This window comes from Amblyomma maculatum, chromosome 1 (assembly GCF_055883805.1).
Source record: "Amblyomma maculatum isolate TAMU_Amacu chromosome 1, ASM5588380v1, whole genome shotgun sequence".
NCBI classification, from domain to species: domain Eukaryota; kingdom Metazoa; phylum Arthropoda; class Arachnida; order Ixodida; family Ixodidae; genus Amblyomma; species Amblyomma maculatum.
The window spans coordinates 460,976,317-461,264,674 of record NC_139344.1 but is presented as its reverse complement, the minus strand read 5'-3'; the positions used below and the strand labels follow the sequence as shown (position 1 = coordinate 461,264,674).

At 46.8% G+C, this 288,358-nt stretch overlaps 1 protein-coding gene across 1 annotated transcript; it reads left to right on the top strand.

Moving 5' to 3' along the window:
• The first annotated feature begins 74,761 nt into the window (after positions 1-74,761).
• LOC146209785 (thromboxane-A synthase-like) lies at positions 74,762-205,323 on the top strand. The gene is made up of 15 exons (XM_084581142.1): positions 74,762-74,766; positions 75,177-75,273; positions 80,199-80,251; positions 89,603-89,699; positions 102,087-102,212; positions 103,218-103,455; positions 118,671-118,795; positions 120,642-120,714; positions 122,579-122,651; positions 125,788-125,896; positions 130,813-130,818; positions 151,821-151,912; positions 180,577-180,717; positions 191,924-192,086; positions 205,195-205,323. Exons 1-15 carry the CDS (start codon positions 74,762-74,764, stop codon positions 205,291-205,293), a joined length of 1,497 nt encoding a protein of 498 aa, XP_084437268.1. The 3' UTR covers positions 205,294-205,323.
• Positions 205,324-288,358: the final 83,035 nt, after the last annotated feature.

Below are 288,358 nucleotides of genomic sequence, written 5' to 3'. Positions count from 1 at the left end.
ATATATATATATGTTGTAACGGATGAAATGGTTTTAATACAGGTGAACTTCGAATGAAGGACGGACGGACAAGGCTCAGAAAAACACGGCTCAGTCTGCGCGCGCCTGGCAGACTGATTCCCCCGGGCAAATGATTCTCGTCCTCGAAAAAATTCGGTAGATCAAAGATGGCAGTGCTTCATGCGAGCCACGTGAACAACTTGTGTCTTGCGGGATCGGCAGTTATCCGTCGCGACTTTGGCGATAAAGTAATTCACATCATTCAGTTGGCCGAACACGACGAAGGGTCCATCGTACTTGCGCAGAAACGTCTCATATAATCCTCGCTTGCTAATAGGCGTCCAAAGCCAGACGTAGTCTCCAGGGGAGTAACTGCACGATGATGCAGATCGTAGTGTTCTTTCGAGCGGCTTTGAGAAGCCAGTGTGCGTAAGCGGGCCAGACGATGGGCTTCTTCGGCATGGCATAGTATCTGGAAAACAGACGCATCGTCGTTGGGGTAAAATGGGAAAATGGTGCCTAAGAAATCGTGGGGAGTTCTTGCGTAGACTAAATAGAAAGGAGAATAGCCGGTAACTTCGTGCTTTGCAGTGTTATAAGCGTACGTCACATACGGTAGCACTGAATCCCAGTTGCGATGGTCAGACGAGACCTACATGGACAGCATGGTTGTCAAGGTGCGGTTGGTGCGCTCGGTGAGACCGTTGGTCTGCGGATGATACGGTGTCGAGTGTAGGTAGTGTGAGCCACAAAGTCGGAGCATTTCTTCCACGACATCAGCAGTGAATTTCCGACCGCGATCACCTATAATAACGCGGGGTGCGCCATGGCGAAGAATAACGGAATGCAAAAGAAACGATGAAACATCGGTAGCTTTTGCGGTAGCGAGAGCAGCGGTCTCCACGTGTCTGGCAAGATAGTCAACGCAGACGATAATCTAGTGGCAGCCCTCTACAGTCTTTGAAAAGGACCGAGCAGGTGAACGTTGGGACGATGTATATAAGGGAAAAAATGCCACAATTGTCTATAGAATATTTCTCAACAGATAATTACAGTGCTATGATGCAGCTTTTCCCTTGAAAGTGAAGCGAAAAAAATGCGAAAACCTTGGATGACACTGGAATTGTACAAACGTATCAGAGGGAAAACTAACAAGTTTCATGCTTTTATTAAAACTCGCGACCCGAAATTGCTTTCCGGCTTCAAAACCTTCAGGAACAAGCTGAATACAGATTTAAAAAAAGTAAAAAGCGAGTATTTTCAGGCTGAAATTCTTCGTGCTTGCAATGATCATAAATGGCTATGGGAGATGATAAATAATCTTATAAACCGAAGACCCACGTGTCATAGCGTACCAGATATTGCAATCGATGGTGAACGTTTCTCTGATGCACAGCTTGCAGAAGAAATGAATCGTAGCTTCATTAGCTCGAGAAGGTACACAGGTCATTTAGCTAGTCGATACAATTTTCCACATAAAAACAGTCCAGTGGGCTCCATCTTACTTTTTCCAAGTACTCCATCTGAAATTAACAAAATAATTGCGAGTTTAAAAAACGACGTATCACCTGGACATGACGGTATCCAGGTTTTGCCTATTAAGCTTGTCGCAAGCCATATCAGTCAAGTTGTGTCATATATAATCAACCTGATGCATTTAAAAGGATTTTTTCCGGAATATCTAAAGATCTCAAGAGTAGTTCCCGTATATAAAAGTGGCGGGGAATCAAATAATAATAATTATAGGCCTATTTCTGTCTTAACTATACTCTAAAATATTTGAGCGCGTTATTAACGACAGACCCACTGCTTTTTTTTGGAAACATCACATAATAGTTGACGTCCAGTACGGCATGCTTTTGATGATTTGTTGGTCAATGTTTCTTTGTTTGCTTACCAGTGAGTTATTGTACTTAAATTGTTTGTCCGGTGAAATCTGTAATTGACTGTGTATTTGTTTACATGACTCATGGTTTAAAAATGTGGAAAAAAAAAGGGAAAAACCTGTCTGTTATAGGGTTTGGCACTGTGTATATTTCTTTTGCTTTTGTTATTTTTGTATACCTGTGATACGCATCGTAAAATTGTGCCTATTAAGTGTCTTCATTATATTCATATTGTACCTACCTATATTTCGTTTGCACACACTGCGCACAAATGTCACTATTGTTTTGTTTCTTTCCTTTTATGGCCTGAGCAAGGCTACTGTTTTGTATCAGCCTGCCGCAATATTGTATTTTCGATGCTTACTGATCATTTTGCAGGGGGCAGAGGACACGTCAGGCAACCACGCCTTTAACCTTAGCCTCCTTTCAGGCAAATGTCTAAGAAACAAATAAAGATAGAAACAAATTCCAATCTTTTCAAAAGGTGAGGTAGGTGGCTTGACGAGTTGTAAAGATCCGGCCAGCGTGGTGGTGCGTGCCTTAAGTCGTTAGCATTGTTCACATGTCGCGATGTATTGCTTGGTGGTCTTATAAATTTGTGGCCAATAAAAACGCTGGCGAATCCGGCGCAGGGTACAACAGAAGCCTAGATGTCCAGAGGTAATATCATCGTGCATGGCATGCAACACTTGTGCACGAAGACTTTTTGGGACGACCAAAAGTAGGGTAGCACCGTCAACTGAGTAGTTCTTGAACAAAACACCATCTTCGATAGTAAACTGCGTTGAGTCTGCTCTTCCTTCTACCTCTTGTGTAAGAGGCTGCACTGACCGGTCGTTGCGTTGTTCTCGCATAAAGGTCGCCATGCTAGGAAACGTCGATGCGATTGAGGCTAAACACCTGTCGAAGCTGTCTTCATTGTTAACGGAAGTCGGCAATGGGTGCCGTGACAAGCAGTCGGCATCACTGTGATGTCGTCCACTCTTGTACGCGACACCAAAATGTATTCTTGTAGGCGTAATGCCCAGCGCTCCAGACGACCAGATGGATCGCGAAGTTCGATGAGCCAGCATAACGAATGGTGGTCAGTAGCTATGGTTAAGTAGCGTCCATATAGGTATGGTCGAAACTTGTGCACAGCGAACACAACTTCGAGGCACTCCAATTTGATAACTGTGTAGTTCCGTTCACATTTTGTCAACGTGTGGCTGGCATACGCAACAAAGTGCTCAACCCCACTATGCAGCTGCACAAACACCGTCCCAAGACCGACGCCACTGGCGTCAGTGTGGACCTCAGTCACAGCAGAAGGGTCGAAGTGGCGCAGCAGTGGTGCTGAAGTTAGAGAAGACTTGAGCAGATTGGAAGAGGATTCGCACTCTGGGGTCCACACAAATTGAGAATCATTGTGCAGTAGAGGAGTAAGGGGGTGGGCAAGTTGCGCAAAACCAGTAATGAAGCGACGAAAATAAGAAGAGAGGCAAAAAAAGCTCCTATGACTTTTCAGGGTGCGTGGAGTTTCAATGTCGCGTACTGCAGCAATCTTCTGCGGATCCAGCCTGATACCATCCTCTTTGACGAGGAACCCAAGAACTAAAGTTTGTCGCTCTCCAAAATGGCAGTTCTTCGAACTCAAAATGAGGCCCGCTTTGCCAATGCATTCAAGAACTTTATGGAGCCTCTCATTGTGCGCTTGGAAGGTATTTCCAAAAATAACATCATCAATGTAACACATGCATATTTCCCATTTGAAGCCACGAAGGATAGTGTCCATAAATCGCTCAAACGTCGCGGGAGTGTTGCATAATCCAAAGGGCATTACATTAAATTTGTATTAACCATCTGGTGTTACAAAGGCAGTCTTCTCACGGTTGGATGGATGTAGAGGAATTTGCCAATAGCCAGATCGCAAATCAACAGAGGAGAAATATGACGCCGATTGCAGAAGTCGACAGCGTCATCAATGCGAGGTAACCGGTATAGGTCTTTCTTTGTTACCGCATTCAAACGACGGTATTCTACACAAAATTGCCAAGAATTGTCTTTTTTTCGCACCAGGATCCCAGGTGTGGCCCACAGACTGGAAGATTCTCGGATGATTCCTTTGTGCAGCATTTCGTCCACCTGTTCTTGAATTATCTTGCGCTCTGGTGAGAAGACTTTGTAAGGTTTTTGGCGAATAGGGGGTGCGCTTCCTGTGTTAATTTTGTACTGTAGCCGAGAAGCTGGAAAATGGTCACCCGATCCATTTGAGACAAAGTCGAACACTTGGGCATGAGTTGTCAAAGTGTCTTGCAGAATACGACGTTCACTAGATGGTAGCGATTTGTTGACCATGCCCTCAAACTCAGCACAATATTCAGACTTGTCTTTAGCGGCTCCTCTGTAATCGGATATAATTCCAATGGTATGAGCCACATAATTCTCAAATCTCGCGAGTGTCAAACCAGAAGGAAGACGAACAGGCTCTTTTGACACATTCACCGCCTAGAGGTATGCGCGACGACCATCGTCCGCCTTCACGACGCCCCCCCCCCCCCCCCCCCCCAGAGCGTGGCACCGAAATATTTTTTTTTTCGCTCCATTCAAGACATCTGGCTCGACGACCATTGAATGTTTACCTTAAAGGATTCAGATGACTTCACGGGGAGAAACGTCGCCGTCATCGCAGGCAGCAGCCCATCTTCTTGAAGGCGAGAACTCCTTGATGACTCTGAGACATGTTATCTACTAATGCGGGGATAATGTTCGGCTACAAACAAATTTCACCGGCACTAAAGTATAAAGTCGCACCACACTCGCGCACAAAGTCAACACCCAAGATAACGTCATGCGTGGCACGTCTCAATACAATGAATTCTGTCCTATAGCACTCGTCACCAATTACAACTGAAACTGAGCACAGGCCAACCGGAACTAAAGTTTCACCCCCAACGATCCACAAAACGTAGTATTTTTGTTCCACAGAAACATAACTTTCTGTTGAAGGCGGTTCTTAAATGAAAGGCTAATAACTGACACAGCGGCACCAGTGTCAACCAAAGCATTCGTTTTACCATTGTCTACACACACTGACACTTTGTTCTTTAGCATGACGATAGGTAGAGGTATCCGTGAAATTGACCGTCCGGCGACCTTACCTCCATCGGTCGCACCACCTAGTTTCCCAGCGGTCGAGAAACAAAGCGGCGACGTGGGGATAGCGAACGGAATTGTCGCTGCGGTGGTGGAGTGATGCTGCGATCGGACACAGGGGAGTCATTCCGTGCGTGGCGTTGAGGAGAAGAGGGCCGATAGAAGGTAGAGGGTGGCTGCTGCTCCCACACGGCACCATTTGTGAAGCGCGGTGCTCGTTGGACAGGACGTCGGTTAAATTGACGACGCGGGCAAAAGCGGAAGATATGTCCGCTGCCCCAACAGCTGTAACATACGAGTGGCTGGCGGCTCTGGTAATTCACGTCAGGATCGCTTGGAGGCCGAGATGGGGCGAGAGGAGCGCGACGAGGAGCACCACGAGGCATTTCATCCGGATGGGCTGGACGCTGCTGGAAATAGGTGTGCGATGTTGGTTGCAGGGTCCGCTCCACGCAGTTGTTGGAAGACGGTTGGCCGTTATTTTGTACAGCCCATGGCGTGCGTTATTTCTATGATGATACGTACCTCGATGTCGGGTGGTAGGGTAGATTGAAAATTTGTACGTTGCCGCTGAATATCCAGCTCCTCGCGTATAATCCTCCTGACCGCACAAGCGATGTCTTCAACCTCCAGAATGTTGATACCGGCAAGAGTTCTCAGAGTTGAAAGACGGCCAAATGTGGGCGCTGTGCGTCGTGCCTTTAAGGCCTGAAATGCCAGGCACTGCTTGATGACATCTGCAACTGTGGCAAGGGTGTCCCACGAAATAAGGAAGTTGTACACATCCTCAGCAACTCCCTTGAGAAGGTGCGCTACCATGTCTTCTTCTGGCATCTGCTGGTTTACAATGCGAAAGTTTCAACATTTCTTCGATATAACGTATACATGTCTCACCAGGCAGCTGGCTCTCTGGGAAAGCTGACGCTCAGCGCGTTCGTTCTTCGCAAGGGTATGCTCAAAGGACTTCGTAATTTCTTCAAAAAATTGGTCCCAGGTCGTCAGGATTTCTTCGTGGTTATCAAACCAAGTCAGAGCCGTGCCAGCGACAAAGAAAACAGCATTGTACAGACGTGCGATTGAGTTCCATTGATTGTTCTTGCTGCATCTTTCATAATGTCGGAACCCTTCCTCAACGTCATTGTCGGGCTCACCGTGCAACGTACTCGGCTCTCGCTGGTGGGGAAAGGCCGTCGTCTCTTCAGGTCGCTTTCATGAGTCTGCGTCGTCGTGCGGGTGGTATAGCCATTGAAATGTACTGTTGAGCAGATAAAGGTGGCAAACTTGCTACACAACGGCTGCGACAAGGTACTGGCGAATGCAGAACGTTTTTACCCCGCACCTCCACCAAATGTAACGGATGAAATGGTTTTAATAGAGGTGAACTTCGTATGAATTACGGACGCACACGGCTCAGAAAAACCCGGATCAGTCTGCGCGCGCCTCGCTTTCTCCACTTCTTCTGCTGCTTCTCAGTGCGCCGCTGCGCGGCGTAACAATATGTATTACCTTCCGCTCGATTCGATCCCCCACGGGATCGAATACTGACATCGGCCGCTTTTCGGTGGAGGCAAAAAGCAAGGCGCTCGTGTGCTGTGCGACGTCAATGCACGTTAAAGAACCCCAGGTGGCCGAAATTTCGGGAGGCGTCCCTTCGGCGTCTTTCATAGCCTGAGTCGCTTTGGGGAGTTAAACTCCACAAACCAAGCCAACCTATATATATATATATATATATATATATACCTTGACGAAGGCCGGGCCCCTGCCGAAACTTTGGAAATACCCCTACCTCATCTTAAACCTATTTCTGGATCCTGGAAGGCTTTTATGAAATACACACACACACACATATATATAAATATATATATATATATATATATATGTTTGTGTGTGTGTGTGTGTGTGTGTGTGTGTTGGAAGAGCACGCGATATTCGCAGGTCGTGGGTTAGTTCCCACCATCGGCACGTTGTTTTTTCTTCTACTTCGTGCTTAATCATCTTTCCCCTAAACAGGTTATATTACTAATTTCTGTGATTATCCAAGTAAACATTAAAAAAAAGACACAAAGTACCATCCCCAACTCTTTCCTTGGCCTCGAAGACTGTTGGCTTCTTTCCTTCATGTATAATAACGAGCACCCTCATTTCCCCTTAATTGATCTGCTTGTAGCTTACGGTTCTGGCAGTCTTGAAGCCATAGGTAGCGTAAGAGGGTTCTAGCACAGCTTTCGGCCTCACTCTTGATCACGTTCTACGTGACGCTAGTGGTAACAAAGAAGGTTCAACGTCCGCCGCTATGGTTGAGGGTGGCGCTGGTGAACACTGTTAAGGTTCGTGTACAGACAGCATAAATACCCAAGAAAGTAGCAGGGGGGACAGCGGCCGATGTAGCTCAGTTGGAAGAGCACCGGGCGCGATATTCGGAGGTCGTGGATTCGACTCCCACCATCGGCGTGTTGTTTTTCCTTCCGCTTTTCATTTAATATTCTGTCCAGTGCTCTTCCAACTAAGCTACGTCGGCCTTCCGCATTTCATTCAACATTCTTTATCCCGATCATTACCATAACATTAATTCTTGTTAAATACCAACGAACAAACTTAACAAAATATCACGAACACTTGCATTGGACTTGTACACTGTCAGCTGCTTTAACTGTAATAACGAGCAACTCATTTTCCTTTCACTTATCTGCGTTGTTGGGGTGTGTTTATTCGGTAAACCCAGACGGATCCAGCCGCTCAGGAGGAACTCGCTGCGGAGCGTCAGGCGTGGTGAATCAGCAAGGCAGCGACCAACTTCTTCGTCCTTGAGTGTGCCAGCACGCGATGCATGGCAGTGGCTATGAAGACGAAGATTACCACACTGCATTCCCCCCCCCCCCCCCCCCCCCCGGGTAGAGAAGGAGCTATCCTGGCGACTTATGGAGCCGAAAGAACAGAAGGATCGTAGTAGGGCTTGATTCGGTTCACATGAACGGTTTCGCGTCCACAGCGACGCATGTCCTCTGATGGCGTCACAGGCTCAACTACGTAGTTAACAGGAGATGTTTTTTTGAAGGACTCAGTATGGACCGTGATACCGAGCAAGAAGTGTCTTTGAAAGGCCGGTGGTTGTGGTAGGAACGCAGAGCCACACCAGGGAGTTGGGTGCACATGAAGGCGCCTCGCCAGTGTCACGATGGTGCTTTTGTTGCCACTGGTTGTCCTTTGTAAGCGAACGAGCGAGCTGACGGCATTCTTCTGCGTAATGGGCGGCGTCTGAGAGTGGCGTCGATTCAGATACATCAGGGTGGTAGGGAAAAAACGCGTCCATTGTGCAGGTTGGCTCGCGCCCGTGTAGATGGAAGAAGGGAGAGAAGAAAAGTCGGCAGAGAAAACTACGATGTCATCTAGATAACAAACACAAGTCTGCCACTTGAGTCCACGAAGAACAGTGTCCATCAGGCGCTCGAAAGTAGCTGGGGCATTGCAAAGGCCAAATGGCATAACGCTGAACTTGTATAAGCCATCCGATGTTATAAAGGTAGTTTTCGAGCAGTCATCATCAGCCATCGGTACCTGCCAGTAGCAGGAGCGCGAATCCAAAGAGGAGAAATACTCGGCTCTCTGTAAACTGTCCAAGGCGTCGTCGATTCGCGGCAGAGGATAGACATCTTTGCGCAAAACCGGATGGAACCATCTTTCTTAGTGACCAAAACGGATCTAGGGCTTGATTCGGTTCACATGAACGGTTTCGCGACCATAGCGACGCATGTCCTCTGAGGGCGTCACAGGCTCAACTACGTAGTTAACAGGAGATGTTTTTTGAAGGACTCAGTATGGACCGTGATACCGAGCAAGAAGCGTCTTTGAAAGGCCGGTGGTTGTGGTAGGAACGCAGAGCCTACCATCATCATCATCATGGACTGTTCGGTGGCTGTATGACGCCCCGGCGAAGCATGTCGTCCACGTTATCAGCAATGACTTGGCGCTCAGAGGCCGACACGCGATAGGAACGCTGTCGTAAAGGTGTGTTTGTACCAGTGTCAATTTTTGTGCGTAACGACAGACGTGCGACCTAGTGCGGTGTGAGGAAGGTCGAAGGCAGAAGTGAAGTTCTATAAGAAGAGTGACGAGTTGATCGCGTTTTGTGGGTGGATGATCTGTATCAATAGCTTGTTGAAGAACATCGGAAGGTGTCGAAGCGGTCGCTACATCGCAAGAGCTGAGAACATTAACGTCTAATGAAGAAGGTGTGGCAAAAAGAGTGTTTACAAGCGCAGGATCAAGTTCTTCAATAGGACCGAGACACTCGCCGCGTAGCAAGACGGACGGGCACGAAAATGAATTTGAGACGTACATTGCACTGAGGCCATCTTCGATCTTCAGAACAGCAAATGGGAGCAGGAGGCAGGGATGGCGCGAAGCGGCGTCGGAAGGCGTAAAGAAGACAGTCGAAGTAGCTACGCTTTCAGAGGAGAGTGGAACGAGAGAAGCAGAAAATCGAGGAATGTCTGTGTCATTGGCGACAAGGCGTTTTGCAGACTTCTTCGTCCTCGAGTGTGCCAGCACTCGATGCATGGCAGTGGCTATAAAGACGAAGATTACCACACTACAGCGCATAAAATCATCATCATCATCAGCCTGACTATACCCACTGCAGGGCGAAGGCCTGCCCCATATTTCTCCAATTAGCCCTGTTCTGTGCTAGCTGCATCCACTTGACCCCTGCGAACTTCTTAACCTCATCCGCCCACCTAAATTTCTGCCGCCCCCTGCTACGCTTTCCTTCCCTTGGAGTCCAGTTTGTTACCCTAAGCGACCATTGGTTATCTTCGCACTATTTGTCCTGCCAATGCCCATTTCGTCTTGATTTCCACTAGAGTGTCAGTAACTTTAGTTATTTCTCTGACCCACTCTGCACGCTTCCTATCTCTTAATGTTACCCCCACCATTTTTCGTTCCATAGCCCTCTGCGTTGTCCCCAACTTAAGTAGAATCCTTTTGATTAGCCACCACGTCTCAGCCCCATAGGTGAGTGCAGGTAAGATGCAACTGTTGTATACTTCCCTCTTGAGCGATACTGGTAAGGTGCTACTCATAATGGGCGAGTGCTTTCCAAATGCGCTCCGTCCCAATCTTATTCTCCTTCTTATTTCCTTTTCGTGGTCTGGATCTGCGGCTACTACCTTTCCTAAGTAGACATATTCGCCTTCTACTTCCAGTGTGCTTCGCTACCTAACGTAAACTGCTGGCCTTCCCGAGGCTGTTGAACAGTACCTTAGTCTTCTGCATAATGATTTTCAAGCCTACCTTTCTACTTTTCCTGTCTAGGTATCAATCATTATTTCCAGTTCATGCCCCGAGTTACTTAGCAAGGCAATGTCATCAGCAAATCGCAGATTACTGAGGTATTCTCCATCTACCCTTATCCCTAACTGCTGCCATTCCAAGTCTCTGAATAGTTCCTCTAAGCAAGCTGTGAATAGTACAGAGGAGATCGTGTCTCCTTGCCTAACACATTTCTTTATGAGAATTTTGTTCTTTCTTTACGGAGAACTATGGTTGCTGCGTAGCCACTATATATATATATATATCTTCCAGTATTTTCACGTACGGCTCGTCTACCCGCTGATTTCGCAGCCTGCATCACCGCCGAAGATTCTACTGAGTCAAATGCTTTTTGTAATCAATGAATGCTATGTATAAGGGCTGGTTATATTCTGAGCAGTTGTCTATTGCCTGGTTGATGGTATGGATAAGATAGATAGTAAAGCACGGTTTCCGAAAACATGCTTGATCCTTTGCTTGATTGCAGTCTAAGCTTGTCCTGATTCTATTAGCCATTACCTTAGGAAATACCTTATATGTTCGAGACATTAAGCTGATTGGTCTTATTTTCGAGGTCCTTAGCGTCCCTTTTCTTATAAATCAGGTTAATGTTGGCATTCTTGCATTGCACCGCATCCTCCTTTACAGGGTGGCCAGTTTTTCTAGCACGATATCACCCCCGTCCTTCAACAAATCTGTAGTTATATGATCCTCTCCAGCTAATTCCCCCTTTTTCATAGTTTCTAATGATTTCTTGACCTCGTCCTTCATCACTGGTGGAACGTCTGACTGTTTTTCCCTACCGCCAATCTCATTATAATCGTGACTAATTTGGGTTCTGTAGAGATCTGTCGGGAACTCCTCGGCTACTTTGACTGTCTTGTCCATATTCGTGATGACGTGCCGCCTTGTCCCTTATCGTATACATCTGATTTTTGCCTATGCCTAATTTCTTCTATACCGCTTTAGGGCTTCTCCCGTTCTTTACAGCATGCTCGATTTTCGCATTGTTATACTTCCTTATATCGGCCAGTTCAGTTCAGGCGTTCAGTCGTGTCCGACTCTTCGTGACCCTATGGACCATGTCACGCCACGCTTTCCGGTCTCTCACTATCTTCTTAACATCACATAGCTTCATCTGCAATGCCTCGAGAATGCCATCTAACCATCGCGTTCGCTGGCTACCCCTTCTCCGGTGACCCTCAACCTTTCCCAACATCAAATCTTTCTGCAGCGACTCCTCTCTTCTCATCAGATGACCAAAGTAGCTGAGCTTTAACTTTAGAATTTGACCCTCCAATGAGCAGTCAGGGTTTATGGTCGACAATATCGACTGATTTGATCTTCTGGCAGTCCAAGGAACTCTTAAGAGTCTTCGCCAGCACCACAATTCAAACGCGTTAATTCTTCGGCGGTCAGCCTTTTTCACAGTCCAACTCTCGCATCCATACATCACAACTGGAAAGACCATACCACGAGTTATACGGAGCACGGGTTATACGGATCTTGGTTGGCAGACTAATGTCTCTGCTTTTTACTAGGCGGTCAAGGCTAACCATTGCTCTCTTTCCTAGAAGCAGGCGTCTCCTAATTTCATGGCTGCAGTCTCCTTCCGAGGTAATCTTGGCGCCCAAGAACAGAAAATTTGTCACAGCTTCCACTTCTTGTCCATTGATGCTCCAGGACTTGATAGGGCAAGTCGCCATGATCTTCGTCTTTTTAATGTTCAGTTTAAGCCCAAACTTCTCACTCTCTTCTTGTACGCGCATCAGAAGTCTCTTGAGTTCCACTTCACTTTCTGCCATTAAAGTGGTATCATCCGCATATCTAAGGTTGTTGATACGTTTTCCAGCAATCTTCACTCCAGCTGAAGACTCGTCCAGACCGGCCTTCCTCATGATGCACTCTGCATATAGGTTAAATAGGCAGGGCGACAGTATGCAGCCTTGCCTCACCCCTTTCTCAATCGGAAACCAATCAGTAAGACTATGCCCAGTTCTGACTGTGGCCTCTTGCCCTTCATAAAGGTTCCTGAGGAGACAGATGAGGTGAATTGGAACTCCCATCTCTTGGAGAGCTTGCCACAATCTGCTGTGATCTACGCAGTCAAACGCTTTCGCATAATCAATAAAGCAGAAGTAAATGGGTTTCTGGAACTCTCTTGCTTTTTCCATGATCCAGCGAAGGTTGGCAATTTGGTCTCTAGTTCCTCTGCCCATGCGAAACCCAGCTTGCACGTCCGGAAGCTCCCGATCCACATACTGCTGCAGCCTACCTTGCAGGATTTTTAACATCACCTTGCTAGCATGCGAAATAAGCGCGATCGTGCGGTAGTTGGAACAATCTTTGGCACTGCCTTTCTTTGAAATGGGGATGTAAACTGACCTCCTCCAAACCTGTGGCCACTGCAGGGTTGTCCAAATCTTTTGACATAGTGTATGCAGTGTGTTAACAGCGTCGTGGTTGAGGTTTTGAAGCAACTCAGCTGGAATACCATCAATTCCGCTAGCTTTGTTCTTAGCAAGGCTGGCTAAGGCCCATTCAACTTCACTCTTCAGGATGCCCGGCTCGAGATCAGTAATCACAACCGTCCTATGTTGGGTTTGCACATACGGGTCCTTCTTGTACAGTTCTTCTGTGTATTCCTGCCACCTCTTCTTTATCTCGAAGGCTTCAGTGAGGTCCTTGCCTCGTTTGTCCTTTATCACTCCCAGCTTAGCACAGAAGCTTCCTTTGATATTTTTGATTGTCTTATACAGAGCTCTTGTGTTCCTTAATTGGCTGTTGTCCTCAACTGCTTGACACTGTATGTTCAGGAAGGCATTCTTATCTCTCCTTGCTATTTTCTGAAAATCCGCATTGAGAACCTTGTATCTTTCTCTTTCCCCCATACCTTTTGCCATCCTCCTTTCCTCAGCTATTTGCAAAGCCTCTTCAGATAACCAGTTTGCTTTTTTGCATTTCTTTTGCTTTGGAACTACCTTAGTAGCAACTTGTATTATATCACGAACATCAGTCCACATCTCTTCGGGCTCTTTGTCTTCTAGATCTAATTCTTGAAATCGATTGCTCACTTCCACAGCATATTCTAATGGAATCTCATCCAGATCATACCTGAAAGGCCTTCTAGTTTTCTGCGTTTTCCTCAATCGAAGCTTAATTTTGGCAACAAGAAGCTGATGATCGGTGCCACAATCGGCCCCAGGCCTTGTTTTTACTGCTTGTATAGCGCTTCTCCATCTCTGCCGGCTAATAATATAATCGATCTGATTCCTGTACAGACCGTCCGGTGAAATCCATGTGTACAGGCGCCTCTTGTGCTGTTGAAAATGAGTATTCGCAATGGTCAGGTTGTTTTCTTGACAGAACTCTACTAGCCTCTGCCCAGCTTCATTTGGCTCACCAAGACCGAACTTGCCTGTAATTCCGGATATTTCTTCACTCCCGACCTTAGCATTCCAGTCTCCTATGAGAAAAACGACGTCTGATGATGGGGTGCGGTCTAAAAGGCATTGTAGGTCCGCATAAAATCTTTCAACGTCAGCTTCTTCAGCAGCAGTGGTCGGTGCATAGACTTGGATAACTGTTATGTTGAAAGGGTGACCTTGGATCCGAAGTGAAATCATTCGGTCGTTTTTGGGGTTGTACCCTAGCACTGCTTTGCCCATTCTTCTGCTTATTGATTAGCTTTGATATCTCGGCCAATTCGATCTGGTCTGTTGGATTAGAAGCTTTCATACTCTGGCGTTTCTTAATCAAATCTTTCGTCTACATAGGCAGCTTATCGGTATCCTCTCGAACTATCTTACCGCCTACTTCTACAGCCCATTCAGTAATGAAATCTCTGAAATTATTGTTCATTGCTTATAGGGTAATGTCGCCATCCTAGATTAGAACTGAATATCTATTCTGTAGCGAAATGCTGTGCTCTTCTGCTCTCCCCCTCACCGCTAATTCTTTGATGGGTTTCTTTCTTACTAATCTGTTGCGTTCCTTCTTCAGATTTAGGCTAATTGGGGACCTCACCATCCTGTGGTCACTGCATCGCACTTTCTCGATCACCTCTACATCTTGCATAATGGCGGGGTTTGAAGACAGTATGAAGTCAATTGAATTTTTAGTCTCGACGTTAGGACTTTTGTATGCCCATTTCCGGTTCTTCCGTTTGCTGAAGAAGGTATTCGTGATTCTAAACTTATTACGCTCTACAAACTAAACTAGTAACTCCCCCCTGCTATTCCTAGAGCCAATGTCACAGTCACCTACTGCCTGGTCTTCCTGCCTGCTTTTTCCCTCTCTTGGCATTGAAGTCACCCATTAGTACTGTATACTGCGTCTTCACTTTTCGCATTGCCGAATCTACATCTTCGTAAAAGCTTTCAACTGCCTGGTCTTCATAATTACATGTAGGTGCATAGGCCTGTACAACCTTCAATTTATTTCGCTTATTATTCGTAATTGCGATGCCTGCCCCCCTCTCATTAATACTATAGAGTTCATCTATATTACCCGCTATATACGTATTGACAAGGAAACCTACTCCTAGTTCTCGCCTGTCCGGTAAACCTCGATAACGCAGTACATGGCCATCCTTCAGTACAGTATATGCCTCATTCGGCCTTCTAACCTCACTAAGCCCTATGGCATCCTATTTCATACCATCTAATTCCTCTAACAGCTCTGTAAACTAGCTTCGCTAGCTAGCGGTCTAGCTTTAAACGTTCCAGGGTGAGTTTCCTATGGCGGCCTGTCCAGCGGAGCCAGGAATGTGTAGCACCCCCAGCTGCGTCACAGGTCTTACCGCTGCCGTGGTCAGTTGTTTTGCAACCGCTGGTGACTGAGGGCTGTGGTTTTATACTAATCATGAGAGGTTGCGGCCAATTACTGCCCCAGGGTGGCCACGTCCTGTTCTGGTGAGGGCGTGAGTTGCCGGAGGTGTTCACCGGCATCAGGTCGCACCCCAAACCTGTTTATGCAATTCCAGCGACACGCATTTTTTTTGGGGTCCGTGATCGAATTGCGCGGTCCCGGATTTCAGCCCCTGGCCTCTTGCATGCGAGGGGGATGTTCTACCGCTACGCCGCCGCTGCACCTGCGTACACACACACACACACACACACACACACACACACACACACACACACACACACACACACACACACACACACACACACACACACACACACACACACACACACACACACACACACACACACACACACACACACACACACACACACACACACACACACACACACACACACACACACACACACACACACACACACACACACACACACACACACACACACACACACACACACACACACACACACACACACACACACACACACACACACACACACACACACACACACACACACTATATTATATATATTGTAGGGGTGTGTTTATTCGGTGAACCCAGATGATTCCAGCCGCTCAGGGGAGACTCGCAGCGAAGCGTCAGGCGTGGCGAAAGAGCAAGGCAGCGAACAACTTCTTCGTCCTTGAGAGCGGCAGCACGCGACGCATGTCAGTGGTTATATCGATGAAGATTACCACACTACAGTTTCCCCTCGGGCAGAGAAGGAGCCATCCTGGCGACTTATGGTGCCGAAAGGACAGACGGATCGTAGTAGGGCTTGATTCGGTCCACATGAACTATTTCGCGTCCACGGCGACGCAAGTCCGCAGATGGCGTAACGGGCTCAACTACGTAGTTCACAGGAGATGTTTTTTGAAGGACTCGGTATGGACCGTGATACCGAGCAAGAAGCTTCTTTGACAGGCCGGCGGTTGTGGCAGGAACCCAGAGCCACACCAGGGAGTTGGGCGCATATGAAGGCGCCTCACCAGTGTCACGATGGTGTTTTTGTTGCCACTGATTTTCCTTTGTGAGTGAACGAGCGAGCTGACGGCATTCTTCTGCATACTGGGCGGCGTCCGAGAGTGGCGTCGATTCAGAAACATCAGGGCGGTAGGGAAAAAGCGCGTCCATTGTGCAGGTTGGCTCGCGCCCGTAAAGAAGAAAAAAGGGAGAGAATCCAGTGGTGGTCTGTATCGCAGTGTTGTACGCGTAGGTTACGAAGGGAAGAACGTGGTCCCAGTTGGAATGAGCGTCGTTGACGTACATGGCCAGCATGTCACTCAGAGTACGGTTGAAGCGTTCTGTCAGGCCATTCGTCTGAGGGTGGTAAGAAGTAGCGGTGCGATGAATGATGCGACATTCTTTCAGTAGGGCCTCGAGAGCGTCGCACAAGAAAACGCGTCCGCGGTCACTGAGCAGTTCCTTCGGAGTCCCGTGGCGAAGAATCAAGTTGTTGAGAATGAACAAAGCAACGTCTCTTGCAGAGGCAGAGGGTAACGGTGATGTTTCAGTGTAGCGAGTCAGATGGTCTACTGCCACAATAATCCACCGGTTTCCAGCAGGAGTAGTCGGAAGAGGGCCATAGAGATCTATGCCAACGCGGTCAAACGGACGAGCAGGGCAGGGTAACGGCTGCAACGAAACAGAGGACTTCTGAGGAGTTTTTCGGCGTTGACAAGATTCGCAAGCGCGCACGAAATGTCTTACGAAGCGGTACATTCCACGCCAGTAAAATCGCAGACGTAGGCGCGTGTAGGTTTTCAATACGCCACCGTGAGCACATTGTGGGTCACCATGGTACGCAGCACAAATGTCGGCGCGGAGATGACGCGGGATGACTAGAAGCCACTTCCGTCCATCAAGCAAATAATTGCGGCGATAGAGAAGACCGTCACGAATGGAGAAGTGGTGGGCTTGGCGGACGAGCGCTTTGGATGAATGACCGGGAGTAGGACTTGAGAGAAAATTCAAAAGTGCATTGATCCAGGGGTCATTCCGCTGCTCGGTAGCCATGTCGATAGTTGTAAGAGTCGACAAATCGTAGGCACAGACGTGGTCAGACGAATTATCTCTAGGCAATGGCGAGCGGGAAAGAGCATCCGCGTCCGTATGCTTCAGGCCTGATCGATAAATGACATGAATGTCAAACTCCTGGAGACGAAGAGCCCAGCGAGCAAGGCGACCGGATGGGTCTTTCAGAGAGGCAAGCCAGCACAAAGCGTGGTGATCGGTCACAACGTAAAACGGTCGACCATACACATAAGGACGAAATTTTCCGATAGCCCAAATAATGGCCAAACATTCCCTTTCTGTGACTGAATAATTAGATTCTGCCTTTGTCAATGTTCGGCTGGCGTATGCCACAACATACTCGCTGTAACCAGGCTTACGTTGGGTAAGGACGGCACCAAGCCCAATACCGCTGGCATCAGTGTGGATCTCCGTAGGCGCAGCCGGATCAAAGTGGCGTAGAATGGGCGGCGAAACCAAAAGGCGGCGTAAAGTGTCGAAGGCTTTATCGCAGGCTGGAGTCCAGGCGGAAAGGTCGGAGCTGCCGGCAAGGAGCTGGGTCAGAGGAGCGATGATAGAGGCGAAGTTCAAGATGAAACGTCGAAAGTAGGAGCAGAGGCCGATAAAGCTCCGAAGCTGCTTCAGGGAGGTTGGCTTCGGGAACTCTGCAACTGCGCGAAGTTTGGTGGGGTCGGGAAGAATGCCGTCCTTAGAAACTACGTGGCCTAAAATTGTGAGTTTTCGAGCGGCAAAGTGGCACTTCTTCAAATTCAACTGAAGCCCAGCGCCGGCGAGACACGTGAGGACATCCTTTAGGCGGAGAAGGTGAGAAGAAAAGTCGGCAGAAAAAACTACGATGTCGTCCAGATAACAAAGACAGGTCTGCCACTTGAGTCCACGAAGAACAGTGTCCATCAGGCGCTCGAAAGTAGCCGGGGCATTGCAGAGGCCAAAGGGCATAACGTTGAACTCGTATAATCCATCCGGTGTTATAAAGGCAGTTTTCGAGCGGTCATTATCAGCCATCGGTACCTGCCAGTAGCCGGAGCGCAAATCCAAAGAGGAGAAATACTCGGCTCCCTGTAAACAGTCCAAGGCGTCGTCGATTCGCGGCAAAGGATAGACATCTTTGCGCGTGATTTTGTTAAGCCTACGGTAATCGACGCAAAACCGGATGGAACCATCTTTCTTGGTGACCAAAACAACCGGAGAAGCCCATGGACTGTTAGATGGCTGTATGACGCCCCGGCGAAGCATGTCGTCCACGTTGTCAGCAATGACTTGGCGCTCAGAGGCCGACACGCGATAAGGACGCTGTCGTAAAGGTGCGTTTGTACCAGTGTCGATTGCGTGCGTAACGACAGACGTGCGACCCAGAGCAGTGTGAGGAAGGTCGAAGGCAGAAGTGAAGTTCTGTAGAAGAGCAGCGAGTTGATCGCGTTGTGCGGTTAGGAGATCTGCGTCAATAGCTTGTTGAAGAACATCGGGTGGTGTCGAAGCGGTCGCTGTATCGCAAGAGCTGAGCACATTAACGTCTAATGAAGTAGGCGTTGCAGGAAGAGTATTTACAAGCGCGGGATCAAGTTCTTCAATACGACCGAGACATTCGCCGCGTAGCAGGACGGACGGGCACGAAAATGGATTTGAGACGTACATTGCACTAAGGCCATCTTCGAACTTGAGGACCGCAAATGGAAGCAGGAGGCAGGGATGGCGTGAAGCGGCGTCGGAAGGTGTGAAGAAGACAGTCGAACTAATAACGCTTTCACAGGAGAGTGGAACGAGGGCAGCAGAAAATGGAGGAATGTCTGTGTCACTGGCGACGAGGAGTTTTGCAGGCCGGGTAGGGACGTCACACAAGACGGTATCACAAAGAGGTAAAAAGGAAACTTCCGCGCGGGCGCAGTCAATAACGGCATGATGAGTGGAAAGGAAATCGTAGCCCAGGATGATGTCGTGTGAGCAGCGAGACAGTACAATAAACTCGATGGTGTATAAGACGTCTTCGATGAGAACACGGGCCGTGCACGCCGCTGAGGGATGAATGCGCTGTGATGAGGCGGTGCGAAGCGAAAAGTCGGAAAGTGCGGTGGTCACCTTACGAAGACGACGGCAAAGAGCTTCACTGATGACTGATACGGCAGCGCCCGTGTCGACTAGAGCGAGTACTGCGACGCCGTCGACAAACACTTGAATTACGTTAGTGGGAGAACACCGAGGACTTGAAGAGTTCGAACCAAGCGCAGTTCTTGCCCCGGGAACTGCGACTGTTAGTTTCCCTCAACGGTGCCGGTAGAACGTCGGAGTGGGGACGGGGAACGGCGACGAGGGGAAGGTGATCGGCGAGTTGTGTACGTTTGATTGTCACGAGATACAAATTCTGAACTGGGCGGATTTCTCGGCGAGGGCTGGTCTGTATTGTAGGAGTAGTTCCATAGTTCAGGTCGAGAAGGTGGAAGGCGTTGGCGGCAAAGGCGTGCGACATGGCCCGGCAGCCCGCAAGAGTAGCAGATTGGTCGGTTGTCCGCGGTACGCCAAGGGTTCGTAGGGCGTTGGCGTACCCTTGGAATAGGGACATGGAATGCAGACCCAGGCAAAGGCGAAGGAAGGTTGGAAGGAGCGGCCTGGTAGGAAAGAGATGCTGATGGCATGAGCGGCCTGGCCGCAACTTGGGCGTAAGTCAGTGGTGCCGTTACTTGCGCTGGCACGGGGCTGGGCGGCAGCACAGGGCTGGGCGGGAGCATGGAGCTGGGAGGAAGGACGTCAGCGATGTGATCTTGAACGGCACGCCGTATGGTAGGGGCCAAAGACGGAGCCATGTCAGGAACAAGGCGGCCACTATCCTGTAACTGAGGGACCAGCGATAGCTGGCGGGCGACCTCTTCTCGAACGAAGGCTTTGATTTGCTGAAGTAAAGGGCTGTCCTCTGATGGGGTAGAACCGCCCAGCGCAAGTGTAGAGATGGCGTCGTCTCTAACACCGGACCGCCGGGTAGAAGCGCGCTTCTTACGAAGCACGTCGTAGCTCTGGCAAAGCTTGATCACGTCACTCACCGTGGCAGGATTTTTTACCCAGAGCATTTGGCACGCGTCGTCAGAGATGCCTTTCATGATGTTCTCGATCTTATCCGCTTCAGTCATTAGCGGATCGACACGCTTGCATAGGTCCACGATGTCCTCTATATAACTAGTGAACGACTCATCGAATTGCTGAGTGCGCTCACGCAAGCGTTGTTCTGCCCGGAGCTTGCGAACTGCAGGGCGGCCGAACACTTCTGCAAAATTCTTTTTAAATGCAGACCAAGATGGCAGGTCTGCCTCATGGTTGCGAAACCAGAGGTTCGCCACGTCAGTCAGATAAAAGATTACATTGCTTAGCTTGATAGCGTCGTCCCATCTGTTGTAGCTACTGACGCGCTCATATGCCGCCAACCAATCGTCGACGTCCTGGTCGGCTGTGCCACTGAAGAAGCACGGATCACGCTGCCGTAGAGCTCCAGAACACAGCACGGTGGTTGGGAGGGGCGACGATGTCGTGGCAGTGTCGTCCGGCATGCTGGAAGCAGAGGGTAACGTGCGGCTTCTTAGTTCCAGGGTGGACGGGAACGTACCCAGCAGCACCTGCACCAATTGTAGGGGTGTGTTTATTCGGTGAACCCAGATGATTCCAGCCGCTCAGGGGAGACTCGCAGCGAAGCGTCAGGCGTGGCGAAAGAGCAAGGCAGCGAACAACTTCTTCGTCCTTGAGAGCGGCAGCACGCGACGCATGTCAGTGGTTATATCGATGAAGATTACCACACTACAATATATATATATATATATATATATATATGTTGTCTACCTTAGTTATCCGCTCTTTTAGCTGTCTGTTTGATTTATAGGAAGGGAAAGGCGCAGTAACTGTCTCACGTTTTCTGTGGACATTTCAACCGCGCCGTAAGGGAAGAGATGGAGGTGGGAGTGAAAGAGGAGCCGTAGTGGAGGGCTACGGAGTAATTTCGACCACCTGGGGATCTTTAACGTGCGCTGACATCGCACAGTATCCGCTCTTTTATATTATAGTTGGCCCAGCCGGGGTGGCGCAGTGGTTACAGCGCTCGACTACTGTTCCCAAGGATGCGGGATCGAATCCCGGCCTCGGCGGCCGCTTTTCGATGGAGGCGAAAAACAAGGCGCCCGTGTGCTGTGCGATGTCAGTGCACGTTAAAGAACCCCAGGTGGTCGAAATTTCCGGAGTCCTCCACTACGGCGTCTCTCATAGCCTGAGTCGCTTTGGGACGTTAAACCCCAGAAACCAACCAACCATATTATAGTTGGTTCAGAGGAAAGGAAAGTCGTGGTAACTGTCTCACTTGTTTTCTGTGGACACCTGAACCGCGCCGTAAGGGTAGGGAGGGAGGTGGAAGTTGGTTGGTTGGTTTGTGGGGTTTAACGTCCCAAAGCAACTCAGGCTATGAGAGACGCCGTAGTGGAGGACTCCGGAAATTTCGACCACCTGGGGTTCTTTAACGTGCACTGACATCGCACAGCACACGGGCGCTTTGTAGTGAATGTTGAAATAGAGAAAGACGAGTTGTAGTGGAAGGCTGCGGAATAATTTCGACCACCTGGGGATCTTTAACGTGCGCTGACATCGCATAGCACGCGGACGCCTCTTCGTTTCGACTCCATCGAAACGCAGCCGTCGAGGTCGGGTTCGAACCCGGGAACTCCGGCACAGTAGTCGGGCGTCTTACCACTGCACCAACCCGGCGGGTGCTCTTTTATTCCCATTTCATAATTTTTCGCAGACACAATTAGCTCGTGATGAATGCATTTTATTTAGTTTCGTTTCCTCACTTTCGTGACAGTTTGTTAAGACTTCTATGCACATAGACAAAACAAAGTAGCTTTATAATTCAACTATATTGTAGGTCGGCAGAGAGTAGCTTAAATTCTTGTGTTTTTCTCGTACTGTGATCCAATATGCCACAGGAAACCTGCGTTTTAGTAATGTGGAAAAGATCAGATTACCTCATCTTCCCTCATTTTCTGCCGAACAAGCATGAAATGTGGTAATTATGCCATATATTTATACTATATATATAAGAACGAACGGAAAGCTTGAAAAGGAAATAATGACGGTTAATCAACACACAAAAACGTTTAGCCTAGAGAAACGTGTCGAAGTGGTTGAAGTACACAGGGAGGTGCATAAGGCAGGTTTTGGCACAGTTCTCAAACAAGATGGCGTCCATTTTAATAGAAGTGTGGGAGCAGAGATCGGCTGGCGCTTGGCAGGTAGGGGATCCTGCAGGGCTCCGAGTAGAGGGGTAGTTGGAAATAAAGCAGAAGAAAGCGCATAATAATGAAAGCTGGGCCCAGCAAAATGGCAAAAAGGAGGTTCAGAAAAAAGAAGGACATAAAGAGAGGTTTAAAACAGGATTCAGCTGCATAAATATTGTTACGAAGCCATTACGAAATATTGTTACGAGGCCATCTTCAAGCCAGGACCATCACCGAGGGCCCAGGGACATCGCCGAGCAGCTTCGCCCCAGCCCTTCAAGCCCAGACCTGAACAACTACCACCACCCAGCCCCCAGCCCGGACCTGAAGACAAGGAGAACAGACATACGAATCAGAACCGAGACGAAGGACCCGAAAGACCCGAATGATTCGAAGGAACCGATGGACACGAACATGCAACCCCCGCCCAAGCTGCCCGACGTGACCTCGAGCCATCGGTCCCATGGACTCTGGTGACGGATGGTTGACAGCTCCAAGGCAGGCGGATCACCCACGCATCAGACATCGTACCGGAAAGCCGTTCTATTCTTCCTTCTTCCTTTTCTTCTTCAAGCATCCAGACACGCCCATCATCATGCCATAAGATCATTAACATCGCTAAACTTCCTCGTCCACGATCTGGACGATCGCTCGGTGGCCCCGGGTCGTGTTACGGACGACAAGGAAGGAGAAGCGGGCAGTGGCGCGGGCAGGAGCGCTCGCGCTAGGCCCGCGAACATTCATTAAACGTCATCTACCATCGTCATCGGTGATGTTCTGTCTCCTGTCTTCATCGGCTTACCGCTTCGTAACAATATGCTAGGGGGTAGAAAGAGAGCGAAATGGCTAGAGATATAACAGCTGTGAAAGGACGACGAAATAGCCGTGTGCGCTCCATGCGAGACTCATCTCATTGATCTAGAAGATGCACCATTTATAGAAAGCTGCGCTGTAGAAGGGCGCAACAGAACGACCACTGACAAAAAGGGGGGAGGGGTAGGTATGTTGAAACACCAAGCAACCAGTTGGCAAATAATACACTCACCTAGCACACACATATCACAAAGCACATATCTGGGGATCAAGAATAATTACCGGCATAATTACATGGCTAGAAATAGTTTATTTAGTGACGGGACACCAATGCAAGGAGGAAAACAAGGATCTCGTTAAATGTCTCAGTGACGATGTAAGCCAGCTTGGAGACGGGGCCGATATTATTCTACTGGGGAACATGAACGGCCACATCGATGATCTGGTTGGATACACGAATTGTAACGGGAAGCTAATCCTAGATTTGTGTGAGTGGCACATTGTAGTTATTGCATACAGAGACAAAAAGTGTGAGGGACAAATAACGCGGGAATTCAGTAACAGGCAGACGAGCATTGACCACTGTCTAATGTCGCAGCGAATTTATAGCAAGCTCGATAAAATGTAAAATGACGAAGACGGGGAGTGTAGTCTGGGAAGTGATCATAACCATATTAGTTTGCAGATGGGGCTTTTGATGAAAAGAGAAATGGAACTTTGGCAAAAATTAAAGGTGAAGTTAAACGACCATCAAATAGCACAGATAGCAGCAGACACACACACACACACATATATATATATATATATATATATATATATATATATATATATATATATATATATATATATATATATATATATATATATTTATACAGGGTGTTTCATCTAAGATTTTACCTATTTTTTAAAAATAGGAAAATTAAGTTTTATTCTCGATTCTTTTTTGGCTGTTGTATTAAGAGTAGAGAAAAATCAGGAGCCTTAAAGGGTGCTAATTAGCTTAAAATTAACTAAGATTAACTAATTAACTTTTTATTTATACCAGCTAGAAGCCACTTTTAAATTGCAACAGGGAGCTACCGGTGTGAGAATGCCAAATGGTATTTTAAACGACAAGAAACGTGCATTTCTTAAGGACTGCAGCACTGGCAATTCTGGCCACTTTCGACGCACCAAAACGAAACCTAGCAGACGAAGCGCGGAATTTTACGCGCCCACGAGTGACGCAGTCATGACGTCGCCGGGCGAATCAAGCCGCGTGAAGGCGGCTGCTGCCGTTCGTGAAATACTCGTCTGGCGCTACGTCATCACATCCAGTGGTGCGATATCTGTGCATGTACTGCTTTTCTTTTATTTCACCCTCTGGGAGCCAAAGCTTGTAGTCAAGAGGGAGGGCTGATTTGTCCATACCATCAGCGCTACGCCCGCACCATGACAAGCTTCGCCCGCAATGCGTTGGTGATATCTCGAGATCCTACCAGACCATGACGCTGCTCCAGGCGCGTATTTCGCGGGCGGCAGCGGCCGCCTCCAGACGGCTGGTTTCTCTCGGTGACGTCACGGCTGCGTCACTCATGGGCGTGCATAAGTGCGCGCCTCGACTGCTAGGTTTCGTTTTCGTGCGTCGAAAGCGGCCAGAATTGCCAGCGCTGCAGTCCTTAGGAAATGCGCGTTTCTTGTCGTTTAAAATACTATTTGGCGTTCTCACACCGGTAGCTCACTGTTGCAATTTGAAAGCAGCTCCTAGCTGGTATAAATAAAAAGTTAATTAGGTAATCTTAGTTAATTAATAAGCTAATTAGTACCCTTTAAGGTTCCTGATTTTTCTCTACTATTAATACAACAAATAAAAAAGAACCGACAATAAAACTTAATTTTCCTATTTTTAAAAAATAGGTAAAATCTTAGATGAAACACCCTGTATATATATATATATATATATATATATATATATATATATATATATAGAGAGAGAGAGAGAGAGAGAGAGAGAGAGAAAACTTAATGTAATGCAAAAAAGAAATAATAATTTAGAGCTCCCAGGGTTGGGTCCCCAGTCCAGGGGACTCCCGCGGCCTTTGTTGCCCGGCTGGCCCGTTCAATCAGCCAAAGCTCGTCTTTCGACACCGAAGTGGACAGCACAGCCTTCCACTGCTCCGGAGTGGCGTTGCGAATTATCGGCACTGCATCTATTTTCTGGCAGGCCCATGTGATGTGATAAATTGTCGGTTTCTGTCCACATCAGGGACATGCGGCCCTGTATACAGTCGGATATGCAAGGATAAGAATTTGTCTGTAGCTAAAAGCAATATAGACAATCCCCATGCAAGACTGGGATTATGATACGGTAGAACTGCTCATAAGGAGAAAAATTAAGGAGGTAAAGTAGCAAACTACTGGCATGGAAACAGGAAGCCTCGGAGCTGGTGGAATAAGGTAATCAGGAAGCTATTGAACAACGACGGGCTGCTTCAGGGGAACACCGAGTGGCAAAGAAAGTACAAGCATCTCAGGAGGAAATCGATCAAAAATGGGAATAATATCGACAAAAGAAACTTGAGGTACAGGTCCTCGTCCAAAGTAAAATGAAGCAGTTCACCGATCGCTGGATGGCTGAAATCCACGATGCCACTAGGGGCGGATCAAGAAAACGCTGGAACCATATAAGCTGGCCAGGTAAAAAAACAACAACCAAAGAACGCAACAACGGATTCAAGATAACGAGGAAAATTATTTAAATAATAACAACTCTGTGAACTAAATTGCATAAGTTATAGCCGAGTCATTTAAAAGCGACGGTAGGGTAATCTCCGCAAATCAGGGAGCAAAACAAGACAGCCGGACACAAAGCAGTTTACAACTGCTTTGTCGAGGCCACAGCGAGGCGTGCGGGCATAGAGAATGTAGAAAGGGCCTAAGCCTGTTGTCACATGTTGTGCTGTGTTGTATGCATGAGTAATGAACGGCAAGAGCGCCATCACAGTCCTTATGATCTGCAGCAACGTACATAGCCAACATGGTGTTGAGCGTCCTGTTACTTCGTTCTACTACACCGTTCGTTTGGCGATGATATGGCGTGGATTTGAGGCGAAGAAGTTCTTCGAAAATGTCTGCTGTGAGTTGGCGTTCACGGTCACTAATGATGACTGCAGGAGGGCCGTGCTGAAGAACTACTAATCGAAGCAAGAAATTAGACATTTCAGACGCAGTAGCAGATGGTATCGTGGCTGTCTCACAATAGCGGGTTAAATAATCCACGCCCACAAGAATCCATCGGTTTCCTTTAGAAGACCGTTGGAAAGGTCCAAGTAGATCAATTCCAACTTGATCAAATGGGGCTGTTGGAGAGTCACTGGTCGCAGTTTGCCCGGTGGACTTGAAGTCGGCAGCTTAAAACGCTGGCATTGAACACAGCTGGGCACATATCGCTCGATCGTTGAACGCATCTTCGGCCAGTAAACCCGCTGCTGTGTGCGGTGGAGTGTTGGGATCACTCCTAAGTGTCCAGGTGTGGCGTCATCATACAATATTTCTAAAACTGTGATGCGTAGGCTTCCCGGAACGACAAGAAGCATGCGTGCTCCTCCAGAGCCGAAATTCTTCTAGGTAAGAACGCCTTCGCGAATGATAAATGTGTTCTTCAAAGGATTGTTGGCGGAATCAAACAGAGAGGTTAATGTTTTGTCTCTGCGTTGCTCGATTCTGAAAATTCGGAGATCGAAGAAGGTTTGTGAAATAGGAGCCAAATGTTCATCAAAGTTGTCTGCTTCCCACCATTCGTTTGAAGCGGCAACCGCGAAAGACAACAGCATGTGAGTGTTTATGGCCGCTTTTATGCACCCCAGTGAAATTAAACTCTTGTAGGCGTAAAGCCCATCGAGCCAGCCGCCCACAGGGGTAACGAAGACTCACGAGCCAGCAAAGGGAGTGATGGTCGGTCATGATGGTGAAAACATTCCCGTAGAGATAGGAACGAAAGCGCTGTACAGAGAAAACAAGGGCGAGATATTCTTGCTCCGTAATCGTGTATTTATTTTCGCATTTACTGAATGAGCGGCTAGCATACACTATCACGTGCTGATCCCGTCCATGACATTGTATACGTACAGCGCCGATACCGATACCATTTCCGTTAGTGTGTACATCAATTGGAGCTAGTGGGCAGAAGAAGCGGACGATGGGGCTCGAGGTCAAAAGAAATTTCAGGTGACGGAAAGCTGAGTCGCATTCGCTGGCTCAATTCAATGATGCTTCTTTATGTAGTAGACACGTAAGTGTTTAAGCGATGTCTGAAAACCTTGGTATAAATCGTCGAAAGTACCAGAATAGCCCCCAAAAGCTCTGCAGCTCTTTTACTAATTTGGGCAAGGTAAAACTCTTCACAGCTTCAATTTTCTTGGGATCTGGTCGAACACCTTCTTTATCAACTAAGGGACCGAGGCCAATTGGTTCACGATCACCAAAATGACATTTCTTTGCATTCAGTACAAGGCCAGCTCGTGCCACGCAATTAAGCACGATATTCAGACGGCTGTTGCGCTTACTAAATGTTTTGCCAAAAATGACAACGTCGTCCAAATAACATAAACAAATTTTCCACTTTAGTCTACAGAGGATTGTATCCACGAAACGCTAAAATGTGGAAGGCGCAAAACATAATCCAAAAGGCGCAACGTTAAATTCATAAAGTCCGTCTGGCGTTGCGAATGCAGTTTCTTCTTTATGTGCAATGTGAACGGGGATTTGCTAGTACCCGGATCCTCAGTCAATACAAAAAAAGTATGATGCTGAGTGCAAAAATTCAATTACGTCATCTATACGTGGCAGCGGGTAGACATCTTCGTGACTGTATTTAAGCGGCGGTAGTCAACAAAAAACCTCCATGTATCATCTTTCTTTCTAACAAGGATTACTGGAGCTGCCCAAGGACTACAGGACTCTCAAATAATGCCGCGCTTTAGCATGTCATGAACGTGCTCATTTTTTAGCTTACGTTCAGTTGCTGAGACGATCGATAGGGCTTCTGACGTATTCGACGTCCAGACCCGGTGTCGATCGTGTGATGGATATGACTGGTAGCCAGTGGCGTTGAGTGGAAGACTGTCACATGTCTCAGAAGTAGTTCCACTAGAATGCGGCGCTCGGTTGTAGAGAGATAATTATTAATCATAGCCGCAAGGTGGGTCTCCATACCTAACTGCACCTGCTGCTTAGTGACAGAGCTGTTTAACGCCGAGACGGAACCTGATACGCCTTCCTCGAAACGAGTGAGGTTTAGGCCCCGAGGCAACACAGTTGACTCTTCAGAGTGGTTCACTGTCCACAGCTCAGTGCGACTTTTGGTCACGGGAACGACGCAACAAGGCACAAGGATACTCTTCTTAGAGCCGGTGAGTCTCATAGGTTCTACTATAGCTTCAGAGGATTCGCCCTTGATGCGGATACAGAAAACCTAACCTGCATGAAGGCTGCAGATAACAAAGGCACAATTTTGTCTTCTTCCACAGCAAATGCTCCAAAATCAGGTTTTGAGTCATCCAAAAAACCGAAAGTAGTAAATGAGTCAAAGAATACTCTCCCGTACCACATCCCAAAGTTGCACCACAGTTTTGCAGAAATTCAATCCCAAGAATTACATCAAGCGCTGATCGAGTCCGCACTGCAAATTCTACTCTAAATTTGAGGCCACCAATACAACATCAGAAACACATACACCAAGAAGAACTTAAAGTTCACCACCGACCCCACGGAATAACACTGCACGGTAGCCACTGAACATTACTTTCCTACCTAAACGGTTTTTCAAACTCAAAGTCATAACAGATACCGTAGCACCAGTGTCCACAAAAGCCATTGTTTTCACACCATCAACAAACATTTCGAATTTGTTCTTTAACATGAACACGGATTGAGGTGTGGACGTCATCGACTCGCCGGCGGCCTCACCTTCATCGGTCGCGTCTCCTAGTTTCCCTGAGGAGGAGGGGAAGAACGACGTCGAGAGGAAGGTGACCTGCGCTGGCGCTTGGGTGGCGCCGCTACACTATGATCAGATGCAGGAGATGAATTCGCAAATACGTCGAATGGTTTCAGTCCCAACTGGACATTGTTGGGGATAGCTGCTGTTCGGTGCGCCGCCACCCGTGAATGTTCGCGGGTGGTGGGTAGTCTCGGATAGTTGGAAAACGGCGGCGGCAGTATGATATGCCATGCAATGCCATATCTGCAGCACACAGGTTGAGGGCGCCAGCTATCAGCATAAGAATCCTCACTAATAAAGTCACGACGTTGGTTGTAGCCAGGCTTTCGCTGCTGATGAATCACGTTCCCAGTGTAGGCGGGACTCCTTTCCATCGGCTGGTGCCCATAACGCTCAATAGAGCTGCGCCGATCGTCCATATGGGAAGCGCCGCTAAGTTGAACCCACAAAGTTGACAGGGAGGCAAAATTTGCCTGCGGTGCACAGCTCTGCCGCACATATTCTTTACCACAGATGTTGTGCCTGCATCTTGACAATTCCTCGCTTACAATCTCTCGTACCATATCAGCCATTGAAACGGAAGGACAGGCTTCAACACTGCTTACAGAGGTGAAATTGGTCAGTCTTCCGAAATGAGGTGTAATTCGTCGCAGCTTGAGAGCCTCAAATGTTTCACAATGCTTTATAACATCAGCGGTGGTGCTCAGGCTCTCTTTGCTAATAAGAAAATTATAAAAGTCTTCCGCTATTACTTTCAGGAGGTGGCCGACTTTGTCTTCTTCAAGCATATTGGGGTTGACCAGCTTGCATAGCTTTAAGATGGCTTCGATGTATGCAGTACAAGTGTCTTCTATTATATGCGCCCGGTGAAGCAAAGTCTACTCAGCGCGTTTATTCTTTGCAGGTTCCCAAAAATTTTTCTTGATCTCGTTTGTAAAAATAGCTCATGTACTTAATGAATCCTAGTGATTATCGAACCAGTCGAAGGCAGTGGCGGCAAGGAAGAGCCCTATGTTAGCGAGCTTATTGGCGGCGCTCCAGCGATTGTATTTACTCCCTCTGTCGTAGTGTTTCAGCCGCTCATCAACGTCTTCCTCAGGTTTTCGAGAGAATGTTCGCGGATCTCCATAATAGTGCCAGTTGTTTGCCGTGGGTGGTTCTGGCTGCTCAGTACTGCCATCTTCTGTCACGGTGATGGTATTGCATGGTGGTAAGCAAGCGAGTCTACGGCTTTTTTGGTAGATGGAACGGTCCGTGGTCGCTACCCAAGCACCTCGCACCAAGTTGCCACGTGCTTTGTACGCGCGGGGGGGGGGGGGGGGGAGGGTATTTACAGGGATCAGTCCAAAGCAGACCTGCTGCGAAGCATACAAACATCCTTCTGCGCTTGTAAAAGTCTTAACAATATTAAAGGAAGAAGGTTTTAGTTATAACAGATTTTCTAAAAGAAATATACCGGGATGCCAAAGTAGAAAGTGCATAGGGAGGGATAAAAAGTATGGACGCCTTCAAAGCATGCAAAGGAGACAAGGTTGTCTCCTACCTCCGCTGCTGATTATGCTTTATATGATAAATATAGAACGGCGACTACAAGAAAGTAACCTAGGTTTTAACTTGTGATATAGATTAGGCGGAAAGGTTATAGAGCAGCGCCGTCCCGGAATAAGGTATGCTGGCAATGTTGCTGTGTTAGCAGATAGTCAGGAAGAACCGGAAACTATAGTTAAGTATTGTGAAGGCGAAGGGCAACTGTAGGTTTTAGTTTTAGCGCGGAGACGTCGGCTTTGAATATTTTCAGCGGCTCGACTGATCAGAGTCTTAATATACAAGGCCATGAAATATTCAGTGTCTGAATATAAATATCAAGAGGTATGGGTAAATGAAGGATTGGCATACATTCAAAAGCACGAGCAATCACTTACGGCAAAAATCTGAAGAAATGCCGGGACAATGCAGCAAAGGTCATTGTGGAGATACAACAGGTATCACGTGCTGAGGGGCATTTGGAAAGGAATTATGGCTCCCAGGCTCACTTTCGGAAATGCAGTTTTATGCTTAGAAGCAGAGGTACAGTGGACATTAGAAATAAATCAGGGAGCCGTCGGGTGATTTCCACTGGGTGCCCACGGCAAAACCACTAATGAGGCGGTACAGGGAGATATGGGCTGGGCATCTTTCGAAGTACCGGAAGCTCAAAGTAATTATTATATGAGGAATGTCTGAGAAAATTGGACAGTAAACGTGGGCAGCTAAAGTATTTAAATACCTATACCTAAAAGGCGTTGGCTAACAGTGGAGGAAAATAACTAGGAAACTAACCAGTACGCATGCTGCTCACAAGGAAGAAGAAATAAAGGGCTTTAAGCAAGAGACAAAAAATACAGATGACAAAAGTTGGATAAATTGTATTGAGAAGAAACAGTGTGGAACTATATCGAAATTTTAAAAGGCAGATCAGGAAGGAAGCTTTCTTTGATGAATCAAGAGGCATATTATGGTGCCTTAGAACACGCAGCTACAGAAAGAACTTTAACCACCGCAGAAACAATTAACCATCATATACTCGAATATGATGGTATCCATCCGGAAGTGATGCAGGCGTAGTCCCTCTTCCTGACGCGCTAGGGTTTAGAGATAGTAGTGGTCGGGTGAATGAACCTGCGGTGGAAGCTAGCAAAAGCAATTAAAAAGTTCGAGGCTTTAAAGCAGGAAAGGGGCATAATGTTAGTATAGTCGAACAAAAATTCAGTAAATAGAATATGGTATAGTTAAGCGATATAAAACAATAATTGAGATATAGAAAAAAGAGCATAATAGCAACTGCTACCACCCCCTTTCAAAGGGGACGCTCCTATATTCCATTCATCCGTCCATCCATTGAGCGGGTTCAGCGTGTCGGACTACGGAGGTGGGCAGTTCTACGCCAGCCCAGCAATAAGAACTTAAAAAGAATGTAAATAGGGCAATAAATTGTGCACGCGGACGTGCATGCAAGCATAGATCTATATGTATGCAGGTAATACCTGAGAAAGAATGCATTATGAAACAGCCTTTACATTTATGAATCAGTAGACGGACGCACACTTATAATATCAAACAGGAGTTCACTGGAAGTAGCGGAAACCGCTATAATTTTCGATGTATGACAATCTAGTTAATGGACGGCCGCTGCCAGTTAAATACGGGGCGCTACACTGTGTTCACAGGCACACAAGGGTCCTCTTAGGAAGTGCCAGCTCCGCAAGCTCGGCAGCAAAATTGCCGTTGCCGTACATAGACCACTGCCTTTACAATGGATCCTCTAGGGAAGGGAACAACGTAAATCAATTTCCGGAGTTCATCAGGGGGCTATATGGACAGGGCTTCAAGCGACAGACGCGGTCTGACAACAACGACGGCGGACATCAGACGAGCCTAGCGGGCGTACGCCAACATATTTCATAGCAGATATTTGGGATGCCGGCATTGATAGGGATTGTGACATGTTATATTTTGCGAGAAATTAAGGTGATTGGCCGTATACGCCTTTAGGCGATCGTTGAAGGCATAACGAAATTTTAAGGGCTGGAATACCAGCTCCTGACAAAAAAAATGACTTTAGTGAAAACCAACCTCTAGCTGGAGGCGAAGTTTTTACTTAAAAGTAAGACGCGAAAGAGCGAGAAAAGAAATGCACGTATCGCTGCTACAAGCCGATCTCGTATATGCAAGCCTAACTAATGTCCATTAGTTTACAGGTCATAACTGCGAATAGGGCTTCTCTCGACATCTCTTGGGCACTTTTTATCGGGGCAAAGACGAGGGTAAAAAATAGCCTACGTGTTGGAAGGCAACGAAAACCTGCGCTCAGCAGCGCTACTATCGGCCAGAGCCCCTTCGGGGCATTCCTGTTTCTGCGGTTTGCAACAACGCACTTTGAATGCCTTTGTTTTCTTTTTTTGCCTGTCTTAGCTTACCAGCGCCCACCTGCCAATAAAGTCCAAAAACTCCTCCGACAAAGTTTTTAGCGGAGGGATGAAATTGGACATGAACAGGGGGTCTCGTACAGGTGGGCTGCGTATTACTCGTCGGCTTTGTAGAGAAAAAGACATTCTGAAAAGCGGTCGGCGCATTGAAATACAGGAGTTATTTATTTAAAACAATAAAAATAAAAGTAGCAGAATATCACTGGAAATGAAGCTGAGCATTTCGGAGGCTTACACTAACGTTACATGAACATTTCGCGAGAACTGCAACGATTCGAAATATTTATCGTTCTGGTATTTAACTTTGCCTCTTTCAAAATTTAACATTTTAACCTGAAATAAACGATCGCTCTATAAGCGTGCTGGATCATTCTGGCTATCATGCATGGATTAATGGCCTGACAAAGGAGCGAAAGTAGAAGGTTCAAGACGCTATTGCCGTCGATTTGTGTTGTCTCCCGCAAAGGAATGAGATATTTGGCGACATCCCTCACAACCTTGGAGTAGTATGGCAGTCTGATAATGCTGGATTTTAGTGCAGAATTGTGTTAAACTATCGCTCTGAACATCCACTGTTAGCTAGAAATGTTGAACTGCTTTACTTTCTGGAGGAACTTTGTCGTTACTGGCTTGTGTATATTCCTACAAATAAGTCGTTGAATGTGTGGAGTACAGGAACATCATAGACCACATAGACGCAGTAAAGGTATAATAACTGGATATGACAAAACCGTCTCTTTCCATGAAACGCCTTGTTGTTGTTTCTACGAAAGCTCTTCATGAAATCTGCCACAGTATACCATTTACATTAATGAGCATTTATGTCCCGTAATGAAGCGACTTTTGGGACTGACTGTGGCAACGAAGAAGAAATTCCAATGAAATTTCGTGTGGATCAGGGATGGCAAAGCATTTGCTCGAAAAGATGAAAGGGCTAACGTCAGCAATGTACAGGTGAGAGCGTGACGTGCAGTTGATTGTCTAAACCCACACTGAACGTGCACCCAGTTTTCTTTCTTTGCCCAGAATGGCATTACAGCCGTGGAATATCAATAACATTTTTATTCCTGAAAAGTTAATTGCTCCTAGGTGCTTCCATTTAAATATAAGATCCGCTGTAAATAAGGAAGATCAGTTGCATATTCTACTAGAAAGTTTTACTTTTACTTTTGATGTCATAATGTTGACGGAGACTTGGTATTCCAGCGATAAAGATGTCATGACGGATAAAAGATATAATATGTATTTTTTGAGCAGATATAATAAGCGCGGCGATGGTTTATTGCTTATTGTGAATAAAAATCTAAATTGCGATTTACTTGAAAAGAGTTCTGCTTTATCACTAAATACATTGAATGTCGTGCTGCTAGCAACTCCAGAAACCTTTTTGCTGTCGTTTATCGCTGTCCTGATGGTAATATAGAAAACGTTTTTGCTAGCCTGGAAAGACTGCTATGGTACACAAATGAAAATGGTCTGACGCTAATTTAGGAGGTGACTTCAATATTGAACTTTTAAGCCACTCAGCACCTCAACGTCAATTTCAAACTACACTCTCCTCAAATGCTTTTATCAATTTAATATAAACAGCAACCCGCATTACAATGAGCACGAATACTTTAATAGACCTGCACGTTCCTAAATTTACCTACCCACGAGGTTTGCGCAGGCGTGTGTGCTGCAACCATAACTGACTACCTACCCATCCACATGTTCACAAAATTGGCGAAAAGCAAAACATCAATGAAGGAACGTTAAATTTTCGGAGGAAAATAATGGAATCAAGCTGGCATAACGTTTGTGAGCTGAACTCTGTAAACGACGCGTATTCTCAATCTTTCCCTTTGATTCGAATTAACAAAGCTAAACGCTGTCGCAAGCCTTAGATCACGAAAGAATGCATTAGCATGATAAAAAAGAAAGAAACTATTTGAGCATTTCCTAACCACACGTGATCCAAATGACTGGAGCAAGTTTAAGAAACATATAAACGCAACAAATGCTTTGCTAAAAAATCAAATCGTAATTATTTATATAATGTTTTTGAACTCGGCTGCAACAAATGTTTTCATCGAAAGCCACGCTGGCAGTTACGACGCGGAATATGCTCGTAACCTGCGCCTCTATTGAGACGTCTTTTCCAGAGGTGGCAGAAGAGGCCGCGATAGCGCTTGCACTCGCGCAGCCCAAAGTGGGAAGAATTGTCACCTACTCGCAAAAGGCGTATAACAATTACAGAAAGGGATGGGTGTCTCTTGCGGCACTAAGAATTCTCAAAAGTAAATGCGACTTTCCTGAAAGGAAAGTTGAGTTGATATGGACACCGGCTCGCTGTGGGCTGGACGGCAATGAGCTTGCCCACCAGTTCGCCCGAGAGGTGGAACACCGGGCAGAGGAAGGTGAACCACTGTCCATTACTAGTTATAAGGAAATTACGAACTATTACAAGACGGAGAGGCGACGTTACCACGACCCTCACAAATCGCTTACCAGAGAACAGCAAGCGATCTACAGGCTGATACAGGCAGGATCCTTCCCGCACCCTTACCTTCAACACAAGATGTACCCGGAAAGGTACCAGAAGGAATGTCTGCAAGACTGAGATAGGCCCGCTCCAACATGTCATTGGAGTATGCAACTTCATCAAGGAAATCCCCCCACCTCTTACCAGCCCCACTACCCCACCACCCCACCCCTCATCCTCCCTTACTGAGCGATGGGAGACCTTGCTAACCAGCCCTGCCGTAGAAGACCAGCTCATCCTGATCTCCAGGGGCCAGGCGGCCAGGGATGCATATGGGTCCCGTGAAGAGGGAACCACTCCCATTGACGGCGTCTAAGCAGACGTCGTATTTAGCTCGAGCAAATAAAGTTGTTTCTCTCTCTGCAACAAAAACCTGAAGTAATGTCGAACAAAATAAATATATTAATTAGTCGTTTCCCTGCAATAAGGAAACTCAATAAAATAACAGTGAACAATGAAATACTGCGTGATAAACAATTAGCCGAAGCATTTAGCAACTTTTTTTTAGTTTGCTATCAAGTTCTGATAATCATGAAACACAAAGCCTTATGAGTAAAAATTCAAACACACTTTTTTTGGAACCAACGAGCGAAAGCGAAATCTACATAGTGTTTATAATGCTCAGAAACATCCATGTTACCGACGTTGACAATATTGTCACGTCTCGACAGAACGCCAAGGAGGGTCGAAATATAAGACGGTTTGATTAGTGGCCTAGAACGAGTCTTGCGATCAAGCTTCCTCCTTCTTCTTTCAGCTCGCGCTTGTGTTCCCATAGTCATCATCTTTTGCGTCGTCTTCTATGCGGCATTTGCCCCTCTCCTTAGGAAGCATCGTCCCGATGAGAACAAAAAGGAAGTAGGAGGTTAAGGTCAGACTGAGTGGTATGGCTTCATACGCACGACGTGGACGACGTCAGCTTGGTGCTGGCGTCGCTTTGATGTCGACACCCCGTCTGGCATCACCTCATAACTGACGTCGGTTAAACATCGCTGAACAACATAGGGTCCAAAGTATCGCCGCAATAGTTTTTCGGAGAGTCCACGGCGGCAAATAGGCGTCCAGACCCACACTTTGTCGCCAGGTTCGTACATTACATGTCGGTGTCTCTGATTGTAGCGTTGTGCATCATGCTCCTGCTGATTTTTGATCCGCACACGCGCTAGTTGGCGAGCTTCCTCTGCACGCTGAGCGAATTCCTCGGCGTCCTGGTCGAGATCATCGGTGTCGGCATTCGGGAGCAACATTGCATCCAGCATAGTTGTTACTGGTCGCCCGTGAAGGATGTTGAATGGTGTCATGCGAGTGGTGTCTTGGTGGGCCGTATTGTAGGCGAACGTGACGTAGGGAAGTATTCGTCCCAATTCTTGTGGTTCACGTCGACGTACATGCAAAGCATGTCTGCGAGGGTCTTATTGAGGCGTTCCGTCAACCCATTTGTTTGAGGGTGATAGGCAGTAGTTTTACGGTGTCTGGTACCACTGAGGCGAAGAACGATTTCCAAAAGTTCGGCCGTAAATGTTGTTCCTCGGTCAGTTATAATAAGTGCCGGGGCGCCATGCCTCAGGACAATGTTCTCAACGAAGAACCTAGCTGCTTCGGCGGCGGTACCCCTTGGCAGAGCCTTGGTCTCCGCGTAGCGGGTCAGATAATCAGTGGCGACAATTATCCATTTATTTCCGGCTGTAGACGTCGGAAATGGTCCCAGAAGGTCCATGCCGATTTGCTTAAAAGGTGTTGTTGGCACTTGAAGACGATGGAGTAGGCCAGCTGGTTTTACAGGGGGTGATTTACGGCGCTGGCAGTCAATGCACGTACGTACATTGCGTTTCACTGTCGCCGGCAGTTTTGGCCAGTAGTATCCGTGCTGTACTCTAGCCAACGTGCGGGTGTAGCCTAGGTGACCGGCGGTTGGCTCGTCGTGGCACGCTTGCAAAACTTCAGTGCGGAGAACCGATGGGACGACGAGCAGAAGACTGTTTCCCCCAGGACGGAAGTTCTTCTTGTAAAGTAAGTTGTTGCGAATAAGGAATGAAGGGATTACTCGGGCGAAAATCTTCGGAACAACCGTAGTTCGCTTTTCCAAGAAATCAATAAGAGGGAGCACTTCCTGATCCTCTCGCTGCTGTTGGGAAAGCGTTGCGTCATCTATGACACCTAAAAACGCAGTGTCTTCATCGGTTATAGTGGAAGGTTCGACCGGCGCTCGCGAAAGGCAGTCTGCATCTGTGTGCTTCTTTACAGATTTGTAAATAACTGCCATGTCAAATTCTTGTAATCGAAGGCTCCAAAGCGCGAGTCTCCCTGAAGGGTCCTTTAAGTTCGTTAGCCAACAGAGAGAGTGATGGTCGCTGACGACTTGAAAGGGGCGAGCGTACAAATAAGGGCGGAATTACATAACCACCCATACCACTGCAAGGCATTCTTTTTCGGTTGCCGAGTAGTTCGCTTCTGCTTTAGATAGGGTCCTGCTGGCGTAAGCAATTACCTTTTCCACACCATCCTGGCGCTGCACCGACACAGCACCTAAGCCCACGTTGCTGGCATCCGTATGAATCAGTGTAGGGGCGTCGTCATCAAAGTGCGCCAGGACAGGTGGTGTCTGTAGACGCCTCCTCAGGTCATTGAAAGCTTGTTGCTGTTCTTCACCCCAGCGAAAGACAGCGTTGTCACGCGTCAGTGAAGTTAATGGCCAGGCTATTCGTGAGAAGCCAGCAATAAACCGACGGTAATAGGCGCAAAGACCCAAGAAGCGCCGCAATGTCTTTTTGTCCGTAGGTGTTGGGAATTTGGCGACTGCGGAGAGCTTTTCAGGATCCGGCCGAACACCTTCTTGGCTGACGACGTGGCCTAAGAACTGCAGCTCCTCGTAATCGAAGTAGCACTTCTCGGGTTTTAGTGTGAGGCCCGCAGATCGTATGGTCTGAAACACGGCTAGCAAACAGAGTAGATGCTCTTCAAATGTAGCCGAAAACACGATCACGTCGTCTAGATACACCAAGCATGTTTGCCACTTAAGTCCCAAAAGCACAGTGTCCATCAGTCCCTGAAATGTTGCTGGCGCCGAGCATAAACCGAACGGAAGGACTTTAAACTCATACAATCCGTCGGGAGTGATGAATGCTGTCTTCTCCCGATCCCTCTCATCCACTTCGATTTGCCAATATCCCCTTTTCAAGTCCATCGACGAGAAGTAACGTGCATTTCGTAGGCGATCCAAGGAGTCGTCGATGCGAGGGAGAGGGTTCACGTCTTTTTTGGTCACTTGGTTGAGCTTGCGATAGTCTATGCAAAATCGTAAGCTGCCGTCTTTCTTTTTAACAAGTACCACGGGGGAAGCCCAGGGACTCTGTAACGGCTGGATAACGTCGTCTCTAAGCATTTCGGCCACCTGGCGCTGAATGGCTTCACGTTCTTTCGGAGCCACACGGTAAGGATTTTGTCGAATCGGGCGAATCGAGTCATCCGTGATAATCCGATGTTTTGTCAAAGGCGTTTGGCCGATCCGCGATTCTGAAGCAAAACAGTCTCGAAATTGATCTATGAGATCCAAAAGGCGGTCCCGCTCTGAAGAAGACAAATTTGGGCTCACATCAACGATGGTTACGGGTGTCTTGCACACTGATCCTCTCTGTTGCAGTAAGCAGCAGTGCTGCGTATTTGGGAGGCTGTCGAAAAAGGCCACAGTTGTGCCTTTCGGAATTTGCTGACGCTCGTCGCTGAAGTTTGTCAGCAGCAGTTCGGTATGCCCATTGGTCAAGTTGACCAGCCCTCGAGCTTTAGAAACACCTCGGCTGAGTACCAGGGTAACTGCCCGTTCGGCGACGCCATCGCCTGTATGCGACACGTCGCATTTCACTTCAACAAGAGAGCATGATCGCGGAGGTAATGTCACCGTCTCATTGGCGACGCGTAAGGGCAATAGTGGTACTTGCGCATAACCAAGGTCTTCATGGTTATTGGTGAAGGCAACGATGCTGTCACGGATGCTGATTACAGCCCCATGAAGACGCAGAAAGTCCATGCCCAAGATGAGGTCTTTGCATCAGTCAGGGAGAATAACGAAGCTGCCAACAAACACCGCGTTTCCTATTCCTATCCGGGCAGTGCATTTCCCTGTCGGTGCCAGTAGCTGACCCCCAGCACTTCTTATTACTGGCCCAGTCCATTCAGTTTTTATTTTGCGCAGCGTGTCGGCCAGTTTCTGGCTAATAATTGAAAAATCTGCCCCGGTATCCACCAGAGCATGTACCGCCAGCCCATCAATGGAAACGGCGAGGTCAGCACTAACAAAATTATCTTGGTTGATCGTCCCTTTCGGCATTTGCGGTGGAAGCGCGGCAAGGTCGGCGCTGTCAGCTTCGTCGTCATGGTTTATCATCTGGTACGGCATTTTCGGCGGTAGTGCGGAAATGTCAATGTTAGCGGCGGCGTCAGAAGCACGGGTTGTCGGCGATTGCGGCGGTGGTGAGGGTTTCGACACTTTTACACTGGTTGCAACCTCCCCTCGCGAGGTTGCAGCTCTTAGTTTCCCCGGTGAGGGCTAGGGGACCGCCGTCCGCTAACGTCAGTATCGTTGCGACGCGTCAGCGAATAAGGCTGTGGCGATGGGGAGGAGCGGCGGCGGAAGCCCGGGGATTCGGTTTCCCTGCTGACCGGAGGGTCGTCGTCGATTTGGGCAGAATCAGTGTCGAAGCGGCAGCGAGCAGAAGCAAGCGGAAAGGACTGCCCCTCTTCGCGGTGGCGGCAGTACCGATACACATGGCCAGGTTGTCCGCAGTAGAAACAAAGTGGTCGGCTGTCATAACTGCGCCACCTGTCAGTTCGGCGCAGTTGAGAGCGCCTGGAAGGCGCCCACTGAGGCCCCTGGAGGAACCGAATCTCCTGACGGTTCGGTGAGCTCGGTGGGGCGTGGTCTGGAGGTGGGCGACGAAGGACCGCAGCATAGCTCTCGGGCTGCGGCTCGAGGTAAGGTGCAGGAATGTTGGCCGTGCAGCTGATCGGTTTTGGAGCGTGGTATGGTTCGGAAAGGGGTGCCGCGTTGTCGACTGGATGAGACTCGTTGCATGGTGTAGACGGTGATAGGGCGTACCGAATTTCATTCCTCACTGTTTCCATGAGGGCCCCTGACGAGTGAGCCTTCGTAGTGGTAATTCGCTGCAGCTCCTCAAGGACAATGCCTCTAATGATGTCTCGAAGAGTGGTCGTATCTGTTGCAGTCAGCGCCGCTGCAGTCGTCGGGGCACAGCTCACCGGTCGGTTGTACTGGCGGCACCGGTCTTGGAGGGCTCGTTCAATAGCCGTAGCGTCCTTAACGAACTCACTCACGGTTTTAGGGGGGTTGCGTACCAAGCCGGCAAACACCTGTTCTTTGACGCCATGCATGAGATGCCGTAGCTTCTTTGGTTCACTCATATCAGGGTTGGCACGGCGAAAAAGGCGAGCCATGTCTTCCGCAAACATAGCCACGCTCTCATTCGGCTTCTGGATGCGCACTTCAAGCAGGCGCAGCGCATTGTCTCGTCGATCCGTTCTCGCAAAAGTATCTACCAGCTGGCGGCGGAAGTCATTCCATGTGGATAAGCTGGTCTCGTGGTTTTCAAACCACGTTCTAGCATTATCCTGAAGGGCAAAATAAACATTGGACAGCTTCTGGTCTGCGCTCCATTGATTGATTTTGGCCACTCGCTCAAACTGGTCAAGCCAGTCCTCGACATCTTCAAACGCGTCCCCGCGAAAGCACTCTGGTACCTTGGTGTTCTGAAGAGTCACCGGCGTAAGGTTGGTATGTGCCATGGCTTGGGGGACCTGACGAACTTGGGCGTTTGAAGAGTCGTTCGGCAGGTGGCTGTACTACGGGGCTAGGCCTAGAAGGCGGCGGCTAGTGCGATGGACAGGAGTGTCGATGTCTGGGATCCGCTGTGGACTGCCGGAAGGAGTCTTATGCATACCCCAGCGCGCTCCACCAGTGTCACGTCTCGACAGAACGCCAAGGAGGGTCGAAATATAAGACGGTTTGATTAGTGGCCTAGAACGAGCCTTGCGATCAAGCTTCCTCCTCCTTCTTCTTTCAGCTCGCGCTTGTGTTCCCATAGTCGTCAACTTTTGCGTCGTCTTCTATGCGGCAATATTCAAATAAATCGCGTTAAATATGTTCTTGACTTAATTTTACCGCAGCTTACGCATATATACGATTTCAGCCTCCTGACAGAATGCAAATATACAAAGTTATAGCAGTATTTAAATCAGGTGACAAACATTTGTTTTCTAATTACCGCCACATTTCGATTTTTGCGGTATTCTCAAAAGGCTTACAAAATATAATACACTTCAGAATAACAAATTTTTCAAATAATGAAGATCTCATTAGTGCATCTCAATTTGGATTTCATAAAGGCAGGTCGACAAGGCTAGCACTTTTAACGAAAAAAAAATCCTGAAAGCATTTGAAGACAAGAAAATTGCAGAGGGTCTTTACACTGATGTTTAAAAGGCATTCGGTAGTCTCAGTCAGCAAACACTATTAAAAAGTTAGAATTATGTGGCATGCGTGGCATGCGGAAAAATCCATTACCATTATCGACATTATATTGCAAAATCGAAAGCAGTGAGTAGCCATAAACAATTATTTATCGACCTGTAAATCACTTACGACAGGAGTACACCCAGGAAGCATCCTGGAACCTTTAATATTTAATTTTCATATTAATGATATAAAAAGCATCACCTTGGTTGCAAAGTTTGTCACATATGCTGATGACGTAATCTTTTTGTTTTGTATTCAAGATACGATTGCCTAGAAAATGACAAACAGAACACTCAGAGATTTATATTTATGAAGCACGTCAAGTTCCCTACAACTAAACAGCAAAAAAACTAAGAGAGTATTTTCACCCCAAGACAGTCTACAACGACAAAGGGTATTGATCTATCTATTGATCACTCAAAAATAGAGGTGGTTCATAAAATTAAAACACTTGGTGTATATTTTCATAAATATGTTCTGGGATGTTCATGTTATTAACGTGATTTCTCGAATTTCAATGGCTGTGAGTTTACTAGCGAAATTAAAATATTTCTTACCGCCGCCTGTTAAACTTAATTTCTTTAATTCGTTATCTCCAATGTAAACTACTGTTTTCTGGTTTGGGATAAAACTACATTCACAAATATAAATCAAATTCTCAATCTACAAAAAAAGCCGTTCGACTTATTACAGGTGTAGAACCAAATACACACACCAGAAGCCTTTTAACAAAGTTTAAAAAACTTTCCATACATAATCCTAATTCTTTCATCTTGGCCAGAAGGTACAAGCAAAATCTACATAGCAATGATGCTCTTATCACATTCATTGCAAATTTAAGTTTATGGTAAGGTAGGTCTACATCCCGGTCACCAGAAATTTGGAAAGTTTCTTTTTTACGCATCACCTTTAGCAGCCAAATGTTGAAATGTTCACTTCTATACCGTTACTTAATAATCTCCACACTCATAATAGAAATGTAGAAAATGTTAGTATGTCTACGTTGAAGACTTTTTTTGCATCATAAGAGAGATGGTACCTTCGTTAAGAATTGTATAATGATTATTTCTTTTTCCTTTTTTTGTCCCTCCTCTATATGTGTATTGTGTTCATTACACTGATTAAGCAATTTTATAACCTGCATATGTGGCTTTCTTATTTTAATATGTTTGCTTCAGTTCATGCAATCTCTTTCCACATTTATTTTTTTCTATAAAAGGTTGTCTTGCAGATTATGCACTGCTTATGTAAACATTTTTGTACGACCGCTGTATGCCTTGTACACAGGGGCTTGAACATAGTCAAGTGAAGTGTTTTTCACTTTTGTTCGAGCCCCTGCCGCTTTGATGGAAATAAACTGAATTGAATTGAATAGAATATTATACTGCATTCGGCTGCGTTATGGCACCTCGACACCCTCCACATCATTTATTTGAGAAATGAACAACGACATCAGCAAAGCACCTGATGAAAGCTCATCATCAGTAGAGCACCCGTAACGCACCTCGTGCCAGTGGGTGCTTGCCAAATATGTCTGATTCCTAGATGTTTAAATCAGGCTAGCCAGTTTTGTATAAGGTGAGTAATAGCTTTTTTATTGCCCACCAGGGTTTAAGGCTACCTGGCCTAGGTCTACCACGTTGTGATGTCGAGAAATTGTCTCTTCGCAGTCTCGATGGCCTGCTGGACGGCCCAGAGCTGGCGTTGAGGCGGGAGCTGCACAGAGTGGCGGACCCCCTTGACGAGAAAGTTTCAGCATTAATATCCCTCAGTTGTACCTTGCGCTCCCAGAGTAGGGGTTCAAGTGTTTCTATGCTTAATACATGCACAATTTTTATTTGTGGCTGATGCAACCATGAATCGTGTACTGATACGGTTGGCTTGCTTCTAAGGATGTACGTACGTACTGCACAAGTATTTGATGTGAAATTGTCATCGAAAGTTTTTGCGGATGCTGCAAATGCGCCTTTCTTTCAATAGCGTTCCCCAAAAAATCCCGAGGCCATCCAAACACAAGCCAAGGAGATGCTTACGAATGGTGTCATTCAACCGTCTCACAGCCGGAACACTGCGGCTTTGATTTGATTATCGTAAGGTGAATACCGTCACAAGAACGATATCTTCGCCCTGTTCCGCATCGACGACTCCCTCGACAGACTTCACCGGGCTCAGAATTTTCCATCCTCGACTTGAAAAGAGGGTACTGGCAGATAGAAGTTGACGAACGAGGCCATGAGAAGCAGGCACTTGATACCCCTGATGGCCTTTACGAGTTTAAAGCAATCCCTTTCGGCCTTGTTTAGCACCGGGGACTTTTCAGCGGAGGATGGATTCGGTCCTCGCTAGCCTTAAATGGCAAATTTGCTTAGTTTACTTGGACAACGTCGTTGGACGCTTGGAAGTGTGCTTGATGCTCTTTGTTTGACTAATTTTTCACTCAAGCCTGAGAAACGCTACTTTGGTTACACTGAGCTGAGTTTCCTTGACCATGTGGTTGGTGCAGACTGCGTCCATCCCGATCCCTATAAAATCGCCGCCGCAGCGCAATTCCCTGTTTCCACGAAGAAGAAAAATTTAAAATGATTCCTGGGTTTCTGTGCCATAATACTACCTCTTAATACCTGACTTCTCCAATATTGTCGATCCCATGACTCATCTGACATGAGACGACACATTACTAGTCTAGTCCGCCAAGCAACAAGAAGCTTTCTAGAAGTTGCGCAGACGGCTGCAAACATCTCCTGTGCTTGCGCACTTTGACGAGGCAGCTGACAGCAAAGTACACACTGAAGGCAGTGACGCTCGACTGGGTGCGGTACTTACTGTAAATTTAATAAATAGAATGATGGTATAGTTAACCAATCAAGAACAATAATTAGGATATAGGGAGAAAACATGAGCATGATAGCACTTGCTACCCCCCCCCTTCCCCCCGTTTCAAGGGGACGCTACTATAGTGCATCCATCCTTCCACGTGTCCAATATCAAGCTGGCATCGGAAAGGTGATAGCATACGTGAGCTCTTTCTCGTGCAGAGCGGAATTATTTTACATCGAAAAAAGAGTGGCTGGTCGTTGTGTGGGCCACTATGGAGTTCCGGCCCTACCTCTGAGATGATCGCTTTGGTTTTGGTATATACTAAAGCTATACGTAAAGGCCATTAAGTCAAAACGCTTTTAAAACCATTAGTAGTGGTTCAGCTCCTTTAATACACAGACGCCGGCTGGGGTGTGTGGGAGGGAATGGTTCAGCTTAAAGCGCGTTGGGATAGCTCACTTAAAAACCGCACATAACGCCTTGAGAAGATTGCGTTTCGATTATTTGCGAAATAAGCGTTTTTGTTTTTCAAACAATATTTATTTCGGTTTGGTTTGGTTTGTGGGATTTAACGTCCCAAAGCAACTCAGGCTATGAGAGACGCCGTAGTGGAGGACTCCGGTAATTTCGACCACCTGGGGTTCTTTAACGTGCACTGACATCGCACAGCACACGGGCGCCTTGCTTTTCGCCTCCGTCGAAAAGCTGCCGCCGAGGCCGGGATTCGATCCCGCGTCCTTGGGAACAGTAGTCGACCGCCGTAACCACTGCGCCACCCCGGCGGGGTTTCATGAGGGCATCAGTAAGGTATGAGATGAAGAACTAGCTAATGATTAAATGAATGGAAAAGGGTTGGCTGATTTTATGAACTCTAAGAGTGAGCAATGATGTGGTCCCTGAGTCCATGCGAGATACCAGGCAGGATTGCTGGCTGAAAGGCCAGCTATTGTCAAGTGCCCGATACGTGTTGGTTTCGAAGCTGGGCAGACCCACAGCAAATGATGAATGTCGGCTTCAACATTTTCGTCTTTACATATCGGTCACCCTGGGCGGGGACATGAAAAAATGAGACCACATCCGAGTGATAAAAGAAGCGCTTTTAATCCCACAAATCAAAAAGGCATCATTCCGTAAAGGATGCACTTGGTCCATCTCAGACAAAAGATAGCATTCTGTTGAAGCCATATTCGATTCCTTTCCCGTTGGCCACTTCAGCCCGCATTAGTTAACTCCGTGAGAGCTTTCTGAAAAAAAAAAAGTAGTTTACGGCTCAGATTTCACTGTGTCTGATCGTCTTCGAAAGTTTGTTTCTAATATTGCACTGCATGTCTATAATTATGACTGTCACATAACTACACATGCCTGACCTCCTATACATTACTTGCGACTGAAACTGCCTATGTGCAAGTGAGCATGTATGAAAGAATTACGCCTCATGCTGAACCGAAAATCGGAAAATGATAGCAAACAAACGTCCTACACTACTTGAATAAAAAAAAAAACTCATAGGCAATATGGGGGACCAGCAGACAACAAGGGCCACTGTAGCCAGTGTTAAGGCGTAGCACGGCAGTTATGGGTAGTGCAGTGGACAACCAAGGCCGTTGCGGAAGTGCCCCGCATCTGCTATGTGAATATGGGTGGAAAAGAGGACGCACAGTGCCACAGTTGGAAGTGTCGTGAAGGGGCACTGCCAGTGAGAATACGAAGATTTAGTAGGGTCATCACTATAAGCGCCAGAGAGGGGCATTGCTTAAACTGGATAGCTAGCGGCAACACAGCTTCAGTGTAGGTCTTCACTTTGTAAAGAGAATAAAAAATATTCCTTATTATTGGGCCTTGCTTTGGCCTACCTGAGGAGTAACGCGAGAGCAATAATACTCAAATGTTTCCACCATCTAGGGCAGCTGTGCTATTTTAATAACATCAGAAGTCTTATGAACTAATATAGCTCGTTGTAACCAGCGATCGACACACGATCCGGGGAAATCAGAGCTTTAACAGAAAGAACGCTGTTTGCAAATATCCTAGATACCAAAAGCTTTTTATTCCTTTTACATTTTCTATCTATCGCCGAGATCGCCGCGGTGGGCGATGACGAGGTGACGTGTTTTTTTTTTTCTATATACAAGCACACTATATACAAACCCACTATACAAGCACTTTCTATATTCGAAACACACTATGACCGGCAAGCTCGAGAATTCTGCTGAATATTGAATTCAACACCTTGAATGCTAGCATTAATGACAGCGCTGCCTTGTCACTTACATTCTCACATTACCTAGAATTCTATGTAATGATGTGATCTTTGTTTCTGGCCCGGCGGGGTGGCGCAGTAACTACGGCGCTCGACGACTATTCTCAATTTTTCTGAAGAACACCGCGACTTGGACAAGGACGGAAGGAAGACAACACGGACAGGCGCTGACTTTCCGTGTTGTCTTCCTTCCGTCTTTGTCCAAGTCGCGCTGTTCTTCAGAAAATGGCATACCAACTCGCCCAAGCATCAGTTCTAACATACTGTTCTCAAGGACGCGGGATCGAATCCCGGCCTCGGCGGCCACTTTTCGATGGAGGCGAAAAGCAAGGCGCGCGTGTGCTGTGTGATGTCAGTTCACGTTATACGTTCGGTTTGGCACATTAAACCCCACAACCCAACCCTTGTTTCCGGAGATTCTTTATGTGGTTATGGCGTTCATGTTTTATATGGGGTTGTTGTTTGCCTTTATTTTTTGTATTGACGCCGAACACTGCCTTATTGTGGAGGGCGATCCTGTGATGTATTTTTTATACATTGACAGCTTGTGTTGATCTCGTGCACTGTCTCGCTGGGTGACATTCCTTTTGAGGAAATGTGGTACTTTCTTTGTATTTTTTTGTTTCCTCCAACCCGTTATGGCGTCGTTCCTTGGGTAAAGTTATACAGACTGCTTTTACAGTGACGTACTTTTTTATCTCTAACGCTTTTTTTCTTCTTTTTTCTTCTACGTGTCCTTTTGGTTTTACTTCCTGCACTTCCTTTCGCATCGCGCACTGAACATCCAATTATGTGCATTTTACCTGCTTTGTCTGCCTAAGGCTACACCTGTGTCCTGTTGTTGCAGCGCGCCAATACAAAGGCGCCTGATATGTCTGCCCTCAACGCCAATCGAGACACCGCGTCGGGTTACTGACCACCCACCATGGCTGTTGTTTGCTTTGTTTTTGTTTCTTTTTTTTGCGCGGGCCGATTTCTCGGTTTCCTTCTTTTTTGTGACCGCGTGGTGGTGAAATGACCCCTGACTCTGCTTGTTTTCTTTCTCCACAAGTCCCGTTATTTTCCCCCTTTCTTCCCCCTTTCTCTGCCTTCTGTCGCTGTAATTGTCAAACCTTTAAGAAGGCTCCCGAGCGCAATGTAAAGACCTGCTTCAGAAAGGACGAGCTAGAACTCCAGCCTAGAAATAAATACGTTGGATGTTTTTCAAAAGCGTTTGACATCAGTTTGACATCCCTTATAATATATATATATATATATAGGTGTGTGTGTGTGTGTGTGTGTATGTGTGTGTAAATATCCTTTTTGCCTACCCCCTAAAGCTCTATAGCCAGTGTTTTGTACTTATTTGAAGCTCTGCCGCACGTCCCAATCGACGAGATGTCTGGAAATGGAGTGGACTGTGAAAAAACATACAATTGTAAATATCGTCAAAATAGCGCTGCCGTAGGCGACGCCTATAGGCCGCGCGACGGGATTGATAATTCGGGCTCAGCTGTGTTACAGATCGCTGCCTTCAGAGCTCATTCAGTCCGCTCCTCTTCATCCAGGCCACACACAGACAGTGCGACCAGGCTCGGTGGGGATTATGCCTTTTACGTCCATACTGCTCGTCTTCGTCGTTCTCTTGCTGGGAGCGCTCCTCACGTAAGCCAAACACTCGGCGGACTTTGTAACCAGCGGTGCTTAAACGCACTATTCGAGTTCACACATCGTAGAGCACTTTTCTGCAGCAGTCAGACGGTTAGCTCATTTTTGGCTTCCATCATAATATTATTATATGGTGAAGTTCGTTCTGCTTTGCTTTCATTTAGAAAACTTATTTGTTCATGTTATATTATCGCGAAGCATTGAATAGGGCAATGAAAGATTTCAGACTACAGGTTTATTTTTAAACTGTTTACAAGCTAGCGTTTTTATATATACGAGATATACGTCCGGGGTGTTTGCGCAGTTTGGCTTCAAACCAATGCGGACGGGATCTACGTAATACAGCCTGGTGATTAGATTATTGAATGAAAAAATCAACGTTTCGTTTCACCTAAAGGAGAAATATATTGCAAAATGGAAGAAGTTGGTACTGGTGGGCTCGGCTCTGTGCTGATTGTCATGTGTTTGGTAATATCAAGTATACAAAAGTGCGCAATTTAAAGCTCGTAAATAGGGCCTTCCATGAAACACACACCTATATATACCGGGTGTCCCAGCTAACATGAACCAAGGGTTACAAAATAATATATTTGAGGTAGGTCAGTGAAACCAGTTGCATACAACTACCAGCCTGCTTGCGCACTACAGGCAATTTTTTGTTTTGCAATTAGTTAATTGGATAATTATGTTAATTTTTCTAATTTAATAAATATTCACCTTAGACCAAAAATGTGAATTGGAATGTTGTAGAGCACGGGCTTTGTTGTAGAATGTTGTAGAGTATTTCGCGGGCTTTCTTTTGAGCCCGGAAAAAAAGATACACGTGAGACTTTCTTTATCGCAATTTATGGAATGGGGGTTTCTGAAGGTGCTCTACAAGTTTCCAATTCACATGTTTGGTCTAAAGTCGATATTTAATCAATTAGAAAAATTAACATAATTAGCTAATTAAGTAATTGCAAAACAAAAAATCGCCTGTAGTGCGCAAGGAGGCTGGCAGTTGAATGCAATTGGTTTCACTGACCTACCTCAAATGTATTATTTTGTATCCCTTGGTTCAAGTTAGTTGGGACACCCGGTATATATTATGACGCCTTTCTACACGGCAATCTTTCCAAACATTGTAATTTTTTAATAACTTCATAATATAACAAATACAATTGGCTCCAGTATTCTGCAGGTAAAAACTGCAGTAGTCAGTACTTTATGAATCTGCAATGCAGAAAAGCCAAGTCAATGTGGTCTCAAATTCGTACATTTGAGGTTTGAAAATCTGTCAATTTAGTAAATTTAAAAAATATTGTTAAGATGCTAAAAGCTAATCCATTAATTCTCATTTTAATTATCAGGCTGCCCGTATTTCGTTAAGACCCACCGCAACGCATGAAATAATCCCGGCCTCGCGGGCCGCTTTTCGCTGAAGGAGAAAACCAAGGCGCCCGTGCGCTGTACGATGTCAATGCAACCCGAGGTGGCCGAAAATTACGGAGCCCTCTACTATGGCGCCGCTCATAGCTTGAGTCGCTTTGGGACGTTAAACACCACGAGCCAACCAACCAACCACGCATGAAATATACACATTTCTCGTAGATTTGAAAACACAAATTTATAAACTTAAAAATCACTGTAAAAGATGCAGGAATGCTAGTTGAAAAAAGAAAAAGTCAATTTCAATAGTTACAGAAAAGTGTAATAATGATGAGTCCTACAGCGTTTTGAGAATTTGGTAGGTGCATGGTTTACGCCGGGGCGGGACAAGATCCCAATTTTCCCGCGAAGAGAAGTTAAAAAGCGCCTTTCTATTTTTTTTGTCAATAGCTTTATACAGCGCGTCAAGCGCATGCGCAGTCTACATTATCATTTTATTTATTTAAACATACATGTAGCGCTTAAACATATCGCCGCTTCGTGCTAAGGGCGTCACTCTAATGAAAATGTTTTGCAGCAGCTGGTGAATTTACGCTTGTGATACTTGAACATTGAAGCCACACTATATATATATATATATATATATATGGTGTGACTACAATGTATATATATATATGTATATATATTATATATAAGGGGAAATGAAAGGGCTCGTTATAATGCATGAAGGAAAGAAGCGAACAGTCCGCGAGGCCAAGGAAAGCATGGGAATAGCAATTACTGGCTTTTTTAAAACTTTTACTTCGGTTATCCCATATATTACTAATGTTCTCTGTTTTAGGGGAAAGATAATTAAACACAAAGTAGAAGGAATAACAACGTGCCAGTAGTGGGATTCGAACCCACGATCTCCGAATATCGCGTCCGGTGCTCTTCCAACTGAGCTACATCGGCCGCTGTCCCACCTGCTACTTTCTTGGGTATTAATATTGTCTGTATACGAACTTTCAGAGTGTTCACCAGCGCCACCCTCAACCATAGCGATGGACGTGGAACGTCCTTTGTTACCGCCAGTGTCACGTAGAACGTGATCAAGAGCGAGGGCGAAAGCTGTGCTAGAACCCTCTTACGCTACCTATGGTTTCAAGACTGCCAGAACCGAGACTCCCGTAGGCTACAAGCAGATAAATTAGGGGCAAAGAGGGTACTCAATATAATACATGAAGGAAAGAAGCCAACAGTCGGCGAGGCCAAGGAAAGCATTGGGGATTGTACTTTGTCTTTTTTTTTATTAACAAATTATTTTTGATTTTTAACTAACAAATGACTAACAAATTAGGCTTTCAGTTAATAGGCTTTTGCCATTCTTCTAAAGGACACCTAAAAGACCCTGTAATTTTTCCAATGATATTCGCACTATTACATATGGAAGAATACTGGAGTATTAAATCACATAATTAGCTTTATGTGAAGAATGTGATATTGCCGCGAAACCTTCAAAACTGTGTTTGCTGTTTTTTGACAGATGCCCGCAAACGGCCTTGTAACTCTGATTCTGGATCGCGTATCAGTTTTGTATCCCGTGTTTGTTCATGTTCGTTCACGCGATACGACGCGTTATCATTTTCTTTGTCGCGAACGATGCGCCGAGATCTCTATCGAAGATTCCGATCACTTTCGTATGTTTCTACGATGTTCCAGTTTGCACTAGTAGCAGTTTGCGATGTTATCTCGATTTTTCTGAGCTGCCTTTAAATTGAGCGTTGACGAGTGTGACGGGCATTTTTTGTTCGACGATCGACGTGCACATTTGTTGCTATCGTCGCCGCCGATTTGCTTAGTTCTTTTGCGGGCGCAAGTAGCCCAATAAAGAATTTCTTCAGTGCAATCACCGACTCTTCATTTGTGTCATCGACCCTGGTCACACCACCTGACATCTGGTGGAGGTGCTGCCCTTGATCTTTCAAGCGAAGACCCCTGCCGTGTTCCTGTCGCCCTGGGATCCCAGCCAACAGGTCAGCCAGCCGCCGACTTCAAGGGCTAAAACCCGAACATGGTCTGCTGGCTGACCCCGTTCGACTCCGGAAGGCATCAACTTTGAAAATGGCCCAGTCAACAGCACCAGTCGTCTTCGTGCACTCCAGGCAGCCCCCTATCTTCCAATTATTGCCCAGTGAAGATGCGGAAGACTGGATGGACCTTTTAAACCGTGTGGCAGAATTCAACGGCTGGAACGACGCAGCGAAACTTCGGCAACTCTACTTTGTTCTTCAAGGTCATGCCCGAGTATGGTTCGAAAATCATGAGGAGGCTATGAAAGATTGGCAGATATTCAAGGAGGCGTTTTTTACTGCCTTTGCAAGTTTTGTCTGAAAGGAAAGAACTCAGGCCCCCCTTCAATCAAGAGTTCCACTCCCTAATGAGCTAGTCCTGGCGTACGTTGAGGAGATAAAGCACCTCTTTCGCCGCACCGACATTCACATGACCAAAGGTGAGAGGGTCAAATTTTTATTGCGAGGTGTTAAAGAATCGCTCTTTGCAGGTCTTGTCCTAAATCCGCCAACTAGCGTGGTGGAATTTGAAACGAAAGCGTCTAATATCGAGAAGACGTTGGACATCCGGGTGCGCCACTACGAGCGACCGCTTCAGCCGGACTGCTCCAACCACTACCCCAACGCATCCACAAGCGGAGAGAACCTTCGGGACTTCATCCGAGAGATCATGCGAGAAGAGCTCCGCCGACTGATGCCATCATCGCAACAACCCCATGTGGCGACGCTCGCAGACGTCGTCCGTGAAGAAGTCCAGTAGGCGCTGGGCGTTCCTCAAGCGACGGCTGCCAGCACAAGAGGCAACAGCGATGAACTACGCTGCTGCATTACGTCGCCCTGCGCCCCGACGTGATGACTTTCCGAGCCATCGCCTTTACCGTCCTGTTCCTGGAAACCGCACCTTGGCCCCCCGCCCGCTAATCCTACCCACGACCCCCATGTCCCAGGAAGTGCGACGCCAGGAGGACAGCAAACAACCAGCAATTATGTTTCCACTGCGGTGAGGCCGGCCACATTCTGCACCACTTCACTGTACCGACGAATCGGTCTCTGCGGATTTGCAGTCGACGCTCCACGGCCACGCCCAGGTGAACGACCGCAAGAAATCGACATCTGCGTAGCGGTGAGATTGCACCATCAAGCCGTCGGCTCAGGTCTCCATCGCCGTACAGTGCCCGCTTTGAGTAGCCAGGCCGTAACTACGATGAGAATGTGCCCGAAAGGTCTCCAAGCCGGCGCAGGGGAAACTAAATAGAACAACATTTACAGGTGAGGTTGCTCAACGGCGAAAAGACGAACATCCTCCGCCGCCAACGACCACTAACGACGACACGACCACACGACCAGAGTGCAAGCCGACGCCGACGCCCAGCGAAGTAACAACGTTATGCCCCGGCCATGACCCGAAGAAACGACGGAGCCGAGATCGAACACCAAGACCCACGTGCAATGCGAGGACGCGAACAAGTGACCTTGAAGTTGATGTCGACGGTCGCAGTCACTGCCCTAGCACACACAGGAGCTGACTATTCAGTCATCGGTGGACCGTTAGCCTCCCATCTCAGGAAAGTCACAACCGCTTGCGGTGGCCCGCTGATTCGCAGGGCAGGCATAAACCTGATTACTCCATTGGAATGATGTACTGCAAGAATAACCGTAAATGGGCGAACTTACCCCACCAGCTTTGTGATCTTGCAGCAGTGCTCCCGCGGAGTGATTTTAGGCATGGACTTCCTAAATTAACATAGGGCTATCATCGACCTGCGATATAAGCTCATCAAGCTCTCTGCAGACAAAGCCATTCCTGCTACGACGACATCGACGCAACACATCCCTCTAAACGTCCTCGATGGAGAATTGACCCTGCCGCCTCGATCAAGTGTTGCAGTCTGCGTAGGTAGAGCAAACATCAAAACCGCTGAAGGCATCGTCGAAGGAAATATCCAATTGCTCTTGGAACGAGGGGTCGGCATCGCAAGAGGCAACGCGAAATTCCGGAGAAGTCAAGCTCAGATGCTGGTAACAAACTTCACCGAAAAATACCAGCATCTCAACAAGGGCTAGATGATCGCTTTTCTCGACGAATTAGCGGACCTCAAAGATGTATTCGCCCTCCATGACCAAACCCTGGAAGACGAGCCGGACCTATTCCGTCAGCCCACATTTGACATCAACCCGCCATTGACCCACAGCACGGAAGACCAGATTCTCAATCTTCTTCGAAGCTACGGGGAGTGCTTCTCGTCATCATCAAAGGTACGACAAACACCACTGGCCAAGCACCGCACTATAACGGACGAACACGCCCGACCTTTGCGCCAAAGCCCCTATCGTGTATCGCCGCGAGAACGCCAGGCCATACGCGATCAAGTTGAGGAAATGCTGCGTGATGACGTAATCCAGCCATCGAAGAGCCCCTGGGCGGCACCAGTCGTTTTGGTGAAGAAGAAAGACGGCACACTTCGCTTCTGCGTCGATTACCGCCGCTTCAATAGCATAGCTATGAAGGATGTCTACCCTCTTCCACGCATCGACGACACTCTCGACCGGTACCTCTCATCGATGGACCTAAAGAGCGGATATTGGCAAATTGTGGTCAACGAAAGAGATCGCGAGAAGACCGCATTCATCACACGGGACGTTCTTTTTGAGTTCAGGGTGATGCCATTTAGCCTCTGCTCCGGACCAGCCACATTTCAACGATTTATGGACACAGTCCTGGCAGGCTTGAAGTGGCAAATTTGTTTGGTATATTTCGACGACGTTGTTGTCTTCTCGTCAAACTTTGAAGACCACCTAAAACGACTGCAGACAGTGCTGGAAGCCATCAAGTCATCGGGACTAAGACTAAAAGTGGAGAAGTGTCACTTCGCCTACGAAGAACTGCGCTTCCTAGGTCACATCGTTAGCAAGGATGGTAATCGCCCAGACCCGGAGAAAACAGCTGCAATCGCACAATTCCCACCACCTGCAGACAAGAAAGCTGTGCGCCGATTTCCTGCGCTTTGTGCTTATTATCGACGATTTGTAAGAAACTTTTCGCGCATCGCCGAACCGTTTACAAAGCCTACAAAGGCTGACGTATCTTTTAAACGGGAAGCGCTACAACGAGAAGCCTTTGACGGACTCAAGCGCCGCCTGCAGTGCCCTCCTGTACTTGGCGGCTTTGACGAAAACAGACCGAAATTCACACCGACGCGAGCAGTGTGGGTCTAGGAGCCGTTCTCGTACAGAAGAGTGCCGGACATGAGAAAGTAATCGCCTACGCTAGCAGGTCCCTCACAAAAGCCGAAGTCAATTACTCGACGACCGAGAGGGAGTGTCTCGCGATCATCTGGGCCACTTCTAAGTCTTGTCCGTACCTGTACGGCCGACCATTCAATGTGGTAAGCGACCATCACGCGCTCTGCTGGCTGGCTAATTTGAAAAATCCCTCCGGCCGCCTTGCCAGATGGAGCCTACGACTTCAAGATTTCGACTTGACTGTTGTCTATAAATCTGGCCGGAAGCATTTCGACGCAGACTGCTTATCTCGCGCGACGCTCCCCCGAAGGACGATGACGACGACGCCTTTTCGGGACCGGTAATCGCCAGCCGTTTCGCAGAACAACAGTGATCAGACCCCGAGCTGAAAGCGCTAGCGGATTACTTAAAAGGAAAGACCGCTTCCCCTCCTGGTGTATTCAGGCGACATTTATCTTCGTTCACGTTTAGCAACGGCCTCCTCGAGAAGACAAACTTCGCACCTAACAGGAGTGCGCAACTTCTTGTAGTGCCTAAAAACCTCCGGCAGGAAATTCTGCAGGCGTTGCATGATTACCCCACAGCAGGCCATCTCGGATTTTCACGCACGTTGCGTCGAATTCAGGAGAAGTGCTACTGGCCGCAAATGTCTGCCGAAGTTGCCAATACGTGAAGACATTTCGTGAGTGCCAACGACGCAAGACGCCGCCTATCAGAACAGCAGGACTACTAAACCCGATTCCACCCCCAGACCTGCCCTATCAACAAATTGGGATTGATCTCCACGGCCCCTTTCCAGCTTTGTCTATGGGTAACAAATGGATCATCGTGGCCGGCGACTACCTTACCCTTTACTCCGAAGCAAAAGCACTACCAAATGGTACCGCGGCAGAAGTCGCCAAATTTTTTGTTGAACCAATTCTTTTGCGACACGGCGCCCCAGAAATTCTCATCATGTACAGGGGAACGGCGTTTACGGCAGAGCTGGCGCAAGCCATCCTAGAATACAGTCATACAAGCCATCGACGAACAACTGCGTACCATTCCCAGACCATTGGCCTTACGGAGCGCCTGAACAAAACGATCGCGGACATGATCGCCGTATATGTCGACGCTGAACACAAGACGTGGGACGCCATCTTGACGTACGTGATCTTCGCGTAAAACACGGCAGTCCAGGAGACGACCAGAACGACCCCGTTTAAGCATGTGTACGGCAGCGAGCCCACGACGACGCTCGACGCAATGCTGCCGCACGTAACCAACAAAGACAACCTTGACGTCGCCGCCTACCTGTACGGTGCAGAGAAAGCTCGACGACTCGCACGGCTGCGTATTAAAGACGAACAGCGCACCGACAGCCGACGATACAACTTACGACGACGCCACGCAGAGTACAATCCAGGAGACCAAGTGTGGGTTTGGACACCAATTCGCCGTTGCGGGCTAAGTCAAAAGTTGTTGCGTCGATATTTTCGGCCGTACATAATCATTCGCCGCGTCGGACCACTGGACTATGAAGTCATTCCCGACGGAACGTCAGCATCACAATGGCGACGCGAACATCCAGAAATTGTATGTTGTACGACTGAAGCCATATTACGCGCGTTAAAGCATCTGTGGTGTTTAAAGTTTGATTGTTTATGTTTGTGTTGCTTTGTTTTGGAACATCGAGGCGATGTGTTTTTTAAGGAGGGAGTAATGCCGCGAAACCTTCAAAACCTATGTTTGTTGTTTTTTGACAACCGCCGGCATGTGGCCTTGTCACTCTGATTCTGGATCGCGTATCAGTTTTGTATCCTCTGTTTGTTCATGCTCGTTGTTGCGATACGACGCGTTATCATTTTCTTTGTCGCGAACGATGCGCCGAGATCTCTATCGAAGATTCCGATCACTTTCGTATGTTTTTACAATGTTCCAGCCCGTGCTGGTAGCTGTTTGCGACGTTATCTAGATTGTTCTGAGCAGCCTTTAAATTGAGCGTTGACGAGTGTGACGGGCATTCTTTGTTCGACGATGGACGAGCAAATTTGTTGCTATCGCCGCTGCCGAGTTGCTTAGTTCTTTTGCGGGCTCAAGTCAGCCCACTAAATAGTTTCTTCAGTGAAATCACACTCTTCATTTGTGTCATTCACCCTGGTCACACCACGTAATAATATGAATGGTTTGCAACTTGGCTAAGTGGGCTGCCAACTTAATCCTTAGTTTATTCTTGTTGATGGCGCTGAGCATGAAACTGCATTCCGCCTACAAAGGAGTGATTTCGACCAACTGGGGATATCAAAAGTGCACTGCCATCACACGGGACACGAACGACTCTTAATTTCTCCTCCATCTAAACGGAGCTGTCGGCGGTCGGCTTCGCAGCCGGGTACACGAATTCCGCAACTGCTTTCGGTCCACACTCGGGCCAGCAGCGTTGCCCCCCTACCTAGCTCATGTCAGCTTCGGAGGATAATACCAACACATAAGATTTATTCTAATTAGGCCACTTTGCTTTTTGCCTAGTAGCGACTCGGTATGACCGCTTTAGGAGACTAGTAGCAAATCGTTTCTGTGCATGAACTGACGCTCGTACTGCATTGCGGGTGAATGACAGCGACTCCCCTGAGTTCATATTACGGCACACGAAATACCCCTTTTTAGCTTTTCATGTTGAGAACAAACTAGCTGCAGGCGTTTGTTCTTGCCCCATTCGTGGCGTGACCGCAGAGCAGCGACGGTTAAGAGCTGGAAACGAAATGACCAAGTTCCGGTATTGAGAGCTACGATGGTGATTGGCTACTGAAGAAATTGTTGCACAGAACGGCTACAAACCATCGCCTTCACTCTCATTCTGTTGCAATAAATTTGTAGACATTGAGACTAATTTCATTCCTCTGCCACTAATTGCAGTAAACTGCAACCACAACTTGACGGGATAAAGAAAATATAACACTATATGCTACGAAAACATGCAAGGGGGGCATAAATAGTGCAGAGGAGTTTGTATTTGGCCACCAAAGTGAAGGGCATTGCTCTCGTGAGTACCGCCGCGTCTCATTTGTCTCACGGGCTGTGGCGTCTCTATAGGTTGCACCACAATGAAGCCTACAAGGAATGTTTACCTCACATCTTGTGATTCCGAATGTGAAGGCTCTTTCCAGACTATAGTTGGATATGCGTCTCCAACCTCTCAGCTCTTTATCTCATGGGCCGCTAGCGTCGCATATATCCGAGTGAGATGCGCAGTTTAGCCGGCTGCTCTCGCAGTCTATTAAATTGCTTAGGACCACACGTTGAATTATCTAAACAAGTAGAAGCGAAGGTTTGACCCTTAATTTATGCGTCTACAAGTGTAGCCTCAGTGAAACGCAAAGACTGAAAAAATGCATAGTCCCTAACCTACCTGGCCGTCTCTGTCGACAACATAATCGATATCAGCGATAGAGCGGTTGCATGAGACAAAGCGTGACCTAGGAATCAAAGTAACCTTGCGAAAGTGCGTAACTTCCGCCAAAAGTTTTGTCTTGCAGCTCGGATATGGAGAGCATCTCCTCAGGTTTCCTCCCTCCAAGAAGGCGACAGTAGGAATAATTCGATAATTATAATTAGCTTCGGCGTTACAAGTTGACTTGTTGACATGATTGTATCGAATGACTTCATTGAAGGTGAACACATTATTTTAGTCAGTGTAAAGAAACGTGATGTAAAAGTGGAGACTGTTACCCTTAGTCTGCAAACGCAAGAAGTAGGAAAGGAAATGGACATGATCCTCGAATGTTTATGTAGAAGATTTTCAGTAACATGATGATAGCTTTCACTGGCTTTTTATGCGCTCTCGGGAAGCCACAAAACCAGGAATTGCTCCCTCTTATTGATTTCATGGAGAAGCGATACGGCTGTACCTAAGATTTCGCAGCAGCAATCTCTTCATTCTTTATTCGCAACAACGTAATTTACAAGAAGAACTTCCGTCCTGGTGAAACAGTCGTCTACTCGTCGTCCCATCGGCTCTCCACAGTGAAGTTGTGCAAGCGTGCCACGACGAGCCAACCGCCGGTGACCGAGGCTGCACCCGCACGTTGGCTAGAGTACAGCCAAAAATGCCGGCGACGGTGAAACGGTATGTACGTATGTGCATAGACTGCCAGCGCCGAAAATCACCCCCTGTGAAACCAGTCGGCCTACTCCACCCTCTTCAAGTGGCAACGACACCTTTTAAGCAAATTGTAATCGAACTCCTGGGACCATCTGATGCATGACGCACGGCGCTACAATCATAGACACCGACATGTAATGTACGAACATGGCGACAAAGTGTGGTTCTGGACGCCTATTGGCCGCCGTGGACTCTCCGAAAAACTATTGCGGCGATACTTTGGGACCTATGTTGTTTAGCGAGGTTTAACTGACGTCAATTATGCGGTTGTGCCAGACGGGGTGTCGACATCAGAGCGACGCCAGCACCAAGCGGACGTCGTCCACGTTGTACGTATGAAGCCGTACAACTCGGACTGACATTGACCCTCTGCTTCCTTTTGCTCTCATCGCGACGATGCTTCCTGAGGAGCGGGGCAAATACCCAATAGAAGACGACGCCAAAGATAACGACTTGGACTACAAGCGCGAGCCTGGAAGAGACGGAAGCTTGAACGCGACTCGTTCTGGTCTACTATTAAAACCATCCTATTTTAAGGCCCTCCTTGGCGTTCTATCGAGACGTGACAATATGTAAACCTGTCCGATTTAACCTTCAACTGACAGATTTGAATCAGATGCTGCCAAAATAATTTTCTGACGCGAAATGGTTCGAGATGGCTTCCTTTCCGACCACCATCAAAATGGATTTAAAATGAGCAGACGGATCATCAGGACATTTCTAGTGCAGAAGCAGTCATCCGGTTGCCACCACCGACCAAGAATCGTGTCCGGTCTTGTGTATGATTCCGCTCTGATTGGCTAAGCTGTTTTGTGATGTCACAACACGTGAGAGCAGTTCACACTGAATCCGGTATAGCTGATCCAATGCGCGAGTCGCCCCGACAACGAGGCTGCGACCATGACTACGATGTGTTGTAGTGGTTTCACTTTAGAAAAAAAAATATAGTGAGCTAGTACTGATATAGATGGACCCCGGCTAGTCGCGCTCAGATGTGTAGTCGAGCGATTTAACCGTTGCGTTCCCTGACGACGGGTTTAATCCTTTATAAAAAGGCGTATTACGGTAAAGCACATGTCATACAAAGAGCTGAATAAATTACTGTATTTATGAAACAAACTTTCGAGCCTAGTAGAATTATTACTTCCTGAAACTATAATACGGGCAATATGGAGATTGGATGGTAGATAGAAAGTTCATCTCTCTTACCATACTTATGTACTGCATATACACTTACGGTTTTTAAATGATTTGAAACTGTGCCAATTTTAAGCGCGAGATTAATGATGTACCGTCTTTGCCAAAAGTAACCAGGCTGCATGTTTTGCTTCTCACTTGTATCACAGGGCAAATAAGGATTCCCACTTTATCACAACTAGATGGGAAGTGAGGACAGGTACTCACCTTTATATTGCAGAAATTTAGAGCTTCAGAAATGGTATGAGTCGGCTACTTCATGGCTGAGAATCAGATCCTGCAGCCTGGTTACTTTTGGCAAAGACGGTACATAGAGCCTTGGTCAGAAGTCCTGAAGCCAAACCATTTTCGTCTCAGCCGCAAAATGAAGCCGACAAGACAGGAATAAATGTCTCTGAAATGCTATTAGGCAGTTTCTTGCTGTGGACAGAAATCATTTCCAAACATTTATATGCTATTTGGTGTTTAATATTTGAGTTATGGCTCCGTTTTGCAGCTCAGAGGAAAGTATTTTCTTTCAGGACTTTTGACCAAGGCTGTACGTCATGACATCGCAAACAAACGTCAATACACGGTTCAGTCGAGACAGTTTGATGTCACTGGTGGAATTGGGGAAATGGCAATTGATGACCCATCTCGTTCTGGTCGTCCTCCACGACCCGAGCACATGAAAATGTGTACAAAATTCGTGCAATCATTAAATCAAAATTGGTATGACCCTTCTTCCTCACACTCCATACTCACCGAAACTTGCCCCGTATGACTTTTTTTGCTTCCCACAATGAAAAAAAAAATACATGAAAGGAAAGCGTTTTGCTGATGTTGCGGAGGCAAAAAAAAAATGATGCGGGCGCTGTCAAGCATAACAAAAGACGAATTTAAACAATTTTTGGAAACGTGGAATGAAACATTAGACAAGTGTATTAGTGCAAGTGGAGAGTACTTTGAAGGAGATTGAAGGTTTGGGCTTAAAACGTGAATCAATAGGTTCAAAACGAAGTGAGTTCGGTTTCTTTTGGGTACCCGCTCGTATATAGTAATACACTATTTGAACGCGCTCTGTGTGAATGATACTCTTTGTTGCAGTGAAATATTCTCATCAGAGTTTACATTTATAATGTCATCACAGAACGTCGACGGAAGATGAAGAACGGTCGGGTGGATCGGTGAAGAAGAAGGCCGATCCCCCTGTGTGGTATGTGCCATCAAATTAGAGGAGAACAACAACAACCCATCAAATTAGAGGAGGACAACAATAACAGAAGAGCAGGGTCAGAAGGACGTTTGTACGCTTCGCCGCGGTCCTGTTTCGACCGATCCCTGTATATAACCCCCCTCACCCCCGTGCGTACTAAGCACATATCAGCTCTTGGAGTAGGTGCGGGGTAGCGACTACGGGGCGTTCATCTACTGAAGGCGTCGTACACTCGCTGGCTTACGACCAATGCTATCGGACATGAATGAAGACGGCAATTGCAAGCAAGTGAGACCATCAACAGCGAAAACTGGCTCCATTATCGAGAGCCTCGCACGTTACCTGGAAACCCTGAACAGGACGTTGACGATTGCGTTAAATATTACGGAAGAGTAAGTAAATACAATCGATGGAACGCTGCTACTAAGCTGGCTAACATGGTGTTCTTGCTTGCCGCCACTGCCTTCGACTGGTTCGGTAATCACGAGGATTCAAAGTGCATGAGTTATCTTTACAAGCGAGATGAAGAAAAATTTTGGGGATGAACCTGCCAAGAAGACTCGCGATGAACAAACTTTGCTTCACCGGGCGCAAGTACCATGAGAAACTTGTACTGCATATATCGCAGCGATCTTAAAGCTATGTAAGCTGGTCAACCCCACTATGCTTGAAGCAGACAAAGACGGCCGCCCCTGAAATGAACAGCGGAAGACGTTTATAATTTTTTTATTAGCAAAGAGAGCCTGCTGATCTTCTAAATCATTGTAGAACATTTGAGGCTCTCAAGCTGCGTTGAATTACACCTAAATTCGGAAGACTGGCCAATGTCACCTATGTAGCCAGTGTTGAAGCCTGTCCTTCCGTTTCTGTGGCTGATATCATACGAGAGATTGTGCTTGAGGAATTGTCGAGATCCATGGACACCATCTGTGGTGAAGAATATGGGCGGCAGAGTTGTGCACCGCAGGCAAATTTCGCCATCCAGAGCACCCCGTGGGTTCAGCCGAGCGGCGCTTCGCATAAGGACGATCGTCGCAGCTCCACTCAACGTTGTGCCCACCAGCCGACGCAAAGGAGGCCCCCATAATCTGAAAACGTGGTTCTTCAGCAGCGAGAGCCTGTCTACAGCAACGTCGCGACTTTGTTAGTGAGGACTGTTCTGCTGATCGCTGGTGCTCTCAAGCTGTGTACTACACGTGTGACATTGGGGGATTATCGCTAGATATTGCCGCCGCCGTTTTCCGTCTGTTCAAGATTACCGACCCCACGCGAACACTCACGGACGGCTGCACACCGAACAACAGCGATCCCCGACTATGCCTACTGGGGACTCATACCATTCGACATATTTGCGGTATTGATCTCCTACATCTGATCATAGTGTGACGCCGCCACCCCAGCGCCAGCGCAGGACACCTTCCCCTCGATGTCGTTCTTCCCCGCCGCGTCAGGGAAACTAGGATGCACTGCCGATGGAGGTGAGGCCGCCGGCAAGTCGATGACGTCCATACCTCTACCCGTGTTGAAGAATAAATCGAAAGTGTTTGTTTATGATGCTACAACTGGTGCTAAAATATCTGTTTTAACTTATGAGTTTAGGTTTTAGGAACAGTTTAGGTAAGAAAGTAATGTTCAGTGGTGACCACATAGTGCTACTCCGTGGCGACGGTGATGAACCTTTAGTTCCACTTAGTGTGTGTGCTTCCGATGTTGTTATTGGTAGCCTCAAGTTTAGGGTAGAATTTGCAGTGCTGCCTCTGTCAACGCATAATAAATTCGTGGGATTGATTTTCTGCATGAGTGTCATGCAACTTTAGACTTTGGTACGGGAGAGATTGCTTTGATTCCTTCACTACTTTCGGCACTTGTGGATGACTCGACACCTGATTTTGGAGCATTTTCGATGGAAGAAGACACAATTGTGCAAGCTTTATTTACAGCATTCGTGAGGGGTTTTTCAATTCGCCCCCAGTGCTAATCGTTTGAAGCTATAGTAGAATTTACGGGACTCACCTGCTCTAAGAAGAGTTTCCTTGTCCCTCGTTGCGTCGTATTAACATCACCCATGTGCACAAACAAAAGCTTTGTAGGATTCAGGAATTCCATGAGTTTTCAAAGTACCGGAAATAATATAAACTGTTACAGCAAGTGGTCTGTATTCTGTAGCAACCATAGCGTAAGGAAAGGCTATGACCAAATATTCAGCGTTTGGTATTATGATAGAGACATCTTGTATTGCACCCTGAGCATAACTGCTCCTAATATGAATTGTAACAACACCGCCTCACCCACTCTAGCTATATAGACCACTGCAATTATATTAGTTAAAAAATATGATTACCGTGACTGATCTGCCAGGTCTCAATGAACAAAAATGCATCAAAGTTTACTTTCAAATTTCTAAAAGCAAATTGTGGCAATCAAGTTTGTTTTTCATCCTACGAACATTAATATGAATTGCAGAAAATATAACTCTGCCTGAACCAATTAAGCGGCAGGTTGATAGTATAAATATCTTAATACTGACATGTCGGTAAAGCTCATGAGGATAAAAAAACACCAATGTGACTGCACATTTGCACACCTCATTCAGTTCTCTCCTCCATATAAGTCATATTTATAATCCTCAGGATACCATATGTCTCAATCTGACGTGCAAATATTTGACATCCCTAGGTCCAAAAAAATTATCATCCCACGTGAATTATCATCCCACTTGCTTTTTCCGTACTATAGCAGCCACAGGCTATTTCCCGTTAGTGCATGTGAGGTGCTTTTAACAACGACTGGATCATCTCCAGAGAAAGCAAGCTTGTATTTTGAAATGCTTCGTTTCCTGGCTTTGTAAAGGAAGGCATGCCCCTTATTTCTTTTCACTAATTAAACTAGAATATTGGCCTCCGAATTTTGACTCGGATAGCGCGGCGTGTGTCGATATCCACTTGAGACACAGGCTCGTCAATCAGTTCCCCGATTTTCATCACTATGCCCACTAGGTTTTCACCTGCGGTCATACCATTTATTTCCAAATCAGTTTGGCAACTCCATTGTTCATCGTTATTGTTAGCATTGGTCCAGAAGTGATTATTTTAGGAATAATAAGTTTCTAATGGATCTATCACTAGCCATAGCGGCTAAGGATCCAGATAACTTTTCAGGACCTTCTGTACCGTCTTCTGTGTGCAATAAAACAATATTCAATATTAAATTCAATCTACTGCTTCCGACCGGCTCCTGTTTTCCATTCTGAGGTCTTCATTGCGTTTCAAGAGTTGAGTGATTTCTTTTCCGAGTACGAGTTGAGTGATTTCTTTTCCGAGTACTTTACATTCTGTGCTAATAGCTTTTGTCTCGTCAAAAGTATTGTGCTTTCGCACTATAATCAGTTCAGCGCAGATGATGCGTGTCAGTTTTGAGTATGGCAATCCATTAGCTCGGGAACTCTCTCGTATTTAGATTCGAGAGTATACCTGGTTACACCACTGAGGTAGTGCGGTGCGGTTTAAATCACAGCTTGCAACTACTATTTTAGGAGCAATCTACTCGATAATTGCTTTCATTTTGGAATAGCTTAACATCAGTTCATAAACTGGCCATTAAGCCCCCTGTCTGTTTTGAAATATAGCTTTGTTTGTCTTGCCAAAAGCCGCTCGAGCAGCTGTGACACCAGCTGGCTCACATCTGTACCTTGCGTTGTGACTTTCATCCAAACCGACATAAAAGGTGTAACGCGCGAATTGTAGAGCCGGACTTATTTTCCTGCTTTCAGTTGCCGATATTTCAATTCGCTGGTACGAAGCGGGGAAGTGAAATTTACCTATTGCGCTAAGTCTATAAACGCAGCCGCTCCTGCTGAATTTACTAGGCCTGCCCGTCACATAATTCTTTTTCTTGCTTGTCTACTTCTACTTTCCCAAACTCGCTAGTCTCTCGCTGTTTCGATTTCTTCTTTGTCTTTTTTTTTGCCTAGAAAAAGCACTAATCAAAAAACGACCTCCTTTGGTAAAACGCACAACGCGGAGAAGATAAATTTCGGCGCAGTGTTGCAGCTTACATTATAAGCAGGTACAGGTTTGCTAGTATTACCATAGCAATTCACCCAAGCTATACATCCAACAGGCATGGCGATCATTTTTGTTGTTCAGTGAAAGGAAGCCAAAATGCAATAACATCGAGTGCTTACCGGAAAGAGACGGCCTCTTTGTAAATACAGCGAACACATGACCGTTGATACTGCCTCTTGTCCATTCGCAACGTCTTAACGCATAGCTGCGTTCTATTATGGATGCTGGATACGCCTATGTGACGGAATAATACCTCCAAGCTTTTGCGTGTTGACGTTCAAAAAGGCACGCAGCAGTCCTATCGAACTTTCAGTTTCCCATAAAAGGAAACATTTACAGCGCTAACAAATAAACACTCACAAATAGACACACAGGACAGGCGCTGACTTCAACTTCTTTTTAGAAACGACAGAAAATTGAAATTTCATCTTCAAAAAACAAATGATCCCACAGCGTCGGCAAGATACGTATACCAGTTTGGGCCTTACCTATCTAAACAAAATTTAGATGACTTTTCCCACTAAACAGCGATACTGAGGTGTCACTGATGCATTCCGATCCCGTTTTTTTTACATAAAGCATCATATCATATAGAGTGACACCTCAGTAACACTATTTAGTGGCAAAAGTCGTCTTACGAATTTTGTTCAGATAAGGAAGTCTTAGTCTGGCATACATAAGTAACCGACGGTGTGGGAGCATTTGTATTTTGAAAAAGAAGTTTTAATTTGGCGTTGTTTTGAAAAGGACGTTGAAGCCAGCGCCACTCTTGTGGGTCTATTTGTGAGTTTCTATTTGTTAGCGCTGTGAATCTTTCCTTTTATGAGTAATAAACTGCTAGCCCAGCAATTAGTTTTATTTCCGATTTCCCAATACGCTTGGGGCACGGTATTCGCCGTAGTACCTAAAAATGCATCCGCTGCTAGGTACTATACCAGCATCCGCTGCTATACTATCTAGATATGCGGCGCAACGAACACAATCACGCGAATAGAAAACACAACACAGGCAGCACAGGGTTTGTGTCTGCGCCTAGATCACGTGGTGCAAAACTGGTTCGACAGATGCGCCCTATTACTATTCAAGCAGCGCAGCAAGCATATGTTATTCTGAGATGCTTGTTCCGGTGCTTGACCAGCAATAGGGCGCATCTGTGGAACCAGTTCTTCATCACATGATCGTGGCGCAGACGCGTAATTCCGTCTCCTCAACGGTAGGGTCCCGCAGCTTCTTTCTCCTCACTGGTTGCGTCTCAGCGGGTTAAACGGCGATTGTTCCCGAGAGGTGTCTCTGAACGCGACCTAAAGGTAACATGAACTCACTAAAGGCAGGAAACGATTACGGTGAAGGTAATTGAATACTTTTACCGCTGTCATGCCGTCACTTCGTAGCTCGGTTCACGGCTGGTTTTGCGGTTATTAAGAATTAGAAACGTCACATAATGTAACGTAAAGGGGAACACAGGCCAGGCGAGATATTAGTAGCTTTTTTTAACAGCGCGATTAAAAAACAAAATGTCAGAAAAAGTTGCTCATAGAGAATTGTAACTGACGTTTTATTCGCTTAGTGGGCAGGTAAGTAGCGTCACTCCTTTGCTCCACTAAATGATTTTTTTCTGACATAGTATTTATTACACGTGGTTATGTACACAAAGGGTTATGTACACAGGCTCTTTTACAAAGCACTCAGCCGTTGCTGAGCTGCACAACAGAAAACACAACTAAAAGGCAGGAAAAGATAAACACCGTGCCACCAGCGGAAACCAATCAGGTTGAAAGTCATTTTCATCATAAATCTACTTCAGTTGCAGCATCACTTTGCTAAACTTGAATCTAAGTAGAACAACAGGTTCAGCGTCGCGATCTAACATGCGTGTCTTCTACAAGCTATGAACTCCAATCAGGAAAAACATATCATATGGTTTGTAATCAGATTGTGTTACAGCAACATACCGCATATTGTACGAATTTAGAACAAAGTCTTTTTTTAGACTTCTTTAGAGCAGTGTCCCAAAAGAGAATTGCGTCTTCGCAATTAATAAAACAGTGCTCAACTGTTTCAGGCATATCACACAGACGACAGTTTACAGAAGACAGTTTACAAAAATATTTTTCCTATGGAGCCTTGTGTTAACATGTAGAGTTTTGGTATGTAATGTAAAGAAAATTGTTATCGTGCAAGAAGAAATCTGCATTTTACGCAACTGCTTTAATACATCATGAACCTTAATAGGAAAGTATAAGGACATTACCCTAGAAGCAAGGAACAATAATTTCAGTGATATCATTACTGAGTGCGCGGTAGAAGTAGGCGGTAGGATAGTTAGAGAGGATACCGGTAAGCTGTCTAAGAAGACAAAAAAGTTGATTAAGCAACGGAGGGGTATGAAAGCTTCCAATCCAACCGACCAGAGTGAATTGGCTGAGATATCAAAGCTAACCAATAAGTGCAAGGTGGCCGATATGAGGAAGTATAACATGGAGAAAATTGAGCATGCTGTAAAGAACGGGGGAAGCCTTAAAGCGGTAAAGAAGAAATTGGGCATAGGCAAAAACCAGATGTATGCGATAAGGGATAAGGCGGGCAACGTCATCACGAATATGGACAAGATAGTCAAAGTAGCCGAGGAGTTCTATACAGATCTCTACAGTAGCCAAAATAGTGAGGATCGTAATGAGATTGGCGGTAGCGAAAAACAGTCAGACGTTCCACCTGCAGTGACGAAGGACGAGGTCAAGAAAGCACTGGAAACTATGAAAAGGGGGAAATCAGCTGGATAGGATCAGATAACTACAGATTTGCTGAAGGACGGGGGGGATATCGTGCTAGAAAAACTGGCCACCCTGTATACGCAGTGCCTGATGTCATCGACGGTACCGGAACCATGGAAGAATGCAAAATTTATCCTCATTCATAAGAAAGGGGACTCTAAGGATCTTAAAAATTATAGACCAATCAGCTTACTGTCTGTTACGTATAAGGTATTTACTAAGGTAATCGCTAATAGAATCAGGACAACCTTAGACTGCAATCAAACAAAGGATCAAGCAGGTTTTCGGAAACGGTACTCTACTATCGATCATATCCATACAATCAATCAGGTGATAGAAAAATGCTCGGAATATAACCAGCCCTTATACATAGCATTCATTGATTACGAAAAAGTATTTGACTCAGTTGAAACCTCGGCGGTGATGCAGGCATTTTGAAATCAGGGGGAAAGTGCTGGAAGATATATATAGTGGCTGCACAGCAACCATAGTTCTGCATAAAGAAAGTAACAAAATTCCCATAAAGAAAGGTGTTAGGCAAGGAGACACAATTTCTCCAGTACTATTCACAGCTTGCTTAGAAGAAGTATTCAGAGACTTGGAATGGGAGCAGTTAGGGATAAGGGTATATGGAGAATACCTCAGTAATCTGCGATTTGCTTATGACATTGCCTTGCTAAGCAACTCGGGAGATGAACTGCAAATAATGATTGATGACCTAGACAGGAAAAGTAGAAAGGTAGGCTTGAAAATCAATATGCAGAAGGCTAAGGTAATGTTCAACAGCCTCGGGAAGGAACAGCAGTTTACATTAGGTAGCGAAGTACTGGAAGTAGTCGGCGAATATGTCTACTTAGGACAGGTAGTAACCGCAGATGCGGACCATGAAAAGGAAATAACAAGAAGAATAAAATTGGGATGGAGCGCATTTGGCAAGCACTCGCAGATAATGACTAGCATTAGCGGTATCGCTGAAGAGGAAAGTGTACAACAGTTGCATCTTACCTGTACTCATCTATTGGGCTGAAACGTGGAGGCTAACCAAGAGAGTTCTACTTAAGTTGAGGACAACCCAGTGGGCTGTGGAACGAAAAATGGTAGGGGTAACATTAAGAGATAGGAAGCGTGCAGAGTGGGTCAGAGAAATAACTCAAGTTACCGACATTCTAGTGGAAATTAACAAGAAATGGACATGGGCAGGACATGTAGTGCAAAGAGAGAATAACCGATGGTCGCTTAGGGTAACAAACTGGATTCCAAGAGAAGGAAAGCGTAGCAGGGGGCGGCAGAAAGTTAGGGGGTTGGATTAGATTAAGAAGTTCGCAGGGGTCAAGTGGATGCAGCTAGCACAGAACCGGGTTAAAGGAAGAAATATGAGAGAGGCCTTCGCCCTGCAGTGGGTATAATCAGGCTGATGATAATAATGGTGGTGATGATGATGATGATAAGGAATGATACAGTGGTGGTCGAAAAAGCATTGTTATCAATACCTTGTACAGTATTTTGAGCAAAACAAAATATAAGTACTCATTCGAGAATCTTACTGTCAAAAACCTCACTGAAGCATAAACGTCCTGCGTAGAAATTAGTAATTACGGGCGGTCAGTAAAATTTGAAGAAACCACAAAGTCGGGAAGCAGATTCATGAAATTAACTTGCAGGCTTGCTCTAATAATCGGATGTGAACAATCACGAAAAAAGGAGAAACGGGCAACTAACTGCTTTACATACAGATGTACTAAGCCAAGCCCCCCTGCGCAAACAGGTCTGAATAGGTTATCACGTCGAATCGGTTCAGACTTGGATGACAAAATAAAAGTCGCAAATATTCCGTGAAAATGCTGCATGCAATGTCTAGCACAGTGGAGGACCTGAAGCACATAATAAAGTTTTGTCGCAAAAACATGTTGCAGGCCTGAGCTCTACCGAAGATTGAGAGCCAATAGGGGAAAAATGTATTAGCATAACGCTGGATGCCTCGAACTCGCTCTTTCCAGTAATTTGCACTTAAATGCATGCAGTGGAATACCCAGATATTTAGGGGGTGCACATGACTATTCAACTCCTGCATATAGGGGCGGTGTTGAGCCCCACGAACCAAACCAAAGGCCGGAACTCTTGGAGTGATTTATCTGAGAACTAGAGACAATGCCAAATCGCTTTATTCTGGATATAACATTTTCTATGCTTAGTTTGCCAGTGCAGAAAAACGCAAGATCTTCCGCATATGCAAGCTCTGTAACCGCATTTCTAAGGAGAGGGAAGCTATGGATACTACTGTTGTGTAAAACACTCAGACAAAGTGGCTCCAAGTAAGGAGCAAAAGCAGCAGAAACGTCCGACAACCTTGCTTCACTAAAGAGTTGATTGGTACGGGGCTTGATAGGTGGCCATTTAAAATCAGGCGAGTCGAACAATTCCTATAGCAAAGTTGCACCTACTTCATTGCAACAGAACCAACATTCGCTCCTTCCAGAAGGGAAAACAGGAATGAATGACGAAATCGATCAAATGCTTTTGCGAGGTGGACCTGAAGTAAATCAACCTGATTATGAGAGCAGGAGCACGATTCAAGGAAGGATTGTGCGCGTAATATTTACATTAATTTGAATGGCACGGACCCTCAAGCCGCACGTCTGGCGAGGGCCAATGAGAACCGACATTGCAAACTAGGCGATTTGATAAACGTTTTGCGAAAATCTTGTCATCCACATTTGCCAGTGCGGTCTATAGCCTTCCACTGAGCGCAATGTTTCTTCATCAGTGCTCTTTGGAATTAGGACTATGTGGCCTTTTGTAAACGTCTCGGGAAGGGCTGCTAGATTAAAACTCATCACGAAGATATGTAGCAGGATAGGAGCAAGCGAAGTTTTAAAAGCTTTGCAAAATTCAGAGGAAATGCCGTCAGGACCAGGCGTGTTTGAGAGAGGTAACTGATCAACTGCCATTTCTACCTCCTGCTTCGTGAAAGAGCTACTAATTACAAAAAATCATCTTCTGATAAAGAGGGCACCAAGGATGTAAAATGCGAGATAATGCCAGATTTTTTCACAGGAGGAGTGGCACTAAACAACATCGAGTAATAATGTACGAATGCGTACGCAACCTCATTCGTACTGGTAACTAATGTGCCATTACGCCTTAATCCCGGAATCTGCTTTGCAGTCGCATGTTGACGTTCATCAAGCAAAGCTTGCCCCGTTGGGCGTTCGCAGTGCAAAGCACGCTTGACACGATACCGAAGATCGAATAAGGCACTCCTGTATCGTTCCGCATCATGACTTTGTAATTCACTTTTGACACTAACAATTTCGTCCGCATATGAGACAGGGGATTCACATTCTAGTTCATACAGGTTACACGAGTTTTTGTCAAGTGCCTTCTCCTGATGTTTCCTGCAGAAATGTTTGTTTGAGCCAAGTTCAACTGATATCAAACGTACTTGCTGCTTGATCAATTCCCAAGCGGTGAACAATTTTTCTTTTTCTTTATTTACTATTAGCAATGAAATTGAAAGTACAATATCACGAAGAGCTCTAGCAAAAGTAAGAGCTCACAAAGTTTCGAAAAAACTTTAGGTTAGGTTAGCCAGTTCACCCAGTTAACAACGCCACAGAAGAAACGAGTGCGGTAGGATTTAAATGCACTCTTTTCCTGCGATGTTTATTGCCTCATGCCACAAAAATGCTATGAAGGATGGAGGGAATGGCCAAATGATAAATGGTTGGCTCATGCATTGAAGCCGAGGAATGAACTATTATTTTGTCCTTGCGGCCAAGCGACATATGACTGCGTATTATGGTGGGAGAGGCCGGCTGCCACCAGGGCCGGATTCGCACTGGCTTCAGCGCTGCACAGTCCCCACTTACCAGATGTGTCAAACAAAGAACCACGACCAGGACACCGCTACCCTTGAAGCAATCTTCCCCTGCCTATGTCATGCGGTGCGTGCCTTAGCCTCCGCCATCGGGTCGTGGCGACGTGTGAGCGGAGTGTGTCCTGGGACAAGGTTCATCGGGAATCATCGTGCCGGCAAGCCGTTCTCTTTTTCCTTCTTCCTCTTCTTCAAGCATCAAGACACGCCCATCATCATACCATGGACTCATCAACATCAGTAAAATTCCTCGTCCCCAATCAGTATGATCACTCGGTGGCCAGGGTCATAGGTTACGGACGAGCAAGGAGGAAGAAGCGGGCAGTGGCGTGGGCAGGAGCGCTCACGATAGGCCCGCTAACATTTCAATAAACGTCATCTCACGGTCATCGAACATCATCTCTTTGTTCACCTGATTTCATCGGCTTACCGCTCCATAACAATATGAATGAAACGACACTAGCAAGGAAGAGTACTTACGAACGCGCACTGAGGGGAGTTGCAATACATCGGGTGATGTTTTGCTGTTTACTGATCGTTGTTTTAAACCCCACGTGAGATACGTCTGTGCGGTCTATGAAATTGTTCTGTACAGCAAGGCGGACGTAATGTACTTCATAGAGCTCAGTAAGTAATCAAATGATTGACCAAAATTATATATTGAACTATTTATAATTTTTATGTTTTCGACCAACGACAGAAAACAAACGTCGCAAACTTAAAAGCTGCGAATAGTTTTGATGTTTCATTATCAGTATTGCAGTTCAAAATATTTAACATCAAAAATACTCATTTTGGCTTGTAAAGATAATTTCCCTCACAGCGCACGTTGAAAACGTACGCGTCGCTGGGCGTGATACGGTAGAGGAAAGCATGCTCACTGCTGCACAAAAAGGACGAAGCGAGGCCACGCTAAAAATTTCTATTTCGGGGGGCAGCTTTACGAGCTAAGAACAAATACTATTGACGTTAAACATTTAGAGCTGCTTTCCAATGACGGAATTTCAAAACCTGGACTTAGCTTTCATGTTGACGACTTTCCTTTTTCAATATAATGTATGCCCATAAAACCACAATTAAAAATGGTAATGATTATTTCAGTTAATAAATTGCCTAGTTACTTAGGTACATATTGTTCGTCTTGGTGTTCAATCCATCCGCAGAGACGTAATTTTCATGTGATTTAGAACGGCGAAGTTTAAACAGTTATAAAAAAGCACGTAGGAGTGAAAGGACGCACTGCTACTTTCTTGAATTTGCGTATTTCGCGAAAAGCTTCTGGGCTTATTGATACGTTTTGAAGTAATTGTGTGGTCGCATGCTGCACAATATATTTTGTTGGTGACAGTATTTTGGGTTAACTGGTAATCAATGGCTTCCTATTTTGATGACCTCCTCTTTCGAAGGCATTTAATAAACCCTTGAATGCTGAAAGATCGAATATGCTGATGATAGCACGAATGTAGTCTTTAATCGCAAATGCATTGATCTCGGAGTCAGCTTTACCCAGCGTAAGTAAACTTGCAGAAAGCATAGCTGAAAAACAGTGACGTGAAGTAAGGCATGTTTTTGTGGAGATATATATCTGGTCGGAGTGTAAACCCATGCATATCACAGTAAGTTATCATAGAACCAACTGGCTTCAATTCTAATCTTTATTAAAACCCATTCGCAGCACGAATAGAACAACTACAAGAAGAAGACACGCACGAAAGGACGAATGCTGCACTTCCAACTAAAGTTTATTATCAAAAAACCAAGCTTAAGTACAGAGATGGAGGTGGCGACACTTTTCGTATTTCAGAATAATCGGGATCCCTGGACCTAAGCCCAACCTGATATGGGGTAACATCATGGGGTACCACTCCACGGTAAGAACAGAGAAAAACCCAAAGGGCGCGCGCGGCGCCACGTACGAGGTTTTTTCATAATAAACTTTAGTTGGAAGTGCAGCATTCGTCCTGTCGTGTGTGTTTTCTTCTTGTCGTTGTTTTATTCGTGCTGCGAATGGGTTTTAATATGGATCATTACCAACTGGCCCAAACATCGGTGTTATTGCTAATCGTTAGCCCGGCGTCTCGTACGGAGGTCATAAGCCCTATCATGGAACTGCATGGTGGCTAATTCCGGCACACTGGATATGATTCTAAAGCAGTGGAGCTAAAAGCGCAACTGCTTTTGATTCGGTTGCATCAAGAATACGTTGTATCGTAAAACGTATATGCACCTCTTATATTTAATGTAACAATGCTCTCTTCCCTGCTCCAGATGGAGGTGGCGACACTTTTCGTATTTCAGAAGAATCGGGATCCCTGGACCTAAGCCCAACCTGATATGGGGTAACATCATGGAGTACCACTCTACGGTAAGAACAGAGAAAAACCTAAAGTGCGCGCGCGGCGCCACGTACGAGACCTTCGCGTACTGCCTACAGAAAACGCCACAAATATACGTAAGATGGTGTTTTTTCAAGACAGGGTGCAAAATTTCTATTCGTGTATGCTAGTAGACGACTAAAAAAGAGAAGTGAAGCGAAATAAGACTAGTAAGGAAGCTTGTTCGAGACCCTTACCATCTCAATAGACATTGACCGATAACATTCGGGCCGCATTAAGCTGGAAGGTAGTCCTAGGCGGAATGTCTTGATGGTTCTTACCCTACCGGACATCTATGGGGCGTTCCCATACGTGCTTTGTCGTGAGCATAACTCATGGGCCCATCATCGTACATAAAGACCTTCCAATTCACCCCCCCCCCCCCCCCTACCCGGCATAAGGAGTCTAAGTTGATGAGATAATCACGCTTTATTATTTATCACCTCGATGCTGTGGCTTTGTGTATCGAATATTATCTGTGACTGCCGAGTGCCATCGAGTGACTCCTCAAAATGCCGTTGCTCATGCTCATGTGCACTAGTAATGACGAATGGCATTTATTCCATATTTTGTTAGGCAGTTTGTTGTATTTTACACATAACAAGCAGCGGGTTTACTGGATCCAACAAGAAAATCGAGGAGGTTGGCTTTGAACATACTGAGCTTTTTTTGGCGCTTTGCTAATCCTTTTTTCATAAGCAAGATATATCGGAACGGAAGCCTCACGTCAAGTGCAATGTGTAATTCCTAATGTACAGTGTCTAATAAGTAATGTGTAACGTCAGTAATTTGTAACCGCACATGTTTGAAAAGGCCTCATTGTGTTGAACTCCTGCAATAAAGTCGCGGCCTATGCAGTATTTTCATAATTTGTTGTTCATCGATGTTTTCACCTAGGTAACAACTTTAAAGCTGTTGATGAGATATAATGTACACTATTAGACTCCGCTGAAGTTCCGTTTGGATGCTGACATAAATCTTAAAACGGATATAGGCATAAACGATTGTCGTTGCCTTTATAAAGAGACGTTACACATTTTCCTTTTCGTATGCCATCGATGACCTGGGGTCAGGAGCGAATGCTTTCTGAAGGAGCGCTTCAAGCCTTCGTACAAAGTGATCGGACGATGCATTTACTGGCAGTCGGCCGCGGAGCAGATGAATACCATATCTTAGGATAAATGAACATTTTGGATAAACTGAAATTAGCTTTATTTGCTAGATGCCAAAAAAAAAAATCCTGCGGAGGATTTATTTATTACACTTCAGAAGTTTTGTGAAGTAAAAGGGTACATATATATCTAGCGGAGCATGACAGAATCTGAGCCAAAGCTGGAAAGTCGTTATACACGCACGCACGCACTCATGCGCAAGCGCGTGCACGCACGCACACACGCACGCACGCACACACACACACACACACACACACACACACACACACACACACACACACACACACACACACACACACACACACACACACACACACACACACACACACACACACACACACACACACACACACACACACACACACACACACACACACACACACACACACACACACACACACACACACACACACACACACACACACACACACACACACACACACACACACACACACACACACACACACACACACACACACACACACACACACACACACACACACACACACACACACACACACACACACACACACACACGAGAGAGAGGCAAAACACACGAGAAGAGAGGCACTACAGACGAGCGCTGACTCGCAACTAACTTTTTATTAGGAAGAAAGCGGATTATTATACAAAAAACTCACATGATGCTACAAAGGACTAAACCATTGAGGTTCAAGAGATATCTTTTTCCTTCATCAGCCACGTGGAAAACACTATCAAGCAAGACTAAACATACAACCTCCCCCCCCCTCCTCCCAACGGCCCGTTTTACAAATTACAAATTATCGCCAAACATAATCCAGAAAAGAAACCTCTTTATCGATAAGCACTAAGGAAGGCTGGCGAACACGCTGCGACTGCTTCTTACTGATGTATTAAGCCTGAGTTATTTCTCGCATCGTTTTGTCCCTGTGGCGAAACAAAATCTTTGTTTTGTAAACCAAGGGGCGGCCAGTTTTGATTTTCTGCTTTCCTTGTTTCCCACAAGCACTACAATGATCTTTCATGTGAGAATATCCTCGCTTGAAAGAATATTCCCATGATATTCGCACTTGAAATATCATTGTAGTGCTTGTGGGAAACAAGGAAAGCAGAAAGATATTCTCCCTTGAACAAAAGTTGCCGCTCCTTGGTTTCAAAAACAAATATTTTGTTTCGCCACAGGGACAAACGACGCGAGAAATAACTGAGGGATATCGCATCAGTAAGAAGCAGTCGCAGTGTGTCCGCCAGCCTTTCTTGGTGCTTATCGATAAAGAGGTTTCTTTTCTGGATAATGTTGGTGATAATTTATAATTTGTGAAAACGGCCGTTGGGAAGGGGGAGGTGTATGTTTAGTCTTGCTTGATAGCGTTTTCCACATGGCTGATGAAGAAAAAGATATCTCTTGAATTCGCCTGGTGAGGGGTTTCATTCTTTGTAACATTATGTGACATATTTTTTGTATAAGTATCCGATTTCTTCCTAATAAAATACTAGTTGCGAGTTAGCACTCGTCTGTTGTGTTTCTCTTCTTGTGTGTTTCGTCTTTTCGCGCTGTTCCACCCACTATGCAATTGTACCAACTCGCCCAATTGTCCATCCTGCGATAATTCTACCATATATGCATTAACTTCACATCTTACTTCTGTTGTTGGGGTAACCATTCTAGATCCTCTAAAAGTTACTACATTTAAACTCCGAACTCTCCAAAGCAGTAAAAATGAAACTGCTTTGTCTTGTTTGCGCCCAGCTCTAATTAAATCTTGCGGGCATAGAATTAGTAAAAGTTGTCTCGATCAAGTCTACAGATTGAGTTAGGCGGGTTATCCGCTCCCGTTAATTGTTAGCATATGTGATAAACTTCTAGTGTGGGTAAAGGGAAAGGACACGAAAAGGTCTACGTTTTGCAGCACCGAAAGGAACCAGCGGTTCTGCCATACGTGCACCGTTTCTCACATGGGTTGCGAAATGTCGCTAATTGGTGTGGTGTAAGCGCAGTAATTTTAGCTCGCACAAAATTATCTGGTGCGCGCGCTTTGATTAGAAGAAAACAAGATGCGTTAAAAAGTGAGCACAGCTCCTATGTTACCCATAAATCTAGATATGAGCAGTGTACAAAGCAGGTAATTTACAAAATTCCCATTTCTTGTGAAAAATACTACAAAGGGAATACTGGCCGGTCTTTGTATGTCAGCCTCTTTGAACATAGGAATTCCTCAACCCCAACAGCACAAGATAATTTGCCTGAACAATGCTCGAAATGCAAACGCCACCCGATTTTTGATAAAACTGCCTTGCTGAGTACAGCGCGTAATCAACGCACAAGAGAAACCATTGAGGCATACCATATCACAAAAGGAGGGGAGAAGTGCGTTAGCGAAGCAGCCATTAACTTAACAAAAACTTAGATCAGTTACCTTGAATGAGTTGTCAAGTAGTTTTGCACGTGCTTTGTGTACTTTCCAGAATCGCTTTTTCCTCAACTTTTTTTCGATTAATCGATCTTTTCATGTTTTTTTTTTGTCTTGCACAGTACATACTCTACTAGCATTTCTAATCAAAAAAATCAATTGGTAGTAAGAACTCATGTGTGTTTCCCTTCACTGTGTCCTTGTCTTCTTTGCGCTACGTTCCAAAAATACAAACGCACCAACTCTCCCAATTCAGCATTAAAAAGTATTCAATCTAAGCTCCAAGTTCTGGCACCAGGAGACTATGCGGCCTAGGTCCTGCTGTAGTGCGTCTATATCGTGTTGTTTTCGAATGGATCTGTAAACAACACAATCGTCTGCCAACATTTTCATGTCTGAAGAAATTTTTCCACCGATATCACTGATGTAAATTAAAAAGAGTAGTGGCCCTAGCACGAAGCCTTGCGGAACTTCCGAAGTGACATCGACAAAACTAGCATTCTTGCCTCCAATAACTACGCATTGTATTCTGTCGTTCAGGCATTCTTCATTACTTTCGCACCTAAATTAAGAGGGCTCATTGTACGTATTAACAGGTCATGTCATATGGAATCAAAAGCTTTGCAATCTCAAAATGAAATGTTTTGCAATCACGTGGCAATATCAGTATTACTTTCATAAACATGTTTTCATCACTGCTTGCGCAAGACAATTGACACGAATGCTCTGTCTGGCTAGAGAGCTGCCGCTTGTTAGGAAGCTTAAGTGTCAGCGTTGATCGTACTCCTCTCGTATCTGAAGGAAATGTACATAGGTGCAAGTATTTATCAAAAGGTTTTATTTTTTGCCGTTCTTGTTCCTTGATCAGATTATGTTAACATAGTTGAAAGCTCTATTTATTTGCTTGTGCATCTGACTTTTCTAAGGCATTGCTATCATACGAAATATGCCTTGAAATCTTTCAGCATTCTATATTTTTATTTCCGCGTAGGAGTTACTACCCCCTGAAAGAGAAATTGTTCGGCAAAGCAGGCAGCATTGACTGGACAAGTGTTTAAGTCGTCATTGAATAGAAGAAACGCGGTACGCCTGAACGAAGTGACAGTTCTCAGTTTACATACCCTTGAACAGTGGGTGCAGGTGCAGCGGCACGCTGGCATCGGATGTTTCGCTCATGGAAGTTATTGGATGCGTGGCGAGAGGCGTTGTTTTGTCTTCAAATCACTCACACTTGTGCGATCAACCATGTGTGTACGTTAAAACCACAGAGCCTACATGCTGCACAAATCTAGCTGATAATTTGTGAACTATATTTTGGGTATATTACCACATTTGGTTTTCTCTTCGCAGGACTTCTACAAAGTTATCGGTGGTTGGATTGAAAAATACGGTGACACGTTTGGGTGAGTTGCCATTGATTAGCGACAAAATCTTCTTTGGTGCTTTGTGTGTATTGAAGAAATATAACATTGATACAAAATTGTGCAAACGCATTCAGTTTAGCATGAAGAATAGTTTTGTACAGCAAAAATAACTAAGAGGCCGATGTTGACGTAATGGCAAACCATTGTTCACGATCTCTCAGGTCTATGGGTAATATTTCAAAACCATATGGTTTAGTAAAACATCTTGCTGAAAGGCACCATGGGACGGTTGTAAAGGCCACTTATAAAGGTGTGCATTGAGTAAGAAAAATTCTTTTTATCGTTTGCCCAAGGTATAACTTCTTGGAATGAATGCAATAAGTCATTCATTTATAAAAACCGTTTTCTTTAAATTCGCTGACACACAGGGTCGCGAATAATGAATATTTTTCGGGCTATTTCCATGGACTGTTGCTGTCATGCTAAGTGGTAGGCCAATTGAGGTTGCCATTCGCTGCAGAGGAGACGTCAGGGGCACAATTCCGGTTGCTGAAAAACTCGCCTGCTCATGTGCGGCGTGAACCCGTGAACTTGGTGACCTCGGTTAGCGTCGTTACCGAGAATGTGGTGGCGTCATCTATAGACAGACGGTTCATGCGCGTTGGCGCTGCATACGAAAAGCGCACGAGCTGGCCCTCTTCAAAGAGCGAATGCTTTTTAAATTTCGTTTAGTGGTTCTTCCTGATACAAATTCGAGGAGAAATTATTAGTACAAAAATGTGCGATGCATACTAAAGCCTCAAGCAGATTTAAAATTATCTGCCAAATGGCGCATTATATAAAATCACATGGTATCTAGTTCCATAAAACCCCGGCCCTCAGTCACCAGCGGCTGCGGAACAACTGACCACGGCGGCGGTCAGACCTATAACGCAGCAGGGGGTGCTAAGAATGCCTGGCTCCGCTGGACAGGCCGCCATTGGAAACTGACCCTGGCAACGTTTAACGCTAGAACCCTAGCTAGTGAGGTTAGTTTAGCAGTGCTGTTAGAGGAACTAGCGGGTATCAAATGGGATTTAATAGGGCTTAGTGAGGTTAGGAGGCCGAATGAGGCATGGCAAATTAGCCGCAATGGCGACAGCTGCATGGTATGCGGATATCAGCATTAACTAGCTCGTTTTGGAGCTGCCGCCGCTACTAGCAATTTAGTGTGATTAGCGCCCCTCAAGTGTGACTTCTTTCAGACATTGTTTTATGGAAAGTGCTATTATTTACGTGAGCAACAAGTTCTAGTCCGCTTTTGTGACGCCGCGGCACTCGCAATCCACCGAGAAATTAACGGCGCGGACGGTTTGCCGCAGGTTCACCGACGGAGGGAATGCTGTTGTTGGACGGCACCCGCGTGCCTTATTGCAACGCTTTCGGATTAGTTTCTCAACACTAGTTCGCAATTAACTAGGAAACTGTCATCGCGTCAGTTTGTTTATTGCAGCCATGGCACCAATGGTTACCGTAAACGAGAACAGTGGAAACTTATTTGGTAAGGGCGAGCAACGATTCCCGTTAACAGCGGTGCAATCCGGTAGTACAGTTAGGAATGACCGTTTCTATGCTGCCCGCGTGACTAGGGTGTTATAGGATTGATGCGCAACGCGTCGGTAACTGCCAGCAGTCGCGCATCCAACTTCAGGTCGAGTATGCAGACAACGTCGACTAGAAGGTACAAATAAGCATCATCATCATCATCATCAGCCTGATTATACCCACTGCAGGGCGAAGGCCTCTCCCATATTTCTCCACTTAACCCTGTTCTGTGCTAGCTGCATCCACTTGACCCCTGCGAACTTCTTAATCTCATCCGCCCACCTAACTTTCTGCCGCCCCCTGCTACGATTTCCTTCCCTTGGAATCCAGTTTGTTACCCTCAGCGACCATCGGTTATCCTCTCTTCGCACTACATGTCCTGCCCATGTCCATTTCTTCTTCTTAATTTCTACTAGAATGTCGGTAACTTGAGTTATTTCTCTGACCCACTCTGCACGCTTTCTATCTCTTAATGTTACCCCTACCATTTTTCGTTCCATAGCCCTCTGGGTTGTCCTCAACTTAAGTAGGACTCTCTTGGTTAGCCTCCACGTTTCAGCCCCAATAAGCAATGAACGATAAATGTGTGGGTGCGAGAAAATCACACTCGGCGAAATGACAGCGTCAACTGCATCTCTGCAAACCTAACGTCAGCCGATGACATTTTCATGGGCAGGGTTCAGTCTCAGAGCTGTTTTTGCTAACGTTTCTTTGTGCAGATTTGAGAATGAATAGGGGGAGCCCAATTTTTATCCACTGAGATTGCCGATTGTACTATAACTAGGTCGAGAATTCCTGCGATGTAGTGATTACTGACGGAATACCTATATCTCCTACACTTTGCTTAAACTTGTTTTAGGCGTTTCAGGATCCCGTTATGGGGTCATACCACGGTCATTCAATGTACGTATTAGAGTTTTGTAGTCTGGAAGGTAATACTAAACTTATTATTATTCTTCCAAAATTTGAGCGGCCTGGATTCATGCTTAATTTTGAAATATGTGGCCGATGTTGACACCGCGAAGCTCCTCCCACCGACAATGATCTCCGTGTTGAAACGCTTGGTGACGTCAGAGGCCGACACGGACCACCGCATCATCCTCAGCTGTGCCGGCGCCCGCAATAGCCGCTACACTGTACTTTGCTTCGCGCTTGCTAAACGACCAGCATGACTCCCAATAAGTGTAATCAGAGTGTTTCTAAAAACAAAACTCAGACTGTAGACTTAAGTGCGATTTAGTTTTAGCCCAGGCATATCTACCTTCGGCGAGACCGGCGCCATCGTCCGATGGCAGCAGTGCCCCCACCGCCATAAACACCGCCGCGCCGGTTGCGCCGCTTCTCCCTTCACCGCAAGCCGTCCCGCCAGCGATACGGCAGATTGCTTGCACCAGGGTCAGATAAGCATGCTATTTTTTTATTTCTCGTAATATTAATAGGCCCTCGAGAAAGAATTTTTCAAAATGAATGCTTGTGTGAAATGCCGACCCATACGATGAGAGTTCTTGCTCATAACCGGTGCGATGCCGGCCGTGTTCTTGTAGGCAAGTTCCAAGGGGTTCCAGTGGAAATCAAGAAGAAGAAATGGCATGGGCAGGACATGTAGTGCGAAGAGAGGATAACCGATGGTCGCTTAGGGTAACAAATTAGATTCCAAGGGAAGGAAAGCGTAGCAGGGGGCGGCAGAAAGTTAGCTGTGCGGATGAGGCTAAGAAGTCCGCAGGGGTCAAGTGGATGCAGCTAGCACAGAACCGGGTGAATTGGAGAAATATGGAAGAGCCCTTCGCCCTGCAGTGGGTATAGTGAGGCTGATGATGATGATGAGGATAGGTGTTGAGAGTAAAAAGAAGTTTCATGATCGAGTAGTCCATTTACTAGAACGCCTCGCTGATCTATTACAAATTGCCGTCCGATGTGGTTTCGATCTGAAGTATTTAAGGCCCAGCTACGATTAGGGAGAAGCAGACAGCCAGAGCGCCGTCGTCCTTCGCGCTCGTGGCGGAGCTGTTGCTGTAACATTGCGGCATTCGGTGCTGTGAGTCTCTTCAGCTTATCATCTACATTTATGATGCGACTTGAGCCTGACTTGTGTCCGACAACGGGCCGCATGCTACTATAGGGGTAGGGTAATGCCCCGCGCCATATGCACTACGCTGTTGATCTGTTGAGTGGTACCCGAAGATTGCACAAAAGCGCGCCAGGCGGCACTATATACATCAGGCCTTTTATGTGTTGCTTTTGAGACTTCTTTCTGTGCACAATATATGCGCTGTTCGAGCGGGTAAGCTCGTGCGCCTTTCGTACTCGGGCGCCGACGTGAACCTGAATCCCGCCCACAGATGCCGCTATTCCATAGGCTAAAAGCGCTAGCAGCAATCGACTAAAAGCTCATTTTACGCTAACCACCGTAAGCAGCATTACTGCTGTTTGGCCGACATTACTGCGGCTTCGCGTAAGCGAGGCTGATACTGCTCGTGCACAAACATGCAGCAGATGACGCAGTGTTGGACTATGCCATCACTGGCTGCGCGGTTGCAAGATAAACAAGCTGTTCTCAATGAAACAAAACTACTCGTCTTGACATATCTGCAGCCCTGATGGCGCTGATACTTTAGTTTATTTTATTGGCACATCAAGATTAAGATACGATAAACAGTTCATAAGAGAATGGATGAAGTATAGGTGCCAGGGAAAAAGGATCATTGTCGGACGTGATTGGTTGAAGAAAGGTACCAATTTATTCACTTATCTATTCATTCATACTGCATTCCTCTGGACGGATTTTAGCACGCTGTGAATGTGACAGTTCTTGAAAAGATGAGTACCTAAACATGGTTAATATTTGTACGAACGGGGGTGACGATCTGCTTATTGCATTGAATAGTGGCATACACCGATGAAAATAAAATAATGTTTAAGAAATCTAAGCCGTATGTTCGTTACTTACTTCATACAGAAATCTAAGGCGCGCCACGCGATTTCTGAAGCTAAACCATCTCTTGCGCGCTTACAGGTGAAATTTCCAGAAGGAATTATATGTATAAGCGAACGGCCCTTTTTTGCAAACTTACAATTTTACATACGGGTCGCGTTGCAGCATATCTAGTATTGGTAGTAAGATGGGCTTGTATGCAAGTAGGCTACGCTAGGCGTGAAAAGTTTAGGTGCCCTTCGAAGAAAAATTAATTTTGTGTTAGCGTTATCTATGACATAATGTACATGCTTATTCCAGTTAAGGTTATTTGTTAACCAAAGCCCAAAATTCTTATATTGCGACATTTCTTTTATTACGTTTTGTTTGTAGCATGCATTTTCATTTATATCTCCAGCACTTGATCGGATATGTATTTGAAGTCCCACCGAAGGAACGAAGCCATCTTAGTAATCGTGCTCCGTACGGAATTTCCACTTTTCCCGCGTAGCTGTTAGCACTTAAACCTGCAGCCAATAGCCACCATTCTCGGCCCTTACCATTATGCCTCGGTGAAACCAAACGCAGGCGCATTGCTCTTATTTTCTCGTTTAAACACTTCGGCATTATTATCGAGCTTTCGTTTCTTGATAGCGCTATGCGATGACCAACAATCAGCGGGGAATTCCATGTCAAAGCATCACTAAAGCTATTCCTGCAGAGCTACTGATGTGGTCAAGGATGATTACTGTATGGTGTAAGCAGCACCGAAAAATGTGTGGTAGCCGACCAAAGTTCTCAAAACGTTGGGACCACAGAGTTGCACACGTGGCCCTACAAACGCATTATGAATAAGTATCGAAGAAATTCAAAACTGTTGAATCTTGCTTGTCTAAATACTTTATTGCTTCAAACCTCAACACTACCTTACGTCTTATGTTATCGAGCCACTTAATTCAAGAAATATAACTGCATCGTTTGAGAAGAGTTTTACCCTTCGCGCTCAAGCAGGCATCTTATAACAGTGTTCTGCTAGGTGGCGATTGTGGAGTCATCATCATCATCAGCCTGACTATACGCACTGCAAGGCGAAGGCCTCTCCCATATTTCTCCAATTAATACGGTTCTGCGCTAGCTGCATCCACTTGCCCCTGCGACTGTCTTAACGTCATCCGCCCACCTACCTTTCTGCCACCCCTCTGCTACGCTTTCCTTCTTTTGGAATCCAGTTTGTTGCCCTAAGCGGCCATCGGTTATCCTGTCTTCGCCCTACATGTCCTGCCCATGCCCATTTCTTCTTCTTAATTTCCACTAGAATGTCGGTAACCTGAGTTATTTCTCTGACCCACTCTGCACGCTTCCTATCTCTTAATGTTACCCCTACCATTTTTTGTTCCACAACCCTCTCAGTTGTCTTCAACTTAAGTAAACCCTTTTGGTTTGCCTCCATGTCTCAACCCCATAGGTGAGTACAGGTAAGATGCAACTGTTGTATACTTTCCTCTTGAGCAATACCGGTAAGCTGCAAATCATAATGTGCGAGTGCCTGCCAAATGCGCTCCATCCCAATCTTATTCTTGTTATTTTTTTTCGAAAGGTTTGCCACAAGGCACAAGTTGAGAAAGGGGGAATGGGATGAAGGAGATAGAAAGTTAAAAGAAGGAGTGAAGTCCAATTGCGCTTATGTATTCGCAGAGGCTGGCAATGTAGCGATTGTCCATTGTCCATTTCTCATAATCACAATCGCGATTCCACCGCAGGCCCACCTTCATGATTATCTGTTGTCTAATGTGAATCGTTGATGTACACGTCCACAAGTGACGCACACGCAGACGTCAGGTGTAGTGTCTTGTTATTTCCTTTTCATGGTCGGGATCTGCGGTTACTACCTGTCCTAAGTAGACATATTCGCCTACTACTTCCAGTATTTCGCTACCTAATGTAAACTGCTGTTCCTTCCCGAGGCTGTTGAACATTACCTTAGTCTTCTCATATTGAGTTTCAAGCCTACCTCTCTACTTTTACTGTCTAAATCACCAATCATTATTTGTAGTTAATCTCTTGAGTTACTTAGCAAGGCAATGTCATCAGCAAATCGCAGATTACTGAGGTATCCTCCATTTACACTTATCCCTAACTGTTCCCATTAGAAGTTTCTGAATACTTCCTCTAAGCAAGCTGTGAATAGCACTGGGGAGATCGTGTCTCCTTGCCTAACACCTTTCTTTATGGGAATTTTGTTACTTTCTTAATGCACAACTATGGTTGCTTTGCAGCCACTATATATTTCTTCCAGCATTTTCACGTATGCCTCGTCTACTCCCTAATTTCGCCATGCCTGCATCACTGCTGAGGTCTCTAGTGAGTGAAATGCTTTTTCGTAATCAATGAATGCTATGTATAAGGGCTGGCTATATTCTGAACATTTTTCTATCACCTGGTTGATGGTATGAATATGATCGATAGTAGGGTACCGTTTCCAAACCCTGCTTGATCCTTTGTTTTATTGCAGTCTAAGGTTGTCCTGATTCTATTAGCAATTACCTTAGTAAATACCTTATACGTGAGAGACAGTAAGCTGATTGGTCTTTAATTTTTAAGGTCCTTAGCGTGCCCCTTCTTATCAATGAGGATAATGTTTGCGTTCTTCCACTGTTCCGGTACCGTCGATGACACCAGACACTGCGTATACAGGGTAGCCAGTTTTTCTACCCCCCCCCCCCCTCCGTCCTTTAACAAATCTATAGTTATTTGATCCTCTCCTGCTGCTTTCCCTCTTTTCCTAGCTTCTTTTGCTTTCTCAATTTCGTCCTTGGTCACTGCTGGAACGTCTGACTGTTTTTCCCTGCCGCCAATCACAATACGGTCCTGACTACTTTGGCTACTGTAAAGATCAGTATAGAAATCCTCGACTACGTTGGCTATCTTGTCCATATTCGTGATGACGTTGCCCGCCTTGTCCTGTAGAGCATGCATCTGATTTTTGCCAATGCCTAATTTCTTCTTCGCCACTTTAAAGCTTCCGCCACTCTTTAAAGCATGCTCAATTTTCTCCATGGGGTACTTCCTTATATCGACCGCTTCTTATTGACTAGCTTTGATATCACTGCCAATTCTATCTGATCTGTTGGGTTGGAAGTTTTCATACTCTGGCGTTTCTTGATGAAATCTGTCGTCTCCTTAGACAGCTTACCGGTATCCTCTCTAACTATCCTACCGCCTACTTCTACAGAGTACTCAGCAGTGATATCTCTGAAATTATTGTTTATTACTTCTAGGGTAAGGTCGCCATCCTCGGTTAAAGCTTAATATCTATTCTGTAGCGATATCCTGAACTATTTTGCCCTCCCCCTGACCGCTAATTCGTTGATGGACTTCTTTCTTACTAACCTGTTGCGTTCCTTCTTCAGATTTAGACTAATTCGGGACCTCACCATTTTGTGGTCATTGCATCGCACTTTCCCGACTACCTGTACACCTTGCATAATAACGGGGGTTGAACACAGTATGAAGTCAATTTCATTTTTAGTGTCCCCGTTAGGACTTCTCCATGTCCATTTCCGGTTCTCCCGTTTTCTGGAGAAGGTATTCATGATTCTTAAGTTATTGCACTCGGCAAGCTCAACTAGTAACTCCCCCTGCTATTCCTAGAACCAATGCCATAGTCACATACTTCCTGGTCTCCTGCCTGCTTTTCCCCTACCTTGGCATTGAAGTCGCCCATTAGTACAGTATTCTGCGTTTTTACGTTCCGCATTGTCGATTGTACACCTTCCTAGAAGCTTTCATGTGACTGGTCCTCATAACTACATGCAGGTGCGTAGGCCTGTACAAGCTCCAGTTTATACCGCTTATTAAGCTTAATTACGATGCCTGCCACCATCTCATTAATATTATAAAATTCATCTATATCGCCCGCTATAAACTTATTGACAAGGAATCCTACTCCTAGTTCTCGCCTCTCTGGTAAACCTCGATAGCATAGTACATGCACATCCTTTAGTACACAATATGCCTCATTCGGCGTCCTATCCTCACTAAGCCCTATGACATCCCATTTCATACGCCCTAGTTCCTATAATAGCACTTCTAAACTAGCTTCAATAGCTAGGGTTCTAGCGTTAAACGTTGCCAGGGTCAGTTTCCAATGGCGGCCTGTAAAGCGGAGCCAGGAATTCTTAGCACCCCTGCAGCGTCACAGGTGTGACCGCCGCCGTGGTCAGTTGTTCCGCACCTACTGGTTACTGAGGGCCGGGGTTTTATAGGAATAATCATGGGAGGGTGCGGCCAATTATTGCACCAGGGTGGCCAACTCCTGCTCTGGTGAGGAAATGCGTTGTCGGAGGTGTTAACCGGCATCAGGTCGCACCCCAGACCTGTTTATGCAATTCCATCGACACGCGAATTTTTTTGTTTCATCTGGTGGAGAATTGCGCGGCACCGAGATTTGAGCCCCGGTCCTCTGCATGCGAGGCGGATGTTCTACCGCTACGGCACCGCTGCACTTTGTGGAGTGTACTGGTCTAAAGAAGAATTCTTAATTTGTGTTGCGTGGCGTCTCAAAGCTTCTCCCTCTAGGTGAGAGGCCGCAGTGAAGGGGTACGGCAATTTCGACCAGTGGGGGTTGTGTAACGTGCACTGACATTCCACAGTACCAGGGAGGTTTGTGTTTCGCCTGCATCGAAGTTCTACTCCAATGAACGGCACCGCTCTCGCGTCTTAGGTACCATCAGTCGACACTCCTTACTACTGTGCCGACGGAGAATGTGGGCAATATAAGCAGAAATTAGAATAGCGAAATCCCGTCGCAGATGAATATAAAATGTTACGGAAATATCTTGGTTATCAGTGTGACTATCAAGAAATGATTAGTGACCTTTCCTTTCACCGCACAGTTTTTACAATGGTGACGTGCCTTTCATCGTGACCATGGACTTGGACTTGATAGAGAAGATCTACGTACGCGACTTCAAGGACTTCTCTAATCGTGGGGTGAGCGGAGCGTGCCATGTTTTGCACATTATACTTGACACGCACTGTATATTACTTTTCATCTTTTCACAACCCGCCGTTGTTTTTGGATTCCAGTGAAAAGTTTACCTCTACTCCGCACCTGCCTCTGAATTGAAGCGACCTTTTCCATTGTTTCATATCTACATCGAAGACCTGGTTAGCGTAACTTCTAATTCCGTTGAACTGTGCACAAGATGTAATGACAGATACAAAAGCAAAGAAAACGATATGGTGCTAAAATGTTTCGATTTGAAATTTTTTTGCACCAAACAATGATCATAAGCTCAAAAACTGAAGACAGCATTACAGTGCTTGCGCAATATAGAACGAAATTTTGCCATACTGTAGCGAATAACATCGTTTTATACAGGTGATGGCTTTACGAATGAAAGCTGGCCGCAAGTGGCTCAGAGCCCAGATCAATCCTCGTACGTCTCCCTCTATTACTCCTTTCAACGCCTCAGCAAACCTCTACGCAGAGTAACAATTTCCCCGGAGGAAGGATATTCTCGTTCGCGATAAAATTGGGCACATTGACGATGGCAGCGTTTCAGGCGAGCCGCGAGAATGAGTGTTGTCTTGCGGGAACGGCGGTTATCTGCCGTCCCTTTGACAATGACGTAATTCAACGTCGTTCAGTCGGCTCAACACGACGATGTGGCTATTGTATTTGTACAGAAACTTCTCATACAATCCTTGCTTACGGACAGGCGTCCAAAGACAGACGAAGTCTCCAGGAAAATAATTCGCTCCACGATGATGTAGGTCATATTATCCCTTCGCGCGTCTTTGAGAGGCCAGTGTGCTTAACCTGGGTGTACGACGGGTTTCCTCGGCAAGGCATAGTATCTGGGCAACGGAAGCGTTGCCTATGGGGGAAAACGAGAAGATGATATCAAAGAAACCGTGGGGAGGTCTGGCATGTAGCAAATAGAAGGGGAATAGCGGCAACCTCATACGTTGCATTGCGTTAAGCGTACATCACACACGGCAGCACAGCGTACCAGTTGCGACTGCCAGACGAGGCGTACAGTTATATCAAAGGTGAAGAGCTACTTCTTAGCCACTTCGTTTGGCTTGTAATGTATTGACAGTGCTCCGACTCTCCTGATGGTTACAAGATTTTTTACCTGCTCTCAAAAATAATAACCTCCACTAATGCTAAATCAGAGCCACAACACGACCCCGAAGCAGGCGTTCTGGGCTCTACATTTTTTGACAACTGCTGTACATACACAACATGGTTGTGAGCGTATGGTTGGTGCACTTAGTGAGACCATTGGTCTGTGCGTAATACGGTATCGAATGTACATAAGCTGATCCACAAGCCGAAGCATTTTTTCACGACATCAGCAGTAAATTGCCGTCCACTCTCACTTATAACACGGGTTCGCCATGGAGAATAAAAGAGTGTAGAAGGAGAGACGAAAATCAGCCGCTTCTGGGGAAACAAGAGCAGCGGTCTCCATATATGTGGTGACATAGTCTACACAAGCAATAACCCAGCGACGGCTCTCAAAAGCCTTTGAGAAAGGACCCAGCAAGTCAATTCCAAGATTAAAAGGTGAAGTAGGTGGTTTGAAGGGCTGCAAAGAACCGGCCGCCGTGGAGGTGCCTCCTTAAGTCATTGACATTGTTAACATGTTGCAACAGATTGCTTGATTTTCTTACAAAAGTGCGATCAATAAAGCCGCTTGCCAGTTTGCTGCAGCTGAAGAGAAAGGATGTAACCTCATACTGCATAGTGTGCAAAACTTGCGGTTGGAGACTTTTCAGGACGACCAAAAGCATGGCAGCGCCGTCGTCTGAGTAGTTCAACAAAATACCATCTTTGATAGGAAATGGCGCTGAATCTGCTCTACCTTCTTCCAATTATTTCAAAAGCTGCAGTAAGAGGTCACTGCTTTGCTTTCGACTAAAAATCGCCGTACTATGAGGCGTCAACACGAACGAGCCTAAGCACCCTTCAAAACTGTCCTCAGCGTTGCCTGAAGTCGGCAATAGGTAGCGCTACAAGCAGTCTGCATCACTGTCATGTCGGCCACGTTTGTACGCGGCACCAAAGGTATATATTCTTGTAGGTATAAAGCCAAACGCGCCATACAAGCAGACGAATCGCAAAGTCCGGTGAGCCAGCCTAGAAAATGATGGTCAGTAACGATAGTGAAGTGGCGTCCATACAGGTCACGTCGAAACTTGTGCACAGAGAATAAAATGCGAGGCACTCTAATTCGGTGAGTATACTGTTGCGCACACATTTTGGTAACGTACGGCTGGCGATGCAAAAATGTATCAGCCCCAGTATGCCGCTGGAGAAGCGCCGCCCCAAGACCGACGCCGCTGGCGTCAGTGTGAATCTCTGTCACAGCTAAAGTGTTGAAGTGGAGCAGAGACTGCGTCATCAGTACGAGTAGCAGCTATACGTCATTCTCTGTTACCAAATTTAAGCGTTGATAGTCAGCAAAGACTCGCCAAAAATTGTATTTTTTTCGCACTAGCATCACTGGTGCGACCCACGGACTGGACAATTTTTGGACGTTTCTTTTCTGCAGTATTCGTCCACCTGTTCTTGCATTATCTGGCGCTCTGTCAGGAAGAGCATGTAAGATTTTGGCGAATAGGAGTGTGTTTCCTGTGTTGAGTTTATGCTGTAGTCGATAGGCTGGGAAATAGCTACCCGATCCATGGAGGCAAAGTCGAACACTTTGGGAGAAATCGCCAAAACTGTCGTGCAGCGCATGGTGTTCACTGAACGGGAGCGATTTGATAACTATGCGCTCAAGCTCAGTACAATATTTTTAAGGAAACGTACACAGTGGTAAACGCTAGTGCACTGTCAGACACACACTACCACAACGGACCCTGCTTAGGTTCAAAGGATGCTGCGGCCACGATCTCCGCGCAGTCGACGTGCAGCACCATGAATCAGGATGACGTCATGTAGAAGGAAGTTGGCAACGTCGAAGGCGCAGCTGGTGGGATGGCTCTGATTACAGCGTACTGGGTGGTATAATCAGTCGCCACAGCAATCCATTTTTTTCCTCAAGTCGACGTTGGAAAAGACCCATAAAGTTCTAGGCCCACACTAGAAAACGGCTCAGCCGGCACTGGGATTTGTTGCAGCGGCCCACTAGGTTGAAGCGCGGGTGTCTTACAGCGCTGACACAGCTCACAAGCGGCGACGTAGTGACGGACAGAACGGTAGAGATCAAGCCAGAAAAATCGGCGTCGCATATTGCCGTAAGTGTATGTGACTCCCAGGTGTCCTGCTGTAGGGGTGTCGTGCAGTTAGGCGAGGACAGTAGAGCGCAGCTAAAGCCTGAACGACCAGTAAAAGGTCCACGCCATCTGGGCGTATATTGCGGCGGTATAACGTCTCGTTATAGAGCACGACCATGCTGCCGGAAGGATCGGAGTTGTTGCGCAGCTGGTCAATAATTAGTTGCAGGGCAGGATCCAGACGCTGTTCGGAGCTGATATTGATAAAATCCGAGATGGCAAAATGTAGTCGTCGGCAGTATGGTCGGACAAATCGGGAGGACCTACGGGATGGCGGGACACGTAGTCAGGGTCTTTGTGTAGTTGGCCGGACTTTTATACCAGAGTAAACGTGTACTCTTGCATTCGCAAAGCCCAGCGACTTAAGCGGCCAGTGGGGTCCTTAAGTGAGGCCAGCCAACACAAAGCATGAAGGTCTGTCAGTAAGCATCAGGACCTTCCAATCTAATAAGGGTTCAATTTATTCCGAGCGCAAACACGTACAAGGCATTCCTGCTCTATAATTTATTAATTGCGCTCAGTGGACGATAGCAGGCGGCTGGCATAAGCAATTACGCAGGAGGAACTATGCTGGTTCTAGGCAAAGGTAGCATCAATACTATGGCCGCTAGCGTCGGTGCGCAGTTCGGAAGGTGCTGAATGATCGAAGTACGCCAGAACAGGCGATGACGAGGGCGGAAATCAACGTTTTGAAGGCATAAGCTTGGTCACAACCCCATGTGAAAGGTACGTTTTGCTGCAGAGAGATAAGCGAACGAGCCATATCTACGAAGTTCTGAATGAAACGGCGAAAGTGAGACCAAAAGCTGAGGAAGCTTCGAACGTCCCTTGAGCTAGCGGGGTAGGGAACTTGCAAACGGCTCAAATTTTGTCAGGGTGTGGCTGCACACTATTTACATCAACCATATGACCCAGGACTTTGATTTGGCGCCGGTCGAAGCTGCATTTTTTGGCGTGCAGTAGAAGATCAGCGCGGCGCAAAACGGCCAGGAGAGTAGAATGTCCATCAAGGTGGGTTGCGAACGTGGGTGATACAAGGACGACGTCGTCTAAGTAACATAAACATGCCCATTTGAAGCCACGGAGGAGCGAGTGCAAAATGCACTCGAAAGTCGCAGCATAATTACAGATGTCTAAAGGCATCACCTTGAATTATCGGCGGTAAAAAATGCGGTTTTGTCGCGATGCCGTTCGTCCACAGCCATTTTCAAGGAGCCTTAACGTACGTCGATGGAAGAAAAATAGCTGGCACCATGCGAGCAGTCAAGCGGTCAAGCTGTTCACCTGTTTATGTTTCTTGTGTAAAATACCAGGGTGTCTTCATTGACAGTGGTTTCGCTTAGAATTCCCACTTGGTTTGTCTATGCTCAAGGCTTCGTAGAATTTCGGGAAACTTATAAATATTAAGTATTACACGCCACTCAACGTTCGTAAAATGATTTTACATGCCTTGCATAACAGCATACTCCGTTATGTAATTATGGGGCTTGGTCACGGCGCGTTTCGATGAGAAAATAGAATAAATTGCACCCTTCGAACTATGTTGAAGATTGTTGGATATGATTTAGGATGACCTGCCGGAAATGACCTTTTCAAAGGCTTAAGGTGATTAAATTTTGGCTCCCTTCTTACAGAAATGGTTATCCTTAGAAATTTCTGGTCGCACAAGTATAAAGTAAAATATGTTCCTTCGTGTTGCCTCCGACCTAAATACTGTTACCGTGTGCCTCGAAGCTCCCCCAGATAGGGCCAGCCAAGCCGCATTTTCTACATACCATCTAGTCTCAATCAAACAACGAGCAAGTGCCTTTCAGGTATAAACAAGGTCAAAATATAGACAAATCCGTCATCATAATCACCTTCAATACTTTAGTCTCCAGCCTTTTTAAAGTTGATCTCTATCATACATGACTGCATAAATACACAACTACTGGCGTGTAGAACTACATACGAAGAATGTAATTTTGTTTGTTTCGGCTGTCGTTACTCTGCTGATAGGTGAATATGTCATGTTCAGTTTTTTTATTTGTTTGATTCTGAATTGTATTGCTGTCGAAAATCGGTGTTTCTTTTCTTAGTTGCTACGGACTAGAAGTGCTATCTGACATTTCCTTTAGGTCAAGTTATGTGGGTTGTTTGTTGTTTTTTTCTCTCCTCAATGCTTTTAGTTATTTTCGTGCATGTTCCTGCTTAGTATATACTGTGGTTTTCAGACATGATAGTTTGTTACCGCTGGCTGTCGGCCAGCCCTTCAGGCATACTGCGTTTTTGGCAGGCCAATGATGTAATGCTTAACTGCTGGTGAAATAAAGCATAATATTAGTTATTAATAATTCGCGGAAGAGGATAAACATCTTTATTTGTTATTTGATTAAGGTGGCGATAGTGGACATAGAATCTCCAACTAACTTCGCTCTTTATTTTTGGCTCATACGACAGGGGATGCGCGGGAACTGCAGGAAAGTTCAAGAACGTGTTTTACACAAGTATCTTGTCAACTTCTTTCGGTATAACTTGCCGCTCAGTAAGGAAGAAATGATAAGGCCGTCTGTGGATGGGGCTGTCACCAGTATTGATACGGTCGGTCACAACGGATTTTTGGCCCAATGGTCGGTCCCCGAAATCAAATATATCATTGTACGGTACAAAACGTTCGGAGAGAGCTCTGGCTTGGTGATCTGACAAATCCGCACTATATGCCAGAAGACAGGTTCGAATCGGAAGAATATACGCTGCTTCATCAGGTGCTCAGGCATTAGGGCAGCAACTTCGCAGTCAGCCAAACAAACAGGTCAGCCAGTGTTGTGCCATGGGGTAAAACGTGGGTAGAGCGGCTTAAGTTGAGGACGGGAAGATATGTGCCGTTAACGATGACAGTCACGGTGATATGACGGAGTATGACGTTGTGACGGAGAACAACATCGGTAATTGGGCACGGAACGTAAATGCCGTCAGGAACTGGGAGGAACTTGGACAGCACAACATAAATAGCAGCTTTGGGCGGTAGACGAAAAAAATTCAGCGGATTGGAGACGGGGCTTGATAACGGTGTTTTCGGAGTAGAAGGGCAGGTCTAAGCGAAGAAGGTCAGTTTAGAAGTCAATCAGGACAGGATGGGTCGCTAAAAAGTCGATGCAGAGGTTCACGTCGTGAGGACAGCGGTCGATGACAGTGAAATTCACAGGGGTAGTGCGACCGAATATGCTCACGCGCGCAGTGCACAGTCCAATTCAGATGTCTAGAAGGTTGCGGCGATGAGCGAGCGTCAGCAGAGGATTTTTGGGCCGGGTCGTCAATGCAGCGTTACCTCCGGAGTTGCATTGATTAGATTTCCGTAACAGAGCCAGAGAAGTGGCGAGATGATGAACGGCGAGGATGGGCGAGCGGGAGCGCCGGGTCAGTGTAGACGGTGAGCGGCTGGACATGCGCGGGGCTGACGAGTGAAGTCATGAGAACATATATCACGAAGATAGTTTGAGTGTGGACTATAGTCATCACTATGATCAGGGTAGCAGCGAGATCGAGGTGGCTGAGCCCAGCGGCTGCGGTAATGACGTGAAATGTGACCGACACGTGAACAATAGAAGAAGATGTGGTAGGAGCCGCAGCAGCTACGAATGGAACGTCAGGTCGGAGCGAGGGCTATGTGGAAGGCTGGGCAAAGTTGAAGCCCACGTTCCCGTTGAGACCCACATTTGCGAACTCCTGATGACCGACAGCATGGATTAGGGCTGTAGTACCATCTGTGAGCTGAGGAGTCAACTAAACGGGCGTCAAAGATTCTAGCTCTCGGCGAACGATCCTGGTCAATTTAGAATGATGAGATGGCTGCTTGAGTGTTGGACTATCTTTGCACGAAGGCATAGCAGCTGCGTTTGGCAAGTGGTCAAAGAGGGGAGCAAAACGGAGGTGTTTGGCTTGCTTAATCTGCCGGCAAACTTGGATTGCTGACTCGACTGTCGTACAGTCGTTGCAAATCAGGGGATTCAAATCACATTCTGCGATTGTCTTCATTATGTGGCCCACCTTGTCTGACTCGGACATGGCGCTGTCCCTTTTTCGACATAGGGCTAAATGTCTTGAATATACGACAAATATGGCTCGATCGATTACTGCGCACGGGAACTTGCGTCCGATCGACTTTCTAAATATATCTCGGAGCTTCTCCTTGCACATATCCCAGGATGTGAGATCGTCTTCATGCGTCTCAAACCAGACCCACGTCGTACCCGCCAGGTAGACGATGACGTTCGCTATTATGAGCATCGCGTCCCAATGGTAGTTCATGCTGACGCACTCATGCATAGCAAGCCTGTGTTTTACGTCGACGTGGTTGGTGCCACAATAGGTGCCCGGATCACGAAGCTGCGTCATGACGACAGTGGGAGCTGGTTGTGCCGCTGTAGAAGGTCTTGCGTCGTACGGAATTGTGATAGTATTAATCTCACGATCCCGACGGAGGTTTAGGTCTGGCTATTTATATACTTGTAGCCCTGCGCCAAATGTTAAATGGAGATTACACAGCGCTAAACGCTAGTTCACTACCAGACACGCGCCACCAGAACGAATCCAGTTTAGTTTCAGTGACCGTCGTCTTATTCACCACACCACATCAGTACGTCGTCGTCGTCTCGATATTCGATATTCCACTTCCGTTGCTCAGGTCCTCTGTAATCAGATCAGTTATGTAAATGTGAATCACATCGGTCACAAATCTCGCGAGGGCTAAACCAGTAGAAAGCGGAACAATCCCTTCTGAAACTCAGAGTCGAGATGTGTCGAACGACCATCCATTACGTGCCAACTAGCCAGCTCGCAAGTGCTACTGAATGTCCCAGACGGCGCATGTCACCAAAACCTTCTTTTTCGTTCCGTTCGAGACATCTGGTTTGACGACTACAGAGTGTTTGCCCCCGAAATGGATAATTTCGCCAGTACAAATGCTGCCGTCATTGCAGGCAGCAGCACATCTTTATTCAAGCCAAGCCAGTTCAAGACATTCCAACCACACGCCGGCAAAACGTCAACATCCAGCAGTCCTTCATGCCTGGCACATCTCATTTCAACGAATTCAGTTATTTAGAACTCCTCACTAAGCACAACTGAAGGAGGCTACATGCCAACCAGAACTAACGCTTCACCAAAACTCTAAAAACATACCGTTTTTATTCCACGCATGAAATATTTGTCGAAGTCGGTTCTTAATAGAAAGGCTCACAACTGACACAGCGGAATCAGTGTGAGCCAAAACGTCTTTGTTAAGATTGCCCACACACACTGACACTTCGTTTTAGCATGAAGATAGACAGATGTATGCGTGAAATTGACTGCCCTGTGACCTTACCTTCATCGGTCGCACAACCTACTCGCAGAGCGGTGGAGAAACAAATCGGCAATGCGAGGTCGTGAGCGGCCTTTCGGCATGGGAATGATGCTGCGATCATAAAGCGGGGAATCATGGCGTGCGCGTCGTCTGGTGGAAGAATACCAATGGAATGTAGCCTCTGGCCGCTCCCACTGGGCGTCGTTCTTGAGGCGTGATGCTTATTGTACAGGGGACGAGAAATTTGGTGACCTAGGCAAATGCTGGAGATGCGCCCTCTGCGCCCACAGCCGTAACATATCGGTGGCTGGTGGCTCTGGTAACTGACAGCAGGATACCTTTGAAGCCGAGATGAGGCGACGGACGCGTGACGAGGCACACCACGAGGCACGTCATCCGCGTGGAATGAAAGTTGCTGCAAAGAAGGGTGCAACGCCGATATTGCTGGGTCCGCTCAGTACAGTAGTTGTAAGACAGTTCGTCGCTATTTGGTGCAGCCCATGGCGTACTCTGCTCCCATGATGGCATGGACCTCATGGTCTGGCGGTAAGGACAATAGAAATTTGTGCGTTGCCGTAAAGAATCCCACTCGTTGCATTGAATCCTTCTGATCATAGAAGCGATTTCTTCAGCCTCCAGGGTGTGGATGCTGGCGACGGTTGTCACATTGTAAAAATGATCGATTTTGGGAGCCATCCAGCGGGCTTTGAACATCTCGAGTTCACGGCACTGCTTGATGACACTTCAACCGAAATAAGGGTATCTCGCGAAGTAAGAAAGTTATACACGCTCTTAGCCATTCCCCTTAGAAAGTGCCCTACTTTGTCTTCTAATATCTGTCGATGGGCAACGGGACAACGCGACAGTTTCAATACTTTCTCGATGTGTCATATTCATATCTCACCGGACGGGTGGGCAGTCTGTGAAAGTTGATGCTCAGCGCGTTTCTTTTTCGCAAGAGTTTCTCCAATGAACTTATCGATCTCTTTAACAAGCCGGTTCTAGGCCGTGAAGATTTCATAGGGTTTGTCAAACTAAGTGAGAGACGTGCCAGCAAGGAAAAAAATAAACGTTATACTGTCGGTTCTAGGCCGTGAGAATTTTCTAGGGTTCGTTGAACTAGGTCAGAGACGTGCCGGCAAGGAAAAAAATGAACGTTATACAGGCGGGAGATAGAGTTCCAGCAGTTGTATTCGCTCGACCTTTCATAATGGCGGAGGAATCTTTAACGTCATCTTCAGGCTTACCGTGAAACGTACGCGGCTCTCGTTGATGGGGCAAGGGCGTCGCTTTGTCAGTCCTCTGTTCCTGTATGTGCGTTTCTTCGGTAGTAGTCTTGGAAGGAACTCCTTAGGTGATAACATTGGCGAAGTTGTCACACGGTGGCTTCACGAGAAACTGGTTAATCCAGGATTCTTATACCCTGCATCTGTACCAAATGTAGCGGATGAGATGCGTTTAACACGGGCGAAAGCTTGACGAATGAAAGCGGGCCTCAAGCGGCTCAAGATTAGTCTACGCGTGTCTCTTTGTTGTTGTTCCTCCATCATCTCAGTAAGATGCTACGCAGCGTAACAGTATTATTGGACAGTTTATTCCTAATCAAATGTAGTCGACAATTCCTTTCTGCCCTGTATGCAACCATTAGCGAAAATGTGCACTTACATCACAAAACGAGGCAGCAATTTGAAGAAATGATTTCTCACCAATATGCACCGCCGTTAATACAACGCACGTAAGGTTTTCTGCCGATCAGTCTTGATAAAGCTGGCGCAGGTAGTCCAGAAAGGTATCAGTGTCCATCTAGCCCATTTTTCAATCCTCTTACAGCTGCTGATCAAACTTCTCAAATCTGCTCTCTTTACTGTCCTTCAGACGACCGGCGAAAGTTATGAAAATATATTTAATGCGGATTAATTGGATAACAGGGGCTTGGTCATTTTATAAGGCCAACTCTCTTATTCTACCCATTTCCCCACATGCACAACAGCGTGTTTCGCGTCGGCATTCTGTTTAACTCCAAATAAAAAGCCCTGACTCTTGCAAACATATGGTGTCATAATCTGCTAACAGTTGATTGATGAACGGCGTTCCGCATTAAAACTTCAATCTAGCGAAGGAAGCCTACTCCACGAAAGCAGAGCCAGTTCCAATTCGCCTGTTCCATGTTCTTTGATTAAGCGCGGGAAGTTGATGACGAGGTTGAAATAAAAGTGCTGTAGGGCAAATATATGAAATGCATGCCAACATTTATGCACATGATGAGATCGTTTCATCGAGTCAGATCCCTACTTCTGGTATACTACCCGATCTACGGCAATTTTTTATTTGCCTATCTCTTCCTGGAGTGCAGATTTTGCGGCAAATGTGGAGCTGTTGAGCTATTGCTGCAATCACTTTACTCAGTATATGAGACTCGGCTTTTATCCCTCTATGGTACCACTTTCGAATTTTTTAATGATTAAAAAATATTCCTAAATGTCAATAAGAGGGTCTGAAGTTTTCTCCGCAGGCGCGAAGAATGCCATATTCGACAGTTATCTTGGTCTATCTGGTCTCTCCTTGCGGTGATAGGAAAACCAAAGCCTCTGAGTGTTTGTACCACAAAAGCTTGCACATCCTCCGAAAGCATTACTCTGAAAAGCACTAAAAGTTGGCGCGTCATCCTGGAGGTGCAGCAGCGGATAATAACGAGCTGAGTATTCGTGATTAATGTACAGCTCGGCCGTTGCGGATATAAATATTCATTTGTAAAGGCAAGGGCAGAATGTATGGCTTAAAAATAGCAGAATTCAAACTATAATTTAAAACAAGCCGATAATGAATGGAATTGGAATAGCTCATCAAAGGACGAAGATATACGAACTATATCGAGAAGAATTTGACATATCTTTGCGTAGTTTTGTTTTATGCAATGGATCGAGAAGAATACGCCGCAAAAGCTAATGGAGACATAGAACGAAATTACTATGTCGAAACATGGTCAGAAATAATAGAATAGTTTTTAAATATCCAGCATTTTGGAAAAGTTTCAATATATTATACCTTTTTGTTTTCTACTTTGACTGGCAAAGATTCTAATTGTTAATTGTGGCTCTAGAAGTGGAATCAATGTTAGTAAGTGAGAAGCTAAGAAATGAGTATAAAGCACAGCTGCAAGTTTAAGGGGATAACGCAGGGAAGTACAAACTAACACCCTTGTTGTTACTTGAGCGTGCTGCTGCAGTAATGATAAAGCCGAAACCCGCGGATTTGCCTAGCGAAGATGTACGTTTTATTTTACTTGGTCACTTTTTGGCAAACAATAGATTTAATTTTGAACCCCTGTAGAAGTACATGACATGTTGAAGCTGCAAATGAATTCGATTGTTGCTGAAGAATTAAAAATTAATGGCATTATATTTGAAACAACCCTATTTTGATTTTCAGCGAGTTTTTAGCATAAGATATCATGTTTTTGCACGTGCCAACAGGTGCCAACGTATTTCTGGTGTCCATCCCTGGTACTAATATTTTTTTTAACCGTGATCAGAAACGCTCATATGCAGATGTATGAGGGTCTTATCAAATCGAGGGGGAAATTGGCGCTGATAAAATTTTGTTGTACCAAAGCCCGCTTTCACACGAACAGCTACTGACTCTCCAAAACGTAGGGCTCAACATTAAGAGCAAGAAGATTTAGGTACCTTCTCGAAATCATTTTGTTAACTGAGATAAGGGAATGTGAGTTCAATTTTATACCACATGAAGTCTTCTCTCATTAGCTGACGTTGATGCTGGACAAGCTACACCCGAAAGTTGGACAGTCAATCATCCACGTCGATGGTTCGCGCTGGAAAAGCATCCGGAACGCAATGGCTTCCGCCTTCAGTGCAGCGAAATTGAAGCTGGTAAGATTGTGCCTGCGACTACTCGCAAAGAGAGAAACAGAGCTGCTTTTTATGCATTTTGATTTTAGTCATCGCTAATAGTAGCTTAATTCACTGTGACATGTAACTAAGCTTCTAGCACCTAATGCAGGCCTGGTGTCCATAAATACTATATAGCTTCGCGCTGCGATCTAAAACATGTTTTCACCGTATCAAGTTTACTGTTAAAATACAGCGTTCGCTTTTCAGGAGCAATCTGTGTTGCTCAAAGTGTATCTGATGCATGAGAGCATTGACAAAGCATACTTTTATTTTTTTTCCTTGCTTCCCTTGTCATCGGGCTCAGCCCCGGTTGCGTAATACGACTGCAAGGAACATGTTCAAAAGGACGCAGGCTACTTCAATCCGTGAAACCGTAAATCTGGGCATAGTTATTGCGTAGATAGTCTCGTTATTTTTTTCTGAGTGCAGAGTAGGCTATGCTCTCTTCAGAAAAATTAGTTTAGAAATAGTTCTCAGCGCTTCCATGAATAATGATTTAGAGTAGATTAATGTGTTTCATGTCCTAACGCGACTACAGCTATGATGGGCGCAGAAGTCCACTGATTCTAAAATTTCATACACTTGGGGTAATACACCTCCACTGACATCACGCAGCTCGCGTGGGTCTTCCATTCCATCTCCATCAAAACGCGGCCAATGCAATAGGAATCGAACGTTCTCCTTTTGAGTAAGCAATCGAATATCGTAATAACAGTGCTACCATGGCGAGTAGGCGCCTTAGTGAAAGTGAGCAGAGATTTTAAGAGGCCAGATAAAGTATTTTCTGCCATTCCAGGCTATTATCATTGAAAAATTTCAACTATAAGACACAACACAATTTCACACTTGACAGATGTTTAGGACATAGAAATGTGTGACTGTGAAGAGGGAAGACCCCTGCCAAGTGCACTGTCTATATCTAAATGCCCGAAAATGGTCAGATCTTATCTAACATTCATGCTTCTTCATTGTTGCTGAAAACAGTTGATGCCGCTGTTGGAAGAGGATGTGAAAATCCTGCTTGACATCCTGGAAGAGCACGCCGTATCAGGCGTTGAAGTGAACATGCTGAAGAAGTTCGAGCAACTCTCCTTGGATTTCATGGCCCGTGGGTCATTCGGAATTGATGAGAGGTTCCAAGGCCATCCCGACCACCCGTTCGCAGCCATCGCCTATTCAGCTTGCAGCAAGTTGATGGCCGGACGTCTGCACATGGTTGCACGTGAGTAAGAGGCTAACCACCATTTTTATCTTTGATGTGGAAAACTAGCTGGCAGAGATACTTGTGGCTGTTTATGTGAAAATGGGAAAGCGGAATGCGGCCGTGCGTGAAATATTCTCGATTAAGGTTCTCAGTATGTGTTTAAGATGTTTCAGCTGGAATTGTGTTCGCTGCCTGGTTTCGCGTATTCCACCTACGCTGAACGCCTCACGTGGTGTTGGGAGCAATCTTCGCGAAAACTGGGTAGTATACATGGGAAGTATACATGTAGTTGGATCGAATCCCAGTCGCAAGCTAGCCTAGAACTTGGCTATCGCTCGTATTCTATATGAGACGTGGAACTAGGACATCAACCGAAATGCTGCGCGACTTTTTCTAGTGTGCAACCCTGTTGGTGGCGTGCTTTGGCTATTTGGCGGCATACAAGTAGTTAGGATGGGCCGCAAGGATTCTGTGCATGGGAACGGAAAGAGGAACTTTGGCAGTGCCAAGTACCAGCTCATGCAGAGGACGGATGATGGCTTCATAGACATCCAGTTCGCCAGGCCGTAACTATGATGACAGTGTGTGCGGAAGGTCCTTACGCCCGCGCAGCGAAAACGGATCAAAGCAACCTTTCGAGGGGAGGTTGCTTCAACACGAAAACACGTAGTTCCTCCATTGCGAACGACGAGTCATGACGACGCAGCCATTACATCCCCGGTCCACAGGACGACAACGTTGAGGAGATCACGGCCAGACTTCATTTTGACGTCACCGACCAGTGACGTGACGAAGGTGTGCCCCAGCCACGACCTCAACACGAGACGAAGCAGAGATCGAACAGCAAAGCCAACGTGCAATACGAGGACGCTAACAAGCGATCTTTAGGTTGCTGTCATCGGATGCACGGTGACCACCCTAGTGGACACCGAAGCCGACTACTCTGTCATCAGTGGATCTTTCGCCGCCCAGCTCAAGAAATTGGCTACCACATGGGACGGCCCGCTAATCCGCAGAGCTTGCGATAACCTTATTACGCTGTCGGAGCGATGTACCGCAAAGGTTACAGTAAATGAACGTACCTACCCTACTAGCTTCGTCGTCCTACAGCACTGTTCCCGCGACGTGACTCTGAGCATGAATTTTCTGAACGAACATCGAGCAATCATCAACCTCCGATCCCAAATCGTCAAGCTCGACCGACAAAGCCATACTTGCTAAGAAAGCTTGGACGAATCACGTCGCTCTCAACGTCCTTGACGAACAATTGAACGTAATGCCCCGATCTAGCGTCATCGTCGCTGTGGTTACAAAAGAAGTCGAAATCAAGGAAGGGGTTGTCGAAGGAAATACTCAGTTATTACTGGATAGAGGACTTGGCGTCGCAAGAGGCATCGCTCATTTCCGTCATGGACAAGCTCATGTGCTCTTCAAGAACTTTACCGACCAATACCGGCACCTAAACCAGGCCTTGATGATTCCTTTCTTTGACGAGCTAGAGGATTGACACATGAAAAGTCGTCGCCCTCCCTAGCCCACTTGAAAACTATGCACCCAACCGAGCCAAGCAGCCCAATTTCGACATTAATCCAGCGCTCCTAATAGAGAGACAAGACCGGATTTGCACTCTTCTTGAAAACTACAGCGAGTACTTTACTTCAGCGTCAAATGAACGGCAGACTCCGTTAGCAAACCATCGCATCATCACGCACGAAAACACTCGACCGCTACGTCAAAGCGCCTACCGTGTATCGCCACGAGAACGCCAGGCCATACGCGATCATGTTGAGGAAATGCTGCGTGATGACGTGATCCAGGCGTCCAATAGCCTCTGGGCGGCACCAGTCATTTTGGTGAAGACAAAAGACGGCACACTTCGCTTCTGGGTCGATTACCGCCGCTTGAATAGCATAACTAAGAATGATGTCTACCCGCTTCCCCGCATCGACGACACAATGGGCCGGCTCTGTAGTGCTAAGGACTTCTAATCGATATACTTGAAGAGCGGGTACTGGTAAACTGAGCTCGATGAGAGAGACTGCGAGAAGACGGCGTTGGTAACACCAGACGGCCTCTCAGAATTCAAGGCTATGCCATTTTTTTAATCAATATTCATTGCCTCAGGGCATCAGTAGGGTATGAAATGAAGTGTGAATAAATGATTAAATGAATGGAAAACGGTTGGCTGATTTTATGAATTCCAGAAGTGAGCGATGATGAGGTCCTTGCGTCCAAGTGACGTATGAGGCAGGATTGGTTGCTGAAAGGTCAGCTATGCTCAGATGCCGGATTCGTGTTAGTTTGATAGCTGGGCAGTCCCACAGCAAGTGGTGGATGTCGGCCTCAACATCTTCGTTTTTACAGATCGTGCACCTTGGGCGGGGATATCAGTGTTAGAAGTATGACTATGTCATAGTGACAGCTGGTGTAAGGGCAACACCGACCCGGATTCTCCTAAGCGCAACCTCCTCTGCACGGGTGAGACCGCGGGAAAGGGATTTCGAGCACGGAGGGATAAGTGCACGCGTGCGGCGCCGGAGGTGCTCCTTTCTTGACAAAAGGAGGGTAGCGTTGTCCACTTCGGGGGGCCGTGGGATTGTTGCGTCTTGGTTCACGAGGCGGGTTGCTAAATCAGCTTGACTTTGGGAACGCAGCAGATCCCGTGGTATCCACTCAATGCGTATTGACTGTGGGATGCGCGCCGCAAGCTGGTGGATGTCTTGGCAAATTTTAGGGCAGCGGCTGACACGTCGGAACAGACGTACTGCTTGAAGGGCGTCAGTGCGGATGACAAAGTGGACTGTAGGGAGAATGGTTATGGAAGCCACGGAGCAGAGTGCCTCCATAGTGCCACAAGGTGAGCGCAGAAAGATGTAAGTGGTTCCAAAAGCTAAAACGTAGTGGTCTGATTCAGGCTAGGTCTCCGTGGACAGTAGATTGCCGTTTTGGCTTCACAGCCTTGCAGGCTTCCATCCACGTACACTGCTATAGAATCTTGAGGCAGGTGTGTATCCTGCTCTTCAACTTTCTGGCGAAGCAACGATGCCGAGTTGGCAGACGCTGGTCTGCGGATATCAGTTCGCTTGTTGTCTCCAAACTGTATAAATTTCCAGGGAGGGAGAACTGGGCGCAGATGGCTGAAGAACAATGTGTGACGTTGCATACGCCCTCAGTGCTTGCGTGGACTGTGACAAAGTGGCCTTGAGTCTGCAAGCATCACGGCGCTGCTGCACCAGTTCACCGATGGTGCTGAGCTGTCCATTCTCCTGTAACGCTACGACCGGTGTGAGTTGTTGAAGGCATGTTATGGTCCTCAAAGCTTCTCGATTTACGGCTTCAAGGCGATCCCATTGTGCTCTTGTAAGATGCTGGAACTGGGCCTGGCAAACAATACGTGGCTGCAGAACCGCCCTCACAAACTGGCGTGCAACAGACGAGCCAGCGCCACCCGTTTTAGGTGCAATTCTTCTTATTAAACTTATAGTTTGTAGTGCTTGCTTTTTTGCCTGTGAGAGCCAAGCAGTCGCTGATCCTGATTGGTGAATAGTTAAGCCTAGAATTTTCAGACTCGAACTTTCTTGTTTTGGGGTACCTGATAGAGAAAGACGAATTGGATGTGAGGTAAGTTTACGGCGTCCCCAGCGGTTGGCGACTGACGTGTATGAAGTTTTACAAAGAAAGTTGAAGGCCAATGGAGGATGCGTAATCAGAGGTTACGCCTAATGCTGACTGAAGGGCGGCCTCTTGAGTAAGAAGATCATGGTGAGTGCTGCATACCGTAATATTATCTGCGTATTCCATAAACGTAATTTCAGGGATATCATGTAAGCGCCACACCAATCGGATGAAAGTAATCTTCAACAACGTCGGAGACAATACTGATCCTTGGGGCATGCCACGTAGTGAAACGAATGAACCAAGTGTCACTACTGAGGCGTATTGCAAATTTTCTTCCTTTAAAAAATGATGCGACAAAAGTGCGTACTATCGGAGGGAGATGAAGCATGTCAATGACATTCAGGATTGCAGTATTACTGATATTGTCCTATGCCTTTTCAACGTCCATTGCTAATATGGTACGTACATTGCGGCTGCGGGTAAATGATAGAACTGCTGATGCCAAGACAGCCAATCCGTCCTCTGTACCTATGTATGGACGAAATTCAATTTGAGCAGGGTGATAAAAACCGTGCTGTTCAATTCACCAAGAAAGTCGTGTAGCTAGCATTTTCTCTGCGAGCTTGGAAAGCGTTGATGTAAAGGAGATTGGCCGTATAGTTGTCGAGGTCTGATGGAGGCTTCTCAGGTATGAAAACAGGGATTACGACAGAGGATTTCCAGCTCTCGGGTACGACACCATCAAGCCACACTTTGTTTAAGGTGTCTAGTAGTTGAGGAAGTGCAGCAGTACTAAGGTTCTTCTAAACCTCATACTGAATTTTGTCTAGGTCAGGCGCTGTTTTCCGTTTCGCATCGTCAATTGCAGCCAGCAGCTGAGACATCAAAAAGGTGCTCTTAATTTCATCTGCGTCGGCAGCAGATGGTAGTTTCCATGCGTCTGCAGGGATACCTGCCAAATTAAGATTTGCAGGTGAAGGAGGCAGTATATTGTATTTTGGAAAAATGTTCGAGCAGCTTCATTTGCGAAATCGCCCGGCGACAGATTAGCGGCAAAGCATGCTGTTGCTGCTGCGTCAGTAGAACGACGACCGTATTCCATTGCACAAAACGTTCGCCAGAGTGAGGCGTTCGATGATTTATCAGAAAATTGTTCACACCATGCATGCCACTGGCGTCGCGAGAGATCGCGTTCATACCTCCGAGCCTTCGCAGTAAGATAATTCACTCGTGTACGTGCCTGCCCCGAAGTAAGGTCTCGCGTAGCGGCCAGCTCAGCTCTACGGCGGGCTCCCCCAAGTTAAGCAGGCCGAGATCTGGTGCCGGTCGACCTACATCAATCCAGGTAGTGGTCGTAGCGCTGTTTAGTGCTCTTTGTATACGGTCAACAAGGCGTGACGGCGAATCTGAAAACATACAGTCGAGACATCTCAGTTGATCACAGAACATTCGCGGCGCAAAGGGAGGAGACGAGAGGGATGGAGATCGATGATGATAGGGTGGTGATCACTTCCCCAGCAGTCTGGCTCCATGTGCCATGATGGAGTTCCCGCGCCCAACCACCATGTCCAGTCTGGAGCATAGGCAGCACTAAGTGTGTGACGCACAGGCCGTGTTGCTGTCCCAGGGTGATCAAGCAGAACAAACAGAGCATCAGTTAAGGACTCCCGCACGAGCCTACTACGAGGGCTTGCAGTCAGATACCCCCAATCCGGGTGAGGGGCGTTAAAGTCGCCTCCGACTATAATTGGACACCCGGGGTATTGCCGACGAACACTTAATAACAACCAAGATTAATACAGAAAGAGGCGCCTCCAGCTGGTCGAACGTAATATGAAACATGAACAACGGTTCCTTTCAGGAATTTGGCAGCAACTGCCGTACCTCTTGGTATGATGTGCACCAGTTTTCGAGAGAAAGGCGCACATGAGGAGTACGCGTTTCAACATATACCACCGCCTTTCCCGGGGGAGAAGCAGTCTGCACGCGACGGTCGATCATTGAGGGAGACACGTAGCCGTTAAAGCCCGGAATTGATGGCAAGGCGTTCGTTTCCTGAAGTAACATAACCCACACCCGAAGCTTGTTAAATCGCAGTCGGGTCTTGAACTCAGCCACCTTCGTGGAAATGCCTCTACAGTTCCAATGTTGTACACCAGGATGACCGGATTTCGCTATTTTCGTGTGCTAGTCCAAGCGCCGCAGTATCACAGATGTCAGATTGGATAACTGGTTGACCATATAGCGGAGAAGCGATGTTGCAGAGTTATCATTGGGCGTTGTGGTACACTGGGAAGAGGCAGCAAATGGCCCTGTTGCGCGGGATGAAGGCGGCGGTGTTTGGCAATTACTAGATTTTGCGGTTACTTCTGCAGCTCGCCGACGTCGAGCAAGCATTTCGCGGTGTTGTCGGAGCTTAGAGACCTCTGCTAACAGACGATTGATTTGCTCATCTTATACAACCATAACGTCGTCTGGTAGATCAGTACGCTGTTGTATTGGCTGTTGTCAACGGCGTTTCTTGAGCACCGTAGCGTTAGACTTTGTCTTAGCTGGAGGTGCATTCGAAGCGGGCTCAGGAAGCTCTGGCCACTCGTCATCATCCCACTGGAGAGCTGCAAAGCGATTGGATGTCTTCACTGGTGTCATATTTTCTATTGGTCAACGCTTAGCATTCTGAAAACGAGCCTTCCGCGTTGCCTTTTGCTTTGTCGGTCAACTTGGAGATGTTATTTCGTGGTCGTCCGATTTGCAGAGGCCACATCGGTACGTAACGTTTTCTGAAGACGCACCTTCATCGGCAGTAGCAAAAGGGCACTATTTGCGCATGTGCCCTGCCCGGACACAGTTGTAACAGTAAACCATACTCGTTTTACACGGTCGCGGCCTTAATATGCAGCCGTAGTAGAAAGACAGGCTGGGAATGTCGGAGGGCCATCCAAGGTGATCATGCAGGAACGCCCCTTTCCTTTGTGTCGGGCCTATATGACCCGGTGCGTTGGTCACCACAGCTCACGTTGAAGGGTGGTTTGATCTTCGTTTATGTCGAGGTTGTAAACGACGCAACGCTACAAGTCGGATCCTTCAACCAGATACACTTGCACTAGTACTGCGAGCTCACTTGTGACTGAAATACAACTAAGCGTTTGGATACGTTCGATGGCCACGTTTTAATGGGTAATGGGCACTGCCCTGGCCGGCTTAAAGTGGCAGATTTGTTTAGTATATATGGACGACGTCGTTGTGTTCTCGTCAAACTTTGAAGACCATCTTAGAAGGCTTCGAACAGTACTTGACACAATCAAGCTCTCACTTCGCCTACGAAGAGATGATGTTTCTTGTTCATATCATAAGCAAGGAGGGAGTTCGCCCCGAACCACGGAAGAACAGCTGCCATCGCACAGTTTCTACAGCCCGGTGGCAAGAGAGCTGTGTGCCGATTCCTCGCACTGTGCGCATATTACCGACGATTCGTCAACAACTTTTCGTGCCTCGCCGAAACTTTGACGCAGATTAGAAAGGAAGACGTGCCATTGCCATGGGAAGCACCGCAAGCGGAAGCCTTCGAGGAACGTAAGCGCCGTCTACACTCCCCTCTTGGCTTGGCGACTTTGATAAGAACGCCGAGATTGGCATGCATGCCGACGTGACCAGTCTGGGCGTAGGCGCCTTTCTCATTCAGAAGAATGCCGGAGAGGACAAAGTAATAGCTTACACTAGCAGGTTCCTTTCGAAAGCCGAAGCCATTTACTCTACCACCGAAAAGGAGTGCCTTACGATAACCTGGGTCCCTTCAAAGTTCCACCCGTGCTTATACGGCCGACCATTGAAGGTGGTAAGCGAGCACCACGCGCTCTGCTGGCTGGCAAATTGGCAAACGTTTCCTGACCCCTCCAGCCGCCTTACCTTCTGGAGCCTAAGTCTTCAAAAATGCGACATCACCTTCGTCTACAAGTCAGGCCGCAAACACTTCGATGCAGACTGCTTGTCACGAGCCCCCGGTGATGCGCCGGCGAAAGAAGGCGACGAAGACGCCTTTGTGAGACTGGTAAGCGCCAGCAGTTTTGCAGAACAACAGCGATGAGACACTGAGCTGAAAGCGGTAGCCGATTACTTAGAAGGAAAGACCACCTCCCCTCCTGGCGTATTCAGGCAATATTTAACATCGTTTATGTTAAGCAATGGCCTCCTCGTTAAGAACTTCGCACCCAACAGGACCGCGCAGCTTCTTGTCGTGCCTAAAACCCTTCAGCAGGAAATTCTGCTAGCGTTGCACGATGAGTACACAGCAGGCCATCCGGACTTGCCCGCACGTTGCATCGAATCCAGAAGCACTACTAGCCGCGACTGCCTGCCGATGTTGCCCACTACGTGAAGACGTGTCGTGAGTGCCAAAGGCACAAGACGCTACCGGTCGGACCAGGTGGAGTACTAAGCCCGATTCCGCCTCCAACCCTGCCATTTAAATAAATTGGGATGGATCTCTTCGGCCCCTTTCCATCTTCGTCTATCGGTAACGAGTGGATCATCGTGGCCACTGATTACCTTACCCGCTACTCAGCAGCAAAAGCTCTACCCGATGATACCGTTGCAGAAATCGGCAAATTTTTTCTGGAACAATTCTCTTTCGACACGGCGCCCCGGAAGTGCTCATCACAGACAGGGAAAGGCCGTTTACGGCAGAGTTGACGCAAGCTATCTTGGAATACAGTCATACAAGCTATCGACAAATAACTTCTTACCATCCCTAGACCAATGGCCTTACGGAGCACCTGAACAAAATGATCGCGTACATGATCGCCATGTACGTCGACGCTGAACACAGGTTCTGGGACGCCATCTTGCCGTACGTGATCTTCGCGTATAACACGGCAGTCCAGGAGACGACCAGAGCGACCTCGTTCAAGCTTGCGTACGGCAGGGAGCACACGACGATCCTCGACGCAATGCTGCCACATGTAACTAACGAGGACAACTTTGACGTCGCCGCCTACCTGCAGCGTGCAGATGAAGACCGACGATTCGCCCGGTTGCGTATTAAAGGCCAACAGCGCACCGACACCCGACTGTACAAGTATGACGACGCCACACAGAGTACAAACCAAGAGACCGAGTGAGGGTTTGGACTCCAATTCGCCGCGTGGACTAAGTGAAAAGCTACTGCGTCGATACTTTGGGCCATACAACATCATTCGCCGCGTCGGACAACTCGACTTTGAAGTCATTCCCAACGGTACGACAGCATCACAACGGCGACGCTTGCGCCCAGAAATCGTACATGTTGTTCGTCTAAAGGCTTATTGCACGCGTTGAAGAATCCGTGATGTTTAAACATTTTTAATGTTTCTATATAAGTTACTTTGTTTATTTTGGAACATCGGGGCGATGTTTTTTTAAGGGGAGAGTAATGCCACAAGACCTACAAAACTATATTTGTTGTCCTCCTTTTGGTAGCCGCCGGCATGCGGCCTTATCACTCTGATTATGGATCGCCTATCAGTTCTGTATTCTTTGTTTGTTAATGTTTTATGTCGCAAGACGCACCTTTATCAGTTTCAATGTCGCGTAACACCGAGATCTGTCTCGATGATTCCGATCACTCGCGTATGTTTCTGCAATGTTCCAGGTTGTGCTAGTAGTAGTTTGCGACGTTATATAGATTGCTCCCAGCAGCCTTTAAATTGAGCGTGGGCGAGTGCGACGGGCAGTCTTAGCTCGACGATCGACGAGCACGTTTGTTGCTAATTCTGCCGCCAAGTTGCTTAGTTCCTTTGTGGGCGCACGCCAACCTAACAAAGAGTTATTTCAGTACCATCACGCCGGTGTTTTCTTTTGCTTTGTACGGCCTTGTCCCCACTACGTGACAATATTAAACCTTCTTTTCTTAGTTACCTTGTATTTAAGTAATAACCACGCTAGACCTTCTACTCCTGCATTATACGCCGGATTGAAGGTTTTCATTATCGACGTCTCACAATCCGCTCTGTCGCCTCCTTAGATCATTTACTTGTACGAATGAACAGTGTCCTACCGCCTGCTTCTAAGCGCTCCGTTACTATATGTACGAAGTCACTGCTCTTTGATTTGACACTAAGTTTTTCATTCTATTTTGTACGAAACTGTTGAGCGCGAACAGTACACAGTCCACAGAGAAGACGGAGAGGGAAGCCGGTAACCAGCAACTGCTTTATTATTCATGGCAACAACGCATATATTGACATGAGGCCCCCCTTGTGCAAGCATATTCGGCTTCGTACAAGAGGTACAAGTGTCGATAATAGAATTTTCAGTTCTTTCATTTTTACGAAAAGGTTCAAGTGCCAACCGAAAAAACGAAGTCTTATCAATGACAGTGCACATTGGCAAGCAAGAATATAGGACACGAGATAAATACCGCTGTCATTTTTCTTCTTAAAATTTAGCGCATGCTCCCTGTGTCGCTCTTAAATACAATAACCAGTGTGCCTGACGTAAGTCTTCCCGCAGGAAAGTGGGATAGAATACACCACTCCAATGGAGCGTGGAACCTGAGTAGTTTCGTGCCTGATTTGGCAGCCAAGCTGTCCATCACCGCACGTGCTGTTGTTAGTTAGCGCCACGCCTTCTCTGTGGATTGTCTACTGTTTGCGTTCTTCTGTTCCGTAGAAATTTATTAACCAATTAGGCCGAGCCGAAAATTTATTGATGTCATCATTCTGGATTAGAGAGATATCACTTCTGGTTTTCTATGCTAACTTCAGTAAGTTGTGCCGCACCAATGACCTCCACCCATACAAAAAGCAGGTTGAGCACACAGTTTTTAGTTTCTACATTTAAACTCTTATATGATATTTCTTGCTCTGCTATATCGGAAGCAAGTTTCCATGACCCATAAACAATTACTTACTGTGTCCTCTGCTAGTATAATCCCTGCAATATTCAGCCTATATCGTAGCCCCCCCCCCCCCCCATGGCTTGTCTCCAATATGATGTTTGCTTACATAAGAATAGAAGTCTCCAATTCATTTCCAGTTCCTTATCTCACTGCCGATCACGTCATGAGAGAAATTTGTCCAATACCTGTTTATCGTTACTCTTCCTGGCCATCATGGGCAGCATAATGGTCGCGGGGGTCATAATAGCCGCCGATCTATACCAACTTTACATTGTATCTCTTATTAAGCCTCTTTACAACATCGACCAACCTCTCATTGACACTGTTAAAGTCATATATGTTGCCAGCTATGTGCTTAATATTCCACCATCTAGTTCTCGTCTCTGCTACCCCACCAAAACATAATCAGCTCATTGGTACTGAGTGTAGTTCAGTAATCCTCCTAACTTTAGAAAGCCTCATGACGTCCCATTTATTACGCTCAAAATTCCTCAACAGTACATTCAGACTACACTCCGCGAACAAGGTTCTAAAACTAAATGTTGCCAGGTTCGGGTTGCAGTGGTGCCTACCCTGTGCCTGAAGTTCTAACGCACTTAGCTGCGTCACAGATCTGACCGCCGCTGGAGTAAACCGCTTCCCAGATTCTAAGCATTGAGAGCCAGGGTTTAGTTAGTGCCTTCATTTAAGAGGTGAGTTCTGATTACTGTACTGAGATGGACAAATACCTTTTGTTTTTGAGGAAGTTACCAGCTATCCCAGGTAGCACGAAGTGGGCTATGAAGGGTGGGCCCCGGTGGGTCCGATGTAGGCAATGCAGGACAGCCCCGGTGGGCTCAATGTGGGTGCTGCAAGAGGGGCCAACGTAGGTCGGTAGGGGGCTGTCCACAAAGCCCCGTGGGCCCTACTAGGGACCGATGTAGGCAGCCCTTGCCGGGCTGCACATAATTAAAACATAATTTTATACATGTTTGCACTTTCTAAACAGCCACGATATTAATTTTACAATAATTCATAACATTAATCTAGCCCAAATGACTTCATGTACATCGTGTTCAGGCTATGGAGATGTGTGTTCTGAGCAGTAATATTGTGCTAACAGTTGCAGGCTGTCCACAGCAACCACATAAGGAGCAGTAGTTAGCAATCAGTTGGTTTAATATTTTAGCGCAATTTCCATGAGCGCGAAAACAAGAACCACCTAATATTTCTAACCGAGTAAACATGGCAACAACTATACAAATCATCTATAATAGTAATTTAGGGCCACTACTAACACAAATAAAGGTTGGAAAGAATTATTACAAAATTGCACGCACGCCTCCTAGCCCCATTACGGCCGATATGGGACCTACAGCGGTTTTGTGTGGGCAGCCCAAATTGGGCTGGGTGTGGTTTTTGAACCTAAAGCCCACTTGCTGTTGCACGTGCCTTCTAGGTCCCCACCAGGGACCGATTTTGGAACCATGCGGGCACGCCCGCCTTCCAGTCCCATTACAGTCTCTGTGGGACCTAAAGAGGTTTAGCTAAGGCTGCCTCATTCGGGCTTCACGAGGGCTTGCCCAAATTGAGCTCTCTTTCATATTTCACCTGCCCTCAAGTAACCTATAAAGAGCCGATTGGGGCAGCATGTGGGTATGTCTGTTTTTTTGCCCCACTAAGGCCGATGTTGGTCCCACAAAGATTTGCCTCATTTCGGATCTATGAGGGCTTTCCCATTAAGAGCCCACATTTAGGCTGGACTTCCCCCAAATATCCGACAAGGGACCCTTGTGGTTTGGATGCAGGAATGTGCTCTGCGCATTAGCCCGAGAAACGCCGGTATGGGACCCATGCAGGATGAACAGGGGCAAGCCCAAATGGGGCTTCCCACTTTTGCCCCATCGGGGACCGATACAGGTTTTCTGATGGTTGCCCCAACCCCACTTGCCTACATCGGACATACTGGGGCCCCACATTTTGTGCTACCTATGATGGTCACTGTTCACGGGGCTACACAGTGAACCTGGCTGTGCGATTCGATCGAAATGCAGATTTTTTTTTTTTTGGGGGGGGGGGGGGGGTAGAGAATCCAGCAGGCCCACATTTGCAACCTAGGTGGATTCTTTGCCTATTTGCGACCGTTGTCATATTTTACTGAGCTTTTCGAATGAGATGGTGAAATGCAACAGTTCTATCTTTGTCGGGGTAATTCCAATTCCTGAATGCTGCAGTAAGCGCAAATGCCAGGAAGCTCTACGAGCAAACGAATGATGCCAATTCAGTAGGGCCGTTGTTGTGATAGCTAAAGCTCGAATTCACTACATAGCATTTACTATAACAGATACTTTCATCAAAAAGCATGCAATAAGTGCTACGTTCACATGGCAAATACCGATCTAGATGAATAAAGGATGATTTTTAAGCATTTCATCATTAGCCTTCGCTATTAAAGCAGAAGTGTTTGGCTTTCATATCAACAAGGACAGCCAGTGTTAGCAGGGCGTGTTCGGTGGAAGCCGCCCTATCCGCTAACTGTCTGAGGTTAAAGTGACCAAGAGGATGTAGTGACGCGAGGGCCACGACATTTCCTGTTGATGGCAGAAATGAAGTGAGAGATGGTTCGCTAGCTCAAAGGAAAGCTTCCAGCCTCCGCCGAGAGTAAAATGCTCATGCCTTCCAGTGTCCGCGTATTGTATTTATGCTTTATAACGTATGATGGAAACTAAAAAATAATACATTACTGAATTAACTGCCGTGGGGTGTTCATGCCGCTGTAAAAAAGGTTAGTATGCTGTACCGAACACCCATCTGACGATTGCGCCAAAGAACCCATTTCGCTGTTTCGTTAAGAAACCAACGTTACAAGAAGATGCTTGGTAAGGAAGCATTTGGAGGTAGTGTTGTATTCAGCACAAGTTTCGGTTTCCCTTCCATACACCAGCGCTATCATCATCAGCACTTTTCTCTCTCTCTCTTCTGTCGAGCTCACACTCTCTGTAGTGAATAAACAGTCTACCCTGAGCTGCGGTCTGCGCTTGTTCGTTCCCTCCGTCCCGATACCGGACACCACAGGTAGCACTTCTATTGGTGACGTCTGAGGTTTTCTCAGCCAACTTAGGTTTACGCATATTTTAGCTTTAAGTAAAAATCCACCTTTCAGCACTGATTTCATCTAGCGACTCTTCGATCATTAGTCAAGCAAGGTACGGACAAAAACCTAGGGAATACTTCTGAGAGTGTATTGGAGAAAAGCGAAAGCCTGAACATTGCTGCTGGATACGGTATAACGCGCGCCCCTTCTGCTTGTGCTAGTAACGCCAGGGCTCGTACCGCACAGTGCATATTTCGTTTCCTCTGGGCTCGTTCTTTCCAGTGCTCCGGTAAGGGTGGGATTGGTGGTAATGCGTCGCTCCTGTCGCATGGCGTCCTCATAGTGACGTGACATTTTCATGCAGTTTGACTTGCACGTGATCTTGCGTCGTGATAATTTAAGGTGACGTTATTTTTGTGACCAATACCTTAGCACTTTTATTGACCGAATTTTATGACCTTGACTAAGAACGTTTTGTGACTTAATTTGGGACCCATGACGCAGCAGGTTTTCAGACCCTTAATCAATTACTATGACTCATGACTTGTATGTTAAACATAAATCGTTAACCATGTTTTAGTCCTGACTCAAGATAATGACTAATTAGTTAAACTAGAATAAATCAGAGAACGGTGTCGATGACATAGGGCAGCATGCATTTACCCCATGACATACACATTTGGATATGACCGCTAATTCCACAATCTGATGGCTTCATGCCATGAGTTACATCCTCATTCCACATTTTGCAGACACATTTATTGCAGTAACACCTTCATAAAGAAGGCAGCCTTTTATGGCTTCAATATAGACTAGTGTATGTATATGTCGTATGGTCCTAACGTAAAGTACGAGTGTACGCTAATAAATATGTGTTTAAATAGTAAATTGGCTAATGAAGTTTTAATTACACAAGTAGGAAAGGTAGAAAGCATGTTGTCCTTTTTTATTTCTTGAAGGGGCTGGTGCCAGTTTCAGTGGTCACCGTAGTTGGTGATTAATGCACCGCTGACCCAATAGCAAGCGGCTTGCAGGAACGTGCCTTCCTGCCTCACCGCTTTGAGTGGGAAAGCAGCTTTTGTAATATGAAGTTTGTACCTTTGCTCGCTTTATTAGTACGGAAGCATCCGAGCGTGCCACTGTCTCTCTCGTGCCATAAAAATGAGGTGGAGTTTATGTGCCCCCTTCAATGTCTAAATAATATCCCGCTGCCTTCCAGAACATTTACTATTATCGTTTTGTGACAATATTTAATCTAGTTTAGTCGTGTCAGCTTCTGTGCTTATGTCTGTGTTTGTTAAGCAACAGTTTAGTTGTAAAGGACAGATGTGTTTACATGCGTCTTGATTAACAGCAATTTAATAGGCAAGTAAAAATGACCAGGGCAAGATACCGCACAGTACGGCGCCTTATGATGGAGTACAGATCCGTTTAGTCCCTTAACAAGTTTAGCCTTAAGTCGTATGATGATTTGTAGCCTTTTACGGGATAGCTACCTTTTTCGAGACGGCTGCACTGCTTTGTTTTCACACGATATCAAAATGTCTTGTAATAAAGAATAAAACAATATAAGCGGACAGCGTTAGTCTTACAAATTAATCATCATTTACAATGTGCCATTGAGTGTACTTGAGCTATATTTGGCAACATTTCTGGCTTTTCGTTTAGAATGTACAACATGCTTTGGTTCACTGATGAAACCATTGAGCTGGCTTTCACTCATTATGGCTGACATTGACAAGATGACGAAGCAAGTAGCGAAAGTTATTGAAATGAGGCGAATGAATCCTTCGGTGAGTGCAACGATCTTGTGGCTACTTGCGGGTGTTGTATATAATTTCTTTGCAGCTATATAATCAGCGATTTTGGCTATGCTGGGCAAAGAGCCAGCTTATAGCTGAACCTATTACGTGATTTCAGAATATTGGGTATTGCGAAAGGAGAACGATATGTTAGGAAAAGCGTCTTTCGCATTGCAGTAACGAATAGAATAAATTGCCTTAATTGTCCCTACAATCTACGAACAACATGTGAGATGGGTATTGAACGTACTACTGATCCAGCCACGCATCGCTCGTGCACCTACCCATGAACTAGAGGGAAACTCCTGAAATATCACCTCAAGATATGCCTATACAATACATTATACAATCGCGTAGTGCTTTTATATTAGATATATAATTTATGTAGAGTATAGTTAGTATAATCTGAGGCGTTAAAGCGCCACTCTAAATTGGTGTTATTAAGACGGCATCACGTGTAACCGAAGTTTATCGTTAATTGATGCCTTGCTGGTTTTCATGGCGAATCCAACGGCCTTATATGCGGACGCTGGAGATTAAGTTCCAGAGACACGAGGTGCTTTTATTAAGGCGAAAACCTTTAATGGCTCATATACCATCTTCGATTTGGTCGCACTAAAGCGGTCAATCATCCTGACTTCGCCATGCCGGGCACGTGGGAATCGTATTTTAGTTTCAGTCTAGTGTCAGGCCAGCGCAGTTTTCATAGAAACCGTCTCCGCTTGGTAGCAGTAGATAGTTACCGATAAAGATGCTTAGTGGCAGTTGGTGATAGTGACAGTGTTTGTGACAGATATCACTGTGACTGTTACGGCATCACCTACCTTGTGACTTTATAGTATCACCAGGTGATTGACGCGTATACGAAGCTGACCCCACCGGGCGTCCGATCCAGTCGTCCGTGCGGCGCCTTTCATATGGCGCTTCCTCGAACGCCGCACCACATAGCATATAGAAACAGACGCAGTACAGCAGGCAACAGCGGAGTTTCAAATTAGCTTACTGGAAAGAAAAGGCGCACTATGTATCACGATTCTCCGCGGACACCTTAACCAAGCTTTAGGTTAATGAGAAAGGTGGGAGTAAAAAAAGACAGAAAAAGATGCCGTGGAGGAGGGCTCCGGATCACCGCGAAATAGAGGTGTTCAGCTTAAAGATCCCCAGGTGGTCGAAATTACTCCGTAGCCCTCCACTACGGCTCCTCTTTCTCTCTTTCCACTTTCATTCCCACCTTCCTCCCTTCCCTTACGGCGCGGTTCGGGTGTCCACAGAGCAAGTGTGACAGTTACTGCGCCTTTCCCTTCCTGTGAACCAATTTAACTTCAGCTTATTATAATTTATTGCTCCAAAATGGCCCCTAGAGTATGTGCGGTTCCAAATTTCACACCGGTCGACGACGAGTATAGAAGCACGATAGCTGATGAACGTGGACATTCACAAAACGCATTATTGTTTCGTGAACCTTCAAAGTTCTGACCTTAATCCTTGTCTAACCACGATGGGCGCGGCAAAATGCATCTCAATAAAACTGACACTCTGAAACAGCAATATGACACCTTATTATTCCCTTTACATCAGACTTTACATCAGACATTTTGCAAATGGCGCCAATAAATTCTTTTTTGCCTGGCTCAAACACGACGAGCATTTACTTTAGGGCCGGGGAAAACAATCTTCGCGCTGAATGGTAAAGCGCAAGTACATTTGGTTACCGATGTGGCGAAAAACCTTTTACCACAGGAGATTTACGACCCCAAATGCTTTACGCGTGCCTCTAAATTGAATAAAAATACACGTTGTTTTTTGTTTCCTTTGCATCTGTCATTTTTTCGCCTAGTTTCGCAAACCGGATATTCTGCAAAACCTTCTGGATGCGGAGTACGTCGAAGAGAAAAAGTGCATCAGGAACGGTAGAGAGGCAAGCGGTACGATTTCGATTTTTTCTTATACAAAAAATAATAGGACAGCACGCATATGAGCTGAGCATACATAATGTATACAATATTTCTAATACACCAGAAAAATGTGCATATGAATTTTCAACTTCGTTTTATATTAGTTAAGAATAACTTCATTTTCTATTGCAAAGCAAGATCATACATCCTATGCCAGTACACTTATGCTTGTTTCCGTTTCCGTCCATGCAATTAGGTAGGATGAAGAAATACTCTCCATGCGGCCCTATGTGAGACAGAGCAAATATTATTCAAGATTTGTTATCCATCTCATGCTTTGACTCAATATCGCCCTGAAAGTTTGTAGTTTCAGCAGCAAAATCACTTAAACCTGAAAGTTTGCTTCTGCCCTTTCCCAAAGACGAATAGAAAACATTTAAGGCAAAAAAGTGTAAAATTCCCATTTAGCTGCCCCGTATGATTCATCTATTCGAGTTTCCAGAATAAATATCCAATAGATTTTTACTAAACCGTGGCGACCAGCCTTAATATAGTCAGTCTCTGAATTGGAATCATGGGCCACTTGATCAGCTGCAATAGCCGCAGCTCCTTCATTTTGGGGAGTAGAAATCTTAGCGATTTTCTGGGACATTTGCTAATGATCGCAATAAAGTTTCCAATTATTCCCTTCTTTCGCAAGCGGGATCAGTGGCCGATTATTCTGTGCACTAACGAGCTTTTATCACTCTGAGGCGCCTCAAATTTCAGACAGCATAAAGGCTGTTCTTTCTAGGTACGCGCTTATAGAGAACTAAAAGAAAGTGTTTCTATTTTAGACCTTATGTACAGTTGCCGCGATTACTTTGTGACATTTGTCAACTATTCTCTCTGATTGATTCATATCTTGCTCAGGACTGCAACCGATGCGCATGCATGCAGCAATTATTACGCCCTTTACAGAAAAGCTTTATCCGCTTTTGTGATTGCCGGTGTCGGGCATTAGTTGGTTAAGCGCCTTATTCTCGGTGTGTTTATAATTTGAACCAAAGTGATCACGTTTACGTCTCGTTTACGAGTTCTGCTAGGTCATAAAGCGATCTGTTTAAGTAGTTGATATCCTGTTTTTGCTATTTTTCCATTGACTTTGTACCATATTGTCGTTAATACGTGTTGAATAGTCTGTTGGACCTGTCAGCATTATTTAGTGTTTCATTTTTAGGCAATCGTTGCTTACATTGCGTCTTTTTATTGGTTTGCTATTTTTCAATAAACCAATATTGTCAGTTGGTTTTTAATGCTGATTTATATGAAGGGCTCTGTATAAAATGTGACTATTTTAGCAGTTTTCACCGCGTATTCATTTAATTTGTATGCCCACTCTACTCCACTCCCCTCTGCAATGCTTCGGTGATTGAGGTTATTGTAAAAAAATAATGCGTTACGGCAACCTAATTAGAGGCAAGTAATAGGCTTACTACTAAATGCACACGTCATCTAAAACAAGTTGTGTCTCTGTTCTGCATAACTTACTTGACTAGTTCAAGAAAAGTACCCTATTTAGAATATTATGTTCAGACGCAGTTATGAGATATATTCTGTCTCTTTGGAAAAAGCTTTTTTGCAGAGTAAATATTTGTTTTCAGATTTTTTCTATTCAGGAACTAGCTTTCTCGTGAAAGGAAATACAGCGTACATAGCGCAGATAACCTTCTCTATTCCCCAATACATATTTCATGTCTGATTCCTCAAATTGAAATAACATTCCAACAAAATAACTCGAGAGTCAGTGTACTATGACACCATGTACAGTGATGTCTTTCCTGCTGTTTGTATATCTGACTGGCGTATATAGTGCTTATCATACTATTATAATTTCCAGAAGGAAAAGAAAACCGAAGAGCGCTAAGCTTCGAAGAATTGACCACCAGCGCGGCCACGCTTTTCATTGCAGGGTAAGATTTAATGCATTTAGACATGAGAACCACTAACCGTTGGGCACACAAACATTATGCAGCTAAACGCACATCTAAATTACAGAAGATTTAAACAGGTCAGTGTCTTAGGCGAGAAAAAATGACGGCTGTTAAAGTTTCGACACCTGGTATGGAGTATTTTTCTTTGGCTGTTTTTTTTTTGTAAATGAAGGGTTCACAAATGAATTCTTCGACTTAAATAAAGAGATTTATTTCTACTGAAGCTGATGTTTTCAAGAATAGCTTGGTAAAGTGTTTTCTCCAGGATACTAAATGCACAGCTTCATTTACAGGCATGATACTAAAGGCCGCGAAATACACATTTGCACGTCAGTATATTTCGGAAGGCACGGCATAGAAAAATCTAATTACTTTAATAAAACAGGTCATGGGACTGGGATGTGAATTCCTTGTGGAATTCGCATTTTGCAGCTTTTTTAAGGCCCATAATAGAGGAGTCTAAATGGTACTTCGAAGAAATTATTAAGCCGGCTGTTTTTTGAGGGAGGTCCACGCAACAACATTTGCTTTAAGCTTCAAATAATATATAGCAAAGGGTTAGTTTATGAGACTGTCGTCGAATAAAAAAACCTGCTTTTAATTAGACACGGTTGTGTAAACCGCATTATCTCGGCTCCAATTCCAAATGAAACGTACTCTAAAATGATTCTGTTTCCAGCAGCTGAAGCGCATATGTTGTCAATAATTTCCTTCAGAGAGAAGTGTTGCTGCGAAGTGGCTAAAGCTTGCTACTGCTAAACAGCATGTCTTGCAATAAAGTCCAACATGTGCAGGCGTACTGACAAAAAACTAGTGTACACTAATTTGCCAGAGCACATTATTAAAGGTAGACTCAACATTCTGTGCCACCTACAACGGCATGCCTGATATCAAATGTGCATCTTTCAGGCAGGAAGTATAGTGCCATGAATTTTATATCATGGTGTACCACCGTAAAAACCAAAACATAATTACATAATACCATTGTGAGCTACACTTTGAGAAACTGACGCTGTCGCATTCAAACTGCACTATGGACAACAATTTGATGCTTATCTGCTCCATCATTTGTAACGGCTCAAATATTGCCAATATTGGCTGATTGCACCCAAGGCATTTCCCACATGCTTTCCGTTGCGTGACTTGGCTCTGAGTGGCGATATTTATCTCAGTGTTTGCACAGCTTATGACCCGGACAAGAAAGGATGCATGCACAGTCATTACTTCTCCGGCGCTGCACAAGAAGCGCCAAAATAGAAAACTCCGTCAGAACTGACTTTTTTCCCTTCAATAATAAAAATTCTCTTGGGCCGCGCTTTGCTGTCGTTTCCGGAAATCAGTTCCTGGTGCGTTGGAACATGCGTATTTTGGTTCCCAATCTATGCCACAATTTATTCTCAAATGTTTTAATTGTGTGTCTTAGAATTAATGGTATTGCTGCGTAAATTCCACAGTGCAAGGCTTTCTCTTGCGAAATACAGTGAAAATAGTGCCGGAGGTTTGATTCTGGGAGAGTGTAGTTGAAAATATGCAGCTTTATTTAGACTATTGACGGCAGATCTCAGGAAGAGTAACCTGCCAGACACCCTACGGACAACAAAGGTACATTTTATATTGGAGTTGTTTGCTGATTTTTACACGGTTGAATGATTTTTCAATCATTTTAGAAAGTAACAGTCCAAAGAATAAGTTTAGCCCAGTTGAAATGTTTTACTTCAAATAACCCCGTATAATGTTTAGTGATATAATCAATGAATAGATGCTGAAATGCATTCGAAGTATTTTATTGCATTGCTATCCCGAATACATAAAACACAATTTCATTTTGTTCTGATTAATAAAAGCTAGGAATGACCAAATGTTTATTCCTATTTACAAGTGCGTCGTTAAATCTCTGAGATTGCATTTTGTTATCTATAACCTGCTTCCAGTGAACAGGATAACAATACTAAAATACTTTCAAGACAACAGTGTTTTATACTCATAGGTTGAGAAAGGGTAATGTTGCCAGAGAGGTTAGTTTGAACCCTAGGCCGGAAGGCGCCGCAGTGTGCTCAGTGCGGCTGCAGACCTCATTGAGCGACATTTAAATGAATTAGGCACTAAACTACCAAGAGCACAAAAACAATTCAACCTGCCGCGGTGGTTCAGTAGTTAAAACGCTCAGGCACTGAACACAGATGTCAGGGACCGAACTCTGGCCCGCCGGCCGCGTTTTGTTGGAGGCGAAACGCAAAGGCGTTCACGTGCTTTGCAATCTCAGTGCACATTAAGATTCCTAGGTGGTCCTGTCCTCCGTTTCATTCCGGCTCGCAAGTTTTGATTCACAGAGATATAGTTTCGCTCAGATTACCACAGACGTACTATTACGTTTCAGCGTTGAGTGTTTTTTTGAATGGTTCATCGAAGCTTTCTACTTATCTCTTCTAAAGCTTTCCGAAAAGCAGGAATCTCAGCGGCCAGTAACACTGTCAGTGAAAGCCCGTATTACGGCAAAAACGGTGGCTCGTACCGGTGATAGCTATCAACAATATTTACTTTTTTCAGACAGTAATTAAAATTGTTTCAGTACCCCAGAATATTGATTTGACAGAATTCATGCGCGTCGGTGGATGGCACATTCATAATTTTCACTGCACGTCGCATAAGAGGCAGAGAACTCATCGCGTTCTTCAGTTGAATACAGGTGCTATACTAACATTTTTTTATCCCTGTTGGTCACATCGCTAATCGCTGAGAACAGGAGATGAAAACATTTAACATTAGTTTTCAAATCACTCGGCTCAGTTTTGCTGCCAGCATATGTCCCTTGTTTCTGTAGTCATAGACTCCGTTGTATTCCCAGATATTCAATGAGGCCTGTACGTTAAAGAGTTTTTTCGCCAATTTCCACAACCCGAAGCACCTATTTTTTTTTGTGAAAGCCAGCGAATGGAGACAGAGTCATGGAAACAGAACAGAGTCATTACCATTTATATTCAAAGTGGCTTACTGAAAGGGTAGCTTTAGGAAATAACTATTTTGTAGAAGCTCGTAAGACACGATGACTGTGGTGAATCCATAAATCTGATTTCGTTGTAAAAAGGAAATATACTTCTGTCCTACTTCAACTTAGGCACGAAACAATTGCAACCGGCCTGAGTTACTTGGCCTATGTCCTCGCAAAGTACCCAGACGTCCAAGCAAGGGTTCGCCGAGAGATTGATGACGTGGTCGCAGAACATGTAAGTAATCGAAAGCGGCTGATTAGCTCATGAGTGTCGTTAAGTTAGCAGTGAAAAGCCAGCTGAATTTACCAGGCTTTATTTAGGGGTCATATGGAGGCTGTAGTGCATTTTGCAGGTGATTGGTAATATACCGCTACACCTGTCTCGCACAAAAAAGCGTAAGGATTACCATCGTGTGCTTTTGTAGTGCGAAATTTTCAAGGGGTCGGCACTATTTTTTTTTGTTGATTTGTGGTACTTCAAAGCCTTTCTTGCACTGCCTCACAGGTGATTGCAGCTGACACGCAGTGAACAGGCAAAATCGACGATGTGATAGCATCTGGGAGTATTTATCAATCTCTTTTTGCGCCGTATTTAGCCATAAAGTTTGTTACAGAAACTATATGCATGTTAGCAAAAGGCTAATCACATAATGGAAAAAGCAAGAGAGTTCAAGAACCCATTTCCTTCTGCTTTATTGATTATGCGAAAGCGTTTGCCTGCGTAGATCACAGCATGATTGTGGCAAGCTCTCTAAGAAATGGGAGTTCCAATTCACCTCGTCTGTATCCTCAGGAACCTGTATGAAAGGCAAGAGGCCACAGTCAGAACTGGGCATGGTCAGATTGGTTTCCAATTGAGAAAGGAGTGAGACAAGACTGCATACTGTCGCCCTGTCTATTTAACCTATATGCTGAGTGCATCATGAGGAAGGCCGGTCTGGACGAGTCTTCAGCTGGATTGAAGATTGCTGGAAAACAAATCAATAACCTCAGATATGCGAACGATACCACATTAATGGCAGAAAGTAAAGTGGAATTCAAGAGACTTCTGATGCGCGTACAAGAAGAGAGTGCGCAGTTTGGGCTTAAACTGAACATTAAAAAGACAAAGATCATGGCGTCTCGCCCTATCAAGTCCTGGAGCATCAATGGACAAGAAGTGGAAGCTGTGACAGATTTTCTCTTCTTGGGCTCCAAGATTACCTCGGAAGGAGACTGCAGCCATGAAATTAAGAGACGCCTGCGTCTGGGAAAGAGAGCCATGGCTAGCCTTGACCGCCTAGTAAAGACAGATACATTAGTCTGCCGACTGAGATCCGTATAACTCGTGCTATGGTCTTTCCAGTTGTGATGTATGGGTGCGAGAGTTGAACTGTGAAGAAGACTGACCGCCGAAAAACTGACGCGTCCGAATTGTGGCGCTGGCGGAGACTCTTGAGAGTTCCTTGGACTGCCAGAAGATCAAATCAGTCGATATTGTCGACCATAAACCGTGACTGCTCATTGGAGGGTCAAATTTTGAAGTTAAAGCTCAGCTACTTCGGTCATCTGATGAGAAGAGAGAAGCCGCTGGATAAAGATTTGATGTTGGGAAAGGTTGAGGGTCACCGAAGAAGGGGTAGGCAGTGAACGCGATGGTTAGATGGCATCCTCGAGGCGCTGCAGATGAAGTTATGTTAGGAATATAGTGAGAGACCGGAAAGCGTGGCGTGATATGGTCCATAGGGTTACGAAGAGTCGGGCACGACTCAACGACTGAACTGAACTGAATCACAGCTGCGCGGGTATAAAGGCAAATTATTGGTTTTCTGTACAAACTCCTGTCCTTAGGTCCCTTTATACCATGCTAGGTATCTACGCTGTAGCCCTGCTGTCTAGCCGGTAAGCTTGCCTGATATATGCAGAACACCAAGGCTAACAAATAGAACGGAGAGAAGTGGGAAACAATGTTCAGGAGGAGGATATGTTAGCCTGTTTATTTAAGGGCGGCTAATAAGAGACGTTAGAGTTCTAATAGGCCTGTATTAGATGATGTACAAACAGCAAGCGCTACCATGCAACTACTAGCGAAAAGTAATGTTACTAATTAAAACAATTTGACTGCACAAACGAATGGTACTCAATGGGCAGTGGCTTACTGATAGGGGACGCACGTTTGGTATACATCTGCGGCTGTAAACGACGACTAGATTTTCAGTTGGGCCACCATTTCAGACTACGTGCTGAATAGCTAAACCAAAAACTGAATAGGTTCACAATTATGTACCGAAGTTGAGGTAATTCAGGCATGTTTGAATACCCGCCAACCTTGTAACACCCAGACATTTAAAACTTTTAAGGAATGGTATTACTTTTTATGTATCTTTTATTACCTTCTATATAGTCGTGATGCATGGATGCGAGAGTTGGACTGTGAAGAAGGCTGACCGCCGAATAATTGACGCGTTTGAATTGTGGTGCTGGAGGAGACTCTCGAGAGTTCTTTGGACTGCCAGAAGATCAAATCAGTCGACAGTGTCGACCATAAACCCTGGCTGCTCATTGGAGGGTCAAATTCTAAAATTAAAGCTCAGCTACTTTGGTCATCTGGTGAGAAGAGAGGAGTCGCTGGAGAAAGATTTGATGTTGGGAAAGGTTGAGGGTCACCGAAGAAGGGGTAGGTAGCGAACGCGGTAGTTAGATGGCATCATCGAGGGCACTGCAGATTAAGGTATGTGATGTTAGGAAGATAGTGAGAGACCGGAAAGCGTGGCGTCATAGGGTCACGAAGAGTCGGGGTCACGAAGAATCGGGCACGATTGAACGACTGAACTGAACTGAATTTGTCCTTGTATTGCGAAAGTGTAAAATTATAGTATACATTCGATCATAGCGTGCTTTAGTTGATTTAGATCATTTTATTATGCATAAAGACGATAAAACGGCTGCCTACATATGGTACATGCAAGAACGAAATGTCATGAACAAAACTTAGAACGGATGCACCTCCGCCCAGAGTAATAAAATTGCCAAACAATTGTTAAGCAGTGGCTTCTAATTTAATAAAAACAGCGCAAACAGGACAACATTGGACAAGGTAAAAGAAAACTAGAGGAAAAGCGCAAACTCACACGGAGACTGAAGGCCCACAAAAATTAGATCTAATGAAAACGAAGCCCTTTCTCGTGAAACATCCCGGGGGTCTTATGCTAGTCAAAAAGTCCCTAAAAAAAAGAAACAACCCTTTGCTTGAAAGAGCAAGAGAGATCTTGCTGACGCATTGAGCACATGTTTGTTCAATGTGTTAAAGAAATCTTGCTACCACGGCATAGGTAATAGTTTTGAACGGCAAGTGACAAGACTTTCAAAGGCCGGTTATCAGGATTCCGTTATTAGTGGGGCCTGTTCTTGTCTACTGAAGAGCCTATTTTATTTCGAAAGACGTCAAATGCGTCATCATGACTTTTCTTAGTCTTTCAAGCAAAGAGGTTTCTTTTTGAGTAAGTTTTTCACTAGCATATGAGCCCAGGGTAGCCAGCCCGGTGCGTAAAAGGTGGATATGGAGCGACGCATGTATGACCTCTTCGGCTAGTATAGCCAACCTTATGCAATTAGCGATTCAACGAAGGCTATAAATAAAGTAGAGTCCATAACAGAACCCACATCTATACAGACTGCTTAGCCGCCGCAAACAAATGAAAATAGTGACAAAGACACGACGTGTAACCCAGGAGATCTATGAACCTAATAAGGAAACAAAGGTACACTCGCAGATACACTAGACACAAAATAATGCTGAGAGCACTGAGCAGAGAAACGTTGACAGCTTCACAGACCAAGTTCCAAACACTAATGCACCGTCCACTAAGCTACCTTTTGATGTTCGCTTTGTTTTCCCCATTCTAGCATCCTCTTTGCGGAAAAGTACACGGGACCTCATCCCGCCGTGCACATACTCTTTCACTAATTACTTAAGTAGACTGGAGGAGGTGTCCCTTAGAAGAATTAGCGCTGGGGCGGCCCATTCCCCGTCGGTCATATATATCGATGGGACCCGCAATGCATAGGACCAACCACCTGCCCGAAATCTTCAACACTGGCTGCAGAGGTGGATGTTCGCCACCTGCTGTGGATTTGTGCAGGGACGAGGGCGTCAAGAACAAGGATTCTCCGGGAAGTAGGACTGTCAGCGACGAGTGACTAGGATTTCTTAAAGTGGAAAACAGACAACACTAACAGCAAAAGCCTTCGCCAGTTTCGTGTAGAAAACGTGTTACATAGTATGCCTTATGTCAAGTAAGCGAAATAAAAAACGTAAGGACGTAGGGATGCTTCACACGAAAGGGCTTCGTTTTCGCCACATTTGTTTTTTCTTGGCATTGGAATAAAGGCTGAGGCTGAGTTGTCAGTTAGCGTTTACCCTTTAGCTTCCTTTTATCTTGTCCACTATTTTCCTTTTTGTATAGTTCTTATTAGGAACGGATGTTTACCAACTCGCCCAACAAAGTATCTTGTTTACGAATCTAACTCTTAGTGCACCTGATGTTTTCTTTCTTAAATGCCCTTTCTGTGATAGGCCATGTCTCAGCTGCCTAAATCCGATCTGTCAGCGGTAGGTTTTCGTAAATTCTTTCTTCTAACTGGTTTTCTGTAGTCGAGTTCATCGGTGATTGCTTCTCAGAAGTGTCTCTGAATACAACCTAAATACCACTACATTTATTGAAAGTAGGAAGTAATGATGGTCGAGGTAATTACATAGTGCGAGCGTTGCCATACACGAACGTTTGATGTCACCTCCTGGCTAGTGTTCCGGTTGTTTAGATTCGAAAACACGATGTAATCAATCTAAAGGGGAATATACTGCCAGTGAAATTGTTAGCAATTTATTGGAAGTTCGTATAGAGTACATTTGATCTAATGTTTTGGCGTTTAGATATGCTAGCGTTGATCAATTGCGCCAGAGAAGCGGCGGTAATGACGAGCTTTAAATGCGCTGTGATTCGTTTTAATCAAGATTCTACTCGGCCCCCGCGGCTGAGTTCGCTTTCTTCGTGCTGCCTGTTTGTGGTCCTCGCAGAAACTGTTGTGTCTCTGCTTTCTATTCTCTTGAAGTGTAAAAGCGAGTTGCTTGCCCGTTTATTGCTCATAGGGAGCAAATGCATCAGTTTTCAGGCGGAGGTTGGTATACACAAATAATCCGTGAGTATACATATATTGCATTCGCTGCAGTGGAGGTCATCAAAAACTTAGTTTTTTTTTCTGAAATTTATATCTGAAATTATAGTAATCAGCTGTGCAAAATCATGATTTGGAAAACAAAACTAAAGTGATCATAAAGTATTCAATTGAAAGAACTCCAACTTGTAATGATGGCTACGATTGAATATTATTTTCACTCACGGATGGGTGCTGAACGGTTAGCCTGTTTGAAATATACTTGCTATATATACCTAGAGGCAGATCTTTATAACTGCTGTGGGTAAATATGTAAACTACATCATCCGCCGCATCCTCGACATACATTAGGAACAAGAAAACTAGAGGTATTTCAAACTAGTTTAATGTTAAGTGAAGTCGATCATGGAAAACCAAAGATCGTAATATACTCGCTGAATAAGAATTACGGCACGCTTCATCTTATGTAAGGAAAATTGCCATTACGAAGGATGCTGAAGCGTGTATAAGGTTTTCCTTCTTGTATGACAGCCCTATTGTTAACAAGGACCCCGTATAAAAACCGAAACGTCATTTTCGTTTTTTTGACTTCGTCAGGTCATGCGATAGTAATTATTCACACTGAACATACGGTGTTCGTTTGTCACCACCACCTGTACGCGTTGAAGTTCTGCAACGTTGCACTGGGTGGACGGGTCCCAAGTACTGCAAGCGTACTCAAGAATGGGATGTACATTTCGAAGAAATAATGCTTATTTTAGCTTAGATGGTGCCTGATTAAAGTTTCGTCTAAGAAAATTTAACGTTCGACTAGCCTTTAGAGTTATGTTATGTATTTGGGCATTACATGACAAATTGGCAGAGGATACAACCCCCAAATATTTGTATTCTCTTGCGACCGACAGGCAGTTTCCATCCATGACAAAACTGGTAAGCATTGGCCACTTTTTAGTTTTAAACCTAACGACTTTGCATTTGGATAAACTAAGAGACATCTTCCAGGATAGGCACCACAATGAAATAGTCCAGGTCGTTCTGTAAATGTTGACAGTCCGCCGCACTAGTGATTTCGCGATAGATACAGCAATCATCCGCGTACAATCCAACACAGCTGGTGGTACGGTCAGTAAAGTCGTTGATATAAATCAAGAAAAGTTGAGGGCCCAAAACTGACCCCTGTGGGACACCAGACACACTTTTATTTATTTATTATTTATTTCAACCTCAAAGGCCCCATTGAAGGGGTATTACATGAGGGAGTTGGTTACAGGGCATAATATTGCTTCGAGTGATGCTCTGAACATTGATGGGTCTGTATGGAGCACGACGTCGGCAGGCAAGTCATTCCAGTCTTTTTGCAGTGCGAACGAAAAACGAATATAGATGCGCAGATGTGCGGGCTTGCAGAGGATGCGTTGTCTTTTCGTGGTTCGTGCAGCTGGAGGTGCGGTATGCAGGGATGATAACAGATTCGTGCGAAAGATGATAATAGAATTTATGTAAAAGAGATAGTCTTGCGATGCTACGCCGGTTAGCTAAATTTTATAAATGAGCATTGCATTTTAGTTTGGTTACGCTTTCATGGTAAGAATATGCAGAGCAGATGAATCTAGCGGCGCGGTTTTGTATTGCTTCTAGCGTGTTAGAAAGATTAAGTTGATTATTGTCCCAAATAGCGCATGCATATTCTAGTTTGGGCCCAGAACTCGATTTGCATCTTTAGAAATTTGAGTTACGTGGTATGTCCACTTAAGATCATGTGTTAAGTGAAGGCCAAGGTATTTATATGTGGTTACTGCTGCCATTTCTGAATTAGCTATTAGGTACTTAAATGTTGGTTCAGAGGGACGTCTGTGAAAAGAAAGTGAAGAAGTCTTTTTCACGTTAAGAGACAGGAGTCATTTACTGCACCAAGTTAAAATGCGATCAATGTCAGATTGAAGAAGTTGGCGATCACTGTGAGTGATTATGGGATGGTACACAACACAATCGTCAACAAATAGGCGTATGTTAGAGCATATGTCAGTTGGCAGGTCGTTTATATAGATAAGAAAAAGTAGGGGCCCCAAGACTGTGCCCTCGGGTACCCCAGATATAACAGAGGAGTGAGAAGAGCATTTATTAGCGAGAACAAACTGTTGCCGGTTAGTTAGAAAGTTACGAAGCCAGTCAAGTAGCAAGGAATTGAGATTAAGCCGCGAAAGTTTCAAAGAAAGCCGCCGGTGGGGAACTTTGTCAAATGCCTTTTCGAAATCTAAGAAGAGAGCGTCCACTAGAATGTTGTGATCAAGGTTGGAGCTTAGGTTATTAATAAATAGAGCTAACTGTGTGTCGCAAGAAAAGCCCTTTATAAAACCATGTTGGCTGGCGTGACAGAAATTAACAGATAAAAGAAATTTCATGACGTGAGAAAAGATTACACGTTCCATCAGTTTAGACGGGACGCTAGTAATGGATATAGGACGGTAATTATGACGGGAAGATGAAGGTCCTTTTTTGGCACTTGAATGACTTAACCCACTTTCCAGTCGTGCGGTACAATGCCTGATGAAAGCAATTGGAGACAACAGGAAACTTGTGATATGTTTTGTATTTTTTAGTACCTTTGCGTTAATATCATCAATACCTGCTGATGATGTTAGTTTCAAAGAATCAATTAATTTAACAATGCCGTGGGGTTCGAATGATATACCGGGCATAGCAGGAAAACCAAAGGATGAAAAATCCGGTAGGTCCCCATCTGGTTCACGAGTAAATACAGAACTAAACGTCAGATTTAATACTTCAGCAACATCGTGTTCCGCAATTGTCGCCATATCATCATCATGAAGTGTTATTGGGTTGCTAGTGTTAGGATTGATACATCTCCAAAATTGACGAGGGTTTGTGCGTAGCATTTCAGGGAGCTTGGTATTAAAAAACGATTGCTTAGCTTTAAAAACATGGGCGCTCAATTGTTTTTCGGCTGCGTAATACTTCTGCCATGTATTAGTGTTGTTATTTCGTCTGGCTGCTCGAAAGAGTCTTTTCTTCTTGTTATTAAGACTCTTTAATGTATTATTGAACCAAGGGGTATTAACGCGCTCGCTTACAGTAATTGTAGGGATGTATTGTTTTACAAGACTATTCATTTTATTCTTAAAAAGAAGCCAGTTAGTCTCGGTGGACCTTCGCTCAAAATCGATAAAAAAAGAAGTACAGAAATTTTCGTGTTCACGGTTAATGTTTAGATAATCGCCTTTATCATAAAGAGTGAGTGTTTTAGTTACTTTCTTAGGTTTTGGTAGGTGTTTGAGAAATGTGGCGTGAATTATTGAATGATCACTAAGTGCAGGAAGATATGAAAGGGATACCAGATTCGCACTCACTTGATGAGCACTCACCGTCCGGAACCACGCATTGTTTTCTCTCAGAAAGGTATGCTTGAATCCATGCTAAGATAGTTGTCGGTATTTAAGAAGGAATATTCTGTGTAACAGAAGTGCATGACAAACAGAACCAAGTGCCTTTCGAAAATCTAAAAATATACAGTCTACCTGTTTACCTGAGTTTCATTGATTGTATCGTCCAGCCGAGATTCCGTTCCAAAGACAACATGCGGCTTCGATGATTCGAGGCGTGGAGCGAATTCTATCGTTTTATTTTTTAGACTGCGACACTTTACTGTAATAGACACTAGATCATGAGATTTTGAAAGTATTGTGTTATGTTATCTTTGTTTGAAAGTGACGTTTTTGAAAGTGCAATTTTCAAATTGGTGGATGCATTCCAAGTGCTTCTGAACTACTCCTTAATGTAAGGGGATGTATAACAGGGAAAGAGTCTAGCATAACGTAGTGAAGATTGTTTGCTGACCGGTTGAGTTTTCAACGTAGTTGTTACGCTTGTGGGTGCGATGGAAAGCTCTCCCGAAGGCATTTTGCAGAATGCTTTGGGAACCAGAACGTGCGAGGAAAGTCAGGCTGACTGGGCTCAAGAGAAGGAGAGTCGGACGACTCCGGCTAGCAGCATCATCCAAATTCCTCCGGACAGCGGATGCAGTCCCCTGCCCTTTGGGATTTCTTTCTCTCGGCGGGGCAGTCTGTTACAATTCGCCATTGACATGTGCGACGACCGACGCGGCCACACCCCAGCACCAGGCAAGGCAGCGAGTGTTTCGGCCATTTCAGCGGAGTCCAGTCGGCCACACAACGCTTGCTCCCACGGGCGGCGTGTCTCGGCACGCCGAAGTCACACGTGCCTAGTGTGTGTGCGTGCGTGTGTGGGCAAACGCTGGCCAAGCCTGGCGCTCGATGGAGAGTGCGTTGCTTTCGCCCGTCTGCTGGAGGTGGAGGATACTATTGTCACGACACTGCGATTGAGGCATCTCATCTTGTTCGGACATGCATTTTCTCCCTTTCCCTCTGAACTGACAAGCGTATAAAGAGCAGCGGCAGACTCCGCTGCGAGAGAGACTACTTGGGAGATGTCGCAGAGTAGACGCTAGACACCAGATGTGTGAGCGTGTTTTTTCTCCGGGCGCGCTTCTCTGTCCGTTCCTGCGTGATGTTGAGTTAAACGTTTGTTTTGTAAGAAGACCCCTCGTCTTTGCTGGGACCGTTGATGCCGTCCGTCGAGCCACGGAGCCGCCAGGCTAACGCTATCGATGGGGCCGCGACTCACATGTAACAACTTGCATCAGCGGTGGGATGAGCCACGCAAGCACCAAAATCAAACAGCGCGTAGAGTGATCACGCACCATTTGCTTCAGCACTGCCCGCTCGCGCTTTAAGCGGGGCCTATGCAGGAATCATAAGGACCACGACAGCTGGCGCGCTTCAGAACAGTCGCACGGCAAATGTTACAGCTGTGTGAAAGAGCATCTAGGGCACACGATAGAATTTTTACAGACGCCAGTCACGTGCACGATCTTCTGAACTTCCTGCATTGAAGTGATGATGGTGATGACTGTAGATGGGCTGGATGAGGACGAGTCTTCTCGTCTGCGCAGTACCGGGTCGACCCAACACTTTCGAGGAACTTAGAGAGGCTACATTAACGGCACAAATATCCCGCCTAGCCAACTCGGAGGCTGGCCGCACTTTATTAACCCACTTAAACCTTAGCCCAGTTACACACCCCTTTGACGGTGTGCCCCTTTCTCCTAATCTCCGCTCCAACCTCATCATACCTCCCATCCCTTAAAACATGTACCCTGAGCGTGACCTGGGCCGCAGAATAGCCAGGGCTCACGCCCTTCACAGACAATATAGCGACGACAAAGAGGTGGTCTACGTGGACGCAGCGGAATATACGTCAGGCTTCCGTACGGTCCAGGCTGTAGCCGACAATCAAGCAAAGAGGTTTACTTCCAGCTATGTAATCACCAATTTCACCACAGAGGCAGAGGAGGCAGCCATTGCGCTTGCTCTCATCTCTATATCTGCCACAAAAATTACCTCCGACTCCAAATCTGCGATTCTAAATTATGCCAACGGCTATATATCCCGCACCGCTGCTCGCATATTACGTTTCTGGCAGCCCCGGTACCTCATAACCCTCATCTGGATGCCAGCATATGCTGGCCTTCCTGGCAACGAGGAGGTTAATTCCATAGCCCGAGATCTTACTTTCCGGGCTAGAATAATGGAGCCCCCTCTACAGGCCAAGGAGCGCCTGCTCTCCTTCCCCGATATTCTCTCGTACTACCGGGACAAACGAAGGGAATATACACCACCCTGCCCCCTCTCTCACCGTACGCAGACCATACACTGGCGAAGCTAGCAGACTCGGACGGCTCCATACCCTACACTTCTACATGCCCGATACCCAGATCAGTTTTCCTTATCATGCAGACTCTGTGGCAAACCAGGACACTTCCTATACATCCTTCTTACATGCCCCACCTTTCCTCTTCCCCATCACGGAACTTAGCAGAGTCCTACTGGGAGTCTCTCATGAAGAGCACCTCAAGTCAAGACCAACGAAATATTACTTCCAGTGCTATGAGGAGGATTGCTCTTCAAGGACTTCGTTTTGCCTTATGTGGGTGTCTCCCATGTAGTAATTGAGGGAGCACACAAGTGCCATTCAGGTGGCTTCGCCCCCAATATTTGTTACTGATGGCAATAAATTGTTTCTACCACCACCTTCTCGTCTGCGCAGTCTTCACTTCGCTTTATTATTAAGCTCATGTACGAACCCATCGTCGTCGGTCGAAGAGTCATTACTAGCAGCCGAGTGCAACACGGGGGCTGGCTGCTTGTGTCCTTTGAGTAGTACGGCGCTTCCTCTGGGCGACCGCTGCCGATGCACCACGTTCCATAGGGGTCCCATTGGCTTCCACTCGCATGTCCATGTGAAAGAGGGAGCGGCCTCTTCTGGCTATGGCAGAAATTGCAAAAAACTGAGGTGACGGGAACGCAGCGTTTTGGTCAAGAACAATTTCTTCTTCCGTCAACCTTGGTTAAAGCTGTCACAGAAAAACGAGTTTTTCAGCCTCTCAGCCCACCTAGAAGCCTTCAGTGCCCACCTGCGCTTCAGCCTGGAGTTCAAGTCGAACAATGTGACCGCAAAACCACTGAAGCTTTGTCGACTTACAAAAGTTGCTTTTGAACGCAAGGTTATGATGAAGCATACTGAAAAGTTTGCGTGTAGACACTAAGACAAGACGCGCCAACTTTTCAGTATGCATGTCAACAAAGTAGCAAAACTTTCCGGTCTCATAAGTTGTCATGAAGGCAGAGTGACTGCTCGTACAAGCCTGCATCGATGAAAGCACAAGCACCTTGAAGCGCCTTCAACAGCAGCCTTTCTTTTCCAAGCGACAGCTGAAGTTCCGCATGTTAGAAATCTACCCGCATGACGCAATAAAAAGCTGCGCTAACGTGACAGGGATTTAGGAAAGGCTGAACACTTGTAAAAAGGTTCGCATGTTCTTTTTTTAGAGCGCAACTCTTTCGCACTCGTTCCTGAGTTTTGCGTCGGCGCCGGCCTCGTAACCAGCTCCGCCTCCCTTTCAGCCCCCCAGTTCAGCCCCCCTCTTCCTGCGTGGCGCCGACCGCGCGTGTTATCTGATTGCTGTGCGCGCTTCCCCGTTCACCGCTGCTTATACCCTCCTCCCCCATCTTCCTGCGTGGTGGCGAGAGCGCTCCTCGGTTGCTAAAATGCCGGCTCGCTATCAAAGCATCACGATGCGTACATCCCAAGCCGAAACGGAGTCACGTTCTCTTTACACGCTAGCGGCGTCAGCTACACCAGTCAGTTGCTGCTATCTGTTCGTTGCGAAGCGTTCCTATGGGCCCACGCGCTGCTTCCCGAAACCTCCCGATAACTCAATTGCTCTCTGCATTTCTCCTACCACAAAGCTTTCTTCATGACAGCCAATAACTGTTGGTGGAGGTTTTATGAAGGAATACATGTGAAAAATTAAAAAAAAAAAGCTTTCTGTAATTGTTCATAAGTGTCTTGTTCAAAATCTTTGCCTCAATGTATCGAAAAGGTGAAACTGCTGATGACGTGCGCTCAAATTTCGCATTAGGAAGTAATGTAATTTGTGGCAATTTTTTGTTTTTGTTAAACGTTCATTTTATCCATACCTGGCGCTTTTTTACATTATATTTATTGTTTCTGTCGTGGCTGTCTGCGCTGCACGGTCCTGTATTTATGTAAACTGGTGCTTTTTCACCGTTTTTTTTTTTTACGCAGCCTAGAGATGGTGTTCTGTTTCACCTTGGTCGTTTTTTCGGGTCTTCTCTCTTTTATTGATTTGTAATCGTGCCGAATGTCATCTTCTTTTTCATGGTTGTTTCTAGGATAGGATAGGATAGGAAATACGTTAGTTTCTCTAGGAGGGTCTTGTGCTAGTAGCAGAACAGTTCCATCTTCCGCCTTCTCACAGGGTCAGTGCCCCTATTCCAGGGCTCCGCTGAGCTTCGCTGCTCGCTGGGCGTGCTGGATTAGACCTAGTGTGCAATCCAAATCGCCGCTGGAGAGCCGGCTCTCCCACTGTTCCGCACTCGGGTCTTTACGAAAGCTGTCGTTATTTCTGCATTGCCACGTGATGTGATATAACGAAGGTGTGCTACCACACCATGGGCAGGTGTCCCGATATTGTGACGGGTAAATTTTGCTTAGGATATGCAGGTTAGGGAATGTTCCTGTCTGCAGTCTTCGCCAGTACACTGCCTCTTGTTGGTTTAGATCCCGATGAGGCGGCGGATAGCGGATCCGTACCCCCTTATAGTAGTTCAGAATATCTGAGTACGTAGGGCCAATTCACTCGGGTAGACCGTCCGATTGGGAGGAAGCTCGGCTCGTGTACCCTCGAGCTACCTGATCGGCACATTCCTTCCCCGCTATGTTGATGTGTCCTGGCACCCAGTAGATGTTGTGTTTGACTTTTGATGGGGTCGCGCTCTGGAGGAGCCTGAGCGCTGCGCGACCTAGGCGGCCGTTCATGTAGTTACGGCACGCTTCTCTAGAATCTGTAAGAATGGTAAGGGATGTGTTGCTTCGATACCCGGCTACCACCGCAAGAGCAACGGCCAGCTCCTCCCCTTCGGTTACCGTGCATTCCCTGACTGAGGCGCTAGCTAGTTTCTTTAGGTTGGAATCAATAGCTACCGCCACTGCGCTATTATGGGAGCTTCCTGTATACGGAGCCGCGTCCGTGTATACCGTTGTGCATCTTGTAGCTATATTTAGTTGTACATACTTCGCCCGGGCTGCTCTACGGGCCACATGCAAATTGGGGTCCATGTTCCGGGGAAGGAAGCTAACCTTTAGCGTCTGGCGATTTGCGTCCGGTATGCTCGCAGTACGATTCTCGATTTCCGCAGCTGCACCTAGCCCCAGTCGCCTAAGAAGCGAGCGCCCCGTAGGAGTCTGCTGGAGCCTGGCTATCTGCGTCACCAGTTGGGCTTCTTTGATCTCTTCGAAGGTGTTGTGAATGCCAAGAGCTAGTAGTTTTGCGTTAGAGGTGTTCATTGGTAGTTGCAGGGCTGTCTTGTAAGCTTTGCGGATGATGATATCTGCACTTTCCATTTCTCCTTTGTTGAGGTTGAAATACGGGAGGGCGTAGCCTACGCGGCTGAGTATCAGGCTCTGAACCAGGCGCAGTGTATCCCCCTCTCGCATACCGCTCCGCTTCTGCGACACACGCCTGATCATCCTGGCGACCTGAGTAGTCGATTGCTTGAGAAGTCCGAGCATATGGCCGCATCGCTGATTGTTCGGAAGCCACATACCTAAGACTCGTATCTTGTCTCGTTCGGGAAGTAGCTGTCCTTCGAGGGAGACATTGAGGGTCCCTTCTTTGTGTTTCCCTTTGTGAATTCGCAAGAGTTCGGATTTTTCTGTGGAGCAGATGAGACCTCGTGCACAGTCATATTCTTCTACGCAGGTAGCCGCTGCTTGCAGTCGTTCTTTTTTCTGGCCGAGCGACCCGGAGGTAACCCAAACCGTGAAGTCGTCAGCGTACATGGCGTGGTGTATGCCTTCGATCTTCTCAAGTTGTCTAGCGAGTCCGATCATAGCCACGTTGAAAGGTAGTGGCGAGATGACGGACCCTTGAGGTGTGCCTTTGTTGCGGGTCGAGAATTTATCGCTGCGAAGGTCTCCGAGCCCAACCTTTGCAGTTCGGTTGGAGAGAAAGGCCTTCACGTAGCTGTGAATCTTCTCGCCACAGTGGAGGTTGTCGAGTCCTTCCATTACAGCCGCGTGGCTAACGTTGTCAAAGGCCCCTTTAATATCAAGGGCCATGACAGCGTTCTCGCCAGCGCTCGGGACATTGGTGAGGACTTCCTCTTTGAGTTGTATGAGGACGTCCTGGGTGGCGAGGTGAGCTCGGAAGCCGAACATGCTGGGGGGGTAGAGGTCTTCATCCTCCATGTAATTTTGGAGCCTCCGAGTAACGACAAGCTCGTAGAGCTTGCCTAGGCAGGAGGTGAGTGAGATAGGTCGGAGGTTTTTGATATGGAGTTTCTTACCCGGTTTTGGGATCCTTACGACCTCTGCATGCTTCCACTCTTCAGGAACCGTGCCTGCGGCCCAGTGCGCGTTGAGGAAGGTTGTCAATTGGTCGACTGCCCCGTCGCTGAGGTTGCGTATTAGTGAATTATGGATCTTGTCTGCACCCGCCACCGTGTTGCGCGTGCATACCTTTATGGCAGCGAACACTTCTTCCCTGGTGATCGGCCTGTCCAGATGGGTGTTCGGTCTTCCCAAGTATGGTTTCGGGTATGCTGCAGGCAAGGTCGTTCCGTAGCATTTCTTTTTTACTTTATCTAACAATTCCTTCTCCGTACCCTCGAAGGTGTGGATAAGTCTGCGGATAGCTTTCCGCTTTCGGCCCTGGTTTGGATAGGGTCGAGGAGGGTCTTGAGTATACGCCACGTTTTGGCCGTGCTGAGGGTGCCGTCCAGCGAGCTACTCAACTGCTGCCAGCTCTGCCTGGCCAGTTGGGCTGCGTGTTCCTCCGCTATCTTGGTGACTTCTGCAATCTTCAGCTTGAGTTTCCTGTTAAAGCGCTGCTTCTTCCAGCGCTTGGTGTGCCCTCGACGTGCCTCCCATAGCCTGAGGAGGCGGGGGTCCACCTCTGGTGTTTGCTCGGTGCGATCCACTTCCTGAGTGGACTGCTTCTGGATGTCTTTGAGTTGTTGACACCAATCATCTATGGAAGTAATTTCCCCTGTCAGGTCCGTGCATGCCTTGCCGAAGGCCGGCCAGTTGGTGATCTTGGCCGTGCCGAGCTTGCGCTTGATGTTGGTGGCTGTTATCGTGATCTTCAAGATATAATGGTCACTGCCTAAATTCTCCAGCAGATTCTCCCACGTTGCATGTTTCGCCCCCTTGGCAAAAGTTAAGTCCGGACACGTATCCTGGCAGACAGAATTGCCAAGGCGCGTGGGTTGAGTTTCGTCTGTTAAGAGGGTACACTGGATCGCTTCCGCCGCATCTTCGACCTCTATACCTTTCTGATTATTTGTGGGGTATCCCCATTGCTGTCCGCGAGCATTAAAGTCACCTACAATTAGCAGCGTGTTGCTTTTAGCAAGTTTGCTGGCCCCTAGAAAGAGTTTATGAAAATTCGTGTCCCGCTGGCGAGGCGGGCTATAAAGGTTTACGAGAAAGACACTCTTTTCCTTGTGCTTCTTTTTGGGAATAATTTCCGTCACTAAGTGCTCAATTTTCGTGTTGGGAATCGGGTCATGGGCTATGGTTACTAACTTTTTGCTCACCAAGGTTGCCATGCGTCCGGTATCGTAGCACGTATATCCCCTGAGTGCCGGTGTCGTGTTAGTTTCCTGTAAAGCTATGATATCGGGTGTGGAGTCTTGCGTGAGTAGAAACTGCATTAGGAGTCCCTGTCTTTGGCGGTACCCCCTCCAATTCCATTGCCAGATTTCTAGTGGTGTTTGTTTGGCCATGGCTTTGGGCGTTGTTCGGATTGGAGCCTTCAGTGACGAAACGGCACTCTTGTATGAGCCTGTCCCGGGCCTCGTTTGTTATTTGTCGCGTATTTTGGCTTTTGACGTGGTCCTGCCACGCAACGTTTTGCTCTATTAACGTGACTTTCTGTTTTAATAGGTTGGTTTTGACATACATAGCATCTAATCTTGCATGAGTTTGGCGAAACTCTTCTTTGATGCGAACCGTGAAATTCTCCACGTGCTGCATGAAAGCTTTTAATTCCTCGGGGCTCACGCCTAAGGCGGGCGGGGTCGTTGCACTTCGACCGGCGGGATAGGGGGCCACGGTACCTGCCCTGTTCTTTGAGCCTGCATCTGTTTAATGAGGTCATTGACTTTTTTACGGAGATATGCATTCTCCTCTCTTAGAGCTTTAACCTCTTCCGAGTTACGCGTAATATTCTTTTCATCCGAGTGCGTAAACAATGAGTTCGGAGGGCCCGCTCCCGAGCTCACCTTAACGCCGCCCTTCTTCTGTTGTTGCTTCTGCGACTGCTGCTGTTGCTGCTCCAGCTTGGTCGTTGACCGGTTTAGCGGCGGGAAAGAGTCCTCCCTGGATCGGCTCTGGCTGCGATCTTGCACTATGCTACGGCCTTGGCTCGAGAAGCGGCCATGGTCTCGCTCCGAGCTCAGCCACCTGGTTCGGCGCTCTTGACTCAGGTTCCGGTTCCGCTGCTGCTGCTGCTGCAATTGTTGCAATTGCTGCTGGGGCTCCCACTGCATCTGCTGCAGTGGTTGTTGCTGCTGCTGTGCCGCTGCCAGTGTTGTTGCCTGGACTGCCGGACGCTGGTCGTGCTGCCCCGGAGCTCGTCAGTAGTATTGAGGCGTCGACCGCACTCTCTGGTGACGTGGTCGCCTTGGCACACCATGCATTTCGCCTTGCACTGGTGCCCTTCTGGTGGGTCGTGTGTGCCGCACGTCCTGCAGAGCTTGGTGTTCAGCGTTGGACAGACGTCCGAACGGTGGCCTTGCGTTCCGCATACGTAGCAGATCTGCCTCGTAGGACGATATGGGTAGGTCTTGAATTCTCCAGAACGGTAAATGACCCACCGCGGGATATACGGGCCGTCGAAAGTGATGAGCGCCGTTTCAGGCCTGCCCAGCATTCTCGCTTCGCGAATCTCCACTCCTTGAGATCGAAGCCGGAGCCTCGATTTCAGTAGGGCCGGTGATTGCCCCGGCATAACGCCGTGGGTAACGGCACGCTTGAGGTCATCAGGTAGGGCTGGATAGGTGCTCGTTTCATAGGTTTGGTCATTTATAGTGAGCTTTTCGATCTTCCTGAGCACGTCGGCGATGTCCAGGTCGGGCGTGCTCGCAATCATGATGTTCGAACCGGGCCGGAGTCTCATGATGTAGTCTTGTTCCTTGATATTTCCTCCGCTGGCCGCGACGAGGGCTTGCGTTGCCTGGTCGACACGGATTTCACTGATTTTTATACCTCCCTTGGGGCGGTAGATGATCTTGATATCATCCTTCGGTAGCGGCGGCGGACGTGGCCTTATTTGCCACTGCGCTCCCGCCAGATGTTTTGATATAGAGCGCGTCACACCAATCGCGTGCGCCACTGCTCTGTCAGTTGCGGCTTTCGGCGCTATCTTGTTTCTTGCTTCTTTCCGGGGTTCGCCTGGCTGCAAAATGACGTAGCTATGCGGTACAGCGAACTTCAAGCCTTTCTTTTTTGGGCGCCGTTTGGAGAAACAAGCGTCCAACGCTCCTCATTTTCGTCTTGCAGTGGGTAGATATCGGCCTCGCAGTCCCGCTGCGGTGGTGAGGTCTCCATGGCTTCGTTCACTACCTCCCCTAGTCCGGCGCTCATATTGACCGGCGACGCGGCAGGAAATTCGTGCGTCTCTTGAATATTCGCCAGACCTTGAGCCGATGGCTGATTAGGTCCACTCCTGGGTCTACGTCGATGGACAGTCGTCTAAGTCCTCTGTCTGGTTGGTATTTGCCTCTTTGGCGTCGGTGACGAACCCCCCCGTCAGGGATCAAGAAACCATCGACGCCCAAAGCCTCCTCGATTTGATGTTGTTCTCCGCCTATGTTGTGTTTTATTTCCAGGTGTTCCGCATAATTGTCCGACGGCCTTCCCCTGGCGACGGTGGACGATGTCTGGCCACGGCCACCTTCCGCCTCGTCACTACCGCCGCGACCGTGAGTGGATGGGCCCTTACTCATCTGCGTGGACTGCCCTTCCTCGTCAGTGGCTTCCGATAGCTGCTTGCGAAGAAGCATGGCATGACGCCGGACGCGACAGCGTGGCTGGCGCCGACCTCCGCGCTCCCCTTCATCACACTCTTGGTCATCGTGGTCATGACTAAGCGGCGTAAGGCTCATAACCCGCAGCTAGGGTTAGCTCCTTGATGTCCGCTTGGCAGTTCACAATCCACGGGCGGCCAAAGAAGGCACTCACGGACAACAGACTTGCCTCCACAGATCCTGCTCAGGGAGATCTTGCAGAATACATCAACGTATGCGGAGTGGGGCAATTGTATCCGGCCAGAAGCTTATCTAAATTGGATCCGAAGCGAAGCGCGTCCGCTCACATCGGCTTCGTCGTGGCGAAAGCCTGAGTGCCGTATTCTGCTACGCAACTGGCACTAATTAGTAATTAGCCAATTACTTATTAATCAATTAATTGATTACTTGGTCATTAGGTGGGTACCTAGGTGATCAGCTATATATGAATTACGTAACTAGTCATTAATTAGTAATTAGTCATTGATTGGCATATGGCCATATAAGGCATGCATTCGCGCAGACTAATCATTCGTGAGATTCGATTACTTAATGGGTTTGTCTTACGTAGTGGACCGGACCTGGTTACGTTGATTTTCTTTGCTGTCAAAATTGCTTTTTCTTGCTAATTTTGTGTACGCCATTTGTTCGCGTGCTGGTTTTATTATTATTATTAGACAGTAGCGGAGATCACGTATATATGGTTTGATTTTCTTGACGAAATAAAGTAGTTAGTCGGCGATAGTGTGCGTCCAATCTTTCCTTCGTGCTTGCCTCGTTAGCGCAGCTTTTTATTGTATCGAATTATGAACCAACTTGACCAACAAGTTCTAATGACCCATTCTACAGCTCGCTCCCAACCAATAAATGAGGCCAGCAACTGAAAGGCAGGAGGTTTCTCAGAAAAAAAAAAGATATGCATTTTGCTGGACTTGAAAGGGAACCAGTCTTATCGACTAATAATCAAGGTTAAAAATTTGTGTTCTAACACCATAGAAGAAAATCTAACACAGAAGAAATTAGCTGATCGGATGCTTTAAACGCCTTCAACAGAAGCCTTTCTTTTCCAAGCGACAGTTCAAGTTCCGCATGTTGGAAATCTACTCCATGATGCAATAAAAAGCTGCACTAACGTGACAATGACGAAGGAAAGGCTGGACACTTGGAAAAAGGTTCTTCGAATTTTCGAAGATGATTTGTGCTGTGGAAGAAGTCGTTAGTCTTCTAAATCAATATATACAAGATGATGTCAGAACAAGCATGATGGGGTTCCTAAATGCGAAATTAGCATCGTGAGCATATTCTTTTGAACATGAACAGAAAGCTCTCGAGTCATTGCGGAAAAACGAGGATGTTGCTATTCTCCCCGCAGATAAAGGAAATGCGACTGTTGTTCTTGGCCGGTTTGCTTATCAGGTGAAAATGACGGCGATGTTGGTGCACGCGACGCCCGAATGTAAGCATGTTATGGACTCTACTTCGCAAATACAGTATAGTCTGCATAAAATTCTTCCAACATATTGGGAGCTCTTCCGCCTTCCCGAAGAGAGCTGCACTACAGGCTTGATGGCATTATTGGATTGGCGGCAGAAATGTTCGGCTCGTCGAAGATTCACAACAGTAGCTTCCCCAGAGGCAAATCATGGATTTCGCGAGATCATTTTTTCCTCCTCTCCGACTACCTGCACAAGGTTTTGGTTCCGCTTTTTGGGGCAAACAGCAACGCACATCAAGAATTCCAAAGACTTCACTCAGAAAGTGAAGGATACGGGCTCAAAGAAAATTACTTATTCATGTCTTTTGATGAACATTCGCTATTTGCAAGTATTTCAGTCGATCTTCCCGTGGAAACCTGCAAAGAGCACTTGAAGAATGACGCAGTATTTTCCGTTCGAACACTGTTGAACATTACCGTGATCAGCGAATTGCTTCATTTCTGCTTGGCCTACACATGTTTGCTGACAATGGCATACAATGGCATACAAGCAGACTTTCAGAACCGCTATGAGTGCTGCTAACTTTACAATTGAATCTATTAGCGCTATAGCCTTTATTGGCTCATGCTCGCGGATAGTGTCCGTCCTTTCGTCCGTAACGCTTTCGTTACGTGGGAGGCGTTTGCTGGAAGCCGACATGGCCGAGCACTAACAGGACGTAGGGCTTCCTGCCATTATGTTTGACAGTAGCTGCCAACTGAGGCCTCTCTTTTCAATGAGAGGGCGATATAAGAATCAGCCTACCAAGACTCTTCCATTCAGGTTATATCTAGATCACGAAAACACTTTCATACGGCTAGATATAAAGCGGGGTTTTATATGTTGGCTGGTAACTTACGCTATCGCTTCAACGCGAAGGTGGGAGTGAGAAGAGAAAGAGGAGCCGTAATGGAGACTTTTAGACTACCGCGTGATAGAGGCTTTCGACTCATCGCAGTTTAGTGATCCAAAATGCCCCAAAATGTTTTGAACTGAGAGACATGGTCTCGTTCACACCATGTTCATAGCTGTTCCTGAGGTATGTTGATGACTGCTTCTGCACTGCAAACAAGCAGCCTCTTCAAATCTTTTTTGAACACTTGAATGGCGTACAGCCATCCATAAACTTCACTCTTGTAGCATCCGGCTCCTGGATGTACTTGACAAACGTGGCGCGCACTGTTTGTTCTTTAGCCTCTTTCGAAAAGCAAAGAATACGGGAAGATACACGGGCTTCAAATCGACTCACCTACGGCTCCCAAGCAAGTGATTGAGCTCATCTGCGACCATCGTGCAATTCACTGTTTATTCAGGTCTTCTACACCTAAGCGATTGGTACACGAAACGATTATTTATGATCATGCTAATGCTTATTGCGGTGGCCTGAACAGCGAGCTCGAAATGTTTTGTCATTGCTTTTTGCAAAGATACAAATGTAGTGCTGTCCCTGAAAACTGGACTACATTTCCAGGTGAACTCAAAAGACTACAAGAAAAATATATAAAGAAAAGGGGCATTCCCCTTACAAATGATTATCAAGAGATAGCCATGGTTCTGAAGAGATAGAAAACGTTCCCTAAATAAAAACAAAAGGTTGTACAGCAAAACCTTAGCAGGCCCGAATATTTGAATTTCGCAAAGGTATGCAAACAAGGCGTTGAGAAGGCCAAAGACAACTTGTATAAAACTCATATGCCAAACGTTTTGCGTACCAATCCACAAACATTGTGGAGGGCATTTCACCTGCGTCTTCGAGGGAACTTCCTAACCTTAAACATGATTCTGGTATTTCTTTAAAGCCCGAGGAAGTTGCATGCGAACTCATTGATTGCTTTTGTAGAGTTTATCAGGACGAATCAACCACACGTTCACCTAGCTCAAGTCCTCATACTTCAAGCAACCATTCCAGCGATTGAATGGTTGCCATCGTCCGGCTACCCTGGACCTAATATTATCACTGCTAAGCTGCTAAATATTACATAACACAATTCAGCACAAATTCTTGCTTGCATTTTTCAGCAGTCGCTCGATAAAGCACATGTTCCACACCACTGGAAAATTTCTAACGTACTTCCCGTGTATAAGACAGGTGATAGGAATAATAAAACTAATTATACGCCCATATCTCTTACATCTATAGCGTGCAAATTAGTTGAGCATATCCTATCTTCCCAAATGATAGACTTTGTCATTAGTGAGGACATACATTTTGCTAACCAGCATGGTTTTCAGCGTGGGCGGTCGTGCGAAACTCAGCTCTTTGAGTTAAGCACAGATATTCATTACAGTGTACGCAATTTAGAACAGACAGATGAATTCGAGAAAGCCTTTGATCGCATAGCACATACACTATTATTACTTAACATGAGGCACAATAAGATTACTATCACAGTAGTTAATTGGGTTTAGGAATAGCTAAGTAATGGGCAATCGGTTGCTGAAATAGAGCATGTCCTATCTTCAATTTAGGCAATTAAATCCGGTGTACCCTAGGGATCCGTCTTGGGGTCCACATTATTCTTGATCTACATAAATAATGTCTCTATTAACATTAGTTCGCTCAGATTGTTTGCAGATTGCGTTATTTATTGCTCTGTGACTAACCTCACCAAATGTCTACAACTAGAAGATGACCTACACTGCTCAACCAAATGGTTCTCTGAATGGTAGATGACTATTATTATTTAAAAACCTAAAGTTGTTCCACAACACGTAATCAAGCAATTTACTACACATTTACGGTCAAATATCTAGCCATTGAGAGCACACCCAGCCGCAAGTACATAGGAGTATACCCGTCAGCCAACCTGTCTTGGAAAGCGCACATTGACTACATATTAGGAAACACTTACAAAACACCGGGTTTCATACGACGGTAATAACATCATTCAACAAAGACTCTAATTCTTGTTTATAACATATTCATATGGCAGCAACTCGAATATGTCTCGATTATCTGGAATCTTCATCAATCATACCAAATAGCAAAACTTGAATCTTTGCAAAGCAAAGCTTCGCTTTCTATTACATGCTACCGTTTCTCGTATTCTAGAATTTCTTTAATTAAGCGAGCATTAGGAGTCCATCTTTTAGAGGCGAAGCGAAAAATTAATCTCCTAATTTTTTTCCACAAGCTTTACTATAACCCTTCAAATTAAAAATTCGAACATCGAGAAAATAAAACCGACCACTCAAATCCTTCCTCGCCGCGACCATGATCACAAAGTGGAAACTTCTTTTGTGCGAAAAAACTTGTTATAATCTTCTTCCCTTTATGTGGCCATTAGTGCGTGGGACTATCTAAATAAAAAAATTGTTTGCCTCATGAATCATGAAAAATTTAAAGAAGCTTTGGAAACGATACTGCCTGCTTAGCAAAAAATGCTCAATAAACTGAGACCTACGCCTATTTCAAGTTTCTCAAGTTTTTACGCTGGCTTACTTTTCTTCTGCTCTGACTTGTGCTCGTGTTGTCATCAACCTGCATATGTAATATTGTATGTAATTGCGTGTTAGTTCTACATATCACACGTTTGGTATTTTCCTTGTATTGGTAACATGTGATGGCAGTATGCAATGTTGTAATAGGGTTTGATGACTTCTCCCTCCACCCCCACCCTTCTATTATGCCACTTGGGCCTCAAGGGTTACAAAATTAAGCGAAATAAAACGAAATTAACCCTGATGAATCGGTGTTACATCGAACGATAGAGTATATAAGACAGCAAGATAAATATGCAAGGCAGAGGAACATACAAAATGGGTATGTACAGTGAGGTGTGATGGAGAACATATAATATTAAAACGTGAATATGCAAACTATGTAATGTGCGAGCAAACGTAGGGTCAAAATTTGGTCTACGCAATGTGATGTAGCCTTCGCAAGAACATGAAACCAAATGACAGAAAATTGATGCAAACCACGAAATAACGACGAATGAATGATGGTAAAAATCTGATGTGTACAGTGCCGTAGTACATGTAATACTACGCCCTCTAAAGAAACTTGAAGCCAACCACAGTTCTGACGCCATAACTGTTGTCAGAATCACCAGGCTCACTTAAACAACCTCTGCAGGAAGAGATGAGCAGGCTTTTATGCCGTCTTCGTCAGCACGTCCACTTTGGATGCGCCTTCTTGCCGGGAGTTTACTCGCAATTTTTTGAGCTGAATGAATAATAAAAAGCGTTTTATTATATTCGAATTACTGGAAATCGCAAAAAGAAACACACTGTGCAATTATTGCGTCTAAAGTCAGAAAGCATGGCCAAATATTCTGACTAACGAATGGCGTCCATCCTCTGAATTTCTCTCGAACTTCTCGTCAAAGTGGTGCTAAAAAGAGATAGGCCGCCGAAGACGATTATTAGGGCTAATTTGAATGAAAAAAAAAGAAATATTTAGAATAAAACTATCCACTTATGCGGGTAAAAATTTTACATTATAAGAATATTTCTGCATATTACCGACCTTCGCTCGTTTCTGAACGATTCGCTACCATGGACGCTGAATCCAGCAAACACAGGAAACGTTTGCGTTTCATAATGGATGCTGACTGCTTGGTTGCATGGAACGCATCATACACAGTCCTTTAGTTGCGTCCCAGAATAGCAACCAAGGTTGGGTATAAATGTATAACTGTAAGAATTGGATAAAAACAGAACAGTGAGGATATACTCCCCAGCAAAAGATCCGTTATATCGTTTAATAATAGTAGGGCGCAAACACACACACGCATCTAACAAAGTCGTAGGAGACTAGACGTGAGTGCCGCGAGATATCTACTGAGAGTTCAGGAAACATCGCAGTGAATCGGGTGGCCAGCCTCGCTCTCCGGATGATGCACCATGTGCTTTATTTCCGAAAAAAAAAAATCAGCCTTTGTTTTGCTTGTTTTATATTGACCCGAAATTGACAAGCGTGTAAACAGAACGGGCATGTTCTATGCAAAATAAACACCAGTGGTTTCCCTGAAAGTATAAGCGAAGCGAGTGAAGGTGTTTCGTTGTTAGTGTTAGCATTCCGCGCACTCAACTCCACAATCAGGGCACTACACGAGTATAAAGGCAATGTTCAAAACGAACATGTCTTCTCGCGCGCGTACGTATTTGCGTTCCTGTTGCTAATTAAACAGCAGTGATGTACACGAGTATAGCGTATTTACTGCAAAATATAGGTCGATAAGACTAAACCATCTTGCAACTTCGTCGCTACAGAAACCATCAGTTTGCCTCCAGCACTCCTACTTTACTTGGACTACTGACTTCACTCTGACTTGAGGGGAAAACGAAAACAACGTAGGTCTTTATGGGTGAATGCTCCCCACGCACATCGGTGTGCAAAAGCTCATCATACTCGCGAGGTTGCTGTACAAGCTCGGAAGTCACACAGTCTAACACTGTCAAACACGTGAAACCAGCAGGTAGTCTTCAGCAGTCACAGAGCCCCGAACACGCGAGCTTAGCTGCTTGTACCAAGCAGCTGCGGCCGCCGCGAGTACTCCGTGAATCAAAATGGCGTCGCAGCGGCGGCATGGGGCCGGTAACCTAAACCAACCTCAATGGTGGCGGTGACATCGAGACCCCAAACACTCTACCGTCAGCCGTTGAGGGAACGGAATCATGTGTCTCAGCATAAAATATGGTATACAATTCTGTGTGCGAAAAGAAAATTGAGTCTCGTCCTTAGAGTTTGTGTCGCAGGCTTAGTCTTATTGACTATGTGAATGTAGTTACATCGAGGGAGTGTTCAGGTTTTTGGAAATAACTATTGTCACGTTTCAAACAAGCTTTGTCTACATGGAACGGCGACGCTTATTTCTTTTGAATTTCTTTCCAGGGCAGGCTTGAGTTCGACGCCCTGGTGAAAGAGCTTAACTACTTGGACCAGGTCATCAAAGAGACGCTGCGGCTGTACCCACCCGGTCTCACGTAAGCTAGCTAGATGCACTTAGCGCACGCTTTCTAATGCTCGCTTATGCAGTTGAAATAAATTTTAGCCCATATGTTTTTCATAAATGTGCGAAGTGTTTACATGCATATATTTTGATTTTGGGGTTTCGGCTTCTGGTCAGTTCTGAGCAAAATGTCCTTCATTCGATCTTTCATCGCGCTGAACCCAAGCAGCTGTAAGGTGGCTTTACACCGTTGAACATTGTTCTATACAGCAAGCGCTTGGTGCATGAAAGAAAACTTTCGATATTAGCCTTCCACCAGCCAAATCCATCTCTAACGTATTCATTACTGCAAGAGTGTAGTTATTAGTGGAACATTCACTTATGCTCAGTATCCACAGGTCAAATTTGTTACCAGCCATTTCATTGCATAATCGCGATGTCTCTATACTTCGCCAGGTATTAAAAAGAGTGGAGTAAAATGACAAAAGAAAATTAGTGCCCTTTCAGGGTTTAAATGCGTTATAAGATGCATAAGAAATGTAATAAAGACAAACTATAGCAGAGAGAGCTTCAACCTCCTTACACATCTCAGCTGAGCGTGGGCACGTCTTCCAAAGTCTTGAATTGTTTTGAGGCTCAGGCGCCACGCCTGCTAGGGTGATTGGTAGCTTTGTGCCGCATAACATTGTCATCTTACTCCACGTAGTGTTAACATGCGTCTCTTATTGGTGGTGTCCAGCTGCTAGATTTCACGGTTACACCTGCGCCTACAGTGCTGTCCTTGCAATTGAGGAAACACTCGTCTTTAAGGTGCTTGCTGTGGTTGACTTGTGAAGAAAACAACCCTCCCACCCCGCTGTACGCTCGAGGTAAAGGGGTGTTGTACGTTGCTTGTTCTCCGAGAATACGTGGTGTTTCGGACAAAGGTTTACTTCACCTGAACATACCCCAGTCATATAGGCAGTTGTGACCTACATTGAACCAATTATCATCGAGCTCAATGTCGACGAAGGCTGTTACGTGATAGTTTGTAAGCTACTACCGATTTATACTTCGTAATTTAAGTCCGGTATGTCAGAAAGAATAAACTCTCAAGCACAATGGTAAAATGAACCCCATCACTCAAATATTCCTCACAAAATGGAAATAAATAAAATAACAGTGCAGAAATACTTTTATACACTAGTAGAAAGGCACGAGGATACAAGTTTAGCACGTAGTAGAGATATTGCCGCGAATTGTTTAAATCTTAATTTGTTTTTGTTTGACAGCCGCTGGCATGCGGCCTTATAATTGCAATTCTGACGCGCTTATCAATTCTGTACCCTGTGTTTGTTAATGCTCGTTGCCGTCATACGACGCGTTGTCATCTTTGTAGCGAACGATGCGCCGAGATCAGTCTCGAAGATTCCGATAACTTGCGTATGTTTCTACAATGCTCCAGGTTGTGCTAGTGGCAGTTTGCGACGTTATGTAGATTGTTCTGAGCAGCCTTTCAATTGAGCGTTGACGCGTGCGACGGGCATTCTCTGTTCGATTATCGACGAGCGCGTTTGTTGCTATCGCCGCCGCCGAGTTGCTTAGTTCTTTTGAGGCCTCAAGTCCGCCCAATAAAGAGTTTCTTCAGTGCAATCACCGACTCTTCATCTGTGTCATAGACCTGGTCGTCACCATGTGATATCTGGTGGAGGTGCTGCCCATGATCCTTCAAGCGAATACCTCAGCCTTGTTCCTGTCACCCTCGGGGACCAGCCGACGGGTCACCGAGCCAGCCGCCGACTCCAAGGCTTACAACCCGAACGCAGTCGGCGGCCTGATCCCGTTCGACTCCGGAAGGCATCAACTTTAAAAAATGACTCCATCAACAGCACCAGTCGTCTGTGTGCAGCACAGGGAGCCCCCATCTTTCAAGGACTACCCAGTGAAGATGCGGAAGTGTGGACGGACCTTTTGGATTGTGTAGTCGAATCCAACGACTGGAACGACGTTGCGAAACTAAGGCAAGTCTACTTTGTTCTTCAAGGCCATGCCCGAGTTTGGTTCGAAAATCACGAGACTCCTTTAAAGGATTGGGAGACATTCAAATCGGAGTTTTTGATGACCTTTGCAAGTTCTCTCCGAAAAGAAAGAGCTCAGGTCCTCCTCCAATCAAGACTTCAACTCTAAACGAGCCTGTCCTGGCCTACGTAGAGGAAATGGAGCGCCTCTTTCGCCGTGCCGACCCTAGCATGGCCGAAAGTGAAAAGTGAAATTTTTATTGCGAAGCCTTAAAGCGTCTCTTTTTGTAGGGCTGGTCAGAAATCCACCAAAAACTACGGCAGAATTTGAAAGTGAAGCTTCGACCATCGAGACAATGAAAAACACCTGGATGCGCCACTACGAACGACCACTCCAGGCGGTCTTCGCAAGCCCCCCTACAGCAGCGCATCTGCGAGCGGAGAGAGCCTTCGGGACCTCATACGGGAGATTGTGAGAAGAACGCCGGTTGCTGATGACATCCCAAGAAGCCCAGGTGGCAACGCTTAAGGATGTCGTCCGTGAAGAAGTCAAGCAGGCACTGGGTCTTCCACAAGTGGCGGTTCCGACTGCTCCAGTGCAAGAAGCAGCAGCCATGAACTATGCTGCTGCATTACGTCGTCCTGCACCCCGACTTGACCTTCCTGGCCCTCGTCGCTACCGCCCTGTAGCGATGGCTGGGGGCCAGAGGGTGGCCCCCTTGGCCATCGCCCATCAAGCTTATTTTAACATTTTATTCGTCCTCTCGAACTGAGAAAAAAACATACAAAAAAGGAGTGAGAGCCCGGACCAGCAAAAGCTTTGCCAGGCTTAAAAACAATAAAAATAAATAAAAGCGAACATAAGCTCGAGAAAAAAAAAACTTAAAAAAAGCGAAAGAAGGTATTAAAAAATTCGAGGACCATCTCGCAAGGTGGTCCATGCTGGCTTAGAAGAATAAAAACCCAGAAGGTAGCATCCACACCTGCATATGAAACAAAAACAGGAACCAGAACCAAAAAAGAAGGCAACAGCAGCAAAACAAGTCATACAGAATGACAAATAACGTGCGGAGGAAGAGGCAGACGTACAAAACCCAAAACATAAGAAAAAAGGGAGACTGAGGATGAACAGTAAACAGCACCGTCCCCAAAAAAGAAATTTGCGGTCTCCTACGGCATTGTAATTATTGGTCCACAAGTTCACAAAGAGGAAAAATACTAAATTTAAGAGCAGAAGAATCAAACAAACAAAAAAGCTTTGTAGTGTCTTGATACGTCTTTGTATAGGTACTGTCAGGGTATCTCAGCATAGGAAATTATTGAGGGAGTCCAGCGCTTTCTAAATGCATACTTGTAAGGCTTGCTAAAAAGGAATTTCCATGTAGCATTTGAGCATAGTTCCTCTACATAATTGTCATGCGTGTGCCTTATGTTAGCTGTATAGAATGCAAGAGCTTTATAACAAGTTGAGCGTTGGTACATTCTCTGTGTGGGATCGGAAATACATTGAAAACGACGTCGACGGTGAGGGCTCCATGCGCAAATCAACCGACCACCAAACAGACCCCTCAGGAAATGTAGGTTTAACAGAACTTAAGCTTTCATTACAGAGTTTGATAAAGATCTGATTAAATTTTGAAAGAACACTATCAGGGGCAGGCGTTGAATAGATCTGATTATTGTAAAAATGCTGGAACCAATTCAGACGCTAATTGGGAAATTAAGCGACATGAATTGGCTCTAGTAAGCCTCTTAAACTGTGATAAAGGTTGAGAAATGAAAGAAAAAGAAATAAATCTGTGCTCAGAAAGGGATGAATCTGGCATAACTTCCCCAAAATAAGCCTCGTTAAGTAAGTTTGGGCAACTGAATGTGTTGTCAATTGAACTTGAAGCGTACAGAGTTTCATATGTTGGCAAGGAATTTGAAATATTAGTAACAACCAAGTTATTGGATGCGGCAAAATGCTTGAACGTGAGTTCCTCTTAGGGACGTAGCACTTCCACCCGAAAGAATGTTTTTTGCATTAAAGTCGCCACAAATGATAATATTATCTGAAGGTGAAGTCTGTACACAAGCTGCAAGCAAATCAGGAAAGCTTTTGATATCTGCGCGCGGTGGTATACATACTTCTATGAAAAGAAACTTTTAAGTCTATGTCGAACACAAAATGGCAACAAGCGCAGGAGAAATGAGAGTAGGAAAGACATCAAAATTAATATTGTGGAGCAATACAACACAGCACGGATTTTCAGTACAATAAATTTAATAAATGAAGGGAGAACTCCTGCAAATTCTTTTTTAGGGTAATGGATGGATCGCAGACAGCAGTTATTGTGATGTCATTACCTTGAATGCATTTAACCATCGGGGCAGTCGCACAGCGTGTGTGATCTAAATTTAGTTGTAAGAACTTAACATTAAGGTTGGGACGAGAGGTTGCCGTGGTCCTAAAAGCCATAGTTGATTTTTGCCCGTATTCGAGCCACTCGATTCTGCAAGATAGTGCAGGTGACGTCACCAGCAGGATGGGCACAAGGGTGACCTGATGTTGCGCATGGGGCGCATTTTACGTTTTGGTCCTTAATCGGTCTGGGACACGGAGCAAGGGGGTACGAACCAGCGCATCGAGTATAACACGGCTTATCCGGGGAAGCTCTTTGTGTACAAGCTCGAAAGGCATGACCATACTGTGCACAAAATATACATAAAGCCACATGTAGATCCTCCTAGACTTCCACTGAAGTCAGACCGATCATGACCCGACGTGCGGCGCGAAGTCGGGAGAAGGCGGGAGGGTCGACCTCAATGATGTGCACCCGCTGCCCAGATCACTGAGTAAAAGAAAGTCTGACCTTGCATGTTTCGGGATTGAGACATAATCCGGGGTTTCTACGGTTGACGACCGAACCATCTCATCTGGGAGGACGCCCGTGTCAACATCTGACAGCCGAACGTCCGGGTTTCTCCTCGAAAGACCCCGGAGCATAACTGAGACGTCGGTGGCCTCAATGCTGGGGATGGCTGCCCTAAAACTCTTGATATTTCCTGGTCCTTTGAAGTTACTATCAAGACACGACGCGTGGGCCGGAGGTTGAGAGCGCCAATGCACTCGGATTCTCGGTCTATTGATGCCTTGAGCAGAGTTGCAACTTCTTGCCCCACATGATTTGTAGCGGCCGCAGACGTTAAGGCCATCTGGTGAGGTTCAACAGTATAATGCTCGTCAAGCCTTATAGAGTCCTGAATACCGTCTATTGATCTGCGAATTGCTTCGCGAGGTGCTAAGGATTATGGAGAGGCCCGCAACGTTGCCGAAAAGGTCCGAGAAACATTACGTCCAGTCTTCAGCGGATTAACTTCAATAGGAGATGTCCTACAAGAAAGCTGCGAGTTGTGAACCTTAAGAACTTCTATTTCCCGGTTGTGAGAAGAGATTTGGTCGTGTAGAGAACGGATGCGCTCCCTGTCCCGAACCGCACAGCCAAAAAAGCGCATTGTCTGTGCATGCATTCAGAAAAGAAGCCAGGAAGACGAGGACAGCATGAACTCCAGGGCCAATCTTGCCTGTGCTGGCGTTGATTGTAGATATCAGCTGCTCGTGCGCCCTCAACATGGCAGCGTCGGAACCCAGCGGAAGTTCATCAAGATCTGTGGACAGCTCAAAGGCCGCAGGATGCGGGGACCGGCTAGGTAAGGTTGTCAGATGAGTCAAATTCACCTCCAAAGGCGAATGCGAGTCGGAATCAGCATTAACTTCTGGGGTAGATTCCTGCAAGAAAGGAGTAAAGTCCGGGAGGCCAGCCTTACTGTCCTAAGAAATCGTTGTGGCTAGAGCGTGCGCGGCGGAATCAGCAGGAAGATAAGCGTTGCAAGCAACAGCCACCGTGTCAGCCATGGTCGTTCGAGTAACTGTAGGACCTACCCAGGCTGCCAGCTGAGCCCTGAAGGTTGCAACGTAACGCTTCTCCGTGGTAGGACGCCAGTAGAAGTCCCCCGGAAGGTCTCTCGAAGAAGACAGGGGCCCTACGAGCAAACGCACTTGAAAAAGGGACCCTGGAGGCTCGATAAAACCAAATATTCCGGAGCACCAAAAGCTGCTTCCTTCTTCTTTCGTCTTTGTTATCCACCCCTCGTCAAACCCACAAGCGACGCCCAAACCCTAGGAAGTGCGACGCCTGGAGGGCTGCGAACAACCGGTCATTATGCTTCCCTTAAAGTGAGGCCGGCCACATCCTACACCACTGCTCTTACAGACGTATCGGCCTGCGAGGCTTTGCCATGGACGCCCCACGACCCCGTTTTGGCGAGCGACCCCAAGAATTCGACGCCTTCCTGCGGAGAAGAGAGCACGCGTCGTTAATTCGTCTGTTACGCTCACACTCGCCGTACAGGGCACGTTTTGCGTCGCCAGGCCGTACCTGCGATCACAGTGTGCGCGGAAGGTCCCCAAGCCCGCGCAGGGGAAAATAAATAGAGCTACCTTTGGAGGCGAGGTTTCACGGCAAAAACACAAAGATCCTCTATCGCCAACGACGAGTCACGACGACAGCAATCGAAACGCCGATCCACATGACGACAACGTCGACGAGATCACGACCTCACTTCAAGTTGACATCACCACCCAGAAAAGTAAGGACAGCGTGCCCCGGTCGTGACCTCAGCACGAGACGAAGCAGAGATCGAACACCGAAGCAAACGTGCAATACTAGAACGTGAATAAGCGACACTGAGATTGCTGTCGACGAATGCACGGTTACCGCCTACGGAACCGACTGCTCTGTCATCAGTGGAGCTTTCACCGCCCAGCTCAAGAGAGTGACGACCACTTATGACGGCTCGCTAATACGCACCGCTGGTGGTATCCTCTGTCTGGGCGATGCACCGCAAGGGTTACAGTAAATGAACGTACCTACCCTACCAGCTACGTTGTCCTACAGCACTGTTCCCGAAACGTGACTCTGGGCATGGATTTTCTTAACGAACATCGAGTGATCATCGACCTGCGATTCAAACTCATCAAGCCCTCGACCGACAAAACTATACATGCTACGAGAACGTCAACGCATCACGTCGCTTTTGACGTCCTCGACGGAGAATTGACCGTACCGCCCTGATCAAGCATAATCGTCCCTGTGGTCACAAAAGAAGGGGAAATAACCCTATTGCAAAAACCAGCGTCTCCAGTGCGAAACCAGTAAGACTTTCGCGCTGGTTTTGCACTGAATCTGCTGGGCACGCTGGAGGTCTGCGATATTCACTGGAGCAGTAACGGGAAGACACTGGCTGCACTGGTGCGATGGGAGAAAAACGCTGGGATTAGCCTTTTGACGCTGGGTGTCTCGCTGGCATCCGCGATCCACTGGGAGAAGCGCTGTATGTGCGCTGGGGCCGCACTGGTCCCAGTGCCCTAGTATTGCCGGTGCGGCCTGCGGCGTCAGCCGGGTAGCAACCCTCAGGGGCCAACAGGGCAACAGCGTACTCGCAATCGACCATCGGGGCGCATATGAAAAATACGGTTCAAGCAAGCACTTTTTGCTGCGAAGTCGTTGTGCATTTGTAAGGCAGTACCTTTTTTCTAGAGTTTTCATGTTTTGATAGGTCGTTTCGAGCGTTTCGAGAGAGACCATGACCGCCGCGCCTCTATCTCATGACACACTGATGATTAACGCCCAACTAAAGCTGGAATTGAATAATGTGGGCTACCATGCATAACCAACTTGACAGCTGATCTTAAGGGCATTCTAACACAATGATTACTGCCAAAATGTTCAATGCGGGCTCAATCGCAGGCGAGCGTAGCCTACACCACGGCCCAGTATAAACAGCAGAAAGAAAAAGCTAAAAGGAGGAAGAGAGTAGTTTACCGAGCGATGGGCCCATGAGAGAAAAAGCAACGACACACAGCGCTTGTAATGCATAATATTTGGCGTGTTTCTCAAGCTTTTGCGCTCCTTCTTACTCTGCGTATGAAGCAGCCGCGCCCTCGGTCATCGCAATACTTCCCGAAATGTTTACATACAAATAAGGCTTAGTTACACACAATATAGTGTTGTCACTGCTGCGCTTGCCGGTATTGAAGCTTGGTCGCACTTTTTTCCTTGAAGGTTTGTACTAAAGCTCCGTGTTCAGCGAACCGCACGCTCACGGTAGCAGAGCACCACCGAAGAGCCGGCGTTGGTAAATTTGCCAGCGATGATAAAACTCCACATGTTAAAATGATTCCAGTGCACAAAATAGCTCGCATAGGCACCCAGAACATTAGTTTCAAGTCGTGAGAGCAGACAGCAAGCTCCAATGATCAAGAAGTTGTAATTGTTAGAGCGGTAGCAATAAGGGGGGGGGGGGGGGGGGGGGGGGGAGGCTGTAGTCTGCGAAGCATGAGGTCCCAACCATATAAATGCGGGTCATGACATAAAATGCACAAATGTTTTAAAAAATTCCAGTTGTGCGCGTGGTCGAGTCTTTAACTCGCCGAAAGAGAGTTAAAGATGATGCATCTATATGTGCGGAAGATGGTTTTAAAGTTTTGTTTCCTACGTGACCAAAAAGATGCATTCCTGAGAACCTTTATGCAAATCATGCTATCCAGTGCAATTTCAGAGTTTATAGTCTCTTCATGATCTGCTCGGGGATACACTGTGTCACGCTTCCTGCGAGAAGTGGTGTGGTCGTTCAGGACTTTGCGCGTGCGGTACTCTGTAGAGTATTTAGCGACAGTACCGCCTAAGCGGCTGTACAAGGATCTTATTTCATTCACAATTATTCCCAGCTCCATTGTACAGAACCTTATACTGTGAAGGCCATGACTGTTGCACCGGGTGAAAAACATTCTTTTTTAAATTGCATACAGAAACCCTCATGGAAGAAAAGAGCCTTTTTGTACCTATGGGCTCAAACTGTCTACTATGTAGGAAACCTGAAACAGTTGAGCACGTGTTTCTGGATTGTTCGGATGCGGTGTTTTACTGAGATGGGTGTTACAAAGGACACTTAAAAAGGACCTGTCACTGACGCCACGTAGAATTCGGTACTTGACAACTGTTAATGATGATTTTCACTATGACCTCATCATGCTATTGGGCCTTCACAGTATTTGGAGGAGTAGGGTGGCTTATAGACACTGTGATGTCGATGCACGATCTGTATGTGATTATTTTGTTGAACAAGTGTATAAACTAAAATAAATTTTGAAGCAGTAAGACGCTGCGGAGGAGGTCTTGAGTCTGATGGGCGAACTTGTAATGAAAGTCCATTAGACACGGTTGTCAGCCAAGGGGCATGACAACCACGATCGTTTACTGATGTATTTGTAACAATTCATGCAGTAAAGAAAAAAAATGTCAGCGTGGTCGACCACTTCTACCTACGGCCACCGGCGTGTACGGACGCAGAAGCATGAGCTCCGGCGGAGCGGCGTTTGCGGCCAAGGCCGGCCGCGGAAACAGGTTTTTTGACGCTTCGGCTGACGAGTATCAGGTGATTCTGCCAAGTTTGCCAACCGGGCGCATTGTGCTTAATACTGTTTTCATGCATGCTGATGTGAAGGCTCGACCATACCGAGTTGAAGACTTCAGGGACGCGTTGGTTCGTCATGGATTGCTCCCAGAGGTGGTCGCCCTGGAGGCGTACCAAATGAACCACGTTTGGGCAGTGACGTTTAAAGACGCCGAGGCCACACGTAAGCTGCTCGCTGTCAGTGATGTGAAAGTGAAGGACCATCGCTGTGTAATCGTCGACCCCAACGACCAGGGAGTCCGGTTAAAGATTCACTGGCTGTTGCATGGCGTTCCTGACGAAGACGTGCGAGCCGCACTGTTGCCGTATGGGACGGTGTCTGACATCGCAAGGGAAAGGTGGCGCGCACAAGGCGTCACCGACAAAGGGTCAACTACGCGCACCGTGTCCCTAAAACTGAAGACAGGGGTGAAAATTGACGACATCCCACACCAGCTGCGAGTTGCCGGTGAGCCAGCGCTCGTCGTCGTTCCGGGCAGGGCTCCCCTGTGCCTTCGCTGCAAGACGACGGGTCACATCCGGAAGGAGTGCCAGGTTCCGCGCTGCGCTCGTTGTCGTCGTTTCGGCCACGACGAACCGCAGTGTGTAAAGACGTATGCAAACGTCGCAGGGCCCGTGAGGAACGACGACATGTCGGAACACCTCATGGACGAGGCGGATGCGGAAGAAGCAGCTAAGGAGTCAGGCACCAGCTCAGCAGAAACAACGGTCACTCCCCCCTCCCCAAACGCGGACGAGGTCAAGGAACAGGGTGTCAAGAATTTGCAAGCGTGTTCCGTCGGCGTCGCGGACGCTAAGGTGGCCAGCAGCAGCAACTCAACTGGGGACACGGAGGTCAGTCACAGCACAGTATTCATTCATGAGACAGACAGCATGGTCGAATCTGAGGCAGCGAACTCGGCAGCGGTAGCGAAGCGGACACACGACAACACGGAGGACCGAACACCAGGTCACGAGAATGCAGACGTCGAAGGTCCGCCGACAAAGACTTCCACGGCGGTACGGCGGGCGTCCTATCGGACTAGGTCGAACTTGTTAGAGAAAAGAGGGGGGGCTGCATCGCTCCCACCTCAGACTTAACACCTGACACCATGGAGGGGTGCTCGGCCACAGACATCACTAAAGGTATGACCATGCTCCCGGGTATTCGTTCATCGCCAATGATTTGTCTAGACAAAGCCATTAGATTCGCGACTATTAATGTTCGAGGGCTCGCAGCAAGGCGCAAGCAAAATCAACTGTTTCGTTTGGTTAGCGAGCTGGAGCTAGACGTCATCGCGATTCAGGAAACTAAAGTTGATGGCGAAGAAGAAACCGGTAGAATGGTTAGCCTTTTTACTTCAAGATACAATGCCGTTGTAAGTCATGCAGTTGGAGCAGCGGCTGGTTGTGTGCTGTTTGTGCGTCAGTGCCTTGGTGTCACAATTCAAGCTGTCACGACTTGTGCGTATGGCCGCTTCGTTGTTTGCGATCTCGTGCTGTATTCATACGAATGGCGCATCATTTGTGTTTATGCACCGAACAGCGTGGGCGAAAGGCGCGATTTCTTTGAAGGTATTCGTCAGTATTGCAACTCTGAAAGGCTAACTGTGATAATGGGAGACTTCAATTGTGTACTCTCCGCATCAGATAAAACGAGTAGAAGGCCGCATAGTGATGCCAGCACCTGTGTTCTCGCAGAATTGGTAAATGAGTTTAACCTTGTTGGTGTGGCTGGGTGTCTGGAGGGTGGACGAGCGGCACAGTTCACTCCTTTACAGGCTTCTAGCCACGCTCGACTCGATAGGATGTACATATCTCTTGATCTGGTGCCTGTATGCCACGAATACCACGTTAAGCCAGTATCGTTCAGCGATCACTGCTTGGTCACCGTCACTATCGCTGGAAACAAAACTAAAAGTCAAGGATTTGACTGGCAAATGTGGAAGTTAAATTCAAAATTATTATCTGATGACAGTTTCCAAGCCGACGTTGGAAGGCATATAGCAAATATGAATGACAAAGGCGTAACAAAGTTAGGGGCTAAATGGGAGGTTTTTAAACAGAATGTCAAAATGACAGCATTGGAAAGATCGAGCGCTATAGCCAGACAAGAAAGGGCCGAAGAAAGGTCCCTTCACGTGAATCTACAGCGTCTAATCGATGTGGAAAGCAATAACCCCGGTTTGTTTATAGACGACATACGAGCCCTTAAGGGCAAGCTTGAACTACTCGACGCTGACCGATATCGCGGTGCCCTTGTCAGAGCTAGAGCCGAACGGCTGATAAGGGGGGAAGGTTCGACAAAAAGGGCGTTAGGCACAGAAAAGTGGCACGCTCGAAGGAATCAGATAGATGAAATTGAATACCAAGGGACCATTACCAATGAAAAGAAAGAAATCCAGCAAGCTTTCTTCGAGCATTATCGTCAGCAGTTCGCACGATGTGCAGTTGATATCGACAGTTTCAAGAGAGTTTATTTGCCTTTAATGCCACAACTCGACGAAAAGACGACACGTGTGCTAGAGACCCCCATCACGGAGGACGAAGTGAAATGCGCTATTGGGAATTTGAACCCCGGCAAATCGCCTGGCCCTGATGGACTTAGCGCCGCATTTTATAAAGCTTTCCAGGATTTTCTCTCGCCGGTACTGGAAAAAGTGAATAATGAAGCATATGACCTTAATGTGCTGCCGCCGTCCTTTGCATCTTCTCATACTGTGCTAATTCCCAAAACGGAGGACCGAGGTCAATTACGCAGTGTTACCTCTTACCGGCCGATTAGTTTAACCAATGTCGACTATAAAATTTTTATGAAAATACTAGCTAAAAGACTGCGAACAGTTATTAAAGATATTGTTGGAGACCACCAAACATGCGGTGTTAAAGACAGGTCCATTTTTACGAACATTCACATCGCGAAGGCCATTCTTGAATGTTGCGATGCTGGTGGACTTGGAGTAGCAATGCTCCAAATAGATCTTGAAAAGGCTTTTGATAGAGTGCCCCACGACTTGCTTTTGTGTATATTAGACTATGTCAAGGTCGGATGCGTCATCAGAGAAGGAGTGGCTATGGCTTACAGTGCTTGTACAACTGGACTAATTGTGAACAAATCTGTCGGTGACAGTATTGCTGTCCAACGCACAGTTCGTCAAGGTTGCCCCCTTTCACCTCTTCTCTTTTGTATCTATCTTGAACCCTTATGTTTAAGCATTATCAAGCATGAGAAAATGCGGGGCTTCAAGCTGCATCAAGCAGAAGTGAAGCTTTTGGCTTATGCCGATGATGTCGCGATGTTTTGTGTAGACTACGAAAGCATCGTAGAAGGTGTGAAAACTGTAAAAGATTTTTGCGCTGTAAGCGGCAGTGCTGTTAACTGGGGCAAGTGCCTGGGCTTCTGGCACGGTGACTGGCCAGCGACCCCAGGCATTTTTGCTAACATGAAATTTGTTACCAACCCTGTCAGCTACCTTGGTACCCCTCTTGAATCGTATCGAGACAGTGACCCATACTGGAAAAACCAAGTCTGTAAATTGAAAGACAGAGTGGACAAATGGAATGCATGGCAGTGGTCGGTGTTTGCGAAGGCCACGATTTGTAATTTGTTTTTAGTGACAAAAGTTTGGTACGTGCTTCAAGTGTTATATTGTTCAAGAGCTAATGTCCAAAAGATGCATCGTATCTTTGCCGTCTTTGTGTGGGGGTCTTCGTGGGAACGGACAAGTCGGACAAATCTCTTCCGCCGGGTGAAGGACGGCGGGCTTGGTTTGGCACATCTGTTTCTGCGCCAGTTAGTCAATCGTTTCATGTTTTTGAGGAATGTGAAAAATCCATTTCTTCGTACGGTCTGTCAGTTACGCCTGGGTCAAGCTCTCCCGGGAATTGTCGTTTCTTCTGGCCGCATGTCAGGAGGTGTCCACGGGTATCTAAGGGAAGTGGTCTTGGCGTACAGGTTCTTGATGGTGCGGTTTACTTTAGACTATTTGTCGAGTGTAAACCGGAAAAAACTGTATAAAGACTTGTGCGATGTGGTGCTTCCAGAACCGTTGTACTGAGCTGTGTACTCGTCTACCGGGGGCAAAAATGTTCTTAAAAGAGTGAAGAGGATCATGGTGCCGGCAGGGATGAAAACGTTCTTTTTTAAGCTGCACACTGGAACATTGGAGGTAAAGAAATGGAAGGAACAGAAAGGGCTTTTTGTACCCTGGGGTGTCCACTGCATAATATGCAGGAAAGAGGAGACGATTGAACACGTGTTTCTCGAATGCTGGGACGCCGTCTTTTTATGGGACGTGCTCCAGAGGACGCTTAAAAAGGAACTACCCATAAGCCCACATGGTATTCGATTCTTGCCAGTAGAAGCGAACAATGATACACCGTTGGATCTTTTGATGCTACTGGCTCTCCACAGCATATGGAAAGGCAGAATGGCTGTAGAGCATGGTAACGTCGATGCACGTTCAGCGAGACAGCTCTTTAGAGAGAGCATACGGGCATATGTGGATGAACAGAAAGCGTTAAAACTAGAGTCAGAATGGTTGGTTAGTTTTGGAGGGTTGTCACATATGAGGGATTTTTATTCCGACAACTTCAGCTAAGGAAGGCCGAAGCTTTAAGTCAATGCTTGATCTTTTATTTTGTCATGTTATTGATGTCACATGTGTCTTTTTTGTGTACGTCCTCGGTCAGGAAATAAAGAAAAAAAAAGCGTGGTCGAGTGGTTAGCGTGCTGAGTTAGTTAATAAGATGTGCCTAGGGACTGAGTTCGAAGCGCGCTTGGTGCGTTCATTTGTTGTTCCTTTTCTTTAGATTTTTTTATGTACCTAACTTGTTTCGTCGCTTTTTTATTTTTAATTGTTTATCCCACGCCTTTTTTTCTCCGGGCGAACAGTGCCGCCAGTGCGGAGCGTCCCAGTATGCCGCGTCCCAGTGCGCCCAGTTTCCAGCGTCATACTGGGACCATAATCAGGTATGACGCTTGGGCGCTGGGACCCAGTGGCACTGGTTTTTGCAATAGGGAACGGAAGGGGTTCTCAAAGAAAACACTCAGTTGTTACTGGATAGAGGACTTGACATTGCAAGAGGCATCGTCCGTTTTCGTCATGGAGAAGTCTATGTGCTCGCACGAACTTCACCGATGAAAACTGGGAACTGAACAAGGGCACGACGATTGCTTACCTTGGCAAGCTAGCGGAAACCCGAGAAGTGTTCGCCCTCTCCAACCAACTTGAAGACGATGCACCCAACCGAGCCAAGGAGCTAAATGTCAACAATAACTCAGCGCTCACCCGAGACAGACAAGACCAGATTGGCACTCTTCTTGAAAACCACAGCGAGTGCTTTTCTTCAGCGTTGAAGGTGGTCAAACTCCGTTACCAAGGCATCGCATCATCACGGACGAAAACACTCGACCGCTGTCAAAGCCCCTACCGTGTATCGCCGCGAGAACGTCAGGCCATATGTGATCAAGTTGAATAAATGCTTCGTGATGATGTGATCCAGCCATCGAAGTGCCCCTGGGCGGCACCAGTCGTTCTGGTGAAGAACAATGACGGGACACTTCGCTTTTGCGTCAGTTACCACCGCCTATACAGCATAAGGAAGATGTTTGCCCTCTTCTTCGCATCGACAACACTCTCGACCGGCTCTGGAATGCAAGGTACTTTTCATCGCAAGACCCGAAGAGCGGATATTGGCAAATTGAGGTCGACGAAAGAGATCGCGTGAAGACCTCATTCCTCAAAACAGGTGGCCTTTTCGAGTTGAAGGTGATGTCATTCGGCCTCTGCTCCGCACCAGCGACGTCTCAACGAGTAAAGAACACTTTGCTGGCAGGCTTGAAGTGGCAGATTTGTCTGGTATACTTGGAACGTGTTGCCTTCTACTCTAACTTTGAAGAGCGCCTAAAAAGGCTTCAGTCAGTGCTAGAAGCTATAAGGTCATCAGGGCTAACTTTGAAAGCAGTGAAATACCACTTTGGCTTCAAGGAACGGCGGTTTCTAAGTCATATCTTTAGCAAGGATGGTGGTCACACTGACCCTGAGAAAATGGCTGCGATCGCGCACGTTCCATCGCCAGCCAACCAGAAAGCCGTGTGCGGGTTCCTTTGGCTGCGCGCTTAATATCGGCAATGTGTCAGGGACGTTTCGCGCATCGAACAACCGTTGGCGTAGCTTCCAAAGGCTGACGTACCTTTTAAATGGGAAGCGCCCCAAAAAGAAGCCTTCGACGAACTTAAGCGCCGCCTGCAGTGCCCTTCGCTACTTGGTCACTTTGACGAAAACACCCAGACCAAAATTCATACTGACGCGAGCAGTGTGGGCCTAGGTGCTGTTCTTGTCTAGAAGAGTAACGGACAAGAGAAAGTAATCGCTTACGGTAGCAGGTCCCTCACAAAAGCCGAAGTCAATTACTCAACGACTGATAAGGAGTGCCTCGCGATCATCTGGGCCACTTCTAAGTTTCGCCCATACTATACGGTCGACCATTCAAGGTGGTACGCGACCACCACACGCTCTTCTGGCTGGCTGATTTGAAAGATCCCTTTGGCCGCCTTGCCAGATGGAGCCTACGACTTCAAGAATTTGACATGACTGTAGTCTATAAATCGGGCCGCAAGCATTCGGACGCAGACTGCTTATCCCGCTCTCTCATTGACGCTCCCCCGAAGGACGCTGACGACGAGACCTTTCTGGAACCAGCACGCGCCAGTAGTTTTGCACAACAGCGATCCAGAAGGTAAGTTCTGTCTTGGCCGTGGGAGTTTCTTTTATACAAGACGCCTTGCCGTATGCAGAAGGAACCAAGGTGCCGATATAGGTGTCGAGGCATGGTCGTATCACGCCCTTCCAGATAATCGATGAGTGGAAGGATGTCTGGAACAGCTCTTTGTCGATCCCTGAGCTCAGATGCGCTGAGGGTTTCCAGAAAACCTCTATCGTCATCGGCTGTAGTATCGCCAGTGTCAACGGGTGCTCGTGACAGCGTGTCGGCGTCTTCGTGTTTGCGGCCGGACTTGTAAACAATAGTTATGTCAAACTCCTGAAGCCGTAAACTCCAGCGTGCAAGTCGTCCAGATGGGTCTCGCAGCAGCCAGCACAAACAATGATGGTCCGTGACGACTTTAAATGGCCGGCCGTAAAGATAGGGGCGAAACTTCATAGTAGCACATACGACCGCCAGGCATTCCTTTTCTGAGGTGGAGTACTTCATTTCGGCACGAGAGAGAGTGCAGCTAGCATAGGCTATTATTCGCTCAAACCCGTCTTGATGCTGAACAAGGACAACGCCAAAACCGATACTAGTGGCGTCAGTGTGCACCTCAGTGTCAGCCGCTTCATCGAAGTGCGCCAGAACAGGGGATGTTTGAAGGCGCTCACGAAGCAAAGAGAAGGCCATCTGCTGCTCAGAGTTCCACACAAAGGACGTGTCCATCCTTGTAAGGCGCGTCAGAGGTTCTGCGATCTGAGAAAAGTCCGCAATGAAACGCCGATAATATGCGCACAGGCCGAGGAAGCGCTGAACAGCCCTCTTATTAGGTGGAACGGGAAATCGTGCGACGGCAGCAGTCTTATCGAAATCCGGGCGCACCCCATCAGCGCTTACAACATGGCCGAGGAAATTGAGTTCTGTATACCCGAAGTGGCATTTCTGGGGCTTCAGCGTGAGATCAGCAGAACGGAGGGCTTCCAGGACCGCTCGAAGGCGTTCGAGGTGTTGGTCAAATGCTTCGGAAAAAACAACTACGTCGTCCAAGTACACAAGACAGATCCTCAGCTGCAAGACCTAGCCGGTTACTTGGAAGGCAAGACCGCTTTCCCTCCTGTTGTGTTTAGGCGTCAGTTATCGTTATTCACTTAAGGAAATCACGCCCTTGTAAAGAAGAACTGCGCTCACAGCCACGCGGTGCGGCTTCTGCCCGTGCCTAAAAGCCTGAGGCACGAAAATCTTCATGCGTTACACAACGAGCCAACAGCAGGGCATCTCAGGTTAGCGCTCACGTTGCATCTAATCCAAATGATTACTAACCACGACTGCCTGCCGACGTTGCCCATTACGTGAAAGCGTGCCGTGAGTGCCAGCGACGCAAGACACCGCGGTTCAGACTAGCCAGGCTACTGAACCCGATAATGCTCCCAACAATGCCCTTTAAACAAATTGGGATGGATCTCCTCGACGCCTTTCCATCTTCATCGGCGGGTAACAAGTGCACAATCGTGGCCACCGACGACGCCGAAGCAAAAGCACTTGCCAATGGTACTGCGGCAGAAGTCGGTAAGTTTTTTGTGGAACGAATTGTTTTACGACACAGGCGCCCCAGCAGTGCTCATCACGGACAGAGGAACGACATTTATGGTAGAGCTGACGCAAGCCATTGTGGAATACAGCCATACAAGCCATCGACGAATTACTGCGTACCATCCCCAGACAAGTGGACTTACAGAGCGTCTCATCAAAACTATTGTGGATATGATTGCAATGTAAGTCGACGCCGAACGCAAGACAGGACGCCATTATACCCTACGTCATCTCCGCTTATAATACCGCCGTCCAGAAGACAAACGGGTCGCCCCTTTCAGCCTTGTGTACGGCAGGGAGCCCACGACGACGCTTGACGCAAGGCTGCCGCACAAAACCGATGAAAGGAACCTGGACGTCGCCGTCTACCTTCAACCTGCAGAGGAAAGCCGAAGACTCGCCAAAATGCGCATTAAAGATCAGCAAAGAAGCGACGCCCGACATTAACACTTACGACGACACGATGCTGAGTACAAGCCGGGAGATCAAGTCTGGGTTTGGATGCCGATTCGCCGCCGCGGACTGAGCGAAAAGCTTTTACGCCGATACTTCGGCTGTACAAGGTGCTTCGCCGACTAGGACAACTGAACTACGAAATCGTTCCCGACGGAGCGGTAGCATCGCGATTGGCGCCGAGTGTATCCAGAAATTGTGCATGTTGTACGCTGTTATGACCGTGCATGGTCCGCACTTCAGCGCTCTATTGTTCGCCTGTGGGCATGGATATGTGCTGTTGGTGCAAGGGCTCTAAGTGAGCCTGTTTCCATGAATCCTTTTGTGTGAGCCTGTTTTGCTTTGTCGAGACCCTGCAAATGCCAAATTGGCCCTGTCAAGGGAACGTCAAGAAAAATACAAAGAAATGTCGCCCTGTGGGGAATAGCCGGATGTGCTTTTGTTCAGTTGTTCACCCTTCCCGTCGAGAAGCGCTGTTGGCAAGTGAGGAATGCCTATTGTCCAAAGGAGACGACAGACGCGTCCGCTGACGTACAGGACAAGAAAGGAGCATGACGAATACGGCCATTAGAGGAATTCCCGGGAATGCAGGAAAGATTTGCAATTGCCGGAAAGGGACAATGCTGGGAGCAGTATGTGGCGCGCACGTGCACTTGGATTTCTAAGAAGGAAATCTACTTGCCGGAACCACCATATCGGATCTTTGCAGAAGAATAGAAATGTACCTCCTCGCCGTTCCCAAGCTCTACCCGCCAACAAGTGACCACACCCAACGAAACAATACCGGACCAGTCAGTGTATCAGACCATCAGTGCAGTGATGTGTTTGATTGGATGCCGATATCTGAGGGGCGTGCCCTGGAACTGGTTGATCAGCATCTTCAGAGAGGGGCTGGACATAGGGGGTTTTAAGGACGTTGCAGAGCACGACATGACGCTCTGAGCCCTGGGTAAACGGCTCATCCAGACGCTCCTCGCTCCTCGCTATGAACTCTTAACGCTTGCCATTTTGCTGATATACCCTTCTTCTTCATGTAAATACGTTTCCTCAAAGTGCCATTAAACTTGCTTGTATGTATTTTACCAGCTTCGAAGATTCAATCCTTCTTCAACCCGGAGTCTCTGCACGCTACCAAGTGAAGGCCGGGTCGACTTAGCCCCAGCGTCACGACAACGCCTTAAGCCATATATTAGAGGCGCTAAAGGCAATTTATGTTTGCTTTGCAATGTTTATGTTAATTCATATCTGCTTATTTTGAAACATCAAGGCGATGTTTTTTCAAGGAGGGAGTAATGCCATGAAGTGTTTAAATCTTTGTTTCTGTTCGACAGCCCCTAGCATGCGGCCTTCATTGTGATTCTGACTCGCTTGTCAATTCTGTATCCTGTGTTTGTACGTGCTCGTTGTCGCGATACGACGCGTTATATTTTTTTTTGTTGCGAAAGATGTGCCGAGCTCTGTCTCGAAGATTTCGATCTCTCGCGTATGTTTCTACAATGTTCCAGGTGGTGCTAGTGGCAGTTTGCGACGTTATTTTGATTGTTCTGAGCAGACTTTGAATTGAGCGTTGACGAGTGCGACGGGAATTCTTTGTGCTACGATCGACAAGCGCGTTTGTTGCTATCTCCGCCGCGCAGTTGCTTAGCTCTTTTTCGGGCGCAAGTCAGACCAATAAAGAGTTTCTTCAGTGCAATCACGGACTCTTCATCTGTAGCATCAGCCTTGTAATCAACACGTGACAATATTCTTACCCAACGGGGGGGGGGGGGGGGGAGTCGTAATTCCTTCATGACGTAGTAATGGTAGACTAATCTAATCAGTATTGGTAAATATCCGCGCTTTAAGATTTCCAAGTATTTTTGTGATTGTTGAGAAACATGTTTTAGCTAACCAGTCAATTTTCCGCACCGACGGCAATAAATAAGGAGCTGTAGGGCATTTGTAAATGAACGGCGGTGAACAAAATGGCAGTGACTTAAGCCTACCCAATCCTGACTATAAAGAGAGAAAGCACCAGCTGATGTGCCTCAGTGATTAATGAGCTAGGCTATTGAACTCGAGAATGCCGGTTCACATGGTCGGTTTGGTTCCACTTCGATGGGTGTTCCATAGTGTAAACACACTGCATGCGGACACGCAGAGTTAGACAATTTTTCCAGGCTTCCGGATTAGTGGCTTCCCTCCAGCAAGGTAGAAGCATGGCGCGCGTTGTGTACTGTAAAAAGTAGTGACGCTGAGGCTGAAGATTTCTGTACAGCGAGGGGACAATCGAGAACCACATTTTCTAATAAGGCAGGTCTTCTGTACGTTCCATTTCGAACCCCTCAATATTTGGTCACTTTTAAACTCATGCAGACTGAAGCGAAGAACCTTTTCTTTCCGGAAGCAGCGTTCAACATTTATGTGCTGAAATCTGTAATGCAATCGCACAGATAAGCATGCTGTCCATCTACTCACGTATATGTCAGCAAGAAACAAACCTCCTCATGTGAGTCCAAAATCAGATATGGCAGTAATTGAATAACGCTACTGAAATTACGGTAATCTATTTACCTTTCGACTATCGATCATATCCATACCATCAATCAGGCGATAGAAAAATGCTCGGAAATATAACCAGCCCTTATACATAGCATTCATTGATTACGAAAAAGCCTTTGACTCAGTTGAAACATCGGCGGTGATGCAGGCATTGTGAAATCAGAAGGTAGACGAGCCGTACGTGAAAGTGCTGGAAGATATATATAGTGGTTGCACAGTAACCATAGTTCTGCATAAAGAAAGTAACAAAATTCCCATAAAGAAATGTGTTAGGCAAGGAGACACAATCTCCCCATTACTATTCACAGCTTGTTTAGAGGAAGTATTCAGAGACTTGGAATGGGAGCAGTTAGGGATAAGGGTAGGTAGAGAATACCTCAGTAATCTGCGATTTGCTGATGACATTGCTTTGCTAAGCAACTCGGGGGATGAACTGCAAATAATGATTGATGACCTACACAGGAAAAGTAGAAAGGTAGGCTTGAAAATAAATATGCAGAAGACTAAGGTAATGTTCAATAGCCTCGGGAAGGAACAGCAGTTTACATTAGGTAGCGAAATACTGGATGTAGTAGGCGAATATATCTACTTAGGACAGGCAGTAACTGGAGATCCGGACCATGAAAAGGAAATAACAAGAATAAGATTCGGATGGAGCGCATTTGGCAAGCACTGGCAGATTAGGACTAGCAGCTTACCGGTATCGCTCAAGAGGAAAGTATACAACAGTTGAATCTTTCCTGTACTCAGCTATGGGGCTGAAACGTGGAGGCTAACCAGGAGAGTTCTACTTAAGTAGAGGACAACGCAGAGGGCTATGGAACGAAAAATGGTAGGGGTAACATTAAGAGATAGAAAGCGTGCACAGTGGGTCAGAGATATAACTCAAGAAATTAAGAAGAAATGGACATGGGCAAGAGGACATCTAGTGCGAAGAGAGGATAACCGATGGTCGCTGAGGGTAACAAACTGGATTCCAAGGGAAGGAAAGCGTAGCAGGGGGCGGCAGAAAGTTAGGTGGGCGGATGAGATTAAGAAGTTCGCAGGGGTCAAGTGGATGCAGCTAGCACAGAACCGGGTTAAGTGGAGAAATATGGGAGAGGCCTTCGCCCTGCAGTGGGTATAATCAGGCTGATGATGATGATGATTTACTTTTAGCGGTAATTTGTAATGTAAGGAATTACTTTTACAGCTTGGTAATATAGTTTTGTAATGAATTACTTTTTGGCAGTAATTTTACAGCAGTAATTAATTCCTTTTGAAATTACTTTTATAAAGTGCGCCGCTACTCCTTATAGACAACAAAGTAGAGTGCCGTGTAAGCAGGAATGACGTGCGGCAAACCAAAGCCAACGTAACGGATCGGAATATGGAGACAGAATTAAGCACACCAGTGCGTTTGAGACCTTCTGTGGAGCAGAATCACATGGCAACCATTTTCCAAGCAGCAGGACACAAGGCGGCATCGGCAGATGGTAAAAGAAGGCCGGATTTGAAAACTAGATGAGAGCGCGGCGCAGTGCCACTTCCTGTTGTGTCTGCTAGGGAACAGTGGTGCCGGGTTGCACTCGTTACCACGGGGCGGGGGAGGGTTGGGGGGGGGGGGCACAGGCGGTAGGGTCCATGGCGTGAGCCACCATGGCATCAACATTACTGAGTGTAAGGTGGCGATGTGGATTCTTGGGACTTAGTCCCAAGAATCGCAATAAATAGCCCAGCTTCTTTTAGCCCTTCAAATAGCGGAGACAGCTACGGGCCAGCGAGATGCTGGGTTCGCCGCTCATTTCATGACCGTTTGACCATGCTTCTGCTTTTGTCGTTCGTTGTTGCTGTCGACTTATTTTGTAATGTTAGGCGCTGTAGGAAAGAGGGAATGAATAGCTGTCTGGGACGGAATTTTGCAGGAAGATGAAAAAATGCTTGTGCTCCGCGTCTGGAGAACAAGTTAGTTTCAGTGTACTAGCCTTACTTAGTTTCTGCATGGATGAAGACTAAAAAGCAATTTAAAAGTAATTGAATTCCCCAAAGGAATAATTTGTAACGTAATTGCATTAATTTTGGGAGCAGCAATGAGTAATGTAATTTAATTAATTTTCTGCGATTTTCATCACGCAATTAGTAATGTAATTTAATTTTTTTAAAACTAATTTTTCTATGTATGCCCAAAATATTGAAATGCTCAAGATCCTTTATAATATTCTTAAAACATTTCCAGACGATGGAATTGGTGCATAAAAAGCAATAAGACATTGGTCCCAGAATTCAGAAATGGAAACCAGGGACCAGTAGGTCTAAAATATAGACAAAGACTCTTCGCTCGGCAGGGCGAGCAGGCATTGCCCTTCACTTGTCGTTAACAGTATCAATCTAAGAACCAAAGTGAGTGGTTGTCATGGCATTCTATCGGCGCTCGGCGTCTGGAGTGGGCAGGCGGCGGCCGTTAACCTTTTCGTCCGCTTTCCCTGTTCATGAGAGCCTCATGTTGTGCTTATACCCTCTTACAATATTGTTTCCATTACGTTCTCCGCGTGACCCAGCCTGGAGCGGTTGCTGCTGCCGCGATGCCTGTCCGTGGGTTCCATTTGTGATCCTTCTTAGCCGCCCCGTACGCACTTGTCAGTCCCGCTTCCTCGCTGGAAAGCAGCCATCTTGGGTACCGGGTGGCGCAGCGCTCTGCTCTTTCCATGCTGTTCTTAGCGCGCTTCGGCTATTGCTTTTATTCCTAAGCTGCCGTGGAATTCGTCGAATACGTGGTTTGCGGGTGAGTGCGCGCCTAGGCGTGCTCAAACCACTCCCATCGGGATGCAGCGGCAGCGTATTGCAGCTTCTTTTTTTGCAATTTCACTGTCCTCCCCAACGGCGCCGCCAAGCCGTTTATCCAGCTGGCGTTCGCGAGAGTGGAACTCGTGGAAATGGACGTTTCGCAGAACGCTCCAGCTATTTCCCAGTGCATCGTATTGCCGAAATACCTTCTGCGTGCTTTTCGTAGCCGCTATCTATTTTGGTCACCCCCATGAATTAAGGGCTTTCAGAGACTCGACCCCTCCTCGCTACCTACTTCGCCGTCGCTTTAGCAGCCTGGCGCAGATTTAGCTGATGTGTGTTATGGCGGCGTGAACCACGACCAGCTCCTCAGAACCTCCTTGCCAATTCCATTGAATTAACTTGGCTTATCCAAGTTTCCTGCCCGTGGTGTGGTGGGTGCTCTCCACTGATCCTTCATCACAACAAATTCTGCTTCCCGTCCCCTGCCACCTCCGAAACTCGCAGCGTGGTTACTGAGTGTAATGCGAATTTTGGAGCTCTCTCTGCGGTGTGCGAAGACGCGCGGGACAGACGGCCATATGAAACAAAGAGTTATCCCCATTTATTTCACATTTCGCCCCTGGCTTTCAGTTGTCAGCATTGTCAAGGTATGTGTTTTCAGAAAAAAAAAATGTATTTCTGATTAGCAGAACTGAAATCAGTTTTAATCGTCTTGATAACGCGTTGCTGATGCTTGCTTTTAAACTCAATCGTGCGTGTTTTCATGTTAGTAGGAGGCTTCGACTTGTAAATAAACACTTTTTGGAAACCACTTACCACGCATGCCCATCGCATGCCTCTTCTTTATTTGTATCCAGAAGATGTTTTACATGCAGTTGTGCTTTCCTATGCATGCTCTTATAGCCCTTCGAATGTGTGCCGAGTCCATCTCGATCTACTTATGTGTATTGAAAGATGCATACATTCGTATGCTGCTTGTCTTTATTTCATACGTGCTGCATAACATACCGCACAGCATACTGCATACCAGGAGAAAACTAGCGATGCACTCGTGTCGAAAGCTTGCAATTTCGCGCACATGACCGATACACGACTTAATGCTGTGTAACGAAAAAAATGGAGCTATATGTAAACCGAAGCCGAGAAATCACAAAGCGGCCGTTTGGGGCCTTCACTGCGATCCTTACCGTTTTGGAAACTGCCATGTCGTGGGAACATTTTCTGGATGAGTTTTATAAAAATAAGGATATCCTGGGGAGATTCAAAACGTCCCAATGAGTGGTTTTTGGGACATTTCGTGTTTCTTAGGATATGTTAGAAGTGTCAGCCACCACAATTTCACCTGCCGCTAACCAGCAAAGCTCCTGTACTCTCTAGGTGCCAATCGTGCAGCAGAACAAACAGAAATATTTATACGAACCATAAAGTACACGAGAAAGAGCTTGCGTTAAATTTATCCCCCTCCAGTAATGAGGAACCGAAGCCTTAGGATATGTTCGGACTGCAGTGTGTGCAGCTTGATTATATCTGCAAAGCACTGCCTGGTAAACTATACCACCGCTGCACCTTTTCGCTTCAGTTTAAAAACTAATATTATAAACCACGCCTAATCTATATCCTACACACCTACAAACCTAAATGATGAACATGGTTATTTTCCGCCGCATATTGCTTATTCTCCCTCTGTCTACATTTTCTCCTCCAAGTTTCCGCCAAAACAGGTCTCTTCACCTAGAGTAAAAAATTGGATTTTTAACCCTGTGCTTTCTCGCGGTGCTTCCCGCTTTCCCCTCTTCTTGTCCTTCTTGAAATTAGAGGTCGTTTCGGTATCTAGACGCGAGGTCTAGAAGATTTCTGCTTGCCTACTGCTTGCTTTATTGTGCGCTTCAAATTAGACACAGAAGGCTGCAAGGGAATCATAAATTTTAAGGTCCAAGGGCAAGCTTACTAGGGCTACAATCATGATTCTAGTTTGTACTGCTATATAGTGTAATAGTTTGATATAGTGCAATGGGTGAAGAATCAAATACAGTCATACAAACGGATCGTTCCTAAACTTATCCGTTTAAATTATCCACTTTTTTTCGTCACATAAATTCCTTTCTAATAAAGCATAGACACTGTGAACAAGCGATAAGATATGCCTCTGCTCTCGCATTTACTGTTTTTTGTAAAGGATCTAGGCGCATTACTCAATAACGTGTGGTGATTGATGATAAGTGCAAAAAAGCAGGGAAAACAAAGTCTCCAGATGATAAGCTATCGTTACTAAACGTCTTACTAGACCAAGGGGAAGCATGTACGCAGGGAACTTCATTCCACCAACATTATTGTTCTAGCGTAATCAATCGCGTGAAAGCGGATGCAATGCAGTGGCGTTCCTTTTGTTTCTAAAAGCTCGCAGCGGCCCAATTGTTGATTGCAGATCACATTTCTGTTCTCTTCATTCTTGAACTGGTTTTCGCATTCAGCTTTCCCGGCAGCTAAACGTTTAGTTTCGTCAAACTGCGTGTGAAAACATTTGTTTTATCTTGTGTTCAGCAGGGTTCGCCGCGCTACGGACAAGCAAATATTGCATTGGCGCCAAAAATATTACCTTGTTGGCGAAAAGGTCGTCATGTAATGCTACAGCACTAATTGAGGCACAAAAAATTCAGATGACCTGCTGTGTAGAAACTATTGCAGTCCGGAAAGCCACTTTGTGGTTTGAAGAGAATGTACTGCTACAATCATGAAATGCCAACAAGAGCATTTTCATTAGTCGGGCGAAAAGGCTGTACCAGCTAAATAAAATTACCTCTTAAACATCTAGCAAGTGTTGGTACTGCTGCGTGGTTAAGTCATCGACACACTTAGAAGATATACTAAAGTAGAACTATGGAGCTTGTTGCCGGTCTATTTGGTATTCACGATTTAGGATCATTTTTTTCACCTCAACACACGGTCAAAGGAAGAAAAAAAGAAAGAGGCGGATTAGAACGACCACAGAGCTCCGCATTCGTCCCACTTCTTTTCATTCTTCGGACGTGTGCCATTTGGCTGAAAAAAAATCTAGATGGCACTCTGGACCACTAAATTGCGATGAGGCGAAAGCCACATAGCGCCGTGGATCGTAGCTCTCCACTACGGCACCTCTATCTCCCCCTGTTATTTCACTCTCACCTTCGTCTCTTCCTTACGGCGTGGTACATGTGTCTGATTGATTAATTTATAGGAAGTGAAGGCGCGGTAACTGTCTCACTTGTTTTTTTTTGGACACCTCACCGGGCCGTAAGGGAAGGGAGGAAGGTGGGAGTGAAAGTGGAAAGAGAGAAATGGGAGCCGTAGTGGAGGGCTACGGAGTAATTTAGAACCCCTGGGGATCTTTAACACACGGACGCCTCTTCGTTTCGCCTCCACGAAACGCATCGCCGAGGTCGGGTTCGAACCCGGCTACTCCGGCACAGTAGTCGGTCTTACACTGCATCACCCCGGCGGGGTGTACATGTGTCGTATCTGTCACAATTCTCCGCGTACATGTGTCTGCGGAGAATTGTGAGAGATACGGCGCTGAGGGGGTGAAGGGTGACCGTTCCTGGCCCTACGGGGTTGGGATGGTAGGCCAACGCCGCTTGCGGCGGGGGCTAGCCAGCCGTAGAATTATATCTGTGATAGACCGTTATTGCACCCGCCACTGCTTCGGTGGTGGACGACGGCTGTTCTGGCGGCGCGTGTCTTTCTCCCCCTCTTCTTTTTCCTTTCTTCTCTATTTTTTCTTCTGTCCACACGAGGCAGCGAAGGTGGCTCAGCTGTAGAGCCAATAGCAGGCCCGTGCATTTTCTTTTCCTTCTTCCCACAGCCGCAACAACAACAGATACTGCGCCTTTTCTATTATGTATATCAATTAAAATACCGTTGATACCTCCTGTGCTAATGCGTCCTAGACATCTGGGTCTGATTCTGTTTGCTGTGTGGTGCAGCGTTCGAGGAAGCGCCAATTGAAAGACGCCGCACGGACGCCTGGCTCGAACGCGCGGCGGGGTCAGCTTCGTCTATGCCTGAATTGCCAAGTAACGACATGACATGTCGTTACGGTACATCCTGCGCCCGTTGTCAAACACAGCCAGCATTCCTTTGAACGCCTCAAAATTCACTGCGTTTTCTAATTCGTTTATAACTAATTAAAGGCGCAGTATCTGTCATTTGCGGACTCCCGCTATCCTGACGGTAGACAGCGGGAATTATGGTGACTGTTTCACGACCCGAGGCGTGGCGCATTGTTTGGAAGGGGTTTTCCTAGGGATGTATTACAACAGACCATAAAGAAGGATTTTTCACTAGACTCGAGCGGCATTCAATATTTAAGCATGTATGATTAGGATGCCGTTCCATTTGACGTTATCAGGCTTATGGACCTCCACTGTATATGGCGCTCCATAATGACAGGCTATCACTATGGCAAGGATAGAAGACATGCTCGAATTTAATATCGAGAAAGTATGGAGTGATTTATTGCCAATCAGAAAGTGTCTGCGGAACCTCCCAGTTGACTCGCAAAGGTAGAGCCTTTGTTGTCGCTGCAAAGGTTTTATTACGACGATGCCAGTCTAACGCTGCCTGATCGTGACATTCATTCATGTACACTGCCTTGAGTGTATTTCTTCATGTTTTGATCGGAGTTTCCTTTCGTGTCGTGTCATGTGCCAAAGGCAGAAAATACAGAAAAACATTCGGGGAGTGGCGCAGTTGGTAAAGCGCATGGATGGGGGGATCCAAGGGATAAAGTTTAAAGTTTGAAGTTTGCTTTATTTCCTGCATGAATACAAAAACATTTGCAGACAGTTCCCGGTGGAGTCAAGAAATTTATTTATTTATTTTAACTATATGCCTCGAAAGTGCGACAGCCTCTGCCGACACCCTCTAGCGACAGCTCCTTTGTCAACGATGAGGCATTAAAGGCGTTTGCCTTAAAATTATGAACCGAGCGCTTGACGTAGTAGGTTGCACGTGCGCTCTAAACTCCGAACGCAGTTCAATTTTGTTAAAGTCAGTTGTCAGTTCGCGCTTCGTCTTGTACGTGGCCTGTTTGTTCCGTTTTGCTAGGAGTTTGAAGCATCAACAGCAGCGGTATAAACTCTTGAGAGCCCTATTCGATGTGTCGCAGGTTTATAACGCGGCAAGCTGGCAAAGACTTTGAGTACAAGGGCACACATTTCAAGACTGGAACCTGCTTCATGACAGCAACCTACCAGATACAGAGGGACCCTCGCTATTGGCCTGACCCTCTGAAGTTCAATCCAGAAAGGTACGATGTCGCTGTTTGCTGGAGCGGTCATGTACAGTTCGCGTCTTTTACTAGTGCTTGATTTAAAAATGTTCGACTTGACTGCTCTGTTGCCAATTTGTGACTTTATTAATCGCCACGTTGCCAAGCTGTTAATACACTCCAAAATAGTAATTATGCTCACTTCATTTTACCTCAGGTACGGTGCTGAAGGAACCGACTTATGGCTTCTTTACTATAGCTTGATTTCAGACTACGTGGCTTAATTGATTATGCAGTTTCCTGTAGTATTTCGTTTTCTAGTCAAAACAGAGTGAAAGTCTGAGTAAGTGTCTGCGATCTTGGTACTACTTATTGAAAGTTTAAGGAGTTATTAAAATTAGTGACGAAATCTCATCAAATAAACGTAACATCACGTACCTACTCAATATGGACAATACACTCGAGCCATAAATCGGCATACAGCGAACGAAATCGTATATCTTTATTGAAGTGAAAATTTGATAACAAGGACGCCCACTCGACATATTATTTGCGGAGACATCAACGCTCACAATTAAATTTGGGGAATCTCACACACATGTGGCAAAGGTGCCAAGCTTGCGGAACGTCTTGAGAAACATTCCATTGAACCGCTAAATACCCTATCTCCGAGGCCTGACGACAACTCCAGCTGCCCACAGTTTTGGCTGGCGCACCGATCTGGAAACATGTGGAAGTGACCGTTGCCCATTCTTCATGTCAGCTGACAGTGTGCAGTTGGGATGGAAGAAATTTCTTATAAAATCTACAGACTGGGATACATACGAAGACGCTGCAAACAGAGGAATTACTGCCGCAACCCGAAATGAGGAACTAATATCGACAATAGCTTATTTCCTGATAGAAAGCTCGCGAATCACAGCTAAAAGCGATAGCTTACCCTCAAATGATGAGATATTACAAAGGCTGGGCTCAATTCGCAGGCGAGCTGAAAGGAAAGCTTTGCGCACAAAATACATTCATGTCCTTCGTGCCTCCTGACGCACACGTCACATTCGACGCTACCTGGATAAGCTTAGTCGGCAAAAGATGGCATGACTTTTGTTCTACGCTGGATGTGTGCCAATCAGCAGCCAAATTTTGGCGGATATATCGCCGTATGCGCACGCCCCTTCAACAGCTTCACCCTTTCTCAGCACTCTCTCTGCATGAACGAATATCTATTAAAGATGTCTCATAAGAATACTGCAAACTACTGTCCGCCAGGTCAGGGATTTCCGCACACTCCACAGATGGTCTGTCAGGCATCTCCCAGGCGGCAGTGCCAGCGATGAACGTACATTTCACTACTGAAGAGTTATCCACAGCGATCGCGGAATTAAACAGACGGACGTCTCTGGGTCATAGTGAGGTGACCTATGACGCAATCGCAAGACTACCTCACAATTCCCGCCTTCGACTCCAGGAATACTACAATTCTTCCAGGATGTCTGTGAGGTCCCGACAAAATGTAATTTGGCGAAAATTGTGCCCGTTTTAAAACCTTCTAAACATACAACAAGTTATGCATCCTTCAGACCCATCGCCCTACTGAGCTGCGTAGGTAAACTTCTGAAGCGAATGATCTCCAGACGTGTCACCTGGGTTCTTGAGAGCCGAAATGAATATCATCAAGAAATGAACAGGTTTCGCCAGAACAGGTCTGCGACTGACAATTTTATTACCCTTGTCTCATTACTTGAATAGTACCTTCACGCTGGGTACATCCCAACTGCCGTTTTCCTTGACATCAAAGCTGCTTTTCACTCTGTATTTCATCACGTAATTCTCGCAGCCTTGGCCAGTCTAGGCCTCAGAGGAAAGCTGTATAACTGGATTATTTACAAGAGCGGCAAATGTTTATGAGCACTCCATATGGTCCAAATTTCTTTCCTACAGTTAAGAGGGGTGTACCTCAGTGAGTTGTATTCAGCCCTCTCCTGTTTAATATTGCCCTTATACATATAATAAGAAACCAACCACGATTAGTACGCATAACAATTTTTGTAGATGATATCTGCATCTCAAGTTCATCACGTTGGCGTTATACAAAGCAGCAACGAATTCAGCGCGTTAATGCACATCTCAATGCACCTGGCTCCCCGGGGTCTTCGCCTCTCACCAGAAAAGAGTGTTGCTATGGCTTTTATAAGGAAACAAATGTCTCGATACCCGCCCCTTCTGGGTGGACGGTCACTGCCCTATGTTCGACCAAACCGATTTTTAGGTGTTACATTTGACAGTAACTTCTCTTGGGGCACTCAGATTAAAAACACTCCGTGAGGGAATCACGGTAGGATTGCAGGTTTTCAGATTCATGGCGGAAACACGGTGTGGCACTAACTGCCGGTTAATGGTCCTGCTTGAAAATGCCTACGTTCAAGAAGCGTTACGCTACCATTTACCGATGGTTCAAAGATTATCTCCAACAAGCAGGAATAATTTTGAAGCTGCACGAAACAACTGCTTGCGGATATGCCTTGGACCTCCAAAGGGATCTTCAGCATCAGGAACAATTGCAGAAGCAGAATGTCTCCTGCTAGGTCTGATTGTCGCCCAAGAAACTATGCGCACCCATCTTCGACATGTCCTCCGAGACAAGAAGCATGTCTTGCTCCGTGTCCACCAAACTCCCTGCAACTGTGACTTTCGTAGCCACATAGTCTACTACCACTCATCTTTCTTCCATGGAGATTGTCGTCTCTAAAGATGAATATGTCAGTTCCTGGCGGGGATGCGAAGCGCCGGATGCCACAGGCAGCTCTTCTGCAAGCCGCTCTCGCCTAATTAGTCAAGGAATATACGCACCCACATATTCACCGACGGTTCCACTGCTACACAAACTTAATCCTAAGGCCTTTATGCACCCTTAACAAACCATGTCCTGTATTACCGGCTGCCGCGGAAGACATCATTTACGGCAGCTGAGCTCCATGGCTTTAAATAAGCTCTTTCCTATATCCTCCATTAAACGGTGGGTTATCTCCACTGATTCCAAACAGCTCTGCGAACCCTGAATAACCTGCTGAAGGAAACCAATCATTATCCTTTTTCCATTGACATATAGTATCTATAGTACTTGGCTATTGCCGCAGGCCACTGCATAACATTTAAGTGGATGCCAACTCACTGTGGCATTAAAGCCAATGGAAAAGCAGATGAAGCGGCTCTTAAAGGCCACCAACATCAAAGATACATTCGGAACTTCTTAACAAAATCTGATGCATCATCATCATCATCATCAGCCTCACTATACCCACTGCAGGGCGAAGGCCTCTCCCATATTTCTCCAATTAACCCGGTTCTGTGCTAGCTGCATCCCCTTGATCCCTGCGAACTTCTTAACCTCATCCGCCCACCTATCATTCTGCAGCCCCCTGCTACGCTTTCCTTCCCTTGGAATCCAGTTTGTTACCCTAAGCGACCATCGGTTATCCTCTCTTCACACTACATGTCCTGCCCATGCCCATTTCTTCATCTTAATTTCCACTAGAATGTCAGCAACTTGAGTTATTTCTCTCATCCGCTCTGCCCGTTTCCTATCTCTTAATGTTACTCGTACCATTTTTTGTTCCATAGCGATCTGCGTTGTCTTCAACTTAAGTAGAACCCTCTTGGTTAGCCTCCACGTTTCAGCCCCATAGGTGAGTACCGGTAAGGTGCAACTGTTGTATACTTTCCTCTTGAGAGATACCGGTAAGCTGCTAGTCATAATATGCGAGTGCTTGCCAAATGCGCTCAATACCAATCTTTCCCTTCTTGTTATTTCCTTTTCTTGGTCCGGATCTGCGGTTACTAGCTGTTCTAAGTAGACATATTTGCCTAGTACTTCCATTGCTTCGCTACCTAATGCAAACTGCTGTTCCTTCCCGAGGCTGTTGAGCATTATCTTATTCTTCTGCATATTGATTATCAAGCCTACCTTTCTACTTTTGCTGTCTAGGTCATCAGTGATTTGCACTTCATCTCCCGAATTGCTCAGCAAGGAAATGCCATCAGCAAATCGCAGATTACTGAGGTCATCTCCATCTACTCTTATCCCTAACTGCTCCCATTTCAAGTCTCTGAATACTTCCGTTAAGTAATCTGTGAATAGTACTGGTTAGATCTTGTCTCCTTTCCTAACACCTTTCTTTATGGGAATTTTGTTACTTTCTTTATGGAGAATTATGGTTGCTGCGCAGCCACTATGTATATATTCCAGCACTTTCACATGCGGCTCGTCTACCACTTGATTTCGCAATGACTGCATCGCCGTCGAGGTTTCTACTGAGTCAAATGCTTTTTCGTAATAAATGAATGCTATGTATATGGGCTGGTTACATTCAGAGCATTTTTCTATCACCTGGTTGATGGTATGGATATGATCGATAGTAGAGTACCGTTTCCGAAAACCTGCTTGATCCTCTGGTAGATTGCAGTCTGAGATTGTCCTGATTCTACTAGCGATTACCTTAGTAAATGCCTTATACGTAACAGACAGTAAGCTGATTGGTTTGTAATTTTTAAGCTCCATTTTTTTTTTGAATGAGGACAAAGTTTGCATTCTTGCATGATTCCAGTACCATCGATGACGCCAGGCACTGCGTATACAGGGTGGCCAGTTTTCCTAGCACGATATCCCCCCTTCCTGCAACAAATCTAAAGTTATATTATCCTCTCTAGCTGCTTTACCCATTGATATAGTTTTTATTGCTTTCTTGACCTCGTCCTTCGTCACTGGTGGATCGTCTGACTATTTTCCATACCGCCAATGTCATTACGGTCCCGATTACTTTGGCTACTGTAGAAATCATTATAGAATTCTTCGGCTACTTTGCCTAATTTGTCCATATTCGTGATGAAGTTGCCCTCTTTGTCTCTTAGAGCATACATCTGGTTTTTGCCTATGCCCAATTTCTTCTTCACCGCTTTAAGGCTTCCCCCGTTCTTTACAGCATGCTCATTTTTCTCCGTGTTATACTTCCTTTTATCGGCCACTTTGTGCTTTATAACAAACCAATTCCGTCTGGTCTGTTAGGTTGGAAGCTTTAATACTCTGTCGTTTCTTATTCAAATATCTCGTCTCCTTCCACAGCTTACCGGTATCCTCTCTAACTATCCTACCGCCTACTTGTATAGCGCACTCAGTAATGATATCCCTGCAATTATTGTTCATTGCATTTAGGGTAATGTCGCCATTCTCGGTTAGAGCTGATTATCTATTCTGTAGCGAGATCCTGAACTCTTCTGCCCTCCCCCCCCCCTCGCAGCTGGTTTGTTAATGAATTTTTTCTTAATAATTTTTTGGGTTTCTTTTTCAGATTTAGGCTAATGCGGGACCTCATCATCCTGTGGTCACTGCACCGGATTTTCCCGATTACCCCTACGTCTTGCATAGTGGCGGGGATTGAACACAGTATGAAGTCAATCTCCTTTTCAGTCTCCCCGTTAGGACTTTTCCAAGTCCATTTCCGGTTCTTCCGTTTTCCGATGAAGGTATTCATGATTCTTAAGTTATTAAGCTCTGCAACCGCAACTAGTAACTCTCCCCTTCTATTTCTAGAATCAATTCCTAGTCACCTACTGCCTGGTCTTCTGCCTGCTTTTGAAGTCCTTGGCATTGGCATTGAAGTCGCCCATTAGTACAGTATACTTCGTCTTTACTTTTCGCGTTCTCGGTTGTATATCTTTGTAGAAGTTTTTAACTGCCTGGTCGTCCTAACTACATGCTGATGCATAGGCCTGTACAACCTCCATTTTATACCGCTTATTAAGCCTTATTACGATGCCTGCCGCCCTCTCATTAGTACTATAGAATTCGTCTATATTAGCCGCTGTATACATATTGACACGTATACCTACTCCTAGTTCTCGCCTCTCCGTTAAACCTCGATAACACAGTACATGCCCATCCTTCAGTACAGTATATGCCTCATTAGGCCTCCTAACCTCACTAAGCCCTATGATATCCCATTTCATACGCTCTAGTTCCTCTAACGGCACTGATAAACTAGCCTGAATAGTTAGGGTTCTAGAATTAAACGTTGCCAGGGTCAGTTTCTAATGGCGGCCTGTCCAGTGGAGCAGGAAGTCTTAGCCCCCCCCCCCCCTGCTGCGTCACAGGTCTGACCGCCTCCTTGGTCAGTTGTTGCCTAGTCGCTGGTGACTCAGGCTGGGGTTTTCTGGGAGTAATCATGGCAGGTTGCGGCCAATTACTGCGTCAGGGTGGACAACTGTTCTGGTGAGGGAGTGCGTTGCCGGAGGTTTGACCGGCATCAGGTCGCACCCCAAACCTAATATAGGCCTTGTATAGTATAGTACTGATGCATCGCAACTGTCTAAACAAATTGCTTTCGAAACAAAAGACCCACTTTGAAGCTTGCCGACACATCACTACCAATTTTTTTTACTCAATTGACCCACATCTAGATCAGACTCCCTCCAAAATTTTCTCGCCAACTAGAAATTCGTTCCTGCCGACTCGTCTGAGCTTTGCATATACAAATGGCTCGCGCTATCGTTTCGATGAAATGAAGAGTCCGTATTCCCCTTCCTACACAAAATATCATGCCAGCGAAATCTAAACGCTGGAGAAATTATCTGTTTTTCATTAAAGGGTCTTTCTCTCTCTCTCACTCTTTATTGAAGAAATGTAAAAAGCTCAAACTTCCAATGGTTGGCAATTTAACTTCACTTATTCCTATTAAGTTGAGTTCAGTCTCTCAGTCGTGTCCGACTCTTCGTGACCCTAAGGACCATATCACGTCACGCTTTCCGGTCTCTCACTATCTTCCTGACATCACATAACTTCATCTGCAGCGCCTCGAAGATGCCACCTAACCATCACTTTCGCTGCCTACCATTTCTCCGGTGACCCTCAAACTTTCCCAACATCAACTCTTTCTCCAGAGACTCTACTCTTCTCATCAGATGACCAAAGTAGCTGAGCTTTAACTTTAGAATAGGACCCTCCATTGAGTAGGCAGGGTTTATGGCCAACATTATCGACTGATTTGATCTTCTCGCAGTCCAAGGAACTCACAACAGTCTCCGTCAGCACCACAATTCAAACGCGTCAATTCTTCGGCGGTCAGCCTTCTTCACAGTCCGAATGTCGCATCCATACATCATAACTGGAAAGACTGTAGCATGAGTTATACAGATCCTGGTTGGCAGTCTAATGTCTGCTCTTTGCTGGCGGTCAAGGCAAGCCATGGCTCACTTTCCCAGCAGCAGGCGTTTCCTAATTTCAGGGCTGCAGTCTCTTTCCGGAGTAATCTTGGAGCCCAAGAAGAGAAAATCTGTCTCTTGTCCCTTGATGCTCCAGGACTTGATAGGGCAAGACGCCATGATCTTTGTCTTTTTAATGTTCAGTTTAAGCCAAACTTCTCACTCTCTTCTTGTACGCTCATCAGAGGTCTCTTGAGTTCCACTTCACTTTCTGCCATTATAGGGGTATCATCCGCATATCTAAGTATGTTGATACGTTTTTCAGCTATCTTAACTCCAGCTGAAGACTCGTCCAGACCGGCCTTCATCATGATGCACTCAGCATATACGTTAAATAGGCAGGGCGACAGTATGTAGCCCTGTCTCAGTCCTTTCTCAATCGGAAACCAATCAGTGAGACCATGCCCAGTTCTGAATGCGGCCTCTTTCCCTTCTTACAGGTTCCTGAGGAGACAGATGAGGTGAAATGGAACTCCCATCTCTTGGAGATCTTGCCACAACCTGCTCTGATCTACGCAGTGAAATGCTTTCGCATAATCTATAAAGCAGGAGTAGATGGGCTTCTGGAACTCTCTTGCTTTTTCCATGACCCAACGAAGGTTGGCAATCTGGTCTCTAGTTCATCTTCCCTTGCGAAATCCAGCTTGCTTGTCCGGAAGCTCCCGACCCACATATTGCTGCAGCCTGCCTTGGATGATTTTCAACATCACCTGCTATCATGCGAAATAAGCACGATCGCGCGGTAGTTGGAACAATCTGTGGCACTGCCTTTCTTTGGAATGGGGATGTAAACTGACCTCCTCCAATTCTGTGGCCTCTGCAGGTTTGTCCAAATTTGATGACATATTGTATACAGAACGTTAACAGCGTCGTAGTTGAGGTTTTGAAGCAACTAAGCTGGAATGCCATCTATTCTGCTAGCTTTGTTCTTAGCAAGGCTGGCTATGGCCCATTCAACTTCACTCTTCAGGATGCCCGGCTTGAGATCAGTTATCACAACTGTCGTATGTTGGGTTTGCACATCCGGGTCCTTCTTGTACAGTTCTTCTGTGTATACCTGCCACCTCTTCTTTACCTTTGAGACTTCAGTGAGGTCCATGCCTCGTTTGTCCTCTGTCACGCCCAGCTTAGCACAGAAGCTTCCTTTGATATCTTTCATTGTGTTATACAGAGCTCTTGTGTTCTTCAATTGGCGGTTGTCCTCCACTGCTTCGCACTGTATGTTCAGGAAGGCATTCTTATCTCTCCTTGCTATTTTCTGAAAACCCGCATTCACACCCTTGTATCTTCCTCTTTCCCCCACAACTTTTGCCATCCTTCTTTCCTCAGCTTTCCAACAGGCAAAGCCTCTTCAGATAACCAGTTTGCTTTCTTGCATTTTGCATTTATTTTGCTTTGGAACTAACTTAGTAGCAACTTCTGGTATTATATTACGAACATCAGTCCACGTCTCTTCAGGCTCTCTGTCTTCTAGATTTAATTCTTGGAATCGATTCCTCACTTCCACAACATATTCTGATGGAATTTGATCCAGGTCATACCTGAACGGCATTCTAGTTTTCTGCGTTTTCCGCAATCGAAGCCTAAATTTGGCAACAAGAAGCTGATGATCGGTGCCAGAATCGGCCCCAGCCCTTGTTTTTATTGCTTGTATATCGCTACCCTATCTCTACCGGCAAATAATATAATCAATCTGATTCCTGTGCAGACCGTTCGGTGAAGTCCATGTGTACAGGCGCCTCTTGTGCTGTTGAAAATAAGTATTCGTTATGGTCAGGTTGTTTTTTTTGACAACACTCTACTAGCCTCTGCCCAGCTTCATTTAGCTCACCAAGACCGAACTTGCCTGTAAATCCGGATATTTCTTCACTCCCCACCTTAGCATTCCAGTCTCCTGTGAGAAAAAGGACATCTGGTGATGGAGTGTGGTCTAAAAGGCATTGCAGGTCAGCATAAAATCTCTCAACGTCAGCTTCTTCAGCAGTAGTGTTTGATGCATAGTCTTGGATACCTGTTATGTTGAAAGGGTGACCTTCGATCCGAAGTGAAATCATTCGGTCGTTTTTGAGGTTGTACCGCAGCACTGCTTGGTCTATTATTCTGTCTACTATGAGAGCGACCCCATTCCTTCTCCTGGATTCGTGCCCACAATAACAGACATATTGATCGCCGCAATTGAATTCTCTCATTATGGTCCACTTGAGCTCGCTGATACCCAGGATATCAATGCTCAGTCTGTCCATTTCTCACTTGACGACATCCAGTTTACCTTGCGTCATAGATCTTACATTCCATGTTGCTATGTGATATATCTCCTTGCAACATCAGACTTTCAGGTCGCTTCCTGACACATCCACAACTGAGCGTCTTTTTGTCTTTAGCCCAGCCGCTTCATTCGTCCTGGAGCTACTAGGAATCGCCCTTTGTTCATCCCCAGTAACATGTGGGACGCCTTCCCAACTGGGGGGCTCATATTCCGGCGCCATATCATTAATGCTATTGTGACTCGCCATAGGGTTTTCTTGGTAGGAAATACTGGAGTGGGCTGCCATTACCTTCTCTAGTGAATCACATTTTGCCAGAACTCTCTGTCTTGACCTGTCTATCTTGGGTGGCCCTACACAGCAGAGCTCATGACTTCATAGAGTTTCGCAAGCCCCTCCGCCACGACAAGGCAGTGATCCATGAAGGGGTCATATTACCTATAATGTAAAACTATGCCTTGTATTTGTGCAGACGATATAGAACATTATGGCAATATTAAAAGCGACGATAGGGAATGGCGGTTGTTGGTTCCGTGAAGTCTATCAACATTATATTCGTACTTTGTGCTGTAAAGACGCCTTGCTCTTTTAATTCCTCTCTAGGTATTTATGCGGCAGGTTTTAAATGAAATATTCTCAGTTTTAATGAGGCATTTTTATCCTAACTGAAATCTATTTGAAGTATTAGCTATAAAAATCGCTTATTACTAGCGCCCCATTGTCACAGCGCTTTACGTCACTGCTTCTTGTGTTCTAGAAGGCTCTGATTGCTACCACTGATTTAATGCTGCCTGTCATCGCTCTTTTCTTTTTTCTTCTATACATGCCTGCAATTTGGTGAAAGGAAGGATGCCGCAGGAGTGGGGAGGTGTAGTCATCGCTCCAAGACAAACTCTAAATGGCGCACAATAAGTTGATACCAGAAGGTAGCCTCGTGGGAAAGGATGAGAAAATTGCGCCCCTTCAAAATTTCTTCAGCTGCGTCCATGTCTGTCATGAATATTCGCGACGGAGTACATGAGGGAAAATGCCGTATTTGCATTCGCAGCTATTGCAGTTTCCCTCACATCCGTTCTGGTAGCAGCGTTATTAGGCTTAGACCTTGAAGAAACGCTCTGTTGAAAGCTAGCTTGCTGAATGGGGCTTTTGCAAACCTTCTTTAAATCATGGTAATGATTGAAGCCAGTATATTTATCATACCAACCTTAAAGCGGCAGTGGTGTGGGAGACACTATAATGCAAAAAGCCTTAATGTTCTGATTCGTGATATAAACCAAACACGCGCTTTAGGTTGTTGCCAGGCCTATGAGACATGCAGTTCTCATGTGCTAGAGGCGTGCGGACTCCGGGTAGTGGGCGCACTGTAGAAATCGCCCTTAAGACCCTGGCGCTCCTGACAAGAAAAATTGAAGGGAGTATTCTGGGCCTCAGTAGACTGGTAGCTGGCTGCATTTAGCTCAGTACAATCTGCACAGCGCTGACTACGTCACGCGCACAGCAAGGAGTCGTCGCGTAGATTTTCTTTTGAAATAATATAACGCCCCGCATTGTGATTAGGAAGTTCTAAAATAGTGTGTACATGTACCCACCTTGCACGAAGTGCTGATCAATTTTTCTGCCTAAGAGACGAACTAGTGGCAAAACGTCCAAGTTAACACATCAACAATGAGATCTTCATTAAATGCAAAATCAAGCAAAACCCCTAAACACCTTCTTACATGAAATTGCAGGTTCGCTCCAGAAAACGAAGCCTACTTGAAGAAATGTGCCTTCTTGCCATTCGGAATAGGTCCGCGACATTGCATCGGTGAAAAAATGTCAATCTTGGAAATGAAGCTTACCATAGCTAGACTTCTGATGAAGTACCACTTGGAACTTGGCCGATCTCAAACGGTGAGTAAAAAAAAATTCAGTACAGAGATGTTCTGTATAAAGTCAGTGTCGATATAATTAGGAGCAATCAAACGCAGTATTGAGGAAAAAAACTAATTGTTTTCTCAGAAAATGCTGTGGGTGCCTTGTATCACATATCATCAAAAATAGCTTTTCTCAACTTTCTAACTTTCAAACTAAGTACTACTTTCTACTAATACTAGTACTTTAAAATATTATAAGCAACCCAGAGCTTAAGCGCTTGCACACGGTAGTGCAATGTGATAGGTACTTTTTAACCCACAGTTCATTCCCGTTACCTTAATCACTGGAACTGTCAACTATTTTTTTTCAATATATATTGCGCCTAACGCAGCCGGTTAGCGGGTTTGACAAGGGACACTCTTCGTAGCAAGGGCAGAAAAAACGAACACATATACAATTTTGATGTTTGTAAGTATTCAGGGCGTTATATTTCAGTGTTAATGCAAAATCATTAATCGGCTATGTTGGTGAGGCCAAACATTGGACGCAAAGAATATGCGAGCTTGCTTGTGAAACGTTTTATTTCTTTTAATGAGAAGACGCGAGCCGGCGAAAATGGTGGACGCCGGCGTCAGTTGGTAAGCAGCCCCTGTCCAGGCCGCTGCAAGTGCCAGCCGCCTTGCGAACATGGCGGACCAGGGCATTTTGGGCCCCGACCGACGAGCAGTTGAGCAAGGCCTCTCAAGCCTCTTCAGCGGGGGTGGGATGGGCAGGAAAGTGGGGACTAGATTTACATGCCCACACCATGTGGAATATAGAGGTATCACTCTCTTCAAAGTGTCGCACTCGGGTTTAATGTTTAGGTCGTAGCGAGCAGCCTGGACCGGACATCAAAAAGTGTTTGAAGCTGTCGCAGTACGCTATCTTCTGCCTTCGATAGCCCCTTCACCGGAGGAAGGTACCGTTGGTGCCAATCTTTTCAGTCGTCAGTAATTTCTCGGAACGGCAGCTCCGGTTGGCTTAACTCGTCATCGGGGGATCTGAGGGTGGGTGCCCAGAGGATGAGCGAGCGGGCAACGCCGTTGGCCGCTTCGTTCCCTGGTAGTCCTTGATGGGCCGGCGCCCACACGTCGCGCCTATAGGCTGGGGTTCAACGTCGCGGACCGCATTGTAAAGCAAGCGATGCGCCAGTGTGCCCACCTCACCGCGCATATAACTTTACCAGGCGAACCTCGAGTCGGTGATGACAGTTCAGCATTGAAGAAAGTGCGAGGGCAATTGCGACTTCCTCACCTCTATGCGCACTCTCGGGTCGGAACGATAGCCCATAGACCTGCGAGTTGTGGTGCACTCTGATCGCTTGTAGTGGCCCGAACAAATCGGACAAGCCATATCAACCTCAGTGTGGTGTCGTAGAGGTGTCCACAGAGAAAGTAACAGTGACTGCGCATTCCATTTCCTGTAAACCAATAATGCGAAAGCATTAGCCGGCTATGTAGCAAATTGGGGGAGGGGGTTAATCATAGCTTCAACCTAGGTATACAGCGACAGCTGGGCGTGTTGCAGCAAATTTTTCTGCAGACACATGAATTCAGTGTGCCGCCGTTAAAGCGTTCGAGCGAACTTTCAGCCGTAGCAACTGGCTGCTGTCGTTTGCCTATACCCACTACCGAGTTATCTGTCTTGTTATTCAATTTTTCTTCTTCGTTTCTACTTCCTTTTCCCTTTCCCCTTTTTCTTCCTCTCCTTGTTCTTTTTCTTTTTATTCATTTTCTCCATCTTTGTCTTTTCTTTCCTATTTTCCTCCTCTTTACCTCTCTACCTTTACCTCTTTACCTTTTCCTCTTTTTACTTCTTTTTGCTTCTTCTTTTCTTCTACGGTGCCACACCGATGGCTTCGAAACCTACAGTAGGGTAGCTTTTGCTACAAAATAAAGGGTAGATAGCGAGGGTGGTGGTGGTGGGGAATCTATTTCCAGGGGATACAGACAACGACTGCATTTTCAGCCAGCTGGATTAGCTTTATCTGTGCCCCCGGATCGGGGCTGACCAGTCATCATCATCATTATCAGCCTGATTATACCCACTGCAGGGCAAAGGCCTCTCCCATATTTCTCCACTTAACCCGGTTCTGTGCTAGCTGCATCCACATGGCCCCTGCGAACTTCTTAACCTCATCCGCCCACCTAACTTTCTGCCGCCCCCTGCTACGCTTTCCTTCCCTTGGAATCCAGTTTGTTACCCTCAGCGAACATCGGTTATCCTCTCTTCGCACTACATGTCCTGCCCATGTCCATTTATTCTTAATTTCTTGAGTTATTTCTCTGACCCACTGTGCACGCTTTCTATCTCTTAATGTTACCCCTACCATTTTTCGTTCCATAGCCCTCTGGGATGTCCTCTCCTGGTTAGCCTCTACGTTTCAGCCCCATAGCTGAGTACAGGCAAGATGCAACTGTTGTATACTTTCCTCTTGAGCGATACCGCTAAGCTGCTAGTCATAATCTGCGATTGCTTGCCAAATGCGCTCCATCCGAATCTTATTCTTGTTATTTCCTTTTCATGGTCCGGATCTCCGGTTACTACCTGTCCTAAGTAGATATATTCGCCTACTACATCCAGTATTTCGCTACCTAATGTAAACTGCTGTTCCTTCCCGAGGCTATTGAACACTACCTTAGTCTTCTGCATATTTATTTTCAAGCAAACCTTTCTACTTTTCCTGTGTAGGTCATCAATCATTATTTGCAGTTCATCCGTCGAGTTGCTTAGCAAAGCAATGTCATCAGCAAATCGCAGAATACTGAGGTATTCTCTACCTATCCTTATCCCTAACTGCTCCCATTCCAAGTCTCTGAATACTTCCTCTAAACAAGCTGTCAATAGTACTGGGGAGATTGTGTCTCCTTTCCTAACATCTTTCTTTATGGAAATTTTGTTACTTTCTTTATGCAGAACTATGGTTGCTGTGCAGCCACTATATATATATATATCTTCCAGCACTTTCAGGTACGGCTCGTCTTCCCCCTGCTTTCGCAATGCCTGCATCACCGCCGAGGTTTCAACTGAGTGAAATGCTTTTTCGTAATCAATGAATGCTATGTATAAGGGCTGGTTATATTTCGAGCATTTTTCTATCACCTGATTGATGGTATGGATATGATCGATAGTAGAGTACCGTTTCCGAAACCCTGCTTGATCCTTTGCCTGATTGCAGTCTAAGGTTGTCCTGATTCTATTAGCGATTACCTTAGTAAATACCTTATACGTAACAGACAGTAAGCTAATTGGTATGTAATTTTTAAGGTACTTAGAGTCCCCTTTCTTGTGAATGAGGATAATGTTTGCATTCTTCCATGGTTCCGGTACCGTCGATGACACCAGGCACTGCGTACACAGTGTGGCCAGTTTTTCTAGCACGATATCCCACCCGTCCTTCAGCAAATCTGTAGTTATCTGGTCCTCTCCAGCTGATTTCCCCCTTTTCATAGTTTCTAGTGCTTTCTTCACCTCGTCCTTCGTCACTGGTGGAACGTCTGGCTGTTTTTCCCTACCGCCAATCTCATTACGGGCCTGACTACTTTGGCTACTGCAGAGATCTGTATAGAACTCCTCGGCTACTTTGACTATCTTGTCCACATTAGTGAGGACGTTGCCCGCCTTGTCCCTTATCGCATACATCTGGTTTTTGCCTATGCCCAATTTCTTCTTTACTGCTTTAAGGCTTCCCCTGTTCTTTACAGCATGCTCAATTTTCTTCATGTTATACTTCCTTATATCGGAAACCTTGCGATTATTGATTAGCTTTGATATCTCGGCCAATTCGATCTGGTCTATTGAATTGGAAGCTTTTATACTCTGGCGTTTCTTAATCAAACCTTTCGTCTCCTTAGACAGCTTACCGGTATCCTCTCTAGCTATGTTACCGCCTACATCTACCGCGCACTCAGTAATGATATCTCTGAAATTATTGTTCCTTGCCTCTAGGGTAATGTCGCCATCCTCAGTTAGAGCTGAATACCTATTCTGTATCGAGATCCTGAGCTCTTCTGCCCTCCCCCTCACCGCTAATTCGTTGATGGGTTTCTTTCTTACTAATCTGTTGCGTTCCTTCTTCAGATCTAGGCTAATTCGGGACCTCACCATCCTGTGGTCACTGCATCGCACTTTTCCGATTACCTCTACATCTTGCATAATGGCGGGGGTTGAACACATTATGAAGTCGATTTCATTTTTAGTCTCTCCGTTTGGACTTTTCCATGTCCATTTCCGGTTCTTCCGCTTGCTGGAGAAGGTATTCATGATTCGTAAGTTATTGCGCTCTGCAAACTCAACTAGTAACTCCCCCCTGCTATTCCTACACCCAATGCCATAGTTACCTACTGCCTTGTCTCCTGCCTGCTTTTTCCCTACCTTGGCATTGAAGTCGCCCATTAGTACAGTATACTGCGTCTTTACTTTTCGCATTGCCGATTCTAAATCTTCATAGAAGCTTTCAACTGCCTGGTCATCATAACTACATGTAGGTGCCTAGGCCTGTACAACCTTCAGTTTATACCGCTTATTAAGCCTAATTACGATGCCTGCAACCCTCTCATTAATACTTTAGAATTCATGTATATTACCCGCTATATACTTATTGACAAGGAAACCTACTCCTAGTTGTCGCCTCTCTGGTAAACCTCGATAACACAGCACATGCCCATCCTACAGTACAGTATGTGCCTCATTCGGCCTCCTAACCTCACTAAGCCCTATGACATCCCATTTCATGCCCTCTAGTTCCTCTAACAGCACTGCTTAACTAGCTTCACTAGCTAGGGTTCTAACATTAAGCGTTGCCAGGGTCAGTTTCCAATGGCGGCCTGTCCAGTACTGCCTCCCAATGCTCAGACTCGCGTATGAAGTGGCTCACAAATAGGGAATGTGGGCATTTCCAGATCATATGATTTAGATCGGCTCTGGCATCAAAAATTTTGCATTTGTCTGAACAGAATCCCCAATATAGGCAACATAATTGGGGATTTGAATAGGTATTAGTTTGAAGTTTATGCCATGATTGACCTGGTGTTTGTGAAGCGTTTTGCCTTCAGGGGGGAATCTGAGTCTGGCAAACCTGTAATGCTGCAGGGTTTCTCTTCGAGAAAATAGCCTGTCTTTGATAGAGTTTATAGTGGGTGGACTGCGTGACCTAGCTCGACGGGACAGTTCTCAAAGTTGGTTTTAGACCATCTCAGTACCAGCAAGAGAAGCATTAGCAGGCATGCAGAATAACATGAACTGGAGGGCTAGTTTGTCTGAAATTTTCAAGTGGTATAGCGCCACGGCACGAAGCCCAGACGAGAGAAGAGGACAAACAGAGCGCTGTGTTTTTCCCTTTCTCTCCTCTAGGCTTCGTGCCATTGCGATGCACCACTTGAAGTACAGATTAGGCGAATTCGCCGTGATAGCCTACAATTTTGCACGATACGCGCTGATTATCGGTGGATTCTTCCAAATGCGCAACTTTCTATCGCGAGTGTTGGGTCGCTGACTATGGTTTCTGCCCAGGATCCCACAAGGCTAGTGCAATGGCTCCTTCTATAATGTATGAGGTGATTACTTATAGTGGTGTAACTTTACCACTTTCTGTGGAAACCACAGCTACCACCTTTGCAGCCGAGGAATCTGCTGCATCGATATACGCTGCTGATTTATCATTAGGAAAATGTTTGGCCCCAGTTTTGGTTCTCTCTGTACGACGTTCAGCGTGGAAATGCGGGCTCATGTTTCGAGATATTGGAGGTATGACCAAGAGCTCTCGTATATTGTGGGAAGGTCGGTGGTCCACCTTGGTCGTAATTTATGCCTAGTTAGGACAGAATGGTATCTGCCTATGGATGTGCCCGATAGCCGTTCGTGTTGCGAGGTGGTGACCGCTTCAATAATCCCACTTAGCGTTTTGCGAATACCGAGACCTAAAACTCTCTATGTCGCTATGTGAATGAAAAGCCCAACTGCTTGTTTGACGCACTTTCTTATGGCGGCCTCCACTTTCTTTTTATTCTACGCCAGGTTTCGAGCCTTCAACGTAGCATCGCCGTCTAGTTACGCTTTACACCACGTGACTTCTAACCTCATACCAGCGCGAGAGCTGGGCTGCCAAGTCGGCTCTTCAGCATAGCGTGGTCCGGTACTTACGCTTTACACCACGTAACTACTGACGTCATACCAGCGCGAGAGCTGGGCTACCAAGTCGGCTCTTCAGCATAGTGTGGTCAGGTAGTTACGCCGGGCGTTTCGCGCTTCTCCCACTAGATGCGCTGTAGTCTAACAGGTGGTGTGACGTCATAAGCGAGGCGAAGATGGGCTACCGAGTCTGCTCTTCAGCGTAGCGTGGCTCGTAGCTACGGCAGGCGTATCGCGCTTCTCCCACTAGGTGTACTGTGGCCTAACAAGGGGTAGGGTGCTCGATGCACGCGCCCCCCTCCGCGAGTGCGCGCGCATCGAGGCCCCTAACATGGGGTGTCGTCTTTCATTGAAGACACTTCGCCTCTCTTGCTTTCGCAATCTCCTAGGCTTAAATACAGCTAAGCCATTGAATTTTTTCAGCTGACTAGATGTAAGTACGGATATATATAGGCTATGCGACTGATCCCAAATGCTTGTACTATGCGGAGAGTATGCTCTTCCCTGAAGCCGGAGCGGCGGTTTCTAATTCGGCAGATGAGTCGTATAATTTGCGGTAAGGTCCCTTAAATCATTTGAATTGCATCAACATTGAAGCCATGTTCTCCTAAGGTTAGGCCCAGGATTTCAATTTTGGGTACTCGAGGAATAGGAACTGCGCGAATATTGAGTTCTATGGCCGGCGGTGTTTGCGCAAGAAATCTGGCTTTGCGGAATATGATAAATTGAGACTTAACAGGAGAGCATCGCAGCCCCCTGGGGTCTACATAATTCACTTCGATAACAACGGCACGCTGGAGTCTCTCCTCGATTTTTGCATCAATGCCCTTTGCGGTACACAAGTATAATGTTGTCCGCATAGAGGCTGTAATGGAGCTGCGGGACCTGCGTTACTTGTGTAAGTTTGAGTATTGCGATGTTAAAGAGAAATTGCGAAAGGGCCAATCACTGTGGGGTACCCCTGTTCAGTTCAGTTCAGTCGTTCAGTCGTGTCCGACTCTTCGGGACCCTATGGACCATGTCACGCCACGCTTTCCGGTCTCTCACTACCCTTTTAACCGAGCGGAAATTCATCCGAGAGGAGATAGCCTACTCGAAAGTGGGCCTTCCTATCTGAGGGAATGTCACGGATATATTTGTAGGTGCGGACTCCGAGCCGGAATTCGTGGAGGTTTGTTTTAAGATCACATCATGTCTGACATTATCAAAAGCCTTCTCTAGGTCTAGTCCGAGAATGATTCTGGTGTACCGTGTTCTCGCATCAATATTTATGTTTCATTTGAAGCATTCTGTCCTGATTAGAAAGTTGTGACCAGAATCTAATCACGGTGGGGGGGTACAGGTCTTGATCCTTCATACATCTGTTGAGATAAGTCCATAACATACTCCATGAGCTTAACTACACAAGAGGCGATCGAAATTGGGGTAAGGTTTTCAAGGCTGAGGAGTTTTCCTTGTTTTGGAATTAGAATAACCGCCGTTTGCAATGATTGTGGCATGGAGCCCTGCGACCAGTATTTATGCATGCACTCATCTAAGGAGCATAGCATATGTTCATCTAGGTTACGTAGTATCCTGCCGTTTACCTTATGTGCGCCGGAGGCGAATTTATGGTTCAGCCTAGCGATTCCTGCCCTTACCTCAGTCAGAGTAATGGGGAAGTCGAGCCGCGGGTCTTCCGGACCGGTATAATCTAATAAGACTTGGCTAGGAGCGTTGCCAATATATCTGTTTTTAAGGACAAGAAAAAAATCCGCTGGCTTACTGGATATGTATGTGTGCGTTTTTGTAGTTAGTGCATCTGACTGGTCTGCTACTTGTAGGGTCAAGTATATGAAGGAGCAAATTCGAAGACTTAGTGAGTCCCATATACAATCCATGTGGTTGCATATGTTGTTCCTGTTTTCATGTGCAAGTTTACCTGCATGATCCTCGATGCCCTTTTAAAATTTGTATCCAGAGATCTATGTCTAGAATGTCGAGGATATCTCCTTCTCTTTCGGCGGTTTTAGTGCGAAGTGGGTCCCAATATACAAGGGTGGGCGTAAACATAATAATTATGTATCACGCGCTGACGACGAAGAGTAGAGGTGTAGAAGAGAGCAAAAGTGCGCTAGCATCGTCTGAATTTGAACGCTATTTCTGAAATCTAAGCCGTCGTTTACACGACATTTGGTGGAAGTGCTGGGTGTGGCGTTCATGCGCCGAACGCCACCTACAGTCGGAACCCAAGCCCGAGATGCACCCCTCAGTGCATCAGAGGAGTCTCTGACTGCAAAGTCTGCCTTCCATGCGTAGTCCTCTCTCTAACCACAAACTAACCAGGCACTTTGCTGTAAGCGCGATGAATCCGCCGGTATCGACAACTCTGGTCCTGCATCATCACCAGCGGGATCCACCGCGTTACCAATGCCTGCCCCATAGCAAAGCTAAACACTAGCTGGAGCAGTTCGACCGAGTGGCGGTCTTCAAGGCCTGAAACGCTGATTTCAAGCTGAGCCATGTCTACTTCGCACAGGAAGATGTTGCGAGGACATGGTTTGAAACTCACGAAACATGACTCCGAACAAGGGACACTCTCAAGGTGAAATTATTCTGTCCGTTCACCAGCATACTTTGCGAGGAAAAACCGAAACTGGTTTTGATTATCCGAATACAACTGCAAAGTTTGGTCTATGCCTAAGAGGTGCGATTCTTTCGACACGCAGTCCCGACCATGTCGGAAGATAAACAAATGCGCCATTTAATGAAAGCTGTTAAAGAACAGTTTTTTGCTGGCAGAGTGCGAAGTCCACCAACCAGAGGTAGGCGAAATAATCCGTGAAGCGAACACCATCCTAAAGGCACTTGACAAGCGCGCCCAGCAATAACAGCGCGCTAGAGTGTACATGATCGTCGGAGTGTTGGTGAATCCGTACAATTTCCATAGACTCGTTGCCTGATACGCTCCGCGCGATAGACGGGGAAGGGGTGGTAAAATAACTGGCCATTCCACCAATGCCATATATCGTCACAGTTTCTAATATTATCCATGAAGAACTACAATAGCCGCGGCTTTCGACGGACTGATGCCTGGCGAAGCCCCGATCCCCAACTGCTGTGCTATCATTGCGGTGAAGCTGGACTACATCTGTCGCCGCTGCTCCTACAGGAATCTCGGCCTCCGTGAGTTTCCTTTTCATGCCCTTCATTGGTTTCCAGGACAGTAGCCACGCGAAATTGCAGAATACATTTCGAATGCCGATGCAGTCCCAAGCCGATAAAGCTCTCCACTGTTATTCGCCCCATACTACAGTTCACTGCATACAGACACCAGCAGAACCGACACCGAGACGACAGCCCGCCGATCCTCAACGTTACCACGACGCCGACATCCAATAGACCACCCTTTGAGAGCACCGAGACCGATACCGGACGCTTTGAAACTGTCGCCGCCAGACGTCAAAAACACCGTCGATGGCACAGACGTCACTGCTCTATGCGACACTGGCGACGATTATTCAGTTCTGAATGGAGAGTTCGCAGCAGCTCTCAGAAAGGTTACAATAGCATGGGATGGCCCGCGAATACGTGCCACTGGAGGATGTTTAATAGTGCCCACGGGAATGTTAACGTCGAGGGTTACTGTACAAGCGCAAACATTTCTTGCGTTGGCTGTTTCCGTGACTTCATCCTCGGTATAGACTTTCTGATGGGAAAAGGCGCCCATATCGATTTGCAGAATCAGTCAGTAATCGTTTGAATTTAGAATGCAATTGAGACGAATAGCGATAAATTCACATTATTGATGACCATGTGAGTGTGCCCCCCCCCCCCCCCCCGTTCGAGTATTATGGTGTCCGTGGGTTCCCTCCCAATGCAAGATACAGATGACATCGTCGAGATCAACCGAAACTGCTTATAGTAAGAAGCACAGCAGTCACCAGGCCGGGCGTTTTCTTTGAAGATGGCAAATTGTATGCTCTCCGCACGAACTTCAGCAATGAACGTCAACATTTGAACAGAAGTACAACTGTGGCATACCTCGACGCCATAACTAACACCAGTTCTGCACGCAATTTAACCAGCGCCTAACCAGCATATTCATACGACACCACTTAGTCGGTCTACGACGTAAGCCGGGCATTATCTCCAGATTGTCAAGAAAAACTATGCAGCCTGCTCAGTCGCTACTCTAATGCATTTGCCAGATCATTACTCGTCGGACGAATGCACCTTGCAAAACATCGCATCATTACAGACGATGCTGTTCGACCACTCTGCCAGTCGCATTATCGGGGTTCCGCAAAACACCGCGCTTCCATTAGAGTCCAAGTAAAAGAAATGCTGGATAATAATGTCATTCCACCTTTCCGAAGCCCCTGGGCTCCACCTGTGGTACTTGTAAAGAAAAAATACCTAGGCACACTCTGTTTCTGCGTAGACTACGCTACCTGGATCTGGACTATGAAGTCATTCCTCATGACGAACCAGAACCCCGGCGTCCCAAGCGTTCTGAAGTGGTCTATGTGGTCCGCTTGAAGCCTTTTGTGTCCGGTAACAATGACTACCATTATGCACAACTTCAATTTACTATTAAGCCGATGCTTCCCAAGTGGGGGAGGGGGGGAGCTAATGTAGCATGCTTAGCCGACGAAGACGCACAGAGGTATGGAAGAGAGAAGTGCTCTAGCTCTTAGTCTGAGCTTGAGTGCTGTTTCTCAAACCTCAGTTCTGCCCCTGACACAATTTCGAGGGCCCTCGTTTGCGCGACAATATGAAGAATTGTGGAATATTAAAATAAAAAAAATTAGAAGATAACAAAAATAAATATAAAGCACAAAAACATTAGCATAAATAGCAAAAAACAAATACATTTAAAAGAAAAAGGAAAAATTGTACAAACGTAGCCGCATCGGTAATGCTTTCACATTATGCCAATCGATATCCTGCAGTGGCGGCTAAGTTAATCTCAATACCATTGCTTGTTTGGGTGCTTAAACTTATTAATATACAAAGAATGTTGTTTATGAAGGAGAGAATGTTTAGTGTTGTAAAAGTATTTACCTCGCACAGCTGACCAGAAACGTATTTTGACTCTAGAGCGCGAAGTAGCTAAGTATTTCGCTATTCCAGCGATTGATGCGGCATCTGCCGGCAAAGCCATGCAACGGGCTAGAGGTATACGTACTTAGCAGGCACCCCTCGCTCGCGCTATGGAACCTGGCAAGCACAGCGCAAGTAGCACTGCGGAAAAGGAAAACAAAAAACAAGCAAATGGGACACCGATCCTCCAAAGGTCCCCAGGACGTGTCACTACAGTACATGCCACATCGTTTCACGTATTTGTTTCGTGTTGTAGCAATCGGCGCCGAAGAATCAATGCTGTTACAAGCGAGGTTTCAGTTGACGCAGGCCTAGCGTTGAAGACCCTTCTGTGTCCACTTGCGAGTCCCAGCACGAGCCGCTTCTTCGTAGACTTCATCTTCTCTTGTCTTCATTCCTGGGCGTCACACTTCCCCTGACGCTGCTGAAGCCCGCTGGACGACTTAAACATCGTCCCGTGATCGATAAGGCTTTAAACGAACGACGTGGGCGACTTCATTTTTTGAGAGCGACTGCAGCTTTTGTTGAGGCTAGCAATATGATACGATAATTGAGCTCGCTAAGTGCCATCTCTCGGCATGGCATTGTCGAAGCACAGCGCCTCGACGATGCCATCTAGATATCGCGTTCGGTGCCTACCCCTTCACCAGTGACCCTCAACCTTTCCCAACATCAAATCTTCCTACAGCAATTCCTCTCTTCTCATCAAATGACCAAAGTAGCTGAGCTTTAACTTTGGAATTTGACCCTCCAATGAGCAGTCAGCGTTTATGGTCGACAATATCGACTGATTTGATCTTCTGGCCATCCAAGGAACTCTCAAGAGTCTCCGCCAGCACACAATTCAAACGCGTCAATTCCTCGACGGTCAGCCTTCTTCACAGTCCAACTCTCGCATCCATACATCACAACTGGAAAGACCATAGCACGAGTTATACGGATCTTGGTTGGCAGTGTAATGTATCTGCTTTTTACTAGGTGGTCAAGGCTATCCATGGCTTTCTTTCCCAGAAGGAGGCGTCTCCTAATTTCATGGCTGCAGTCTCCTTCCGGGCTAATATTGGAGCCCAAGAAGCGAAAATCTGTCACAGCTTCCACATCTTGTCCCTTGATGCTCCAGGAATGATAGGGCAAGCCACCATGATATTTGTCTTTTTAATGTTCAGTTTAAGCCCAAACTTCTCACTCTCTTCTTGTACGCGCATCAGAAGTCTCTTGAGGTCCACTTCACCGTCTGCCATTAAAGTGGTATCATCCGCATATCTAAGGTTGCTGATACGTTTTCCTGCAATCTTCACTCTAGCTGAAGACTCGTCCAGACCGGCTTTCCTCATGATGCACTCTGCATAAAGGTTAAATAAGCAGGGCGACAGCATGCAGCCTTGTCTCACTCCTTTCTCAATCGCAAACCAATCAGTAAGACCATGCCCAGTTCTGACTGTGGCCTCTTGCCCTTCATAGAGGTTCCTGAGGCGACAGATGGGGTGAATTGGAACTCTCATCTCTTGGAGAGCTTGCCACAATCTGCTGTGATCTACGCAGTCAAACGCTTTCGCATAATCATTAAATTAGAAGTAGATGGGTTTCTGGAACTTTCTTGCTTTTTCCATGATCCAGCGAAGGCTGGCAATCTGGTCTCTAGTTCCTCTGCCCTTGCGAAACCTAGTTTGCACGTCCGGAAGCTCCCGATCCACATACTGCTGCAGCTTGCCTTGGAGGATTTTCAGCATCACCTTGCTAGCATACGAAATAAGCGCGATCGTGCGGTAGTTGGAACAATCTTTGGCACTGCCTTTCTTTGGAATGGGGATGTAAACTGACCTCCTCCAATCCTGTGGCCACTGCAGGGTATACCCATAACCTTTTCCTTCCTCTGCTTTTTTCTTTTCAGAGGGAACTGGAGCTAGCCTCCCGAGCAATGCTGTCAATACCAATCAATGGACCATGGGTCACCTATCGTCCTATCAGAAAGCCTTACCAGTGTGACTAGCACTTCGTGGGAGCCTACGCCGATGTTCGATGTCAGCAAGGAAACTTTGAGTCAGCATTCCTTAATTCATCGTTTTGGAAGATATCAGAGAAACGTAGACATCTGGATTATTATCGGGTTCCTCTTGCTGAATGTGCAGCATTCGCTTAAAAAAGTGCTAGAAATAAAAGAGAACGACCAAAACTTTCTGGGATATTTTAACGACGCAGACGTCGTGATTTTGAGCATGTATGAATTGTCGCATTGTCTTAAAATTATTGCAATGCACACGAACGTTCCAGTGGCTCTGCTGACCACCGGGACAAGACAACCAGATAGATGAAACTAGAAACGTATCTTTTTTATGCAAAATTATTAGACTAGACAAATAATCACAGATACCAAATAACGAACTCAACCACCAAGACGAATACAAACACAAACTAGTAACAGTCACCGGGGGCTTGAAAGCTGAATTCCATGGGGATGCTTCTGGTCCCGTGGGGTCGGAGTACAAGGAACGCCCAGTCCACAGCGCTTAATTGGCTAGGAAGCGGGAGACGCTCAGTCGAGGCAAGGGGCCTCAGATTCCCATCACGCGGCAGAAATGCCCGATTTCCAGGTACGTCTATGCAGCACACTTAGCACTAAGCCGAACGTGTGTGTTGGCTACGGTATCCAGGAACACAACAGGAGCTGGCCGCCCTTCGGTTTTGCAACTCGGGTTACAGGGCAGGTGGGACGCGATCAGCAGTAGCTCTGTGTCTAATCCCGGCTCTGGTATCACGGGTCGTAGGCCAGGCGGTGCGCGATAAGACGCAACTTCTTGACCATCCGTCCTCCAGCAACGCTGCTCAGCCACCCTCTCTGCCTTCAGCGTCACTCTGTGTTCTCCGCTGCACTCGCCGCATATTCGCGTCCTCTTCTCTTCTCCCTCGTGCCGGGAGTCGCAAACGCCTTGTGGCGCTAGCTCATAATAAATATCCCCCGCCCATTCGAAAGTTATTTGTAGGGTCGAAACAACTCAAGGCAAGTAGCGTGGCACATGGTTTTCTCGATGTTTAGTCCACATCACGCACAGCACATCGCGCACAGTACACATCCTAGATGCTCACCAGAGTTCAGATCACTCTGTTCACAGGAATTCCACACAAAAAATAAAGCTCTTATAAAGTATCATACGTCATCTATGCATAGTATTTTGAAAACGCAGCAGCCTTGGGAACCTGAAAACCCTGACAAAAATCCAATAAACGAGCGGAGAACATTCGCACAGAATCAGACGAACGCTTCCGAGGTGTTCAGCACTTCGAGTTTGCAATCATACACTCTCGCATAGACTAATAAACGATACCAACGCTGTACACATTAATTCACCTAACGAAAATGTTGAAGACAAAGAGACGCGATCTTTTACATTAGCTCTCTCACACACGTCTACATTTTCAAAAGCCTTTACACAACACGAAACATACATTAAGCCATGACAGTAGGATTGCTAGTCCTTATCCAGCCGTTTTTAGCGAACGCTTTTACTTCACGGAGACAACCCAGCGTTTAATTTATGCGCCTCTGAGACTTAGAGAAAACGTCACCTGCGGAAAGGCTTCTGTACATTATTGTGATGATTGATTGCTTATCTTGGCCTAATACTTCTAGAAGAGCGGTACAAGCCGGCACGGTATCCCGTAAAATTATAGGGTACCGACGTTGGTTTAAGACAATGACCTCTGTAGACTTGAATGCAGTACCTCTACCTCACAACAATGGTGCATTCCTTGGCTTTCTTACTGGGACCCTCAAGAGAAGCAGCCATCATGCCCGCTTCGCTGTCATCAGTACCCGGAAACTCATGCAACGAAACACTTCGCTTGATATTGAGGCCGGTATTCTTCTTCGACATGGCACGTTGGGACATGTTGCATGGCCTCACGAAATCTTTAACCTCAGCCTGTACATGGGCCAATAGAACACACTTCTCCGGGTCCCCTTACGCTCTGATGGCGAAGTCTCATGCGCTAGCATGAGAACAATAGAACGCGAGGACTTCGGTACCACTACCTTTTTAACCATTCGGTCGAGACTAATTTCTTAAGACCGGAAAGGAAACCCGCCCTTAAGATGAAAACTAGGGGCGGTCTGCCTCATGCCAAAACATGTTTTTCCTATATTTCTCTGACAGTATACTAAGGTGGTATCTTATTCCTGCTCAAGACATACCACCGGAAATGACATATTGAGATTACTGTGGGGGGGATTTTTATAGAATAGTAGTGGAAAGAATATAAACTATAAACCCTTTAAACTCGTAGAAGGAAATCATTCGCGTCCTAACCTTTCATACATCTATTTTTATATACTAATATTCGAAGCCTTTTGCCAAAGCTTGATGCACTCCGTAATATAATTCACACAACAGAATCTAACCTGGTCATTCTTACCGAAACGCGGCTCAATTCATCAATCGCAGACCTCGAAGTACTTTCGCTTTTTTCAGATTTCAATATTTTCCGGCGTGATCGAAATAATAAACGTGGTGGTGGTGTACTGATAGCCGCCCACCGCAGCATTCAGTGCACTGAATTTAGGACATCCTCCCCCTTAGAAATTACATTTGTTATTAGTAACGCCTCTTATCCACCTATAGTAATTGGCGTCTGCTATCACCCTCCTGATGCTGATATTTCTTTCGGTGCCGAGTTCCACAAGGTCCTTTTATCAGTAACCAGCGCATACCGTCTATCGCCTGTCCTGCTTTTCGGAGACTTCAATTTCCCTGCGATAACTTGGTCAAATCTTGCCTCAATTCTATCACAAAACAACAGCGAAAGTGACTTCGTAAACACTTGCATAACGTTTGGACTAACACAAACAGTCACAGCCGACGCGTCGCGGTAGCAAATCATCAAACACAATCGATCTGGTTTTAGCCTCCGAGCCCGATATGCTCTCTCCGCTCATATATTTGCCAAAGCTTAGTGACAATTCAATTTTGCACGGTTCCTTTCATTGTCATCTGCCGCATACGCCTAAAATAATTAAAACAATAACACTATACGACAGAGGGAATTATTCCATAATTAATGCAGCACTCGAAGAATTTTGCATCTGGCTTCACGATTTTTCAAAACGCTCCGTAGAAACTAACTGGTTACTTTTTAAGAACAAAATGCATGAGTTGATACTAACGCACATACCAACTACTACTATAAGAGAAAAACAGTCATCACCATGGTTTAACATCACGTTGAAGTGTCTTAATAACAAAAAGAAAAGGCTATTCCGCTCAGCTAAAAAAACTAACAACCAATGTTCATGGCAAAAGTATTACGCAGCGGAAAAGAAGTTTGAATCACTTGCTAGCAAAATTAACGCTCTTTTTATTCATCAGTCTTGCCAACAATAATAAAAAATAACCCTAAAAAGTTTTGGAATACGATTTGCCCCAAACACTCGCCACCGTTACAACTATGCGATAAGCAGAACCGTCCAATCCCTGACAATAAAATAGCTGAAGAACTTAACCACACATTCACATCTGTATTTACGCAAGAACCAGCCAACACTTTACCAGATTTCCCTAGCTATGATCACGCAGTCATGCCTGATATCATTTTCAATCCTTCCGGTATCGCGAAAATTAGAGACACTAAAACTTACATCTTCATCAGGAATCGATGGCATCAACTCAAAAGTACTAAAACACACCAAAACTGTTGTCAGCGTCATTTTAAGTCATATTTTTAGCAATCGTTGTCATCAGGAGTGGTGCCGGAAGATTGGAAAATAGGCAAAGTTTTTCCAGTTACGTAAAAAGGTCCTCCATCTTCATGTTCTAGTTATCGTCCTATTTCACTAACAAGCATCTCTTCAAAACTAATGGAACATGTGCTTTACTCTCACATGGTAAAATTTCTAATTTCTATAGCCTTTTCCATCCTAATCAACATGGTATTCGTAAAGGATTGTCATTTGAAACTCAACTAGCTTTATTCATCAATGACTTAAGTTCAAACCTGGGTTTAAACGTACCTGTAGATGCTCTTTTTTCAGATTTTGAAAAAGCATTCGACAAATGTCCCCATCAGCGACTTTTAAACTTTCACGATTACGTATTAACCCTCTTGTATTGGAATGGATACGTAATTTTCTGACTAACCGGAAGCAATTTGTGCACGCTAACAAACTCTCATCGACTTGCTCCCCAGTCCTCTCCGGCGTTCCCCAAGGCACTGTACTTAGACCCTTGCTCTTCCTAATCTACAATAATGATCTGCCTACTAACATTGTAACATCCGCCTATTTGCAGACGATTGCGTCATCTACCGTCCCATCCATCACAGTTCCGATTCTCGCATTCTTCAAGATGATCTTAAACGCGTTGAAGCCTGGTGCGACAAATGGTTAATGTCTTTAAACACTAATAAAACGTCATTAGTCTCTTTTCATCGACGACAGCACTATCAACCCTCCAGGTTTGTCATCTGCGGCTCCGAAACTTCCTCTGTCCAATCATAGAAATACCTTGGCATCACAATTTCTAACACACTTAATTGGTCTGCACATGTAACGAACATTGCTAACGAAGCCAATCGCACTCTCGGTTACCTCCGTCGAAATTTGCGCCTCGCCCCTGCCTCGATTAAAGCACTAACTTATCTCACGTTCGTTCGATCTAAGCTAGAATATGCATGCTCAATCTGGGACCCTCATCAATCTAACCTTTGTAACATTCTCGAATCAGTTCAAAATCGCGCAGCAAGATTTATCTTTTCAGTCTATTCTTATCACTCCAGCGTAACTGCTCTTAAATGTAAGGCTCACCTTACTAATCTCAATTTGAGACGTTGCATTTTCAAAAATTTTATCACACACCACTTGATGTTTCAGTGATATTACCAGCTCATCGCTTCTCAAACCGCACCAGCCATCCCAAAGTTGTCTACCTTCCACCAGAGCAGACTACAGCTCATCTTCGCTCGTTCTTCGAAAAAACTGCTCGGGACTGGAACAATCTGCCAGTCGACTTCGTGCACCACTCCAATCCATCTCAATTCAAGGCAGCCATCGAATATATTTTCATATGAAATAGCAGCCCATCCCTCATGTAATACCCCATTCCTGGGGCATTTGAGGTATTGATGATAAATAAATAGACTAATACAACTGTGGCAGGGGAAGTTAGTTCCGTCAGAACTGAGAAAGCAGTTGACAATGAAGCCTTTGCACTCGGAGCAGTGCCAATTATGACATCTTATAGGGAGTGGGTAGGCATTGTCTAATGGCCTTGCCCGTGACGTATGGTGACGGGATTATAACCTCCGCCTCTGGAACTTCTATGTTAGTTTCATTCGCCAAGGACGATATTACCTTTTTCCCTGAAAGCGAATTCGCTGGTACGAGAGCCTGATTGAAAACAATGCTATTGCTGCCGGTATCACGCAGCACGAAAGCTGGCTGTCCGAACACCTCGACATGCATCGCGGACATTTTGACATCACCCGGGATCATAGTATAGACTGCCTTTTCCAGCTGTCTTTCTGGGCACCTTATCCCTGGAGATGCATTATGGGAAGAACTGCGAGGAATCTGCTTCAGGCAGACTCCGCACTTTCCCCTGAATTCTTAAGCATACATGGCTGTGTATCATGTCCTGATTTATGGTAGAATGTACAGTAAGGCATTTTTCTTAACACGGCATCTGCAGTCCTGTGCCCAGTCTTCTCGCAAATGAAACACCGAACCTGGGACTGTGAGCGAGGAGCATAGGTTTTGGATCTCCCTCCATATAGTTCCAACCTAACTTTGAAAACCAGTAGGTTACACGACCGCTGTGCATCGAGGAATGGATAGGCCGCCTTTCAACCGTCTTACAATCCCTTTGATGTAAAACGCAGCACGATGGGAGTGACCTTTGTTTATGAAGTGCTCGGCCACCCTTATTTTACGAACATTCTTGAATGTGTGTTCCTGCCCCCGCATTTCGACCAAGCGTTCAAAGAAGCTGAAAAGCCTAGTATCGTATAACGATACCGTTTCGCCATCCTGAGGTTTGCTTTGGCGAAATGTCTGGCAATAACCCTCAGCAGTTAACCGGGATCTACGCCGTGAAAAAAAGAATAGCTTCCTCATATCCAACTGAATCCTCAGGGGAGAGCCGACGAAATGCTTATAGGGCTTCCCACCGAGGCATAAGCTCAAAGATGTAGCCTGCTTTTCTCTTAGCCTACCCTGTCCTCTGACCACATGTGCAAACCTTTTCAAATAGACATCTAAGTCACCTCAACTTTCATTGAACGGTGGTATAAGCTTATGGGTGTTTATGGAGGGGAACGACTTACAGTACATTCTACCTATTGCAGCGGAGAAGGAATTGCGTCATCTTTCATGAGCCTGACTTGCAGCTCCTAATTCTCCTTCTTAGCTCGTGCCTCTAACTCCAGTTTCTCCTTGACAGCTCTTACCTATAACTCCAGTTTCTCCTTTGCAGCTTGTTCTAACTGCAGTTTTTATTTCGTAGCTCGTGCCCTCTAACTCTAGTTTCTCCTTCATAGATCCTGCCTCTAACTCCAGTTTCTCATTTCCAGCTTTGCACTCAGTGATTTCCTCTGCCCGCGCCTTCCAAAGCTCTTCTTGCACCCACTCCAGCAACTCGGCATCCTTCAGTCCCATGCATTCGTCTAAGACGACCAAGTCCAAAGCATCCAAGTTGTCTCCAAAAATATTTTCCTTGCCTAGCTAAAAAAGAGGCCCAATCTTGTCGCGTACGTCAAAATTGTGAGGATGTTCTTTAAAACCACCAATGAAAGGATTGATGTTGTGGGGTCAAACAAAACCGCGACCAAAATGGTCAAACTAGGAACGTAACTTATTATGCAAACACATTAGACCCCTCAAATAAACAGAAATAAGAAATAGTGAGCTCAGCAAACAAGACATAGAAGAACGAAAACTAGTCACAGTCACGGGACGCATGAAGGATTAAGTCAATGCGGACAATCCCGGTTGCGTGGGCTCGAAGTGCGAGGAACGCCCTGTGTCCACATGCGCTTGGTCCAGTAGGCGGCTAAGCAGCGGGAGACGTTCAACCGAGGCGAGAGGCTCAGGCTGCCGTCACGCTGCAGAAACGCCTGATTTCCAGGTGCGTCTATTCAGCTCACGCAGTACGGCGCTGAACGTGCGTGCTGGTACGTGATTCACAGCAGCTTCTTGACCACTCGTCTTCCAGCAACCCTGCTCAGCCGTCCTCTCTACCTTACGTGTCACTCTTTTCTCCCCCACGCACGCGTAACATACTGCTGTCGTCTTCTCTTCTCCCTCGTGCCGGGAGTTGCAGACACCGCGTGGCGCTCGCTCCATACAGCATCCCAGGAAACATTTTCAGAAAACATAACATCGAGCGACTTGGCAGTTTGAACATCCTCTATCTCTGTACAGTCGATTACAACTGGTGGTAACACATACAGTTTATTTCTTGGATGGAGCATAGCAATCTTAGCTTTTGCAATATCTACCTGAAATCAATTTTGCTGTCCAGGTGCTAACAAGCTGAAGAGTACGACTAGCATGGCACAATAAATCTGGACCAGAGCTACCTGAAAAGAATAAATTTGTATCGTCTCAGTAAATTATCCACTTAACAGTAGGGTCCGTATTTACCAAGTGGTTTACAAATACAACAAATTGAAAAGGAACTAGGATGCTTCTTTCCGGACAACTAGTTTAGTCTTTTTGATGGTGGAAGTTTTTCCAGTTATTACTACACAGTGAGATAGGTATTGAAGGTATGAGAAAACTACCGTCTGGGGTATTCCGTGAATGTCATATCCCTCCAATTATAGTAGAAATATGTTGCGGTTTATTTACCGAATGCTTCTGAAAAATCAAAGACAAAAAAGACCATTCTCTAGTTTTCTGCATTTTCGGGTATCAGTTCTTTCTGCGCAAGGAGAGTTATTTCAATGAATCTTTTTTAATGACACCCTACTACATAGGGTCAACGATTATGATCAGTAAAAGAGGTTAATTTTCTAGGAATAATTTTTTTCGAGTCCCATAGAAAAAACAAAACAAGAAGTACTGAAATTGGACGGTAGGCTATTCCTATCAGCTTATTTTGTATACTACCGTGAGGTTTAGCTCAGAGCCGTTTTCGCCACCATTACCTTAGGTATTGGCGTGCCATCACTGCCCACACCACGGAGAAATAATAGATGAGTCTTTTTTTCACTCTTTGCGCAAACACCACCTCAAACGTCCAGTAAAAGGTGAGAACGGTACTCAGAGTGTGAGTGTTTCTTCATTCATCCTGATAGGCTCAAAGTACCCATATGGACTGTTTTATTTCAAAGATGTGATATTCTCTTGACCAGAATATACCAGGGTGGATGAACTTCATTACAGTCGTTCCCTTCTATTACTCACCACAGGTTCAAAACAATCATTTCATGAATCCATAACAACACACTTGAGGACACAAGCGAGTAGCGGATAGGATGCAACTGTGCTGACTGTCAACAAAATTTTATTAGGAAGGCTTTTAAACCCGCTGGTAACTGGGAAGCAAAGTGCATAAAAACAAAAACATACACGTAAGAGGTCAATCACCAGCAGCACACGGGCAAAAGATCACTGCCTCGCATCATACGGTTTCATCCGCACTACGTTAACAGTTTCAGCCCTTGAGCGCCGTCGTACTGACGGCCGTTGGTCCCGTGAAACAACTTCGTATGTCACGTGGCTAATACGCCGATTGACCTCGTATGGTCCAAAGCAGTGGCGAAGTAGCTTCTCGGACAGTCCTCGACGGCGCACCGGTGTCCACATCCATTCAAGATCGCCAGGTTGGTAGCGAACGTCTCGGTGTCGGAGGTTGTACCGATTGATATCGCGGGGTTGTTTATGTTGAATTCGGCACCATGCGAGCTGGCGCGCCTCTTCGGCCCGCCGCAAAATATGTCAACGTCCGCATAGGCGTTGGTTTCATCGCCACCGTTACTTATGGGTAGCATAGCGTCCAACATTGTGGTGACGGGACGACCGCAGACTAGCTGGAATGGCGTAAGACGCGTCGTCCCCTGTTGAGCCGTATTGTATGCAAAAGTTGCATACGGAAGTTTTATCCCACGTGCGATGTTCAACGTCGATGTACATGGAAATCATGTCTGCAAGTGTTCTATTGAGGCGTTCAGTCAGTCCGTTTGTTTGAGGATGGTAAGCAGTAGTCTTACGGGGACTTGTGCGTGCAAGACTGCCTGCATTAGTTCGGCCGTAAAGGCTGTTAGTGGTCAGTAATAATAACCGATGGGGCACCGTAGCGCAGTACGATGATCTTGAGAAAAACTGGGCTACTTCAGCAGCAGTTTCACGGGAAAGTGGCTGTGTCTCGGCATATCACGTTCAGTCCGTCGCCACTACTATCCATCTGTTCTCTGATACGGGCGTTGGGAAAGGGCCCAGAAGGTCCATGCCCACTTGCTGGAAAGGGGCTGTTGGCGGAGGTATCGGCTAAAAAAGCCATGAAGGTTTCAACGGAGGTGTCTTTCGCCGTTGGCAATCTCGGCAGGTTTTCACGTAGTGCTGGACTGAAGGCCGCAACGTAGGCCAATAGTACTTTTGTCGAATGCGTGCTAATGTTTGCGTGACTCTCGAAGGAGGCAGCCAAAATTTTAGAGAAAGGAAAACTTGAAAGAAAGATTCGAATTATTTGGACCCTCGCGCACGAGTCCGTCCGCGGCAACGAGGCGGCGGACAAGCTAGCCCGAGCTCTCGATGAAAGCATTTGATAATGTCTTACATACCGCCATCCTAAACACCCTTTCTACCCTTAACGTGGGTTCCCGAATCCATAGTTACATCAAGGCTTTTCTTGCTCATCGCACGGCTGAGATCTCATTCGGCACACTCTCCTCTCCTGCTTTCCCCCTTGGAAATCAAGGTACCCCACCAGGGTTCTGTTCTCTCTCCCCTTCTCTTCACAATCACCCTTTTCCCAATGGCACGTGCCCTAGCTAGAATTCCTAACCTCTCCCATGCTTTCTACACTCATGATATCACCCTCTGGGTGACTACCGGCATTCTTGGTGAGATGGAAGCCACTCTCGAGGCGGGCGCTAAAACGGTCGCCGATTATGCTCGCACGGTCGGGCTAGCTTGTTCCCCGTCCAAGTCGGAGTTCCTGCTCCTCCTGGCTCGAGGCATAGTTCCAACCTCTTCTCCTATCCTTAACTTCACTATCGACGGACATCTCATCCCTTTCGTCTCTTGCATCCGTATTCTCGGTCTCTTTCTCCAATCCAATGGCAAACACACTACTGTCCTTTCCCGCCTTACCAACACCGTCCAGCAGACGGTACGACTGATCCGATGGGTCGCTAACCGACAGTAGGCATGCGCGAGTACGACCTCCGTCGTCTTGTTCAGGCCTTTGTGCTAAGCCGCCTTGTGTACTCCCTCCCCTACCTCTTTCTGTCTCGTACCGAGGAAGACAAGGTCAACTGTCTCATCCGCCAAACCTATAAGTCGGCTCTCGGGCTTCCCACTTCCACCCCCACTTCTTGTCTACTGGCGATAGGCGCCCACAATACTCTTTCAGAACTTCTGGAGGCCCATCGCGTGGCACAACTCGATCGTTTATCTCGCACCACCCCTGGAAGAGCCCTTCTTACTTCCCTTCGCTTGACCCCTGTCTCCCCTATCTGTGTCACCCATCCTTTGCCCAGCTCCCTCTTCTCCATGCTCACTGTCAAGCCCCTTCCCAAGACCATGCACCCTGAGCATCATGCCGCTCGCCGATCTGCCCGCGCCTCTAACCTCTGTTGCCAGTACGGTACACGGTCTGACGCCGTGTATGTTGATACGGCACCCTATCTCTCGCATCCCGCCTATGCCGTGGCCACTGTCTCTAACACACGAGACCCCTCTCCGTCGCCACTATCCACGCTCTCACTTACACTGCCGCAGAGAAAGCAGCCATCGCCCTCGCCATTGCCAGCACCATTGCCGGCTGCCTGTTTGGCTATGGCCGACGAGGCTGCTCCAGGCAGCCCATCGTCTCTGTGCGACGTGTCCTCATGTCGGGCGGCTTATAACACCGCCGCGGACCAAACTTCGTACCACCCCGACGACCTTGCAACTCCTGGTGCGCTTCGTGAGTCCCACCCTGCCTCCACCTCCGCCAGTCTCCATTTGGAACCCGACATCTCTGAGCTTTCGGGACTCCTGGGCCTTCCGCCGCGGACAACTGCGGACTCGGAGTCGCCGTAATCTAACCGCTTGGAGCTTGGCACAGACACGGACGCCATGAGGGTCCATGAGCAGATTGTTGCTGCAATTCTGGACAAAGATAACAAGATTGGTCCCGGAACCAGGGCAATCCTTTTGCCTCTGGTCTGTGCCCTGCACCGACACACTGCGCACTTCTTTGCGTGTGCGGTCGCTGAGCTGAACCATTCAGAAACGCTCCAGACCTCTTTGGCGGCGCGAGAGCATGAGCTGGGTGTCCTCCGAATGCGGCTTGCTTGCGGGACTACCCAGGACGCCACTACTGCGGCGGACCTCTGCGACGTGTGGCTGCAACCCCAGATCTCCCGGATGTATGCTGCCACGTTGAGCGGCGTTTCAGAATCTCATCAAGAGGGAAGCGCTGCCATTGCAGCTCCTGCTACGACCTCTCATCCGTACAGGCCTCCTCAGTCTGGAGACTCCTGCCCGGATCCTCAGCTGCACCAGATGTTCCTAACATCTGTTGCACCCTTGGACAACATTGGCAGCGAGGTGGCGGCTCTGCTCAAGGTGAACGTCGATCCAGAAGCTGAGGGAATCGGAGCTGTTACTCTCAGGGCCTCTCATCGCGCCCTGACGGTTACCTCCAGGTACCCTGAGGACCTCGACCGTCTGAAGTCCGCAATCTCACGGATCGAGGCAACGCGGAACTCCAAGCAGCGGAATCCGCACGTACGACTGATTGGGGTTGACCCCGATATAAGGCCAGATGAGCTCATCGTGGCACTCAGTCATCTGAACTGCGCTTTTCATCTGGACCCTTCTTCCTGTAAGGTCAGGCTCTATTTGCACAGCGCTCCGGACAGTTTGTTCATGTTATTGAAACTGATCCACTCGCTTTTGCCCGCCTCTGTGCGGCGCGTCGTGCAACCATCGGTTGGACTTCCGTCGAGGTCCGTGAGGACCTGCACGTTCCCCTGTGCACTTTTTGTGCGCAGTATGGCCACGCTTTGAAGAAGTGCAAGCTCAAGAATGATCCTTCGAAGGCGTGTTGTACCCATTGTGCGCGGTCACATGCTTTAACGGCTTGCCCTCGCTCCGTCTGGGACCCCAACATTAAGTGTGTCCCCTGTGCTGCCGCCGGTCGCCCGTCGAATCATCACGCAGGACATGAGTCGTGCTCTATTTTGCACGAACGTTCGGACAAAATCCGCGCTCGAACTCAGTATGGGACTCAGCAGCCAGGTGGCCTCGCGTCCCTTGCCCGTTGGCACCCCACACCGTAGCACGAATATCGAACACATAGAAATCTGGCAGTGGAACTGTAGGGGCATCAGACGAAAACAGGGTTTGCTGAAACAATATCTCTGCGCCACCCTCATCAGACCTGACATTATCTGTCTGAAAGAGGTAGGAGCCGACAGGTCACCACCGCTGGACGGCTACTACACTGTCCGCCAACCCCACATGCCATCGGCTGCAATCCTCGTCCAAACGCCATTACTGTAATAATCGAGCACTCCTTACCCGAACCAGACTCTGAGCACTTAGCAATAGAAATAGTGCCTAACAAATGAGGCCAAAAGAGTACATTCGTCATCAACATGTACAAGCCGCCACGACCCGCAACGGCCGACTTCACCAACATCCTTTCCGAGGCCACCCACCTGGCGCAAGCAAATCAGCTTGTCGTGGTCGGGGACTTCAACGCGCCCCACCGGGACTGGGGCTACCAGTCAAACTCAGCCAGAGGAGTGACAGTTGCGCGAGCAATAGAAGCCCTCGGCTTGGAGCTCCTCACCGACCCTCTATATCCGACAAGGGAAGGCAACAGCGTCTCCCGTGACTCCGGCCCGGACCTCACCCTGATCAAGAACGTTGCTGAGGCTACATGGACGAACCTGGAAGAAACCCTGGGAAGTGACCACTGCATACTAAGCGCATCCATATCATCTACCAAAATCTGGAGGGATCTGGGCGCTGCCCACATCTCCGATTGGCCCAAATTCCGCAACGCATACGTCCCGTCAGGTCCAATTCAGTCCATACAGGACTGGAGCGAAGACAGACAAGCACACAAGCAAGCCACTGAAATAATACAACGCACACTCAAAGCCCCAGAAGTAGACCGCCGTCTTCTCAAGCTATGGCAGAAGCGCAGCCGCCTTGTGAGGCGATGGAAAAGACAGCGCCTAAATAGGCTTCTCCGTCTGCGGATTGCGCAGCTCACGGAGGAAGCCCAGACATACGCCACCAACCTAGCACAACAAAATTGGCAACAGTTTTGCGAGTCATTGAGAGGAACGCTGGGAACGTCCCGTACTTGGACAATCCTGCGGAACCTCATTGACCCCTCTAAATCAAAATCCGCATCTACATGGATCCTGAAGCGTATAGCTCACCTTTTTCCAGGGGACGACGCCACGCTGCTTCAGGCTCTTAAGGACAAATATATCGGCACCAGCCCAGCTCCTCCTTGCTCTTTGACCTACCAGGGTAAGGAAAATCTGGCACTCGATGCTCCCATTTCTGAAGCCGGGGTGCATGCTGCAGTTCGATCATGCACCCGCAACACGGCGGCGGGAACGGACAAGATCAGCAACGCCATGATCCGCAACTTCAGCAAGGCACAACAGCGACCTCACCAAGTATTTGAACGACTCGCTGTGGGAGAAGAATGAAATTCCCTCTGATTGGAAGCACTCGGAAATAACCGTAATTCCAAAACCGGGGAAGAAGCCGGCGGTCGAAACGCTACGACCCATATCACTCACCTCGTGCCTTGGCAAGCTCTACGAGTGAGTCATCCAGATGCGACTTCAATTCTACATAGAAGGCCTCTTCCATCCCTCCATGATCGGCTTCAGATCGGGCCTGTCCACTCAAGACGCTTTTCTTCTCCTCAAGGAGGAGGTACTTTCTAACATTTCGAGAGCAGGCGAGCACCTCATTATGGGGCTAGATCTAAAAGGCACGTTTGATAACGTGTCTCACGAGGCAATCCTATCCGAGCTCAGTAACCTAAACTGCGGCGAACGCACCTTCCGATACATCAAGAATTTTTTGTCCAACCGAACGGCAACGATAGGAATGGGTGACATGAGATCGAGTCTTCAAGACATGCCAAACAAGGGCACGCCACAGGGATCGGTCATCTCCCCGCTCCTCTTCAACATCGCTATGATTAAAATCGCAAGGGCTCTGCAACAGGTTCCGAACATTGGATACACCCTGTATGCTGATCACCTTACGATCTGGACAACTACCGGCTCTGTAGGCCAGAAAGAAGAAACACTTGAAGCAGCCGCAACCTGCGTGGAAACAGAGGCCTGTCGATGCGGGCTCCAATGCTCCCCAGATAAATCTGAAGTCATCCGCATACGTGGGTACCATTATACATCACCAGGCAATCTTAGCATCCTCCTGCATGGGGTCCCAATCCTGGAAGTGCCACTCATACGAATCCTGGGTCTCTGGCTCCAAAGCGATAGAAAAGTAGACCACGTGCTCCACCTCCTCAAGAATACAACACAGCAAATCTCTAAAATGATCCTCCGGGTGGCCAGAAACAGAAAAGTCATGCGGGAAGAAGACACGATCCGTCTGGTGCAGGCGCTGGTCATCAGTCGCCTCTCCTATGGACTACCTTACCTCACCCTTCTCCAAAGAGATCTCAACAAAGTAAACGCAATGATACGTGTAGCTTACAGGATTGCGTTAGGCCTCCCACCATACACCTCCAACGTCAAATTGGAAGCTCTTGGACCGCAAAACACATTTGAAGAAATTCAAGAGGCTGTCCTCCCGTCCCAAAGGGAACGCCCTCTGTCAACTGAGACTGGCCGGCTCATTCTCGAGCGCGTTGGCTATCCTTCGGACGTACAAGCTATACAGTCAACGACTAACATTTCTGTTCCGTACCGGGCAAGAGTATATGTCTCCCCGCTCCCAAAGAACATGTCTCCAGTCCACAACGAAGGCAGAAGACGCGCAAGTAATTTATCTTAAGCGTACAGTGGAACGTAGTCCGAGAACTGTGTATGTGGATGCCGCTCTATACGAGCATACATTGAATGCAGCAGCAGCCATGGTGGTGGGCTCTTCATACACAGAAGTCTCCAGCATGTCCATCCCGCACTGTACTATCACAGAAGCGGAAGTGGCGGCGATCGTGATGGCCATTACCTGCGGAGACGCGACCAATCGAGAGCTGCACGTAATCACCGACTCACAAGCAGCGTGTCAGCTCCTTCTTGCAGGCAGAATAACTAAAAAATTAGCTCGCTTCACAACTAACCCATTGGCTACAACCCCACAGCTCAAACATCAGATCACTTGGGTTCCGGGGCACTCTGGATTGGAAGGTAATGAGGTCGCGGATAGGCTAGCTCGAGGTCACACAAATCGAGCGGCCACCAATCCCGATATCACCACCAGCATTCCTGTCCCAGCGACGTACGGCGCGTGACTTAAGTACCTACGAAAACAACGCAGGATTTATCCCCCTCCACACAAGAGTCTAAATGCACAAGAAATGCGGGAATGGAGACAGCTCGAAACCAACACTTACCCCAACCTGCATCAATACAACATAATGTTCCCAGAACACTGCACAGACATATGCCCTTGGTGCAAAGACCAGCCCACCGCCTACCACGTCACATGGGGGTGCACAGGCCCCAACCCCCACACATAAACATGTACCATTCGGAGGCGCAGTGGGAGGCCACTCTGCAGTGCATTAGTCTAGAGACCCAGCGTAGGCTGGTAACTCACGCAAGAGCGGCAGCCCAGGCCACTGGGGTCTTTAAATGAAGACTCCACTCACTGCCCACACCCCCTTTTTTTCTTTTTTCCTTTTTCTTTTCTTTTTCTTTTCGAAATAAAGTTTTCTCCCTCTCTCTTGCCAGCACACCAGCCCTTTTCATATTTAGCGACTCTAAGACCGCAGTCCGCAACTTTGCAAAGGGCTGAATCTCATCCTCTGCGATCAATATCCTTAAGCACTCCTCCTCCCGTTCACGATCTATCCAACTCTTTTGGGTTCCGGCTCACGCGGGGCACCCTAGAAATGAGGCGGCAAATTCTATCGCTCGCGAAATGTCCGACCGAGCTGGCCCCCTCCCCTCCGGGATGGACACGCGTGACTCCCTCCTCACCTTCCATGACATCACCCTCCAGTACCGCAGCTCCCGATTATCCCTCCCTCCCCCTCACAAGTCACTATCTAAAATCGAACAGAATACGTGGCGCTATTTACAGGCCCACACTCTCCTCTTCTCTGCACGCCTTGCCCTTATTCACCCCGGTTCCTTCTCGCCCCAATGCACGCTTTGCAGCTCTCCCCGAGCAGACTATGCTCCTATTCTTTACTCTTGTCCGGCGCACTTTCCCCCGGCCGTCTCCTGGCAAATAAACAGCCCGCAGCTGTGGGAGGCTGCTTTGGCCAGCTCGGAGCCGGATATACAATAGCGGCTTATGACCTGGTCAGCGGAAGTCGCCGCCAGGCGTGACCTGGAGGCCACGACCAGCAGCCGGAATGCCACCCACGCAACGGCGGCAACATAATTTTACTTTTTTAATTTTTTTTGGCCTTCACTGAATAAAGTTTGTACCACAACCATCTGCTTTCGGGCAGCCGTAGAGCCGCCTAATGGCGATGGGATGGACGAGAGGCTGCAAACTTATAAGGAAATTTTATAACACTACATACTTAGCAGAAGGTCCCTGACACCACCGGACCGAACGCTAACAAGGAGGCCGTCGCTTGGCGGCGCCTGCAAGCTGGTAATTTCGCAAGTCCCGTCTGGCTATTCCACACGTAAGTGGAGGAAAAGGCGGACGATAAATGCGAAACCTGCGGAGAAAGGGGTACTCTGAATCACATAATCTGTCAATGCCTTGATTCCCCTGGCACCAAGGAAAACAAACAGTAGACAAGCCTGGGAACTGCTACTGCGGAGCGAGTCCCCCGCCAACCAGCAGCAAGCTATCCGCCTGACGGCTGAAGCCGCGAGGAAACACTGTCGCTTCGCCTGTCTTTCGTCGCGGAGGCCCCGGCCTCAGTCCCATAGGCCTGCGTGCCGGGGGCGGGGAGTAGGGGGCCTCCTACATCGGTGGAAAAATAAAGTTCATAACGACAACAATTGGCTACCATGGTACGCACAACGCAACATGAGAAAGGGCGAATTAAAGAGAGAGAGAGGGCCTACGGTGAATGAAGGTACGGCGTCGGTGAAATTCGACCACTGGTTGGACGGCGTTCCAAACGGCGTCTAAGGTGTCCGACAAATGAGTGGCGCGCAGCAGGGAGGAAGCAGGGAGGAGGAGGAGGAGTTTCGAACCACCCAACCGTATGGCATCTCCGCAATGCAGGGTTGCCACTACGGCCGCCTGCTAAACATGACAGTGAATAGGGTCCATACCCTCAAATACAGCACCAATTCACAGTCATATCAGATAGAACCGGTGGCAGGCCAGCTCCCGCCCCAAGCGGCGGCGACACACCTGTCCCAGCCCCATGAAAGAAGCGCTCCACGCGAAGTGGCGTCCGTGTGCTGTGCGATGTCGGCGCACGTTAAAGATCCCCAGGCGGTCAAAATTACTCCGTAGCCTTCAACTACGGCGTCCCTTTCTTTCTTCCAAGTTCACTTCCACCTTCATCCCTTCCCACACGGCGCGGTTCAGGTGTCCACATAGCAGGTGTGACAAATACTACGCCTTTCCCTTCCTGTGAACCAATTATTCCTATACGGCGTGGAACATATATCCGCGGATCTTGTAAATCAATTTGAAATGCCGCTGATGTCTGCTCTACTAGTGCCTTCTAGACGTCCGAGTCTGCTTCTGTGTGCTGCATGTTGTGGTGTTCAAGGAAGCTGCAAACATTGTTTTAGTGCGCAGCTCTTTGGCGCCAGTTCATGGGTTGCGTCGTCGGCCTCGTAACCTGTTCCGCCTCCTTTCAGCCACCCAGTTCGAGCCGGCGCTTCGGCAACCGGAGCCTCGCAGGAAGAGGGGGGAGGGATACACTCAGCGGCGAACGATGGGGGCAGGAGCGCGCGCAGCAACCGGAGAACACGAGGAAAGGAGGGGGGGGGGGGGGTTCGCCGGATGCAGCGCGAGCCGCGACGGAGTGATGCCACGACGCCCCTGACGCCGCTAGCGAGTCAAGACAACGTGATGCGCGTAGAACACCGTCACCGCCATGTAGAAAGACGAGCAGTGCCCCCCCCACCTCTTTCTGCGGCGAGGGTGCTCTCCGGTTGCCGAAACGCCGGTTCGCTAAGCGTATCACGGTGCGTGCATCCCGTTCTCACTCCACTCTCTGCAGCGTCAGCGGCATTGTCAGTCGCTGCTATCTATTCGTCGCGCAACGTTCCTATGGACCCACGCGGTGCCTCCGGCAACCTCCCCATAACTCAATCGCTCCCATTTCTCCGACCACAAAGCTTCTTTCAAGAACTGTCAAGTGGGGTGTTTCTTGAAGCAACAATTCATAGAAATTTTTAAAAGTTTTCTGTAATTGTACATACGTTCCAGTAATATGCGTTGTGGGGCTAGTTGGTTCATACTCAGATAGGTTTTATGCGCACGACCCAGTGTGCAAAAAGGGGTCGTGTACAGGATTCCGTTGAACTGTGGGAAGGTGTACATTGGGCAGTCGGGCCGATGTGTTAATGACCTGTTAAGGGAGCACAATTTGTCTTTGAGGAACGGTACCGGTTTGCACCTGCCGGCGCACATCAGTGAGTGTGGAAAAGATAATGACAATAAACAGAAAGCAGAAAAACTGTGTGATGCAACGCTACAAGGCACCGGCATCTTGTGCAGGAGCACTGACACGCTTGCGCGAGAATTGGCTGAGGCCTACCATATTAGAAAAAGCGGAAGTTCATGTATAAGCGCACCATCGGTGACAATGTATGATAAAGAATTTGTCTTTTTAGATAAATTAGATAAGAGGTGGGTGACCTATGCCCTCCTTTGTGCTTTTCCTGGGCTCGCACGTGGCACTGATGAATATGCAATGATAATTTTTTTGGTATAAATGTAGTGTACATTTCCGGAATAAAACAGTTGAAAGTTGCGCTCTGTCCTGTCTCCCTTGTCTTTTTGTGCCGTCTTTTTGTGCGCATAAAACCTATCTGAGTTTGTACATACGTGTCTTGCTCGAAATCTTTACCTCAATTTATCCAAAAGGTGAAACACCAGATGAGCTTCGCTCTAATTTCGCGTTAGGAAGTAACGTAATCGTGGACAATTTTTTTGTTGCGGCTGTAGAAAGAAGGAAAAGGAAATGCACTGGCCTGCTATTGGCTCTGTAACTGAGCCACCTCCGCTGCCTGATTGATTAATTGATTTATAGGAAGGGAAAGGCGCAGTAACTGTCTCACTTGTTTTCTGTGGATGCCTCAACCGCTCCTTAAGGGAAGGGAAGAAGGTGCGAGTGGAAGTGGAAAGAGAGAAAGAGGAGCCGTAGTGGAGGGCTGCGGAGTAATTTCGACCACCTTGGGATCTTTATTGTGCACTGACATCGCATAGCACACGGACGCTGTTCGTTTCGCCTCCATCGAAACGCAGCCACTGAAGTCGGGCTTGAACCCAGGTACTCCGGCACAGTAGTCAGGCGTCTTACCACTGCACCACCTTCGCTTCCTCGTGCGGACAGAAGAGAAAATAGAGAAGGAAAAGGAGAGGGAGAGAAAGACGCGCGCCGAAACAACAGCCATCGTCCACCACCGAAGCAGTGGCGGGTGCAATGACGGCCTACAACAGATTAAATTTGGTGGCACGCTAGCCCCTGCCGCAAGCGGCGGTGACCTACTTGTCCAACCCCCATCAAGGATGGAATCAGTCACCCTTGGCCACTTCCCGAAGCGGCAAATGAAAGACGACGCACGGACTCCTGGATCGGATGCCCAACGGGGCCTGCTTAATATACGCATGAATCTCCTGGTGACGTCTTGACCTGTCGCGACGGTAGAGCGCCCCTTGTCGAACACAACCAGCTTTTCATTGAATGCATCGAAGTTCACCGGGAGATCGCACAGAGGCGCCAGCGGCGACGGACGCACTCCACTTGGGCTCCGCAATTTTCTTATCGTAATCTCGGACAGTGCGACTCCAGCGTAAAATCATCAATGCTGCTGGATTCCCAACGTCGTCAGGATCCTACGGACATCATTGCGGAGAACGTACAACGATTTTTGACCATTTACGGTCGATTTGTTCCGCGACCACGCCGTATGCTCTCCTAGGCCTACCGCCCCTCGCCGCGGCTGCGCCACCAGCTACATCGGGCACCGAGCGAGCCCACGCGCCGCCTGCCGCCATGAAGGTGACTGTGGAGGGCGTAGAACTAACGCCCGAAGAATTTACAGCAAGTGAATAGCTCACTAAAGTGAACAAGCTCCGGGAAGCTAGAACAGTGAAGGGGACACCCGCACCTGAAGTTCCCGGCTCTCAGGATGGAACACCAGCGTCCCAAACGACCCCCAATGCTCCGGCCGATTGTGAAAAGGTAGCAGACGCGCTTAAGCCTCGCCAACGTGGACGCCAACTCGTTAGACGCTTGGTAGCTTCCCGCCTGCCTAGCAACACGCTCAAGCTCATCGTCCGCCCCAGAGGAGGATTACTACTCTCCAAGACAACTACATTTCAACTGCTCGAAGCGGTCTGCACGGCAGCAAACTTCAACGCGATTCCATCCGGCATGAGGGCCTTATACAAGCCAACTACCTACAAAACACTTTTGCCTACTGCACACCAAATATCGAACGCGCTGAGCGCCTCATACATCTTACAGAGCTCGTCATCGAGCAACGATCGTACGGAATATCAGTGTACTGTGCACCAGACGACTTTTCAGGAAGAGGAGTGATCAGAGGGGTTGATCTCCGTCTTGATCATGCAACTATTCAAGCAGAACTCCAGGACAACCGAAACCTTCCTATCGAGAACTTCAGAAGACTCAGCAACACCAGTGCCGTGCTGATCACCTTCGCCCAGCCTAAGGTCCCTGCATGGATCTATTTTTGTAACAGCAGACACCGCTGTACCATCTTCAAAAAGAAATAAGAGGTATGCTACCGCTGCGCCGAGCTCGGCCACCAATCCGACGTATGCGTGAGCACAGTTACCAAATGCCGAGGCTGTGGGCTTCCAAACCCGGCTAGCGACCACTCCTGCACGCCGACCTGCCGTCACTGCGCGAAAGAACACCTCACGGGCGACAGCCGATGCAAAGAAATATTTCGCACTCCCTACTCCGTCAAGCGCCGTCAGTGGGAAAATCGCAGACAGGCTGAAGCTGCTAAGCAACAAGAACAAGCCTCCTCATGCCGGGTAATTTTACAACACGCCAGCCGCTGGGACCGCCAACGTTCCGGCAGCAATCAACGCAGTCTCAGGGACCGCTCGGACTCCTTCTCACCCCTCGGGCCAAATGCTTCAAGGCTGTCATCTCGGACGCCGTCTAGAACGCGGCCAGGTACTCCTGCAGTCGTCCAGCAGCAGCAGAAACCTGCTCCACCAGGGCAGCTCCAGGGCCTGGCTCCGTCAAGACCGCCACCGGCTCCACCTCAAGCGGTGAGTACGCTAGGAGGGACTCCCACTTCTCACGCACTCGAACAAGCCATTACACACCTCACGGCCGTCGTAACACAACTGGTTCATAGAGTCGAAACTATCGAAAAACGCTTACACGCTCCTCCTCCTACTTCCCCCGCACCATCTGGCACTGCCCACAAACGTAAGGCTCTTACCGCAAGCGATACGCAAACAAAAGACATACACGCACAGATAGCGCGCCTCGAAGCACAGGGCGTCTTCTTTCAAGGCCGTATTCAATCGCTGGAGGAACATATTGACAACTCCTTTCGCACCCTCAGCTCAGTTTGCTCTACAGCTAGAATCTCTTGGTAAGGCAATCGACTCCCTTTGCAAACATGAAGGCATGACCCCGCTCCCGGTTCAGACGCCAAATCACCCAACGACCTCCACGCCGGACTTCTCCCAACCTAATCATGGTGGCTCGCTCGGGTAACACTACCATCTGGCAAATGAACTGCAGGGGGTTCGCGCGCAAGAGCGTGGTCCTTCAGCAGTTACTTACCGCGAGCGACACCCCCAGAAATCTTTGCCCTTCAAGAAGCAGGGAAACATGCGAAATTGGCTGGATATAGGACAAACATATCGGGAAGAGCAAACTCCCAGGTGGCTATTCTAGTTAGGCGAAACCTTACGATTATCTTGCATGAGCTAGACTCCACTTTCCTAGACCATATCCTTCTCGAAATTCTCCCCCGGCCCCCTCGTGCGACCAGGCAATGCCTTTTCGTGCTCAACGTCTATAGCCCACCCCGATCACGCAAGGCCGTCTTCGGGCCACTTTTCTTCCGAGTACAGCAGCTAGCGCGAGGGCAACCTCTAATTATTCTCGGTGATTTCAACGCTCCGCATCAAGCATGGGGTTACCACTACGACACGCGTAAAGACCGATTGCTTTGGGACGATTGGCACACACTCTATCTCAACCTCTTAACGGATATCACCCAACCCACTCGGAGAGGAACGGGCGTCTCGCGGGACACAACCCCGGATCTCGCCTTTATGGGACCGGGGATTGCAGCTACCTGGTGCAATACTCGGAAAACATTCGGAAGCGACCACTACGTTCTGGAGATTGTCATTCAGGAGCCTACTCGACAACGTACGCGACCAGCTAAAGTGGTCAACTGGGACTGCTTTCGCGCCAAGCGAAAAGAGCAAGGCTCTTCCCAAAATATCACAGACATCGCCGCTTGGTCAGCCGACATCCTCAAACAAGTGGCAGATGTCACTGCTGAAGTTGCTGTGGAAGACTCCGTACAAAACTGCGACAGATATTATGCCCAACTGTGGGACCGCAAGCACAGCTGGAGGCCCTGATGCAAACTCGCAAGTGGGATCAGAATCTTTGACGACGGCTCACCCGAGTCCATACAAACATCGAAAACTATGCCGTAGAGCTTACACGCCAAAACTGGCACAATATATGTGACCAGATGGATAAGGCTCCTAACGCCAGAATACCTGGAAGCTACTCCGTCACCTCCTCGACCCTGAAGGGAGCAAGTCCCAAGCCCGCCAGCCGCTCAGGCGTATCTTCCACCAATTTCCGGGCACCTCAGACGCCCTCAAACAGGAGCTAGTAGACACCTACATCCGCTCAGGACAGGTGAAATCTTTCCCTCCTTATCAGGGGAAGGAAAACGTCCGTTTAGATGCACCCATCACTTTACCGGAGGTACGAGCTGAGCTCAATCGTCTCAAGACAAACTCAGCTGCAGGCCCGGACCGGATATCTAATCGTGTGCTTCGGAACCTCGACGACTCCTCGATTCATGCTCTCACAGAGTTTCTACAAAAATGCTGGGAGCGGGGAGCCATCCCTCAAGAGTGAAAATGCGCCAACCTCGTGCTCATCCCCAAGCCGGGCAAACCACCTACTCTCTTGAACGCCGCCCCATTTCTCTCACGTGCTGCGTGGGAAAACTGTTGGAGCATGTAATTCAGACCCGTCTTTTCGTTACCTAGAAGAACATCACCTACTTCCAGACACGATGTTTGGTATTCGACCACACCTTGCGGCCCCAGACATCATGCTCTTGCTCAAGCATCAGGTGCTGACACATAGCACTTTGGACACCAAAGTCATAGTTGGTCTAGATGCCGCGAAGGCCTTTGACAATGTCCGGCATGAAGCTATTCTGCAGAACCTCCAGACCCTAGGGGTGGGACAACGAACGTATGCATATATACGCGACTTTCTCACGAACCGCACAGTGAAACTTGACACCGGCTCAGGAGATCCTTCTACCACCTCTCCTGGAAGCCAGGGTACACCCCAAGGCTCAATGCTTTCCCCACTCCTGTTCAATACTGCGCTGCTTGGCCTGCCCAATCTTTTGGCAGATATCCCCCACTTGCACCACAGCCTAAACGCCGACGACCACACTCTGTGGATTACACACGGCAGTGACGGCCAGATCGAGGAGACTCTGCTGACAGCCATCGATCGCGTTGGTACCTACCTGGCCACAGTCGGCCTATCCTGCTTGGCCACCAAGTCTGAATACATCATTGTCACAACCCTGGAAATACGCCCCAGATTGCCTCAGGCATCCTTCAATCTGCAAGTACAGGGCACTCCCATACCCCGTACCGACCGAATCCGTATCCTGGGCCTTCACCTACAAGATAATGGAGGAAACGCCACTACTCTTCAGCGAATAGATCAATCTGTAATCCAGATCAGCCGTCTGCTCAAGAGAGTCGCCAACAAGCATAAGGGCATGCGCGAATCCAACCTTTTGTGCCTCGTACAAGCCTTTCATTGTACGCGCATTGCCTATGTTGCCCCTTACCTTCGCCTCACGCGAACAGATCGGGAACGACTGGATGCATCGCTGCGCAAGGCATACAAGACAGCATTGGGTCTACGCATGTCCACTTCCACCACCAAACTGATGACCCTCGGGGTCTCCAACACAGTCGATGAGCTGATTGAATCTACTCTAACTTCCCAATATGAGCGCCTCTCGCTGACACATGCGGGCCGTGCAGTACTGAGCCAGGTAGGAATCACTCCTCTGAGGGCGACTTCTACGTATATGGACCTCACGCCTGAGCAGAGACTCAGTCTTCGTATACCCCCGCTTCCCAAACATATGCATCCAGAGTATCATACAGAGCGCAGAGCCGACCGAGCCCGGCAACTCCGCAAACGTTTTACCGGTCGCCCCGACGTTACGTACACAGATACCTCCCACCACCCCCGTCGCCCCGCTATGGTTGCGGTTGCATTGGCACCGTACCGAAATTGGCACAACGCCTGCAGCGTCTTCAACGCCGCGACTGTTACCACCGCAGAAGTGGTTGCCATCGCGTTAGCTCTGACCGACCCCTCCACCAAAGTAGTCGTTAATAATTCCCAACAGGCAATTCGTAACTTCGATGCAGGTCGTAAATCCCGACAGGCACACACTATCCTCCGATCTCTCCCCTTACCGTCTACACCTCGTCTTCTCATATGGACCCCAGCTCATGAGGCGCTCAGCGGGAACGCACAGGCGCATGCTCTAGCCCGATAACTCAGCTACCGGGCGGAGCACCCTCCTCAGCCTGCCGCTTCCTCAGACACTCCCCAAGGCACTCATTCACGCTTTGTTACATACACGGACATCCTCCAGCATTATCGGATCGAACACTGTCTATACCCCTGCACAGTTCAGTTCAGTTCAGTTCAGTCGTTCAGTCGTGTCCCACTCTTCGTGACCCTATGGACCATGTCACGCCACGCTTTCCGGTCTCTCACTACCTTCCTAACATCACATAACTTCATCTGCAGTGCCTCGAGGATGCCATCTAACCATCGCGTTCGCTGCCTACCCCTTCTCCGGCGACCCTCAACCTTTCCCAACATCAAATCTTTCCCCAGCTACTCCTCTCTTCTCATCAGATGACCAAAGTAGCTGAGCTTTAACTTTAGAATTTGACCCTCCAATGAGCAGTCAGGGTTTATGGTCGACAATATCGACTGATTTAATCTTTTGGCAGTCCAAGGAACTCTCAAGAGTCTCCGCCAGCACCACAATTCAAACGCGTCAATTTTTCGGCGGTCAGCCTTATTCACAGTCCAACTCTCGCATCCATACATCACAACTGGAAAGCCCATAGCACGAGTTATAGGGATCTTGGTTGGCAGACTTATGTCTCTGCTCTTTACTAGGCGGTCAAGGCTAACCATTGCTCTCTTTCCCAGAAGCAGGCGTCTCCTAATTTCATGGCTGCAGTCTCCTTCCAAGGTAATCTTGGAGCCCAAGAACAGAAAATCTGTCACAGCTTCCACTTCTTGTCCATTGATGCTCCAGGACGGCAAGACGCCATGATCTTTGTCTTTTTAATGTTCAGTTTAAGCCCAAACTCCTCACTTTCTTCTTGTACGCGCATCAGAAGCCTCTTGAGTTCCACTTCACTTTCTGTCATTAAAGTGGTGTCACCCGCATATCTAAGGTTGTTGAAACGTTTTCCAGCAATCTTCACTCCAGCTGAAGACTCGTCCAGACCGGCCTTCCTCATGATGCACTCTGCATATAGTTTAAATAGGCAGGGCGACAGTATGCAGCCTTGCCTCACTCCTTTCTCAATCGGAAACCAATCAGTAAGACCATGCCCAGTTCTGACTGTGGCCTCTTGCCCTTCATACAGGTTCCTGAGGAGACAGATGAGGTGAATTGGAACTCCCATCCCTTGGAGAGCTTGCCACAATCTGCTGTGATCTACGCAGTCAAACGCTTTCGCATAATCAATAAAGCAGAAGTAGATGGGTTTCTGTAACTCTCTTGCTTTTTCCATGATCCAGCGAAGGTTGGCAATTTGGTCTCTAGTTCCTCTGCCCTTGCGAAACCCAGCATGCACGTCCGGAAGCTCCCGATCCACATACTGCTGCAGCCTACCTTGGAAGATTTTCAACATCACCTTGCTAGCATGCAAAATAAGCGCGATCGTGTGGTAGTTGGAACAATCTTTGGCACTGCCTTTCTTTGGAATGGGGATGTAAACTGACCTCCTCCAATCCTGTGGCCACTGCAGGGTTGTCCAAATCTTCTGACATAATGTATGCAGAATGTTAACAGCGTCATGGTTGAGGTTTTGAAGCAGCTCAGCTGGAATGTCATCAATTCCGCTAGCTTTGTTTTTAGCAAGGCTGGCTAGGGCCCATTCAACTTCACTCTTCAGGATGCCCGGCTATAGATCAGTAATCACAACCGTCTTATGTTGGGTTTGCACATTCGGGTCCTTCTTGTACAGTTCTTTTGTGTATTCCTGCCACCTCTTCTTTATCTCTTAGGCTTCAGTGAGGTGCTTGCCTCGTTTGTCCTTTATCACGCCCAGCTTAGCACAGAAGCTTCCTTTGATATATTTGATTGTCTTATACAGAGCTCTTGTGTTCCTTTATTGGCTGTTGTCTTCAACTGCTTGGCACTGTATGTTCAGGAAGGCATTCTTATCTCTCCTTGCTATTTTCTGAAAATCCGCATTGAGAACCTTGTATCTTTCTCTTTCCCCCATAACTTTTGTCATCCTCCTTTCCTCAGCTATTTGCAAAGCCTCTTCAGATAACCAGTTTGCTTTCTTGCATTTCTTTTGCTTTGGAACGACCTTAGTAGCAACTTCTTGTATTATATCACGAACATCAGTCCACATCTCTTCGGGCTCTCTGTCTTCTAGATGTAATTCTTGAAATCATACCCCTGCACACCGGGAACTATCCCAGTGCGAGGCCGTCCATTGGCGCAAAATACAAACAGGAACCTTTCCCAACCCATGGCTATATAGCAAAATTTTCCCAAATCTTATTGCACCTAGCTGCAAACACTGCTCACAACCGGCCACATTCATTCACATGGTGTGGACATGTATACGACACAACGCAGACAATACAGCTACAATGGATGCATGGGAGTCCCTCCTGCGTACCACCGAGCTCGCCCAACAGCGCCAGCTCATTTTGCGCGGATTAGAGGCCGCAGAGTCCCAAGGGATCCCTGCTGACCTTCTCTAAGCAGTGCAACCAGTCTTTCGGCTGGTTCGCCTTCTTTGGGAGTAAATAAAGAGTTTATCATCATCGTCATCGTCGAAGTTCACCGTTAGATAACTCGTTTACAGGAAAGGAAAGGCACAGTATCTGTCACTGGCGGAATCACGCTATCATCCTCACGGTGGACAAGGGGAATTATGAAGAGTGCGTTTCATGATTCGGGTTGTGGCGCACAGGGCAGGTTATGTACACAGACTATTTACAAAGCACTCAGCCGTTGCTGAGCTGTACAGACGAAAACGCAACTAAAAGGCAGGCAAACATAAACGCCGTGTCACCAGCAGAAACCATTCAGGTTGAAAGTTATGTGCATCATAGTTGTCCTTCAGTTGCAGCATCATGTAGATACCCACGTGTAATAAATACTATGTCAGAAAAAAAAATCTGGGATGTGTCGCAGTTGGTAAAGCACTTGGCTTGGGATCCAAGGGATAGAGGTTCGGTTCCCGGTGGATACAAGGTTTATAAATTATTTTTAACTCTTTCTCCCTAAAGCAGGGCACCCCATCTGACAATTTTCTGTCGACATGTGATTGCGAGAGGTTGCCTCATCTACCTTAGGCTTCTTCTATGAAATAGGGTTTCACACAGTCACACATGAGGCATTAAAGGCTTTCGCCTTAATAAAAGCCCTCTCTCTCTCGGGGATAGGACCTCTATCCCTCGGAATCTCAGCAAAACGCTTAAATTAATGTTGTGTTGTGGCTGTAGGAAGAAGGAAAAGAAAATAGACGGGCCTGCTACTGGCTCTGTGGCTGAGCCACCTCCACTGCCTGTTGTTGTGGCTGTCACGGACTCGAAGACTGCATTACAAATTTTGGAAAACTTCTTACGCCACACTGCCTATCAGTCCCTGGCACTAAACATTATGGATCTCATCACATCTGCCCAGCTGCGAGGCCACATGATAATGTTTCAATGGATTCCTGCCCACTGCGGCCTCCATGGGAATGAGCAGGCCGATGTTGAAGCGAAAAGCGCACTCATCAATGGCTTCCAAACAGCTGTGCCTTTTTCAAGAGCGGAAACGACGTGTCTTCTAAAGAGGGGGTGCACACATCCAGGTAAGCTTTTCAGATAATTCTTTTCACCTTTTAAACCACCCGCATACATCTACCCGTCCACGAAGTGGGCCTTATTCACCTGATTTTACTTGGTGGTTAGGCCCTGGTAGCCCTCGTTGGGCTGTTGAACCAGGTACCTGGGGTAGTGATCACAGTCCTATCTTTATCTCTCTCACTCCTTCGCGGATACGTAAAATACGCCGTAGCGTACGAATAACATCTTGGGACTCTGTACGCGCAGACAATCGCTTATCTGATTTCACCCCATCATCAGCATTGTCTACTCTCTCTGCTGTTCTTGCGTCCCACACGATTACCACCACTGTAAATGAAGACGAGCCAAACCCGGACATCCACCTCCTAAATCGTTGGGCTCTGCGTCGCCAGGCAGATCATTATGCTGCTCGTAACCCCGATGACCCATCGGCTATCCCCGCTCTTCACCGGGCTACCGCGCGTGCGAGGCGGTATGAAAAGCGTCTAGCAAGGCAACGTTGGGCTTCATGGTGTGAGCGCCTGTCCTCCAAGCAGAGTAATCGACAACTTTGGAGAGTGTTTCACGCCATGGAGCGCTCTTCTCAAGTTTCTGATTACACAGAGAGCATTCGCCTTGCTATGAATGTAGATGAGGACACATTTGCAAAACAGGCGGCCAGACAGTTTTTTCCCCACTATGATTCCACCTCAACTTCTCCACCTTGCTTACCGGTTACCGAACCCCCCGATGAGATTACTTCTGACCTAACCATGGCAGAGCTGCTGGCCTCCATTGAACGCCTCAAATCTAACTCTGCTCCCGGCCACGACGGCATACCTAACTCCTTATTCCGCAACTTGGAAGGGACTGCTTTGCAGGCCCTGCTTGATGCATTCAATGACGTGTGGCATTCTGGTGTCATGCCGGACGAGTGGAAGCATTCTATTGTTGTTCCAATACCGAATTCAGGTCATCCTCCAGTTTCTCTCTCGGCCCTTCGTCCAATTTCCCTGACGCCAACAATCTGCAAGCTTTACGAAAACATTCTCGCCACTCGCTTATCGTGGTGGTTGGAATCCCATGATTGTTATCCAGAATCCCAAATTGGCTTCCGCCCGCAAATAGGAACGGAGGACGGTCTTGCTACTTTGGCTGCTGACGTGCTTCACCACTCTCCGCACAGTCATCTTGTTAGAACTGTGATCGCTACAGATATAACAAAGGCATATGATAACATCCTTCACTCAGCCATTCTTGCCTCCCTAGAAACTCTTGGTATTCCTCACAGGTTTCTCCTCGCCATTCACGCCTTTCTAACAAATAGAACATTCAGTGTGCGTGTCCATGGAAAGCCCTTTGGTCACTTCCCCTCAAACAGAGGAGTGCCCCAGGGCTCCGTTCTCGCCCCTACTTTATTTAATGTGGCCTTCATTCCACTTATTCGAGCCCTAGAGGCCATCCCTTCTATACGGGTGCTTGCGTATGCCGATGATATAACCTTATGGTGCTGCCACCCAGATACGTCTGTCCATCAGGCGGCCCTCCAGCATGCGCTGGATATATTGACATTTCGCCTCCCTCCTTTGGGCCTAACTCTTTCGCATACAAAATCCTGTTTCATTCGAATTGGAAATAAAGCTGGCTTACGGAAAGCTCCCAATATAAATTTTATGATAGATAATACCCCAATTCCTCAGGTACAAACCGTTCGCATTCTTGGTCTTCTTCTACATTCCTCTGGGACTGGCACACCGTGGCTGACAGCCATCCGTAAGACCGCTCACGCTACTTTAGGCCTCATTCGTCGCATAGCTATGCGCTCTGGCGGCGCGCGTGCTCACACGGCCCGCCAGCTTGTTCGCTCTGTCCTCCAGCCACGTATAATATACCAGGCACAGTTTCAACGTCTCACCCGCAGACAGTGGGACTCCCTTGAGGCCATCAATCGTGAGGCTATGCGTGCAATAACGTACCTCCCCCGCCTAACACCCATACCAGTACTTCAGGAGTATGCCCAGCTAAATACACTCACTGAACTCGTTGATCAGCGGACGGCAAACAGAGCTCGCAAACAGTCTTTACAACTACATCATTTAAAGACACTACCTCCATGGTCGTACTGCCAGCTCACGGACAATCGCCCCACTGCTTCCCCGTCGGTATCATCCGCACATCTGCCTGAAGGGTACATATTATATACCGATGCATCACATACTGCAGAGCGAGGAGTTACTGCCGTGTATAGTCCCTCTCATCCGCATCTCAACACTCACGTGACATATACCGCGGATACGTGCACCCCTCTGGCACTGGAACTCCAAGCAATTTACAATGCTATACATTCCCTCCCACCAGTTCCTACATTCAATGCAGTTCATCTTTACACAGACTCTCTCACTGCCCTTAAACAGCTTTAGGCCGTTCGACGCACATTCCAAATAACACAGTCCATACATTTGCTATGTTCAAAGTACCCATGTCCTATTCGCATACACTGGATTCGCGGCCATGCTCGCGATTCCCATAACATACAAGCAGATGCTATGACGCATATAAACACATCAGACGATCCACCACCTTCCCCTCTTCCCCCAGATCCGTTCCTGTCCCACGTTTCCGATTCGCAAGTTCTGCGCCACCGAACACGCGCTCTCATTCCTCCGTGTTCGCACCCTCTCCCCCGTAGTCTTACTCGGCAGGAGGAGGTGACAGTGCGCCGGATCCGGGCAGGGGCGGCTCTGACCCCATCTGTTCGACATCGATGGCGGGAAAAAGACCTACCAGTGACTGACAGGTGCCCTCACTGTGACACTCCACCTGACGTCTGCGATGTGCGCCACTTGTTGTGGACGTGTCCATCAACAACGCACATCAGGCAACGGATAATCATGAAGGTGGGCCTGCGGTGGAATCGCGATAGTGATTATGACAAATGGACAATGGACAATCGCTATACTGCCAACCTTCTCGAATTCATAAGCACAACTGGACTACACTCCTTCTTTTAACTTTCTATCTCCTGCATCCCATTCCCCCTTTCTCAACTTATGCCTTGTGGCAAACGCTTCGAAAAAAAAAAAACTAGGATCATGCCATTAGATCATGACCAGATGTATGCGATAAAGGACAAGGCGGGCAACTTCATCACTAATATGGACAAGATAATCAAAGTAGCCGAGGAGTTCTATACAGATCTCTACAGTAGCCAAAGTAGCAAGGACCGTAATGAGATTGGCGGTAGGGAAAAACAGTCAGACGTTCCATCAGTGACGAAGGACGAGGTAAAGAAAGCACTAGAAACTATGAAAAGGGGGAAATCAGCTGGAGAGGATCAGATAACTACAGATTTGCTGAAGGACGGGAGAGATATCGTGCTAGAAAAACTTGCCACCCTGTATACGCAGTGCCTGGTGCCATCGACGGTACCGGAACCAATGAAGTATGCAAACATTATCCTCATTCCTTAAAAAGGGGACTCTAAGGACCTTAAAAATTACAGACCAATTAGTTTACTGTCTGTTACGTATAAGGTATTTACTAAGGCAATCGCTAATAGAATCAGGACAACCTTAGACTGCAATCAAGCAAAGGATCAAGCAGGGTTTCGGAAACGGTACTCTACTATCGATAATATCCATACCATCAATCAAGTGATAGAAAAATGCTCTGAATATAACCAGCCCTTATACATAGCATTCATTGATTACGAAAAAGCATTTGACTCAGTTGAAACCTCGGCAATGATGCAGGCATTGCAAAATCAGGGGGTAGACGAGCCGTACCTGAAAGTGCTGGAAGATATATATAGTGGCTGCACAGCAACCATAGTTCTGCATAAAGAAAGTAACAAAATTCTCATAAAGAAAGGTGTAAGGCAAGGAGACACAATCTCCCCAGTACTATTCACAGCTTGTTTAGAGGAAGTATTCAGAGACTTGGAATGGGAGCAGTTAGGGATAAGGGTAGATGGAGAATACCTCAGTAATCTGCGATTTGCTGATGACATTGCCTTGCTAAGCAACTCGGGGGATGAACTGCAAATAATGATTGATGACCTAGACAGGAAAAGTAGAAAGGTAGGCTTGAAAGTCAATATGCAGAAGACTAAGGTAATGTTCAACAGCCTCGGGAAGGAACAGCATTAGGTAGCAAAATACTGGAAATAGTAGGCGAATTTGTCTACTTAGGACAGGTAGTAACCGCAGATTCGGACCATGAAAAGGAAATAACAAGAAGAATAAGATTGGGATGCAGCGCATTTGGCAAGCACTCGCAGATTATGACTAGCAGCTTACCGGTATCGCTCAAGAGGAAAGTGTACAACAGTTGCATCTTACCTGTACTCACCTATGGGGCTGAAACGTGGAGGCTAACCAAGAGGGTTCTACTTAAGTTGAGGACAACTCAGAGGGCTATGGAACGAACATTAGGAGATAGGAAGCGTGCAGAGTGGGCCAGAGAAATAACTAAAGTTACCGATATTCTAGCGGAAATTAAAAAGACGAAATGGACGTGAGCAGGACATGTAGTGCGAAGAGAGGATAACCGATGGGCGCTAGGGTAAGGAACTGGATTCCAAGTTAAGGATAGCGTAGCAGGGGGCGGCAGAAAGTTAGGTGGGCGGATGAGATTAAGAAGTTCGCAGGGGTCAAGTGGACGCAGCTAGCACAGAACCGGGTGAGTGGAGAAATATAGGAGAGGCCTTCGCCCTGCAATGGGTATAACCAGGCTGATGATGATAATTATTGTAGCAGAATGTAGGAAAGAAGCCAACAGTCGGCGAGGCCAAGGAAATCATCAGGGATTGTACTTTGTCTTTTTTTATTTTTACTTTGGTAATAACATAAACTAGTAATGTAGTCTGTTTAGGGGAAAGATAAACACAAAGAAAAACAAACGTGCCGATGGAGAGAACCGCACCCACGATTTCCGAATATCGCGTCCGGTGCTCTTCCAACTGAGCTACATCGACCGCGGTCCCACCTGCTACATTCTTGGGTATTTATAATGTCTGTATACGAACAGCGAGAGTGTTCACCAGCGCAGCGCTCAACCATAGCGGTGGACGTTCCACCGCCCTTTCGAAGCGCTGGCGTCGGCGTAAGCCTGAACAGGATATCGACCACTATGCTCTGTGGCAGCGAATTCATCAATGTTCTTATGTTCACTCCGCGCTTCAAGATCGGTATAAATTAAAAGTTATAATTCCGGAGGCACTATGTCGGCGTTTGCATTTGTCAAAAACCGATCTACCTTGTCGTTTTCATGCTAGATGGCATCATCGGAATAATCCCACCTTTACCGTTACCACCGATGCTCGCGACCATTGTGCCGCCCTCAGCAAGAGTTCAAAATCTTCCACGGACAAGTCCACCTCTTTGTGCGGCCAGTTCGCTGTTCGAAGATCAAAATATTGGTGCGTTCACAGAAACATGATGTCACCTGAAAAGGTTCCTTAGATAATGTCAGATAAGTAATTGCCTAAACTCTGAGCTCTATGCATAATGTTGCAGTACAATCATCTTGAACAGACCGCCACTCTCACGGTGCTCAAAGTAGCGACTTAGAAGCAAGTAAAATAACGACTGTATATTCTTTTTTTAAGCAGTATTTCTGCACAATGCAAGACATTGTTGACAAGGTGACAAACGTGCTACCAAATCAAACTAACCATTCATCAGTGCTGGTAAAGGTGTTAATAAATTGTAAGTTACTACACCGAAGTGACATACTATTTGTATCATCACTTTCCAAAGTAGACACGCCCGTGGCTTGCTTCCAGGCTCTACAGTGAATCGTTGGGCTGACAGTAATTCGACAGTATCCTTGGGATACAGGTTCGTGACAAGGCAAGCCAAGCGGGGGTTCGAGTACAAGGGCACACACTTCAAGGCTGGAACCTGTTTCATGGCTCCGCTTTACCAGATTCAAAGAGACCCGCGCTTCTGGCTTGATCCACTACGGTTCGACCCGGACAGGTGAGGTGCTAACTTTTGTTTGAGTTTACTTTCAAGGCTAGCTCGGGCTTCCTGGACATGCACTGAGAAACTTCAGGTACCTTTACGCAGTCGCAGAATATTACTTAAGGGATAGAAATGTCTCTGCTCGTCCCAACCATGTGGCAGTGAGGCTGCTGTCGTCCTTTTGGAGGCAGACGCCAAGTTAATTCGCCCTATAAAAGAATTTCCAATGTCATCATTTGCGCAGCAGTCTGCAATAAAAGTCTTTAGGACTCATTGCTATTGAGCAGCGCGAAAAGGCGACTGGCAAGAAAAGGACAAACAAGGCGCTGACACTATCAACTGAATTTTATTGTAAAAAAACGCATCTCTTTTCAAAAGTGCCGCTGTCCTACAAGTTACGTGCTTAAGCAAGACATGCCTCTGGTCAATGAATTGTTATCATGAGCGGTCAATAAAAATGCATCATTGTTCATGCGAAGCAAATGTGCTTCTGCTAACGCATGAGTGGCCCGCTTTTTGTATTTGATAAGCCTCTGCCTGCTCTCGGCTTATTTTATCTCTTTGCCTGAGCATCACTATTGCTTTGGAACGTTAAACCCCACAAGGAAACAAGAAGAGGCGACACCTCTGGCATGAATGGCAGAGATCGGCAAGGTTTCTGAAGTTACAACATGAGAGGGAGCGATAATGCTCCCATAATCTCTTATTATGGCACCTGCCTGTTTAGTCTATGTATGCCCTTCCACACTTCAACAGAATGCTGTAAACAACGCCTACGGCACATTTGACATGCTTGAATTTGTGCTGAATGCCACGAACTCCCTTGGTGTGTGACTCAGCCCTTCTATGGATCCATGCGCAAATGTGGCCAAGCTTCTTTGGAACTGAAGACGCTGCTTGTACCCCGTATCTCAGTGCCATCTTCTGCAAACGATGAGTCATTCTGTGGACGTATGGCACCACCGCATTATTTTGTTGCTGTTTTGGCTGAGGGCCAGCGGCGCCTGCCTGATCTTTCCTGGAACACTTCAGCAAACCTTCGTCCACTGACACCAATACAGAAAGCGGAAAGCCAGCACTTATCAAACTTACCGCTTGGTTGTGAAAGAAAGGCTTCGAAACGGCCGATCCTAAGCATGTAGCCACTATACTTCTTTTTACCATTTTTGAGTGAGCAGACCTGTAATCAAGTAAAAGCTTTGCTGCCCGGCGATTATAAGTCCAACACACATGGTCCTTCAGAAGCCTCAATATCAGGCCCAAAAAGCGCAGTTCATTGCCCTGTGGGTATTCCAACGTCAAGCAAAGACCCACTCCGCAATCCTCAAAACTATTTTGTACTACATCATCGTGAATAGGAGGCACCGCTCTGTACTACATGGTCCTTGTGCTGCAGAACAAATAAGAACAAAAAATTCACACGCAAGTTGTACAAACAGATAGAAAACAAAAGAAGAAACAAATGACACATGAAATAAAATTTAGAGAATAGACTCGGGGAGAATGAACCATGGTGTAGTATGGCTTGTGCAGCACAAGAAACACAATAAATAGGAAAAAAGAACAAAGAACAGTCGTCGACTATAGCAGTAAAGATGATACCGAAAATAATTATTCCAGGCGCAACAAATGTGTGCCACCTAAAACATTAGATAGAAATAGAGCGAAATAAAATACATTCAACAACGCAGGACAGTCACATTCAGATAAAAAGTTCTAAAACAACTGATAAAAACCGTTAAATATACAGACAGGAATCATAATAATAATGTCTTAGTAACGTTCTGTCCCGATGGGTCCGGACGTGAACAGGAGCGGCTTCCAGGAAGGCAGGCAGGAGACTGTTCAGACAAGCGTACTACTTTAAAAGACGTATATTCAAAAGAAAACAAAAACACTGTAGCAATTACTCAGCACGCCGCAACATACTGGCAGCACCAGCATGGCGTATTCAAGGTTTATCATCATCATCAGCCTGACTATACCTACTGCAGGGCGAAGGCCTCTCCCATATTTCTGCAATTAACCCAGTTCTGTGCTAGCTGCATCCACTTGACCCCTGCGAACGTAACCTCACCCGCCCACCTAACTTTCTGCCGCCCCCTGCTACGCTTTCCTTTCCTTGGAATCCAGTTCGTTACCCTAAGCGACCATCGGTTATCCTATCCTCGCACTACATATCCTGCCCATGTCCATTTATTAATTTCCGCTAGAATGTAGGTAACTTGAGTTATTTCTCTGACCCACTCTGCACGCTTCTTATCACTTAATGTTACCCCGACCATTTTTCGTTCCATAGCCCTCTGGGTTGTCTTCACCTTAAGTAGAACCCTCTTGGTTAGCCTCCAAGTTTCAGCCCCACAGTTGAGTACAGGTAAGATGCAACTGTTGTATACTTTACTCTTGAGCAATACCGGTAAGCTGTTAGTCATAATCTGCGAGTGCCTGCCAGATGCGCTCCATCCCAATCTTCGCAAGCTGTTAAAATCTAGCCCAGCCGCACACGACTGCTCGTATGTAGTACGCGTAACCTGGGTTAACTGCGCGAGCTTCAATAAACGCCACTGCTCGCAGTCGCGACTCTGTTCAAACTCGAGTTCCATTCCCACCGCCTACAGATGTGCAGCGCGCCTTCTCTCTGTTTTAGGAGCCGTGTGACCGATTTATGTGTCACTTTGACGTGGCAGACTGCCGAAACCAATGTGGAGACCATCGCCTCTCTGCGTGGGATATATCAGCCGCTAGCAGTTTTAGAGCGCAGCTCTTTGGCGCCCGTTCCTGCGTTTCGCGCTGCCGTCGGCCTTACCGTCGCTGGTGTCCCTTGTAACCAGCTGCGCTGCCGGGGCAGCGCACTCTCCTGCCGCCACCGTTCGCCGCTGCGTGCACCCCCTTCCCCCACCCCCTTTTTGCTGCGTAGCGGCGACGGTGCTCTCCGGGTGCCGAAGCGTCGGCTCATCATCAGAGGATCACGGTGCGTGCATCCATAGCTGAAACGCCGATCCACGTTGAATTCACTCGCTAGCGGCGTCAGCGACATCAGTCAGCCGCTGCTATATTAGCCATTGAACGTTCCAATGGGTCTACACGCTGCCTCCCGCGCCCTCCCGATAACTTCAATGCTCTCTTCTCTCCTCCACCAATGTCACACCTGTGCCGCGGCCTCAGAACGTCGGATCGGTGGCGGCTGATCTCGATATGTACACCGCCCAAGCAGAAATGCATGGCTTGCGCTATTGAAAAGCTGGAACAACTAATGAGCTGCGCTCAAATTTTCCATTCAGAAGTAAATAATCGTCGGCAATTTTTTAATCCGGTGTCAACTTTTAAGACAATTTTGTTTTCTTGCTGGAAGCGGACATGTCTGAAACTTGCCGGCGAAACATTCCCATTCACCCGGTCCTCTGCCTCCGGAGCAACACGGCTGTTTTTACGCGTGGCTTGCGTGTGCTGAGAGCGCATTGGGCAGGGCGAGAGGGGGGGGGGGGGGAGGGATCCTCTATTGCCGATGTCGCTACATACTCTACCGAAAGATCATTGAACAAATTTTGACCCTGTGGCAGGCTTTTACTTTACCAACATCGGCAACTAGGACAGGTTAAGGAAGAAGAAGCGCCTGAGCTGATACGTGTCCGCTTAGAGCTCTGTGTTTTTATCTTGTTTCGCCTATTAACTGTCGTTTTGTGTGGGTAGGACAGTGCCCTCCGTAAGAACGAATGATGAAGACGCCCCTGTGGAGCGATTTCCGACTCGGTGGGCCCTTTCTCAAGTAAGAAAGTCCAACCGGATCCCTCAGGCGCAGGCTAGGCTTTGCTCGGCGTTGCCGAGCGAGGCTGGGCTACGCGCCTGCATGGATTCTGCTCCGCCGACGACAGGTGTGCGGATTTCCGCTGTGTTACAACCTGGCGCAACATCCACGTCCACGCAATCATCAACGCTTACATGCCCCCAGTCTGCTTCGTCTTCGGATGGAACGACTTCGGCTTGTCCCACGGATTGCACCGCCGCCTCGGTGCCTGTAGACCTCCCTCAAGGAACTGTGCCCGTCGCACCGATTCAGTCTTCCCTTCCAAGGCCAACTACAGCGTGTCAGCCTCTGACACCACCACAGATGCCGCCAGTGAGTCGAGCCTCGCTTCCACTTGCTGCTAACTCGTTCCGCGTCACCATCAAGCCTACATTGCGCTTTGATATAACGACTATCCCTCCCCGGTGTGTCCAAGCCACAATTGACCAAGTTCTAGGTTCTACTAACTACTGTGGATTTGTCGTCCATCGCCCATCGAACACCATTACGATGAACTTGCCATCCTTGGTGGACGCCCAGAAAATGTGTGCAGTTACTCAAATTCCCCTGGATGCGAATGAGCATGTCCCAGTGCAAATATATTTTGCCTCTGGCCCTGACACCCTCCGCTGCGTCGTTTACCATGTTGACAGCAGAAGTCCTTCTGAGGAGGTGCGAGCAAACATTCGCTGTTCAACTCACTCAGTGTTGCAAGCACGGCCTCTGGGGCGCAGAGGTTCATACCTACTCACTCTACAAGGCCCGCTGACTTTGCCTGAGTACCTAACCTATTATGGTGCGATTATCAAACCACAGCCCTTCCGACCTCGTCGTATATTTTGTTATCACTGCCATAAAGAAGGGCACATGCAAAATACCTGCCCTAATCCGGCAGCTGTGGCCGACATGAATGAACCAATAGCGCTTTGTGCCCTATGCAAATCGGCGGACCATGACATGCGCTCCCCCGCTTGTCCAAAGAAGAAGAGAACGAGGCCGTCGCGCAAGCCGCCTGGAAAAGAAGATATTCCTACAAGTAATCGCTTCGCTGCTCTTACATGTGAAGAAACCGACTTCCCTGCACTTCCTTTACTTGACCCACCTGCTCATCATACGTCTTCTCAGCATGGTTCATACGCACAAGCGACCCACCCTCGTGGATCAAATGGTACACCAAAACGGCCAGTGCACCAATCACATGTGGATGCCGCAGATGAAGACGCTGTTTTAGACAATGCCATTGCAGAGGCTCGCCAACGTCTAGACGAACTCACCCAGCTCCGAGAACAGCGTCGCTCTCACCCCTCTCGAAGAACTATAATACCTCGTGATAAGATTTCAAATGAATCCCCTCGAATAAGCAACAAACCACAATCACGTGCAGACAACACGTTAACCCCGAATACCCCGACAGTGGATAAAATATTAGCCCTTATGGAGCAGGTGACCTCCCTCATCGTAGAAGCTCTTCGGCCTCGCAATGGATAATGCACTGTCTCTGGTGGTGCAGTGGAATTGTCGAGGCTTTGCGAATAAGGCCTCTGAAGTGAACATCCGTCTTCGCGACAAAAGCTAAAGGCGTGGGCCTTCTTACTTCAAGAGCATAACTCACTTCCTCGCCTTTCAGGATTCTGCGCTTACCATTCACCTTCCATTCCTGATCGCCGTTGCATCACCTCTTCCCACAGCCCAGGTAAATCTGCAATTTATATTCACACTTCAGTTCCCCACACACCGATCGACCTTTCACGCTGGTGTAACACACGCCAAGAGGTGGTAGCACTCCTAGTTAAGCCTGTGCGCACGCCACTTATACTAGTTTCCTTTTATGGCCATCCTGGTTCCGCATCTCCTAATCTTGGATGGGTTCGTTTTCTGCGTTCTACCTACTCGGGTATCTCTATTCTAGTCGGTGGAGACTTCAATGGCGCACACACCTCGTGGGGTTACCCATCGGATTCTCCCAGGGGTGCACACATCCAGGTAAGCTTTTCAGATAATTCTTTTCACCTTTTAAACCACCCGCATACATCTACCCGTCCACGAGGTGGGCCTTATTCACCTGATTTGACTTGGTGGTTAGGCCCTGGTAGCCCTCGTTGGGCTGTTGAACCAGATACCTGGGGTAGTGATCACAGTCCTATCTTTATCTCTCTCACTCCTTCGCGGATACGTAAAATACGCCTTTGCGTACGAATAACATCTTGGGACTCTGTACGCGCAGACAATCGCTTATCTGATTTCACCCCATCATCAGCATTGTCTACTCTCTCTGCTGTTCTTGCGTCCCACACGATTACCACCACTGTAAATGAAGACGAGCCAAACCCGGACATCCACCTCCTAAATCTTTGGGCTCTGCGTCGCCAGGCAGATCATTATGCTGCTCGTAACCCCGATGACCCATCGGCTATCCCCGCTCTTCACCGGGCTACCGCGCGTGCGAGGCGGTATGAAAAGCGTCTAGCAAGGCAACGTTGGGCTTCATGGTGTGAGCGCCTGTCCTCCAAGCAGAGTAATCGACAACTTTGGAGAGTGTTTCACGCCATGGAGCGCTCTTCTCAAGTTTCTGATTACACAGAGAGCATTCGCCTTGCTATGAATGTAGATGAGGACACATTTGCAAAACAGGCGGCCAGACAGTTTTTTCCCCACTATGATTCCACCTCAACTTCTCCACCTTGCTTACCGGTTACCGAACCCCCCGATGAGATTACTTCTGACCTAACCATGGCAGAGCTGCTGGCCTCCATTGAACGCCTCAAATCTAACTCTGCTCCCGGCCACGACGGCATACCTAACTCCTTATTCCGCAACTTGGAAGGGACTGCTTTGCAGGCCCTGCTTGATGCATTCAATGACGTGTGGCATGCTGGTGTCATGCCGGACGAGTGGAAGCATTCTATTGTTGTTCCAATACCGAAGTCAAGTCATCCTCCAGTTTCTCTCTCGGCCCTTCGTCCAATTTCCCTGACGCCAACAATCTGCAAGCTTTACGAAAACATTCTCGCCACTCGCTTATAGTGGTGGTTGGAATCCCATGATTGTTATCCAGAATCCCAAATTGGCTTCCGCCCGCAAATAGGAACGGAGGACGGTCTTGCTACTTTGGCTGCTGACGTGCTTCACCACTCTCCGCACAGTCATCTTGTTAGAACTGTGATCGCTACAGATATAACAAAGGCATATGATAACATCCTTCACTCAGCCATTCTTGCCTCCCTAGAAACTCTTGGTATTCCTCACAGGTTTCTCCTCGCCATTCACGCCTTTCTAACAAATAGAACATTCAGTGTGCGTGTCCATGGAAAGCCCTTTGGTCACTTCCCCTCAAACAGAGGAGTGCCCCAGGGCTCCGTTCTCGCCCCTACTTTATTTAATGTGGCCTTCATTCCACTTATTCGAGCCCTAGAGGCCATCCCTTCTATACGGGTGCTTGCGTATGCCGATGATATAACCTTATGGTGCTGTCACCCAGATACGTCTGTCCATCAGGCGGCCCTCCAGCATGCGCTGGATATATTGACATTTCGCCTCCCTCCTTTGGGCCTAACTCTTTCGCATACAAAATCCTGTTTCATTCGAATTGGAAATAAAGCTGGCTTACGGAAAGCTCCCAATATAAATTTTATGATAGATAATACCCCAATTCCTCAGGTACAAACCGTTCGCATTCTTGATCTTCTTCTACATTCCTCTGGGACTGGCACACCGTGGCTGACAGCCATCCGTAAGACCGCTCACGCTACTTTAGGCCTCATTCGTCGCATAGCTATGCGCTCTGGCGGCGCGCGTGCTCACACGGCCCGCCAGCTTGTTCGCTCTGTCCTCCAGCCACGTATAATATACCAGGCACAGTTTCAACGTCTCACCCGCAGACAGTGGGACTTCCTTGAGGCCATCAATCGTGAGGCTATGCGTGCAATAACGTACCTCCCCCGCCTAACACCCATACCAGTACTTCAGGAGTATGCCCAGCTAAATATGCTCACTGAACTCGTTGATCAGCGGACGGCAAACAGAGCTCGCAAACAGTCTTTACAACTACATCATTTAAAGACACTACCTCCATGGTCGTACTGCCAGCTCACGGACAATCGCCCCACTGCTTCCCCGTCGGTATCATCCGCACATCTGCCTGAAGGGTGCATATTATATACCGATGCATCACATACTGCAGAGCGAGGAGTTACTGCCGTGTATAGTCCCTCTCATCCGCATCTCAACACTCACGTGACATATACCGCGGATACGTGCACCCCTCTGGCACTGGAACTCCAAGCAATTTACAATGCTATACATTCCCTCCCACCAGTTCCTACATTCAATGCAGTTCATCTTTACGCAGACTCTCTCACTGCCCTTAAAAGAGCTTAAGGCCGTTCGACGCACATTCCAAATAACACAGTCCATACATTTGCTATGTTCAAAGTACCCATGTCCTATTCGCATACACTGGATTCGCGGCCATGCTCGCGATCCCCATAACATACAAGCAGATGCTATGACGCATATAAACACATCAGACGATCCACCACCTTCCCCTCTTCCCCCAGATCCGTTCCTGTCCCACGTTTCCGATTCGCAAGTTCTGCGCCACCGAACACGCGCTCTCATTCCTCCGTGTTCGCGCCCTCTCCCCCGTAGTCTTACTCGGCAGGAGGAGGTGACAGTGCGCCGGATCCGGGCAGGGGCGGCTCTGACCCCATCTGTTCGACATCGATGGCGGGAAAAAGACCTACCAGTGACTGACAGGTGCCCTCACTGTGACACTCCACCTGACGTCTGCGATGTGCGCCACTTGTTGTGGACGTGTCCATCAACAACGCACATCAGGCAACGGATAATCATGAAGGTGGGCCTGCGGTGGAATCGCGATAGTGATTATGACAAATGGACAATGGACAATCGCTATACTGCCAACCTTCTCGAATTCATAAGCACAACTGGACTACACTCCTTCTTTTAACTTTCTATCTCCTGCATCCCATTCCCCCTTTCTCAACTTATGCCTTGTGGCAAACGCTTCGAAAAAAAAAAAAAAAAAACTAGGATCATGCCATTAGATCATGACCAGATGTATGCGATAAAGGACAAGGCGGGCAACTTCATCACTAATATGGACAAGATAATCAAAGTAGCCGAGGAGTTCTATACAGATCTCTACAGTAGCCAAAGTAGCAAGGACCGTAATGAGATTGGCGGTAGGGAAAAACAGTCAGACGTTCCATCAGTGACGAAGGACGAGGTAAAGAAAGCACTAGAAACTATGAAAAGGGGGAAATCAGCTGGAGAGGATCAGATAACTACAGATTTGCTGAAGGACGGGAGAGATATCGTGCTAGAAAAACTTGCCACCCTGTATACGCAGTGCCTGGTGCCATCGACGGTACCGGAACCAATGAAGTATGCAAACATTATCCTCATTCCTTAAAAAGGGGACTCTAAGGACCTTAAAAATTACAGACCAATTAGTTTACTGTCTGTTACGTATAAGGTATTTACTAAGGCAATCGCTAATAGAATCAGGACAACCTTAGACTGCAATCAAGCAAAGGATCAAGCAGGGTTTCGGAAACGGTACTCTACTATCGATAATATCCATACCATCAATCAAGTGATAGAAAAATGCTCTGAATATAACCAGCCCTTATACATAGCATTCATTGATTACGAAAAAGCATTTGACTCAGTTGAAACCTCGGCAATGATGCAGGCATTGCAAAATCAGGGGGTAGACGAGCCGTACCTGAAAGTGCTGGAAGATATATATAGTGGCTGCACAGCAACCATAGTTCTGCATAAAGAAAGTAACAAAATTCTCATAAAGAAAGGTGTAAGGCAAGGAGACACAATCTCCCCAGTACTATTCACAGCTTGTTTAGAGGAAGTATTCAGAGACTTGGAATGGGAGCAGTTAGGGATAAGGGTAGATGGAGAATACCTCAGTAATCTGCGATTTGCTGATAACATTGCCTTGCTAAGCAACTCGGGGGATGAACTGCAAATAATGATTGATGACCTAGACAGGAAAAGTAGAAAGGTAGGCTTGAAAGTCAATATGCAGAAGACTAAGGTAATGTTCAACAGCCTCGGGAAGGAACAGCATTAGGTAGCAAAATACTGGAAATAGTAGGCGAATTTGTCTACTTAGGACAGGTAGTAACCGCAGATTCGGACCATGAAAAGGAAATAACAAGAAGAATAAGATTGGGATGCAGCGCATTTGGCAAGCACTCGCAGATTATGACTAGCAGCTTACCGGTATCGCTCAAGAGGAAAGTATACAACAGTTGCATCTTGCCTGTACTCACCTATGGGGCTGAAACGAGGAGGCTAACCAAGAGAGTTCTACTTAAGTTGAGGACAACCCAGAGGGCTATGGAACGAAAAGTGGTAGCGGTAACATTAAGAGATAGAAAGCGTGCAGAGTGGGTCAGAGAAGTAACTCAAGTTACCGACATTCTAGTGGAAATTGAGAAGAAGAATTGGACATGGGCAGGACATAGGCAGTAGTGCGAAGAGAGGATAACCGATGGTCGCTTAGAGTAGCAAACTGGATTCCAAGGGAAGGATAGCGTAGCAGGGGGCGGCAGAAAGTTAGGTGGGCGGATGAGATTAAGAAGTTCGCAGGGGTCAAGTGGACGCAGCTAGCACAGAACCGGGTTAGTGGAGAAATATAGGAGAGGCCTTCGCCCTGCAGTGGGTATAACCAGGCTGATGATGATAATTATTGTAGCAGAATGTAGGAAAGAAGCCAACAGTCGGCGAGGCCAAGGAAATCATCAGGGATTGTACTTTGTCTTTTTTTATTTTTACTTTGGTAATAACATAAACTAGTAATGTAGTCTGTTTAGGGGAAAGATAAACACAAAGAAAAACAAACGTGCCGATGGAGAGAACCGCACCCACGATTTCCGAATATCGCGTCCGGTGCTCTTCCAACTGAGTTACATCGACCGCGGTCCCACCTGCTACATTCTTGGGTATTTATGTTGTCTGTATACGAACAGCGAGAGTGTTCACCAGCGCAGCCCTCAACCATAGCGGTGGACGTTCCACCGCCCTTTCGAAGCGCTGGCGTCGGCGTAAGCCTGAACAGGATATCGACCACTATGCTCTGTGGCAGCGAATTCATCAATGTTCTTATGTTCACTCCGCGCTTCAAGATCGGTATAAATTAAAAGTTATAATTCCGGAGGCACTATGTCGGCGTTTGCATTTGTCAAAAACCAATCTACCTTGTCGTTTTCATGCTAGATGGCATCATCGGAATAATCCCACCTTTACCGTTACCACCGATGCTCGCGACCATTGTGCCGCCCTCAGCAAGAGTTCAAAATCTTCCACGGACAAGTCCACCTCTTTGTGCGGCCAGTTCGCTGTTCGAAGATCAAAATATTGGTGCGTTCACAGAAACATGATGTCACCATGCTGTTGTTCTATCTGCGGAAAGAAGAGCGCCAAGTCAACCTGCTTCGGATTTATTTTCTGCCCGAAACGGACACTTGGTTCGACGAGATCAGTCGCGACAAGGTTCTACATTAGTACTGTTGTTTCACTGTCCGAGTGGAAGGCTATTTATATCTTTGTTCCCACACATCACCAGTGCATGTGACGGACCTGGGCCCATATATAACATCACAGCCACGTTGAGGTGCGTGTGCTGTTTTTCTGACACGCGTGACACGTTCGCGGCGAACAAATGCTAAACTTCATCTTCCGCTACAGCGTTGCAGGTCTCTAGGCTCCGCTATATTTTTATCTCCAGTTTGCGAGCATGAGCCGCCATATGAGACGTGGCAGTACAACTATGAAAAGGTTGCAATGCTATACTCAGCGATTTAAAAAGGCGGTTTTCCCCCCTTATCAAACGTTGTCCGAAGCCCGGTCGGTTCATGGATTCACCTGGGAATTTCGTTGTGTTTTGAGTTGGAGAGAGGCCTGTTCATGCACCGCTAGCAGGTTCGCAAGCACAGGTGTTTCGAACCGCTTAGCGCCTTCCCATATGGCCACCTACCGCAAGGAATCTGAGCTGAGCGTTGTTGACTTTAGCTGATGCAGCCACAAGCAGATTTGTTAGTTTCTTAAAGCTATCCACTCCGCGGGAGTCGAAGTAATATAGGTAAGGTAGCTCAAATTCAAGTGACAAACTTCTGACAGCATTCATCTGCTCTCCTATATGCACAAGTAACTGTTTTCTAGCACTCAGTGGGCGTGAGCGGCAGCTCTCTCAATACCGCTGACTTTATACTTTCAAAGGTAAAGTAGTCTTGCCGTTTGAGGCCGCCGCACAAGTAGCTCAGTCTCGCCGCTGCAGTTGGATAAATCAGATCTACGTGTGCATCTCGAGGCACACCCAATCATTCAGACACTGAAGTGTTTCAAGCCACACTGACACTTCGGAGTTGTAAGAAATTTTGAAATTTCTAAGCTCGAGTATTTAAAAAAGTTCCGAAAATTGGTGCCTGCATCTGTGCTCGAATCCTCTAGAGACGAACCAGTTTCTTTAACTGACGCTGCCTTACCTTTCAACTCACGCTGCCATTTTTTCAGTGTCCATTTGAGAGGGAGAGAGAGACCTTTCAATTAAGAACAGAGATTGTAGCCAGCCTTTAAATTTTGTTGACATGCTACTCTGTGTAGGGAGGGGAATTGGGGAGGGTAAGATTGAAAAAGAATGCTGAGGAGATTGAAACAAATGAAGGGGGAGATAAACTGCGGCCATTAAGTGTGTTGTAAGGTGCATCGTGGAGTAATGATATAAAATTAAATGATGAAATGCACTGTCCAATAATTGTGCTTATAGAATTCACAGGGTGAAAAGTGCCTGAAGGTAGCATTTATAGTGATCTTTGAGTTTGTCTAAAAGTCTTAAATACGTAAATAAGAAGTTTATTGCGAGTCTCTAGGGCAGAATAAGGAACCTAAATCACAGTCCAATGTTAAGGGAACTGGGGAGAGTTTTTTCATGCTATGCTCGTAGTACGCGCGCTCCATTTGCAACCGTTTACAGCACGAACGATGCATTCGACTGAGTGTTTAGCAGTCAAAAGTAGGGGCTTCAATTTCAAATTGCCCCGTTAAATACATGAGCTGAGCTGTTGTTTGTGGCATAATAATTAGATATAATTACCTGTGATCACCAACATCAACAGGAATTTCTTCGCGCTGTTGACTGAATATTGCAATATATTTTTCGTATTACCAATTGTGAGTAACCCAGGTAGAATGAGAGTAAGAATATGATTTACACGGTATGAAGGATAGATAGATGAATTTATTGAAAGGAAAAGCAGAGAGGTTGACCGGAATTATTCAAATCTGGCCTGCTACTCTGCACTGGGGAAGGGGAGAAGAAAGAAGATCATGATGGGTGACGATCATGATCATGATCAAGAAGATCATGATGGAGAGAAGGCATATGAAATATATATACAGGCAGAGTAGCTTGCATCACAAGCGCGAATCAAGCCCGTCGGCGCCCAAAAAACGGCAAAGAGCACGCACTGCCTGGACATCCTTCCCCTTGTCCTGCCAAGCGCCAAGCAGCAGTTACTCCCACAAAGGCCTCTTGCTCAAACGCTTCATGGAAGCGGCTAGCACACTTCTTTCGCCCGCGTACACAAGGCTCATCAATAATATATGGTCCACAGTCTCTGGGATGCCACAAGTTGAACATTCCGGCGAGTCCACTTGTCCGAATAAATGCAAGTACTTGCGCGTGAAAGCCAAGTTTAAACGACGTCTATCTAGCAAGCATGCCTGATGACGCGGAATATCACGCGGAACATAAAATTAAATGTTCGATCGAGCCTTTTTAGACGAAGGTGTCGGGATTCTCGCTGGGCTCAGTAAGCTGCTGTAGCATTCTTCATACAACTCGTAAGAAGGCGTGTCGTATCCGCTCTGAAAAAAGGCACACCTGCTTGGAGGCCATTGCTGAGTGCGCTTCTCGCTTCAACATCGGCCTGCTCATTCCCATGGAGCCCGCTGTAGGCAGAGATCCATTGAAACAATATCCTTTGACATTGGAGCTGGGCAGATGTGAAAAGCTCCATAATGTTTAGTGCCAGGGACTGGTAGGCAGTGTGGTGTAAGAAAATTTGCAATGCAGTCTTTGAGTCCGTGTATATACACCAGTTTGGAGGTGGTTCCCCACATATCTAGCGAATAGATTCCTGAATGGCTACAAGTTCAGCAGCGGTTCATGTTGAAGTATGCTCCAAAAGGAAATGTAGAGTCGTTTTCTGAGCTGGTATGACCACAGCTGCAGCGGATGCCTGTGCTGACACAGATCCATCAATGTATACGTGAATATAATTAGCATATTCTGACCAGATGTGCGCCAGAGTAAGCTGTTTGAGTCCACTAAGTGGCAGTATTGATTTCTTTAGTATTCCGGGAACACGAAGGGGCACCAAAGGTTTATCCATCGTCCATGGTGGTTGGGAGGGACGATATGGGAGGGCATATCCGGTCGGTATTTACGACTGATGACAGCGGAGCGCACTTATAAAACTGCAGTCCGGCCGCACATCTAGAATCTTGCTGAGTGGGTGAAAACGGGGCCTACTAAGTGCTCGTAAATATACACGAAGTGGTTCGTTGACAAGTACATGAATATCGGGTGAGCATGTGCCTCTTTAATTGTGCCTTTGTTAGAGGTGCATCTGGGCATATCAAGGCATATTTTCAGTGCCTGCGCTTGCCCGCTGTCTAAAGACAGCAAGCAGGAAATGCTCATATTAGAGAGTACTGCGAGACTGTACCGGATGTAGCCAACCAACAGAGTCTCGCAAAGCTGTATTAAAGAACGCTCAGTTGGCCCCTATTTGATGCCAGCTATTTGATGACGTTTTAATTAAGTTTTTTATGAAGCGAAGTACATGGCAAAACTTAATTGCCCTTTTCTTCACTATAGTAATATGCTTCGACCAAGATAGTCGGTGGTCAATATTACCCCCAAGAATTTGTGTCTAGATTCGTACGGTATTACGACTCCATGAAGAGTAATCGAGTAGCGGCTGACACATTTTGCCGTAAAGCGATCGCTGCACACTTTTCTGCCGCTAAAAGTAAACCTTAAACGCCGCTCGACCTGCGAACTGAGGCTTACCCCATTTACCCTCGCTCAGTGCTCCTTCATATAATTGTAAGAAAATCTATGTGACAATGGCAGCGATCATCACGGGAGACTTTAACAATGTAATAATAATGCGGCTAGTTTCAAGGTTTAAAATATAATCCCTAAGCGCCACCTTTTAAAATGTTTGCACAGTCGCTGAGCAAAGCGCGGTTTCCTTCTTTGCCACCCCACTTATTGGCCGCGGCTCTCGCAAGCCAGCTATCACACATTGTAAAATTCCGCCAGAAAACGGGCTGGCACGAGCTTTTGCCCATTTTTGTTGGCGTCGGCTGCTTTGCTTATTCATATAAGGCTCCAAACGTAACATGCTTGACATCTAATCAAACAAGGAAATTACATGATCCATATACCTAGTGCTGGGCAATGCAGGGAAGCATAGACAATGGACATCACGGAATCTTTGATCCTAGTTATTGGAAATGTTTGTGAATAAAAGGAGCGGCTGGTGTGTTCAGAATACTGAAGACACATTCGATCCCTTTGAGCTACTCAGGGTGAGATAGCTATTCAATCGCCCTTTACGAATGCATTTATGAAAAAAAAATAAATTCAAATATATTTAACTAACTTCCTTAATCATTTTTCAGTTTATCTGAAGCACTGTCTCCTTTCAGCCTTAAAACGCCTTTTCTCCAATCGGTCACCTGGTTAGAAGAGATATTGCGGCGCGCTTACGGAGCGGTGCAGCACCCAAAGAATAGCTCTCTTTCAGACTAGCATGAGTTCCGAAGAGTGAAGCTGTTTTGACGTGATCGGCGGCTATGACTTCATCAACCTCACCGGCACACGTGAGAACATTTTTGTCCACCGTTTCGCGATGCAGCACTACACATGTTGCACACTCCACAGCATCTGGAAAGGGCTGGAAGTTGAGTTGAAGTTAAAGGCGGTAAGAAAGGCCGCATAACTTTCAATGTAATTCTGTTCGACCAAAACCCCGCTCAGAAATGTCTCCCCGCCTTGAAAAGAAACTCCGCACCTAAATGGCGCTTGTAATGAACCCGTGCACCACTGGACGCTATCGGTGGAAGCCGCGGCAGCTACTAGCGAGCATTGCGGTCGAGCGTCTTTCATATTCGTCACCGCTGTGGATGTGTTACGAGGGACATTACAGACTTACGAGAAGCATTTATTACCGCGCAGGGGGTGCAAACCAGCAGCGAGTAAATGGCATTGGAGAAAACTTCACCCTCAGCAATGCCTTGGCGAAACGCCCCAGCGGAAACTACGCATGCGAGAGCACCAGCAAGCAGACGTCCACAAGAGCCCCGCTTTTCATACACAGTCTCTGAGGCTAATGCTTGACAACGCTGAAGGACTTCAATCTGTCTCGGTGCCCGCGATGTAGCTTTAGAGGCAAAGCGGATCACTGTTAATGCCAAAAGAGGGACACACCGCTAACTAATACTATTGAACCAGACAGCATGCAAATATTATCGGTGCGAATATCATTATAGCCTAGCCGGAGGATGCCACAAAAATATTAATAATCGTTTAGCTCTGGTTAACCCTAGCTGAATTGCGAAAGCAACGGCGGAAGCTTCTTTTACCTGCTAAATTATTCTTCTATTGTGACCTATCAGTTTAAAGTGCTACCTTACTGGGGACACTTGAGCTTATGCTTTAAGGGTATGACGTGAGACCGTAAGCTACCAGCTGACATATAACGTCGCGCTCTATAACCAAGCCGTATGGACTTGCCTGCGTTGCTTAGCGGTAACGAGAATGCATATGGTTCTGGCAGGCTGATTCTGATATTACCCTCCCATATTAAAAGAGCGACCATATTTGGCAGCTCCTGCCCATCGCATAGGGATTACGTGAATTCAAATGTCATGGCAGGTTGATTTTTGTATGTGGAGATCGTAGCTACGCACCTCCACGGCGTAGCTGCCTCTTTACGGTGCAGCTGTGGCCACCCGAGATCTCGCTTTGACTGCCGTAGTATTGCTTCTGCAATAAAAACATAACAACGTTATGCCGCGACAGATGTGACGGCAGCGAAGCGGTGGTACCGTTAGATTCAAAGACCGCAGTCATGGCTGAAAGCTATGTACTTAGCATCAAAATATCATGCGTTGTCGTATACATACCGCAGTGCCAGTAGATTAGCAGACATATCCAGACAGTCACGTGATAATGCTCTGCAAATATCGCGCTTTTTTCCTGCACGATATTTACATATTGGCATCGTGTGACTTTGTGCATGCCTTTTATTTTCGGATGTTGGTATGTCAACGAGAATGCTTGATTTTGTGCAGCATAAGCAGTTGTACATAACCTGCGGCCACATGTCTGACCGTTGTTCTTATCACCCTGAAGGCTATAGTAAAGTTCACGCACACACACACACACACACACTCACACACACACACACACACACACACACACACACACACACACACACACACACACACACACACACACACACACACACACACACACACACACACACACACGCACACGCACATGCGCGCACACACACACACACACACACACACACACACACACACACACACACACACACACACACACACACACACACACACACACACACACACACACACACACACACACACACACACACACACACACACACACACACACACACACACACACACACACACACACACACACACACACACACACACACACACACACACACACACACACACACACACACACACACACACACACACACACACACACACACACACACACACACACACACACACACAGGTATACATATATATATATATATGCATATATATATAATATAAAGGAGCGACCAGTCTACGAGTGCAAGGCAAACGTTGGTTTTTTATGATTGTACTGTGTGCATTGCCGGGAATTAATCTTATGTTGATTATCGGGATAAAGAACATTAAGTGCAAAGCGGAAGTGAAAACAACGCGCCGATGGTGGAATATATATATATATATATATATATATATATATATATATATATATATATATATATATATATATATATATATATATATATATTGTAATAGAGCGTTTATTGACGCTGAGATGGAGAGCTGTGAGGAGAGGAACTTGCAACGGCGAGCCCAGCGTACTTCTTCTTTGCCTTCGTCGCACAACGCACTGGTGCATGTCGATGGCTGATGTGCTGACTATCACAGTACATTTTCCCCCCAGGTAAAAAAAAGAGCCATCCTGGCGACTTATGGCGCGGAAAGCACAGCGGGTTCATAGAATGGCTTCAATCGGTTCACGTGAACTGTTTCACGACCACGGCGACGCAAGTCCGCACAGGGCGTGACGGGCTCAACTGCGTAGTTGACTGCAGATGTTTGCTGGAGGACCCTATATGGCCCGTGGTAGCGAGCAAGAAACTTCTTTGAAAGGCCGGGGGTTGTGGAGGGCACCCAGAGCCACACCAGAGAGTTCGGGAGATATGACGAAGCTTTGCCGGTATCACGGAGGTACTTTTGTTGCCACTGATTTTCTGTTGTGAGAGAGCGGGCGAGCTGTCGGCACTCTTCTGCGTACGTGACGGCATCGGATAGCGGGGAAGATTCGGAAACGTCAGGGCGGTAGGGAAAAAGTGTGTCCATAGTACAGGGTGGCTCGCGCCCGTAAAGGAGAAAGAATGGAGAGAATCCAGTAGTGGTCTGTGTCGCGGTGTTATATGCGTAAGTAACAAACGATAGAACTTGGTCCCAATTGGAATGGTCGGTGTTCACGTACATAGCCAGCATGTCACCGAGAGTGCGGTTGAAACGTTCTGTCAGTCTATTCGTCTGAGGGTGGTACGAGGTAGCGGTGCGGTGTATGATGCGGCATTCTTTCAGGAGAGCCTCAAGAGTGTCTGACAAGAAAACGCGACCGCGCGTCGCGTGCGGAAGCTGAGGGCAATGATGATGTCTCAAGTGTAGCGGGTCAGATGACCCACTGGCACGATAATTTGAGCGGTTGCCAGCTGAAGTTGTAGGAAGGGGACCGTATAGATCTATGCCGACACGATCAAACGGACGGGCAGGACAGGGCAACGGCTGCAACGAAGCAGGAGACTTGAGAGGAGTTTTTCGGCGTTGGGAAGACTGGCAAGAGCGGAGAAAATGGCGGACAAAGCGGTACATTCCACGCCAGAAGAAGCGTAGACGCAAGCGCGTGTAGGTTTTCAACACTCCGCCGTGGGCGCACTGGGGATCATGGAAAGCAGCACAAATTTCGGCGCGGAAATGACGGGGGATGACTAAAAGCCCCTTCCTTCCGTCGTGAAGATAACTACGGCGATAGAGCAGCCCGGCGCGAATTGAAAAATGGTGAGCTTGGCGGGCAAGCGCCCTAGACAAACGACCTGGAGAGTGACTTGAAAGAAAGTCCAGAAGTGTAGATATCCACGGGTCGCGCCGCTGTTCCGTGGCCATGTCGATAGTGGCAAGCGAAGACAAATCGTAGGCGCAGATCTCATCAGACAACGAAGAGGGAGGCAGCGGTGAGCGCGAAAGAGCGTCCGCGTCAGTATGCTTGAGGCTGAGCGATATATGACACGAATGTCATACTCTTGGAGGCGAAGAGCCCAGCGAGCAAGGCGGCCGGACGGGTTCTTGAGGGACGCCAGCCAGCACAGAGCGTGATGATCAGTGACCACATAAAATGGTCGGCCATAGACATACGGACAGAATTTGCCGATGGCCCAAATAATGGCCAAGCATTCTCTTTCCGTAACAGAACAATTGGACTCTGCCTTGGTCAAGGTGCGGCTTGCGTACGCCACCACATAGTCTCGGATACCAAGTTTGCGTTGGATTAGAACGGCGCCTATCCCAATACCGATAGCGTCAGTGTGAATCTCAGTTGGCGCATTCGGGTCGAAGTGGCGGACGATGGGAGGCGAAACCAAAAGACGGCGTAAAGTGTTGAAGGCGTCATCACAAGCAGGTGTCCATGCGGAGAGGTCGGAGCTGCCGGAGAGGAGCTGGATGAGAGGAGCAATAATAGAGGTGAAATTTAAGATGAAGCGGTGAAAGTAGGAGCACAGGCCGATGAAACTTCGTAGCTGCTTCAGTGATTTTGGGCGTGGGAATTCGGCAACTGCACGAAGTTTGGTGGGATCGGGAAGAATGCCATCCTTAGAAACAACATGACCTAGAATAGTTAGTCGGCGAGCAGCAAAGCGGCTCTTCTTTAGATTCAGTTGGAGGCCGGAGGTAGCGAGACAAGTGAGAACGTCCTTCAGTCGGAGCAGGTGGGATTGAAAATCGGTAGAAAAGACTACGATATCATCGAGATAGCAAAGACAGGTTCGCCACTTGAATCCACGAAGCACAGTGTCCATGAGGCGTTCAAATGTGGCCGGGCGTTGCAAAGCCCAAAGGGCATGACGTTGAATTCATATAATCCATCTGGTGTGATGAAGGCAGTTTTAGAGCGGTCAGAGTCATCCATTGGCACCTGCCAGTAGCCAGATCGTAAATCCAACGAGGAGAAAAACTCGACGCCCTGCAAGCAGTCCAGTGCGTCATCGATGCGTGGCAGAGGATAGACGTCCTTGCGCGTGATCTTGTTGAGCCGGCGGTAGTCGAACAAAACCGGAAGGAGCCATCTTTCTTAGGTACCAACACAACTGGAGACGCCCAGGGACTGTGGGATGGCCGAATGACACCACGACGGAGCATGTCGTCCACATGATCAGCAATTACTTGGCGCTCCGAAGCCGACACGCGATAGGGGCGCCGGCGCAAAGGTGCGGTTTTACCGGTATCGATGGTGTGCTCTACGACAGACGTGCGGCCCAAGTCAGTTTGAGGAAGGTCGAATGAAGAAGCGAAGTTCTGCAAGAGGGCGACAAGTTGATCACGTTGCGCAAGTGGAAGATCAGCATCAATAGCATGTTGGAAAACGTCGGAGGGCATCGAAGCGGTTGCAACATCGGAAGAGCACAGACTAACGTCGAAGGAGGGGTTGAGTCAGCAAGAGTGGTGATATGATCGGGATCAAGCTCTACAAGACGTCCAATGCATTCGCCACGGAGCAGGACTGCTGGGCAAGAAAATGGGTTCGAGGCGTAAAGTGCACTCTTGCCGTCTTGAATTTCGAGAACTGCGAGCGGAAAAAGGAGACAGGGATGACGGGAGGCGGCTTCGGAATGCGTAAAATCGCAGTCAAAGGAGTTACACACTCACAAGACAGTGGTATGAGGGCAGCAGAAAACGGAGGAATGTCGGTGTCATGGGCGACGACAAGTTTTGCAGTGCGGGGAGGGGTATCACAGAAGGGGGCATCACAGAGGGGGGCGAAGGCAATTTGCGCACGAGCACAGTCAATAACGGCCTGATGAGTCGATAGAAAATCGTATCCGAGGATGATATCATGCGAGCAGTTCGGCAGAACAATAAACTCGATGGGGTACAAGACGTCTTGAATGAGCACACGGGCTGTGCAAGATGCGGAGGGGTCAGTGTGCTGTGATGAGGCGGTGCGGAGCGAAAAGAAGGAAACCGGAGTGGTCACTGCGAATTCGACGGCAGAGCGCTTCACTGATGACGGAGAAGGCTGCACCGGTATCGACGAGAGCGAGAACTGTGGCGCCTTCTACAGAAACTTTGATAACATTAGCGGGACGACACGGAGGACTTAGGAATTGGAAACAAGCGCAGTTCTTGCCCCCTGAACTGCGACTGTTAGTTTCCCTCAACGGTGCTGGTAGGATGCCGCAGCACTGGAGAAAGCGTTTGGCGCCGACGAGAATGTGATCGACAAGTGGCATAGGTTTGGTGATCTTGTGAGACAAATTGAGAACCGGGCGGAATCATTTGCGAGCGTGAGTCGGTATCGTACGGGTAAAGTCGAATGTCAGGCTGTGAAGGTTGGAGACACTGGCGACAAAGGCGTGCAACATGGCCCGGCCGACCGCAGGCATAGAAAATCGGAAGGTTGTCTGTAGTACGCCAAGGTTTCATAGGATGTGGGCGGAACCTTGAGGGTGGGGCTTGGAACGAAGGCTCAGCATGTGGCGGTGAACGGTAGGCAGGGACCTGCACATAGGAGCCAGACGTGGGCGAAGGTGGTGGCCTCGCCGTTACTTGGGCATACGTGAGAGGTGCCGTCACAGGCGACAGCACGGGGTTGGACGGCAAGACATCAGCGACGTGTTCTTGCACGACACGACGTATAGTAGGGGCCAAAGTAGAGCCAGTTCAGGAACGAGGCAGCCCGAGTCTTGAAAATGGGGAAGGAGTGAGAGTTGACGTGTGACATCTCACGAATAAAATCTTTGATCTGTTGATTCAGCGGGCTCCCTTCAGAAGTTGGCGAACCACCCAGGGCTAATGCGGATACGCCTTCGTCGCACACACTGGAGCGGCGCCTCAAAGCGCGCCGCTTGCGGAGCTCGTCGTAGCTCTAGAAAAGCTTCACGATTTCACTAACGCTGGTGGGATCTTTCGCTACCAGCATCTGGAAGGCGTCCTCAGTAATGCCCTCGAGGATGTAGCGGATTTTGTTCGCTTCCGGCATGGCCGGGTCGACTCGTTTGCAGAGATCAACGATGTATTCTATGTAGCTGGTAAAGGTCTCATCAGCGCGCTGAACACGATCGTGTAAACGTTGTTCGGCACGAAGCTTACGCACTGCCGGGCGGCCGAACACTTCCTCGAAATTCTATTTAAATTCCGACCAAGATGACAGGTCAGCCTCATGTTTGCGTAACCAGAGGTTCGCCACTTCCGTCAGATAGAATATGACGTTACTGAGCTTGTATGAGTCATCCCACTTGTTGTAGCTGCTTACTCTTTCATACGATGACAGCCAGTCGTCGACATCTTGATCGGCCGTGCCACTGAAGAGGCAAGGGTCACGCTGGCGCACGACGCCAGAACACATGATCGTGGGTGGAACGGCCGGCAGCGTCGAAGTGGACTCGTCTTGCATGGCGGTCGTAGAGGGCAGTGTACGGCTTCGCAGTCCAGTTTGGATGGGATAGTTTCCGGCACCTCCGCCAATTGTAATAGGGCGTTTATTGAAGCTCAGATGGAGAGCTGTGAGGAGAGGACCTTGCAACGGCGAGCCCAGCCTACTTCTTCTTTGTCTTCATCGCACAACGCACTGGTGCATGTCGATGGCTGAAGGGCTGACTATCACAGTACAATATATATATATATATATATATATATATATATATATATATATATATATATATATATATATATATATATATATATAATATTGTATGGGGTGTGATTATTCAGTCCACGCAGGGGGATTTAGCTGCTCAGGATGAATTCGCAGCGGATCATCAGGCGTACCAAATGACGAAGACAACGAGGAACTTCTTTGTCCTCGAGAGCGCCAGCATGCGATGCATGTTAGAGGCAATAACGATGAAGATTACCACACTACAGTTTCCCCCCGGGTAGAGAAGGAGCCATCCTGGCGACTCATGGAGCCAAAAGGACAGACGGATCGTAGTATGGCTTGATTCGGTCCACATGAACTATTTCGCGTCCACGGCGACGCACGTCCGCAGAGGTCGTAACGGGCTCAAATGCGTAATTGACAGGTGATATTTTTTCAATGACTCGGTATGGACCGTGATACCGAGCAAGAAGCTTTTTTTGAAAGACCGGCGGTTGTGGCAGGACCCGGAGCCACACCAAGGAGTTGGGTGCATAAAAAGGAGCCTCGCCAGTGTCACGATGGTGTTTTTGTTGCCACTGGTTTTCCTTTGTAAGCGAGCGAGCTAGCTGGCGGCATTCTTCTGCGTACTGGGCGGCGTCCGAGAGTGGAGTTGATTCAGAAACATCAGGGCGGTAGGGCAAAAGCGCGTCCATTGTGCAGGTTGTGTCAATCCCGTAAAGAAGAAAGAATAGAGAGAATCCAGTTGTGGTCATTATCGCAGTGTTATACGCGTAGTTGACGAAGGGGAGAACCTGGACCCAGTTGGAATGAGCGTCGTTAACGTACATGGCCAGCATGTCACTCAGAGTACGGTTGAGACATTCTGTCAGGCCATTCGTCTGAAGGTGGCAAGAAGTAGCGGTGCGATGAATGATGCGGCATTCTTTCAGTAGGGCCTCAAGAGCGTCGGACAAGAAAACGTGTCCGCAGTCCCTGAGCAGCTCCTTCGGAGTCCTGTGGCGAAGAATCAAGTTGTGGAGGAGGAACACAGCAACGTCTCTTGCTGAGGCAGAGGATAACGGTGATGTTTCAGTGTAGCGAGTAAGATGGTCTACTTCACGATAATCCAACTGTTTCCAGCGGCAGTAGTAGGAAAAGGGCCATAGAGATCTATGCCAACACGGTCAAACGGACGAGCAGGACAGGTTATTCAGTTATGTGGTGCAAAAAATACAAACACAAGGGAAGATAAACAACACACGCGCACACTACCAACTGTATATAGAATTTGAAAACACTTCCTCTTCACCACGCCTCCTCTTCTACACTCAGGAACATTTCATCTTCCTCTTCTTCTCATCTTCCTCTTCTTTGCCAAGGCGATAATGGCACTCTCTTCCTCGCAGACTTTAACATCGTCCAAACATGGTATTGACCAATCTCTTCTTCCTCTTCTTTATCAGGGGGATAGTGGCACTTGTGTCATCGCAGACCAAATACCTCTTCCAAACATTACAGTCACAAATTCTCACTGTCTTGTTACCTCACACTCTGCTTTGCCCAGTAACTCATACCACGCTGGATAAGCAAATATCACCACATAGTCACATAGTCATACACTAAACACCACGGCCACACATATCCAGTAGGACATGTCCATCCACACCACATTGCTTGTGTCCAAGAATAACAACTGAGGGCCAAGAATAACAGCTTGAGGCCCGATAAAAATGTCGTTCTTTGCATTACTCAGGAGGTTTGTTCAATAAAATTAAATTATTTTCTACGTAAACTCAACGAAGCTTCACTAATGCATCTCTCTTCTTTCTTCTGTATCCAATACGCCTCTAAAATTTCGCGTGCCATCTTATCCCGACTCTTGCCTAAAATGTTTAGCATGCTAAAGAACGGTTCACACTTGCACTTTTGGCAGTGCAAGGCTAAATTTGACCCTTTGCCATTTTCTATGCACTTCTCATGTTCCCTCATTCTATCATTAACACATCTTCCTGTTTGCCCAATATATACTTTACCACACGTCAGAGGAACCTCATAAATCACTCCCATCCGACATCCAATATAACTCTTAACATGCTTCTTATCGCATTGGCCTTTCTTTTTCCTCCCTATTTATGCACATAGCCCAACCAGTTTTTTGGGGGCAGAAAACACAACTGGCACCTCAAACCTACCAGCCACCTTTTTCAGGCAGTGTGTAACTCTATGTATATAGGGAATCACTTGTGGTCGTTTATTTCTCAACTTATCTGGCGATCTACTTTTCCCTTTCATTTTCTGAAGCAAAGACTCTGCCACCCCACATATAATCATAACCGGGAAACCAGCCACCTGAAGCCTTTGTAATTGATTATTGAAGCTTTCCTCTGCCATATGACACATGATTTTAACAAGGCCGAATCCAAACAAAGGGAAGCTATCCCTTTTTTTATAGCCTGGATATGTGTGGCGGTGGTGTTTAGTGTATGACTATGTGACTATGTAGTGATATTTGCTTGTCCAGCGTGGTATGAGTTACGCGTGGTATGGTATGACTGTAATGTTTGGAAGAGGTATTTGGTCCGCGAGGAAGAAAGGGCCACTATCCCCCTGATAAAGAAGAGGAAGAAGAGAAGAAGAGGAAGATGAGATTGGTCAATACCATGTTTGAACGATGTTAAAGTCTGCGAGGAAGAGAGTGCCATTATCTTCTTGGCAAAGAAGAGGAAGATGAGAAGAAGATGAAGATGAAATGTTCCTGAGTGTAGAAGAGGAGGCGTGGTGAAGAGGAAGTGTTTTCAAATTTTAATTACAGTTGGTAGTGTGCGCGTGTGTTGTGTATCTTCTCTTGTGTTTGTGTTTTTTGCGCCACATATCTGAATACGATGCAGCACCAACTAGCCTCTCAAGCCGTTATTTTTAGGACAGGTTAACGGCTGCAACGAAACAGGGGACTTCTGAGGAGTTTTTCGGCGTTGACAAGATTCGCAAGCGCGCACGAAATGTCATACAAAGCGGTACATTCCACGTCAGTAAAATCGCAGACGTAGGCGCGTGTAAGTTTTCAATACGTCACCGTGAGCGTACTATGGGTCTTCATGGTACGCAGCACAAATTAAGGCGCGGAGATTCGCGGGATGACTAGAAGCCACTTCCGTCTATCAAGCAAATAATTGCGGCGATAGAGAAGACCGTCACGAATGGAGAAGTGGTGGGCTTGCCGGACGAGCGCTTTGGATGAATGACCGTTAGTAGGACTTGAGAGAAAATCAAAAAGTGCCCTGATCCAGGGGTCATTCCGCTGTTCGGTAGCCATGTCGGTAGTGGCAAGAGTAGGCAAATCGTAAGCACACACGTGGCCAAACGAGGTGTCACTTGCCAACGGCGAGCGGGAAAGAGCATCCGCGTCCGTATGCTTCAGACCTGACCGATAAATGACATGAATGTCATACTCCTGGAGACGAAGAGCCCAGCGAGCAAGGCGACTACATGGGTCTTTCAGAGAGACGAGCCAGCACAAAGCGTGGTGATCGGTCACAACATAAAACGGTCGGCCATACACATACACGCTCCGCTGCGAATTCAGTCCACGCAGAGGGATTTAGCTGCTCAGGATGAATTTGCAGCGGAGTGTCAGGCATACCGAATCACGAAGACAACGAACAACTTCTTCGTCCTCGAGAGCGCCAGCACGCGATGCATGTTAGTGGCAATAACGATTAAGATTACACACACATATATATATATATATATATATATATATATATATATATATATATATATATATATATATATATATATATATATAAAATGCGCGTACAACCACAGATAATGCATTGTCAAAGAGGTTACATTATTTTGTAATGGTGCGTGCGCCGTGCATGCAGTGCATATATATTATTGAAAGAAGAGGAGGGAGGCGTGCGCAGACCGATCTTGGCTCTGAGGCGATTGCAACCAGTTACCATTCGTAAAGCCTTCACCTGTGTATAACCTTTTCATCCGTTACATTAAATTGGTTTATTTATTTCAAATACCCTCATCGCCCTGCGGGCATTATTGGGGCGAGTGGCAAGCACATATGACAAAAATGAATACAATCATGGGTTCCAGCACTACATATATTGTTCACTGGACTGAGTTATTACAAATTTCAGCAATTCGTGGAAACCTGGACGAAGAAGAAAAAAGAAAAACGTCCTGGATTCTCCAGTACTTGGTCGCTGCCGCTGGTTAGAAGTTTTGCCACCATTGTCACCTCAAGAGTTCCTTCCAATGGCTACCACCGAAGGGACGCAGACTCAGGAACGACGAGCTGGCGAAGAGAAGACGTTTCCCCATCAGCGAGAGCAGCGTACTTTCCATGGTGAGCCCGAAGATGATGTTGAAGAATGGCTCCGACGTTACGAAAGGCGCAGCAAGTAGAACAGTTGTAGCTCTACCGTCCACCTGTACATATGCAACGTTGTTTTCTTCCTCACCGGCACAGTGTGACTTCTTTTGACAACCTCGAGGAAATCTTCACAGCATGTGAGTGGTTTCTTAAAGAGATCACCAAGTCCTTTGGAGATACTCTTGCGAAGAAGGATGTGTTGAGCACCTACTTTCTTAGCCAGCCCGGCTGCCTGATGAGACATGCACGCGATACTTTGAGGAAGTATTTAAACTTTTTCGTTGTGTCAACCTGCAGATTTTAGAAGACAAGGTAGGGCACCGTCTCAAGGGAATTGCTTCCTTATTTGGCGAAACAGCGCCTTGCTACGGTGGCAGATGTCATCAAGCAGTGCCGTACATTTGAGGCGCGCAAAGCACGCCGGACAGCACCCAAATTTGTCCGCTTTGCCAGTGTGACGACCGTTGCTCGCATTGTCATCGCGGAGGCTGACGACATCGCTTATATAATCAGGCGGATTGCATGGAAGGAGGTTTATACTCAGTAGGCGACGTACACATTTTGATTTACCTTACCCCCAGACATCGAAGTCATGCCATCATGGGAGTAGCGTACGCCCTGGATTGTACAAAATAACAGCTAACCTTCTCACAACTACGGTATTGAACGGACCCAGCAATCGACTTCGTGCCCTTAGTTTGGACCAGCTTCCATTTCATCCAGATGAAGTGCATCGTAGTGCCCCTCGTCGCGTGTACCGTCTGGTCTCGACCTCCAAGGGATCCGGAGATCAGCTACCAGAGGCGCCAGCCACTAATATGTTAGGGGTGTAAGTAAAGCTTTCAAACATTTTTATACATCTCGACCCCTCTACAACGAGCCCCAAGCTTCAGAAATGACGCACAGTAGGAGCAACCACCCGCTATCTTCTATCGACATTTTTCTCCGCAACGCGGTGCACGTAATGCCTCCTCTGTGTCTGATCGCAGCAGCAACAAGGCCGGTAACTATCCCCACGTCCCCGTTTTGTTTTTCCACCCCTAGGAGACAAGTGCTGCATCCGATGGAGGTAAAGTCGCTGGAAGGTCAATTTCGCGAATACCTCTACCTTTCGTCATGCTAAAAAATAGTGTCCTGTGTGTGAAGAATTGAAGAATTGTAAAACGAATGCTTTGGTTGAAACTGGTGCTGCTGTGTCTGCTTTGAACCTTTTTTTAAGAACCTTCGACAGAAAGTTATGTTTGTGCGGGACAAAAACAGTACGTTTTGTGAAGTTGGTGGTGAAACTTTATTTGGGATTGGTTGGTCTGTGCTCAGCATTTGTTGCGCTTGGTGACGAGTGCTACAGAACAAAATTCATTGTTCTAAGACATGCCACGCATGAAGCGATCTTGGGTGTTGACTGTTCTGGTGACTCTGGCGTTACTCTAATCTTAAGTGCCGGTGAAATTTTCTTGAAGCAGAATGATATTCCCGCATTAGTGAGGAACATGTTTCACTATCATGAAGCATTTTTCTAGGCTTCATGGCAAAGCTTCGGGATGGAGCCCCAGAACCTATTACTTGGATAGGGGCGTGCCCCAGGGCTCTATCCTCGGGCCTTTGCTTTTTAACTTGGCCATGACCCGCGTAGCAGAAGCGCTCGAGCGAGACACTTCGGCCCGCTTCACCATCTACGCAGATGATGTCACCATATGGACAGAAGCAGTGGATTACCCAAATGAAGAAGTCATGCAGACGGAGCTCCAAGCAGCAATCTTCAGCCTCACTGACAGCTTGGAAGCATTGGGGCTACAGCTCTCACCTGAAAAGACACAACTCATAAGCATAGACGGCAAGAATTCTACAAACGCCAAAAAGCAGATTACACTGCATCTTGGACAACACAACATCACGTCTGCAAATGGGCAGACAAAAATCTTGGGGGCACAGATTTCTAGTTGCAACAGTCCTCGTAAATGGATTCGTATATTGCAACGTAACTGGACCCCGATGTTGCATATGATTCGCCGAATTTCAAACAAATACGGTGGAGCCCGGCAAAAATCGTGCCAAACACTGTCTAGAGCGGTTGCTGTAGGCAGGATTCTGTACGGGGCACCTGTTTATGAGTTTTCTAATCGCGACGTTAAAGACATCGAAAAGCTACACAGGGCCACTCTTCGCACCATTACTGGGCTTCCTAAGCACACGAGAAATGAAGAGCTGCTTAAAATGGTCAGCATACCACCCATACAAGAGATTATAAGAGAAGCAAAAATAAGAATGCGATCCCGACTGGAAAACACGACCCAAGGGCAGCAGATCATGGCATGGGACAACCGAATCAACATTGCTCCGAGGCCCCTGGGGACAGACACTTCACCCCCGTGGGAGGCGCCGGTAATCGCGCTAAGGCCACAACGACCTATTAGTAGGCGGAATGTGGTAGCTAGGCAACTTTTAGCACAGAGAACTGCCCTCACAAGACCACTCAATACAATAGACATCTACACTGACGCTGCAATTAGAAATGAAAGGGTGAGTGTGGCATGGGTGTGTGTGCCAGCGCCTCAGCACAACGGACAGCACACGTGCCACCTACCTGGAGGAACAATTTTACTCTCCGAGTTGCTTGCCATATGGGGAGCCATAAATACTATTACGACCGCTGCAGCCAGAAAAGATAACTTCAATCGTTATCGAATTTTAACCAAATCATATGCAGCGATTGCAGAGCTGACGGCACCAACTACAGACGACGCAGTGGCCAAGGACATCAGAAAGAGGCTGAAGGGAATGCGGGAAGTTGGAATAGAAATTCAAATTATATGGACACCGGGACATACTGGCACGGACGGGGGAAACGCAGCCGCGCAAGCGGCCGCCGCGCAAGCGGGTGGGCTTGCTGAAACGTACAATGCCCCACACCCCAACTCCATGCCTAAACCGATAGACTTAAATCCTTACCAAACAATGCTCACTAAAGGCTCCTCTGGCAGATCGATGATGCACTATGTACGCACCAAAATAAAACACGACAGGAAGCTTAGATTACATGAAGCGACACCAACGCCGGTGTTTGAGGACACGAAAGGGCTCACTCGACCACAAGAAATATTTCTCAACAAAGTAATAACAAACGCTGCTTACACACCGCACATACTTGACAAGTGGTTTCTCCGAAGACACGAAACACTCAAACACAACATCTGCACGCACTGTCAGGAACAGTGTACAGCAGACCTAGAACATCTTATATGGCAATGTCCATCGTTTTCACAAGGAAGAAACAAAATTACGCATATTCCACACGACGACATGCCCACATTAGCAGGTCAGGTTATATCAAGCGTCGAAATACAACACTCCATTGCTACATACGGCAGTGAGAGCGGCCTGCTTCGAGTAGTGTGAGAGAGGTCGACTTAGAGCGCGAAGATCGGCCGCATGGCAAGCAACAAGCAACAGCTTGAAGAGCCGTTAAGACGAAGAAGTTACACTCCCATCCCTCCTAACTCCCCAAGAACCCAAACAGCGGCCGAGAGCCATCCCTTCCTTTCAATAAAGGCTTCATTCATTCATTCATTCTCTCAAGGATGATGCACTGCTGCCTGCGATGACGGCAACTTTGCTGCCCTGCTTTTGGTCGTTCCAAAAACTCTCCGCGCACAAGTACTGTACGCTATGCACGATGACATCACTTCTGGACATCTAGGATTCTCTACAAGAGGCAATATTGGCCGGCTAGTTGCCGCTTAATAAAAGGTAATGAAAACAGCACGAAAACGAAGACGAGACCACACACCACTGGCGCTTGTCAAGCCCTGCACTGAAGTCGCCAGCGTTTTTATTGGCCGCAAGTTTACAAGCCCACCAAGCAGTGCGTTGCAACATGTGAACAATGGCAAGGATTTACAGCATGAGGCACCACACCTGCAGGCCCTTTGTAGCCCGTCAGACAACCTACTTCACAGTTCGCAAAAGTTGACAGTGATCTGTTTGGTTTTTACAAAGCATATACAGGGCCGCCGCTGGGTTATTATCTGCGTAGACTGTCTCAACAGATACGCGGAGACCACTGCTGTCCTTAGCCCAAAGGCTCTTGATGTTTTCCCGTTCCTGCCACACTATTTTATTCTTCGCCAGTACGCAGTGATCGTAGACGGCAATTTACAGCTAGGTCGTGGAAGAAATGTTCTGGCTTCCCGGTTCAGACTAATGACTCTCCACACCGTATCACCTGGAGACCACCGAAATTACCAAGCGCGCCAACAGTACCTTGACAACCATGTAGTTCATGTACGTCTCGTCAAACCATCGCATCTAGGACGCAATGCTACCGTGTCTCAAGCACAATTATAACACTACAAACCATGTGCTTGCGGGGTATTATCCCTTCTATTTGCTGCATGCCAGAACTCCCCGCGTTTTTCTCGATAGCAACTTCGCGTTTACCCCGAACGACAATGCGGGTTAATTGGAGAAATATGGGAGATGCCTTCGCCCTGCAGTGGGTATAGTAAGTCTGCTGCTGATGCATCGGTTACTCAGATACTATGTGGTGCCGAAATATCCCGTCGTACAGCCCGCTTAAGCACATTGGCCTCTCAAAGCCGCGCGAAAGGCTACTACGATCTGCGTCATCGTGCGTGCCATACTCTCCAGGAGACGTCGCCTGGCTTTGCGCGCCTACCCACAACCGAGGATATATATATATATATATATATATATATATATATATATATATATATATATATATATATATATATATATATATACTGTAAGAGAAGGTCTAATCTATAGGTCGAGGATGGCGTCGAGGTCGGAAAGGAAGCGCACGATGATCAAACCAGCACAATGATCTGCGTGATCACAATTTCACAGACTGCTTCCTCTTCATCAGCGTCCAGCAAAAAGGGCTCATCTTCTCCACCTGCCGTGTGCCGTACTTTCTGTGTCAGCTGGCCTCACCGCGCTCTGGATTTGTAATCCGTTCTCATTTCCTGTATCCCTGCCTCGCGGTGAATGCCTCGGCACCATCCAGCTCATTGATTCTATTCTCCCTGGTGACGTAATACCCGCTTCACAGCCCGCTGACTTGACTGCACTTACACCGCCTGTTCTTGCGCTGCACCAGTCTCCTGCCAACGTTTTCCTCCGCTCCATCGATGCCCGTCTTCCTGAACCTCAACGCTCTGAACTTCTCGCGCTACTTCATCAGTTCCGTTCTTCATTCGACTCTCACCAGTCTGCCTTGAGCCGCACATCAACTGTTGCCCACCACACTGACACCGGTTCCCATGCTCCTCTGCGTCAGCGCCCCTATCGAGTGTCGGCCACTGAGCACCGAGTTATTGAAGGCCGAGTTCAAACAATGTTACAGAATGGACAGAATGGAGTGATTGAGCCTTCTAATAGTCCCTGGTCCTCCCCTGTTGTCCTAGTGCGGAAGAAAGACGGTTCTATTCGCTTCTGGGCTGACTACCGTCGCGTAAACAAAATAACGAGGAAAGACGTCTACCCTCTTCAGCGTATAGATGATGCATTGGACTGCTTACAAGGTGCTGAACTTTTTTCTTCGCTTGATTTATGATCCGGTGACTGGCAGGTGCCCATGGCTGCGGAAGATCGCCCTAAAACCGCGTTTGTCACCCCCGATGGCCTCTTTGAATTAAGCGTCATGCCGTTCGGTCTCTGCAAAGCTCCTGCTACATTCGAGCGTATGATGGATGCAATTCTGCGTGGCCTAAAATGGAAGACGTGCCTCTGTTACCTTGAGGACATCGTGGTGTTCTCGCCGGACTTTGCGACCCATCTCTCTCGACTGAAGCAGATCTTGACATGCCTTGCGAACGCCGGTCTGCAGCTCAACTTGAAGAAGTGTCGTTTCGCTGCTCGTGAGCTGACCATTTTGGGCCACACTGTGTCCAAAGATGGTATCCGTCCTGATCCCGCCAAACTTCGAGCTTTGACTGCATTCCCGAAACCTGCTACCATCAAGCAACTGAGGAGCTTTTTGGGTTTGTGCTCATACTTTCGGCGTTTTATACGGAACTTTGCTTCCATTGTCGCCCCGCTGACTGAGCTCCTCGGCAATAACTCAGATATTTCGCTGTGGTCATCAGCATGCGACGACGCCTACAACACCTTGCGCCGCCTCCTCACAGCCCCGCCTATCCTGCGCCATTTTGACCCCCAGGCGCCAACCGAAGTGCACGCAGACGCGAGTGGTGTCGGCCTCGGAGCTGTGCTTGCTCAGCGCCCCTCTGGCTTCGGTGAGTACGTAGTCGCTTACGCCAGCCGTACTCTCACCAAAGCAGAAGCGAACTACTCTGTAACGGAAAAGGAGTGCTTGGCCATTGTCTGGACAATCACAAAGTTTCGCCCTTACCTTTACGGCCGTTCTTTTGACGTAGTCTCGGACCATCATGCCCTATGCTGGTTTTTATCGCTCAAGGACCCATCCGGCCGCTTGGCACGGTGGGCTTTTCGTTGGCAAGAATACGATATCCGCGTTATTTACCGATCTGGTCGCAAACATAAAGACGCCGACGCTTTACCTCGCTCACCGCTTCCAGCCGACCTTGCCAGCCTCTCCGTCTTAGACTCCGCAGCCACATCGAGCGACGTCAGTGACATGCCTGTCGAACAACGGAAGGATCCATGGATCGCCTCACATATTGACTACCTTTCAAACCAAACACCGATTGCCCCTTCACGTGCTCTTCGCCGCCAAGCTTTCCACTATGAGATTCGGGATAACCTCCTTCACCGGCGCAACTACAGCTCAAATGGACGGAAATGGCACCTCGTTATACCGCGCCATTTACGACTCAAGTATGTACAGACTTTCATGCCGATCCACAGTGCGGACACGCCGGAGTTTTCAAGACGTACACACGAATCCGTCTTCGTTACTATTGGCGCGGTATGTACAACTCGGTTCTCGGGTACGTTCGATCGTGCCTGACGTGCCAACGCCGCAAACCTGTCTCTCCCCGTTCGGCTGGTGAGTTACAGCCTCTCACATGCCCGCTTAGACCCTTCGACCGCATTGGAAAGGACCTATATGGCCCTCTTCCGTACACACCCGATGGCAATCGCTGGGTCATTGTCGCCGTCGACCACCAGACGTGATATGCCGAAACAGCCGCGCTCCCAGCTGCAACAGCCCGAGAAGTGGCCGGTTTCTTATTGAAGAACTTTATTATCCGTCACGGTGCTTCTCGTGAATTGCTCAGCGACAGACGCCGTGCTTTCTTATCCGAAGTCGTTGAAGCCCTGCTCGATCAGTGCAAAATCATTCACGGGACTTGCACCGCTTACCACCCGCAAACGAAAGGCCTTGTTGAACGATTTAATCGCTCCTTCGGAAACATGCTCGCGAAGTACGTCGTATCCAACCACACGAACTGGGACATTTTCCTTCCTTATGTCACCTATGCGTACAATACTGCTACGCAATCTAGCACGGGTTTCTCTCCGTTCTTTTTGCTTCACGGTCGGCATCCATCTGCTTCCCTTGATACTGTCCTCCCCTACAACCCTGATCCATCAGAATACACTACAGTGACAGAAGCTGCCAAGTATGCCGAAGAATGCCGCCAGATTGCCCACACGTTTACGACCGACTTCCAGTGTCGCCAAAAATATCGCCATGACACCGATAAGGAGAATGCACCACACTTTGAGCCCGGCTCACTTGTGTGGCTATGGGTTCCATCCGGCAGCCCTGGCCTCTCAACAAAACTGATCTCAAAGTATCATGGGCCCTACCGCGTCGTCGGGTGCTCTTCACCAGTGAACTATGTTGTTGAGCCGCTTACGCCATCTTCCGATTTGCGACGCCGTGGCCGCGAGACTGTACTTGTATAGCGTCTTAAGCCGTTCTGCGATCCCATTTTACCTTCGTCCCCTTAAGTCGCCAGGATAGCTCCTTTTTATTTTCTCTAGGGGCACTGTGAAGAAGAAGATGAGCCTTTTTTGATGAACGCTGATGAAGAGGAAGCAGTCTGAAATTGTGATCGCGCAGATCATTGTGCTGGATTGATCATCGTGCGCTTCCTTGCCGACCTCGACGCCGTCCTCGACATATACATTAGACCATCTCACACAATATATATATATATATATATATATATGTATATATATATATATATATATATATATATATATATATATATATATATATATATATATATATATATATATATAAAGGATCAAGCAGGGTTTCGGAAACGGTACTCTACTATCGATCATATCTATACCATCAATCAGGTGATAGAAAAATGCTCGGAATATAACCAGCCCTTATACATAGCATTCATTGATTACGAAAAAGCATTTGACTCATTTGAAACCTCGGCGGTGATGCAGGCTTTGCAAAATCAGGAGATAGACGAGCCGTACGTGAAAGTGCTGGAAGATATATATAGTGGCTGCACAGCAACCATAGTTCTGCATAAATAAAAAACACAGTTCCCATAAAGAAAGGTGTTAGGCAAGGAGACACAGTCTCCCCAGTAATATTCACAGCTTGCTTAGAGGAAGTATCCAGAGACTTGGAATGAGAGCAGTTGGGGATAAGGATAGATGGAGAATACCTCAGTAATCTGCTATTTGCTGATGACATTGCCTTGCTAAGCTACTCGGGGGATGAACTGCAAATAATGATTGATGGCCTAGACAGGAAACGTAGAAAAGTAGGCTTGAAAATCAATATGCAGAAGACTAAGGTAATGTTGAACAGCCTCGGGAAGGAACCGCAGTTTACATTAGGTAGCGAAGTACTGGAAGTAGTAGGCGAATATGTCTACTTAGGACAGGTTGTAACCGCAGATCCGGACCATGAAAAGTATATAACAAGAAGAATAAGATTGCGTTGGAGCGCATTTGGCAAGTACTCGCAGATTATGACTAGCAGCTTACCGGTATCGCTAAAGAGCAAAGTATATAACAATTGCATCTTACCTGTACTCACCTATGGCGCTGAAACGTGGAGGCTAACCAAGAGAGTTCTACTTAATTAAGTAAAAAAATTAGCGCAAGAAAAGAACACCAAAGGACAAAGAAGAACACATAAGACGTTTGACGAGCGCTTTATTCAAGCCGAAGTACACAGCTTATATATGAAAAACATCGAGCATGCGCAGAAGGGGGCAGATAAAACAGTAGCAGTCAACACAAAAACATGTCTAGAAAGGCACATTCCGCCGAGTACAGTACTCACGGATTGAAATAGGACACTCGGAGCGCGTGGCCGTCGCTGCATGCAAGGCAGTGTGGTAAACAGGCCGGCTTATTGGCGACCGGAAGAAGCACTTCTGCTTTTTAGATGTTCTCTCCCTCCTGCTATACCACAATACAGCACCTTAGTTCCATGAGCATCCACGGGTGGCGCTGCATGCAGCGACGGCCACGCGCTCCGAGTGTCCTATTTCAATCCGTGAGTACTACATGTGTACAGATGTATCGCTAACACAACGATCGGGTAGCTTATCTATATGATACGCCTCTAATAGAAGTCTTCCTTATAATTCCCACTTTTGCCCAGAATCGTCGTCTTGTCAAATCCTGCCCTGCACTAACAAGAAGCAATTTGCCGCAGGTTTTGACAAGACGACGATTCTGGTCAAAAGTGGGAATTATAAGGCAAGACTTAGCGCTCGTCAAACGTCTTATGTATTCTTCTTTCTCCTTTGTGTTCTTTTTTTGCGCTAAATGTTTTACTTAATGGATCACCAACTAGCCCGGCAACATGCTCTCCTCAGTTCTACTTAAGTAGAGGAACAACCCAGAGGGCTATGGAACGAAAAATGGTAGGGGTAACATTAAGAGATAGGAAGCGTGCACAGTGGGTCAGAGAAATAACTCAAGTTACCGACATTCTAGTGCGAATTAAGAAGAAGAAATGGGCGTGGCACTTCATGTAGTGCGAGGAGAGGATAACCCATGGTCGCTATAGGGTAACAAACTCGATTCCAAGGGAAGGAAAGCGTAGCAGGGGGCGGCAGAAAGTTAGGTGGGCGGATGAGATTAAGAAGTTCGCAGGAGTCAAGTGGATGCAGCTAGCACAGAACCCGGTTAAGTGGAGAAATATGGTTGAGGCCTTCGCCCTGCAGTGGGATAGTCAGGCTGATGATGATGATGATGATTCTCTGACGAAGGCCGGGCCCCGGCCGAAGCGTTGAAAATAAGCCATTTTTATTGCTTTTGCGCCCCCACCTCATCTTAAACACATTTATGGTTCCTGGAAGACATTTATGAAACTATATATATATATGCATATACATATATATATATATATATATATATATATATATATATATATATATATATATATATATATATATATATATATATATATATATATATATATATATTTATCACGCCGCTGATTGCCCCGAGGTGATTTTTGGCCTCCATCATTCACTATTCTGCATAGCATATTCAGCTTCTTGGGCCACGTATGACACTGAAGTAATCTACCAAATTCCACTGTCTTGCGAAGAGTCTTCCGTGGGTCAGACAGGACGCTGTGTCAACGACCGCCTAGAGAATACGCCACTACTATCAGCACGGGATACGGAAGCACGCTGGCGAAAAATGTATCTGCTTGCAAATGCATTCCACACCTTGGACAATGCCAAATTCTGAGGCCATACAGTAACCAACACAAGCGTGAACTTTATGAAGCCTACATCATAGAAAAGAAAGGAGCGACATGCGTAAGCACACCATTGATGGTACTGACAAGAAAAGAGATTGGTTATTATTGTAAACCCATGACGACAAGCAGTGACAAGGTCTCCCCCTCGCCTTTTCTTTCTTAGGTTTTATGCTTCTGGTATTTATTGCGAGCAATGCAATAAACCTTCAATTGTTAGTCGGCGCTGTGTCTGTGTGTTGTATTCTTTCTCTGTCCTGTTTTAGCGCGCTGTTTCGGTTGAAAATGATGTAACAAGTGGCCCGGCAACTTTCTTTAATATATAGTCTTCATTCCTGCTTACTTGTTCACTATATTTCTGATTGTTTCAACCTATTTTACCATGGCAGTGCATCGACAGCTTAGTTATAATGGCGATGCTAGTTACTGAAGTGGCGAAGAGAATATAATCTATTGATAAAAACTTGATACGAATGTGCTATAAATATTCTGCTTCCGTTTCTACACTACCTTCAAAAGCCACACATTTTCATTCGACTTCCTCAACACTTTTTAGCAATTTTTAAGATACGGCGATACACTCTTTGTCAAACGTTTAGAGCCCAGGGGGCTACTTCTGAGCCATACTAGTATGTGGCTCGTTATGCATTCCCAGGTTTTCAAACTTGCTGAAATCAAGATGACTCTTCGTCCTACTCTCTTCAATGGCTAGTGCGTCCACGATTTTTAGTCATAAAATACGGCTTAAAAGCAACCCCCTGGGTTGTAAACTTTTGACAAAGGCTGTAATTTGGGTTTCTCTGAAGCTAGGGTGAAAGTATGCCAAGAGAGCCACCATAGTTGACCAGCGGCCATGCAAATAATACTGCCGGTCGGTTAAATGGAAGATCAAGCCCTGCCTCAGCAGAGCTGGAGTGTTTATTCTGACAAAAGGTATTACTTAAGCGAGGTAGGTTGATCTGGACTGCACTGCTAATACGTCCTGATCATCAGATATACAGAATTATTCCAAAGTTACATGATGGAGAAAGGGGTGGCACACGTTGTAGAAAAAACTGTCTAGTCCACACGAAGAGATTACACAAGATGAGCACTTCGAACCGGAGAAAAACATATTCTACCATGAGTTTCAGATTTTCCCTATTGCTGCCTTAAACTAAGTTTCCAATCAGGGCCACTCGTGACTTTCTCCTAAAGGAATCTTTAGTACACCACCTATATTGAAGCGCGTCCAGTGGTTATGTTTCCGAAATGCGATCAGGAACTCCAGGAAGTTGTTATTTTTTTTTACGAATACTTTCACGAAATGAGCATCGAGGAAAATATATTTGTAAAATATGTCCGAATAATACACGTACCGTTTTCAGTATGGCCAAAGAGAAAAAAGGCATTTTGGACAAATAACTCAATTTCTGGTCGAGGCGACCACTTCACAGCAGATAGTCAAGTAGCATTTGGGTTTGACTATGAAGGCAGCATTAGATAGACTAAGAGCATAAAAGCTAGAGCTTCCACTTTAAGACCATATCAGTAAGAGACTCGTCCATAATATAAATCTTGTCTTGGAGAGGTTGGCCCTGCCAGTGCTTGTAAAACAAGGCTTTGGGCAAGTTTTTTTATTGTAATATTTTAAAACTCCAGGTTCGCCCCTGAACACCAAAATCAAGTAAACAAAATGGCATATTTGGCTTTCGGCACTGGACCACGGAACTGCGTGGGAAAGAGCACGGCTATTTTAAAACTGAAGCTGACATTGAGCAAGCTTTTGCAGAGATATCGCTTGGAACTTGGGCCGTCGCAGTTGGTGAGAACCTCAAATCTTACTTTTGCTATTTTTGTTTCAGCGCATACTTGGTTTCATAATAAGGTAGCCTTTTTACAATTTTTTCGGTTTCAATACTGCTACTGTCGCAACTTGAAAAATATTGAGGTTCTACATCACGTCGTAATAAACCGGAAAGCTTATTGCGCTTTCACATCCTCACGCAGTCCCGTTGCCTGATTCTGCGTGTAACGCGCTATAGATATTTTATTAAGGAAACCTCCTCTGTTCGCTCCTATGTTTGGCGCCATGTAATGGAGATAGATAATGCGCGGCGCGTTCGAGACAGTGTTGTACAAGATAACGTTATCTGTAATAGATTAAAGCTTCTCCTGTGGTCTAATGCACGACATTCAATTTAGTCCTTTATTCCCTTTCTCAGATGAGAAGACATGCTGTAAATGCCGTAACAACGGCTTGACGCGTGTCCTGATATGACATAGTTATCAAAGAGACAAAACAACAATTGCATCCTTTTAGCAATGAATATTTAAAAGATCATTAATGATTGCAGTCCCATTCTCAATCGATCTGAACCTAGTACAAAATACATGATAGGTAATTTTGAAGCGTTGCAGATATTCATATAACGTAAATATCACACAGACGAAGGTCAGAAAAGGTCTTGATTGGAAACAAAACATTCTTTTTTTTTTTTTCAGGGTGAAATGGAGCTTTCCTCAAGAGCAATGTTGTCCACGCCGGTCAGGGGACCATGGATCATTTTTCATCGACTCAAGAAACCACTGTAGCATTCGTTTTTTTTTTTAATTTTCCCGATTATTTGGCACATCAACCATTAATTATAGACTGTTTTTAGTTTTCACTGCATAATTCGGCCTCACGCGATTTAATGTTCCACATGCTACCCTACAGCTGTGCATTGAGAGACATGTGAAACAGCTAGAGAGAATCATCGGCGAAATAGATGAAAGCGTTAATGCCGGTCTTGGTTTAGTTATTGGGCTTTTGTGCGCGAAAGCTACTATAATGAAGAACAAACTGGAGGGCTCCTTAATGTTTGATCATCTGGGGTCCTTAACTTGCTCTGGCTTTCCATATAAAACGGCGTCTTGATGATCGTCAGCACTGAAAAAAGGCAGCCAATGTCGAGGTGAAACAAGTGTCCATTGGATCAGCCGTTGAGGTCCCTAAGCACTGATTGAACGCATCGGGTGTTAACGCCTGTTTAATGCTGCTGTATTCAGCTCAAATATGTCATGTAGAAGAGCGTAGAAGCATCATTATTGCGACTGACAGCACCAAACGTGTTTTTCGTCCCTTAACCGCTTGAAATCCAATTATTGTCTATGTTATCAATGATCTTCATTATGGTAGGTTAATTAGGGCCTAAATTACGACCCCAAAGTGAACTTTTTTCCGAAACATTCAGACAAACTATTTGCGCCTGTGCAATGGCGAATGAATTATTACAATACTACATATTTTATCTCAGTGACTAAGGCATTTTTTGCTTTCTTGTACCTAATAAATGGAATGCAATTAGGACAGAACTGCAACGATTAATGCCAATTGAAGATGTGCTCACTAAATCTATCTCTGGGTTAAATGAGGGAAGGGACAGCGGCTAATTATATACCTAAAAACGAGCGCACAGAACGCGACAATATGGCATTTGTATGGAATATTTGGTGTGATTCCATTTAGTGGGTATACAGCTTGAACATTGAGACGAAAGCGCTGTCTTCTGGGTGTGTCTTTTTTCGTTCAAACCTCAGTCGCCACATAGGATAGAAACGTATAGGTCCTCCTGCAAGGCGCCAGCCATATTTGGAAAACAAAAAAGCACAGCAGCACGCGTATATTTAGGAACAGTACCCAGCGAAAAAAAAACTACAGAACCATAGCAAAAATACGACAAAATATTCTGTAGTTCTGTCGTAAACGTCAGTGTTTTCTGTAGATCTGTAGTTTTTCTGTAGTATATTTCTGTTGTCTGTAGTTCTGTAGCACTTTTTTTGTTGTAACTACGGAAATTTCTGATGTAACTGCAGAACGTTCTGTTGTCCCAACAAGATTCCTGGAAATTTTGTCGTCACAACAGAAAATCTTCTGCAGTTTTTTCCGACTGGGTAATGATAACACGCGGTGATTTTCGCTCTTAGAAGTGATAAGCCACCTGTTGCTAAGGCTCATCGTTCGTTATGCCAAATTTACGTAGGAAACACGATCATGCCCGTCAGATAAGATCAAATAGTGATTAAATACCTGGAAGCAATGACCTGTGCAATATATACGGTAATAAAATGGCTGCGTAGGTATATGAACCTCAGGGAGGCAGCTGTGGTCAGTAACATGACGTAACAAAACTCTGTTTGTTGCTCAAAGAAAGCAATTACTGAAAACTGCAGGTGCCTTATTCAAAGGGTTATATTTACTCAGAAGATTCCAGCAGGTTAGGCCATGTGATTTTGCTGAATCATTAATGTTGCGGAGGGCCGCTCAGCGTACGCCGATAGCAGATTAACGCTGGCAAAACTACGTCACAGACGGAGACGTTGAAATTATTAGAAAAATACAGGGTTTGTTTTTGAAAGAAAAATTGGTATTGAGTATAGATTTCTTTCAAAAACTAGGACACATGAGTCCATGCTTTTCTTGAGGTGGATAAATAATAAAACGAGTAATTACTCGAGATCACCTGAGCTAGTTTTGTTTTATTTCGAGGTTGCACATTACGTTCTGGAAATAGAGGCTGTACACATCAAATATGAGACCCCTTGTAAACTTCTCTTTCATTGCCACTGTGGTTCAAGATTTTGGATATGACAGGAAGATATCTCAAAATGCGTTGGAGGGATTTTCACGAACTGTACATCTTTTCCATGGCGTCAGTGCGGGTGGGCACAAATCATGCTCAAAACTTTCACATCCTTTCTCATCATCAGGTACATAAATGATATGGATTTTCGGTGCATAAAAAAGCGAAAAACACCATTTCATAACCATACAATGCGCGAAAGCCAACTAAAGTAATATTTAGGTGCGCATTTGACTTTTGTATATGTAGAGCCAATTGCCGATTAAGAAAGATAAATATTGCTCTTACTATTTGCTTAAACACCTTAAATCTTGCGCTAAAATCCTATTTACAAGCAGTTGATGAGTAAAATTATAAGACTTCTTTTCAAAGCTTCATAAAGAGAATCATGTGCTCTTCGCCGTAGAACAACCGGCACAGACTCCACTGAAATATTTGCGCCACACGGGTTGGTAAAATGTCTGTATCCAATGATTTGAAAGGCCCACCTTTAATCTGCAAAAGAGCTAAAAGCCATGATTGGAGGGATTGCGGCTCTCTTCCCGTTGAAGACATTTTTTTGCAAGTGCCCTGTAAGGCCGCTGTGGTTCGCTTTCAAATGTCGCAGAAAAAGCGGCTCAGATGGAAGGGCCCATAAGTGTTTACAGTAGCGTAGCCGATTGCAAAATTCTGGCCACCGCGCTGCGCCTCGATGCACCGATAAACATGGACAAAAAGGCACGCTGTCCCACGCTTGCATCCCACCGCGAGAACCCGGACGTCCTCACTTCGAGCCATTACAAATGCCGCGTGCGCAGCCCAGGAGGAGAGGAGCATATCTTGTTGAGCGCTGCGCTGCTTGTTCTCCAACGCGTCTTGTCGTTTTCGTAGCGCGACGGTCCTCGATTCTCGTCGAAGCTATGATCGCGGTAGCAGGCAGGCCCGGCGTAAACGAAGTCTTGAAAACCACATGCTTCAGTTAACGTTTCTGCTTGCAGAGGAGTGTGTACCGGGAGTCGGTCTCTGCTGTCATGTATAGTCGCACCAGTGTCTTTTCAAAAATGTCTTTTGTAAATAGGTTTATGTGCTAGATTCTTTTTACTGTTACATAAATTATTTGAGCAGTTACTGCGACATTCATCGTCCTTCGTCTATCTTTGTATGAGCTACGTATACAGCCCCCCAAATGGACGAGCATTTTGAAGGGGCGCAGAAGAGCTTGAAATGAAATCGACGAACCTTATTTTACTTGACACTACACTTTCCAAGTACAGAACGTGATCACGCTGCGAAAGGTGGCTGCCAGATATTAGAACAAGATTTTCGGTGAGGCGAAATTCTCCAGGCTTCAAAGTAAAGTTACCATTGAAAATGATGAATAGTCATATCCAAAGGTATGATAACAAAAGATGTTGCACAAACGTTGGTGCAGTCATTCCCATTTTCAAGATTGTGACCGCCTCGTTTCTGAACTGGCTCCGTCTTTGGCACCTACTATACATCGTGTCATGCAAGAAGACTTCGTTGATGTCTTGCCGTACAACCCTGTGCTGCCGCCTAGGACGGCATCTATGACGTTCGCTCAAGTAGCGGCTAGGCCACCACTCACGCCCACAGCTGGTGGTCCCTACGTGTACGTCCCTGCCTTTCATTCACCGGAGCAGGCTGAGCATTTGTTCTGAGCCCCTCTCTCAAGATTCCGTACACATCCTACGAACCCTTGGATTGCCGTCAACAATCATGCGATTTGCTACGCCTGAAGTCGGCCGGGTCATTCGGCACACCTTTGTCGCAAGTGGCTTCAGCCTGACTTACGATCCCACCCCTACAATATCGAGCCACACTCGCAGACGACCCCACCCGGTCCACACTTCTTATAACATCGCCAAACCTATGCCATCGTCAATCACATTCTCTTCGTCGCCGACCGCCATCTTCTCCGATGCCAAGTCCAACTGGAGCCGTTGAGCGAAACTAACAGTCGCAGTTCCCGAGTCAAGAAATGCACTTCTTCCGAATTTCTAAAGGTATTCGTGTCGTCCCGCTAATGCTATCAAAGTGTTTAGCAGGCATCACAGTTCTCTCTCTTGTGGACACGGGCGCAGCCGTCTCCGTCATCAGTGAAGCGCTGTGTTGTCGACTTCGCAAGGTGACCATTCCGCTGTCTGACTTTTCCCTCTGCACCGCCTCATCACAGCACATTCATCCCTCAGAGTCTTGCAAAGCCCGCGTTCTCATTCAAGACGTTTTGTATTCCATCGAATTTATTATTTTGCTGAACTGCTCGCATTATATCCTCGGATACGGTGTTCTATCTACTCATCACACCTTTATTGACAGCGCCCGCGTGGAGTTTCCCTTTACACCCCTTTATGACGCGTCTCCCCGGACTTAAAACTTGTCGCCCACGATACTGACGTTCCTCCGTTTTCTGATGACCTCGCACCACTCTCTAGTGAGTGGTAACTCTTTTGGCTACTATATTTATATTATTCAGAGGCCACCTCCCGCCCCCCTTGCCTTTTGTTTCCATTCGCAGTTCTCGAGATTCGAGATGAGAGTGCAATTTACGCCTAGAACCCTTACTCTTGCCCTGCTGTCCTGCTTCGTGGCGAATGCTGTGGACGTATCGAAGAAATTGATCCCCCTTTTATATCACTCGTCTTGACCCCACTACTTCCTTCGATGTTAGTCTATGCTCTTCCGATTTTGCAACCGCTTCAACGCTCTCTGGCGTTTTCCAACACGCCATTGACGCTGATCGTCCGCTTGCGCAACGAGATCAACTCGTAGCCCTTCTGCCGAGCTTCACTTCATTCCACCTTCCACAAACTGCACCTGGGCCTCACGATTGTCATAGAGTGCTCCATCGACACCGGTACAAACACACCTTTGCGCCACATCCCCTGTCGCGTATCGGCTATTGAGCGCCGTGTAATTGCTGATCACGTCGACTTCATGCTTCGCCGGGCATCATACGATCACCCTACTGACCTTGGGCGTCTGCGGTTGTGTTGGTTACTATGTAAGATGGTTTCGTCCGGTTTTAAGGCCAATGCTTTTAATGATTCATTGTTGACAGCAGGAGCTGTCGGCAGAGGGTGTCACACTTTAGAGGGAGATAGTTAAAAATAAATAAAGAAACATTGTTTCCACCACGAATTGAGCCTCCATCCCTTGGATCCGCAGCCGAGCGCTTTACCAACTGCGCCACGCCCCGGATCGTAAAATGGTCGTCATAATTCTTATCTACCGTGAGAGAAGAGACGTCTGAGCGAGATGATACGGTGGCATGATGAATAATCAGTCCTAAAGATTAGGACGAAGATCAAGAAGCAAACAGGACGGGCGCTGACTCGCCGCCGAAGTTTTCTGAACAAACACAGAATATAAAAACCTAAGCAGAGCCGCACTAAACCACATACTAAACAAAAAACCAAGTCATGATCACACAGCTCCCATACCACGTTAAGTAAACCTAAGCTCATCATCTGGTAAAGCGATCGACGATTCACTACCACATGTTTCCCCAAATCGCATGATATGCATGGCCTCAAGAATTTTTCGATTAATCTGTGTCAAATGGGCGCAAAAAATATCTGCGCAGGCAATAGCCCCCTAAAGTGCACAATCAGATTATAGTTTCTACAAATCTCCAATGTTATCTTGTGCTCTCGTCACCGAACATTAATAGACCTGCCTGTTTGACCCTCATACGTTTTATCAAAATATAATACAATCCTGTATATCACGCCTAATTTATATGAAACAGGAAAACTCATGCTTCACCCGACACGTGGTTCTTTACAGGACATTCTTCGCTGCTCTGTTCTTAACTATTACTATATATTTTTGACAGTTTATTTGGTACTGAGAAAACCAGACTAACATCTTACCTTCTGGCCACATTTTTCAAATTGTGTGACAGCTCATGCACATATGCAGCGCCAACATATCTTTTTGCATTTCTCTGTCCAGCCCTCTCCCGCCCCCGTGAACCTGCGCACGATTGCTGGACTTTTTTGATCAATTTATGACATGTTCTTAATAGTCACGAACCGAAAAGCCTGCGTTTGCCTAACCTGCCTGAAAAGCACACAACAAACAGAAGCAGACCCACATGTCTAGAAGGCGTTAGTACAGCAGGTATCCGCGGCATTTCCAATTGATTTACAGGATATAAAAGGTACAGAATCTGTCACAATTCTCTACAGGCACATATACCAATGCCTTAAAGGAAAGGAGGAAGATGGGAGTGAAATAGGACCGTGTGATAGAGGTGCGGTAGTGGAAGGCTACGATCCACCGCGCTATAATGGCTTTCGCCTCATAACATTTAGCGGCCCGAAGTGCCATCTAGAATTTTTTGTATAGATTACCGCCGGCTTAACAAAAACATGCGAATGTACATCTATCCTCTGCGCGCATCGATGAAGCACTGGACTGCTTGCAGGCAGCCAAGGTTTTTTGCTCGTGAGATTTGCCATCTGACTACTGGTAGGTGGCAATAGAGGGCGCTGACCGCTTCAAAACCTCCTTCATCACACAGGACTGATATGAGTTACACGTATGAGGATTGGTCAAGTATTTAGGGGAAACCCCCAAGATGAAATAGATTTCTAATAAGGGAGTAATTACTCACTTCCATCCACCCGAGTGCAGCCATACGGCTGCAAAGGAAAGCTATACAGTTTTCTCAGAAACTTCGTAGTTAAAGAAAAATTCGTCCTGATCCGGGGACGTCCTGACCGGGGACGATCCCGAGTGCAGCCGTATGGCTGCGCTTGGTTGGATGACAATGAGTAATTACTCCCTTATTACATATGAGGATTATATCAGGTGATATGAGTTAAATGTCATGTTCTTCGGACTGTGCAATGCCCGGCCACATTGTTCTTTGTGCAATCAAGTGGCAAGCCTGTGTTTGATATCTTGATGACAGCGTTGTCCTTTTTACCGATTTTCAATCTTACCTGCTCCGACTAACGGACGTCCTCACTTGTCTCGCCGTCGGTGGCCTTCAACTGAATTTGAAGATGTGCCGCTTTGCCGCTCGGCGACTATCCATTCTAGGTCATGCATTTCCTAAGAACGACATTCTTCCCGACCCCACCAAACTTCGTGCAGTTGCTGACTTTCCCTGCTAAAAATCAGTGAAGCAACTCCGCAGACTCGTCCGCAGACTGTGCTCCTACTTTCACAGCATCATCTTAAATTACCCAGCTATTCGCCAACAGCTCCTACTTATCCGACTAGGTACGTGCTTCCGATGAAGCCTTCGGCACTTTACCGCCTTTTGGTCTCGCCACCCATCCTTCATCCTCCGCCACTTTGACCCGACTGTGCCAACTCATATTTACACGGATGCCAGCGGTATCAGGCTAGGTGCTGTTCTCGGTCGACGCAAACTTGGTTTCCTCGAGCAAGTGGTGGTGTAAGCCAGCCGGGTCTTGACGAGAGGAATGTCAAACTATTCCGTTACGGAAAGAAAATGCTTGACCATTATTTGGGTCATCGGCAAATTTAGTTCAATAGTTATGCAAATTATTACATAAGGACGACTGGTAGATGCGTA

Coding starts and splice junctions, on each gene's coding strand:
- LOC146209785 (XM_084581142.1), top strand. Junction 75,274..80,198: donor TCATGGAGTACCACTCTACG/GTAAGAACAGAG, acceptor TTCTCTTCGCAG/GACTTCTACAAAGTTATCGG. Junction 80,252..89,602: donor AAATACGGTGACACGTTTGG/GTGAGTTGCCAT, acceptor TTCACCGCACAG/TTTTTACAATGGTGACGTGC.